This window comes from Hippocampus bargibanti, linkage group LG14 (genome assembly GCF_051943395.1).
Source record: "Hippocampus bargibanti isolate YZ-2025 linkage group LG14, ASM5194339v1, whole genome shotgun sequence".
In the NCBI taxonomy this organism is placed as follows: Eukaryota; Metazoa; Chordata; class Actinopteri; order Syngnathiformes; family Syngnathidae; genus Hippocampus; species Hippocampus bargibanti.
In genome coordinates, this window is record NC_142747.1 from 1,058,977 (window position 1) to 1,347,334 (window position 288,358).

At 41.6% G+C, this 288,358-nt stretch overlaps 5 protein-coding genes, 1 long non-coding RNA gene and 1 pseudogene across 8 annotated transcripts; 3 read left to right on the forward strand and 4 right to left on the reverse strand.

The window, feature by feature from the left end:
• Window positions 1-6,013: 6,013 nt before the first annotated feature.
• On the forward strand, window positions 6,014-103,055 carry LOC148887972 (unconventional myosin-XVIIIa-like). The gene is made up of 46 exons (XM_089014247.1): window positions 6,014-6,164; window positions 8,690-8,749; window positions 9,056-9,090; window positions 9,338-10,513; window positions 12,655-12,720; window positions 13,317-13,404; window positions 15,363-15,469; window positions 18,546-18,722; window positions 20,141-20,351; window positions 25,821-25,963; window positions 26,092-26,192; window positions 26,486-26,549; window positions 26,685-26,829; window positions 29,150-29,317; window positions 30,459-30,549; window positions 31,404-31,596; window positions 31,875-31,961; window positions 36,310-36,451; window positions 38,111-38,270; window positions 38,435-38,621; window positions 41,322-41,529; window positions 42,509-42,618; window positions 46,068-46,133; window positions 51,581-51,709; window positions 54,054-54,197; window positions 54,345-54,434; window positions 55,322-55,441; window positions 55,771-55,882; window positions 58,844-58,971; window positions 62,021-62,175; window positions 62,360-62,483; window positions 63,013-63,120; window positions 63,808-63,900; window positions 65,749-65,859; window positions 67,364-67,468; window positions 68,000-68,146; window positions 68,230-68,343; window positions 74,654-74,770; window positions 75,407-75,490; window positions 77,168-77,305; window positions 78,915-79,100; window positions 80,649-80,788; window positions 82,287-82,331; window positions 85,150-85,272; window positions 91,202-92,662; window positions 94,346-103,055. Exons 2-45 carry the CDS (start codon window positions 8,713-8,715, stop codon window positions 92,652-92,654), a joined length of 7,728 nt encoding a protein of 2,575 aa, XP_088870373.1. The 5' UTR covers window positions 6,014-6,164; window positions 8,690-8,712; the 3' UTR covers window positions 92,655-92,662; window positions 94,346-103,055.
• Window positions 47,066-49,122, reverse strand: LOC148887973 (zinc finger protein 394-like; annotated as a pseudogene).
• On the reverse strand, window positions 102,617-115,398 carry pipox (pipecolic acid oxidase). The gene is made up of 8 exons (XM_089014240.1): window positions 115,151-115,398; window positions 113,169-113,317; window positions 112,803-113,016; window positions 111,966-112,148; window positions 109,904-110,056; window positions 106,737-106,886; window positions 105,727-105,802; window positions 102,617-104,800 (listed from the first exon to the last, which is right to left on the reverse strand). Exons 1-8 carry the CDS (start codon window positions 115,253-115,255, stop codon window positions 104,670-104,672), a joined length of 1,161 nt encoding a protein of 386 aa, XP_088870366.1. The 5' UTR covers window positions 115,256-115,398; the 3' UTR covers window positions 102,617-104,669.
• A 1,388-nt stretch (window positions 115,399-116,786) lies between these two features.
• phf12b (PHD finger protein 12b) lies at window positions 116,787-135,706 on the forward strand. The gene is made up of 15 exons (XM_089013917.1): window positions 116,787-117,497; window positions 117,905-118,086; window positions 122,405-122,477; window positions 122,593-123,049; window positions 124,002-124,122; window positions 124,337-124,469; window positions 124,556-124,720; window positions 124,816-124,959; window positions 129,106-129,790; window positions 132,503-132,598; window positions 132,677-132,820; window positions 132,907-133,002; window positions 133,685-133,767; window positions 133,845-133,983; window positions 134,825-135,706. Exons 1-15 carry the CDS (start codon window positions 117,432-117,434, stop codon window positions 135,262-135,264), a joined length of 3,024 nt encoding a protein of 1,007 aa, XP_088870043.1. The 5' UTR covers window positions 116,787-117,431; the 3' UTR covers window positions 135,265-135,706.
• A 5,399-nt stretch (window positions 135,707-141,105) lies between these two features.
• LOC148887976 (dehydrogenase/reductase SDR family member 13-like) lies at window positions 141,106-150,206 on the reverse strand. Its single transcript, XM_089014241.1, has 5 exons — window positions 149,974-150,206; window positions 145,939-146,057; window positions 145,729-145,852; window positions 143,355-143,681; window positions 141,106-141,473 (listed from the first exon to the last, which is right to left on the reverse strand). The coding sequence occupies exons 1-5, from the start codon at window positions 150,098-150,100 to the stop codon at window positions 141,214-141,216; spliced, it is 957 nt and encodes a 318-aa protein (XP_088870367.1). The 5' UTR covers window positions 150,101-150,206; the 3' UTR covers window positions 141,106-141,213.
• A 72,057-nt stretch (window positions 150,207-222,263) lies between these two features.
• Window positions 222,264-266,828, reverse strand: LOC148887977 (uncharacterized). Of its 2 annotated transcripts, none has more exons than XR_016117148.1 (3): window positions 266,240-266,828; window positions 241,453-241,596; window positions 222,264-222,308 (listed from the first exon to the last, which is right to left on the reverse strand). It is a non-coding gene; the product is annotated as an uncharacterized LOC148887977 (long non-coding RNA). The 2 variants fall into 2 exon arrangements; XR_016117149.1 differs by lacking the exon at window positions 222,264-222,308 and adding an exon at window positions 234,584-234,886.
• Window positions 266,829-266,840: 12 nt separating this feature from the next.
• Window positions 266,841-279,394, forward strand: lhx1a (LIM homeobox 1a). 2 transcript variants are annotated; one of them, XM_089013579.1, is made up of 5 exons: window positions 266,841-267,291; window positions 268,852-269,075; window positions 269,553-269,836; window positions 273,861-274,026; window positions 278,586-279,394. In XM_089013579.1, exons 1-5 carry the CDS (start codon window positions 267,122-267,124, stop codon window positions 278,963-278,965), a joined length of 1,224 nt encoding a protein of 407 aa, XP_088869705.1. In that variant the 5' UTR covers window positions 266,841-267,121; the 3' UTR covers window positions 278,966-279,394. The 2 variants fall into 2 exon arrangements, with proteins under 2 accessions (XP_088869705.1, XP_088869706.1); XM_089013580.1 differs by having other exon boundaries at window positions 278,697-279,394.
• The last annotated feature ends 8,964 nt before the right edge of the window (window positions 279,395-288,358 follow it).

Genomic DNA, 288,358 nt, shown 5'->3' on the forward strand with positions numbered 1-288,358 from the left:
ATCCGGTTACTACGATGCCCTTTTCATCTCCCACCAGCCAATTTGGTCTGCTTATATCGATACAAAAGCAGCTTAAGCTGAATCGATATTTGCTTAAGGATTTCAATACAGTACCACCATTAGCGAAATCTGTATAGCTGCTGACAGGAGTTGCGAGATCTGTTGCGGCTCAATATTACTTCACACATAACGCGCACCTGCGTATAAGGCGCAGGGCGTTTGGGTGCGCCTTGTACATGGGAACATATGGTACACTTTACTGAAAGAAATGTACAGCCAGGTTTTTTTGACTGTCATCGAAGGGTCTTAGCAGCTATACCAAATAGCTCGGTCCCCGTTCTGAAGAATGCATTGTTAGGCTGAGAGGATGACAGTGGTTATCCAAACGGCGAATCGCTAACTCCGGTTAGCTCCTCATCCCCCTCCGGCTGGTGCCTACCTGGACAAATGCCTCAGGGGGTTCCTCAATTCATGTTACTTCCGTCATCGTCATCAACTCGAAAACAAGACTTCGTGAATATTCAGCGTGAATTTTAAAAAGTAAAATATAGCTATATGCGGTTGAATCTTTGTCAAATGCGGTCAGTAGAAGTAATTTGAAGTGATTTTACAAATTATGGACGCAATTTGTCAAGTTGTCCTTTAAATCTAGTACAGGTAATTGTCTGGACGGTAAAATACACAATAAGGCTCCAGCAATGCATCAGATTAGGAAATGTTCCTGTATCTGGCCAAGAAGGCTAAAATAATAATAATAATAATAATATATTATTATTGCTATTATGCTTCAGAATGAATTACTGTCTGTGTCTTTGTTTTGTCATATTATTTGTGATTTAGTTTTTTTGTTCTTTCGGCTTATAGGTGGCGCCACAAGAGTGTCTGCCTTTCCAGATGCTCCTGTATTTTGTTTTGGAAACTTCTTTCAATCCTTTCATCTACTTTTCAAAACATTGCTGCTGTGAAATGCACATTTCTCCACTGCGAGACTAATAAAGATTATTCTGTCAATTCCGTTTCGTTTTCTGCATTTCTAAACCTACTGAAGTGTACAGTAGATTTGCAGTCTACTTTTAACACCGTTTTAGTTCGATACTAAATATTATGGCAGCTGCCCGGAAATAATGGAGGGTTTGTGTGGTTGAAGGGATTCCCACTGCATACTTGTTTTCTGGTTCTTTAGCTCCATCTTGTGGTTTGCAGGAAACAGACATGGTTTAGTTTACTGCACTCAAAACCCCTGGAGATGTATTTATAAATAGCGGGATATTCTTTACATTTTTAGTGCACTGAAAATAACAAAGCACAAGCAGAGTGAATAAAAGTACAGATGCCTACTCGTGGAAATTATAGTCTGCTACACTTCGATGTATTACGTGAATAACAGTTGTCTGCACCTTGGAGAGATTTCTGTGTTTTAGGAAAGGGCTCCCTTTTATTTGAATCTGCTGCTGACATTACAGTAATATTTACACAGACAATGTCACCCTGTTGTTAGTGAAAATATTGTGCCCGATACTTCAGCATGATGAATCAAGACTTTATTTATCCAGGTACAGTTTTAGTGTTTACAGAAGGTATGAACAAAAAATATATCAATGTGATAGAGACTACCTACTAAAACAATACAATCGATTTAGAACTATTTTTGCCAGACATTTGTGTTGTCCCTATTTTGGGAATTAGGTCAGAAGGAAAGAAGAGTAAAGTTCAACTGAATGACAAATTACATTTACATAACGTATTTTCTGGTGTATAAGATGCACCGGAGTATAAGGTGTACCCTCAATGAACGATGTATTTTCAAGCTTTTTCCATATATAAGGTGCACCTTTAATGAATGAAAAATGTTTAATATATAAATATATAAAACAGGGCGGCCCGGTGGTCGAGGTGTCAGCACACTGGCTTCACAGTGCAGGGGTCGTGAGTTCAAGACAGGCCTCCCTGTGTTGAGTTTGCATGTTCTCCCTGGGCCCGCGTGGGTTTTCTCCGGTTCCTCCGATTGAACTCTACAAATTGCCCCCGGTGTGAGTGTGAGCACGGATGGTTGTTTGTCTCTCTGTGCCCTGCGATTGGCTGGCAACCAATTCAGGGTGTCCCCCGCTTTGTGCCCGAAGACGGCTGGGATAGGCTCCAGCACCCTCTGCGGCCCGAATGAGGAATAAGCGGTATGGAAAATGGATGGATGGAAATATATCAAACTTTACCAAATATAAGGCACGCTACACCATGAGGCGCTTCAATAGAGGCTGGGGTTAGGCACTACTTCTACTGGGGGAAACTCAGTCATAGCTGCTGACAGGAGTTGCGAGATCTGTTGCGGCTCAATATTACTTCACACATAAGGCGCACCTGCGTATAAGGCGCAGAGGGTTTGGGTGCGCCTTGTACGTGGGAACATATGGTACACTTTACTGAAAAAAAACCCGCAATGTACAGCGTATTAAAAATTATAAATAAAACTTGGAGCATTGTACTGTACACAATCCACTACAGTCCGGTGACGAACGCTTCACCTCACGAACTTTTCGCCTCACGAACATTAAATTCGCGAGCATATAGTCTCGGTTGACAAACTAGTTTTCGGCGAATGAACCAAACCACATGGTCGAACAGCGCCTCGTTGGCTGGCCGACTAGTTCTCGGCACCCCCTTTCTTTGATTGCGGATGTGGTTTGTTATCGAGTGTACTTTTGCTATTCAACATTTAGCTTGTAGTTGACATGCACATTCCACCATGATGTCCCTGATCCACTGGTGGAAAGACGCTTTGATCCTCTCCTCTTTCATCTAGAACTGTTTCATGTCATCACAAAGAGGGTACAGCAAGTCCTGAAGAATGAATGTCTCTCTGTGTCTTTGTTTTGTCATATTGTCTCTATGCTGTCATATTATTTGTTATTTAGTTTTTTTTTGTTCTTTTGACTTCAAGACGGCGCCGCGAGAGTGGCTGCCTTTCCAGCAGCTCATGTATTTTTGTTTTTCTACTTTCATTCCTTTCATCACTTTGCTGCTGTGAAATGTAAATTTCTCCACTGTGAGACTAATAAAGGCATATCCAATATATATATATTCTTCTGTAAAGGAAGAAAAAGACCCCAACGCAGGCTAGTGTTAAGCCTAAGAAGACATGAAAGAAAATTATGATCGAGCAGAAGAAGGAGATCATTGAAAAACATGAAGGAGGTTTGTGTCCCAGTAACAGTATGCTAAGTCTACCATTGCTACCATCCTTAAGAACAAGGAAGCTATTAAGCGTGCGTGTGTGGCTAAGGGTGTTTCTGTGTTGTCTAAGCAACGGTCTCAGGCAATAGAAGAGATTGAAAAACTTCTGTTGATTTGGATCAGAATCAGAATAATCTTTATTGCCAAGTATGTAGCACACACAAGGAATTTGTGGAACACGCTGCACTAGTAATTCATTGATTCGTGAAAAGCAGCTAGCAGAGGACAGTGTGAGTGAGGGTATTATTGCCGAGAAAGCTTGGATATTATCAAGAGGTGACTACATCGACCATCACAAATAAAAAACTTTTTTTTTATTACACAGTACAGTTTATTTCTTAATGTAGCCACAAGGGGGCACAAGCCAGTGTCTTATTGTGCCGGTCCCAAGCCCGGATAAATACAGAGGGTTGTGTCAGAAAGGGCACCCAACGTAAAAAAAATTGCCAAAATAAATATGCGAATCAAACCTCTGAATCCCATACCGGATCGGTCGAGGCCCGGGTTAACAACGGCCGCCATTGGTACTGTTGAAAATGGACTACTGTTGGTCGAAGAAGGAGAGGAGGGAGAGGGAGGTGTGCCCGGAGGGAAAGAGAGAAATGAAACGCCAGGAGTATAGGACTAAGAGTAGGAACTTTGACTGTAGGAACAATGACAGGTAAAGGTAGAGAGCTGGTTGACATGATGCAGAGAAGGAAGGTAGACATACTGTGTGTCCAGGAGACCAGGTGGAAAGGGAGCACGGCTAGAAGCAGAGAAGAGGAGGTTTATGGATGTGGTCAAAGAGGACATGAAGGTAGCTGGTGTGCGAGAAGAGGATGCACAAAACCGGGATAGATGGAGGACATTGATTCGCTGTGGCGACCCCTGTGGGGAAAAGCCGAAAGGAAAAGAAGAAGAAGAGTTTGGTTGAGTTAGAAGTACAAAAGGAAGGTGTGACATGAGCTCAACTTCTATTTTGAGTAAGTTTGGATTTGCCTTTATTTGTCTCACAGTGGAGAAATTTACATTTCACAGCAGCTTAGTGAAGTTTAGGATATTCTTCAGTTACTTGCACCCAAGCAGTCATTTAATTTGAAAAAGATTGTTACTATCTTCATTCGCTTACACTCAAGCACTCCTTTAAAGGACAACCGACGTCTCCGGACAAGTTGTGTCCATAATTTGTAAAATGGCTTCAAATGACTTCTACTGAGCGTATTTGACAAAGATTCCACCGCATATAGCTATATTTTACGTTTTAAGACTCGCGCTGAATATCCCGGAAGTCTTGTTTTTGAGTTGGTGACGAGTCCTCACCCTACGTCACTGAAGGAACGCCCCTGACCGAAAAAAGGACACATTGTAGCAGTCCTTCCATCACGTCAATGAATTTTGCTGTACTTGTTTGGTCTGAAAACTTTGTGTTGCACCAAAACGAGGCAGAAGAGGGCGACAAAGCTCCGTGTCTCGATGAAAAGGTTTCTTCAGCCGTCATCTGTACTTTTTTGAAGGTGTCGGACGTTTTGCTTCTTATCCAAGATGCTTCTTCAGCGAACTAAAGTCTTACTGGTAGTATCGGCCCTATATATATATCCCTAATGTCCAGACATGGCGGCGCCAGACACTGCGCCAGACACTGCTACGGTCCCTACTCTCAGGTTGGGGGGAGCAGAGGACCACTCCCTGTGGCCCCACTGATTGTTCCTACATTCCTGACTAACGACTGGCCCATTTCCCCCACTCCCTCCGTTATCGCCTCATCAGCATTACTAATGTTTCCTAACCTATGTTGCCTAAGCAGGCTATTGTATGAACGATCCAAATTGAACCTCACCCCACCAAACCGGTTTAATGAAGGATTTAGTTGTTTTATGAAAATCGCTTCTTTTACTCCCCTTTCAAAGCATCTATGTTCTTTCGCTAAGATTTTAACCTCATTGTCGTCAAATGAGTGGTTGCTAGCTTTTAGGTGCATATGTACTGCCGATTGAGGCCCACTGGTATTATCCCTGCGAATTAATCAGCCTGTGGAAACGGGCTGATTAATTCCTTACACGGAGCTTTGTCGCCATTTTCTGCCTCTTTTTTAGTGCTACATTCCCCCCCCCCCCTATTGCCTCAAAATGGCACGGAAGGACTTCTTTAATCGATTGCAAACATGTATGTTTTCCTCTTCAAAACTATTTGAATCACATTCATAAGTGGATGAGTAACAAGAAAGCATCTTCTCCCAATCTGAAGCCATTGTTTTTATTCTCCAGCAAGGCAAGACGTCTTGGGGTGATGTCACGAACTGGGGGCGGGACTTTCTGAAAATGCTCAATTCTCCGAATCTGAAGCCATTGTTTTTATTCTCCAGCAAGGCAAGACGTCTTGGGGTGACGCCATGAACAAGGGGACGGGACCTTCTGAAACTGGCCACTTCCGGGATCATTTTTTTGCAGATTTTGGACACTTGAAGTCATTTTTATTGGTGTTTTGCATTTGACTAAAGATATCATACTATTTTTTCATACTGCGTGTTTTGGGTATTTTAGATGCTATAAAACGTTTTTCTGATGTCAGTTAGGAAACAAAAAAGTGATGTCGGTTGTCCTTTAAAATCACATGCATGCTCAGAAAGCAAGTGAGCTGACGCCAGCTGTAGCAGCATGTGTAGTGTCTCACTGCCAAGTGGACTGTGTTGGTGTTGGGTCGCTTAAAGCAGACCTGGTCTGACTGAAGAGAGGAGGTGGTTCCTATTTTTACCCTTATGCAACACCCTCATATCACAACAGCTGTCCCCACATCTCCTGTCTGTCCGGGGTAGGGAATAGCCTATCCACGCTCTTACTCTTTCCAGTCCTGCCCGCTCTCTCTGCGCTCCGTCTCATCGTTCGCTCCCAACTTTAACTCGTTTTGAATCGGACCTCCGGAGGAAAAACGGATTTGTGGAATAACTTCACTAACAGGTAACCTATTCTTTTAAAACAGTTCTCCAGAAAAAAAAAATGGTGAATGGTGAAAATTCTATTTTTAGAACACTGGTCAGCTTCTATGGCATTTCATTCTGAAAGAAGCATTTAACACCAGCACCCGCTTCCCTCTTGTATGTTAAAGTACAAGACCATATACATTGACGTTGGTCTCTCTGTTACTCAGAGACTCTTAAGGTTTTGTAGTTAATGGAGATTAGATTGGGAAATACTGTCATGGCTTGTGTCAATGAGAGAAATTTGTCCAGATGTTTCAATTAGGATTTTATTAGATGATATACTGCATTTTTTTGATTCTTCAGGAAATTACTGGACCTAAAGAAATTCATTTAATGCTCTTGTCTAACATGCTGGCTCAATTACATATTTTCTTTTCTCTCAGTGTTTTCTCTCTATGTTGGGGACCGATCTGTTCAATGTGCTATTTTATTTTTTCTGTCAGAAACATTTTCGTCTTAATGTTGGAGTGTGCTATAACATGACCAATTTATTTATGGTATATTTAATGTTAATCACGACTCTCTATTTTTTCTCTACTTTATTGCTCTCTGTAGTTATGAGTCACATTTTTATTTGTCATAGATGCTTGTTACTACGATACAAGTTTAGCTCATAATACCAGAGACAAATTCCTTGTGTTTTACATACGGTTCTTGGCCAACGATAATCATTTGGAATCTGATTATTCATAGATTTAATTATGATTTATATCGAATCAGGATTTTTGAGAATAATATTGATTTTCTACTAAATACATTTTTCTCGATAGATTCCATCTTACACATGCTCTTGCTTTTATTATGTCATTTTATTTCTTCGCACTGATTCAAGCTTCATCTGGGTACGGTCAATCATTAGAAGCCGATATTTCTGGTTCACTACCAATAGACATTTAGCTTGTCAACATTGAGTCAACATGAAGCAGCTGCTTGTACCTTATTGTGTGACGTATCAGCCCCCTGCCCATTCGTAGCAAGTGGACCACAGTTGTCGAATTTGGTCAGGTGGGATTTGAATCTCCATCCATCTTTCTTCTAGACCACTGTGAATTTGTTTTCGGCCTGTGAATGAATTTAAAAGTAAAAAGCAGATGACAGAGAGGTGAGGTAGTCAAGTGATTAGCACATTGACTTCTCAGTACTGAGGTCATGGGTTCAATCCCCGCTCTGGCCACGCTTTGTGCAGTTTGCATGTTCTTCCCGACCAGCGTGTGTTTCTCTGGGACCTTCGGTTTCCTCCCACATTCCAAAAACATGCATGGCGGGCTGATTTAAAGGACAACCGACGCCACTTTTTTGTTTCCTAACTGACATCAGAAAACGTTTTATAGCCTCTAAAATACCCAAAACACGCAGGATGATATTTTTAGTCAAATGCAAAACAGCAATACAAATGACTTAAAGTGTCTACAAAGTACTTCAAATTTAACCCGGAAGTGGCCAGTTTCAGAAGGTCGCGTCCCCTTGTTCGTGGTGTCACGCCAAGACGTCTTGCCTTGCTAGTGAATCAAAACAATGGCTTCAGATTCGGAGAAGATGCTTTCTTGTTACTCATTCAGGTATGAATATGATTCAAATACAGTAAAGTTTCGTTATATCGATATCGGTTACATCGATAGTACTGCTTATTACGATACTATTTCTATGAACGCAAGGAGAAAATTTACATGCCGCAGGATCGGATATATCGATAGTCCGGTTATATCGATATTTTTCCGACTCCCGAGACTATCGATATAACGAGACTTTACTGTAGTTCCGAAGAGGAAAGCATACATGTTTGCAATCGATTACATAATTTATTCAGTGTAATTTTGAGGCATCTGGAGAGAAATGTAGCACCCAAAAAAGTCAGAAGATGGCGACAAAGCTCAGTGGAAATGGGCTCATTTGTCTCCTGGGAATTTTTTTTCAGCGAATATCAAATAGTTGTTCGGTGCAACACACAACGATTCACCATCGCGTTATTTATGTGTTTTCCTTCTAATTTCGCCATCAACACCGATCAACACGAAGTTTTCAGACCAAACAAAGTACCGCAAAATGCATTGACGTGATGAAATGACTGCTACAGTGTGTCCTTTCTCGGTCAGGGGCGTTCCTTCCGTGACGTGACGTCAGGAATCGTCACCAACTCAAAAACAAGACTTCCGGAATATTCAGCGCAAGTCTTAAACCGTAAAATATAGCTCTTTGCGGTGAAATCTTTGTAAAATACGCTCAGTAGAAGTCATTTGAAGCGATTTTACAAATTATGGACACAACTTGTCCGGAGGCGTCGGTTGTCCTTTAACTCATATAAGGTGCATTGGCATATAAGGTGCAGAATCATCCTTTGAAGAAAATAGACTTTTGGGTGCGCCTTATACACTGCAAAATACGCAACATTAGAAAGGCATCTGTGTAAGTCGTACAGGACTTTTTTTTGCCAAGAATAAAATCTCTACACATTATGCAGGGTTACCTGCTTCTTTTAATTCTTTCATTTTCCTGACCCCACAGCCCATGACAGCGGATCAGCCAACATGGCATTCTCATCTCGTTTTTCCTTCTGGGAGCAAAAGGGAAGTCTCACTTGGCAACCTAACCTCGCATGATGTTTTGTATTAACACACCTCCTGTGGCCTTTTATGTGTCAGATAATTTGAGGTTTGTATAATATATGCAGAATTTATTACTGTATTTGTAGTTGACTGTGTTTAAGTCATGGACTAATAACTAAGGGTGATTCCGGTTGTCTTAGTTTTACTGAGAAACACAATGAAAACAGCCATCCGATTGTGTGATGCGTGTTTTGTGCTTTGCATGGATTGGTCGACTACACCAGTGAGAAAAGATTGAAATGCTCTCATTTGTACTCATTTATTTAGGTCAAAGAGGAGAACAACCCAGAAAGCAAAAATGTGAGTGACTTAATATGATAGGAACAACATAACAATCCAGCTGTATGGGGTATTCTTACATTTTCGATTGATCACTAGAAAATAACAAGAAAAAAAATAATATCACATTCTTAAGCAAAATAAAATGAAAACTTGATATTAAAAATGTGTACATATGCATTGTAAATTGAATCTTAAATTCTGCATGCTAAAAGGGTGATACTTGAGCTTCCTTCTTTAATCTCCCCTTTTTCTGCTCTGTGAGTAGTCAGATAGTGATGGGATGTCCAACCGGGCCAGGTCTGTCTCTGCTCTCGACTCTAGAAGGGGATTATTCCGGGCCTTGAGCCCCCCAGCCCTTGCTTCTTCTGAAATGGTCGATCGAGTCAGGAGTTCTTCGCCACCAAAAGTCCGAACACCTGTTACAGTTCCAGAACGCTTCAAAAGCCCCGAGCTATCAACAGCATCATCATCATTAAAGATGGCGGAGCGACTCATGCGTCCCGAAGCAAGACATAATTCTCTGTGTCCACACCAAGTTAGGAATGATGAACCAGAACAAAACGGTGGTGTGGATGATAGCACACTCAATGGCATTGCCCACTGTAATATCCCACCACCTTGCATGAGCTTGCCAGACTCCGAAGATGATCAAGCTCTGATTAACAAGAAAGTAGTGAAGGTAGTACGCCGTGTTGTCAGGAAAGTCCTGCCCTCTGGGGTGGAGGAAACAACTGCACCAGCACCTGCGTTGGAAATTCCGGGAGTAGCTCGAAATTGTAGTGTTCCACCTTCAGTATCCAAGGGCCCTTTGATGTCTGTGTTCTCTTTTAAACATGAAACGATCAAAATGGAAGACAAAGATGCAATTTCTCGGGACTTGACCAACTTGATGGTGAGAGGTAGGACGAGGGAGCCTCGATCAAAGATACATAAGGATAACCATCAGGTACCAAAAGAATTGGAGAATGAAAACAAGGAATGCAAACAACCTGCGACCGAGGATGAGGCAAAAGAGGATACAAACTGCCCACGAGAGGGCAATCTAAATCCTCTAGTCCAAACTCCATTAGTTCCTGTGACTGAAACAGGCATGCAATCCGCTAAATCTGTTAAATCGTCACATTTTACCAAATCCTCCCATTCCAGACCGACATCCTTGCCACGGGTTGTTGGCTTTATCCCAGCGCCCAAGCCAGCATCTTTATGTCCGCCTCCAGGCTTTATACCTGTAACCAGCACAACACCATCTATAAAATCCATCCCGACCACTGCAGCAATTGCAGAAGTCCTCAAAATGACCTCGCTACAGCCCCGGTGTCATTCTATCTCAAACGGTCTGCCCCCTGGAGTGAATCTTCCTCATCAAATTGCCAGCTGTAGTCCACTGCCTCCTGCACCAGAGATCAGTCCTGCTCATCACCCAGCTCTCAGAAAGCAAGAGGTATTCTTTGTTTATGGTTATCTCCAAAATAGGAAATAAAATAGAAGTAGAACAATTTCATGACATTTGGGCTCAGACAACTGAACATTTTGCACCATTCTTTACACTTGGATGGACATCCTTTGCAGTCAATGATCTGTGCTCCAGGCGTCATGGATACCACCTCCTACGTGAAGATACTTTACCAGGCCTTAACAGCAGTCAGTCAGTCAGTCAGTCAGTTGTGACTTGTTTGAAGTATTTCGAAATGCAAATATCACCAGTACCTTTTGAAGGGCAATTGGGACTGGTGTGATAAGCATGCTTCTTTTTAAATTCAGCAGCAGCATTTCCAATGTATTGTGGTTATTGATTTCAGTGTACAGTACAGTGCATTTCATTGCAGTGTCCAACCTGGATGAAATATGACAATGAATGACCTTTTCTTGGTCTGACTGTTTGAGGTAGAGTTCAAAAACCATTATATAAATCAGGATACTGTACTGTATTGTATGGCAAATTTGTGATGGTCATTATCACCAATTTACTTTCAGATTCAATTGTGAGTACCTTTCCATTTGGTTTCAGCGATACAGATCCAATCCAGACAGTATTTGCAAATGCTTCTACTGTGTCTCATATAACGAAAAGAAACAATTGTGCATTTCAAATCATAGCTTCATAAAAAACACAAACCGTCAGTAATTTATTTTAAGCCTAAAAAGTATATGACGATCGGAGTCAGTCGCTGCTTGATCTGTGCTGTCAAGTGTAAAAAGTGATTTGTAATTAATTGATCCAATTAATCTATATTTTAATCACCTCTAAAAATGTACGAAAAAAAACCATTTTCATTTTCAATAACATACCTGACAAATCCGTGTTGTATACTTGTGGATAGTTGTTCCATGGATGCCTGCAAATTGGCAGGACACATTGTTAGTTATCAGCATTATATTATTATTTTATGCGTGCATCCGTGTGAAAGATGCACATAACTAATTGAACTAATTGACCCGGGAGGTTCAAAAACGGCGACTTCAGTGACTCCGTAAATGTCCCATTTCAGTGTTTGAAGTACAGTATATTGCAAAAACTGTTGGCTGTAATATTTCTAGTGTGTATTTATTGTATACACTGTACTCTATTGTTTCACCTGTGAAACACAGTATTGCAAAACTAACTAAAAAAGCATGTTAAACTCTGCTGGTTGCCATAGCCTTTAGTTGCCATGTCTAAAGATGATAACATCCTTTTATTTTGTGTCTGTAAATAATATCCAGACTGGGTTTAAGACGTGATTTTCACTTTTTTTTTTAAATTGCAATCTCTTCCAAGTTGACCTTAATTTTGCATTCTCTCCTCTTTCTATCTCTCAATCCATCCATCCATCCATCCATCCATCCATATCTCTAACTATCGTCTTTTTAATCCGCAATCTATCGCAAACACACACATGTACATACTCGTATATGACACACATTCCAATGTTCTCTCACTCTCCGTCTCTCTCTGTCTCTCTCTATATTGTAATGTCATGAGAGGCTAGCTCTCAGCGGGACAGGACAAAGAGCGCAATGGGCGACAGGTTTGAATGCAAACAAAGGTTTTAATAAAGGCTAGGTTCTTTTCCATGTGTTTCTATATATGTGTGTGTGTGTGTGTATATGTGTGTATATATATATATATATATATATATATATATATATATATATATATATATATATATATATATATGGATTTTTTTTTTTTTTTTTTTATATATACTGTAAAGTCTTGTTATATCGATATCGGTTATATCGATAGTACTGCTTATTACGATACTATTTCTATGCACGCACGGAGAAAATTACATGCAAACAGGGTCGGATATATCGATAGTCCGGTTATATCGATATTTTTTCCGACTCCCGAGAATATCGATATAACCAGACTTTACTGTATATATATATATATATATATATATATATATATATATATATATATATATATATATATATATATATATATATATATATATATACACACACACACACACACACACACACACACACACTGCTCTGTATTTTACAAAGTATGTATTTAGTGGTGTACACATATTCTAATGTTTTCTATATTCTGTGCTCATACATAAACGTTGACCTCTTCTTGCTGGCCAAAAGGGATCCGTGGAAGAGGACCCTATAGCCCTCCTTCAGGCGTCTCATGCTACTTCTAAGCAGTCAGAGGTCTGACCTGCATGATGCTTGAGTGTGTACTATATCGCCACACCCGTGCCATAATCACAAATCACTGTTCATTGCTGTGTTCTATTTGCCCGTTTTGCTTGCTGAGTGTAATATTTCTACGAATCACCTTTTTGTTATCAATAATCACACCTTATAGTAATTTAAAGGGGACATATGGAAAATAAAGTTGGTGTGCCAACTTAACCATCAAATGTGAAATGAACAACCATAGAAATGTTTTGTTGCAAGAAGATTCTGATGTGGCAGTCCTGTTACATAATATTTGACAGAAGACTGTCAGACATTGTGTTAACAGTAAAAATAAAGCTTCATAATAATAATGTCTCCTTTAAGGTACTTTTTAAAATTGTGTTTTTTTTTTTATTTGGCATAGTGACTTGCGTCTGGTGTGATTCTGAAGGAATATATTGCTCTAAGGAGTTTCAGTCCACTTTTATCCACTGCATGATCCACCTTTAGTTAGGACAGGTGTTGAACTCAAAGCAACAGCTGTTGCAACAAGGCACCAGGCTGATTTTAAATTATCTCGGCCCCTTTACGATGCCTTACTAATGTTTTGTCTCTTTGTAACCTAGGTTAAGACAGAGGAGCAGATAGCAGCAGAGCGGGCTTGGTATGGCTCTGAAAAAGTCTGGCTGGTCCATAAAGAGGGCTTCTCCCTGGGTGAGTTAACTTGTCTCTGCATCTACAGGTAATACACATGCATGTACAGTCAGGCGCACAGTGCTCTGTGTTTCAATCATTCCAAGATGATCCTGATTCTCATGACATTCACCTTCTGGCGGGTTACAGTGATGCAGGGTAGACACTGCACGTGGTCCCGTGGATTATAGTCATTTTGCACGACGTTAATTTGCCTTATTAAAAGCTTTTGAACACTTTAATCGCGATATGCAGAGGGACAGCAATGCAGTCTCACTGCAGAGCAAGCCAGCACAGTTAGGATAGTGATTGCCAGTGACGTGCGGTGAGGTTCATGGCTGGTGAGGCACTGACGTCATCACAGTCAGATTTACAAACATATGAACTCTACAGAGTAGTTTATTCACCATTTGATTGGCAACAGTTAACGTGTTTCAAAAGTGTCTCTATTTCTTTCAATTTAGATATGTAATCCTCCATTCTAAAAATAAGGCTAAGCAACACGAAAAAAATGACTGGAAGGTTGCACGTAACTTGCTAACTGTTTACTGTAGCTTGCTCTCACTAATTATATTATTCTGCAGCCAAGGAGGCGCAAGAAGAATCTGTAATCACCAGCACCCCCTGTCATGAGGCAGGAGAACTGTGTGCCTCACCTAATCATACAGTTTTGATAAAAAAATAAAATAGAATAAACACTGTAGTACAGTGTTTATAATGTAAAATGACTCTACATTATATACACCAGCTAAACTGTAGAAATTGAGTTCATAGCGATATGCGGTCTCACTGCAGAGCAAGCCAGCACAGTTAGCATAGTGATTGCGCAATCCATTGTGAGGCTCAGCCGGCTGCTGCCTCACCGCTCGTCTCTACTTGGTATCTGAACGGTAAATGTGAAAATCAGTGATTTTGAAAAAAAATCAAAAAATGGTGAAGTTAAATGGAAAAGAACTTTAAAGGACAAATCACTCAATAAATAGCACCGCTTCTCTAATCACGGACACGGGGCATTTATACGGTTCGCGATCACCTCGCCAATGCCGGATGATTGACTCAACTCGCCACCGTACCTGGACTCTTCCTTCGATGCGCGAGTGTATCCGGTCCGAGGTATTTTCCCTGCGTCCCGTAAATTTATGTCATCTTCCGGGATTGTGTCATTTTGCACCCCGTGTGCCATTTGCTTTTTGGCGTAGTAAGTGGGTCGGATCACCCCCTGCCTTCTTACTCGCTGTGGTTTCTTTTATTTACATCCTGCTTGGTTAGTACGTGTCTGCTTTGGGATCCCAAACATTCCACTACGTTCCGACGAGTCAGCTGCCGTCACTCTCGCTCGGAACGTGACAGCTTTGGATGACTCGGCTACAGGATGTTCTTTTCTTTTAAAATATCTATCCAATGACACTTGCTCTCACTCCCACAGCCACATCACTAGATTTCACAGCCTCCTTATTCTTTAATATCGTACTGATCGTAGATTTCGCCATGCTGTATTCCCTCGCCAGATCAGACAGTCGCACACCTCCTTCATATTTTGCGATTATTTTTTTCTTAAATGCAATAGTTGTACGCACTACTTTTCTTTTGTCACTTTAAGCAGCACTTAACTTACTTTCTTTGGAGGCATGATTAGGGGCTAAAACTCTTCGTACACTTATATTAAACGCTAGAGCGAAACGCAGCACGTCAGTTGGTCACGGAGAGAGCGATACACCCGTACGGCGCTCAGCACCCCACGTACGAACTCACGTGTCGTATTGGCGTTACGAAGCAATATAATAAGAATATCTCGAATATTTTGTTCGAACTCCGATTTGTTCGAACTATATATATATATATATATATATATATATATATATATATATATATACACACACACACACACACACGTGTTGTTAATTTTGCACATGCCCCACACAAATGCACTGTATGCTCGCTAATATGTGCTATTGCCACGCTTTTTGCAATTTTCCCAGCAACGTTGGTCAAGACAGATCCAGGTTCCATGCTAGAAGGCAAGGTGAAAATCAAACTAGAGCATGACGGGACAATACTGGATGTGGATGAGGATGACATTGAAAAGGTGAGTGAAGGAATTTTGGAGACCTCAATTGGTGGGGTTGAACGCCCATCCCAGCCTCATCTTTCAACAGTATTTCCCTGCTAAATCACAATTCTTTGTTTTTTTTTTTTAAACATTCTTTTTTTTTTGTGTGCAAACGAACAAATTCGGAAATGGCGCGCCACGTCATGCTTTTCAATTCCCTAATAAATTCATGCACACGCACACATACATATGCACACACGCACACACACACACACGTATGCACACACACTCGTGACATGCGGTGAGGTTCATGGCTGGTGAGGCACTGACGTAATCACAGTCATATTTACAAACATGAACTCTACAGAGTAGCTTATTCCCCATTTGATTGGCAACAGTTAACGTGTTTTGTTGAAAATGTCATGCCAGCATTCTTACAAACTGTAGCATAGAAAAAAAAAATTAAAAAAAAACATTATTATCGTGTTACCTTTACTTGTAAATGAAGTCCATGCGCCGCTCCTTCTGAAGAAAGGCATGGATAACTTCTTTGTAGAAACCTTCCTTATCTTTCTTCAGTTTTAAAAGTCCCTCTGTCTCAATGGAGATCACTGCCAGTGAAGAAAGTCGTCCTTGATCAGTCCTGTTCCGACTGTATGTTTTCAGTCTTTTGTGCTGAGAATGACCGCTCCACTGATGCTGTAGTAGCTGGAACAGTGAGCACGAGCTGGAGCAACTTTGTCGCTTCAAGAATAGTTTCAATGAGATCCTTCTCGGCCAAAAAGCTGAGAAGCTGTCCAGGAGATTTACATTCATCCCTCACCGTTGGTGAGCTATACCAACACCGGACTGGTGTTGGATTGGATTGGATTGGATTTGCCTTTATTAGTCTCACAGTGGAGAAATTTACATTTCACAGCAGCAAAGTGATGAAAGGAATGAAAGTAGAAAAACAAAATACATGAGCTGCTGGAAAGGCAGCCACTCTCGGGGCTTCCTTCCTTTAATTACTATCTCCTGCTTCGATTGAAAGTCCAGTTTAGAAAATGCTTTCAATTTAGATATGTAATCCTCCATTCTGAAAATAAGGCCAAGCAACACGAAAAAAAATGACTAGATGGTTGCACTTAAAGGACAACAGACGTCTCCGGAAAAGTTGTGTCCATAATTTGTAAAATGGCTTCAAATGACTTCTACTGAGCGTATTTTACAAAGATTCCACCGCATATAGCTATACATTTTAAGACTCGCGCTGAATATTCCGGAAGTCTTGTTTTTGAGTTGGTGACGAGTCCTCGCCCTACGTCACTGAAGGAACGCCCCTGACCGAAAAAAGGACACATTGTAGCAGTCCTTCCATCACGGCATTTTGCTGTACTTGTTTGGTCTGAAAACGTCGTGTTGCACCAAAAAGAGGCAGAAGAGGGCGACAAAGCTCCATGTAAGGAATTCATCAGCCTGTGGAAACGGTATGATTAATTCCTAACACGGAGCTTGGTCGCCATTTTCTGCCTCTTTTTTGGTGATACATTTCCCTCCAATCATCTTTTCCGTTCGGCTTTTCTCTTCAAGGGGTCGCCACAGCGAATCAGTGTCCTCGATCTTCAGAGGTTTGATTCGCATGTTTGTTTTGGCCAAGCTTATACATTTCCCTCCAATGTTGCCTCAAAATGGCACGGAATAAATTCTTTAATTGATTGCAAACATGTATGCTTTCCTCTTCAGAACTATTTGAATCATATTCATAACTGGATGCATACAAGAAAGCATATTCTCCGAGTCTGAAGCCATTGTTTTGATTCTCCAGCAATGCAAGACGTCTTGGCGTGATGTCCCGAACTGGGGGCGGGACTTTCTGAAAATGCTCAATTTTTTTGCAGATTTTGGACACTTTAAGTCATTTTTATTGGTGTTTTGCATTTGAATGAAAATATCATACTGCGTGTTTTGGGTATTTTAGATGCTATAAAACGTTTTTCTTATTGATGTCAGTTAGGAAACAAAAAAGTGACGTCGGTTGTCCTTTAATCGCGATATGCAGAGGGACAGCAATGCGGTCTCACTGCAGAGCAAGCCAGCACAGTTCGCATAGTCATTGCGCAATCCATGGTGAGGCTCAGCCGGCTGCTGCCTCATTGCTCATCTCTACTTAGTATTCGAACGGTAAATGTGAAAATTCATCGATTTTGAAAAAAAAAAAAAAAATTGTGAAGTTAAATGGACAAGAACTTTAAAGTACAAATCACTCAATAAATATAACTGTTTAATTTATTTTTTCATTTGATATTTCCGTGATGACCGGTGAGGCACGCCTTCACCTGCCTCTCCTGACGGCACGTCACTGACACGCACGCACACATACTCGCTAAATAGAAAGCAATGATCAAGGCAAGCATTTGAATTTGAATAGACTGATCCAACAGTAACCCACGTGATTCGACAGGAGGGGGGGGGGGGCTGCTGGGCGATGCTGAGTAGATGCACAGCCAATCCACATGGCTGTAAATCATGGTGTCATTGGTCGACATCACCGCTGGGAACCAATCAAGCTACAGCTATGTACAAAACCTCGGAGTCATTTAGCATTTTTTTCTGAACATTTTTATAACTGGAAAAAAAATCTGCCATGGACTGAAACTGCGATAAGTGAACCGCAAAGTCGCAGGGATCACTGTACTACATATATCATGTCTACTTTATAATTTTAAATATCACATCACAGTAAGATGGATCACATATGGTGTTGTCTATCTATTGTTCTGTTACTTACCAGACTATATCATAAATCCATTTTAACCTTGATTCAAATCTCCATATTGTGTTTTCCAAACTCATAATTTGTCAAGTAATTATGTTAATTAGGACACAAAATAATGCTGAAATAATTTTTGAACTTCTGCTGCGCACATAAAGTTTCCAAATTTCAATTTTAAAAACACTGGAGCATGTTACTTGTCATAACTTCAAAAGTCGTGTGAAACAAAAAATCTTACTTCTCTTCACTTCTATAACATGTACACTTCTTAATTTATAATGTTTTGTAGCGTGCTGCTGCACATTTTTGGATGGATTGAAATATGTATTTATTTATTTTTCAACATGCTTCTTTCAGGCCAACCCTCCATCATACGATCGGTCAGAGGATCTGGCTTCGTTGCTCTATATTAATGAATCCAGCGTGATGCATTGCTTGCGGCAGCGTTATGGAGGAAACCTGATCCACTCCTATGCCGGACCCAACATGGTGGTCATAAACCCTGTCAGCTCAGCGTCTATGTATTCAGAAAAGGTAACTGTTAGCGAGTCTGTCTTTGATGGCAATCATGGACTGCTGTAGGTAGTGATGTGCTCGACAGTGCTGAGGCGTGTCTCGAGGAAAAAAATAAACAAATAAAATATATACCGTATTTATTCGAGTATAACGCGAACATTTTTCTACCTAAAAGACAAAAGAACGTTTGCATTTAAAATTCTTTAAAATGCTCACCATTCCTCCATCATGGCCTGAGGTCCTTGGGGTGTCCAGGAATGACCAGTCAGGTGGCAGCAATTCAACTAAAGCATTCTCACTAGTAGTAGCCCAAGTCTCCGTTCGACACAAGTCGTTTTAAAGGGAAACAAATCCTCAAGATATGTCACTTATTCGACAATGACTGGGCGTTTAACAAAGCAATCGTTGTGGGAGCAACGACGGGGGGTGCGTCGTCTGATCGGGGAAATTCTAAAGAGGCACGTAAGGTAGAAATGCCTTGGCGCGGCAGGTGTGCCAACGACTGTCGTCAAGTACGAGGCAACGGGGTCCAGGGCACGCCGCGATTGAGTAATTTGGTAATGAGCAGAGGTCAATGTTTCCCAGATCACGTTTGACCTCGACGTTTGTCGCGGCGGCGCTTCCGTGAAAAGGGCACGTGAACGCGAAGGAGATTCGCCGGAATGTTTGCCAAGAGCGGCGGCAACGCATTCTCACCACCGCCTAGTCAAAAAGTGGTCGAATCTTCGATTTGTTGTTGAAGCAACAACAGAGATTGGCCATCATGAACCAATCGGGACTCAGTTGTGAAAACAACAAGCATTGTTAATAGTAATAGTATCGAGGCGAAATAGCAGGAGCGTCTACATTCATTTCACCAAGTTTTAACAGGATTGCATTTTTTTTCGTGAGATTAATGCAGGGCCGCATCACACTTGGTAGTTTAAATTGCTCTGTTTTGATTCTCGAAAAAGTGCTTGCTATATTAAAGGAGCCGTGTGTGAAAGTTATTTTTTCACTTTGATTGATGGACAGTTGTGCAGTGTCAATAATAGCTCCAAGTGAAAAAAATGTTATTTAAAATTGAAAATCAAAATTGGTACAGTAAAGTCTCGTTATATCGATATTCAAGGGAGTCCGAAAAAATATCGATATAACCGGGACTATCGATATATCCGACCCTGTTTGCATGTAATTTTCTCCGTGTGTGCATAGAAATAGTATCGATATAACCGGGACTATCGATATATCAGATATCGATATAACGAGACTTTACTGTATTTCAGTACATTTTTATATTTAGCTCAAAGAAAACTGATCCTGAGAGCATTACAATGGAAACAATAGGAAAAAAAGAAATGAAAGGAAATTTAGAATGGATACAATTTAAAATTTAGAAATATTTTAATGTAAAATATCACACACTGATACCATGTCCTTTTTCACGTATCTATTAGGTGATGCATATGTTTAAAGGGTGTCGGCGTGAAGACTCTGCTCCCCATATCTACTCTGTGGCACAGTCGGCCTACCGTAATCTTCTAACCACAAGGCAGGACCAGTCGATTGTACTATTAGGAAAGTCCGGCAGTGGCAAAACCACCAACTGCCAGCACCTTGTCCAATATTTGGTCTCTATTGCTGGCAGCACGGGCAAAATCTACTCAGGTAAGCATGCGTTATCCTTTTTCCTTCAAGGAGAAGGTGTGGGATATCAACCCAATTGTATTGTTTCTTTTTAAACAATATGTACTGTGTGCCCAAACATGATATACTGCTTCATATTGCTTTTTTTGAACATGAATTAAGGAACAAAATGAGCAACTGTGAGAAACATAGAACATGGAAAAGAACAGTGGTGTCAAACCGGCACCCAAAGAGTTTCGTTCGATCAAGCACTCAGGATAAAAGTGAAAAAAATCTGCCAACTTATGGTTTGTGTAAAACTCCGGTTTCGCCGTAATAAGTATGGGTTTTAAACGTCCCATTCCGGGTTACGGTTTATTAATGAAAATTACGATTTCCAATGAAAACATTCAAAATCACCAAGTATCGTATCTAAATTTAGAACAGGTGATCAGCTCAGTGCCAGCGGTTAGCTTCCTTTTCCATGAATTGCGCACGCGTCGGGTCATTCCTGGAATCGAGTGTCAAGAGTTAGCATCGTTTTTATCATTGTCATGTCGTGGTATCTGCCGGAGAAAAAGCAACAAAAAGTGTGAAAACTACTGTGATTTTGTGAGGAATACTCCTAAGCATTTCCAGGGGTTATAGATACGTAATATACGGTCAAGAAAAGGTGAAAATGAGCTGAGTTTGTAATTTGAGTTTCATGCCTGTCAAACTTAGCTAATAGCTGCCCGTATAAATGATTACAATTCCCATATAAAAGTTGTAGTACGCCGTACATTATTTGAAATGATAAAAAAAAACGTATGCAATATGGGAAAAACGTATAAATTGACTGATCAAGAGTTTGTTGTGAGCTATTTTTGTCAACCAATAAGAATGAAGGTTAGATGTGCATATTTGAAGTTACTAACAATGTCTTACAATTCATTGCACTTGTAGATTAATTATTAAATGTTTGGTTGATTGTAAAATATTTGTTTTGATTTCTTAAAATAGTAGCAAACATGATATTTTCATGATTGACACGTTGAAATATAGGTATTTTTTTCACAAGTATATCTTTGACATCGATCAACATTTAGATGGTGTATTTAGCCTCATTTTAAGTACATAGCCGCGGCCCCTGGACCCCAGCATATTACTAGGCTTTTCTGGTTTCAAAAGTTGGCAGGTATGTATGCCACGGAATGAATATTTTTAATAATGTGCAATTTGTGGCGTATCCACTCGGGCAGTGATTTTCAACCACTGTGCCGCGGCACACTTGTGTACCATGCGAGGTCGTCAGGTGTGCCGTGACAAACTATCCAATGTCACTTTTTTAACATTTAAAATTTTATAAAACATTTCCGAAACATTTTCTGCAAATATTATGTCATCGTCCGGTGTCCGTGCAGTAAAGACTGGGAGGGTACGTAGCTGATTGCCTCGTTCCTCTAAATGACCTAATGATGCACATGAGACGTCGCGGTGACAGTTATGGAGAAGTTTTTAAAAAGGGCAACTGCAAACTACGAATTTGGCTCTGTACAAGATTCTGACCTGGATTAAGGCGGCCCTTCTAAACATTATACAGTAAAGTCTCGTTATATCGATATTCTCGGGAGTTAGAAAAAATGTCGATATAACCGTACTGTCGATATATCCGTCCTGCGCCGAACTGCATTAACAAAAGCCGCCAAAAGAGGGCATCCAAGCGCCATATAAGAAACGGAGCTGGCCATGAGCTCGCCATTTTGTGCCTTTTTTTTTTGGGGTGATAGATGTTCCCCCAATGTTGCCTCAAAATGGCACATATAATTCTTTAATCGATTGCAAACATGTATGCTTTCCTCTTCAGAACTACAGTGTATTTGAATCATATTCATAACTGGATGTGTAACAAGAAAGCATATTATCCGAATCTGAAGCCATTGTTTGGATTCACAAGCAATGCAAGACGTCTTGGCGTGAAGTCATTTTTATTTGCATTTGAATAAAAAGTGACATCGGCTGTCCTTTAATACACAGTATGGAATGTTAATAATTTTCAAAATCATTGCGCTTCAGCAGACAAAACAAGAAACATTGTTGCAAAAAACGATTGCATTCATATACAGTACAGTGGGCATGTACATAACACAACAGGGAAACTGCAACGCTTACATCTTACTGTATTATGTATACAATTTAAAAAAGTCATCAATCTTCTTCTGCTTCACATTTTTACCTTTTAACACAAACACTTCAATCTTGTCTGCTACACACGAGCTAGCGTCTGAAAATGGAAATGGCTCTGCTACACGGGAGCTGGTCACGTAACAAACTCACGTGACCAAGTCACGTGACCAAGTCGACCAATGGTGAGGCCGATGGCGCGACCGATGGCGTGTATCGATATAAACATAGCAAAATGGCTGGCGGGAGATGAAAAAGAGCACCGTAGTAACCGGATTATTGTAAAAACCACGAATTGTACTAAACGGAACTAATTAGACATAAAAAGACTAGAAATGTGCACGGGAAATGAAAATAGTGTCGTAATAAGCAGTGTTATCAATATAAACGATATTGATATAACGAGACTTTACTGTATATACTGTCCATAATGTCATTTTATAACATTTTTGGTTCGTGGTGTGCCACAAAATATTTCCAATATAAAAAAAAAACGTGCCCTGACTCAACAAAGGTTGAAAACACTGCACGAAGGGACACCCACTTTTTATCCAAGTACAAACGCTCCCCACCTTACGAACGAGATATGTTACGAGCGGTTGTTGGTCAGTTTGTAAACTGCTTCAGTGCTATATTTTGTATGGAATGTATGTTGAAGTCAAACACTGAATGGGGAAATATAAAACACAGACGCTTTAACAAAGGTACAATAAATTCACACCTACTGTAGTACGACAACATATATCCTTGGGTCTTCAGTAAGCCATTACTGAAGCTGCTGGCATGTAATTACTGAATTAAGTGGCAGCAGCCATTACTTTTGTGATGCATCGCTTCCTCCTGTAGCGTCAACGAGGAAGAGGGATTTCCTTCCTGCCCACATACTCGACACAGCGACCTCGATTTCTCCCCGCCAACATACTCTGCGCAGCCAATCGTAAGCGAGCTCAGTGGATCAGGGCCTGAACTCATTGGCAACACTTCAGCACAGCCGGACGCTGATTGGTCAGCCTTGGTGTCCGTCGTGTAAACATCCAGCCTTTGAAACCTCTGTGTTTGTGTGAGTGCATGTGCATGAATTGAAGCACAGTACGCAGCCAATGGCAAGCGAGCTCGACCGGAAATAGGCCGGCAATACAAAATCTAACTGACAGCACCTCTGTCCGAACATTTTTCGACATACTGTACCCACAAGAATGTTTGTATGTACGCACTGTTATTTGTAACTCGAATGTTCGTAAGTGGGGGAGCGTCTGGATAAGACACTGAGACAGACCGAACACGGCTGATGGAATCAAGGACTGGTGAATACTCACCATACACACTATTTATCATTTGTAAGGTGTAGCCAAGGATTAAATTAACATTATACATGCACACGTGGAAATGGTTGATCTATTTATTTAACTACAGTAAAGTCTCGTTATATCGATATCGGATATATCGATAGTCCCGGTTATATCGATACTATTTCTATGCACGCGTGGAGAAAATTACATGCAAACAGGGTCGGATATATCGATAGTCCCGGTTATATCGATATTTTTTCGGACTCCCTTGAATATCGATATAACGAGACTTTACTGTATTTATTCATTTATGTATTTATTTATTATCCTGCTTCCTATTGTCCGGATCCAGGAGCAAACTTCAGCAATAGCTACTCTTAGGTCATAAGCAGGCAGTGTTTTGGCAAAGATTTCTGACCATTCGTCATCATCCAAGGTTCCCACTGAACTACACAAAATAATGAAACGGTGATTCTACATGAATGCAACTCGGGGGGGGGGGGGGGCAGTTTAATTGGTTCCCTGTGACATGTTTGGTTATTTCATTGTTCAGGGTGAGTTACGGTACTTCCAAATTGTAATGCATTTCACGTCCTTGCATTTGAAGATCACATTTTTTCTAAATTATCAGAAAAGTGTAAGTTAAAGTTAATTTAAATCGGAATCAGAAAGCCTTTAGTAGTCCCACAATGTGGAAATTTGCGGTCCACAGCAGCAATTTGAAAGGGGGCGGACGGGGAGGGGGTGGTGAAAAGATAAAAAAAGTATTTTAAGCATGATAGAAATGTCGGAGGACCGAGATATACTGTAACTGTGATTTTTCTTTTATAAAGAACTGTACATAGTGCAAGTAGAAAAAAAGCATATTTGATATATGTAACTGTATTGAGTCAACAGAAGGTGGCTGTGCTATTTACAGTCCAAGAGTCCAGTTTGTCTATTAATTAATTTATTTTAATTTACGTCTGATTATTAAGAAGCATGACAGCAGTCAGTAGGAAGGCGGTCCCGCTCCTTCTTGCAGCGCGGGTGTAACAGTCTCTGGCTGAAGGAGCTACCCAGTGCAGTCAGGCCGCTAGCCCGCTATTAGCTCTCCATGCTAGCAGCTGGTCTCGACTGTGAACAACGGCATCCAGTGTGCGAGCGGTTTCCCTGTTCACAGGAGCGGTGAAAAAATCACGGCGATGAGCGGAAGTGAGGATGCCCATCTCCTCACCGTCGGTTTCAAGAACGAAAATAAACAAAGCACGTACGGATAAATAAATAAATAAAATAACAGGATGGAAAGGGACTTTAAAAGGGGAAGAAGCTGCTGCAGAGGCAGTCGCACGGGGGGCGCCATCTTAAAATGACTATAAATCGAGGCTTTATAGCAGGGGTGTCAAAGTCATTTTTTGCCGCGGGCCACATTGTAGTTCTGGTTTCCTCTCGAGGGTCGTTATGCATTTGGGGAACCCATTAGAATGTTTAAATCCCTTCAAATATTACATATAGAGCACACAGCAAATTAATGAATAACTCGTTTTCAAATCTGAAGTCAAGAATAATGACTTTCATTGTGGTTGACATCCAAAAAGATGAAATTTTGGCTCAGATTTTAGCAATCATCATAGAATTTAATAAGTTTGATTTGCTTTCGCGGGCCGAAAAAAATGATGTGGCGGGCCGGATTTGGCCCGCGGGCCTTGACTTTGACACCTGTGCTTTATAGTGTTAAATGTAAAACTCAAAGACTGGGAGAGATTATTTATAAATGTCTTGGTAGCATAATGCTAATAATCCAAAAATATCAATTAAACACCTCAGAATTAAAGCCACAAGAAAAAAAAGTAACAGCTTGTAGGCCAAGAACCATGCCAACCTAAGATTTCGACAATACAGTAAAGTCTCGTTATATTGATATCGGATATATCGATAGTCCCGGTTATATCGATATTTTTCGGACTCCCTTGAATATCGATATAACGAGACTTTACTGTATTTGCATTGATTTATATTGTGTTTATGAAGTGATCACATGTATATGATACACATGTAATTATCGTTTCTTGTCACTTAGCGGAGAAGTGGCAAGCAGTCTACACAATCCTTGAGGCTTTCGGTAACACTCCCACCTCTTTGAACGCCAATGCCAGTCGCTTCTCGCATGTGGTGTCGCTTGATTTTGATCAAGCTGGACAAGTGGCATCTGCATCCATTCAGGTAACAAATCAAAATCAATCAATCAATCCCTGACGTACTGTAAATGAAATAAAAAAATGGACTGGTGTCATTGAACACATTTAATTGAAGAACTGTGGCTTCTGCTGTTCTTTTTAAATTCTGCTTAGACAATGCTGCTGGAGAAAATGAGGGTTAGCAGACGACCAGAGAATGAGTCAACCTTCAACGTTTTCTACTACATGATCTCTGGAGCTGACAGCACCCTGAGGTGAATATATCCATATCTCTGAAGCCAAAATAGATCCGATACGACCTTCGGACATTTACTGTATATGTGTCACAAACTTTTAGGTAATATTAGTCATCCGCTTAGCCGCACCTGCATTTTTTATTTCTTGTCGAAGATAATATTATTATTTATACTAGCGTTTCCCCGAAGCTGTGTGTTGTGATTACTGCAATACACAATATCATTTTGGATACCTACTACCGAGACAATTAACACACAGCAATATTGTTTTGTTCACGTTTGCAAGTCTTACTTTTGTTTTATTTTTACAGAACTGAACTACACTTTAGCCATCTGGCTGAGAACAGCACGTTTGGCATCATTCCACAGTCAAAGGTAATTCTATAAAGGTTCTGCAGACAACAAGTATCCAATTTTAAGGATCCATAACAATACCAGTTGAAAGGTCAAGAAACACCTTCAAATTCAAATAGAACGAAGCACATTTTGATCTGATTTTCTCCTATTCAGCCAGAGGATAAACAGCGAGCATCCCAGCAGTTTACTAAGCTGCAGGCAGCTATGAAGGTGTTGGGCATTTCTACTGAAGAGCAGAAGGCTCTCTGGCTTATCTTGGGAGCAATTTATCACCTCGGAGCTGCCGGAGCAACTAAAGGTAGGAACATCTTTTTGTGTCTCTAAGTCTGATCCCTTGTCTTGATTTGTTTTATTGATACGTGACACTTGGCATCGAGATCAAACTAGGTAAATATAGACCCTAGTGACATACTGTAGATGTGCCGTTATTAACCCAATCTTACTTGGGTAAGATGCTAACGCACCTGGTATTAGTTGACAGTATTGACCGAGAACACATTTGAATTCATTGTTTTGGTTGTTGCGACACTATTAGAGTGAAGTGGGCCTCTACACTCGATAGTCCGCTGCTCTCTGCTGTGCATGCGTCAGCGCAAACAAGTACGCATGGACGCCTTTTGGTTTCAACTAATCAGCGGCGACACAACCAACGTCATAGATCAAAGAAGCTTTGAACTACGACTTTTATTTTGTTTATTACTGTTAAATTCTATCTGTCTTTCTGCCTGCCTGTATGTCTGTCTCTCTGTCTGTCTGTCTCTCATTGTTGTTGTAAAAGGGCTGACAACACTGCATTTATAGTGAAAATGATGAAAACCCCTTGGCACTGGAGTGGACAAATGTTTGCACATCTTGTAGTGAATGAGTTAAAGTAATGTAAACAACAGCTGGATAAACTGTTAACCTTGACTTCGATAGGATTTCCGACATGATGACCTGCCAAGGAAAATTGTCATTAAAACGTGGCCCAAAAAAAAACGGGGTTGACACCTCAGCAAAGGGGAGTTTGAACTGATGTGACTTCTATATTTTTAAACATACTGAATAAAGCAATACTTTTTTCCCCCTCAAATTAGAATACTTACTCAAGATGGTACCAAGTGGTGTTTGTCTACTCTAAAAGCAAGATGAGGGGCTCTTGAGATTCTAGCACACTGATGCATATTTTTCTTGTGACTGAATTGATGAATACATCAATGACGTTGTCCTTCTAACCCTCTTTTTTTACCCGTATGTTTGCATGCTGCACCGTACCAAATGCAGATGGCGATGAAGGTAATTCGGGACAACCATGCCCACGCTTTGGTCTTTTTCACTCGTTCAACCGTTCTCTATCACATTTCTGTTCTTATTGTCTTCAACCTGACTTTTAGATATTTAACATTTGTATATGTATTGTTGTCCCTGTTTCTTTTGATCAATTGGCCTTTTTTTGCACCTTGTTTGCTTCTTCATGCTCGCCCCTTTATTATCCTTTTTTTTTCTTGGGTGAAACAGCAACTCTGACCTGGCACAATGATGTTTTTGTTTTTTAATTGTTGTTTTTCTCCTCGTGTGTGTCCAATAATATTGCCTTTGGTATAATTTTCCATTTTTCAATATTTCAGTTGAGCAGCTTGGATTGAAATATTTCCTCCTGGCTCATTCCGCAGACTGACTCTAAAAACCTGATAACTCTGTAACATAGGTATTTGATTTTAAGACTATACAGTATAGGTTCTTCAGAAAAAAATACGTGGTGTGAGTGTGAGCGCAAATGATTGTGCCTCTCTTTGTGCCATGCGATTGGATGGCAACTGGTTCAGGGTGTCACCGTCGTACTGCCCGAAGACAGCTGGGATAGGCTCCAGCGCCCCTCCACAACCTTTTTGAGTATTAAACAAATTGTAAAATGAATGTCCATTGAGCAATATTTGATTTACCGTATTTTCCGGTGTATAAGGCACACGCAAAAGCATTCATTTCCTTCAAAAGATGACCCTTGCCTTATACGCCGAGATGCGTTATATGTGAACTAATATTGAGGCACAACATGTCTCACAACTACTGTCAACAGCCACCGACTCCATTTCCATCTGTCGGAGTAGTTTGTGGTCCACGCTGGGATATATAAAATGTAATTACAGCCTCTACTGTTGCACCTTATAATGTGGTGTGCCTGATAAGGGTAACATCCGACTTATGAGTTCCGTTCCGACCAAACGGTCATAAGTCAAAATGGTCGTAAGTCGAAATCCATTAGAAATGTTGAATAGAGACTTGGAGACTAAATGACTGGGAAACTCCCCCCCCCTCTGGTGCCATCACACGGTCGATTGCTGTGCGAGAGTGAGATGCTGTCTGGCTGGCCAAAAATGTCGTACACGTAGCTTGCGCGTTGCGGTGCCAGGCGTCGAATTAAAATGTTAAAAAAAATAGGGTCTGAATGTCATGGTCGTAAGTCTGTATGGTCGTACGTCAAGCTGGTCGTAAATCCGATGTTACCTGTATATGGAAACGTTTTTAAACATGTCATTCATTGAAGGGTGCGCCTTATAGTCCTGTGCACCTTATATATGGGAAATATGATATTTCTTTCTTTATTTAGATGTTTGTTTATTTTTCTAAATTCATTTTAGCTGGACGCAGGCAGTTTGCCCGTCATGAATGGGCCCAGAAGGCAGCATACCTTCTCGGGTGCACCTTAGAGGAGTTATCGTCTTCGATCTTCAAGAACCAGCCCAAAGGCATGAAGCACTCCACCTCATTCAGAGGCGGTCCGGATGAAAATGGCCAGGGTGACTCAGGTATATATTCCAAGTACCAGCATTCATGTCATGTCAGTTTTTCATACTTTTAGGCCTGTGGAGAAAATGTGGACATTTCTTTTAAGTGCACTTGAATGTGTGCATTATCAAATGACTGATCATGAATATTTCTCAGATCAGATCATGGGTATTGTAGAATCTTCAATGCAGGACACACATTTCAGTTTCCAGGTGTACTTGTTAACACATGACGTGACATCGCATTGTTAACTCATTCACTGCCATTCCCAAATTTATTCGGGAATTGAAAAACATGACGTAGAGCTCCATTCCTGAATTTGTTCATTTTTTTATCTTGCGGGGGTTGGGTGCTGGTAAAGTTCTGGTCAGACCTCTGGCAATGTTTTTCCCTCCGATGAGGGGGCGGTAGTTGCCTTTTGTACAGCTGCATCCATTTCAAGCTCAGAGAACTCCAGACCTATATAACTTCGGAATGAACTTTTTTTTTCTTACGCTGCAATCAATGTTGATGTAGTTCTAAAAGTCATTATTCGGTGGGTCCTGGAATTTGAGTGTAAATGACAAAAACCCTGGCACTGGAGTGGACACATTTTTACACATTGTCTGCCACTGAATGAGGTAAATACCCAAAAGGTCAAGGATTATAACACACTCATCAATGTCTTCTTCAACGTCAATTGTATTTTTACTTTTGGAGGTGACACTTCATCGCTAAACTCTCAGTTACAATTTCATATTGTGGATGCTCATAAACATACAACACAAATCAATTGACATGACTACACCCCCAGAAAAAGCCTCAGTATCAACACATTTTTGCAGCTCTCAAAAATATTGAGTCTGTCCTATCACACTTGGTTTGGGTGGGCAGACTAGAGTGGAAATCTTAAAACCTGTTTGTGTTATACATATTTGGTTAAATTGCGTATGCTGAATCTTCCATTGATGTTGTTAAAACAAAGCATAAGAAAAAAGTCAGCCGATGTCATGTAAGCATGACTGAACAGTATATGAGTTTGCGTATTCAGATGTAACAACAAATAACCTAAAACATAATACATTTTAGGATTGTTTGTGAACATATACGTTGCTGCCATTTTGTTATTGAAGAGAGTTAGAATGTATTTCAATTTTTTCGCTTGTCTGTATGTTGTATCAGTCTTGAAGGTCACGGCCCTGGAGTGCTTGGAGGCAATGGCATCAGGACTCTACTCAGAGCTCTTTACTCTGGTGATATCCCTTATAAACAGGTCGTGTTTTTGAATTTCAAGTTCTCATTTGCTGTGTAAAAATGTTGGACAACTTTTAAATCTTAAAGGACAACCGACACCATTTTTTTACTTCCGAACTGACATCAGAAAAACGTTTCATAGCATCTAAAATACCCAAAAACACGCAGGCTGATATTTTTTTGTCAAACGCGAAACACCAATGAAAATGCCTTAAAGCTGCCCAAAACTGCCAACGACCAATCACCAATGAGCTCAAAACTGGAGAGATTCAGAAAGTCCCGCCCCCAGTTCGTGCCCTCGTCAGGATACACCTTCACAAACTGCCTTGCTATAGAATCAAAACAATGGCTTCAGAAAGTTCAGATTCTGAAAAAGATAATTTCTTGTTACTCATCCAGTTGTGAATAGGATTCAAATAGTTGTGAAGAGGAACGCATAAGTGGTTTGTGGTCAATTAAAGAAGTCCTTCCGTATCAATTCGAGCCGTATGCAACCGAAAAAAACGGTGAAGGACACGACATATGAAGCTCCGTTAATTGGCAATATGAGCATCAACTTCAGTGATATGTGGCAAATAAGGACATGAATAACAAAAATGTCAACATCAATGTAGATTGTCTAATGGTTGTACAGCGGTTATCCATCGCTAGCTCCGGTTAGCTCCTGTGGCACCTTATAATGTCGTGTGCCTTATATATGGAAAATGTTTTAACATGCGTAATTCGTTGAAGGTTCGCTTTATACTCCGGTGCGCCTTATAGTGCGCAAGATGTGGTAATTTTAAAGATCCACACATTCCGAAGAGAGAAAGGAGGGGACCCCATTGAGATTCATTTCAGATCCTGAAGGTGCCATGTTTGATCTGCTTTCAGGGCCCTGAAGTCCAGTCAACACTCTTTATGCTCCCTTCTGATCATGGATACTCCCGGTTTCCAGAACCCTCTTCTTGCTCAGCAGCAGCGAGGAGCTACGTTTGAGGAGCTTTGTCATAACTACACCCAAGAGCGGCTTCAGACTTTGTTCCATGAACAAACGTTTGTCCAAGAAATGGAGCGATACAAAGAGGTGCTGTTGGGTCATTAGAGACAAAACTGAACAGTGGCCATCACAGACAAAATGAACTTTCATGCAAAGGAACCATGGATATGTACACAAAATGATCACAATAGTTTAGTTTTTTTTCTTTCTGCTAACTTTAATACTTTTAATTGTATATTTCTTCTCTCACTTTTAATGGTCAGATTCTTTCAACCCAATCAATTAGTCAAAATTTTAATAATTTTATCAACTATTGCTTATGACGTAGATGACTAACCCATCACTTTATCCCCCCCTGCATTTAGGAAAACATAGAACTTGCTTTAGATGACATAGAATCCAGTCCTTCAGTGTCTGTAGCAGCTATCGACCAAGCATCAGCTCAAGCTATGGTAAGCGGGATCATCAAATGGGGGCTGTTTCAGGAATCTCCATATATACAATGCTGTGAAAAAATATTCACAAAAAATATTTTAAAATATCAGTCAGTTGTGAAAACTAGCGATGAGTCTTTCGCAGTGTGGTGGAAGAATTTTGGCCCATTCGTATTTTGCAGAATTGCTTCAACTCTGCTGCATTGGAGGAACCCCACAGCATCTCACATACATTCAAATCTGAACTTTGACTTGGCTAAGACTTTCATTTAATTTTCTTGATGCAATGGCGCTTGAGTTTGATGGCACAAACTGATTGTTGGACATTCTCCTTCAGTATTTTCTGGGAGAGAGCAGAATTCATTGTCCCATCAGTCACACCAAGTTGTGCTGCAAAGGAGAATGTCCTCTGGATTTTCCCAGATTTTTCACATTTTCATGAAAGTTCACCAGGAAAAGGAGGTATTAGTTGACAACATTGAACGAATGCGCGTTTTGCTTGTAGCGCCACAGCTCGAGCGAAGCGCGCCTCAACACTCGATAGTACACAGTGCCCTCTGCTGTGCGTACATTATCGCGATAATGTACTTTTTTCCATCTTTTGGTTTCAACCAATCTGCCCCAAATTATTATGAAACTACGATAACATATAAAATAGCGGAGTTGACATGAGTTTTTTTTCCTGCTAATATTTATGTTCTCTTTTTGTCCTATCGCCAAGCTCTAGTACATATATACTAGTCACTCACAATACTGAGTTTGCTATGAACTGTTTTTGTGTGACATGAAAACAATAAAAATAAAAATTCAATCGGCTAACCATCCATCCATTTTTTCATGTTTAGCTTTCAACAGAAAACCAAATTTTCTCTGTTATTTCTGAAAGACCTTGACTTTTACTTCTACTTTTATTAAAGCAAGTTATATTACACCTTTCTACTTTAATCAACGTGATTTAAAGATATATCGAATCCATTACCTATTTATCTTGTCACCAAGACAACATGTACAGTGAGACCTCAACTTCCGAACTTAATTGGTTCCCAGACAGAGTGTGTAAGGCGAAAAGTGTGTATCGCGAGGGTGGGGGGCTGAGCGGCGCACGGGCCAACTGTTGTCGCTAGCGGACGTGCTGCGTTTTGCTCTAGTGTTTAATATAGGTGTACGAAGAGTTTTAGCCCCTAATCATGCCTCCAAAGAAAGTAAGTTAAGTGCTGCTTAAAGTGACAAAAGAAAAGTAGTGCGTACAACTATTGCATTTAAGAAAGAAATAATCGCAAAATATGAAGGAGGTGTGCGAGTGTCTGATCTGGCGAGGGAATACAGCATGGCGAAATTGACGATCAGTACGATATTAAAGAATAAGGAGGCTGTGAAATCTAGTGATGTGGCTGTGGGAATGAGAGCAAGTGTCATTGGATAGATATTTTAAAAGAAAAGAACATCCTGTAGCCGAGTCATCCAAAGCTGTCACGTTCCGAGCGAGAGTGACGGCAGCTGACTCGTCGGAACGTAGTGGAATGTTTGGGATCCCAAAGCAGACACGTACTAACCAAGCAGGATGTTTATTCACAAATAAAAGAAAACACAGCGAGTAAGAAGGCAGGGGGTGATCCGACCCGCTTACTCCGCCAAAAAGCAAATGGCACACGAGTGTGCAAAATGACGAAATCCCGGAAGATGACATAAATTTACGGGACGCAGGGAAAATACCTCGGACCGGATACACTCGCGCATCGAAGGAAGAGTCCAGGCACGTGGCGAGTTGAGTCAATTATCCGGCATTGGCGAGGTGATCGCGAACCGTATAAATGCCCTGTGTCCGTGATTAGAGAATGACAGCGGGTGGAGAACGGCTGGGATAGCCCCCCCCCCCCCCCTTGTCAACTCACAAGAGACAGGAGCAAAGAAGTGGTTTTGGTGTTCGAAAAAAAATCGCTTTTTGAACAAGGTCCTGGAACGAATTATGGTCGAGCACCGAGGTACCACTGTAATCTGTTCCCGGGTTTCCATAAAATATACTTTTCAACTCAATAAGCCTTAAAACTACACACAACATACCTTATTCTATGTATAATAAATGTGCTATTGTATTGTAATGAAAGAAATACACTGCATTGTATCATAAAGTCACTTTATTTACATTTGTGATGGTCATTGATGGCTTGATGGAATGGCGTTGGAGGTCGAAGGTCAAAGGGAATTGCTGTTTGGAAAGAGAGGCGCATTACATGAGGACTGTAATTAAAGAAATAAACTGTGCTGTAAAATAAAGTTTTATTTACCTTTTTGATGGTTGTTGATGGCTTATGGAAGGAGAGTCACCTTCCACAAGGACTGTTGGTAACTTAACCTCTGGTGCTGTTAGGTCGTGTGCTTCCGCCGAAGATCACTCCGCCAGCCGTGGTGGGTGTGTATTATGAAAATAGTGCTTATTATAAGGTTTAATTTTCATAAATTTGACGTTTGTAAGACGAAAAGTTTGTAAGATAAGGTGTTTGTAAGTTGAGGTCTCACTGTATCTTAAACATGTCTTGTGACGATCTTATTTGAAGTATGCCTCAACCTTCCTTTCACAGACATTACGCATACTCAGGAAATTTGTTTTGTATCAAAAATTAAGGCTTTAGAGTTGGGAATTTCATTATTTTACTGTACTCGGTGTTTAAAAGAAAACCCAGAAGCCATTACTTTAGGTTGTTTGGTCTTCTAAATGTTTGTGTGAAAATTGTGTATACTTTTGGTCAAAACAGATTATTTATACTATACAGTTGTGGTCAAAAGTTTACATACACCTGTGAAGACCATAATGTTATGGCTCTCTTGAGTTTCCAGTTATTTCTACAACTCAGATTTTTCTCTGATAGAGTGATTGGAACAAAAATTGGAACAAAAGTGATTTTGTCACAAAAAAACATTCATGAAGTTTGGTTCTTTTATGACTTTACTATGGGTGAACAGAAAAAAGTGATCAAATCTGCTGGTTGAAAAAAAAAAAAAATATATATATATATATATATATATATATATATATATATATATATATATATATATATATATATATATATATATATATATATATATATAGCAGCGCTAATATTTGGTAACATGTCCCATGACCATTTTCACTTCAATTAGGCGCCTTTGGTAGCAATCCACAAGTTTCTGGCAAGCTTCTGGTTGTATCTTTGACCACTACTCTTGACAGAATTGGTGCAGTTCAATTAAATTCAATGGCTTTCTGACAAGGACTTGTTTCTTCAGCATTGTCCACAAGTTTAAGTCAAGGCTTTGAGAAGGTCATTGGAAAACCTCAATTCTAGCCTGATTTAGCTATTCCATTACCACTTTTGATGTGTGTGTGGGGTCATTGTCCAGTTGGAACACGCAACTGCGCCTAAGACCCAATTTTCGGGCTGATGACTTTCGGTTATCTTGAAGAATTTGAAGGTAATCCTCCTTCTTCATGATCCTATTTACTCTCTGTAAAGCACCAGTTCCATTGGGAGCAAAACAGCCCCACAGGATACTACCACCACAACTGTGCTTGACGGTAGGCAAGGTGTACTTGGGGTTAAAGGCCTCACCTTTTCTCCTCCAAACATATTGCTGGGCATTGTTCCCAAACAGCTCGATTTTTGTTTCGTCTGACCACATAATTTTCCTCCAGCAGGTCTTGTCTGTATCCATGTGGTCAGCAGCAAACTTCAGTTGAGCGTTAAGGTGCCGCTTTTGTAGCAAGGGCTTCCTTCTTTCCAACAGCCTCTCAGTCCATGGAGATGCAAAACACACTTGACTGTGGACACTGACACCTGTGTTCTAGCAGCTTCTAATTCTTGGTAGATCTGCTTTTTGGTGATTCTCAGTTGAATCTTCACCATCCAGACCAATTTTCTCTCAGCAGCAGGTGATTGAGTTTGCGTTTTCTTCCTGGTCGTGGCAGTGACAAAGCAGGGCCATGCACTTTATACTTAGAAACACTTTTTGCACTGTTGCTCTTGGGTCTTGCACTGTCGTCAGTCATAGTAACTCACAAGAAAATAAGAGGCGATGCTATGAAGCTCATTTTGCTGACACCACTTTCTAAGTCACCAAAATTGCTAATTCATATTGCAGGATTTATATTTTTGACCCAGCAGATGTAATCACTTTTTCTGTTAACCCATCGTAAAGTCATAAAATAACCAAACTTCATGAATGTTTTTGCGACAAAGAAGTATCTAATCCAATCACTGAATCGGAGAAAAATCTGAGTTGTAGAAATAACTAGAAACTCAAGAGAGCCATGACATGATGATCTTCACAAATGTATGTAAACCGTTTACCACGATTGTATACCTATATATATTTTTTGTATCAATTTCAGGTCCGTACTCTGGCCAGGACAGATGAGGCCCGTGGCCTTCTATGGTTGATGGAAGAAGAGGCAATTAATCCTCACGGTTCAGAGGAGACTATGCTGGAGAGGCTCTTTGATTACTATGGCTCAACAGAGGGAGAACGGAAAGGTGAACTGCATCTGTCAATTGACGCACCCAGTAGAAGCTCCAGAAAATCACAGCTACACACCCATACGACTGAATAAACACAAATCACGCGTGTCACAAAACTTGTCGGGAACTTTAGGTTCTATACAAACACAGCATACAATCCATCTATCCATTATCTGATCTGCTGATCGCCACGGGGGTTGTGCTGGAGCCTATCCCAGCTGTCTTTGGACCGCAGGCGTGATTGGATTGGATTGGATATGCCTTTATTAGTCTCACAGTGGAGAAATTTATATTCATTCAGGTGATACAACCTGAAATGGTTGCAAAATATTACATTTACATGTAGTTTTCATCCTAGCAGCAGATGTCACAGTCAGATAGGCTACAAACACACTGCAAATCATGATGCCCAATTCAGATTTGTTGTTGTTGTTAAATCCACTCTTTTTAGTGTTTTCATCACAACTGAACGTGTGACATGCGTGCCCTTAAAGCACGACCGTGAGTGACCACACTCGAAAAACGACACGTGGCTGTATTAACAGAAGTCAATGTGATTATACATTGTGGATATGCCCATCTTTCATCAGCTCACATCCACAAAGGAGTGAAGCAAAAGGTGGTCTATTGTTTTTTTTTTTTTTTTATAATGGGGCAATGAGGAAAAGCTTTTCTTTCTTATTATTCCATGGAAATTATAATTAAAGATGACATCAAATAACTATGATATAACGTCACGCAGTTGCGCATAATAATCAAAATGTCTGTGTGGTGCAATTACATCTATTTTCATGCTGTATGCATTATGTTTACGACATCCAGGTAGCTAGCTTTGACATGGGTCGCAGACTGTTTGGAATGTAGATCCCACAAACGCAGACTCAAATAAATAGCGGTGCCAAAAGGTTTATTTAGGGAAAAGCGAGGTTCTGGCAAAGTGATCCACGAAAGGAGCTAGCTAAACAAGAAGCCAGAAAAAACGGAACTAGAACATAAAGCGCTTGCCAATTAAAAGGATTGAATGGTTACCGTAGTTACATGAATTTGTGTCTTCCTCGACACATGTTCACTGTCTCACTCTGTAGTGCTCGAGCGCCCCATGATGGCCGTTAGAAAAAAAAAAGCCTAAATTGGCCACATTGTTGCATAAACCGAAGGGTTGAAAGCTTCTGACAAAAGTCACGGTGTATCGTCCAGGAATTACGGTAAGTCTTCTTGTGCCGGTCCCAATCCCGGATAAATACAGAGGGTTGTGTCAGGAAGGGCATCCGACGTAAAAGCTTGGCCAAAACAAACATGCGGATCAAACCTCTCAAGATGGAGGACACTGATTGGCTGTGGCGACCCCGTCAAGGGAAAAGCCGAAAGGAAAAGAAGAAGATTTATTCGAGTATAACGCGCACCCCTAATTTCTAATTAAAAATCGGTATCCCATTTTGTTTCACTTTTTCTCGGCTCAGACCAAGCACTTTTTTCTCATTTGTCACTCTCATCCCTGTTTATAAGTGGCCATTTTAGTTCAGGCGGACAGAAAATCAACTGACAAGATTTGCTCTCTGCAGCATTGTTCTCCACAGAATGGCCAGTATTTTTCCGGAGATTTCCGGGGGAACTAATATGCAAGGCAGGATTAGACAAAAACATGATAAAGAATGAGTAGGCTTTGTATTTCAGGAACCAGTTTATTGCTGCAAGGACAGAAACCCCATCTTTTTCTACTGGGCCACAGTCATGGAACGGACTGGGTGGAGTACAATACCCAAGGCTGGCTGAGCCATGCCAAGCATAACCCTGCTGCCCAGAATGCAGCCACCCTGCTGCAAGACTCCCAAAAGTAAGATGCTCTCATATTGGAATGATGTCACTGCTTCCGACGGATCAGTCATATTGCTGACGCTAACGCTAACGCGCTAACTTTAAACTAGGAATGTAGAAATTGTTTCGTATTATTATTTATGAAGCAATAAGTGAATTCTTTATTCAATCTACGTCCAAAAGGAAAAACATCAGTGCGTTGTTCATGAGCCGAGCGAGTGGGGCGACGGTGTTATCAGGCTCCATTGCCGGTCTGGAAGGAAGCTCACAACTCGCACTGCGACGGGCCACTAGCATGAGGAAGACCTTCACAACAGGTGTAGCTGCTGTCAGGAAGAAGAGTTTGTGTATTCAGGTCAAACTTCAAGTGGTAAGTGAAAACAAACAAACAAACAAAACGTATAATCAGCTCGCGAGATGGCTAGTTATGACCCCTCTATGTGATTGCGACTGGGGAAATGCCTCAAGTGTCAAAGTTTGTTCATGAGCAAGGAGCGGTGTGCCACCGTGGTTTGAATGAGCTAAACACGTATGAGTTCACGCGAGTATTAGCACGGATGGGGAACAGGCGACACAGCAGGACACATTTGCAGGAAATCCCACTGCCTTAGTGCAGCCTGAATAAACATTGGAAATGAATGAGTCAAAATGAATGATAATAATACATTTAATTTATAAGCGCCTTTCAAAACTCTCAAAGACACTTTACAATCACATTTTTTTGTGTGTGTGCGGGTGAGCAGAGGCAGCCATTCGCGCCAGTGTTCACTCTTCCCGGAATTAACACAGCAGCAAAGTGAGGAAAGGAAAGAAAGGAAACAAAAAACACTAATTAACAAATAATATGACAACGCAAAGACACAGAGTCATTCATACTTAAGCACTTTCTGTACCCTCTTTGTGACAAAAAGCAGTTCTAGATTAAAGAGGGGAGGCTCAAAGCATCCTTTTCAGCAGTGGATCAGGGACGTCGTGGTGCAATGTGCACGTCTACTACAAGCTAAATGTTGAAAGCAAACAAATCCGCTTCAATTCCAAGCCGCGACAGTTCCACATACGCATCGGCGCTCTGCGCTGACGCTCCTATCTCCTTAGGTGGTTACCACGTAGGCTTAGTCATGCTGAATGATGCTAAAGTTCTCTAACACATGAATGAATAATAGATGAGGTTTCTGGCCAGGAACTTATTTAGCTGCAGTAATCGAGGGGCAGAAAAACACATAATACCCACGACTCGGCCAAAGACCAAAGAAACGAGACACTTTAAATTTCAAGAATTAGTGCTGTCTAGCTATAAAAAAAACAAAGAATGTACAAACAGTTAATTGGAGTCTGTAATTAATTGATCTAATTAATATTTTTATGTCATCTAAAAATGACTAAGAAAACCCATATTTTCATTTTAAAGTCATATTATTGAGGCAGGTTAAACGATAAAAGAAAATGTGACATTATAACATTTTATTGTTTTTTTTTCAGTAAACTTGGACAGATGCACTCCTAGCCGTTGACTTTCTGTTGTATTTGAGATGAGTAAAAGTCATACCTGCAACCTCTAGTTTCGAACACATGGGGAATATCACTGTTTTGTTAGTTTTTGAGTGCCCTGGGGTTGCCTGGAAACCGGCTTTGTGAGAATGAAGCATTCCGGTCAACGAGTGAATCTACAAAGAATTACAAAATTCCTCCCCACCCCCCTGCCCATCTCAGCACGAGGGGGACAGAGCTTTCAGTGGCTCTGCCCCCAAACTCTGGAACTCACTTCCTCCCAACATTTGTAACATCGATTCTCTTTCCACCTTCAAATCTCATCTTCAAAAGCCGCCTATTTAAAATTGCATTTTCTGTGTATCTCTTGTTTCTATTTATAATTGTATTATATTTATTGTATTGTATTTATAATTGTATTTTATTTCTGATTGTATCTATGCTTGTCTGTGACTGTAAAGCAGGGGTGTCAAAGTCATTTTTTCCCGCGGGCCACATTGTAGTTATGGTTTCCTCTCGAGGGCCGTTATGAATTTGGGGAAGCCATTAGAATGTTTAAATCCCTTCAAATATTACATATAGAGCACACAGCAAATTAATGAATAACTCGTTTTCAAATCTGAAGTCAAGAATAATGACTTGTATTGAGGTTGACATCCAAAAATATGAAATTTTGGCTCAGATTTTAGCAATCATCATGGAATTTAACAAGTTTGATTTGCTTTCGCGGGACGAAAAAAATGATGTGTCGGGCCGGATTTGGCCCGCGGGCCTTGACTTTGACACCTGTGCTTTATAGTGTCCTTGAGAACTTTGAAAGGCGCTTGAAATAAAATGTATTATGAATATTAGGATTATTATGATGATAATGATGATGATTATTATTATTATTAAGTAAAATACAACATCAGGTCCTTACAAAGTTAACTTATCAAAAACAGTAAGGCTTTTTTTTCTGAATAAAACAAGTACTCAACACCGAACTTGCTTCAGATAATAACAATCAATAAAACAGACCCTGAAATCACAGTGCTTAAGTTAGTCCTTCAGAAATAACACTTCATCATGACAAACTAAAGGTTCTGAAATAAACAATCATTTCTCGTCATCTCCAGAGGGCACATGAACTATGCCTCTTCTGTGGGGTGTTCTCGACTTTAGTTTGCTAAAGAGCTTTGCTATGGCTAAATTGCTCATGCTTCCGTTGTTAACTTTAGTGTGTGGCTGCTTTGGGGGTAAGCAAACTCCTTAGAAATTACACACAATGCTCTACCTTTATCATTCGTGTCGTCGAGGCGTTTTTGCAAAGTCAATTTTCCATTCATTTGCCGAGAACTCTCACATGCTCACTGCTGCTTACTAATCCCAGCCAACTCCAACGGGGGCCTATCTGTGTTGGCTAAAAGCAAAGCCAACATAATGTGGCAGTCCATCAATGTCCGCTGCAGGTATACGATTATATCCGCAATGTAAGCTCCTGGTTACTTTGGTCACAATAATCTCCATTGATTTTTTTAAACCAGGGGAATCAAGTCATATGGGAGAAAAAGCAGTAAGAAATCAAAACACCTGTTTGTTTTAGGATGCCTTGATCGACATGGTGCGTCGCTCCAAAGTCCATTTTGTGCATTGCCTGCTGCCCAAAGCTGAGGCAGTGGTCGGCGGAAACGAACTGCGTGTTACACATGCAGAAAGTGTTGAATCAGGCCTCATGACATTGGACGTGGGTCTTCTCAGAGCTCAGCTCCGAGGATCGAAACTGCTTGATGCGCTGCGCATCTACAGACAAGGTACATGGTTTTCTTTTAAAACAAATTAAAGTCCATGAATGGGGATTTTCACCTTATTATTCGGGATATAAAGGTAAACATATGTAAACATTAATGTGTACTTTTGCTTGTTTTGACAACGGTGAAATATAAAATAAAAGATAAACATGCAAATGAACGGTTGACAGTGTTTTTGCAAGTTAGATTGATTTGTCCTCTTATTAGTATTTAAACATTTTATTCTTATCGCTATTGGATTGGATTGGATTTACCTTTATTAGTCTCACAGTGGAGAAATTTCATAGCAGCAAAGTTTATGAAAGGAATGAAAGTAGAAAAACAAAATACAGGAGCTGCTGGAAAGGCAGCCACTCTCGCGGCGCCGGCTTGAAGTCAAAAGAACAAAAAAAACTCCATAACGAATAACGTGACAACACAAAGACACAGAGAGACATTCATTCTTAAGCACTTTCTGTACCCTCTTTGTTACATAAAGCAGTTCCAGATGAAAGAGGAGAGGATCAAAGCATCTCTTCACCAGTGGATCAGGGACATCATGGTGGAATGTGCACATCGACTACAAGCTAAATGTTGAAAGCAAACACGCAGCTGTAGCATCCATTGACAAAAAGAGATTGTCTCACATCTCCTGTCCCACATAAATCCGCTTCAATTCCAAGCCGCGACAGTTCCACATACGCATCGCTCTGCGCTGACACTCCTTTCTTCTTATCGCGGGCTCCTCAAGCCATGCACTCATCCAGCCGCAGACTGTCCAACAGCACCGACCTTCCGCTGAACAAAGCGGGGCTGATATTTTACCAATCCTTTGGTAGTTTTAGTATTGAGTCGTGTACACATTAAAATATTTTCCCCGAACGATCTGTGGTCATCTCAAGAAACAGGTTGCAGGTTTTTAGGATGAAGAGGCCTCTTTTATCTTGACATAATTGTTTATTGTTTTGCTAAATTTGCTGTCATCCGTCCAACTTTTATTCAGGATACCCAGACCACATGGTCTTCTCTGAGTTCCGAAGGCGTTTTGACATCCTGGCACCACATTTGACCAAGAAGCATGGCCGTCACTACATTGTGACTGATGAGAAGAGGGTAAGTAAAATATTTTTCTGTGTTCATAAATCTGGACCGAGTGATGAAATAATAGCAATTTGCCCTTTTTGTCACTGCATACCATGCACCGAATAATTGATCGTAGTGAACACATCTTCAGGATATGCAGGTGAATCTCTGTCAAAGGACTATGGAGTTCATAGTAAGAAAATTGTAGTGAATCGGAATTCACATGAAATCACGACTTTAATCACAGGGTCAAGAAAAGCATTCGTGTTCGATTCAAAGAAAAGACTGACTGACGGAATGATACGTACCAGGTTTGACTGTCCTCAAAGCGTCCTTTTGACTACACCAGCGGTGTCCAAACTACGGCCCGCGGGCCAACTGCGGCCCGCAGTCCATTTTTAATTGGCCCGCAAGAAATTTTATGAACAGAATGGAATATGGCCCGCACTTCAAATTTTGCCCGCACTTCTACGTTTTAACACCAGGGGAGCTACAGTTGATCAAGGCAGTTGCTCCACCAAAAAGGCCACAGAAGAAATTTACCCGTTACTTTACATATTTCAGACATGGTGGGAGAGTGAATATTTCTTCAAAGAATTCAAGGGGAAGTGTGTCTGTTTGATCTGCACTGAAACTGTGGCAGTTATGAAAGAGTATAATATACGACAAATCTACAGTGCAGATTTTGCTGCAGTAGTCATTTGTCATCATGGGGCACAATGCAACGTTTGCATTGCTTGCGACAAGCCACTAAGCCAGACATGGGCAAAGTACGGCCCGCGGGTTAGGCTTTTTAATCCGGCCCGCCGAATTTGCCCAAATTATAGTAAAAACAGTGTCTGAAACTCATGACAAAAAATTAGCAGACAACAGGGCAGATAACTGAAAAGTTGCCTGCCCCATTTTTCACAACTTGAAGCACAATGAGACAACTAATCACATTAAAAAACATTGTCACAAAGTATAAAGTTTTTTTTAAATCAAGAATGTACCTACTACAAATGCTACCTTGCTTAATTTACGGTAAATGTGCATGGCTGTAGATTTTGCTGGAGTAATCGATTGTCATTGTGGTGCACAATGCAACGTTTGCATTGCTTCCTACGAGCCACTAAGCCCCTTTCATAACTCTCAAGTACACTTTACAGTCACGGTTTAATGTAAATTTACGTTTTGTAGCGTCACATATGTTGTTAGCTTCTTTTGAATCTTTCTTCTGGGCTGAGGTTCTGTGCATCTATTTTAGAAAATGACATGCAATTGCACGACTTTATAACGCTTGATAAAGTCCGGAAGAAAGAAGCAGGCTTCTGATTGGCTGCCGTGCCGAGTATGCAAATTTCAACTGCAGGTAGCCTATGTTTGTGTGCTCGGCGACGATACACGTGTATTGTTTGCGCGTGAAGGCGAGGGCGTCAGTGGAGAGTTTGTTGAGCGCGCGGTAGGTATTATTGAGCTTGAATATTTCGTTGTGTAATAATGTTTTGAATGTTGAAATTGATTCCATTTTTCAATAAATGTTGATTTCTTTAACTTTGTCCCTTCAATGACTTAACTTATCAAGCATATCAATTAAAACCAGACCCAATCTTGATAAATCATATTAAAATAACATATGCACTGTATTTCCATTTCCTCCTCCAAGTATCTGCGAAATAGTACGCCATATTCCTTGAGACAATTTTATTAACTGTTCAGGGATATGTTTCACATTTGAAAGAAAGTTAATAAATTGGGTTGTAGTGTTCTTACTGTGCTATGAGGTTTGTACACACTACATTTAAAGGACAACCGGCACCATTTTTTTTTTTTTGCTTCCCACTGACATCAGAAAAACGTTTTATAGCATCTAAAATACCCAAAACAGACAGGCTGATATTTTTAGTTAAATGAAAAACACCAATAAAAATGACTTCAAAATGAATCCGGAAATGGCCAGTTTCAGAAGGTCCCACCCCCTTGTTCGTGACGTCACGCCAAGACGTCTTGCCTTGCTCGAGAATCAAAACACTGGCTTCAGATTTGGAGAAGATGCTTTCTTGTTACTCATCCAGTTATGAATATGATTCAAATAGTTCTGAAGAGGAAAGCATAAATGTTTGCAATTGATTAAAGGAGTCATCCCATATCAATTCGAGCCGTCAATGACAGCAATGTAGCACCCAGAAAATGCAGAAGATGGCGCCCAAGCTCCATTGGAAATGGGCTGATTTGTCAGCTGGGAATTTGTGTCAACTAGTATCAAATAGTTGTCTTGGTGCAACACACAACGAATCACCAACGCGTTATTTATGTTTTCCTTCTAATTTCGCCATCAACACGGATCAACACGAAGTTTTCAGACTAAACAAAGTACCGCAAAATGCATTGTGTGTCGCTTTCTCGGTCAGGGGCGGTCCAAACGTGACGTCACTTAGGGCATCGTCATCAACTCGAAAACAAGACTTCATGACTATTCAGCGCGAGACTTAAAACGTAAAATATAGCTATATGCTGTGGAATCTTTGTAAAATACGCTCAGTCGAAGTCATTTGAAGTGATTTTACAAATTATGGACATAACTTGTCCGGAGGCGTCGGTTGTCCTTTAATGCTTTAGGTTTAGTATTTCCGGCCCAAACACTCCCTCCAAATGCTCCTGGCCCGGTCCCTCTTTCAAATCTTAGAACCCAATGCGGCCCGCGAGTCAAAAAGTTTGCCCACTGCTGGGCTACACCAAATAGTTTGTTCCCCGTTCTGAAAAATGTAATCATCTTTGGCTTGGAATAGCTTCATTTTAATTATATCACGTTCAACAAAATAATTTACAAGCTGGATGATCAGACTCGAGAGGAGCAGAAACGACACGAAAGGATGGCAGCGGTTATCCAAGCGACGAATCACTAACTCCGGTTAGCTCCTCGTCCCCCTCCGGCATGGGCCTACCGCTACAAATACCTCAGGGGGTTCCTCAAATCACGTCACTTCCGTCGTCATCAACCGGAAAACAAGACTTCGCAAATATTCAGCGCAAATTTAAAAAATTATGCGGTGGAATTTTTGTAAAATGCGGTCATTAGAAGTCATTTGAAGTGAATTTACAAATTATGGAGCCATCTTGTCTTGGGAGGTGTCTGTTGTCATTTAAGTTGTCCCATACCGTGACATATGAAATAGTCGTGCATGTTAAAGTCCTATCATTGTTTCTCTATCAAATGTGGAAAACCTGAAAATGTATAATTTTTTTGATAAAAAATGTCTCGTGCAAAAAAGAAAACATATGAAACTGCAATCACTGAATTGACACAGTGTTTATGTAATTGACATACTGCATATAATCAACATGCAAACCAGCTTCCCGTCTGATGTGAATCTTTCAAAATATTTGTAAAACTTGTATTGCATTTCACATCTGGGATTTTAGCCATACATTCTAAAGGCAGTAATGCCATTTTATTTGTTGACATAAATATGTCCGCTTGGTGTATTTTTGTTTTCCAGGCAGTGGAGGAATTGCTGGAGTCCTTGGAGCTGGAGAAAAGCAACTACCACATGGGACTGAGCAAGGTGAGCGGAGGACATACTCTTTTCATTGACATTACAAATGTGAACTGTTTCGTTCTAATGTCGACATTAGTTAGGCTATTGCAACAATTTACATTTGCAGCCATCAGTTTTGTCCACTCAATTTCATTGCTCAGATTTCACAATCACACATGATAGTGTAAAAAGTCAAAGTCAGCTTTATTGTCAAATATGCTAATATGCTTGACATACAGCACAGATGAAATTACTGTCCTCTCGGACCCAGCAAGCAAGGCACTTATAATGACTTTAACAAACATGATGAACATGAAAACGCCAATTTGCCGGGAGAGGGGAGCCGCTGCGTGTTCACGCGCCACCATCTTTCAAATTCAATTGGAATCACAATACGAATCCAGTGATCACCAAATCCGTAGTTTGACTCATCACCTTCCGTGGAATAGTCGCCCCTATATGAACTCATTTGTCTTTTTGAGAAGTGTCTTTTTTTCTTGATCTTGCCCAATGATGAAGTATGTCTGTTCGGTTGCATTCTTTCAATTGGCATGGAACCTTTCTGCAGGGACGCACTTTTGGAGACTTTTGAGTTCATTACATTGCTGCTTTCTTGTGACTCCAATCAAATTTAATGCGTCGTCCATGCAAGTCCAAGTAATGACTTTAACTTTAACCAGTGATAACCTTGTTCGTGGCTGTTTGTTTCTTTGTTATTAGCTATGGCGATGGACAGGCTGACATCGTCTGTTAGACATGAATCTACTTGGACGATGATGACATTGTGATCTGTAGCGAGAGTAGGGAACAGGTGGGGGAGATACTAGAGAGGAATGAAGATCCGTCTCAGCAAGACAGAATATGTGTGTGAATGAGAGGGACCCAAGTATATGAGTGATGCTACAGGGAGAAGAGATAAAGAAGGTGGATGTTATGCGGCGCGACAGCAAGAAAAGGGATCATCTGCGAAGCTGAAATATGAGAGCCCTCAAACCATTCAGCAGGCAGACTTGGATAAAGCTGACAATGGGGCTCTGAAACAGTCTGGAAGGTTTCAACCAAAAGGTGACTTTTGTTGACAATTGAAACAAATAGTCACCTTTTCTTCACCTTGCCTCCTGCTTGGACAAGTGTATCATCGAGATTAGGTAATAGTTCCAACCTTTTCGTAACAATATTAACACCTTCTGTCCAGGGTGCAAATCTCTCTCTGGCATGTTTATCATACCACACCTTTTGGTTTTGTTGACTCTCCTCCGTGTGCTTCTTTGCCATCTCCCTGAAATTCTCCAACTTGTCCCTCATTTGAAGAATATAGGAGATGACACTGTGACGTCGCCTCTACAGCCTTCTCCTTCAGCATGACCTTTTGGTTGAAACTTTCCAGACTGTCTCCGAGCCCCATTGTCAGCTTTATCAAAGTCTGCCTCCTGAATGGTTTGAGGGCTCTCATATTTCAGCTTCACAGATAGTCCCCTTTTCCTGTACGACTCCCAGTGACGTGCAGTCATGGTAGGCAGGTGAGGCACAGCCTCACCTGTCATCATGGAAATATCAAATGACAAAATAAATTAAACGGTTATATTTATTTAGTGATTTGTACTTTAACTTTCTTTTCCATTTAACGTCACCATTTTTTGATTTTTTTTTTTTTCAAAATCGCTGAATTTTCACATTTACTGTTTAGATACTAAGTAGAGACGAGCGAGCGGTGAGGCACCAGCCGGCTGAGCCTCACCATGGATTGCGCAATCACTATGCTAACTGTACTGGCTTGCTCTGCAGTGAGACCGCATTGCTGTCCCTCTGCATATCGCGATTAAAGTGTTCAAAAGCTTTTAGTATATGAACTACATTTCTACAGTTTAGCTGGTGTATATAATGTACAGTCACTGATTATCATAAACACTGTACTACATTGTTTATTTTATTTTTATCAAAACTGTGTGCATAGGTGAGGCACACCGTTCTCCTGACTCATGACATGGGGCGCTGGTGATTAGAGATTCTTCTTGCGACTACTCGGCTGCAGAATAATAGAATTAGTGAGAGCAAGCTACAGTAAAAAGTTAGCAAGTAAAGTGCAACCATCCAGTCATTTTTTCGTGTTGCTTGGCCTTATTTTCAGAATGGAGGATTATATATCTAAATTGAAAGAATTTTCTAAACTGGACTTTCAATCGAAGCAGGAGATAATAATTAAAGGAAGACCAAAACCGGACTGTATAGCTCACAAACGGTGAGGGATGAAATTTAAATCTCCTGGACAGCTTCTCAGCTTTTTGGTCGAGACGTATCTCATTGAAACTATTCCTTAAGCGACAACGTTGCTCCAGCTCGTGCTCACTGTTCCAGCTACTACAGTATCAGTGGAGCGGTCATTTGTCAGCACTGAAAAGACTGAAAACATACAGTCGGAACAGGACTGATCGAGGACTACTTTCTTCACTGGCAGTGATCTCCATTGAGACAGAGACTTGGACTTCATTTATAAGTAAAGCTAACACGATAACGTTTTTTTTCTATGCTACAGTTTGTATACAGTATATAAAGAATGCTGGCATGACATTTTAAACAAAACACGTTAATTGTTGCCAATCAAATGGTGAATAAGCTACTCTGTGTAGTTCATGTTTGTAAATCTGACTGATGACGTCAGTGCCTCACCAGCCATGAACCTCACGCACGTCACTGATGACTCCCGGCGTGATGCTACGTAGCGCTCAGCCAACTCCGCTGCTTCTTCTCCAGGCTTGTGCTCCTTTACCCAAATGCGGACCTCAGGTTGAAGAGCTCTCAAATACTGCTCCAGAATGACAACTTCTCCAATCTGATCCTTCTTGCGGTGATCAGGGCGCATCCACCTCCTGTATAGTCCTTTCAGTCAATTATAATTTTCTGTGACACTCTCTCCCATCGGAACAATCCTCTGTTGATAAGTTTCTCCAGTAACGTTGTATTTTATTCATACTGCTGCTTTAATGGCTTCGTAGGACTCTGCCTGCTCTTCATCCATGCCAGTTTATGCCTCAAGTGCCTTTCCACCTATCCACCTATCAAGTGCCTATCCGCCTCCAGGTTTTAGCTATTCTTTCAAACCTGACAGAAAGCCTTCTGCATCCTCAGTGTTCGGTCAATTTACGTTTCCACGTTTTCCCACCGAAAGAGATCCCAGAGAGACCACACTGATACAACTCAACTCACTCTCGTTATTTGTTGTTGATTGAGTTTTGAATACATTGGTTCTTTTTGTTTGGTAGACGAGCAGTGAAGTGTGTCATAAACCTACAAATGGAAACACAGAATGTAAATGCAACTCATTCACAATCATTTCTATCGCTACTTTGATATTATTTAGGTTTTAATCAACAGAAAGGTAGAACCTGGAAATGCAACTCACCGGCGGTGTGTCTCCCTGGGCTAACAAGAGCCACCTGATTCAGACAGCATTTATCTCCACAGCCACACCCACTCACCGGCTGATCGCATTAACCCTTTCAAGTCTGCTTGTAAAGCCAGGCTTAACATGTGATTGCCTATTTACACAACCTCACCCTCTCTCAGTTTTGGAATTATGGGTTCAGAAACCATGGGAATTGCAGCTTGACTTGGACGAGGAAACTCTGGTGGTTGGGCATATGGTAGGTAACCCAACATGGGATTTTCTTGTGCCGCAGGAAGGTTTGTTGGCCTGGATGTTCGAGGGTCAGTGTTTTGGGGCTGTGGTTTTAGAGGACGATAATGTTGACTCGATTGACTATCAAATATCCCGTCTTGCTTGTTGTGGTGCATCTGATCTCTTAAATCTGTTCAATCAACATCCCCTCTCTATGTTTGGAATATTGCATGAAATTTCTGATTTCTTTTACCAATTCCTCATCAAGTTGTACTCACTGTCTGAGTCGTTAGGCTTCACCACTGGTTCCATGTCACTCTGCTCAGTTCCAGCCTTGGCTTGGTAACTGTCAGACGCCTCATGGAAAAAAAGAATGGTACCTTCTTGGTGCAACTCAAGCTCCTGGTTTCTTTGCTCCTCTTCAGAACTCTCCTTGTTCAGTTTGGTTGGACCCGTGTTGCACGACTTCTTCCTCGTCCCACCGTCTTCATCTCGGCTTCCTCTTATCTTTCTCCACTTCTGCAAGGTGTAACGATCACACCTTCTTCAAGCAGGACGATATGATCCCACCACTGCCACCAATTGTTATGGGGTGCGACAGCAAGCAGGTGGAAAAAATGATAAACGTTCACTCAGCCAGATCCAGGATCTTTATTTGAAGTCGCAATGGATGTCGGTTTTCGGCAGACCACAGGTAACACTGCTCTCCAGGCTATCCTTTCTCACTCTTCTTTCCCCCTGAAGTGACTTCCTCATTCTGGTTGTAAAGGTGGTTCACTTGAGCTTCTGGCCAATCAGGTCCCAGCGGCAATTGGCCATTCACAGGTGGTTGCAATCACTTTCTCAGAGACAATTAGTGGTCGCCCAACTCTACTATTTTGGATGGGGAGAAATGCGCACCTTTCTCCCATCCAAAATCCAGAAAAAAATGAAATTATTTAGCATTTCTTTTGGCATCATGACATTGGAGGATTGTACGTACTTGGGGTCAACTGTCCAGAGCAATGGAGAATGTGGACAAGCGTGTCTAGGCAGGCTGGAACGGCTGGGGAAAAATGTCAGGTGTGATGTGCGATTGAAGAGTTTCAACTCGGATGAAAGGAAAGGTGTATAAAACAGTGGTGAGACCAGCTATGATGTTTGGACTGGAGACAGTGTCACTGAAAAAAAGACAGAACACAGAGCTGGTTGTAGAAGAGATGAAGAGGAGGTTTTCTTTGGGACTGACCAGGTTAGATAGGATCAGGAATGAGTATATCAGAAGGACAACTCGTATTAGAGGCTTTGGAGAGAAAGGCAGAGAGGCCAGACTGAGATGGTTTGGACATGTCCAGAGCAGAGAGAGTGACTATATCGGGAGAAGGATGCTGAGCCTTGAACTGCAAGGCAGGAGACCAAGAGGAAGACCGAAGAGGAGGTTTATGGATGTTGTCAAAGAGGACATGAATGTAGCTGGTGTGAGGGAAGAGGATGCACAAAACTGCGTGAGATGGAGGACACTGATTCGCTGTGGCGACCCCTGAAAGGAAAAACCGAAATGAAAAAGAGGCGTGACGAAAACAACTGTATAATGTAACAATAATAACGCGATCAAGAGATCAGTGCATTACTGCATGACAGAACTTTCTCCACGGAACAAAAAGTCATAGATATCAGCCGGTAGGTATGATGAGTGCCTTTTAACTATGGCAATGTTAAGTTAATGTCTGTTATAGTCTATGTCCTCTGATGTCATGAACATGCGGATCAAACCTCTAAAAATGGAGGACACTGATTTGCTGTGGCGACCCCTTGAAGGTAAAAGCCGAAAGGAAAAGAAAAAGAAGTCCTCTGATGTCATGCCTTTCTGTTTGCTCAGGTTTTCTTCAGAGCTGGGACTCTATCAAGGCTTGAGGAGCAGCGAGTGATTCAGACCAGAAGAAATCTGTCTCTGTTCCAAGGTGTATGCAGGGGATATTTGGCCAGGCATGCTTTCAAAAAGAGGAAGGTAAGGTCTTTTCACATGTGGGGAAAAGTAACTCTTACAATTGTAGGTTCATTGCACAACTTACGTCTCGGCTGAAATAAATCCTTTTTAATGGTATTTTTTAAAATCATACATTAATGCAGCACCACATCACATAGGATATTACGTTACTCTTAAATAAACTGGAAACAAAACAATGAGATCGCCTCTGAGGTCCACATGCATGTCTGTATGGCCAACCACGGTTCGAGCGGATGGCAGAGCAAGACTGATAACAGATATTTTGAGCTTTTTTCTTGAAAAAAGTTGCCAAATGGTTCCACTGACAAGACTAAAGTTACAGTATCTGCATATTTTCCACTTGTGAACTGCGCTATCATCGTAGTACGTCGAAAAATGAAGTACAGTGATACCTTGGCTTATGAAGTTAATTGGTTCCCAGAAAGTGTGTGTGTAAGGCGAAAAGTGTGTATTCCAAATATTAATTTCCTATAGAAAACCATTAAAATGATAATAATCAGTTCCCAGGTCCCCATAAAACATCATTTTCAACTAAATAAGCCTTACAACTACACACAATACACCTTATTGTATGTATAATAAATGTGCTATGGTGTTGTAATTAAATGAATAAACTGTACAGTATAATAAAGTTGTTTTATTTACCTTTGTGATGTTCAATGATGGCTCGATGGAATGATAGCTTTTTGCATAAAGTGGCTCAAGGAGCTCTGAGTTGTACAGCTTAGAAGTTGTGATATTGCAACATCTACAGATGCAGGCTAGAAACTTCATTAATGGCTGGTTCCCTTGCTTGTCTACTCTTCAAATTGTACAGATGGCTTGTGCGGGTTATTTGTGGAGCCTGATTGATTGGATATTTTAACCTTGCAGTCTACACTCTACCTTTGAACTATCAATAAAGTTGAAACGGGTCCAAATTTCACTGTTTTTCTATCCATTTTATCACCATTTCACTTCTGTTTTTTTTTTCACTTTCGTTTTCACTTTTGTTGTTTGTCTCAAGCTCTGCCGTCTCCCTTTCATGTGTGTGTGTGTTTCTGTTTCTGTTACCCCTCCTCCCGCTCACTGCTGCGTGTGTCCACTACCTGCTCTAGCACGGATGTTGACCAATCACGTGCGGCTTTAACCAAAGACTGGGGACGGGGAATAGAGGAAAAAAACAGCCGGCTTCCATTTTCAGCTTCGTTCACATCAGAGATCAAGCTCCAAGAACCGACTCGTTCATGAACGACACATCACTCATTGTGGTGCTCCGTGTGTTTCACGAAAAATAGTTTCTATGCCAAGATTATATTCTCGTGAATATAATATATTAATATTTTATTAATATTAACGTTCGTAAGGCGTAAGGCTGAGTACTAATTTACCCAAGATGTGCACATTCTAATTTATATTGCTCTGTTTTGATTCCCTAAAAAGGGCTGTTATTTCATTCACTGCCAGACGTGTAAGAATGTGTCCACTCCAGTGCCAGGGTTTTTGTCATTTTCACTCAAATTACAGGACCCACAAAATATTGAGTTTTATGACTACATAAACATTCAATCCAGCGTAAGAAACTTGATACCATCTTCTTTCATCAGAATAAAAGAGTTTATTCCTAAATTACATCCGTCTGGAGTTATATGAGCTTGAAATGAAGGCGGCGGTCCAAAATACAATACCATACATTCATATTATATTGGTTTAGGCTTAGCTGAAGCTGGAACAAAGCCCTAACACGAAAGAAGGGAAATGCTCGTGGAAGGGAAAAAATATTGCCAGAGGTCTTACCAGCGCTTTATCGACACCCAGCCCCTCGCAAGAAAAACCTGAACAAATTCGGGATCGGCGCTCTACGTCATATTTTTAAGTCTCGAAAAATTCGGGAATGGGAGTGAATGAGTTAAAGGCGATACATGAAAAATATGTTTTCACTGTGATTGAGGGACAGTTGTGCAGTTTGAAAAACTGCTTCAAGTGAAACAAAAGTTCTTTAATTTTGAAAATAGACTATGGTGTTGTTTTAGTAAACATTTATATTTAGCACAAAGTGATCCATGATTCCTTTTTAATGGCGCATTAAAACGGAAACAATGGGACAAAAATAAATCAACGGAAATTTAGAACACAAAATGTTGTGATTTATCACGATTAATTTTGAGTAACTATGAAGTATACATATGATCACAATTAAATCTTTTTATCTTCTGATAGCTCTAATACAAACGCTACAAATTGTAGCAAGCAAACATGTATGTTACTTAATTTAATAATAATAATAATCATAACATTTTATTTATAGGCGCCTTTCAAAACTCTTTTAATTGACTTTCAATTCTCTCTGCTTTCTCTCTGACAGATCCAGGATTTAGCAATCCGTTGTATCCAGAAAAACATCAAAAAGAATTGTGGGGTCAAAGACTGGCCGTGGTGGAAGCTTTTCACGACAGTAAGACCTCTAATTGAGGTGCAGCTCAGTGAAGAACAAATCCGTGGCAAGGATGTAAGCATAAAAGATGAACCGTCAGCTAAGTTATTTGGATTTCATTTAGCGCAGAAATAATTGAATAATAATGACTGAAAGATTTAAATGAGTTGACTATACAGACTCATTTTCGATCATGCATCTTATTCTGCTTGTACTTTCCAGGAAGAGATACTTCAGTTGAAGCAAAAGCTGGAAAAGGTTGAGAAAGAAAGGAATGAACTGAGACTCAACAGTGACCGTCTTGAGAGCAGGGTAAACTTGCAAAAATACAGACACCCCAAAAAGTCTAAATTAATTAGAAGAAAATATACATTTGTCGACTGACCATACATAATTATACTTTCTTAAATTATCCACAAAATGAACCAGACAGTTATGGCTAAGTTAGTGTGTCATAACTATGTCTGTGTAAGCTCTCAGTCGTACAGGAGTGGTCCATCGATGAAAAGGTTTCTTCAGCCGTCATCTGTAGTTTTTTGAAGGTGTCGGACGTTTCGCTTCTTATCCAAGAAACTTCGTCAGCAAACTAAAGTCTTAAAAAAAGTACAGATGACGGCTGAAGAAACCTTTTCATCGATGTGTCATAACTAATTTACATGTTGAGTCGGGTGTGTCTGATCTTCCGTGGCTGAGGCTCCGTCGAACCCCGACTCACCGAACCCGAGTGTTCAATCAAATCCAAGTTCCTCAACCAACCACTCCTCTAAATTTACCCTTGGCATGATTATGTGCGCGAATGGTTGTTTTTGTCTGTGTGCCCCGCCAACTTGCTGTCAACTAGTTCAGGGTGTCCTCCGCTTACTGCCCAAAAACAGCTGGGATAGGCCCCAGCAGGTCCGAGATCCTTGTGAGGATAAATTGATTCGAAAACGGATGGATGGAGGGGGGTAGGGGATGAAAAGAGGGAAGGATGGAGGGTAGGATGAAGGGATGGATGGATGATGGATGGATGAATGGATAAGTAGTGTGTAAAATAAATGATTCCCGAGATAACATGCTTTAAAAAATGGTGTATCATTTTGTTTTCTGATCTAGAAACAAATGTACCGTTTATTTTAAATTGTTACACCCACGTGCTGAAGTGTGCGTGTGTGTGTTTGTGTGTGTGTGTGTGCGTGTGTTTGCATGTATGTTATCAGCTCACTGAGCTGTCATCCGAGTTGACTGATGAACGCAATACGGGGGAATCGGCCACCCAGCTCCTGGAAACGGAAACTTCTGAGCGACTTCGTCTTGAGAAGGACATGAAGGAACTGAAGGTAGGCACGCACGCACACACACACTTTATTAGCACGACCTTTTACTGTGCTGTTCTGGGAAACTAGATTCTGTTTCATTGTTGTCCAAATAAGTACGCATGTCTGACTTTGTATACCATGACAATACTTTATATGTTCGTGAGTCTGTGGTCATCAAACCAGGCAAACAAACTGTTGGCCAGAAAATAACCAGAAATTGATCATGCCACTAATTGACTCAATTCGACCCAAGTGTGTCAGATTTTTTTCCACAAAAACAATGCTATCTCAGTACTGGGGCTTTTTTAGCATATGCTCAAAATAAATCATTTTCTTTCACGTACCCAAAGGACCAATTTGACAACCTGAAGAAACAGACGGAATCCATGGAGATGGAAGTGATGGAGGCTCGTCTAATCAGGGCCTCTGAACTCAATGGAGTGTTGGATGATGATGAATCAGGTCAGACAAGTACAAACACTGAAGAACAACAAGAATAATGAATTTGGGGAGACTCTTGCACACAATTGTCTACGTTTTTGATCTTGGCAAGGTGTAGGGTTCCCCCGAGAGAGAGATCCCTCACGACTCAACTCACCTGATTAAATTCGTTCAGGCCTTGAGGGAACTTGTTGATTGTTTATTATTGATATTATTGACAATCATAATAGGGCAGTCCAGTTTGTCCTTCTTTGTCCACCAAGTCCTTCTTGGTGGACAAATATTGGTAATACAGTAAAGTCTCGTTATATCGATATTGGTTATATCGATAGTACTGCTTATTACGATACTATTCCTATGAACGCAAGGAGAAAATTACATGCCCGCAGGATCGCATATATCGATAGTCCGGTTATATCGATATTTTTTTCCAACTCCCGAGAATATCGATATAACGAGACTTTACTGTAGTTTGTTTAGTTGTTACCAATACAATAAGTGTTCTGTCGATGTCAAACTCGATATATATTAATTGCAAAAACAAAAATTTTGAACATGAATATGAACTAAAATGGCCAGGCTGAAATAATATTCCAAAATGAATCAAACTAAACTATGGAAAATGGAGGGATGGATGGAATCAAACTAAACATAAATAAAATGTCTTAAAATACAAGCAACATCCGATTTACGGCTGGTGCGAGTTACGACCACCCGTACTTGGGAACACGACCGCCAGCCATGTTTTTTTTTTCTACGGCTGCGACCGCTACAGTGGCAGCCCGGCAACGCTGTTGAGATCTACAGCGTGTTTGCAATTCATTTGAAAGAATAAAGACTCAAGATGGTCCTTCTTGTTTAGATTGAACAAGTAGGATGTTTATTTGTCGGAGCACAGAAAGCAACAGCTTCTCTCAGCACTGTATCAGAATTATTTTTTTTATCTCTGTCAAAGGACCATATGTAGCGTTGTGGCTGCGTTGCTTGATCCGCTCAAAATGACGATCCAAAATAACTGTTTCTTTACAAACACGTACGACAATTTTGGCCAGCCAGCGCGTGATGGCACCGGTGGGCGGGAGTGTCCACCGACGCCGAGGCGGGTGGGCGTCGGCGCTCGGATCGAGGCTTCCCCGCGATGAGAATGCCGCGTCAGGCCCACGCCGTCATCGCCTCTTTGAGACTTTTTTCCTTCGGCGTCCGCCTAAGTCCGAGCGTGTGTGCTGGGTGACCTCTTCTGGCTTCTCGGTTAGCAGGGAGTGCGATTTTTCAACAACGCGAATGCATGCGAAGCCGTGCGTATTTGGCTCAGCAGAACGACACAGTAGTCAAAATCGATAATACGAAATATAAAATGATCAATAAAAAGATTTCTTCAGCCGTCATCTGTACTTCTTTGAAGGTGTCGGACGTTTCGCTTTTTATACAAGAGGCTTCACAGCAAACTAAAATTTGCTGGTAGCTCTGGCCCTATATATATATATATATATATATATATATATATATATATATATATATATATATATATATATATATATATATATACACACTGTATATCCTTACTGTCCATAGGTGGCGGTGCCAGACATCTGCTATGATAGGTCCCTACACTGAGGTTGGGGGAAGCAGAGGACCATTTCCTGAGGCTACACCGATTACTTCTATTGTCTTGACTGATTATGGTCTACGGCTGGCCTGATTGCCTCATTTGCCCTGGTATCACCTCATCAGCATAACTAAGCCTGTGTTATAACTATCTCAGGAGTGTGTTGTAAGAACGATCCACATTCTTACAACACACTCCTGTGTCCTCTGCTCCCCCCAACCTTAGAGCAGAGACCTATCATAGCAGAAGTCTGGCACCACCACCCCTGGACAGTAGGGATATATATAGGGTCAGAGCCACCAGAAAATTTTAGTTCGCTGACGAAGCCTCTTGGATAAGAAGCGAAACGTCCTACTCCCTCAAAGAAGTACAGACGACGGCTGAAGAAACCTTTTCATCGATGGACCATTCCTGTACGACTGAGAGCTTACACAGACAAAATTTAAAATGATTAAAAATGACACTTCAAAGTTATAAGATTTATAATTGAATTGTAAGCAGTTTGGTATACCTAGTATTCAATAGAAAACGTTCTTTAAAAACAACAGATTGACATCGTATACGATTCTGTCGTATAAACCTTGCGGCGGCCATTTTGAATGCATTTTAACTTATGACCATTTTGTCGGAACGGAACCCGGTCGTAAGTCGGATGTTACCTGTAACTGGAAAAAAAGAAAATGCAAATGGTGCTTTTTAGTAAATTATAATCAATCCAAACTTTCAGGATTCTTTACTCCCATGCCACTGCAGTTGTTGGTGGACAAGTGAGTAATGGAGTTGTGCGAAAGTACAGAGATTTGGAATGCTGCTGTTTTAACAAACCAATTTAGAAGCACAGATAAAATATTTTTTGAAACTGTGTTTGAGCTGTGCGTCAGTCGAATCAAGGCAAATTATCAAAACATGGACAATAAATATAAGAAGCCCACTCACACATGTAGCCCATGTTTTTAATAATTACAATAAAGTCTCGTTATATCAATATGGGTTATATCGATAGTACTGCTTATTACGATACTATTTCTATGAACGCAAGGAGAAAATTTACATGCCGCAGAATCGTATATATCGAAAGTCCGGTTATATCTATATTTTTTCCGACTTCCAAGAATATCGATATAACGAGACTTTACTGTATATTTAAACACCAATGTTCCCTTCTGGTGCCTGTTTTGTTCGCCGAAAAGCAAAAGGAACCAATTCGGTGGAGTGGCCCAGTTATGGTTTCCCTGACCCCCTTGAAAATCACGGCAACCGGTCTGCGGATGTGCTCTATGAGCTTCTGTGTTTGGACCCTCCTTTTTGAAATTACAATCATCATGGTAAATTCAACTTTCTCACGTGTGTGAACCAAACGTGTGCTTATATGACAGGGGGGGAGTGGAGGCTGAAGTATGAAAGAGCCATCAGAGAAATTGAGTTTACCAAGAAGCGACTGCAGCAGGAGTTTGACGACAAAGTGGAAGTAGAGCAGCAGAACAATCGACAACTGGAGAGGAGGGTAAGAGAATAATCACTGCGTCACACACCCATTGGCAGACACGGTTGAAATTCATTGATTCTAATCATGGCAGTCGTTTCAATTAATTGACATAGCAAGGAAAAGACTGTGAACCTGTCAGGGATAATCGATCGGACACTGTGGACAAAGGCTCGAACACAGGAAGAATTCTTTTACTGCCGGCAGGGGACGTAGCCATTCAAGACAGACACCCAAATTCTGCAGCCCTCTGCCAATAACACACAATGGTGAATCGTTGTGTGTCGCAGCCAATTGCGGTCACGCGCATGAAGAATATATAAGTTTACACAAATTCGCAGCGGACAAATCAGCCCATTTCCAACGGAGCTTGTGCGCCATCTTGTGCATTTTCTGGGTGCTACATTGGAGTCCAGACGCCTCGAATTGGTATGGAAGGTCTTCTTCAATCGATTGCAAACATTTATGCCTTCCTCTTCAGAACTGTTTTAATCATATTCATAACTGGATGAGTGACAAGAAAGCATCTTCTCCGAATCTGAACTCTCTGTAGCCATTGTTTTGATTCTGGAGCAAGGCAGTGTGTGACCAATAGTCAGTGACGTGCGATGAGGTTTATGACTGGTGAGGCACTGACGTCATCACAGTCAGATTTACAAACTTATGAACTCTCCAGAGTAGCTTATTCCCCATTTGATTGGCAACAGTTAACGTGTTTTGTTTAAAATGTCATGTCAGCATTCTTTATATAAACTGTAGCATAGAAAAAAGTAAAGATGTTACCTTTACTTAAAAATGAAGTCCATGCTACTACAGTAAAGTCTCGTTATATCGATATCGGATATATCGATAGTCCCGGTTATATCGATATTTTTTCGGACTCCCTTGAATATCGATATAAAGAGACTTTACTGTACTTTCAGTTATTGATGCAACAGTTTGAAAAGTATCTCTATTTCTTTCAATTTAGGTATGTAATCCTCCATTCTGAAAATGAGGCCAAGCAACACGAAAAAATGACTGAATGGTTGCACTTAACTTGCTAACTGTTTACTGTAGCTTGCTCTCACTAATTCTATTATTCTGCAGCCAAGGAGGCATACGAAGAATCTGTAATCACCAGCGCCCCCTGTCATGAGGCAGGAGAACTGTGTGCCTCACAGATGCACACCGTTTTGGTAAAAATAAAATAACATAAACACTGTAGTACAGTGTTTATAAAGTAAAGTGACTCTACATTATATACATCAGCTAAACTAGAAATGTAGTTCATATACTAAAAGTGTTTGAACACTTTAATAGCGATATGCAGAAGGAAAGCAATGCGGTCTCACTGCAGAGCAAGCCAGCACAGTTAGCATAGTGATTGTGCAATCCATGGTGAGGCTCAGCCGGCTGCTGCCTCACTGCTCGTCTCTACTTAGTATCTGAACGGTAAATGTGAGAATGAGCGATTTTGAAAAAAAATCAAAAAATGGTGAAGTTAAATGGAAAAGAACTTTAAAGTACAAATCACTAAATAAATATAACTGTTTAATTTATTTTTTCATTTGATATTTCCATGATGACAGTTGAGGCACGGCCTCACCTGGCTCCCCTGACTGCACGTCACTGCCAATAGTGATGTCACGAACAAGGGGGCGGTACTTACTGAATCTGCCCAGTTTTCACACTCATTCATGGCAGTTTTGGGACACTTTAAGTCATTTTTATTGGTGTTTTGCATTTGATTAAAAATATCTGCCTGCATGTTTTGGGTATTTTAGATGCTATAAAACGTTGCTATAAAAATGGTGTCGATTGTCATTTAGAGGACAACAAACGCCACTTTTTGTTTCCTGACATCAGGAAAACGTTTTATAGCATCTAAAATACCCAAAACACGCAGGATGATCTTCTTCTTTTCCTTTCGCCTCCAATAAAAATGACTTAGTGTCCAAAAACTACTTCAAATTCAACCCGGAAGTGGCCAGTTTCAGGATGTCCCGCCCCCTTGTTCGTGGTGTTACTCCAAGACGTCTTGCCTTGCTCGAGAATCAAAACAATGGCTTCAGATTCGGAGAAGATGCTTTCTTCTTACTCATCCAGTTATGAATATGATTCAAATAGTTCTGAAGAGGAAAGCATACATGTTTGCAATTGATTAAATAATTTATTCCTTGTCATTTTGAAACATCTGGACAGAAATGTAGCACTGCGTGTTTTGGGTATTTTAGATGCTATAAAACATTTTTCTGATGTCAGTTAGGAAACAAAAAAATGGTGTCGGTTGTCCTTTAAGTGATTCATTAGTAAAACACAGTCGTCTTCATTTGAACACCACGCCGGGACGTCCTAAGCACCAACAGCTATAAACAATAAAACAGAAGAAAAGAAAATTACGGTCGAGTCGAAGAAGGAGATTATCGAAAAACACGAACGAGGTGTGCAATTGTGTGACATAGCTGTCCCAATAACATTACGCTAAGTCGACCATTGCTTCCATCCATTGACAACTACCTTTACAAAGGTAAATAAAATGACTTTATTATACCGTACAGTATATTTCTTTAATTACAATCCAATAGCACATTTATTATACATAAAATAAGTTTGTGTTTAAGGCTTATTTAGTAGAAAATTATGTTTTATGGGGACCTGGGAACGGATTATTCTCATTTTCGCAAGTTTCTTATGCGAAATAAATGTTTGGCAGATGAACATTTCGCCTTCCACACACTTTCTGGCAACCAATTAAGTTCGTAAGCTGAGGTGTCATTATATATATCAAAGTCAAAGTCAGCCTATATATATACTTAACAGCTAAAGCACTAACATGGACAAAAGGCAAATGCCGCCCCCTCGTTTTTGAAACAGAAAAAAATTGCCGGAGGTCTGACTAGCACTTTATCGGCGTCCCCCGTCTCCCCCAACCCCCCAAGTAAAAAACAAAACCCGAACAAATTTGGGAATGCGCCCCACGTCAAACTTTTCAATTCCTGAAGAAATTCAGGAATGGCATTGAATGAGTTAATGACGATCATTAAACTGTCCCGAAAGGATTTAGTTTTTCTCTTCTGGCTTTTTTTAGATCAGTGACCTACAGGCGGATAATGAAGAATCACAACGAAATATTCAGCAGTTAAAGAAAAAAGCGCAGAGACTCACGGCTGAACTTCAGGACACCAAACTTCACCTGGAAAGCCAACAGAGCCGCAACCATGATCTGGAGAAGAAGCAGAGGAAGTGCGTAAATGACCCAAGCACAAAAAAAAATGTATTCTCAGACACAACCTGACCTCATCTGTCTCTTATGAAAAACAAACAAACAATTGCAAAACAAGACAAGATGAATTTCGTTAACTCGCAACATGGTCTGTTTCGTCGTCTGTTCATGTTATGAAAGTGTATTGTTTGCATTCATATACAGGTTTGACAGCGAGCTGAGTGCAGCCCAAGATGAGGTGCAGAGGGAAAAGATCTTACGAGAAAAACTGGCCCGAGAGAAAGATATGCTGACTGGAGAGGTTTTCAGTCTAAAACAACAGGTTGAGGTACTGTGTGTCCAGGATATACACTTTCTTCATTTGCACATATTCTTTGAAGCATGTTTGTATTGGGCCTATTTCCCTCACCAAGCGCTTGACCAGAATTGTTGATGCAGGAAAAAAAAAAAAAAAACATTTGAAAGTGTTGAAACATGTGGCAAAACTGTCTTGGATACTGAATGAAAAAGCATTTGTGTTTGTTAAAAACGAGAAAATAGACAAAAGTGTTTTTTTGTGTGTTTGTGTTGTTTTTCCATCTCTTTGATCTGATACAGTACAAAGGAGTTGGCCAACCCGAGGCTCACGGGTCGCATGCGGCTCTTTAGCTGGTTTAATGCAGCTCCTGGGCTTTCACATTGCAACCAAACTGTATCAGCGATGGCGTTGCCATTCAAACAATAAAGCGAACGTACTACCTCAGCCTACCATGAATCCGGTTACCACAATTATTTGTTTGTGGGTCTTCAATTCTTTAGTATTGTACTATATGTGCTGACCTGCTTGCGCTTCTTTTCTTCTCTCTTTGGTTCTTCAGGACAAGGACCTGGATGTGTGTGCAGTCAATCTTAAATTGGACCGGCTGGAAGCTGAGCTGCAAGATCTCAACTCCCAAGAGTCCAAGGATGAAGCATCACTCGCTAAGGTCCTTTTGCTCTCTGACTTTGAAGAATAAATCAACTGCAATACAGGTAACATCCGACTTATGACCGAGTTCCGTTCCGGCCAAACGGTCGTAAGTCAAAATGCTCATAAGTTGAAATACAGTAAAGTCTCGTTATATCGATATTCAAGGGAGTCCGAAAAAATATCGATATAACCGGGACTATCGATATATCCGACCCTGTTTGCATGTAATTTTCTCAGTGCGTGCATAGAAATAGTATCGATATAACCGGGACTATCGATATATCCGATATCGATATAACGAGACTTTACTGTACATTCAAAATGTTGAATAGAGACTCGGAGACTAAATGACTCGCAAACTCCTCCCTCCAGTGCCATCACATTGCCGATTGCTGTGCGAGAGTGAGATGCTGGCTGGATGGCCAAAATTATGTACGTGTTGCCAGCCTCCTAGCGCGTTGCAGTGCCAGGCGTAGAATGAAATTTTTTAAAATGGGGTCTGAAGGTCATGGTCGTAATTACGGGTGGTCGTCAGTCGAGCCGGTCGTAAGTCGGATATTACCTGTATATGTCTTAGCTCAAATCACATCGTTTATACATTTTAGCTAAAGGCTATCTCTGAATTACTACATTAAAATCTGCATGACAAAATCTACTTTTTATTTGGAGTGTTAATTGTTTTTAGTTTTTTATGATCCTTCAGGTGAGAAAGCAGTTTCGTGACATGGAGGCAAAGGTGAAGGACCAGGAGGAAGAGCTTGATGAGCAAGCAGGAACCATCCAGATGTTAGAACAGGTACACTAATGACCAACAATGCAATTTACATTTGGAAACAGAGAAACACTAACCAGATTTAATCTCATCAAAAAGTTTGTTTCCTCCCTGATTGAGCAGGGCTGCTAAAATTAGTGGACTTGACATTATTGTGACGGATTGGCTTGGCAATTTACCGGACTTGAACCCGATTGAGAATTTATGGTCGATAATCAAGATTCGTCTGCATGAGAAAGATTGCACAACAAAAAAAGCCCTAATTTGTGCTGTAATTAAGACCTGGTACGAGGACCCTTGCATCTTCAACAACTGTCAAAATCTGGTCGATTCCATGCCAAAACGCATTGCTGAGGTGATAAAGAACAAGGGAGGACACACTTCTTACTAAAAGTACATTTGAATCATTTGAGTTGTCAAAAAATGTAAACAATCAATTCTATGTATGCCAAAATAACAGGGCGGTGCAATTAAGTTCCACAAGGGTGTATGTGTTTACGTGGACGGAAGAAAGTAACCAGAGAAGAGTGCCGCAGGTAATGGAAATGTTGTAAGAGGAGAAGGGAAAAGAGAGAAGTTGGGTGAGGAGGGTCCGCAAAAGGATATGTGGTGGACACAGGTGGCAAATCATCATGGAGGAGGAGCATGGAAGGGAGAGGAGAGAGATACCTATCTAACCCATGGACGGAAGGGAAAGAAGAGTAGATAAGAGATGAAAAGGAGGCTACAGGAGAGGTTAAACAGAACAAATGAGAAAATGCAGAGATGAAAGGTGTGAGAGTCAAAGTCAGCTTTATTGTCAAATATGCTAATATGCATGACATACAGCACAGATGAAATTACTGTCCTGTCAGACCCAGCATGCAAGGCACTTAAAATGTAGCTAAAAAAGACAGACAATTGACAACAGACAATACATGTAAAGTGAGGTAGTGTCGTATGTGAAGTGAGTTAGCGTTGTATGTAAAGTGAGGTAATGTCATATGTAAAGTGATGTCGTGTAGTTATGCAAAAACAAAAAAAGGTTGAAGTGAGGTCTTGCAGAAAAAAAATTGAGTTCAGGATTATAGTACAGCATGTAGCGTGTACTTAGAGTTTTGTGAGTGTGGCAGTGGGAAGAGGCAGGGGGAGCAGGGCTGGGCTGGGAGGGAGTTGAGTCTCCTGACTGCCTGATGGCAGAAACTGTCCTTGAGCCTGCTGACTCCGCAGTCTCCTACCCGATGACAGCAGGATGCAGAGGTTGTGGGAGGGGTGGGTGGTATCGCCAGCGAGCTTGATGGCTCGGCGGGTGTTGTACAGAGAGTATGCAGAAGCAGAACAGGCCTGACAATGCATGAGTGAATAATGAGTAAATAAAGTTTGAGTGTGGGAAGTGTGAAAGTGTGTTTACCTCACAGGGCAATAGGACAAATCATGAAAGGAGATGCACGGAAAGAGCATCTGAAGAGGAAGGGGACAGGAGACTGTGTGGGGCGGTTAAAAAATGATTACAAAAGCAAATTATGCAAGACCCATGAGAGGGTGCTGGAGGAGATCGTAGAAGATAGAGGGACTTGTGGGAGGTTGCGGTAACGAGATATTGGTGGGGAACTTCACAAGGGACCAAAGAAAGTCGGGCCAGGTGTGGGACCCAGAAGTGGGGGCAGGTCCCCGACGGGGACCAATGGCCCAGGAAGAAGAGTAAAAGGATTTGAAAATATTGATCTTGGTCTACTTTTTTACATCGCAAAAACCTCACATTTTAGCAGCAGTGTGTAGAATTGTTATCCCTTCTATCAGTTTCCAATTGATATTAGCCTGAACTACAAAATAAAAATATCAATGCTGCTTGTCGACAAACGGTATTTCATTTAATCAAATCTTTTTTTCTAGGCTAAATTACGTCTTGAGATGGAGATGGAACGTTTGCGCCAAACCCATTCCAAAGATATTGAGAGCAAAGATGATGAGGTTGAGGAAATCCGACAATCATGCAGCAAGAAGGTAAAGTGGATCATTAAAAAAAATACTACGACTTGTAATCATCAAATAATAACAATTAGATTCTTTTTCAAAATTGCTCAGTCCCAATATATACTGTATGTTCTTTTGTTAAACACACCATCCCAGCTTCAATGAAATGTGTCGTTCAATTTCGAGTGACTAAATAAAGGTGAAGGGATGTATTATAAACATTTTTAAACAGTGCATTATTATTTTTAATGCCTCTGAACATAATGTTGTTAGTTTTGGTCTTAAATTAATTAAACCAATAAAAAATGATCTGAATGGGTCATTTGGAAAACTAAAGAGTTTTTCAGAATCAGAATCAGAATCATCTTTATTGCCAAGTATGTAGAACACACAAGGAATTTGTTTCCGGTGTTTGCTTGAATACAGTGAGACCTCAGCTTACGAACGTAATTGGTTCCCAGACAGAGTGTGTAAGCCAAAAAGTGTGTATCACAAAAAAAATCCCATAGGAAACCATTAAAATGGGAATAATCCGTTCCCATGTTTCCATAAAATATACTTTTCAACTAAATAAGCCTTAAAACTACACACAACCTACCTTATTCTATGTATAATAAATGTGCTATTGTATTGTAAAAGAAATTTGAAATTTGTAAAAGAAAATTGTAAAAGAAATACACTGCACTGTATAATAAAGTCACTTTATTTGCATTTGTGATGGTCGTTGATGGCTCTTAATTGACACCTGTTGCTTTCTGACTTGTAAGGTCTTACGCAACTGAGGCATCACATTATCATTCATCATGTTGATGATTCTCATAGCCTTTTCTGGATGGAACTGTTCAATAAAAGCCTGCACAGCAACTGTTGAATGGCCTGCTTCTGCTTGTCCTCTTGAAGGCAAATCAAATTCTCTGTGTTGATGACCTCATTATGGTCAGCAACAAGCTCCTCGATGTCATCTGCATCCACTTCGAATCCCGGAGGTGCTGGCAGAGATTTTATGACAATAAACATCCTTCGCCTAAAAGCTTTACAGTGTTGTGTAAACTTTACACAAATGCTTTCACGTGACTACTGACGCTGACATTGTCACGTGCAAGTTGACAGCTGGGGCGGCGCCGCCACTCGCGACACTTCAATTTCATTTTATTTCAACGAGTCGCTGAAGCTTTACACTGTAAAGCTTTTAAGTCTTCTTGTGCCGGTCCCAAGCCCGGATAAATACAGAGGGTATTGTCAGGAAGGGCATCTAACGTTAAAGCTTGGCCAAAACAAACATGCAAATCAAACCTCTGAAGATGGAGGACACTGATTGGCTTTGGCGACCCCTTGAAGGGAAAAGCCGATGATTCCACGTAGATATATAGAATAGAAGTACAATGTAACAGTGCTTTTTGTGCGAGAATTCTTCGTTTAATTAATTAATTTATTTATTGACACTTTTTAACAGTGCAGAAGAATTCTAATGTGAACTATTGACACAAAACTCCATCTGTGTTGGTGTACTGTGAATGTTTTTGTGTTTGTCTAGTTAAAACAAATGGAAGCTCAGCTTGAGGAAGAGTATGATGAGAAGCAGAAGGTTCTCAAAGAGAAACGGGAGATGGAGTCAAAGTTCCTATCAGCCCAGGACAAGGTAGAGGTTCATGAATTATTATTGGGGTGTCATTGAATATCCAGTAGCTGGAGTAAATGGAAATGCCATTGAAGCAATGCATACTGAAATTACACATTTCAACAAAGCAATGTTTGGATTAGCAAGGCGACTGTTTGTGTCTAATTTTAACACGTCACAGCAGCTCGGCTAAACATTTTGCTTTGAAACGCTTGTATTTCCGTATCATATACCCAGGGATGCTTCTGGGCCGCCATTTACGCATTTTGACAGCCACTGGGGCAACTTTGTAACTCCATTAGTACATATTGCTACATGATCTGCGCCACATATGACATACTTCTGTTAAAATAGCTAAAGAAACAAATATATATATATATATGTGTTATATGTTATACAAATTATATTTTGATGGTACTTGTGTTGGTATTTGTTAAATAAAAACATATATATTGCAGACATTTATTTATTTAATTACAATTTGTGGTAACATGTAAAAAACAGTCTTTCAAACTTCATTTGTATCAGTTCAGTTTTGACTTGCACCTTTAGGTGAGAAGTGATGACAGTGAGACTGAAAAGCGTCTGAGGAAAGACCTGAAGAGGACCAAGACTTTACTGGCTGATGCTCAGATCATGTTAGACCACATCAAGAACAATGCACCCAGCAAACGAGAGATAGCGCAGCTCAAGAACCAGGTAATCGGCTGTACATTTGCGTGCATTGACGCAAGACAATGTTTCCAACATAACTGACTGCGTCGGACTCTTTTTTTTTCTAGCTGGAGGAATCCGAATTCACTTGTGCAGCTGCAGTCAAATCCCGTAAATGCATGGAAGTGGAGATTGAAGACCTGCATGTTCAAATGGAGGACATCTCCAAAACAAAACAGGCTGTCAGTATTGTTAAATAACGCAATGGTGAATCATTGTGTGTTGCACCAAGACAACTATTTCATATTCGCTGGCACAAATTCCCAGCAGACAAATCGGCCCATTTCCACGGAGCTTGGGTGCCATCTTCTGCATTTACTGGGTGCTACATTTCTGTCCAGATTTTTGCTTTAAGAATGCTGATAGAGAAGTACAGAAAAGGTCAGAAGGAATTGCATTGTGTCTTTGTAGATCTGGTGAAAGCGTATGACAGGGTGCCCAGAGAAGAGCTGTGGTATTGCATGAGGAAGTGTGGAGTGACAGAAAAGTATGTCAGAGCGGTACAAGACATGTATCATGACTGTAAGACAGTTGTGAGATGTGCTGTCGGTGTGACTGAGGAATTCAAGGTGGAGGTGGGACTCCACCAGGGGTCAGCTCTGAGCCACTTCTTGTTTGCTATGGTGATGGACAGGCTGACAGACAATGTTAGACAAGAATCTCCTTGGACCATGATGTCTGTAGCGAGAACAGGGAACAGGTGGCGGAGGAACTAGAGATGTGGAGATATGCCCTGGAAAGGAGAGGAATGAAGATAAGTCACAGCAAGACGGAATATATGTGTGTGAATGAGAGGGATCCAAGTGCAAGAGTGATGCTACAGGGAGAAGAGATAAAGAAGGTGGAGGATTTTAAGTACTTGGGGTCAACTGTCCAGAGCAATGGAGAGTGTGGAAAAGAGGTGAAGAAGCGTGTCCAGGCAGGCTGGAGCGGCTGGAGAAAAATGTCAGGTGTGATGTGTGATAGAAGGGTTTCAGCTAGGATGAAAGGAAAAGTGTATAAAACCGTGGTCAGACCAGCCATGATGTTTGGACTGGAGACGATGCCACTGAAGAAAAGACAGGAAGCAGAGCTGGAGGTAGCAGAGCTGAAGATGCTGAGGTTTTTTTTACGGAGTGACCAGGTTGGATAGCATCAGGAATGAGTCCATTAGAGGGACAACTCATATTAGAGGCTTTGGAGAGAAAGTCAGAGAGGCCAGACTGAGATGGTTTGGACATGTCCAGAGGAGAGAGACCAACTACATCGGGAGAAGGATGCTGAATCTTGAACTGCCAGGCAGGAGACCGAGAGGAATCAGAATCAGAATCAGAAAACCTTTATTCGTCCCACAATGGGGAAATTTGCAGTCCACAGCAGCAATTGAAAGAGGATGGGGTGGGGGGTGAAAGGATAGAAAACAAGATATTCTGAGCATAACAAAATAAAACTGTCAACTGTATACTGTGCAAATGTAAATGTGCAAAACCGTTTCATAAAAAACTGTACATAGTGCAAGTATCAAGAAAGGCACATTGAAATATTGCATCAGCCCATATATACAAGTGTGCATTTTTTTTTCCTCACGTGATCACTGAGAATTGCAAAGCCTGACAGTAGTCGGTAGGAACGAGCGGCGGTACCTCTCCTTCTCGGGTGTAATAATCTCTGGCTAAAGGAGCTACCCAGTGCTGTCAGGGTGGCCAGGAGGGGGTGGGAGGGGCTGTCCATCATAGCTTTTAGTTTAGCTAGTGTCCGTCTGTTGCCCACCTCCTCCAGAGAGTCCAGTGAACAGCCCAGGACAGAACTGGCCCTCTTGACAGGGTGTTCCAGTCTTTTTCTGTCCCGGGTGGTGATGCTGCCTGACCAGCAGACAATTCCATAGTGGATGGCTAAGGCCACCAGAGAGTCATAGAAAGTCTTTAGGAGTGACCCCTGAACTCCAAAAGACCTCAGTTTCCTAAGTAGGAAGAGGCGACTGTGTCCCTTTTTGATTAGGGCCTCCGTGTTTGTAGTCCAGTCCAGTTTATTGGTGAGAGTAACACCCAGGTACTTGTAGGAGGTCACCCTCTCAATGTCCGAACCCTGGATGTTCAACGGTGCAGGTGAGGATTGTTTCCTGCAGAAGTCCACAAACAACTCCTTGGTTTTCCCGGTGTTGATCTGGAGGTGATTCTGCTGGCACCAGTCCACAAAGTCCTTTGTCAGTCCCCTGTACTCCCTATCGTCTCCCTCTGTAATGAGGCCGACAATAGCTGAGTCGTCAGAGAACTTCTGAAGGTGGCAGGTTGGGGTGTTGTAGTTGAAGTCCGAGGAAGACCGAAGAGGAGGTTTATGGATGTGGTCAAAGAGGACATGAAGGTAGCTGGTGTGAGAGAAGAGGATTCGCTGTGGCGACCCCTGAAGGGAAAAGCCGAAAGGAAAAGAAGAAGACATTTCTGTCCAGATGCCTCAAAATGACACAGAATAAATTATTTAATCAATTGCAAACATGTATGCTTTCCTCTTCAGAACTATTTGAATCATATTCATAATGGGATGAGTACCAAGAAAGCATGTTCTCCGAATCTGAAGCCGTTGTTTTGATTCTCGAGCAAGGCAAGACATCTTGGAGGGACACCACGAACAAGGGGCGGGACCTTCTGAAACTGGCCACTTCCGGGTTCAATTTGAAGTAGTTTTTGGACACTTTAAGTCATTTTTATTGGTGTTTTTCTGATGTCAGTTAGAAAACAAAAAAAGTGGCGTTGGTTGTCCTCTAAAGGACAACCGACACCAATTTTATAGCAAAGTTTTATAGCATCTAAAATACCCAAAACATGCAGGCTGATATTGTTAGTAAAATGCAAAACGTCAATAAAAATGACTTAGTGTCCCAAAACTGCCACAAATGAGCTTGAAACTGGGGAGATTCTGCCTTTCTCCAGAATCTAAACAATGGCTTCGGCGAGTTCAGATTCGGAGAAGATCCTCTCTTGTTACTCATCCAGTTATGAATATGATTCAAATAGTTCAGAAGAGGAAAGCATAAGTGGTTTATGATCGATGAAAGAAGTCCTTCCGTATCAATTCGAGCCGTTTGCAAGTGATGAAAGCAGAGGAGAAGATCTAGACTCCGGTGGGTGGGTTTTACACACAAACGAGACAGTGGCACAATTTGAGCAGCACACGAACATCAGAGATGTTGAGACGAGAGAGAGCTCGACAGCGCTACAGAGTAACAAATGACACGGCGGAAAGTGGATGTTTGTCCGATCGGTTTGCTCCACTTACATAGCGATTGCTCTCTTTCACCAGGTGAGCTCACAGTTAGCATTCAGTGTGACTGAATGAGTAAACATGCATCAAACTTCAGCCATCCAAGCGCCAAATCACTAACTCTGGTTAGCTTCCTTGTTCGCCTCCGCTGGCACTATACTGCTCTGATCCATTGGAAATGGCTGGTTTGACCACTGGGAATTTGTATAAACTTACACCTTCTTTATGCATGTTACCGCAATTGGCTGCCACACAAGGATCCCCCATCACGTTATTTATGTAGTTTTCCTTCTAATTTCACGGTCAACACGGTGTTTTCAGACGAAAAACGTGCCCAAAATGCACTGTGACGCTTTCTCGGTCAGGGGCGTACCGAATGTGATGTCACTTCCGGCATCGACATCAACTCGAAAACAAGACTTCATGAATATTCAGCGTGACTTTTAAAAAGTAAAATATAGCTGTATGCGGTGGAATCTTTGTAAAATGCAGTCAGTAGAAGTTATTTGAAATGATTTTACAAATTACGGACGCAACTTGTCGCGAGGAGTCGGTTGTCCTTTAATATTAAGAATAAAAATGTAAATGATATTAGAGCTAGTAAACGTTTGAAATCGTAGCCTGATGGTCCATCGTATGCAGTAAGTCCACACAGATGCCCTCAGTCAACACACATATAAACTATTTGTAAAGTAGTTACCCGTTTAGCTATTACCTCAGCACTAGATGCACACATTTCAAATGCAAAATAGGAAATACCCAATTTCACAAGTATGTTTCATGCAAGATATATTGATTTATATAGCACTTTAACAACTGTTGGAGCTGTAACAAAGCGCTTACCATGGACAACTATCATATACCGGAAATAAAGCAGTCACAAAGGTAGTAGAAAATACCAGGGAGTGAAACCAAGATCAAGTCGGAATCATGCTGAGTCGAATGGCAAAGAGTACTTTCAGACCAAACAAAGTACCACAAAATGCATTGTGTGTCGCTTTCTCTGCTCCAAATCAGCTCGAAACTGGGGATTTTCAGAAAGTCCCACCCCCACTTTGTGATGTCACGCCAAGTCGTCTTGCCTTGCTCAAGAAACAAAACACCGGGCTCATGGAGTTCAGATTCAGAGAAGATGCTTTGTTGTTCCTCAAATGTGACGTCACGTAGGGGATCGTCATCAACTCGAAAACAAGACTTCCTGAAGATTCAGCGCGAGTCTTAAAATGTAAAATATAGCTATATGCGGTGGAATCTTTGTAAAATACGCTCAGTAGAAGTCATTTGAAGTGATTTTACAAATGATGGACGCGACTTGTCCGGAGGCGTCGGTTGTCCTTTAAGGTGTACTGTTGCTGATGTGGTTTATGGCACAACCCGTCCATGAAAATGACAGACGGACGACCTTAAATTCTCTGTCAACTCTTAAAAAAAATAGAAATAGTTGCTTAATGTAACCTCCACAGAAATATCAAAGATGCCAATGTTTATACAGTCTTGTTTAACTTAGATTTGATTACAAAGGCTTTCATTTGTTATTATAAATCCTCTGAGTCCTCACAAATGCCGTGCAATTTCGAGTTTGCTTCGGGCTCGGGTCTGCAAATCACGTTAATCGGTCGGGCTCGGGTCGCGTCGGGCTGGATATTTTGGGCCCAATCTTACCTCTTATAGGAAACCACTGAAGGGATGTCAGAGGGGGAGTTATATGCTCCCTCTTACGGGTACCAGTCAAGAGGCGAGCAGCAGCATTCTGGACCAGCTGGAGACGCTACATGGAGGATTGGCTGACTCCAAAGTAAAGCGCAATACAATATAGCCAAGAGACAAGTGACAAAGGCAAGAATTACTGCTTCGAGGTGCTTATGAGAATGGAGAGGTTTTATTTTAGCCAGCTGCCTATGATGAAAGAAGCTGGATTTTAACAACAACAGCAATTTATCGGTCAAGTTTAAAATCACTGTCCAGCTTACAACCCAAGTTTGAGACTTGACTTGAGATAAGGAAAAAGGGGGATCAAGTCTACAGGATGAGATGTAAATGGGCCGCTGGGACCAAACAGTGTCACTTCTGTCTTCTTTTCATTGAAGTTCAAGACGTTTTGAACATCCAGGAATAAAACATCAACTTACCATCTTTAAGTTTTGACATTGTGTATGATGTCAAACTGTGCCTTGAGGCAAGCTTTGACTGTCAAGGGAATTGAACATGGAACTGTCCGTCTGCAGGATCTGCTGCTTACCAGAAGCTATATGCACATGCATTCGTAATACACAGTCAACTACTTTCTGAGCTCAGTGCGGACATTTTGAAATAAAGATAATATCAAAAGCAAATTTCTAACTACTGACAAGCAAGATTTTGAAAGATATTTAGCCCTTTGTCAATGTTAGCCAACAGTGTTTGTGTGCCTTTTCAATTGTCTTTAGAACTTTTTTTCATTCATTTGTTTTGTAATTCAATTTCATATCCGTGTTTGTGGCCAGTCCTCAGAGCTGTGTTACAGATGCAGCAGTTGTGAAGGCTCTATGACAAAGCTGTGTTGTATTTGGATTGTATTGTATTCTCTTTAGCGGCAGGGGTGTCAAACTCCGGTCCTCGAGGACGATTGTCCTGCATGTTTTTCAAGTCTCCCTGTTGCATCACACCCGATTCAAATGATCAGATCATCAGCAAGATCTGCGGAGGTCTGACATTGAGCCTGTTCCTTTGAATCAGGTGCGTTGCAACAAGGAGATTTGCAGGACGGCGGCCATTGAGGAACGGAGTTTGACACCTGTGATGTAGCCGTTGCACAGCACAAACCTAACCACTATTGCTGCTTCTATCTTAGGTGCCCTATAATGCAGTGTGCCCTATTGTATATACACGTATACAAAAGGTCATTCATCAAAGGTGTGCCTTATAATCTGAAGCGCTTTATAGTGCACAAAATATTGTAATCGATTAAGTGTAACACAACACATTTAAAGTACAGCACTTGTAATGGTGTTTCATCAATGGGAGAAATAATTTGCTAAATTGTTGCGTTAATTAAGAAAAAAAAACGTTTCCTAACACAGTTTGTCTAAATGGTCGTATACCAGTAGTCAGCCAAAATGGGAGTCCTTCATTGGTGGACCTATGGACCTTCCGTCAGTACTGCTGATGACGCATCTAAATGCCTCTGATGAATGTTAGTTCTTTGATTAGCCTTTCTCTGTTGTCTGACATACTTATGATAAGCTTACTGTTTTGCCATTTGTTGTTGCACTACAGCTGGAGGAACAACTGAGTCGTCTTCAAAGGGAGAAGAATGACTTGCAGTCAAGAATGGAGGAAGACCAGGAAGATTTGAATGAGCTTATGAAGAAGCACAAGGCTGCTGTGGCTCAGGTCTCCCTTCCTTCTTTTTACTTATACCGATTGATCGATAGGTTAGCTAATAGGCAAGGTAGCTTGACTTACATATCATATTTCAGACACACACAGTGTGATTCACACAAGTGAGAGAGACTCGATCGACAAGCAAACAAAAGAAGCTAAAAATGTCTCAACAAACAAAACATAAAGAGAAACGTTTAAAACATTAAAATGTAAATAAATAACATTAGGTTTTTAAAATTGTTCAAATAAACTACAATTTAAAAGTTGGAGATTACACAACGTTGTGCAGCCTGTTCAAAAAAATGTATTCCCATCTTTGACGAGCACTATAGGACCATGTGATCAGCTAGTTGGCATGCACACATCTCTTGGGAAGCGTTCCCGTGCCCAATCTTGAGACGTGCCGCAAGGCTCGGTCAGCAAGTCTCCAAATAGAGTAGAATGTTTCTCAAATCGGCACCATGAGGCACATGTTTCACACAGGTCACATGGAAATAATTTGACAATGTTTTCTCCACTAGTAGTAGTAGTCGTAGTTGTAGTAGTAGTTGTAGTAGTACTAGTAGGAGGAGGATCATCATGTTGTAATTTCTTATGTGGTTTAGTTAACCCTTTCACATCTGTACTCTGTATTTGTGGTTGCAGTCTTCCCAGAACATGGCTCAAATCAGTGACTTACAAGCACTGTTGGAGGACGCTCTCAAAGAGAAGCAGGAGGTGCATGAGACAGTAAGTGCAGTATTTTTCTGATTTAGGCATAGACATCAAAAACATACAATCAGTGGATGAATTTCTTCTTAAACTATGCTTCACACAATTAATAAATCAAATATTGTCAACAGAAATCAAACACATGATACAAGTAGACTGGATGTGTTGATTTCCAATGTTACAGAATACCACTCCTGTATTAATTATATCATGGTTGCCTTGATTTTTATTTAAGTTTAACCACAGCTGCTCTGGAAACCTGTCATACGAAGTAAGACAGCTAATTACAGAATTTTCAAATAGGCCATGCGACTCAATTGTGTTAAATATCAATGTTGTCTTTTTATAAACCACTAGATGTTATTGTTCCAATAAGGTGCTATTATATAGTTGGAATTCAGAAATAAAAAGTGAAAACAATGTTGATTCAGGAATATGAAAATGATGTGTGCATTTACCAAAAAAAAGCTTTCCGAAATGTCTTGAAATTCCTCTGAAAAATGAGTGCCAAACAACAACCACTCCTGCTCTTTTGAGAACCATGCCAAAATGTTTCCGTACACACCTGCCTTTTGGCACATTGGACTTTTTTTGTCAGATTCTGTAGCCACAAGGGGACACAAGCCAGTGTCTTATTGTGCCGGTCCCAGATTTACATCCGATTTACAAAGAGCGATACATTGGGGAGACTAAACAAATCTCAAAAAGTACTTTATCAATACCGCAGGGATAATACTAGTGGGCCTCAATCTGCAGTACATTTGCACCTAAAAGCTAGCAACCACTCATTTGACGACAATGAGGTTAAAATATTAGCAAAAGAACATAGATAGTTTGAAAGGGGAGTAAAAGAAGCTATTTTCATAAAACAGCAAAACCCTTCAATAAATCGCCATGGTGGGGTGAGGTTTAATTTTGATCGTTCTTACAACAGACTTCTTAGGCAACATAGGCTGTTATACGGCTGAGGTGATACCAGAGCAAATGGGCCAATCAGGCCAGTCGTAGACCCCATAATCAGGCAGGACAATAGAAGTAATCAGTCAGGACAATCACTGTCGCCTCAGGGTCTAGTCTTCTGCTCCCCTCAACCTGAGAGCAGGGACCTATCATAGCAGAGATCTGGCACCGCCACCTCTGGACTGTAGGGATATATATATAGGGCCAAAACTACCAGCAATTTTTAGTTAGCTGACGAAGCTTCTTGGATGAGAAGCAAAACATCGGACACCTTCAAATTTGTACAGATGACGGCTGAAGAAGCCTTTTCATCGATGGACCACTCCTGTACGACTGAGAGCTTACACAGACGTAATGACCACTCTTGTGACACATTCTCATCTCAAACCAACCGTCACCATTTTAATGATTAGGAAACCATTCCACTCCCAACATGTGTTTTGCTTTAATTTAAGAACAATACTACTGTTGTAAAACATACACATGAAAAATAATAAACTTTCCAGAAACAAAATGTTTATTTCAAATGAAACCAACGGAACAATTCCTAAATAATGTAATAATTTATTGAAATAGAAAATGACACCCACACATGCAGAATTATCCAATTGTTGATTTATAAAAAAATAGGAGGACCAAAATGTGCCTTAACATTTACGGCCTGGTGCCAGCGATGTGAGAGTTATGTTTGAAAAACCTTTCTTTCCCATCTAACTTATGTTTACGTTGCCATAGATGCAAGCCCTCCAGAGTCAACTAGACTTCCAGGAGCAGTCCATGGTGGAGAAATCACTTGTGAGTCGACAGGAGGCCAAGATCCGGGAACTTGAAACTAAACTGGAGTTTGAGAAGACGCAGGTCAAACGCCTAGAGGTGAGAACGAACGACAGGGCAGTTGCACTTGAGAATTCCGCGATGCCTGCTAAAATCCAAACCAAAATTTCAAATTGTCCCATGTGAACCGCAAGAACAGTCTCTATTGTGCACTTCAAATTTGAAAACTAGTTATTCATGAATTTGTTATGTGCTCTGTATGTAATATGTGGAGGCTTTAAACATTCTAATAGCTTCCCCAAATTCATAATGGCCCCGAGAGGAAACCTTAACTACAATCTGGCCCACCCGTGGTAAAAAAAAATGAGTTTGACACTCTTGGTGTAGCCTAAAGTATGTGGTTCTGCTATCCCTAAGTTTCTTCTCAGGTGACACCCTCGTTGGAGTCAACTGTCAAACTAAATACACAACAAAAATATTTACACTCATACTACAATAAATGTTTCGTTTCAACAACATTGCCTTTGGTAATGTTAAAGTCAGTGTAAAATTGATGGATTGACAATGGTGGTAGTTTTGGGTTTTTTACTTTTTTTAGGTTGAATAAATACAAAGGTTTGAAGTCGATTGAATAGTCATTTCAATCTCAGTCAGTGTTTCCATTATTATGCAGCCCTGCCTCTCACCATCAAAAACCAAGACTGGGACTGATGTTTCTGGTTGTCACCATATGGAAGCAAAATTGAATTAATCCTTTCCAAAAAGACACTACACTATATAGGTCACATCCGAGTTACGGCCGGGTTCCGTTCCGACAAAACGGTCGTAAGTCAAACGGTCGTAAATCGAAAAGCATTCAAAATGGCCGACGCGAGGTTTATACCACAGAATAGTACACGATATCAATCTGTTGTTTTTAAAGAACGTTTTCTATTGAATACTATTATATACCAAACTGCTTATAGTTCAATTATAAATCTTAAAACTTTTAGTGTCAGTTTTCTCATTTTATATTTCGTATTACCGATTTTTATTACTGTGTCGTTCTGCTGACCCAAATATGCACGGCTTCCCACGCATACAGGCTGTTGAAAAATCGCTCTCCCTGCTAACGGAGAAGCCACAATAGGTTGCCCAACACACACGCTCCGACTTAGGCGGAAAAAAGTCTCAAAGAGGCAGTGGCGGCGTTCTCGTCGCGCCGATCCCCTGCGCCCACCAAATTTGTCGTACGCGTTTGTGAAGAAACAGTTATTTTGTATCCTCATTTTGTAATATTCTCTGTTAAGATAAATGAGGCATGCTGAATATTGAGCGGATCTGGCAACACAGCCACAACGCTACATATGGTCCTTTGACAGCGATTAAAAAAAGTTCTTACACAATGCTGAGAGAAGCGGTTACTTGTTCAATCTAAACAAGAAGGACCATCTTGAGTCTTTATTCTACCAAATGCATTGCAAACACGCTGCAGATCTCACCGTAGCGGTCCCAGCCGTAGAATAAAAAAAAAAAAGGGGTCTGGCGGTCGTGGTCATAACTCGCACCGGTCGAAAATCGGATGTTACCTGTACTTGTATTCAACTCTTGAGAAATAGTCTGTGTAAAATCTAAATTGTAACTTGCTGTTTGTGTGTCCCTTGCGTTACGGTACATACTGAACGTACGCATCATTATTACGGCAGTCTTATCTCATTTCCTTTTTTAGAGCCTCGTGGCACGTCTCAAGGAAAATTTGGAAAAACTTACTGAGGACCGTGACCAACGCAGCAGTAGTGAGATCCGGGAGAAAGAACAGAGTAAACGATTGCTGAGACAGATTCGCGACATGAAAGAAGAGATGGGCGAACTCGGCAAAAAGGAAGGAGAGGCCAGCCGCAAAAAACATGAGCTGGTAAGGATGCTAAAGATCAATGATTCCCAACTAGTCTTTCCAGTCGCATAAGTGTGCCGTTAAATATTTAATCTGTGTGCCATGGGAAATTATCAAATTTCACTTAATTGGTGAAAGTAAAAAAAAATATTCAGCCAGTGCCCGAAGACGGCTGGTATAGGCTCCAGCACCGTCAACAACCCAGATCAGGAATAAGTGGTCCAGATAATGGATGCCTTCATAACAAATAATGTACCTCTATATTTATACCGGCAACTTATAGTGAAGGAAAAAACAAATGAATGATCTTCTATCGGATGGCAAAAAGTATGTCCAGTGATACCTCGGTTTACGAACCCCTTGGCTTACGAACTTTTCAGTTTACGAACGTTACATTTATGAACATTTTACCTTGGCATACGAATTTTACCATGGTATACAAACTATTTTCGTACACGGAGCTGCCTCAATGAGTGATGTGTCGTTCGCGAACAAGCCCGTTCTTCTAACAACAAAATGGCAGCCGACTGTTTTTGTCCTCTATTCCCCGCCCCCAGTCTTCGGTTAAAGCCACATGATTGGTCAAGAACGCAGCAGTGAGCGGGTGTGGTTTAAACATTAAAGAGACAGGCAGCCGACAGTGAGAGAGTTTCAACTTTGATAGTTCAAAGGCAGAGTGTAGACTGCAAGGTTAAAATATCCCATCAATCACGCTCCACAAACAACCCGCACAAGCCATTTGTACACTTGATGCAAAAAGCTCTCAACCCAGCTAAACAGAATACAATTGATGAGGAACTAGATAAAATTATGACAAAGAAAGCACCTACAAGGGATCATTCCTCAAGATGGTGAAAGAAGAAGGCTACGTTCCTCATCAAGTGTTTAATGCTGATGAAACCGGCCACTCCATTCCATCAAGCCATCAACAACCATAACAAAGTTAAATAAAACGACTTTATTATATAGTACTGTTTATTTCTTTAATTATAATGCCATAGCACATTTATTATACATAAAATAAGGTATACTTTGTGTAGTTTTAAGGCTTACAAAATTAGAAAGTAGAAAATTATGTTTTATTAGTACCTGGGAACGGATTATTCTCATTTTAATTGTTTCGTATGGGAAATTAATTTTTGGGATACACACTTTTCGCCTTACACACTCTGTCCGGGAACTAATTAAGTTTGTAAGCCAAGGTATCACTGTACTATATATATATATATATATACACAGTAAAGTTTCGTTATATCGATATCGATATTTTTTCCGACTCCCGAGAATATCGATATAAGAATATATATATATATATATATATATATATATATATATATATATATATATATATATATATATATATATATATATATACTCTTTTTACGAAATATTTGTTTGTGGTCTAAGCTGTTCTAACTGTTGTCTCTGAAAGGTTTCAGGCTCAGAATCACTCTAGTAGTGAAAATAAGATGATAATCTAAATCAATGACCAAATGATGAGACTTTTGATGGCGTTTAAAAATTCCGACTACTTTGGAAAAATGTATTTTGTGTTTGATTCACGAATAGGAAATGGACATTGAGAGCTTGGAGGCCGCGAATCAAAGCCTGCAAGCAGACCTCAAGCTAGCCTTCAAAAGGATAGGTGACCTCCAGGCTGCCATTGAGGATGAGATGGAGAGCGATGACAATGAAGACCTTATCAATAGGTACAAATTGACACTGAAGCGCTTCATGGTAAACATGGTCGTATGCAAACAAAATGCAAATCGAAAGGAGGTTGGGTGGTCACAGATTTTAAATGACAGAAGTATTTCCAATCAATCAGTCATTAACCCTGTTTACTTGATCATGATATTGCTCAGACACCAATTAGTAAAAGGCCATACCGCTACTTTCAGGGATGCATCTGGGCCGTGCCCTTGCGCCATTTACGCATTTTGACAACTACTGGTGCAACTTTGTAACTCCACTGCGCCAGCACTGGCCCCCATTTTTTAATTTCCCAGATGCATCCCTGTACTTTGGTATGAGCGGGATCTTATTGTTCAGAGAAAATCTTAGACGGATTTGCAATGGTAGTTAATATGCGTATGGAAGAAAATTGCACTTCTATGCCCACTGACAGAGTGAAAATACTCTATTCGTCACTTCAAAAAAGCTTTCCCCCCACTCATATACAAGACACAGATAAGGTGCCATGCTGAGTCCATATCCGTGAAAGGTACACTTAAAGGACAACCAACACCATTTTTTTTGTTTCCTAACTGACATGAGAAAAACGTTTTATAGCATCTAAAATACCCAAAACACGCAGGCTGATATTTTTAGTCAAATGCAAAACGGCAATAAAAATGCCACAAATCAGCTCGAAACTGGGGATTTTCAGAAAGCCCCGCCCCCAGTTCGTGACGTCACGCCAGGTCGTCTTGCCTTGCTCAAGAAACGAAACAATGGGCTCACAGAGTTCAAATTCGGAGAAGATGCTTTCTTGTTACTCATCCAGTTATGAATATGATTCAAATAGTCCTGAAGAGGAAAGCATAAATGTTTGCAATCGATTAAAGGAGTCTTCCCATATCAATTCGGGCCGTCAATGACAGCAATGTAGCGTCCCAGAAAATGCACAAGATGGCGCCCGAGCTCTGTTGGAAATGGTCTCATTTGTCTCCTGGGAATTTATGTCAGCAAGTATCAAATAGTAGTAGTCTTAGTGCAACACACAACAATTCACAATGGTGTTATTTATGCGTTTTCCTTCTAATTTCGCCATCAACACGAAGTTTTCAGACCAAACAAAGTACCCAAAATGCATTGTGTGTCGCTTTCTCGTGCAGGGGCGTTCCAGACGTGACGTCACGTCAGGCATCATCATCAACTCGAAAACAAGACTTCCTGAATATTCAGCGCGAGTCTTAAAACGTAAAATATAGCTATATGTGGTGGAATCTTTGTAAAATACGCTCAGTAGAAGTCATTTGAAGTGATTTTACAAATTATGGACACAATTTGTCCGGAGGCGTTGGTTGTCCTTTAAGGTAGTTTGTCGTTAAGGAGAAGAAAAAGGCCACCGTAGCACCTGCCAATGAACTTCAAGCAAGCATTCACAGTGTACATTTTCCTTTTAACCTTGTCATTTTTCTGTTTTTATTTGTTTATTTTTTTATATGTGTTCTCTTCTGTTTGTCTGCCCATCATTACAACCAGTTTACAAGACATGGTGACAAAGTATCAGAAAAGAAAAAGCAAAACGTGAGGGGTTATTATACAACATCACGTGTGGGTTTATATCATAATTAGGGTTGATATCGTGAAAATTTGGTCTTGTGACATTTGGATAACGTTACATCCCAACTGCTCAATGCATGCCCTCACATGCTGAGATGCATGAATGTCACTGACCATGTGTCGTATCCCCAGCATGAAGCACACTTCCCTTCTCAGATTCTGCATATTGTTGCTTAATTACTTGGCATGTAAGAAGTGACGAATGATGCAGAAGGTTTTGTGACGCTGTTGTGCTCTAAATTGTCAGGGTGAACCATAATTTCTTTTGACTGAAGTGCAAAGGTTCGCAATCTTGGCCTCACCTTTTTTTATATTTTGTTGACTAATGACTCACTGAGGGTGAGTTTCTCATCAATGACCCGAGCTTCCTTAACTTTTTTAGGGTCGATGGCCACTAACGTGTTATCAGGTTACAGGGTGCATCAAAGGGTTAATGATGTAGATAGAACCTTGTAATACAGTACTTTATATTTCCAAAAGCTTTCTTGTTCACAAAGCAAATCTACCTACACACAATGTACAGCTTTGGCTCTCAGCCATTGGACCACCCTGGCAGTTTTTGGCATTCTGGTGTTGTCAAGGGTGATTCACTCGAGACCTATTTTTAAAACAAGATTTACACTTATTTTAATGTTTCATTTGTCTTTGCATTGATTTGCTAAAAATATTCACTTATGCAGCCACACCACATTCATGAAACTGCATTACTATGTAACAGACACGTGTAGTCATTTATTTTAGGTCAGATTGTTCACATTTCACCAGATTAGTAGAACGTACTGTTTTGTGCAAAACCACAAAGTGTGTTGCAATGATGTCACGTTTTCATTTGGCTTGAAAAGGGTGTAAAGTCCTGTCTATGTCTCAAGTTTTACAAGACAAGATCGTGCTGCTGCCGCCTGATTGGAGGAAGTTTCTGAGTAACACTGACTTGGTCCTGTGGAACACAGTTAGAAAAGCCCTGTTTAAAAACATCACCATTTGCATCCGTTACTCTACTTGGTCTGCCAATCACCTGTAATGAACATTTATTTACATTGGAGAGTTTAGCGAGCGTGGATGAGCGAAAACGTTATGGAGATTATCAGTCCTGAATCAGGAAAGGCTGAAAGAAAGAAAGAAGTGGCCAAAAAAGCACTAACATTTCAAGGACAAGCGACACCATTTTTTTGTTTCCTAACTGACATCAGAAAAACGTTTTATAGCATCTAAAATACCCAAAACATTTGACGTGATTTTACAAATTATGGACGCAACTTGTCCAGAGGTGTCAGTTGTCTTTTAAAACAAATGGTGATCCGGTGATGTCTTTAACAAGGCTTTTCTATTTGTGTTCCACAGGACCAAGTCAGTGTCTTTGAATCAGTAGGCAGCAGCATTATTTTGTAGCCAAGATGTCTGCTCGTCGTTATTAACATATATCGGGTCTTATTCACAGTTGTCCACCCCGCTTCCATTTTATCACAAATGCAGCCAGAGATTTATCCTCCAAGTTTATTGTGTTCCACAAAGAAAAGAGTCATTTATGTTATGAATGTTAAAGGTGACAAGCTGCGGTGAAGTGTTCTCTGTGGCTACTCATGGACTTCTGTGTTTAAAGGGTCCTTTTGAACTGATTGCAGAAATAACACGATGCTTTGAATGCTCCATTGACATCGGCAACCTGCCGAGTACAGTGAGACCTCAACTTACAAACACCTTATCTTACAAACGTTTCGTCTTACAAACGTCAAATTTCTGAAAATTAAACCTTATAATAAGCACTATTTTCATAATACACACCCACCACGGCTGGCGGAGTGATCTTCAGCGGAAGCACACGACCGAACAGCACCAGAGGTTAAGTTACCAACAGTCCTTATGGAAGGTGAGTCTCCTTCCATCAGCCATCAACAACCATCAAAAAGGTAAATAAAACTTTATTTTACAGCACAGTTGATTTCTTTAATTACAGTCCTCATGTAATGCGCCTCTTTCCAAACAGCAATTCCCTTTGACCTTCGACCTCCAACGCCATTCCATCAAGCCATAAACTTAATTAAAGTGACTTTATGATACAATGCATTGTATTTCTTTCATTACAATACAATAGCACATTTATTATACATAGAAGAAGGTATGTTGTGTGTAGTTTTAAGGCTTATTTAGTTGAAAAGTATATTTTATAGAAACCCGGGAACGGATTATTCCCATTTTATTGGTTTCCTATGGGAATTTTTTTTGAGATACACACTTTTCACCTTACACACTCTGTTTGGGAACCAATTAAGTTCGTAAGTTGAGGTCTCACTGTATAACGAGTGCTCCTGCAAGGGCTTCATTGATATCAGCCTCTTTTGACTCGACTGCTGGGGTGTCAAACTCATTCTTGTTGCGGGCCACATCAAAATCACCACTTCCATTGAATGGCCATTATAACTGTTAAACCATAAGAAGAATTCAAGAATGATGGTTTCTTCAATGCTTGTTGAACTGACTGGGCTGAAGGGTTTGATCACAAGAAAATGTTTACAATACTGTATATGTTATTTATTACAAATAACAATTTCATTGGCATTTTAGCAAGCATCAATCATGGAAGGTGATATGTTTGATTTGTTTTGGCAGGCCACATAAAATGATGTGGCCAGCCAGAGATCTGGCCCCCCAGGCATTGAGTTTGACACGTGTGCTGTTCTGCTAAACTTTAACAATTTCTTTGAGCTGATTCTCTAATCCACTTTGCAACAGTCCTCCCCCTTTCGCTGTTCTAACTGGTTTTCTGTGTCTGATTCCCCACTAGTCAAGGGGATTCAGACACTGACTCCGAGGTGGAGGGTCGTGTCGATGGGGTGAAATCTTGGTTATCCAAAAGTAAAGGATCTGGCAAGAATTTATTGGATGATGACAGCCTGAAGAGCTCAAGGTCAGTAGAGAAGTAAACATGCGACTTGACTGTCCGAGCGATATCTCTTTCTTAATCGTCCATTCCAATTCCTGACATATTTCTTTATTTGGGGGTTAAACTTTTTATTCGTCAGTAAGACACATTTGGGACACAATGATTGGAAACAAAGAGAACATTTAATTTTTGGCAACAGTTGCTTTTCTGTAAAGAAATGTACACTAATTTAAAAAAAACACAATGGAATCTCATTTCATTGACTCACTTAAATGTACTGCTTCCAAAATGTAAAGACCTCAAAATCAGAACAAGGTAATTCAAGTAATATTCTAGCATAAGTAATGGGTTCATTTTGATCGTTCGTCCCTGGTTCATTGCTTCTACGGGCGTTGATGGCAGATGATGGTTAAATCAGCAGGAAGCCAGGTGTGGGACAGAATAAGTTAGTTTAATCTTGATAACAGCAGAGAGAGAAGCTTGAAGAGAGAGAGAGAGATGGAATGGGAGAGCATTTATAGGGCGTGACGCGATAGGATGTGACGTAATGTAGATGCGACAACATGTAAAGGAAGGCAGGATATGTCATATCAGGAAGTCCAAAACGTAAACAAAGAGTAGAAAGTGATGTTTAAAGATGTTCGTATAGCGAATTACCCCAACAATAAGCAAAGTGAAACAGAACATGCAAGTTCTCTTTTTGAACATGAATTTACCATGCTATCAGCATTGTTATTTTTATGTATCAAAGTGAGAAAGTGAATGTGTGTGCATGTGCATATATCTAAATCTCGCTATATCTATCTATATTGATCTATCTATCAATGTCTTTCCCTCAGTCTCCCCGTCTTTCTCCCCCTTTCCCTCTCTCTCTCTCTCTCTCTCTCTCTCTCTCTCTCTCTCTCTCTCTATATATATATATATATATATATATATATATATATATATATATATATACAGTAAAGTCTTGTTATATCGATATCGGTTATATCGATAGTACCGCTTATTACGATACTATTTCTATGAACGCAAGGAGAAAATTACATGCGCGCAGGGTCGGATATATCGATAGTCCCGGTTATATCGATATTTTTTGGACTCCCGAGAATATCGATATAACAAGACTTTACTGTATATATATATATATATATATATATATATATATATCGGTTATATCGATTATATCGATAGTACTGCTTATTACGATACTATTTCTATGAACGCAAGGAGAAAATTTACATGCCGCAGGATCGGATATATCGATAGTCCGGTTATATCGATATTTTTTCCGACTCCCGAGAATATCGATATAACGAGACTTTACTGTATATATGTATATACACACACACAGTGGAACCTTGGTTTTTGAACAATTCACAGTTCGAACAAATCAGCGTCCGAACAAAATATTTGAGAAATTCTTGCTCCATAATTCGAACAAAAATCGGATTTCGAACGCCGGTACGAAGCCTGAGTGCGGACGCGAGGGTGGGATGCTGAGTGGCGTACGGGTGTATCGCTCACTTCGTGACCAACTGTTGTCGCTCGCGGATGTGCTGCATATTGCTCTCACGTTTAATATAGGTGTACGAAGAGTTTTAGCCCCTAATCATGCCTCCAAAGAAAGTAAGTGCTGCTACAGGTGAAAACAGAAAAGTAGTGCGTACAACTATTGCATTTAAGAAAGAAATACAGTAAAGTCTCGTTATATCGATATCGGATATATCGATAGTCCCGGTTATATCAATACTATTTCTATGCACGCACGGAGAAAATTACATGCAAACAGGGTCGGATATATCGATAGTCCCGGTTATATCGATATTTTTTCGGACTCCCTTGAATATCGATATAACGAGACTTTACTGTAGTAGCAAAATATGAAGGAGGTGTGCGAGTTTCTGATCTGGCTAGGGCAGGGGTGCTCACACTTTTTTTCAGCAAGGGAGCTACTTTTGAAAAGACCAAGTCAAAATGATATATTTATTGAGAAATACAGTGAAGATTATTGCAATTTATGTTGATGTATATCCGCATATGTTGCACAACATAATTATGTCAATTATTTGCCATTACCTGAGTTCACTCTGATAACTGGCAGACAAAACAACCCCACTTGAAAATGTCATCGTGAAAAAAAGTCATCCTCTCATTTCGTATGAAAGTGATATGTTTTTTCTTCTTACTTGGTCCAGCTCTTCCACTTTTTTATACTCTATCTTACGTTTAAGGGGAAAAACCGAGCGAAAAATTAGGATGTAACTAACGCCGTCCTTGTTCACTTTGCAACGAAGGGGCGTTGTTTGAGCTCACAGTGAGTCTCTCAATGAGATGTCATTTGATTGGTTCTCCGGTGTATCAATCAAATAAAGGGATGGCTGATTGGCTGACGTCGAGTTTTTTTCAAAAGAACTCCACTCGATTTGTTAAGCGTCAGTTCCTGACAATGTCACATCACCTTGTCTTGCGATCTACCAATAGTACCTTGGAGATCGATTGGTCGATCACGATCGACGTATTGAGCACCCCTGGTAGGGAATACAGCATGGCGAAATCTACGATCAGTACGATATTAAGGAATAAGGAGGCTGTGAAATCTAGTGATGTGGCTATGGGAGTGAGAGCAAGTGTCATTGGATAGATATTTTAAGAGAAAAGAACACCCCGTAGCCGAGTCATCCATAGCAAAGAGATTTGAACGTGTGAGCACCCCTCAGACAGAAGAGCTCCCCAAAGTTTTTATGGACCACATTCCATGGACCACAAAGGTAAAAAAATCCTGTAAAAAAACTGTATTAAAATAAGGTCAACAGGAACAAAATCTAAAACGTTAAAATAATTTCAACAGAAAAAATACAAAGGATCAAAAGAAAACCAAGATTAAAAGTCCGCCAAGGTGTAACAAACACATGCACAGCATACAATGCATAGACAATGCGCAATGCATACAATTGCATACAAAGCATACAATGACCCGACACCGGATGGTCGTGCCGGGAATCCTTTTAACGGTCACTGACTGGAAAAGACCAGCACCTGCGAGGCAGCAGGCTGGGCTGACAGCGCTACCCATTGGTCGCAATCCGAACGTGGCAGTCCGCCACTGATCGGGACGACCAGCGCCTGTGCAGGTGGGCGTCAGCGCCAAACAGATCATAACACCCTGCAGGAATAATAAGGTGGCCAAAGGAAGAGATTCAGAACACGGATGTTAAAACCCGAAAACTCCTCACCATGCATGTAGGGTTCCATCCCAAGTCCAGCACCCTGAGACTGTACACAAGCCGTAAGGAAAGAGGCCGCGGACTAGTGAGTGTCAGAGCCACTGCCCAGGATGAAACATGCAAGCTCAATGAATAAATCAAAGAGAAGGCTCCAACGGGTGATGTACTCAGAGAATGTCTCAGTCAATGGGAACAGGGGATGAGGTGCTGGAAGAGGGACAATCATGGGGGGAAAAGCCCTACACGGGATGTACCACTGAACCATAACTGAAGTGGCTGATCTCACGAAGTCCTCTCAGTGGCTAAAGGACAGCATAGAGGCATTCATCCTGACTGCTCAAGAGCAGGCCCTGAACACCAGAGCCATAGAGGACATACCACACCAGGCAAGACCCAAGGTGTTGGTTGTGCAAAGAGGCACCTGAGACAATCCAACACATAACCTTGTAGGGTGTAAGATGCTGGCAGGGAAAGCCTGAATAGAGCGCCATCACCAGGTGGCTGGCATAGTCTACCGAAACATCTGTGCGCAGTATGGACTGGAAACCCCAAGGTCAAAATTGGAAACACCTCCCAAGGTAGTAGAGAATGACCGAGCAAAGATCCTGCGTGACTTCCAGATACAGACTGACAAGATGGCAATGGCGAACCAACCAGATATCGTGGTCGTAGATAAAGGGCAAAGGAAAGCCGTTGTCGTGGATGTAGCGGTCCCGAGTGATGGGAACATCAGAAAGAAGGAACATGAGAAAATCGAGAAATACCAAGGGCTCAGAGAGGAGCTGGAGAGAGCCTGGAAGGTAAAGGTGACAGTCGTGCCTGTGGTGGTCGGAGCACTTGGGGCAGTGACCCCCAAACTCGACGAGTGGTTGCAACAGATCCCGGGAACAACATCAGATATCTCGGTCCAGAAAAGCGCATTGCTAGGAACAGCACGGATACTGCGCAGAACCCTCAAGCTTCCTGGCCTCTGGTAGAGGACCCGAGCTAAAAATGGGGGACAGACACCACCCGTGGGGGGTGAGACGAGGATTTTTTTTTTACTAGCTAATATTAGCATGAACAGTTACCTTTTAAATTTTAACAATTATGACCGGAATTAAATATTATTTATTGTGCAACGTTGTAATCTAACAATTGATGTTCCAGGAAGAGGGAAAAATTGCCTTCGTCATCATCATCATCATCATCATCATCATCATCAGATTCTGAATCAGACTCAGGGTCAAGCTGTAACAATTGATTGATCGTTGTGAGAGGGATTAGCAAAAAAGCCGGCAAATTACTGGCAGATAATTTATTCCTAACAATTTGATCTAATACAGAATTCTGAGTCTCAGCTCTGTGACACATGTGCCCTCAAATCAGTAAAAGAGACAAAAAGACAATGATTTAGACTTAGGAGCCCAGATTTAAAGGTGTACTACATGTATGTCTGTGTAAACTCTCAGTCGTACAGGAGTGGTCCATCGATGAAAAGGTTTCTTCAGCCGTCATCTGTACTTCTTTGAAGGTGTCGCACGTTTCGCTTCTTTGTCAGCAAACTAAAGTCTTACTGGTAGTTTAGGCCCTATATATATATATCCCTACTGTCCAGACATGGCGGTGCCAGACTCTGCTATGATAGGTACCTGCTCTCAGGTTGGGGGGGAGCAGAGGACTACTCCCTGCAGCTCCACTGATTGTTCCTTTTCTTCTGACTAACGACTGGCCTGATTGATCCACCGGTATCGCCTCATCAGTATTACTAATTCTATGTTGCCTAAGCAGGCTATTGTATGAACGATTCAAATTGAACCTCACCCCACCATATCGATTTAATGAAGGATTTAGTTGTTTTATGAAAATGGCTTCTTTTATTCCCCTTTCAAACCATCTATGTTCTTTCGCTAAGATTTTAACCTCATTGCCGTGGTTGCTAGCTTTTAGCTGCATGTGTACTGCCGATTGAGGTCCACTAGTATTATCCCTGCGATGTCGATAAATTCTTTTTTTTTTAATTTGTTTAGTCTCCCCAATGTACTGCTCTTTACAATTTTCATTCTTACAATGTATTGAATAAACTACATTACTTTGTTTTTCATTTGGCAGCCGATCTTTTGGATGCACTATTTTTTGCCTTAAAGTGTTTATCTGTTTGAAATAAGTCGGAATTTTGTGTTGGCAAAGGGCTCTTTGTAGTCTTTCAGAAACTCCTGCAAAGTAAGGTACTTCTACTCCTCTCCTTTTTGTATCTTCAGAATTTTTTGGTTTCATTACCTATTCTTTCTTTCTGACATTTGTGACCACTGAGGGTACCCACAGTTTGTGAGTGCTCTCCTCCTATCATAGCAGAGTCCGGCACCGCCATGTCTGGACAGTAGGGATATTTATATAGGGCCTAAACTACCAGTAAGACTTTAGTTTGCTGACAAAGTTTCTTGGATAAGAAGCGAAACGTCCGACACCTTCAAAGAAGTACAGATGACGGCTGAAGAAACCTTTTCATCGATGTACTACATGTATATTCAAATTTGACCCACACAAAGAAATCATCTCTTGAGCAATGTTTAATATGGCTAAGTAAATGTATTTATTTCCTTCAATATATAAGTGCGTGTGCGTGTGCGTGTGCGTGTGTGTGTGTGTGTGTGTGTGTGTGTGTGTGTGTGTGTGTGTGTGTGTACATATACAGTATATACACACTCATTTCTTTTTCTTCTTTCTTTTTGACACTTTGGTTTCTCCAGATTTTCTGTTAGCTTATATGCCAAAGAAGCCAAAGATTGGTCATATGATAAGGACCGGAAAGAGGCAAATAAAGAGTTCAAACATGTCGAGACAAGCTGGCCATCATCCGTGATGAGTTCACTCAGCTACAGGAAGCGTTCCAACCTTGGTTCTAAAGGGGACCAGCTCTTCAGTGTCCTCAACGCAAATACTGAGTTGGAGGATGGTCTGTCTTTCCAAAAGTCGATATCCAAAAGCACCAATCTTCAAGATGATACATACTCAAATAGCTCCAAGAAAAAATCATTGGCCGCGGATGGCATGGCCGACAGAGGATTAGTTATCTCCCAGGCTTACTCCGATACCAGCATCCAGACCAGGAAAGGCCTGGGCAGCTGTTGGGGTGACATCGACAAAGAATCCACTGTTTCATTCATTCCCCCAAGGCGGGCATCGACTTGCCTTGGGTTAAGCCCAGGGGACGATGATACCAAGTCTACCCAGAGCTTAAGTTTCTCAAACCAACTGGGACATCATCAAAGCACATCACGCTTAAAATCACAATATTATAGTGAACCCAGCAGCCCTTGTTTCAGCAAACCGTCTGGTAGTCTCAGTCCTGGTAGTAAAGCTGATTCCCATCAGTCACTAGCACGTAGCTCCCGTATGAGTGATTTTGATCTTGATTTGGATGATAGCAGAAGCGTGGCCTTCACTGAGAGGTCATCTTACTGCCATTCTTCCGCTGGACGTAGTATTTCCATGCCACCGCCACAAGCCCGATCAGCTGAAGGTCAAAATCTCACTGATAACAGAGATATCAAACCTGTCAGCTATCGTAACTACCTCGACCCAGACCTGGAAAAAGCCATCAATGAAGTGTTGAGTTTCAAACCCATTAAATTCAAACGCAGTAGCTTGGAGGACTCTGATGGTGAGAGAACCACATCTAAAGATAATGCAGATGATGAATTAACTGCTCAGAAGAGCATCAGAACTGACCCCTATGGTAAACTTCAACGCTCTGCATCAGCTGTGAGCTGCATAAGACCGTCTCGCAGTACCAGCAGCTGTAGTGGTCGTCGTACCAAGAGCAAGGGCAAAGGGAAGAAGAAGCGAAGCCATAGTTCAGAGTCTGAATGTTCCAGTGACAAGCATAGTTACAGGAGCAGTTCCAAAAAGTCCAATAAAAAGTCCAGGAAGAGGGAAAAATTGCCTTCGTCATCATCATCATCATCATCATCAGATTCTGAATCAGACTCAGGGTCAAGCTCGAGCGCCTCCACCATTTCCTACCGCAGCTCGAGCAGTGTAAAGAGAGCCTCATCGCAGAAGGTTGATTTCAAACCAGAGGAAATGGAGCATGGGGCTCAAAGTGAGGGCCGCCCCATTACCAAAAAGAATGACAAGATGTGGCGGAAGAACGTGGACAGTCTGATGATGAAGTACTTGTATCGGCCGGATAGCGATTGAAGCAGGCAGTAGGTGCTTGCCTGCCAACTACAAAAATACGAATTTTAATAAAATTAACCAGAATTCATTGCATGGTGTGACCAATGGACTTTGCGCTTCCAAGTTTGAGTTTTGAGCCACTTTTGTTTGCATAGTTAATTTTTACAAATCTGGTATTTGAGTGCACGTTCTTAACCATTTCACCTAGCATTTAATTACTCCATCAAAAAGAGGTAAAATGACAAAATAAAACACCTTTCACACTCCCAGCACTAAAATCACTTTCCTAACTAATCATGACATCTAAAATGAGACAAATAGAATGCTTAACTGACTAAAAAATATATAACCTCCAGTTTGGAATGTCGTTTTTTTGTATAAAAAGATGTGTGATGCCATATTTTCCGCACAAAACGCATTCAATTTTCACAAAAGCCGACAGTGCGCCTTATAATCCTTATATCAAAGTCAAAGTCAGCTTTATTGTCAAATATGATAATATATTATAATATTCTGATTTCTTATCGGATGAGTATGTTTGAGTTTGTGTAGTATGTTAAATTTCAAAAGTGCCTTGTCGTAGCTGCTGCAGTTGTGAAAGCTTGATATAAATAAAGCTGTATCATATTCCCTTTAGCGTAGCTCCATCTAGTCTAGTGGATGCATAGCGCAACCGCAGCCACTGTTGTAGCATCTATTCATTCTATGCACCTTATACACAGCGATACCTTGGCTTACGAACGCCTTAGCTAACGAACCTTTCGGCTTACAAACTTTAAATTCACGAGAATGTAATCTTGGCATACGAACTATTTTTTGGGATACACGCGGAGCGCCATAATGAGTGATGTGTCGTTCGCGAACGAGCCTGTTCTCCTAACAAGGAAATGGCAGCTGGCTTTTTTTTGTCCTCTATTCCCAGTCTTTGGTTGAAGCCGCACGTGATTGGTCAAGAACGCAGCAGTGGGCGGGGGGGAGGGCTTACAGAAACACAGAGCTGCAAATAAAAAGAGATAGGCAGACGACAGAGAGAGTGTGAGAAAATGGATAGAAAACACAGTGAAATTTGGACTAGTTTCAACTTGATTGATAGTTCAAAGGCAGAGTGTAGACTGCAAAGTTAAAATATCCCATCAATCAGGCTCCTCAAATAACCCGCACAAGCCATCTGTACACTTGACGCAAAAAGCTATCCACCCAGCTAAATAGAATACAATTCATGAGGAACTAGACATTGAGGCGCCTAATCCTCCGGAAAATATGGTAATCTTAATCACAGCCTTATTTCAAATTAGTGTTTCCAGGTTTAATAGTACATCGCATGGTTTTGTGGTGTCTTTGGAGCGCATGTTTGAAACCTGACTGCCGAGACGATATGGTGGAAGATTCAGTTTCTCCGGTGTGGTTGGAAACACTTGATCAATAGTCCGCTTTTCATTGAGACTGGGCTGTTCTGGCTGTCTTGAAAGACATTTTGCCCCTCATCCTCTCCAGCTTGCTCTGATGAGAGGCGCAAAGTCTTCTAAGACAGCTGATACAGCCCAGTTGCAATCAATTTCATGCCCTAAGAAGTCTCGTGGATACGCACTGATTTTGGAAACTTAAGAATCCTCCGACTATACGTTTGTTTTTTTCTTCCAACTGTCTTTTAAATTCAGCCCTGTATATGCTTTACACTAACAAAAATCCCTTCTTTTCAAATTCTTCTCCAGCCCCCCCAGCATAAGGCGCTTCAGATCCGATGCAGAGGAGGAAGATGAAAAAGACGACACTGTCCAGGGATCTCTGTACACTTCTTGATTCTGATATAGCAATCAACTGAAGAACGTCGGTGATGTTGAGCCTTCCGAGTTGTGATCTTAGTTTGTTTTCAGTACTACTTTCCGAAACACAAGTTTCAGCCACTTATTGTCTTGCATGTGAAGATGACCATGTTGGTGGTTGTTCATGGACACTGGCAGTTGAGCCAAAGAGTTTCGGATTGCCTCTGAGATAAGATTGTTTCCTTAAAATCTCCTTGTGTATTATTTCTATTTTTTTGCATACTGTACACAATAATATGTTTTGTCATCACACAGTGTATTGCCAAAAAGCTTTTTCTTCCATGTCGACAGTTGTATTGGTGCCAATTGAAACAATATCCTGGCCTCATGAAACCTTCATCTTTTCTGGGACCACTGCGATCTTTCTGTGATGTTTGCACCTGGGTGGCATTCAAGTCGCTCCCGTCGTCATACTTTGAGTATCTCTTGCTGGCAAACGATTCAGTTTTTACAAGTGGAAAGAATGACGTCGGTGATGCTGGTAGGCTGTTGAATCAGTTCTCTTTGGGGGGTTTGTTTTAAGAAATGCAGACAAGCAGGATCATATTCTGCATTTTTTTAACTCACATGGTTAGTTCAAGTACAGTGATACCTCGGCTTACGAACGCCTTGGCTAATGAACTTTTCAGCTTACGAACGTTAAATTCACGAGAATTTAATCTTGGCATACAAACTATTTTTTTGGGATACAGATGGAGCGCCACAATGAGTGATGTGTTGTTCGCGAATGAGCCCGTTCTAACAAGGAAATGACAGCCGACTATTTTTTGTCCTCTATCCCTGCCCCCAGTCTTCGGTTAAAACCGCACGTGATTGGTCAAGAGAGCAGCGGTACAGTTTAATTATTTATTTACAATACCATAGCATATTTATTCTACATAAAATAAGGTATATTTAGTGTCGTTTTAAGGATTAGAGAATTAGAAAGTGGAAAATTATGTTTAATGGGGACCTGGGAACGGATTATTCTCATTTTAATGGTTTTCTAAGGGAAATTATTGTTTGGGATACACACTTTTTGCCTTACACACTCTGTCTGGGAACCAATGAAGTTCGTAAGCCAAGGTATCACTGTACTTAGAATACCAAGCTTCATCACTTATTGTAGTTTTGATTTGATGTGTTTTTCCTGATCAAAAGGAATTTACTGCAAATTCATATTTGGCACTATTATTGTTTGTTATCCTCTTGCAATATTATGTTATTACAATTATTAAATATAAAGCAAATGTCCATTCACCACAACATTTTCAAATTGCCAGCATTTTCAGTGATGAACGACCAAAGTCGACAATGAGGACAAAATAAAGATCAATTTTTGGTCTGATTCATAGTTCTCACAACTTTGACTATGCTCATTCTTTTGAAACAACCATGATCCCTACAGAGTTGCCATGTTGACATTTTCCTCAAGGTAGGCACATTTGATATAACGCCAGAAATGTTCCAGGTGAGATAGAATGTCCACCCTTGTCCAAATTAATTGCACCACCCTGTGATCTTGATTGTTTTGTGGTTTAAATCATTCTAAAGCTTGTGAAAAGTTCAGAACAATGTTTGCCACGATAGGGGTGGAGTGTGTCTGATATACTTGACCAACCACATTCCCTAATTACTTGTTTGCCAGGCCTCTGATTGGATAATTAATGGATTACCATGTCATAATCCCCTTTCCGTCAGGTATAGAAAGAAGGGGTTTTTGGCTTGTAAATCAGTTCTTCAATGAGATGGATACAACACCACGGAAACGCGTTGCAATTATAATGCTAAAGGAACACACCAACCAATTGAATCGAGAAATCACCAGCATTTTCAGTCTTAGCCATAATAGTGTCAGCCGGATACTTAAAAGGAAAGAGGAGACGGGATCAGCCAGCCCACAAATACATGGACGGTGCGGTAGGAAACGGAAGATGACCCCACGAGACGACAAAATGCTGGTACGCGACAGCAAAAAGAACCCACGATTGACCAGTCCTGCCCTGAACGTTCGGCAGAAGGATAGTAATGGGTCTATCGTGATCGTTTGTTCTTGGTTCATAGCTTTTCAGGGTGTTGATGGCAGAGAATGGTTAAATCAGCAGGAAACCAGGTGTTGGACAGAATAAATTGGTTTAATGTAGACAGCAGGGGCATCGCGGTGTCGGCCGAGGAGGAGGCAGGAAGAGGGAGGGAGAGGGAGCTATAGGATGTGATGGAATGGGATGTGACATCATCGAGTTGCTTGTTCTGTAGCCACAAAGGGACATATGTCTTCTTGTGCCGGTCCCAAGCCCGGATAAATACAGAGGGTTGTGTCAGGAAGGGCATCCGACGTAAAAACTTGGACAAAACAAACATGCGGATCAAACCTCTAAAGATGGAGGACACTGATTTGGTGTGCCGACCCTTTGAAGGGAAAAGCCGAAAGGAAAAGAAGAAGATCATGTAAAGGCAGGCAGGATGACGTATCAGGAAGTCCAAACCAAAATGAAATGATGCAAAAAGATGTTGAAAGATGTTCGTATAGCGAATTACCCCAACATATCCCCGCGACGGAATGTCTAACATCGGTGGAGGTGAATAGAAAGAAGAAAGAAAAAAGAAAATCACAAAATAGGGTGTGATACGGATGAGCTGGTGACTGGGAAAGAGGGTGTGATCTGTCGACGTGGCTCCAGTGACGTGCATCGGGAATCTCCTTGACGAACGATGTCCTCGCGAATCCAGATGAACCTTGTGGCTGCAAAGACGGCTAGCAGCTCCGCAACCGGTCCATCCCACGTTGGTGTAGCCCACGTCATTCCCTTCAGACCGCAGAATGCAGTTCAGATGCTACAATTGTGATTCAGCAGCGTCTGCGCCGAGAAAATCACAGGATGCGTGGATGCAAGTGGCTTGTGCATCTCACAGTTAATCAATTCGTCCTGCAAATTGAATGATTTCTCAACCACCATCCTAGCTCTGTCTGCGAATTGTTGCGGTTGACATCATCTGCATAAAAAGCATAATGAAAAAAAGTTAGTCATCATATTTTGCAAATCAACCTTGTACTCTTCAAATTAATTTCTCCGCTTGGAAACTAATAAAGGTGAATCCGATCAAATTCAATATGTATCTTGTATATATGAATCAAATCATCTTTTCTTTGCCTTCATGGGGATGACAATTGTCAGGTCAAAACAAGTGCAATGATCATGTCACGATCATTATTTTAATAAATCTATAAACTTTGCTTTTATGAAAAGTCCCACGATATCAACTGGAGAATCTCTTTTAAGTAATTATTAATCACTAGCGAATCAAGCAACATTTACCTTGCCAATTTCCCCATTGTGGGACTACTAAAGGCTTTCTGATTCTGAATTGCCAATTCCATCCAATTCGAGATAAATGTTCCTGTCGTTTAGCCTAATTTTCCTGAATATTTTATTTACTTTTTTTCCAATTGAACTGTCATTTATGAGAGGTCAACACAGTGAAATGTGGTGGGGGCCCCAGAATTGCCTCAGTGTGTTAAACCCCTCTTTGAAGTTTTTTACTGATTAAAAACTCTGATAAGAGGTATCGGACATAACTCTTTCAACTATGATTATAAATCTGAATCCTTATTCAGCAATGCTTTAAATCAAAAAGAGATCGCTAAGGTCTAAATATTGACTTACACAAGTGCACATTTTCAATCCATTTTGCATTCGCCCGAAGTCAGATCACAAAATTAATTGTCCCGATCGCAGACAAAAATATTGGAATCCTGACTTCAAGGTGTTCAATTCTCTTAGTGAAAACACATTATCCAATCTAACAAAAATACTTTACTTTTGCGCCTTCAAATTCACTCAAGTTCAGCCTCTATTTATTCATTTGTTTGTTGGCTTATTTATTTGTTCACTCAGTCTAATTTGCCTGCCTATTTAATTTAGTGTTTTTTTTTTCAACTGGACGGTATTCATCAAAGAGCTATGGGAAAAACAGTATTATGTCATTCATGAGGAGGTCGAGCTGGCATGGTTGGGCAGGTTTTCCGATGAGACAGGATAGACATCTGGATGGCCCCCCGTCGAGTCCTCTTGCAAAGACAAGGCAGTCTCTCGTCCTGTGAAAGAAGAGAGAGCTGGATGGCAGATTACACGCAGGCAGCAATAATGTTTTTTTGCACAATATGTTTGTGAATGTTAACGCAACCGCCTTATTCCTTTTCTTTCCGCGTGTATACCCATTCGGCGAACGAATCAATTAGCCGATCCTAGAATGCGGCTGTGAATCTTGAAAACATTTTGTCCAGGTGTCCCCCAAAAAATGTTTCCAACTCCATCATGTTGATCATTTCCAGGCGTCCCCAGACGATCATCAGATTGATACAATGGACAGAAGGTCCTGATATGCTCTTGTGAATCTTGAACCAACGCTGTCAATATCACTTGGTGAATTGATTTGCTGACTCAAGTTGCAATGACTGTCTCCCCAGAAGGTGTCATGAGCGCTCCATGTTGCTAGATTGTACAAAGCACAGCTGGAGTCACCATGGGGGGGGGGGGGGGTCTGGTCCCCCACCCCTTTAAGACAGAGAAGGAGAGCTGGGCTGCCCGCTCTCTCTGGGCAGCCCCCCCCTCTCCCCCCTGTTCCTTTGTGTCAGCGAAGCTCACACCCAGGGCACCCCACTGTGTCAACGTCTCCGCTCAAGCAACGCGCGCACATATACACACACACAATGCACGCACACACACAGAAGCACACAAGGGACACACAAAAGGACACGGACAGATGGCTTCTCCAAAATGACCCCCCCGCCCTCAGCCCACCCCTCCCTGCCCACACGGCTAGCAATGCTGATAATGCGCAAGTGTTGATGAATGCATTAATCTTTCGGAAAATCCACGATCTATTGCAGCTGCAATTAAACAAAAAAATAACACTGTAATCGTCTTCTTGTGCCGGTCCCAAGCCGGATAAATACAGAGGGTTGTGTCAGGAAGGGCATCCGACGTAAAAGCTTGGCCAAAACAAACATGCGGATCAAACCTCTAAAGATGGAGGACACTGATTTTCTGTGGCGACCCCTTGATGGGAAAAGCCGAAAGGAAAAGAAGAAGAAGAATCATCCAGATGGTGACATGTCCCCAACAGCCCTCACACGGAAATCCTCGGTCTTATAACTTACTTGGTTAGCCTGGCGTGCTGCAGCAGACGTCGTAATCCGTATCGGCATTAGCGTCACACGCGGAAACTCCACGTAGAGTTGCCCAATGACCCATCTTATCAATCCATTCATTCAACATAGCTGCATGCTAGCGCCGTCACTCACCCGTGAAGGCAATCGTGAGCGACGGACACCAAGAAGGGAGGGCGGCCCCCGTCGAACACACTCGAAGGAAAAAAGGGCTTCGTCCACTGGAAGAAACGCTGGGCCCACTCCCTCCCACCCTCTCGATGTCATCTGCTAGGACCCGGAGACTTTCGGCACCAATAATATTTGGTCTATCGTGATCGTTCGTTCCTGGTTCATAGCTTTTCAGGGTGTTGATGGCAGAGGATGGTTAAATCAGCAGGGAGCCAGGTGTTGGACAGAATAAATTAGTTTAATCTTGTAGACAGCAGGGGCATTGCGGTGTCTGCCGAGGAGGCGGCAGGAAGAGGGAGAGAGAGAGAGACAGAGGGAGGGAGGGAGGGAGGGAGGGAGCGCGGACTGGGAGAGCATTTATATGACGGACAGGGTGCGACGCAATAGGATGTGATGTAATGTGATGTGACATCATGTAAAGGAAGGCAGGATGACGTATCAGGAAGTCCAAACCAAAACGAAATGATGCAAAAAGATGTTTAAAGATGTTCGTATAGCGAATTACCCCAACAGATAAAGTGTCTGTTTCGGACAGTACAGTAAGAAGACGTTTGTTAGAAGCCGGCCGTCCAGCACATTGTCCAGTGAAGAAACAGCTCCTTACCGAACCCATGCGAAAGGACCATGGCACAGTGTCACACGTCGAAAAAAATGAAGGATTTCTTTGCACAGAAGGACATTACTGTGATGCATTGGCCTGGCAATTCACCGGACTTGAACCCGATTGAGAATTTATGGTCAATAATGAAGATTCGTCTGCGTGAGAAAGATTGCACAACAAAAAAAAAGCCCTAATTTGTGCTATAATTAAGACCTGGTACTGGGACCCTTCCATCATCAATAACTGTCAAAATCTGGTCGATTCCATGCCAAAACGCATCGCTGAGTTGATAAAGAACAAGGGGGTACACACGTCTTACTAAAATGTACATTTGAATCATTTGAGTTGTCCAAAAATGTAAACAATCAATTTTATGCCAAAATAACAGGGTGGTGCAATTAATTTGCACAAGGGTGTATTTCTCTTTGTAATACTAGAATTTGTGTTTTTTGACGACTTTCATGCCTGTCTTATGATGCAGCGGCTTATGACTTGGACGAGAGTGCAAATCGTAAATTATGTTAGGTCCTATAAAGAGGTCATGCCTAACAGTTTCAGTCGAAGCAGGCAAAAGGTAGTGAGATATGTCTTTTTGATTCAAGTATGCAAACCCACATATAGTGATGAGTGTGGTAGTTGCCCAATGACCCACTGGGATCAATTAGTGCATTAATCTTACATCTCTTAATCATTAATCTTAAACCTGGGGACATTTTACCATGCCGCGCAAATTTTGGAACCACACAGTCCATCTTTTGTAGGTCAGCACAGTTTCTCATGTTTTGCTCTGGGTAGACACATTTTCAGAATCATTAGGTTACCACATATTCATTGAAATTGATACAAGTTCATTTAATGAGGGAAATGAATTCATTGAGTGCAACGCAGTCATGGGATTTGTTCACAACATAGGAAACAATACAGAGCCTAAGCAATGTTAAGTTGTTTCCAAGTTTTGCGAAGCAGCAAGCACCGACGAAAGTAGCAACATATCACACTCGTGTAGGGTTCACTTTTTGGTGAATCATTCACAGTAACATTAGTCCACATAAAACATCAAATGACATTAATGGGCTTGAAAAAAAACTGTCAGGGTTCACGAAATCCTTTTCTTTCCTTTTTTTGTAAAACGATGCCTTGTTTTTATTGTCTTCAGACAACAGGCATTTAAAGAACAACCGACACCTCCGGACAAGTTGCGTCCATAATTTGTAAAATCACTTCAAATGACTTCTACTGAACGCATTTTCCGCAAGATTCCACCGCATATAGCTATATTTTACGGTTTAAGACTTGCAATGAATATTCATGAAGTATTGTTTTCGAGATGATGACGATGCCCTAAGTGACGTCATATTCGGAACGCCCCTGACAGAGAAAGCGACACACAATGCATTTTGGGTACTTTTTTTCGTCTGATCGCAAAATTAGAAGGAAAACTACATAAATAACGCGATGGTGAATCATTGTGTGTCGCAGCCAATTGCGGTAACACGCATAAAGGAGGTGTAAGTTGACACAAATTCCCAGCGAACAAATCAGCCCATTTCCAACGGAGCTTGGGCGCCATCTTGTGCATGTTCTGGCAGCTACATTGGAGTCCAGACGGCTCGAATTGATACAGAAGGACTTCTTTAATCGATTGCAAACATTTATGCTTTCCTCTTCAGAACTATTTGAATCATCTTCATAACTGGATGAGTAACAAGAAAGCATCTTCTCCGAATCTGAACTCTCTGAAGCCATTGTTTTGATTCTGGAGCAAGGCAGTTTGTGAAGGAGTATCCTGCCGTGACATCACGAACAAGGGGGTGGGACTTTCTGAATCGCCCCAGTTTCGAGCCTATTTTGTGGCGGTTTTGAGACACTAAGTCATTTTATTGGTGTTTTGCATTTGACTAAAAATATCAGCCTGGGTGTTTTGGGTGTTTTAGATGCTATAAAACGTTTTTCTGGTGTCAGGAAACAAAAAAATGGTGTCGGTTGTCCTTTAAATGTAATCAACTTAGATACAAGTTTCAGGCTGCTTCAGAACTTTATAGAATGCACACATTATAAATACTGTCTGCGTGTATGCTTTATGTTTCCTTTGAAAATAGTTTTTCATTGAACAAATTGACCTCTGATAAAATGTTGCCTTAAATTTAATATATTGTAAATAAACTGTGGTGATTGTTTTAAAGTGACTTCAGGCTACTTTGTGATTTCATCTTCATGAAATTTCAAATCGTCCATGACCACGGGTCTTCAGAATGTTTTTATTTGCATTGCAGGACCAATCCAGTTAAGACAACGATATGAACAAAAGAGAGCAAATACACTGATCCCTCAGCTCACGAACTTAATTGGTTCACAGAAAGTGTGTGTAAGGCAAGAAGTTCGTCTGCCAAACATTTATTTCCCAAAAGAAACCATTAAAAATGATAAGAATCTGTTCCAAGGTCCCCATAAAACATACTTTTCTACTAAATAAGCCTTACATCTGTGTAAGCTCTCAGTCATACAGGAGTGGTCCATCGATGAAAAGGTTTCTTCAGTCATCTGTACTTTGAAAAATTCTGACGATACAAAAAGGAGAGGAGTAGCAGTACCTAACATTGCAGGACTTTCTGAAAAACTATAAAGAGTGCTTTGGCAACACAAAATTCCTACTTATTTCAAACCGATCAACACTTTAAGGCAAAAATTAGTGCATCCAAAAGATAGGCCGACAAATGAAAAACAAAGTAATGTAGTTTATTCAATACATTCTAAGAATGAAAATTTTATTCACCATCGCAGGGCTAATACTAGTGGGCCTCAATCAGCAGTACATATGCACCTAAAAGCTAGCAACCACTCATTTGACGACAATGAGATTAAATCTTAGCGAAAGAACATAGATGGTTTGTTCGTAAACTGAGGTATCACTGCTCACCCCAGTCTTAGGTTAAAGCCGCACGTGATTGGTCAAGATCCGCGGTAGAGAAGGGAGGGGACACACGCAGCAGGACACTCAGCAGTGAAGAGAAGGAGGAGGGGGTTAAAGAAACAAGCACGCTGTGAGCACATGAAACAGGAAAGGCAGACAGACGACAGAGCTTGATAGCACACAAAGAAAAGTGAAAAGGTGAGAAAATGGATAGAAAACACAGTGAAATATGGACTTGTTTCAACTTTGTTTATAGTTCAAAGGCAAAGTGTAAACTGCAAAGTTATAATATCCCATCAATCGGGCTCCACAAATAACCGGCAAAAGGCATATGTACAATTTGAAGAGAAAAGACAAGTAAAGGGAACCAGCTATTAATGGAAGTTTCTCGTGTGTTTGCCTGCATCTGTTGCTGTTACAATATCACAACTTCCAAGATGTACAACCCAGAGCTCCTTGAGACACTTTATGCAAAAAGCTATATAAACCAGCTAAACAGAACACAATTGATGAGGAACTGGGTAAAATTATCACCGAGAAAGCAAGGCAACTTCACTCGGATATCGTCAAGTGGCAACCTGGAAGTTCGTCATCCATTGATGATCTCAAGGCTAGCCACGGATGGTTCAAGAACTTTAAGCGTCGTACAGGGATTCATAGTGTCATTCGTCATGGTGAGGCAGCACGTTCTGACTATAAAGCTGCCAAAGCGTCCAAGGAATCACTCAAGATGGTGGAAGAAGAAGGCTACGTTCCTCATCAAGTGTTTAATGCTGATGAAACCGGCCACTCCATTCCATCAAGCCATTAACGACTATCACAAAAGTAAATAAAATGACTTTATGATACAGTAGTTTATTTCTTTAATTACAATACCATAGCACATTTATTGTACATAAAATAAGGTATATTGTAGTGTGTTGTGTAGTTTTAAGGCTTAGAAAAGGCTTAGAAAATTAGAAAGTAGAAAATTATCTTTTATGGGGACCTGGAAACAGATTATTCTCATTTTAATGGTTTCCTATGGGCAATTAATGTTTGGGATGCACACCTTTCGCCTTACACACTCTGTCTGGGAACCAATTAAGTTCGGAAGCCAATGTATCACTTTACTTGGCAATAAAGATGATTCTGATTCGGATTCAGGGTCACATGTAAACTGGAGCCGGTCCTAATTTACATGGAGCTGTGTGCCCTGCGATGGCTGGCACACAGAAACGGTTCAGGATGTCCCCCCGCTGACTGCCTGAAGACAGCTTGGATAGACTACAATATCACTGCTAACCCCGTGATCATGAAGCTGTTTGGTAGATGGATGAATGAATGATCATAATGTTGCAAATGAAGCTTGAAATCATAGGCCACCGGTGAAGACACATTTCTATAAAGATGACTTGGAGTTGGTCTGGAAGCGGCTGATTCGGAAAGGTGTCATGTCATAGGAGGGCACTTCTCCCAGGCTTAACTCACACAGCAGTTTGCCAATGACAGGGCCAAACTTGAAGCCGTGACCTGAAATAGGAAACAAATGCTGGAATGAGCAAAACAAATCCCTCACTGGTTACTGCTACATTTCCCCATAATTCTTAAAGGCAACCGATGCCTCCGGACAAGTTGTGTCCATAATTTGTAAAATCACTTCTACTGAGCGTATTTTACACAGATTCCACAGCATATAGCTATATTTTAGGTTTTAAGGCTCTCGCTGAATATTCAGGAAGTCTTGTTTTTGAGTTGGTGATGATTCCTGACGTCCCATTACGGAAGGAACGCCCCTGACCGAGAAAGGACACACAATGCATTTTGCGGTACTTTGTTTGGTCTGAAAACTTCGTGTTGATCCGTGTTGATGGTGAAATTAGAAGGAAAAAACATAAATAATGCGATGGTGAATCGTTGTGTGTTGCACCAAGACTACTATGATACTTGATACTACTTGACACAATTTCCCAGCAGACAAATCAGCCCATTTCCAACAGAGCTTGGGCGCCATCTTGTGCATTTTCCGGGCCGCTACATTGGGGTCCAGACGCCTCAAAATGAGAAGGAAGGACTTCTTTAATCGATGGCAAACATTTATGCTTTCCTCTTCAGAACTATTTGAATCATATTCATAACTGGATGAGTAACAAGAAAGCATCTTTTCCGAATCTGAAGCCATCGTTTTGATTCTTGAGTAAGTCTTGGCGTGACGTCATGAACAAGGGGGCGGGACCTTCTGAAACTCGCCATCCCGAGATCATTTTCAAGTAGTTTTGGGACACTTTAACTCATTTTTATTGGTGTTTTGTATTCGACTAAAAATATCAGCCTGCGTGTTTTGGGTTATTTTAGATGATATAAATGTTTTTCTGATGTCAGTTAGGAAACAAAAAATGGTGTCGGTTGTCCTTTAAGCATTGTTGTTTAATTTGATGTTGTGTGTTGCTGTGATGTACCCGAGAATCCTGCGCCAATAACAATATTGCCATATGCAGGGTGGCGGTCCAGCACAAAATGACGGTCGGGTGTAAGCTGGGAAAATCAAAAAATGTAAAGTTAGCAATATTACAACCATTATGGAGAGAATGCAGAAGAGATTTGTTTTCTTTCAGTATTCATCCAAAAAAAACACTCATTGAAAACATTGTACTTTCGATATTTAAGTATTTATCAGTAATTCAGTCGAATGTGAACACTGTGCGCTCTTAAATTTTCCACCGGTGCTCATATGATTGGAAGTTAGGGGCTCCAGTACTATGCTCTCAGTAGAGCTGGCCGACATGTCGAAATACTGTACATCATGACGGCAATACAACTGCTTTTCTACTATCCATTTTATTGTCATTTGTTGTTATTATTTTGTTCTTTTGACTTCAAGATGGCGGCGCGAGAATGGCTGCCTTTCCAGCATCTCCTGTATTTTGTTTGTCTACTTTTTCCTTTCCTTTCCTCTAACTTTCATCACTTTGCTGCTGTGAAATGTAAATTTCTCCACTGTGAGGCTAGTAAAGTCTAATCCAATCCAATTAAGAGAAAAGGCCCTGAAGGCAAACTGCACGAGTCTTCAAACCAAAACAGCAAAGCAGTTTGCTTTTTGAGCCTCTGCAAAACACAAAGAATAACAAAACTGAGAATCAAAGATTTTTGGATTTGTCCTCTAAATCAACACCAATGACTGCCCCCCCACCCCCCAAAAAAATAATAACTTGACACCTGTGATCCAAACCAACGATGCCATTGACAGAAGTCAAAATATAACAACTGGTTCATGATGGAAAATTTGATGCTTCATATTCCCATAAGCATCTTTTTATTTTTTTATTATTGAAAAAACATTTACTTTTTCAGTTAATTCTGCGATTATCTGGCAACCAATTCACAGCTGGGATAAGCTCCAGCACCCTTCGGTCAGAAAGTTGAATGACTACTTACAGTAAGAATTAAAAAAAAACAACTTGCTCCTGACCGTATACATGCAGCTCTCAACCACAGCTGGCTCGGGGATCAGGCCAGGAAAGCTGCGGGTGATGTAGCGCCGGAGGATTTCAATATCAGCCACATCTGTCTGCTTGTCTCTTTGGTCCGGGTCAGTCTCACTGCCGTTATGGTAGCAAATCTATACCCACATAAAAACAGTCAATTGGATTATGATGTGCGAAAACTAGGAGTTATGCAGAGCAGTAATGTAAACAGTAAATAATCACAATAATACCTGTGTCTGAAACTCATGACGAAAAGTTAGCGGACACCAGGGCAGACAACTCTGAAAAGTTGCCTGCCTGGCCATAAAGTTGCCTGCCCCATTTTTCAAAACTTGAAACACAATAAGACGACTAATCGCAAAAAAAAACATTGTTGCGAAGTATAAAGGATTTTTTTAAATTAAGGAAGTACGTACCGCAAATATCCCTTGCTGAAGATTTTGCTCCAGTTGTTGTTTGTCGTCATGGCTCACAATGCAATGTTTGCGTTGCGTTGTCTGCTAAAAGCCGCGTGGACTCCTCTTTCTAAGTGGCTTTCTAAACTCTCAAGAACACTTTACAGTCACGGTATAGTATGAAGCACGAAACAGGCTTCTGATTGGTTGCCGTGCCGAGTATGCAAATTGCCAAACGAACGTTCGTTTGGCAATTTGCATACTGTTTCGTGTTTCGAACTATACCGTGACTATAAAGTGTACTTGAAAGTTTTGAAAGGTGCTTAGAAAGAAGAGTCCACGTGGCTTGTAACGGTTTGTTAGTAGCTTTTTGCTTTATTGAATAAAACAAACGTTTGATTTGGAAAAAAAAAACATATTTCTTTTTTTTTTTTTTTTTTTAAGTTGTCGGCCACCCGGCCCGACACGTTGAAAGTTGTACGCCCGATGTAAAAGTTGCACGCCCCGGGCCTCCGGGCAGACATTATTTCAAACACTGATAATACATTTTATTTTAAGTGCCTTTCAAAACTCTCAAGGACACTTTACAGTCACAGACAAGCATATATTCTATAATAAAAAAAATGCAATTTTAAATAGGTAGGTTTTGAAGATGGGATTTGAAGGTGGGAAGGTGGTACCGAAAAATCATTGTCAAAAAAAAGTCACTTAAAGGACAACCAATGCCTCCGGACAAGTTGTGTCCATAATTTGTTCAAATGACTTCTACTGAGCGCATTTGACAAAGATTCCACTGCATATAGCTATATTTTACATTTTAAGACTCGCGCTGAATATTCAGTTGTTGTTTTCGAGTTGATGACGATGCCTGAAGTGACGTCACATTTGGAACGCCCCTGACTGAGAAAGCGACACACAATGCATTTTGGGTATTTTGTTTGGTCTGAAAACTTCGTGTTGATCCGTGCTGATGGCAAAATTAGAAGGAAAACACATAAATAACGCGATGGTGAATCGTTGTGTGTTGCACCAAGACTACTATTTGATATTTGCGGACACAAATTCCCTTGTAGACAAATCAGCCCATTTCCAACGCCGCTTGTGCGCCAAATTTTGCATTTTCTGGGACACTACATTGCTGTCATTGATGGCTCGAATTGATATGGGAGGACTCCTTTAATCGATTGCAAACATTTATGCTTTCCTCTTCAGAACTATTTGAATCATATTCATAACTGGATGAGTAACAAGAAAGCATCTTCTCCCAATCTGAACTCTTGTTTTGTTTCTTGAGCAAGGCAAGATGTCTTGGCGTGACGTCACGAACAAGGGGGCGGGACCTTCTGAAAATGTCCAGTTTCGAGCTGATTTGTGGCAGATTTTTGGACACTTTAGGTTATTTTTATTGGTGTTTTTCATTTGATTAAAAATATCAGCTGCTATAAAACGTTTTTCTGATGTCAGTTAGGAAACAAAAAAATGGTGTCGGTTGTCCTTTAAAGCATTTGAAAATAAATTTATCTGCGCTTGGCGAAGATGGGTTAAGTATACATCTGTTATAAAACGAGTTTACCACTGAGCTGGAAATAGCACACAAATTGAAACAGAGGCTCGCTGAGGGAAACTGACACTAACTAGCAACATGAGCTGGAGTGAAGCTCATGGGTCACTGTTGCTCTCGATGTAGGTGAAAGATTCACACACAGCTCCTCCTGCAATTCTATTTCAGAAGGTGTGTATTGTTTTTCTACATTGTAACACGAGCACACACACACGGACACACACACACACACACACACACACACACACACACACACACTTATACATACTATTAAAGGACAACCGACACCATTTTTTTGTTTCCTAACTGACATCAGATAAACGTTTTATAGCATCTAAAATACCCAAAACACGCGGGCTGATATTTTTAGTCAAATGCAAAACACCAAACACCACAAATGACATAAAGTGTTCAAAACTGCCACAAAATGACCTCAGAACTGGGGATTTTCAGAAAGTCCCACCCCCAGTTTGTGACGTCACGCCAGGACATCTTGCCTTGCTTCAGATTCAAAGCAATGGCCTCACGGAGTTCAGATTCAGAGAAGATGCTTTCTTGTTACTCATCCAGTTATGAATATGATTCAAATAGTTCTGAAGAGGAAAGCATACATGTTTACAATCGATTAAAGAAGTCCTTCCGTATCAATTCAAGCCGTCTGGACTCCAATGTTGCGTCCCAGAAAATGCACAAGATGGCACCCAAGCTCCATTGAAAATGGGCTGATTTGTCCGCTGGGAATTTGTGTCCACTTCTGTCTGGTGTTACCGCAATTGGTAGTCTCGGTGTGACACACAACGATTCACCATCGCGTTATTTATGTGTTTTTCCTTCTAATTTCGCCATCAACACGATGTTTTCAGACCAAACAAAGTACCCAAATTGCATTGTGTGTTCGTGGCGTCACGTCAGGCATCGTCATCAACTCGAAAACAAGACTTCCTGAATATTCAGCGCGAGTCTTAAAACGTAAAATATAGCTATATGCGGTGGAATCTTTGTAAAATGCGCTCAGTAGAAGTCATTTGAAGTGATTTTACAAATTATGGACACAACTTGTCCGGAGGTGTCGGTTGTCCTTTAATGCATTGATTTTTGACTGTTTTTGGGCTCACTAATTGGTAAAACATGACATAGAAGCACACATACTCTCATTCCTGCTTACTTTTTTTTTACATATTCAGACAGACAGTACCTTCATCAAGCCCGGGTATTCATTGGAAGGAAGGCCATAAATATGGTCTGCCGCCTCCTTTCCTTCAATCAGCAAGAAGCAAGGAAATCGTTTCCTTACATGGTAGGAGTCAGGAATCTTCTCTTTCCAATAACACACATTTATTCTCACCACCTACAATAACGAAAACAAGAGACAAAACAGTGAATACATTGTTGTTGCCCTTTTTAGGTGATATCAATGATAATGATTACTTTTATTTTAAATACAGGTTGCCTGGTATTAGCTCTAATACCTGGTAATAACTCAATGTGTATCCGAATCAATACTGCTGCTTTTTTTGCTGCTTTTGCTTTGCTAAAACTGCTTCATGTAACAAAGAGGGTACAGAAAGTGCTGAAGAATGAATGTCTCTCTGTGTCTTTGTGTTGTCATGTTATTTGTTATTTAGTTTTTTTTTTGTTCTTTTGACTTCAAGACGGCGCCGCGAGAGTGGCTGTCTTTCCAGCAGCTCCTATGTTTTGCTTTTCTACTTTCATTTCTTTCATAACTTTGCTGCTGTGAAATGTAAATTTCTCCACGCGAGACTAATAAAGGCAAATCCAATCCAATCCAATATGCGAGCAAAATCAATATAATAATAATAATAATAATAATAATAATAAATTTCTTTTATAAACGCCTTTCAAAACTCAAGTTCACTTTCCAGTCACAGGAAATATTTTTCTGTGGGTGAGCCGCGGCAGCCACACATGCCAGCGTTCACTCAAACAGGAAAGTAACTCTGATAGAAAGCTAGCTAGCTAATAGACAGCTAATAGATAGCTATGTAACTCATATAGAAAGATAACTAGCTACTAGATAGCTAACAGATAGCTAGCTAAGCCTTTACTCAACCTGGAAGTAACTCAGATAGAAAGCTAGCCAGCTAATAGACAGCTAATAGAGCGCTAAGTAACTCGGATAGAAAGCTAGTTAGCTAATAGATAGCAAACAAATATATAGCTAGGCCTTCACTCAACCCAGACCAGTGACGTGCGGTGAGGTTCATGGCTGGTGAGGCACTGACGTCATCAATGACGTCACCGCTCGTCTCTACTTAGTATTTGAACGGTAAATGTGAAAATTCAGCGATTTTGAAAAAAATCCTAAAACGGCGAAGTTAAATGGACAAGAACTTTAAAGTACAAATCACTGAATACATCTAACTGTTTAATTTATTTTTTCCATTTGATATTTCCATGACAGCTTTCCATGATGACAGGTGAGGCACTGCCTCACCTGCCTCCACTGACTGCACGTCACTGACCCAGACGTAACTCAGATACAAAGCTAGCTAGCTAATATACAGCTAATAGCTAGCTAGCTAGGCCTTCACTCAACCAGGAAGTAACTCAGAAAGCTAGCTAGCTAATAGACAGCTAATATCGCGTTAAGTAACACGGATAGAAAGCTAGCTAGCTAATAGTTAGCTAGGTAGGCCTTCACTCAACCCGGAAGTAACTCAGATAGAAAGCTACGTAGCTAATAGACAACTAATAGATAGCTAAGTAACTCGGATAGAAAGATAGCTAGCTAATAGACAGCTAATAGATAGCTAAATAAATCTGGACAAACATGACCCCCGTCAATTTTCTTTGTTGTGACACTGATTCACTTCTCCTTCATCTACAACTGCATCAAACAACAAACTGTATGCAGAAAAGCATGACGGCACAACTGTCTGTGTCTTATGTTATTGTGTTGTGTTATTTTGACATTTTATGTTAATTGTCCTGTTTATGGCTGTGCAGATACCCGCAGTGGCTCCTCTCTGTGTTTGACTGCAAAGAAATTTCATTTCACAATAAAGTTGACTTGAACTTGAACTGGTCTGGGCGCTACACAGGACCTTTTGCGAAATTCAAAGAGTGTAGTCTGATTAGCAACGCATTAGGTGTGACTAGAATGGAGCACATTTTATAGTAATGTGTTAATGAGCGAGCAACTCATTATTGTCACGGATGCTTCTAAACCTTTAGCGCAACTAAATTCTGGAGCTGAGCTTTTGGTTCATTTATCATATGATAATTCTTATTTTTACCGTTAGTGGTAGATGTAGGTCAATATGAGTCAGCAATTTAGTAGTCCAAGGTCCAGCGGTGATCACAAGTCCCTTGGCTTGATAAACACCTCCAGATGTCGACACAGTCACAATCGGGCCAGGCTTGATTTCCGTAACTTTCTCTTGGTCTTTGATGACACCACCCAACTTCTGAAATTGCTCCTGGGAAACAAAAACAAAATACAGTAAAGTCTCGTTATATCGATATCGCATATATCGATAGTCCCGGTTATATCGATACTATTTCTATGCACGCACGGAGAAAATTACATGCAAACAGGGTCGGATATATCGATAGTCCCGGTTATATCGATATTTTTTCGGACTCCCTTGAATATCGATATAACGAGACTTTACTGTAATTCACTCTTAGTGTGTACTTTGTTGTTTGTCAGTGAGAAGGGGGTTGGTTGGTTGGTTGGTTGTTGTTGGTTGGTTGGTTGGTTGGTTACATTTTTATGGTTCATTTCCTGGTTGGCTCATACCTGCATATTTGCAGTTCAGCACCTGTGGATTTTCTTTTTTTTCTGTTTGGATGAGATGCTGTTACAGTTACCACACAGAGGTCCAGGGTTCGATTCGTGCTTCAACGACTGGGCTATCTACTAGTAGTAAATGAATATTGCACAATATTTGTAAAGTTCTGCTTAAACACAAACTGCTTTTTAAAGAACCTTCGGCACCTTATTGTGTAAATTAAGTGCATTCGCTTTAACATTAGCAGTGAGAAATGGTTAATGATTAAAACATAGTAAGAACTTTGACCGCACGAACCAAGGCATTCTAAAGTGAACATTTGTTGTATTTTTGCTTTACCTGTGCAACCTTGAGTGCTCGATCTGCATATAACACTCCGGCAGTGGTGTCCACAAAAGCCCCATCCCCATCAGCCAGGATTACATTCGGAATGTGCTGACTGAAGTTGTCAGGGGTCAGGACCACCATAGGAGTCTTGTTCCTCTTCAGGGTGCTCTTGAAGTCAAGGTAGCTTCTACTGTTCTCTGGTCCCATCACCAGAAGTCCTGTTCGTCTAAAGAGGAAGGTGCAATGCAGATTGATAAAGGATTACTTTGGATGTAATATTTTCAAGTGTCAATCAATGTCAAAATATAGTGTCAATACGGTACTTAAATTATACACCTTGTCAGACATCAAACCAAAACCGGCTTTTCACAATCTCACCTGAATAGTTGGACACCAGACTCCCTCTCCAACTGAGCCCACAGTTTATAGCCTTCGTCCATCATTTGTGTGTAGAAGTCTTGGTCATAAGCTTTACGGATTATTCGGGTTTGGCCATGGGAGCTCCCTCGAGTGTGAGGTAGAGTAAACTAAAAAGTGGGGTTCAAAGAATGACAAAAATCAATCAGCTTTTGTCATGATCTGTTTGGCGACCAACGGGGGGGCGCTGTCGGCCCCGCCTGCACCTGCACAAGTGCTGGTCGTCCCGATCAGATTGGCGACCAAACGGTCGCGACGTCAGCCCTGCCTGCAGCCTCACAGGTGCTGGTCGTTATAATCACTGTCACTTAAAAGGACACCCGGCACGACCATCCGCTGTCGGTTCATTGTTTGCTGCTTGTTTGCTGCATGCTGTGCATGTGTTTGTTTAACCTTGGCGGACTTTTACTTTTGGTCTTCTTTTGCTACTTTGTATTTTTTGCGTTCAGATGATTTTGATGTTTTACATTTTGTTCCTGCTGACCTTTATTTTAATACAATTTGTAAAACAACCTCCTTGAAGTGTCCAAAAACGAATTCAAAATGAAAACGGAAATGGCCAGTTTCAGAAGGTCCCGTCCCCTTGTTCGTGGTGTTACGCCAAGATGTCTTGCCTGGCTCGAATCAAAACAATGTCTTCAGATTGGTAGAATATGCTTTCTTGTTACTCATCCAGTTATGAATATGATTCAAATGTTTCTGAAGAGAAAAGCATACATGTTTGCAATCACTTAAAGAATGTATTCCGGTCATTTAGATGCATCTGGAGAGAAATGTGACAAACTCTTTCGTACTCACAGTAGGTCACTTTTATGTTGAAGGTGCCCGACGCCGGCATATTGTCGTTACAAAATCCACCCTTCACAAAGCAAACAGTTTCTCTCTCACCATTGACAGTTCTACCGTGTCCCCCGCCCTTCAGGTTAAGAGCCTGGGTGTCATCCTTGATAGCACACTATCTTTTCACTCCCATATAAATAACATAACCCGGTCTGCATATTTTCACCTGCGCAATATCAATCGTCTCCGTCCCTCTGTCACCCCTCACACCACTGCCATCCTCGTCCACAGTCTCGTCACCTCCCGTATCGATTATTGTAATTCACTTCTTTTTGGGGTCAATCAAAAATGTCTCCATAAACTCCAATTAGTCCAAAATTCCTCAGCCCGGATCATCACAAAAACCCCCTCATTTCACCACATCACCCTTGTCCTCCAACAGCTCCACTGGCTCCCTGTTAAACTCCGTATTGAATTCAAGATACTTCTGTTTACATTTAAAGCCATCCATAACCTTGCCCCCCCCCTATCTGTCTGACCTAATTCAAATCTCCGTTCCTTCTCGGGCCCTCAGATCCTCTTCCTCCCTCCACCTCTACATGCCCTCTGCCCGTCTCACAACGATGGGGTGCAGAGCTTTCAGCCGCTCCGCACCTAAACTCTGGAACTCACTTCCACCCAACATCCGCAACATTGACTCCTTTCCTACTTTCAAATCTCACCTGAAAACCCACCTGTTTAAACTTGCTTTCATGGTCTAATTTATTCTGCTGTTTTATTATTTATTGTTTTATGCATGATTTTACTGTTTTGTGTGTTGTCTTTGTTGTAAAGTGTCGTTGAGTGTTCAGAAAGGCGCTTGTAAATTAAATGTATTATTATTGTTATTATTGTTATTATATTCACGTAATGCAGAGTGTTAAAAAACATAGCGGCGGCTGACTCGACTAAATTTTTGACCCCAGTTCTAACTGTCACACCTCAAAACTAAATTTGAAATGTTGGATAAGCGCTTAATATGTGGACGGTCTCGCACTCAGACGGGAAGAACGACTCTCAATCATCCAACTCCCCAATCATTCTTTGACGTTCCGCTTAGCCGTAACTTATTTCTCAAAACTCTTCTGATAAATACGGCTCAGACAAGAGATCGTGTGACGTACCTGTTCAAGGAGAAGGGTTTTCTTTTTCCTTTTCGCGAGCTGATAAGACGTGAAAGATCCTTGGATGCCAGCACCAATTACGATGTAATCATAAATGCTTGCCATGGTTCATAAATCACAATGCAAACACTCACAAACACAAGTTGGCTGTTTTCTTCTATGCCGCTAGCACCGCCCATTAAAAAGTGGGTGGAGTAAAACATATATACTGTCGTGACTTTTCTCATAGCGCAATATAATTATAGTAGACACGATATATAATGACATGCAATACATACATATACCCGTACACTACATCTCACTCTGTGAGAAACTCCCCAATCAATCTTTGACGTTCCGCTTAGCCGCAACTTATTTCTCAAAACTCTATACCCGTACACTACATCTCACTCTGTGAGAGTGTGAGATTTAGATGTACGGGTATATGGTATGTGCTGTACTGTATGTCGTTATATATCATGTCTACTCTAATTATATTGTGCGATGAGAGTACAGTATATCATAGTGAATGATTATTCTTTATTATTGCCGATATATAGTGAAATTCAGTATATCATAGTCAATGATTATTCTTTATTATTGCCGATATATTTATAGTGAAAGACAGATTGGAGATAAGATCTGATAAATGTGCACTATTTTCGGCTCCTTTTAGAATATGTAAATGATCAGGTATATGTAAGAAGGTCATTCACTACGTTTTCAATTGTCTTGTGGGGTCTTTGTTGCGCACAAATTGTTAACATAACATAACAATTGTTAACATAACTTAACATGTGTGCAATCATGTGTGCAAATTGCACACGTTAAGTCTCGCGATTTGGTTGGGAGGCTCACGATTTTGACCACATACTCACTTTATATAGCAACTATTGGAGCCGTTAAGGAAGGAGCACACGACTGAATGTGGAGACGTGTTTATTCCAACGGCTAACAAGTGGATCTGCCTTGAACATGGGAAAATGCAGTGAAATAGTCTTATCATAACCACGCCCCTTACTGTACACCTGCTGGGTGAGATACATGGTTTTAGTGCCCGCCACCCAAGACACATAATACACAGTTCATTTGTAAGGTGAAACAAAAGAAAATGTAAAAAACAAAACACAGTTTATACTAATTGAATGTATCAATAAACAATGAAATCTTTTTTTGTGTTTTATTTACTTCTAATTTACACTTTTGTAACATTCACATTATTTTAACACGCACAGAGTTGCGAGTACGAAAATCTCCCGATTTATAATTTCTGAAATTTAACATGTATGTAATTGTTCAAACAAATGCACCCCCAGCTTCATGCCAATAGCATACATTTTTTGTCTTCCACGACTACCAGAATTGATCGAGATGTTCATGGAATGAGGAGGTTACAGAAGGAGGAAGCCTATTCAGATTAATATGTCATAAATGTCAACTTGCGCATGTTTGACAAAAACGCTGTGTGAGTGAACGGTGTTCAATGGGCAACGCGTTGCTAAAAATCGATTTTGGGATCAAATAAAAGCGGTCCATTTATGTATATTTGTGATCTATGCGACACGTATTGGTAACCGGAAATAACGAAAAACACCTTCGACCAAACGTCTCTTCGCCTTCTTGTCGAGAGAAACCAGCTCCATTGCGCATGCTCGACCGGCGATTCGCGGTTGCGCCAAAGGGAAGAGGATGTTGCTAACAGACAGTGTAGATGCACGGCTGTTTTCACAACAATAACATCATCAAAATTTCCATCCTTGATTACATTTTCACTGGATTTTATTGCAAACGCTCCTGGAAATCGTGCAATTTACATCGCATTCGCTCGTTTTTGTGTGATGTTTTGGGACTACGTCCTCTGTTGACAATGGGAGCGAAAGGGTTTGCAGATTTACTAGGCTCATTTTCGGAGGAGCAGAAACAAGAAACATGGCTGGCCAGCTAGGCCGCAGACGGAGGTTTTGTAGCAAACAACGCGCGTATATCGATACAAGATACACGATATTGGAATGATCTTACAGCTAAAGCTGTCTCAAGAAACACAGTGTTTTAAAACGTGATTGTCGTTCAGTTTGATTGTCGTGTGATGCGTAAAACAAACTAACGAGACCGCTAGCCCCACAACCTTGACTGTTCGACGACGTCGTTCGCCCATTAGCCGGCTAATGATAGCAATCGTTTCTTTTTGTTATTCAGTTTATTTTAAAAGTACGCAGGACGACATTTTTAGGCCAACACTCATTATTGTGTGCCTAGTGTAATTAGCATCGCCCATTTAATTTGTTACTTTTGCCCTGGATGAATGTGGGACAAAATGGAGACCCCGACGATTGTGTACGATTTGGATACATCTGGGGGCTTAATGGAGGTAAGGTTTGCTTGCCAAAAATGCAATTTACGTTGAAGTACTGTTACAGACACACATTTTAGTACATATGCCAATAAATATATAATCGACCATTTATTATTTGGACCGTGTTTGTGTGTTGTATCGTGTTTCCGAACAACCGAGTTGTGTAGAATGGAAGTGGTTTCATGGAGGCCACAGCAACGACCCTGAAAGCCGTGTGACGGCAACGACGGACATAGAGCTGAACGCAGCAGTCGTGAATGTGTGTGTGTTTATATATATATATATATATATATATATATATATATATATATATATATATATATATATATATATATATATATATATATATATTAAATAGATAGATATACAGGAAGACTTTGCTGTAAATTAGTGATCAACTAATGTGCAAGACATGTCTACAGCAAATACAGGCACTTCTGGCGCCCCCGAAGTCCGAGGAGGTCGAAAAAAGAAGTCGGAAGTTGGGAAGAGACGTCCGGCGGAGCGGCAGGGCCACCAACCACGACACTTGCGATAGTTGTCGTGAAGGAGGAGATTTGTTGTGCTGTGATCACTGCCCTGCAGCCTTCCACCTTCAGTGCTGGTAAGTTTTCATTATTTTCTCAACCTGAAAGATTTACTATATTATTGCTGGGCTCATGGACGCTGCCTTTTCCCACACCCAAGAAAGTGGTAGTCGTGAGGTTTTTGGGAAAGTGTTCAATATTTCGCTGCTGTAAATATTTCACTGTTGTGAAGCCACAAAGATTGTTCGCACTTGCATGAATATGTTGCTGTCTTTTAAACGGCGCTATGTCCAGTACAGTTATTGATATACAGTGAGACCTCAACTTACAAACGCCTCATAATAGGAACTTTTCATCATACGAACGTCAAATTTATGAAAATTAAGCCTTATAATAAGCACTATTTTCATAATACACACCCACCTCGGCCAGTCCATCAAGCACACGACCTTTGGATCTGGCGAAAGTGATCTTCGGCGGAAGCACACAACCGCACCGCGCTCCAGCCGGCACTACTTTCTCATTGAATGCACACATCGATCGCCTACTTGGAGCTTTTTGCTGATAATTTTACTATTATGGGACCGGAAAATAAACACTACCGGCTCGTATTCAGCCTCAGTTCAAATGTGGTGCGTTACTATGAATAAATTGAAGAAACTACCAGCCGTACACGTCTACTCTGCTCTGTTTATTTGTCATCCAAGACTTGGGGTGTGTTCAGGTTCGAGAATAGCACAGGACTTCTTATGACTCTAGGCTGTTTGGAAAGCATTGTCTAACTGAATGAGCATGGACAAACACTTAGCAACGTTTTTGTGTTGCTACACTTGAACCCCCTGTCAAGATGCGATAGAAGTGATTGTGATTGGCTAAAGGGTAGAGTCATGTGTCATGGTAAGCCAATCAGAGCTAGTGTTTTCACACACACCGGAACAGCGTGTCAATAGTCACGCTAAATTGTCACGTGCGAGTTGGCAGCTCGGGCGTGGCTGCCGCTCGCGACACTTCAATTTCATTTCATTTCAACGAGTCACTGTCACCTCACCAGTGACATGATTACGGCGTAAGTGCTTCGCTATGTCTTGTGCTGGCAAATCCAACAGTTTGCTTTCCACGAGGTGAATGTTAGACGCGAGTGTGCCATTTTATTCGCCCCGACCGCCTTCTTTTGTCGCGTTTTATTCCGCGTCCGTGGAATCATCGGACTCGTGCCTTTTGTTGTCATAAAATCTCTGCCAGCACCTACGGGACTCGAAGTGAATGCGGATGCCATGGAGGAGCTTGTTGCTGACCATAATGAGGTCATCAACACAGAGAATTTGATTTGCCTTCAAGAGGACAAGCAGAAGCAGGCCCTTCAACAGTTGATGTGCAGGCTTATTATTGAACAGTTCCATTCAGAAAAGGCTATAAGAATCATCAACATGATGAATGATAATGTGATGCCTCAGTTTCGTAAGACCTTACAAGTCAGAAAGCAACAGGTGTCAATTAAGAGCCATCATTGACCATCACAAATGTAAATAAAGTGACTTTATTATACAGTGCAGTGTATTTATTTCATTAGAATACAATAGCACATTTATTATACATAGGATAAGGTAGGTTGTGTGTAGTTTTAAGGCTTATTTAGTTGAAAAGTATATTTTATGGAAACCCGGGAACGGATTATTCCCATTTTAATGGTCTCCTATGGGAATTTTTTTTGAGATACACACTTTTCGCCTTACACACTCTGTCTGGGAACCAATTAAGTTCGTAAGTTGAGGTCTCACTGTATATATATATATATATATATATATATATCTATATATATGAGAACATGAGTGAATCGAGAAATACCAAGGGCTCAGAGAGGAGCTGGAGAGAGCCTGGAAGGTAAAGGTGACAGTCGTGCCTGTGGTGGTCGGAGCACTCGGGGCAGTGACCCCCAAACTTGACGAGTGGTTGCAACAGATCCCGGGAACAACATCGGATACCTCGGTCCAGAAAAGCGCAGTGCTGGGAACAGCACGGAAACTGCGCAGGACGAGGATTTTGGTAGAGGACCCGAGCTATATATATATATATATATATATATATATATATATATATATATATATATATATATATATATATATATATATATATATATATATATATATATCGATATTCAAGGGAGTCCGAAAAAATATGTGTGTATTAGACCTCTTCAAACTTGACCTTTTTCTTCAAACATATGGAAACTGATATTATTCCCATTCTCCAAGGTCTAAATTAGCTAAATATACCAGTTATTGTGATCTTGGACCTTGGCTATACCTGCCTCAAGAGCCATGTAATTTTATTGTTGACGTTTTTCAAAAACGCTGCAAAATTTGGGATATTACGTCCTTATTTTCATTGTAGCTTTCCAGAGGTTGATGTTATAGCATTGAAAGTGGTACCAAATGAAGGCTAATGGACTTTTCTTGAATATGGTGTTAAGCACAATAAAACACACGAACACCTGTTTAAATTGTAGCTAATTTTAATGCACAAACAGCTGGGACACTACAAAAAAAAATCCGTTTGGTAGTATGATAGCACTGCACTGACACATATATTGCATAAGAAACTGTCAGGATGTTACATAATATACATGTATTATCACTTGTTCAATGTGGCCTTTTTTTAATTGTCAATTTTCTTCCTGTGGTACTCCACAACTTGTAGTAAGCACCTTCTTTGCTCTGGGTCAGTTGTGATCTGAGTTGCAAAGTCACTCATTAGTGTCACACTTCTCTCAGCCACATCATCGGTCCCTGTCACTGACCTCACAAACTTCTGTGCATTCCGGTAGCTGTCATTGTCTTCCCAGGTGTCAGCAGGAGTAGTGAGCCAGTCACATTTCACTCGAAGAGCACCAAACAGAAAGTGAGACACTGGCCCTACCAGGTCTGTGAGAACTGTAGCTGCCTTGATGACAGGAAACACTGGCTTGCCTTTCCTGTAACTCTCAGGTTTCTCTGTTTCTGACAGCTTGACTGCGAGCTTCTCTTTTGCAGACTTGGTCATGCTGGCATGTGAACTGAACGAGGTGAATGGCACTGGTTCCTGGGTCAGATACCAGCGGTGGTTGTTCATTTTCTTGAGAACAGAGGTTGCCAGTTCATAGTCATACTGCTTTTGTATTGCAGCATGTTCTTCATAAGCAGGCGGTCATGGATAGGTGCATCAGCTGCAGATGTGGTGGTCACCCAGTGGCTGATGTAGAATAAGGCCAGGAACTTGTTCATCCTCTCCAGCTTGAAGATAGTGTCCGCGTTGTATTTTAGCTCCTTGGAAAACATGAGCATCTTCATACAGTAAATTTTCCTGGCCATCCAGCGGGCTTGGTGAATGGCACCTGGCTTGGCCCAGTGGATACCTCGAGGAGGTTCCTCACCAAGCAGGATCAGGCACAGCTCTACCACCTCTCTGTAATCTGCCCTCGGACATGCTTCCTCAAGGAAATTGCTTAAGACTGCAATTGTGCTTGTCTTCTTCTGTTTCAAGTCTTGTTCAACTAGGCCCAGAAGTCTTGGGCAGTCCTTAACCAACTTGTCACACTTCTCTTTCACATTGCTGAATTGGGTTGTCAGGACTCTTGACCTTGCTAAACACAGCCTCCCATACACTTCCAATTATTACCTCTGATATGTGATGGCGACAAGCGAAGTAGAATACCTTTTTGCCTAGTTTTTGTTCAATAAGCTTCGCTGCACCCTTGTTGATGCCACTGTTGCTTGCTGTGGTGTCAAAATGAATTGATTGAAGTGATGAAATGAATGAAAGTAGAAAAACAAAATACATGAGCTGCTGGAAAGGCAGCCACTCTCGCGGCGCTGTCTTGAAGTCAAAAGAACAAAAAAAAACCATTAAAATTAACACAGGTGTTCATGTGTTTACTAGCATATACAAGAACATTTTATTAGCTTTCATTTGGTACCACTTTCTATGCTATAGCCTCAACCTGTGGAAAGCTACAATGAAAATAAGGACGTAATATCCCAAAATTTGCAGCGTTTTTGAAAAACGTCAACGATAAAATTACATGGCTCTTGAGGCAGGTATAGCCAAGGTCACAATAACTGGTATATTTGGCTAATTTAGACCTTGGAGAATGGGAATAATGTCAGTTTCCATATGTTTGAAGAAAAAGGTCAAGTTTGAAGAGGTCTAGTGTGTATGTTGTATGTATATGTTGTGTGTATTTGTATGTATGGATGCCGTCCTATTGCCTGCAAGCCATTTGGTGCTCATTACCAAGGATTTCTGAAACAATAGACTATTAATGTCCATGCCAAGTTGTGTGAGTTTAAGCCCATACATATGTGTTATTTTCTTTGAAACCTAACTACTGTCTTCTTGACTGATTAAAACAAACTACAGTGACCCACCCCTCAGCAAAGAGAAACTTCCTCCTGGAGAATGGATGTGTCACCGCTGCAATGTTCGAAAAAAGGTGAGTGTTGTTAACCGATAAAATTTAAGCTCTTCTACCAAACCTGTTTGCATTGCTTTTAGATAAAACAATATTGTGATAAAGTTAAAATGTTTTTTCTAATTATCTCTTTTAGAAGCGAGAGCAAAAGTCTGAACAGACTAATGGGCTATTGGAAAAGTCCTTTGCTAAGCGTGCTTCCTCTCCAACTATGGAGGTGGAGCTTGGCGCGGGCCCACTGCGTCTTGATGGCCTTCCTCCAGGGGCTGGAGCCGCAGGGCCTGGTCTTCGCGTGGCCCAGGTACGCCTTTTGGACCGTAGGAGTAGCAGCAGGCCAAGCAGCCGCCCAGGCACGCCAACTTCCAATACTTCGTCGACCCCTACCCCCTCAGAGGAGCAGAATGATGGAGAAGAGGAGACAGCTGAACCTGAGGATGATGTTCAGTGCACTGAGCTTGAAAATACCGAATTGTCTTCTCCAACCCCGCGTCTTCTCAAGAGACCCTTTCAGTTGCTTATAGCTGCTGCTATGGAGAGAAATCCAACACAGTTTCAGCTGCCCAGTGAACTTACGTGTACTACTGCATTGCCAGGTTGGTTGGTTGGTACCGAAAAATCATTGTCAAATAAAAGTAATTTAAAGGACAACCAACGCCTCCGGACAAGTTGCGTCCATAATTTGCAAAATCATTTCAAATGACTTCTACTGAGCGTATTTGACAAAGATTCCACTGCATATAGCTATATTTTACCTTTTAAGACTCGCGCTGAATATTCAGGAAGTCTTGTTTTCGAGTTGATGACGATGCCTGAAGTGACGTCACGTCTGGAACGCCCCTGACCGAGAAAGCGACACACAATGTATTTTGCGGAACTTCGTTTGGTCTGAAAACTTCGTGTTGATCCGTGCTGATGGCAAAATTAGAAGGAAAACACATAAATAACGCGATAGTGAATCGTGTGTTGCACCAAGACTACTATTTGATGTTCGCGGACACAAATTCCCTTGTAGACAAATCAGCCCATTTCCAACGCCGCTTGTGCGCAAAATTTTGCATTTTTCTGGGACACTACATTGCTGTCATTGACGGCTCGAATTGATAGCAGAGGAGTCCATTAAACGATGTCAAACATTTATGCTTTCCTCTTCAGAACTATTTGAATCATATTCATAACTGGATGAGTAACAAGAAAGCATCTTCTCCCAATCTGAACTCTGACTGAGCCCATTGTTTTGTTTCTTGAGCAAGGCAAGACGACTTGGAGTGACGTCACGAACTGGGGGCGGTACTTTCTGAAAATGTCCAGTTTCGAGCTGATTTGTGGCAGATTTTTGGACACTTTAGGTTATTTTTATTGGTGTTTTTCATTTGACTAAAAATATCAGCCTGCGTGTTTTGGGTATTTTAGATGCTATAAAACGTTTTTCTGATGTCAGTTGGGAAACCAAAAAATGGTGTCGGTTGTCCTTTTATGCAGTTCTGTCTTCTAATAGGTTCACCACTTGAACAGTTTAATAACAATCCTCTTACGTTTTTTTTTCAGGCAGCAGTAAACGAAGGAAAAGGGAAGAATTGCTTGGGAGGCCGTTCAGGCGACCACAATATGAACTTGATCCGAATGGTCTGGTGCCATTACCAGTCAAAGTCTGTTTTTCATGTAACAGGTATGTGTACAGACATATATGCAGCTCTGTTATATTTGTTATTTATTTTTTTCAAGATGGCGCCGTGAAAGTTGGTGCCTTTCCAGCAGCTCCTGTATTTAGTTTTTTGACTTATTTCTTTCCTTTCATAACTTTGCTGCTGTGAAATGTACATTTCTCCGCCGCAAGACTAATAAAGGTAAATCCAATCCAATTAATTTTTTACTTCCTATAGGAGTTGCAGGTTGGCTCCCTTGATACAGTGTGACTACTGTCCTCTTCTGTTCCACACTGATTGTCTGGACCCACCACTTACAGCTTTACCTGCTGGAAAATGGATGTGCCCAAATCATGTTGAGCATTTAGTGGTAAGTGGTGTGGAACTGCAACTAAGGTGCTTCTCAGTTGAAATTCAATGCTGATCTGTCCTTTCCAAAATGCTTTTTTGGTTCAGCTAAACCAGAGGAGCCTGAGCCTGTCCAGTCGATGTCAGCTTTTTGATGAGTTTCAGGACAGAATGTCCCAGCATGCTGTCAAGTTGGACTTCCTGCGCAGAGTGCATCGGCAGTTTTCACCAAACTGTCGGACCACTCAGCAGTGCAACAAAAAGACTATCAAGGTAGACAGTGCCTCACCACACTGTGTGTTTTTGTGTCTATCTGATAAACCGAAAGATTTCAGAAAGTACGTGCTGCAATTGCTGTTTGGTTTCAGGTACCGGATGCCATCAAGTCTCAGTACATGAATCCCCCCTCCATTCTACAGCCTGCAGGCGTACGCCAATTGGAACTAGTTTCTCATGGTTTCCCTGAACATCTGTCCACAAAACACCTCACCACAGATGCTGAGCAGCAGGAGGTAGGATTCAAATGTGATAGGTTACCAATCATTGACATTTTGAATTTATCCTCTCAAATTAAAGCATGAAAGTGGAACAGTGGTCCTTTGTTTTGTCAAAGACACTGTTCACTTAACGTTAGGTGTGGGAGAAACAATAGATTCCGAGTTGCCCTGGAATGAAGAAATTATCTGATTGTTCAGACTTTTAAGAATGCAATTAACTCTGACAAACATGAAAAAGTAATGCTATAGCGCAGCAGCCGCTGGATGTTCTCTGTCGTCCTTATAACAAAATAATGATAGGAATGCACCATATTGTTTTGTCAACAATAATATGGAGACGCTATTTTACCTGATGCGACGTTGTGGTGGAAGTACAGTAAAGTCTCGTTATATCGATATTCAAGGAGTCCGAAAAAATATCGATATAACCGGGACTATCGATATATCAACGATCATCAAAAAGGTATATAAAACTTTATTTTACAGCAGTTTATTTCCTGTTTGCATGTAATTTTCTCCGTGCGTGCATAGAAATAGTATCGATATAACCGGGACTATCGATATATCCGATATCGATATAACGAGACTTTACTGTATTTCAAGTGACAATTCAGTGAGGCCTCAACTTACGAACTTAATTGGTTCCCAGACAGTGTGTAAGGCGAAAAGTGTGTATCTCAATTTTTTTTCCCCCATAGGAAACCATTAAAATGGGAATAATCCGTTCCCGGGTTTCCATAAAATATACTTTTCTACTCAATAAGCCTTAAAACTACACACAACATACTTTATTCTATGTATAATAAATGTGCTATTATATTGTAATGAAAGAAATACACTGCATTGTATCATAAAGTCACTTTATTTGTGATGGTCATTGATGGCTAGATGGAATGGCGTTGGAGGTCGAAGGTCAAAGGGAATTGCTGTTTGGAAAGAGGCACATTACATGAGGACTGTAATTAAAGAAATAAACTGCTGTAAAATAAAGTTTTATATACCTTTTTGATGATCGTTGATGGCTTATGGAAGGAGAGTCACCTTCTATAAGGACTGTTGGTAACTTAACCTCTGGTGTGGCTTATCTTCTTTTTTCTTTGGAGACGGTGTGGCTTATCTTCTTTTTTCTTTGGAGACTCCTCATCATTTTTGCTGATTAAAAAACACTTTATTGACACCTGTTGCTTTCTGACTTGTAAGGTCTTACGAAAGTGAGGCATCACATTATTGTTAATCATGTTGATGATTGTCCTAGCCACAATCTTTTCTGAATGGAACTGTTCGGTAAAAGCCTGCACATCATTCCACTTTGCCAACATTGCCGTTATGAGCTCACTTGAGCTCACTTGATGCTGCAGCCATCTCCTCCTCAGATGTTCTCGAACCATCAGTTACTGGCTTTAAAATCCTCAATAAGCGCCGAACTTCCAGGTTGGCGCATGGCGATATCGGCGTGAATTAGCCGTGCTTTCTCGCATTAAAAAAGCTTTACTCACGCTGTCGCCAAATAGCTGCTTTTCGTTAATCCAAATTTACAGAAGTTTTTCAACTTCTTCGATTGCCCGAGACCGTCGCTTTAGAGCACGGTAACACCTTTTGCAACAGACGATGGCTTTCCTGTTCCGGAGAATGGTAGCAATGGTTGACTTAGCATAGCCGTGCTCGGCCACTAAATCACACAAACGCACACCTCGTTCATGTTTTTCAATTATCTCCTTCTTCTCAGCGACTTTGTGTCTTCTTGGGCTGAACACGAGCCTGTGGTGTTTTTTTCGGTCCCATCATAGTAAAATTATCAGCAAAAAGCTCCAAGTAGGCGATCGACATGTGCATTCAATGAAGGGGGGGGGGGGGGGGGGGGTAGCGCCGGCTGGAGCGCTGTGCGGTCGTGTGCTTCCGCCGAAGATCACTCCGCCAGATCCGAAGGTCATGTGCTTGATGGACCAGCCGTGGTGGGTGTGTATTATGAAAATAGTGCTTATTATAAGTTTTAATTTTCATAAATTTGACGTTCGTAAGACGAAAAGTTTGTAATATAAGGTGTTCGTAAGTTGAGGTCTCACTGTACTGTAAATTGCTGCCCATCCAACAACCCACATCTTAAACCCAGATGACATTGTGTTTTTGATGAAAGCCAATGTTACATTTTTGTCACGGCTTGTTCAGGGTTACGAATGTTCCCTGACACATTCCCTGACTTTCACTAGTGGTTTTAATGTTTTTTTTCCCCTAGTTGCAGGGACATTTTTAACTTGTTAAAAATTCTGCCAAGAAAATTCCAGGCAAATATCTGGCCACCCTTTGAACATTTGCGACCGTGAATGAATCCTTACAAAAAGGTAATATTTGCTTTATTTGAAAAACAAAGTTATTTGCAGCTCAGTGGGAGCAGAGCAGAAATATGACATCATCCTGTGACAGTAATCTTCTACAGCAAAAGCGAGCAACTTAATAGCCATTCGTGGACTTGATATCATTAGAATGTTTCATCTCCTCCACATATTACATGCAGAATGCACAACAAATTAATGAATAACTAGTTAACTAATAACGACTGTTTTTGTGGTTTACATGATTTTTTTGTTCATCATGGCACTTGACATGCTTGATTTGCTTTCGCCAACCAAATAAAATTATGATGGGCCAGATTTGGCCCCCGGGCCTTGACTTTGACTCCTGTGCTCTATGGCATGGGTAGTTTGATTTTCAAGAGCTTGATTTTGTTTGATTTTCAAGAGTTCCTACCAAAACCTTTCTCGATGTGTCCCAAGGCAGGATAGGGGCTCTCACTGAATTTGAATACCCGTTTGTTAGTGTGTGCCTCTCGGAACCATGGCGCATAAATCAATCCAAGTGTAAATGTACTCCACCTGTACTTTGACTTTCTTTTTAGGGACCTACAACTGAATGACAGTTTAAAAAACAGTGTGAAAAGTATTTGAAAGCTTATTTCTATTGGGATAAAAGAAGGAACTTGTCACAAAACATGAGAGTGATGTTCGTATTCGTAATCTTGTGTGGTTTGATTTTGTGAAGTAAACAATTTGCATATCATCAAGACCAATGAAACAAAGAATTTTAAAACCAGGTTAAAAGTTGTTTGAAGAAATTTCAGAGGAATGGAATTCACAGACTTGTTCGACATGGGGAGGTTGAGTTCTAATACACCGAAGAGTTCGCAAAGTTTGTGAATAGTGAAGGCGACTTGCTTTTCAACTAACAGCAACAAATGGGATTATTTTGAACACAAAATTGAGAGAAGAACCTATATCATCGAATGGCTTTTACTACCTGGCCACAAACCAATAGAAGACAGCCCACTACTTTTTATTTCTGACTCTGGAAGTCCTGTGATTGGATTGGATTGGGTGTCTACCTTTATTTGTCTCGTAGAAGAGAAATTTACATTTCACAGCACCAAAGTTATGAAATGAAGCGTAAAGGAAAGAAAGAAGTAGAAAAACAATACAGGAGCTGCTGGAAAGGCAGCCACTCTCACGGCAACATTTTGAAGTAAAAAAAATCCAAAACTAACTCTCAGCGCAATAATATGACAAAGACTCAAATCTCCTAAAATGACGAAAGCAAATCGCCCCAATGGAGGTGCACATAACATGTTTTACACCTCATTCTGGTTTCACTTAGGATGGGATTAGATTAGCCTTTATTAGTCTCACGGTGGAGACATTTACATTTCACAGCAGCAAAGTTATGGAAGGAAAGGAAGAAGTAGAAAGTAGTATTAGTTGGCTTGCCTTTCCTAAGGCAAACCTTCGCTATGGTGTGACATTTTTGTGAGGCACATGGTGTTTGTGTGCCGGGAACCTCTTTGATGGCTGCCTCTTTTTGGGGGTGAGCAGGGGGGGTGTATTTTTTCGTCTGACTTGTCATGCTTGGTGGAAGATTGTTTTCACCAATTGAAAGATCAAGTGAAGAAAAATGCAAAATATGTAAAAATTCATCATGGGGAGGCAGCCATAGTGATTTTTGAAAAATGATTTATATATCCAGCTCCTCTCTGAACTCTTGGTATTACGCTAGTTTCTCATGGTCGTTCTTTCTGATGTTTCCTAGATTGCTAAACGCACATCAACGGCTTTCCTCTGCCCTTTAATTATAATTCATATTTTAATTCGAATTTTGTCTCGGTGTCTCAAACAGTGGCTTCAGGATGTCATCGCCCTCCAGTGCAGCATCATGCGACACTTGTCCACCAAACAAAATACTTCATCCATGCCAACGTCATCACGGTTGGTCTCAGACAATAAAGACAGGTGCAAATCTTGTACATCATCAGAGGATGTGAGTCAACCGTCTTTACAAAGGACTCCCCCTGGCACCAATCCTAATCTTTGCAGTACAACCGATGACCCAGATGTGTCCCCTCCATCACGGGACACATTAGCACAGCAGGTTGGTTCTAAATCGAGCATACCACCCTGCCGGAAGTGTAGTAAACCTAATGGACCTCATACAGAGGAGAGTCATCCTTCCAAAACAAATGGACCATTAGAGTGTAACAACGAGTCCCAGTATCATGTACAGGAAATTCCTGAGCACAAACTAAAACCCTGCACAGCCACCCATGACTCAGCTGCTGCCTGTGACCTGGTGAACCACATAGGAACTGAAACACTGAAAAAGGACCCTGAGAGCACCACAGAAGATTGCACTCCAAAATCCCACCCTGTATCCTCGACTACCTGTTCTCAAAGCAACCAGCAGAACCATCGGACCCAGGCAGAGCTCCAGGACGAGTCTATGAGTAACAATGTGAAACCCTGTGACTCCATTACGAGCCGAGAGCAATATTCAAGCAACATTGAATCATCATCGCCAAGCCCAGGTAGGCACTAAGGCAGGGTGGCCAAACGTCTTTTTCTCACTGACCATGTTATATGCGTTCCCATCACAGAGCACTTATGACGGTTTAGCCAAATGCATATGTTATGTGATTGTCTCATCATATTGTTGGGTCGTCACTATCAAATCATCTTTACATGATGGCTGCTCAGTATGTTGTACTTTACAACTAGTGATGCTGTGGTAACTGAATTCTAACTAGCAATGATGGGAGGTAAATGTGGTAGATTGATACCCCTGACACTGAGGACCATGATTCAAAATTCCAGTCACAAATGGAAACATCCGAATCAGTATTTTCAACCATAATTCCAAGATACTGATAAAATGAGTATGTTGCATTAGGAATGGAATGCGGTGTAAAAACTATGGATAATATTTAATGACATTTAATCGTGACAAGACATGCCTCAAACATGGCAAAAATCACTGACTGGAATGTGTAAGCTTGCCACTTGGACTCTAAGTATTAGAAGGTCTACTCATACACTGTGAATACGGAATGGGTAGTTTTGATCGCGTATAATGGACTAATACGGCCTGAAAACGTATTCAATGGTGCCGGCAATACCGTAGCCCCCTAAAATGTGTGTCAACCAAATTACACGAGGACTTGGATTTGACACTTGTGGCTCTAAGAGAATAATAATCATAACACATTTCACCTAAAAGCGGGTTTCAAAATTCAGCTTCTATTCTGGATCTGTGTGCCTTTCATGAAACCAGAACTATGACAAGTATGATAAACAACGATTTATCAGACGTGTTGTTTGCGTGCTATGCTGTAAAAATTATTGATATTATTGACCTTGAATTTGTAAAGCTACATAATCATATTTTTTTCACATTATTACATACAGTAAAGTCTCGTTATATCGATATCGGATATATCGATAATCCCGGTTATATCGATACTATTTCTATGCACGCACGGAGAAAACTACATGTAAACAGGGTCGGATATATCGATAGTCCCGGTTATATCGATATTTTTTCGGACTCCCTTGAATATCGATATAACGAGACTTTACTGTATTTTAACCATTACAACATTAGTATTCAGACGTGACTCCTGACAACCCCTGGCTACCTCATACCTTTGGTCCTGATGTTGATTGGTTTAGGTTGCCCATATTGTAAATGGATGAATGGACTGCTAAATTGTCAGCACCAGAACCTCCACTCCCCCCCCAAAAAGATAAAAAGATCCGATCCCACTTGGCGTCTGCCCTGCCTGCCTGACTGTTGGCCAATCCAGCCCCGCCTGAAGTTAAAATGGAATCAAATCATAAGGCGCTTTTTGGATTGGATTGGATTAGGTTTGGATTTACATTTTATTCATCTCTCAGTGGATAAATTTACATTCAGCAGCAGCAAACTTCTGAAAGGAAGATGAAAGGAAAGAAATAAGTCAAAAAACAAAAATACAGGAGCTACTGGAAAGGCGGCCACTTTGAAGTCAAAAGAACAAAAAAAAACTATATGACAATACAAAGACAGGGAGAGTCATTAGTTCCTAAACACCTTCTGACTTTTGAAGGAGTCAGCTGGGCATTTACAAACACACAGCTGAGGTATTGCATACAAACAAAAAGAGATCTTTGACGACCAGACTTGAAATTCTTGGGTTAAAATACATTTGAAGCTTGGAAGTGAGGAATGTTTTAAAAAGACCGCTTTCTGAAATGACCGATACAGTGATACCCCGGTTTACGAACCCCTTGGCTCATGAACTTTTCGGTTTACGAGCGTTAAATTGATGAAAAATCTACGTTGGCATACAAACTATTTTTCGGGATACACACGGAGCTGCCACAATGAGTGATGTGTCGTTCGCAAACGAGCCCGGTCTCCTAAAAGAAAATGGCAGCCGGCTTGTTTTGGTCCTCTATTCCCCGCCCCCAGTCGTCGGTTAAAGCCACGTGATTGGTCAAGAACGCAGCAGTGAGGGCGTGGGGGTTACAGTCAGAGAGTTAAGCCATTCTCCAAAAAAGAAAATGGCTGACAACACTTTTTTTGTCCTCTATTCCCTGCACCCAGTCCTCGGTTAAAGCCACGTGATTGGTCAAGAACAGACAGACAGAGAGAGAGTGACTAAATGGAAATAAAACATTGAAATTTAGACTCATTTCAACTTTGATAGTTCAAAGGCAGAGTGTAGACTGCAAGGTTCAAATTTCCATCAATCAGGGTCCACAAATAACCCCCACAAGCCATCTGTACACTTGATGCAAAAAGCTATCAACCCAGCTAAAGCGAATACAACTGATGAGGGACTAGGTAAAATTAGAAAGAAAGAAGAAGGCTACGTTCCTCATCAAGTGTTTAATGCTGATCAAACAGGCCACTCTATTCCATCAAACCATCAGCGACCATCACAAAGGTAAATAAAATGACTTTCTTATACCGTACTGTTTATTTCTGTAATTATAATACCATAGAACATTTATTATACATAAAGTAAGGTGTATTTGGTGTAGTTTTAAGGCTTAGAAAATTAGAAAGTAGAAAATTATGTTTTATGGGGACCTGCGAACGGATTATTCTCATTTTAATGGTTTCCTATGAGAAATTAATTTTTGGGATACACACTTTTCGCTTTACACACTCTGTCTGGGAACCAATTAAGTTTGTAAACTAAGGTACTTTGTTATGCTGTCTTGGTGTCATCGCTGACTCATGTTTGTCTCTGCAGAAATGAAGGCTGGCTTGGGGCTGACGGACTCATTATCTAGTTCACTCTCCTTCTTCGGTAACCTCTGCTTGAAAGATTGCATAGATGAAAATGGAGGTCAGTACATTAATGTAGTTGTGGGATTGTAATCCACTGAAGTGATCACACTTCTGTTTTCTCATGTGTATGTTTTAGGGATCGAGCTGGCCAAGCTAGATACAGAAATGATTAAGTTATTGGCATGGCAGAGAATCCAGCAGATTTTCCCTTGTAAAGCCCCGAGTCCTCTACCTAAAGACACCAGCGATGCTCCCAAGCCCCCTCCATCTCTCTCAGTCTGTAAGACAGAAATATCGCCATCAAGTTTGATATCAGGCAATCATTATTATTGCCTGGTTTTCATCTCGACTTCATGGTTTTTGCAGATCAGAAAGGTTTGAGAGCCCGGGCAGTCTTCTACCCACTGACGGGAAAAGGAAAGGCTGTTAACATGTGCTATAGGACATTATACATTGGATCAGGTAAGACATCATGAATTTCTCATCATTCATCGACCTACGGCACTGGCTTGTGCCCCCTTGTGGCTACATTGAAGATTGAAGAAGACTTCAAAATCTTCACATTTCGTCGTATATGAAAAAAAATTAAGAATAGTTAGATGGCCGTGAACTTGGCACATCAAGATTTTCGACCTGATGCATGTGACAGATGGGATTCTGCCATCGTTGCAACTGAGACACCTGACTCAGCGTGTGTCCTACAGAGGTGGTGCGCTTGCTGCATTTTTTTCACCCCTTTGAAATTCACAATACAGTCTTACTAATAGTACTTGGTGGGACAACATTACTTCATTGTAATTGACTTAAAAGTATTGGCAATTAAACTATAAATAGTGCAAGTTTTATATGCAATTATTATTTGTGTATTATTATTATTATTATCTTAAATAGTTGGAGGCATATATACGAACGTCTACAAATTCCTACACCAACTTGATCGTTTCATTACAAACCCAATCTGGTGGTGCATAAACACAACCCCAATAAAAAAGAATTGTGTTGATCTGCCAAGATTTAAGAACCACCGTAGATATGAAAGTAACTGGACATTAAACAAATATGTTGACCAGCCTCCATTTACCCCCTTTTGGCATCGCTTATTTTGAACATACATAACAGTATGTTATCATCATTTTAATTCAAGGTGCTGACATGGATGTGTGCCTTCCCAACTTTGGTCATTGCAACTTCATTTCGGGGAAACACGCTTGTGTATTTTATGATGAGGTAAGTCAGGCAAGGAGCTTCCATGATTCATGTACATGCACGAGTGAATAAATGTGGTTTGATTGGCACTCTTGTAGAACACTAAGCATTACGAGTTGCTGAACTACAGTGAGCATGGCACCACAGTGGACAACGTCCTTTACTCCTGTGACTTCTCTGAGAAAGGCTCACCGTCACCACCCAGTGGCCTAGTGGCAAAGGTCCAAGGCATCATTCGTAAGTTCTTGAACTTTGTTCACTAAATGAGGGTCTTTGTCAATGAACTGACAACCGACGCCATTTTTTTGTTTCCTGACATCAGAAAACGTTTTATAGCATCTAAAACATCCAAAACACGCAGGCTGATATTTTTTTGGTCAAACGCAAAACACCAATCAAAATGACTTAAAGTTGCCCAAAACTGCCACTAATGAGCTCAAAACTGGAGAGATTCAGAAAGTCCCGCCCCAGTTCGTGACTTCTCATTCTGGATGCTCCTTCACAAACTGCCTTGCTCCAGAATCAAAACAATGGCTTCAGAGAGTTCAGATTCTGAAAAAGATCCTTTTTTGTTACTCATCCAGTTATGAATATGGTTCAGATAGTTCTGAAGAGGAAAGCATAAGTGTTTGCCATCGATTACAGAAATCCTTCCGTATCAATTCGAGCCGTGTAATTAAAGCGTCGAAACTGGTGAAGGACACGACATATGACGCATATATGAAGCTCAGTGAATAAGCAATATAGCATCAACTTCGGTGATACGTGGCATATAAGGACATGAATTACAAATAATAAGCTACAAGATGTCCACGTCAATGCAGATTGTTTCATGCTTTTGCATGCAAAACGTTTAAACTTTCAAGATGAAGAGGTACGAACTTCGGTATGAATGACAGCGGTTATCCATCGCTAACTCCGGATAGCTCCTCGTTCCAGCAGTTGAATGTTTGTCCGATAGGTCCAAATGTAAGATGTATTTTATTGCCACAGTTTTGCAGAAATGCCAAGCGATCTGCCTTCCCAACTCCCCATCTTTTATTTTCGAGTTATTTATGTATTTATTTTAACCTCCCAGGTCGTAGCAAGAATTGGACGGGTGAAGAGGGTCCCGCGTCTGTGGTGGGATTGCTCCCAGCCGGAGGAGTTATGAGCAGCCACCCCCGAGGTGGCTTGGAGCAGTTATGCAGCTGCAAGGCAAGCAGCTCAAGCCTAATTGGCGGCAGCGGAGCAGGATGGGAGGGCACGGCCATGCTTCACCATGGGAGTTACATAAAACTGGGCTGCCTCCAGTTTGTATTCAGCATCACAGAGTTTGCCAGTAAGCAGCTAAAGGAGGAAGACAGTATGGCGCCTGCCACCGGTTACACCAGCAGCAGCTCATTTAGCCTCATACAGACCACAATTGCACCACTTCCTCGTGACACTGCCGCAGCCAGCAGCCCCTCCAGCCAGGATGAGATGGAGACAGCACCTTATGGACAAGTGCTCACTCTGCACTCAAACTATGTCCCCTAACTCCAAACTGGAAGTTCCACACTCCCCCCTAGTGTTGGTTGCGCACCATCGATGACACAAAGTAATGGTAAAGCTGCACAGTTGGCTGGCGGGCAGCGGAAGGGTTTAATTCTTCTTCTTATTTTTTTATGTCATTGTTAATGATTTATATATTTGCATGAACTTGGGAGTAAAATTGACAATCACTTCTATTTTTTGAATGACTGACATCTGTTAATGTTAAACCGACTCTTAAGCAAGGCGTACTAGTCATACTCAGTTATTTTGCCAGTATATTTTTAATCTGTCTGTTTAGCACAAAGGTCTAGTTTTGTTGTTTTGACCTACAGTACATACTATATCCGCCTGCCTGTGTGCTCTGTTTGTATGACAAAGTACACGACTTTTCACAACTTTTGGGCCATCCAGAAATGCCCTTAAAATAAATAAAGCGCAATCTTGATGCATGTGCATCAAAATCTTTGGGAAGAGGAGGTCATTTAGAATGGTTGTTATTTTTAGATGGTATCAACAAATTGATCAGGCAATGTGAATATCAAAAATAACTTGTCCAAGTGACTCCCAATGTTCTGACGTGTGTAGACATGTATGTTATATTTATATATGTATATAGTTATATATAATAATATAATGTGTGTATATATATATATATATATATATATATATATATATATATATATATATATATATATATATATATATATATATATATATATATATATATATATATATATATATATATATATACATATGCTCAGTATTTCCCTTCACACAAACAGACAGAATATATAACCTGATGGCGGCATTGGATTGGTCACTCTGGGGTTTTGAATGGTGGTATACAAGCTCATATGCTCTATGTACATCTTGTGTAAATGTGTATGATGGATATGTGCCTCTCAATTGGAGGAGCATTGTATTTTATTTAGATTCCCCCTTTTTCGGCTTTTAACTGTACAGCCCATGAAAGTTGTCATACTGTGTAGACAACCAGAGATTTTGTGATAAACCTTGTTCATAGTCTGTACTCTGCTATCATCCATCTGTACTATGCGGTGGTTTTGTCACTCATTTTAACATCTTGTGCTGCTCTGTATATAAGCACTCTTTTTGATGTAGCTTTTCATCTCATAACTGTAAATACATAAAGATTTTCTAAGTACAAACTGAAGTTATTTGGGTATTTTTAAAATGGGTAAAGATTCAAAAATTAAGTTTCAATTATCAGACGTGACGCTTACCTAAATACTTCTTGCGTGTTCACACTGAAATACAGGTAACATCAGACTTACGGCCGGGTTCCGTTCCGACCAACCGGTCGTAATTTGAAATCCGTTGAAACTGTTGAATGGAGACTCTGTGCTAAATGACTTCCAAACGATCTGATTCGGACACTGCGGGTGGGCGTGGGTCTGGGTCGCCAGTGTTCTACCGGTTGCCCTCTCCCGTACCCCGCTCTCCGCAACGACGCATGGCCCCAGCCCGCGGTCGTCTGCGGCGCCGACACGCCTGACCCTCCACCTCGCCCCGAAGCAGACCAAACTGTCTCAACGAGGCGGCGGCGCGGCGATCCCAAGTGCCAACACCCGACCCACCTCGGCTCTGGTCCTGGCCGCACCGAGGCCGGCGTCAGTCAACACTCCGGTGCCATCACGCGGTCGATTGCTGTGCGAGAGTGAGATGCCGGCTGGCCAAAATTATCGTACGCATTGCCAGGCTGCTCGCGCGTTGCAGTGCCTGGCGTAGAATTAAAATAAAAAAATAGGGTCTGGCAGTCGTGGTCGTAGGTACGGGTGGTCGTAAGTCAAGCTGGTCGTAAATCATAAGTACTCTATCAGATATTAAACATACCTGTACCAGTAGTCAGGTAAGATGACAAGGATGCCGTAGTTTCAATTCACTCAGTTTTATTTCCCCAACATGAAAGGACAACCGACACCTCTGGAGAAGTTGCGTCCATAATTTGTAAAATGACTTCAAATGACTTCTACTGTGCACATTTTACAAAGATTCCACATCATGTAGCTATATTTTACATTTTAAGGCTTGCGCTGAATATTAATGAAGTCTTGCTTTCGAGTTGATGACGATGCCCTAAGTGACGGCACGGAGGGAACGCCCCGGACCGAGAAAGCGACACACAATGCATTTTGGTACTTTTTTTCATCTAAAAACACAGTGTTGACCGCAAAATTAGAAGGAAAACTACATAACGCGATGGTGAATCGTTGTGTGTTGCAGATTGCGGTAACACGCATAAAAAAGGATTAAGTTTACACAAATTCCCAGCGGACAAATCAGCCAATTTCCAACGGAGCTTGTGCGCCATCTTGTACGTTTTCTGGGCGCTACATTGGAGTCCAGACGGCTCGAATTGATACGGAAGGACTTCTTTTGTGAAAAACCGGGCAGGCAACTTTATGGCCGGGCAGGCAACTTTCCAGAGTTGTCTGCCCGGATGTCCGGTAACTTTTTGTCATGAGTTTCAGACACTGGTACTGGTGCCCATTTTTAAGAACAGGGGAGATGTGCAGAGTTGTAGTAACTACAGAGGAATAAAGTTGATGAGCCATACAATGAAACTCTGGGAAAGAGTATTTGAAGCTAGACTAAGAGCAGAAGTGAACATTTGTGAGCAGCAGTATGGCTTCATGCCAAAAAAGAGTACGATAGATGCAGTCTTTGCTTTAAGAATGCTGATAGGGAAGGACAGAGAAGGTCAGAAGGAATTGCATTGTGTCTTTGTAGATCTGGAGAAAGCGTACGACAGGGTGCCCAGAGAAGAGCTGTGGCATTGCATGAGGAAATCTGGAGTGACGGAAAAGTATGTCAGAGCGGTGCAAGACATGTATCATGACTGTAAGACAGTTGTGAGGTGCGCTGTCGGTATGACTGAGGAATTCAAGGTGGAGGTGGGCCTCCACCAGGGGTCAGCTCTGAGCCCCTTCTTGTTTGCTATGGTGATGGACAGGCTGACAGACGATATTAGACAGGAATCTCCTTGAACCATGATGTTTGCAGATGACATTGTGATCTGTAGCGAGAACAGGGAATAGGTGGCGGAGAAACTAGAGACGTGGAGATATGCCCTGGAAAGCAGAGGAATGAAGATCAGTCGCAGCAAGACAGAATATATGCGTGTGAATGAGAGGGATCCAAGCGCAAGAGTGATGCTACAGAGAGAAGAGATAAAGAAAGTGGTGGATTTTAAGTACATGGTGTCAACTGTCCAGGGCAATGGAGAGTGTGGAAAAGAGGTGAAGAAGCGTGTCCAGAAGGCTGGAACGGCTGGAGAAAAATGTCAGGTGTGATGTGTGATAGAAGTGTTTCAGCTAGGATGAAAGGAAAAGTGTATCAAACCGTGGTCAGACCAGCCATGATGTTTGGACTGGAGACAGTGTCACTGAAGAAAAGACAGGAAGCAAAGCTGGAGGTAGCAGAGCTGAAGATGTTGAGGTTTTCTTTGGGAGTGACCAGGTTGGATAGGATCAGGAATTAGAGGGAGAACTCATATTAGAGGCTTTGGAGAGAAAGTCAGAGAGGCTAGACTGGGATGGTTGGGCCATGTCCAGAGGAGAGGGAGTGACTATATCGGGAGAAGGATGCTGAGCCTTGAACTGCCAGGCAGGAGACCGAGAGGAAGACCGAAGAGGAGGTTTATGGATGTGGTCAAAGTGGACATGAAGGTAGCTGGTGTGAGAGAAGAGGATGCACAAAACCGGGTTAGATGGAGGACATTGATTCGCTGTGGCGACCCCTGAAAGGAAAAGAAGATTTGGAAAACTTCGACTTACGATCGTTTGACTTACGACCGTTCTGTCGGAACGGATATTCCCCAGTTCCTAGCTCATTTTGTGGCAGTTTTGGGACACTTGAAGTCATTTTTATTGGTGTTTTGCATTTGACTAAAAATATCAGCCTGCATGTTTTGGGTATTTTAGATGCTATACAACATTTTTCTGATGTCAGTTAGGAAACAAAAAAAATGGTGTAGGTTGTATTTAAACATCCTGTTACCATTCTACTTATTTTTATTTTAGTTTAGCCTATATATCAGGAGTCAGGAACCTATGGCTCGCGAGCCATATATGGCTCTTTTGATGATTGCATATGGCTCGCCGATAAATATTACATATTATAATACATATTGTCGTTTTTTTCGTCGTTCATTTCCCGTTGGGGCTGCAAATGAGCCCAACTTGTGCACTTCCGCGTGAATGCACCGGAGCATTAGAGGAGAGAAAATGTTCTGATTCTAATTTGCAATGAAACAATACCATCGATGCCAGTCGGACGTCAGTGACATTTTAACAAGCCCCATGTTAACGTTAGCATCGACATACTTCTGCGAGAAGTAGATTGCAGATAGCAAGTGTGGAAGCTTATGAGCCGTGTGCAGGCTAGCTAGCAGTAACTTCGCCTCTGGACCGGCAAATTGAATTTCATTCCGATCGTTTTCCTGGATTTTTACCAAACACGAGGAACAGAAAACCATCCATATTAACGGTGAGTACTATTACAAAGTTATTTTAAATAATACATCCTGATATTTTGTTGAAAGTGGCCGCGCGTGCGCGTGTGTGTGTGCGTGCCCGTGCACGTGAGCATTTGTATGTGTGCGTGCGTGTGGCTCTCGCTGAAAAACATTTTAAAATATTTTACTTTTATGGCTCTCTTAGTCAAAAAGGTTCCCGACCCCTGGTGTAGGATGACGCCATTGGAAAATAGCGTACCCGGCCGTGGTTCCACTGGGGGGTGATGTTGCCTAACGAGATACTCACCTTTATGATTTTCCGGTCACCCACAATACATCCTGATATTTGGTTGAAAAGTGGCCGCGCGTGCGCGTGTGTGTGCGCGCGCGCATGCGTGTGGCTCTCGCTGAAAAACATTTCTAAATATTTTACTTTTATGGCTCTCTTAGTCAAAAAGGTTCCCGACCCCTGCTATATATGTATGTAGTTTATTCTATAACCTTGCATAACTGTAGTGTGCACGGTTGCTCAACCCTTCTTATTTCAGTCCGATATCATGTCATGATGTCAAAAGAAATGTTAAATCATTTTGTGTTTTCTGGATTTTGGATGAGAGAAAGGTGCGCATTTCTCCCCGTCCAAACCAGTAGAGTTGGGCGACCACTAATTGACTCTGAGAAGGTGATTGCAACCACCTGGGAACGGCCAATTGCATCAGAAAACCTTTATTCGTCCCACAATGGGGAAATTTGCAGTCCACAGCAGCAATTGAAAAAGATTGAAAAATTGAAATTGATTGAAAGATTGAAATTGAAAAGATGTCATTCCCGCCCTCTGTATAAATAAACATTTCGGGTGGGGGGAGAGCAGAAGCTTCTCGCTCAATGGCCATCCTACTTCGACCTCACAATGTCTCTGCTGTCTACAAGAGTAAAATAATCCTTTTGTTCATCACCTTGATTCCTGCTGATTTTACGACCATCTCACACCGTGACGAGCCGTGAACCAGAGAAAAAGATTCATCACTGGTCTTACTCAAGTTTTGTATTTCTCGTTCTCGATCTCGTCATACTTGTTTCTGTTGTTGCTCTCAGTCCGATGTTTTTTAGTATTATGATTCTTGTTTTGTTTAATGTTCAGCACATTCGCAAATTGAGTATTTCTAATTTCACTTTGTAGTCCTGTTTTGACCTGCGCTTTGAGTTCCAGTTTTGGCTTTGTTTGGACGTGACAAAAGTAAAGCTGTGCGATGCCTGAAATTTTGGTCTCGAATGATACCAAATAAATACTGGAGCCAATACATCAGCCAACCGCAGTGATCAAGATGATGATCTTGGTGGGCACAATTCAATTATCAGAACCAAAATAAATTGTTAGCTCTTTAATGTGGACATTACGGCTTCTGTCAGAAGCAGTTGAGCAAAAACGACAATACAGAATCCTCCACTTAATTCTCATTCACATGGGAATGAATTTATGCGAGACCACACATTCGCTCACTGATTTCCCACAACTTCTTAGCTGCCCCGTCATCCTTTGCTTTCGAATAGACTTCTCGCACAGTACAGTTGGAGAAATAACGCCCACTGAAAGGTTCAATTCCCTCTTGCAGAGCACAGTGCAGTGTGGTCTGGCATCCTTGGACAGTGTTTTTGAAGAAGAAGGCGGTGATGGGCTTCAAGAGGATATGGACCAATGTGTTGAAGTTCCTGGCCAACTCAGAGTTGATAGCTCCTGGGGGGAAAAAAACACAGCAAAAAAAATATATATCATACAATCACATGGGATCATGCTACGGGGGAGGATGAGATCAAATCGGTGAGAAGTAAATAACTAAACAAACACATGCAAACAAAGAGTCAAATGAATAAATAAACACACACACGAATGAACAAACAAACAAGCAGATAAACAAATAAATAAACAGTGTCTGAAATAACGTCTGCCCGGACGCCCGATGCGTGCAACTTTTACGTCGGGCGTACAACTTACAAAACGTCTCCGCCCGGGTGGCCGACAACTTCTTCAAGGAAAAAAAAAAAAGGTTTTTTTTAACCAAACGTTTGCTTGATTGAATGAAGGCAAACATTTGAATGAAGATCTCGAAATCGGAATAAATTATTCCGACTTCACAATCTTCATTCAGTTTGGAAATTTCGGTTTGTTTGGCAATTTGCATACTCGGCACGGTGGCCAATCAGAAGCCTGCTTTGTGCTTCCGGACTTTCCCGAGCGTTTCAGGTCGTGCATTTGCATATCATTTTCCAAAGTAGATGCACAGAACCTCAGCCCCAGAAGAAAGATTCAAAAGAAGCTAACAACATTTATGACACTACAAAACGTCAACGTACATTATCCCGTGACTGTAAAGTGTCCTTGAGAGTTTTGAAAAGCGCTTAGAAATTATCCATCCATCCATTTTCTGTACTGCTTCTTCCTCATTAGGGTCGCGGACCTATCACAGCTGACTTTGGGCACGAGGCGGGGGACACCCTGAATTGGTTGCCAGCCAATCGCAGGGCACACAAAGACATACAACAGTCACTCTCACACTTAGGGACAATTTGGAGTGGTCAATCTGCCTGCCATGCAGTGTGGGAGGAAACCGGAGGACCCGGAGAAAACCCACCCTGGTCCGGGGAGAACAAGCAAACTCCACATAGGGAGGCCGGACCGGGACGTGAACTGCCGACCTCTGCACTGTGAAGCAGGTGTGCTAACCACTCGACTACCGGGCCGCCCTATTATTATTATTATTATTATTATTATTATTATTATTATTATTATTATTATTAAAAGCATCGTGGAAAGAGGAGTTCATGTAGCTTGTAGCAGAAAACGCAACGCAAACATTGCATTGTCCAGCATGACGAACAGTGTATGGACAAATGACAACTGGAGCAAAATCTTCAGCTTGGGATATTGACCATAAATTAAGCAAGGGAGCATTTGTCGGAGGTACATCCTTTTGGACAACCGACGCCTCCGGACAAGTTGTGTCCATAATTTGTAAAAATACTTCAAATGACTTCTACTCAGCGTATTTGACAACGATTCCACCGAATATAGCTATATTTTATGTTTTAAGACGCGCTGAATATTCTTATTTTTGAGTTGGTGACGATACCTACCGTGACGTCACGGTTGGTTGTCTTTTAATTAAAAAATCCTTTATACTTTGCACCAATGGTTTTGTTTGCTATTAGTCGTCTTATTGTGTTTCAAGTTGTGAAGTATGGGGCAGACAACTTCATGCCCGGGCAGACTCTGCCCTGGTGTCCGCAAACTTTTCATCATGAGTTTCAGACACTGAAATACATATATTTTATGTTTAATCAAATTATACGACACAGTTTCAGTATAACCAAAAAGGGCCTTGTGTGACACGCCAATGAGATAGAAAAGCTGCACAAATTCAGCGACATTCCTGGGACTGATTACATCTTGTCCAAAGCCCTTCAGGGTAATCTTGTCTGACTACTTTTGTCACTCGGCACAACCGCACCGTTTTAAGTGCGGAAGGAATAATCGGTTTGAAAACATGAATGAATGAATATATGGATAGATATCTCTCGTCAGAATGAACTGAGAAACTGTTATGTTCTCACCACTAACCTGGATGGAGGGAGTAGCATGTGACTTTGGTTCCTTGCAGTCGCTTGGCCAACTCGTGGGTGAAAAGGACATTGCACAACTTGCTGTCAGAGTAGATTTGAAGGAGCTCCAAGAAAGATGCCCCTTGTCTCAGAGCTTTGTGATTAGTTAGGCAATCAAAGTCGATTTTTCCAAAGTTATGTGCCGTCGATGACACATTGACCACTCGACTTGGTTGACACTCCTTCAGTCGACCCAGCAAAAGGTTGGTTAGGAGGAAGTGGCCAATATGATTGACGCCAAACATCAAGCCAATACCATCTTCTGTTCGTCCCTGCATATAAATTCCTAGAACAGAAACCACAGTACGGTACGTGTTCCTCTTTGTCAGACTTGGCACAACAGCTTAAAATATGCAATTACGTCAATATAATTGGCTTGATTGGTCGACAATTATATTTTCTGTCTCAAAGAGAAATGCAATGTTGTATTTAATTGGATTCTATTCATGTTACCGGTATTAAATATTTTAAAGGTGTTCTATGTCTACTTTCTATCTTGACAATTAAAGTCAATATGCTTCACAATAATCACTGCTTGTGTCTTTTTGCTAGCCGCTTTCAACTGGGTGATAGGTGGGTCTCTGTCTCATTCACTCTCATTCCAGCTTGGACAAGATGTGAAAGTTTGAGACAACCAGAACAGTCCAGGTGTGATGAACTCCATGCACTGAGAATGAGGTTATATACTTGGATGAATGAGAATAGTCACAGTTATGGTCTGGGTAACTATGAATGGAATTCTGGACCCTCTGCCGGGAAATTTAATTTGGATTCGTGCATGTGGTGAGGGATGACAAAGAAGCTGAATTCTGTCCAGACATGAGAGGGAAAAAAAAACCCATATGTCACATTTCTTGGGTTCTCTGGCATTAATTCTGAACGGGATAATTAATAATAAACTGGGATATGCAGTCAATAATTGCTTTTCAGAAAAATACAAGAGTTGCCCCAATCCCCCAAAATACAGTGATACTTCGGCTTACGAACGCCTTGGCTAACAAACGAACGTTAAATTCACGAGAATGTAATCTTGGCATACAAACTATTTTTCGGGATCCACACATAGCGCCACAATGAGTGATGTGTCGTTCGCGAACAAGTCCCTGGTCCTAACAAGGAAATGGCAGCCAACGTGTTTTTTTTTGTCCTCTATTCCCCGCCCTGTCTTCTGTTAAAGCCCCACGTGATTGGTCAAGAACACAGCAGTGAGGAGGAGGGTGGGGGGGTTACAGAAACACAGAGCGGCAAATACAAATCGATAGGCAGACGACAGAGAGAGTGAGAGAAAGAGTGAGAAAATGGATCGAAAACAGTGAAATTCGTTTCAACTTTATTGATAGTTCAAAGGCAGAGTGTAGACTGCAAGTTTAAAATATCCCATCAATCAGGCTCCACAAATAACCCGCACAAGCCATCGGTACACTTGATGCATTAAGCTATCAACCCAGCTAAACAGAACACAATTGATGGGAACTAGGTCAAATTATCGCAGAGAAGCATGCGCGGCAACTTCACTCGGACATCATCAAGAGACAAACCTGGAAGTTTGTCATCCATTGATGATTTCAAGGCTAGCCACGGATGGTTTGAGAACTTTAAGCGTCGTACAGGGATTCATAGTGTCATTCGTCATGGTGAGGCAGCCAGTTCGGACGATAAAGCTGCCAAAGCTTACAAGGAATCATTCCTCAAGATGGTGAAAGAAGAAGGCTACGTTCCTCATCAAGTGTTTAATGCTGATGAAACCGGCCACTCCATTCCATCAAGCCACCAACGACCATCACAAAGGTAAATAAAACCACTTTATGATGCAGTACAGTTTATTTCTTTAATTACAATACCATAGCACATTTATTATACATAGAACAAGATATATTTTGTGTAGCTTTAAGGCTTAGAAAGTAGAAAATTACGTTTTATGGGGACCTGGGAACGGATTATTCCTTTCCCAGGTCCAGGATTAATGTTTCCTATGGGAAATTAATGTTTGGGATACACACTTTTCGCCTTACACACTCTGTCTGGGAACCAATTAAGTTCGTAAGCCAAGGTATCACTGTAATAATAATTTCATTTAAAAAAATGAAAGTAATGGATGCTGAACCGCTAGTATGCACCGGTCCGCTCGACAGTATATATATATATATATCTTAAATCTGAATAATTTGTTAACCAATACTGAAGAACAGATTAAGTCCACAAATCTGAGAGAATTATTTTGTTTTACTCATAACCAAGAGGTGTTTCTCCGTTCCAGGTTAAAAAAAAAGAGCAACATCGACACATCCACAGTGACCACTTTCAACAGCATGGAAGGTAAGGAATTATCTTACCTGCATTGTTGATGAGAATGTCGAGTCTGGGTTCAGTTTTTAAATAGTTTTCGGCAAAGCTGCGAACAGACTTGAGGTTGCCCAGATCCAATTGCATGAACACGACCTGATTGCTCCCACTCTCCTTTCAGCGTAGATAAACAGGTTACATAATTAAAAATGCATCATACAACTTTGTTTGCAAAACAAAGCTTGAGAAAAATGTCTTACCCTCTTGACATCTGCAAGTGCAGCCTCTCCTCTCTGACGACTACGACAAGCGAGAATGACTCTGGCTCCTCTTTTAGCCAAGTCTATTGCTGTAGTCTTACCAATGCCCGTGTTGCTACCTTGGGATGACAGAACATTATCATCAAGTTTTGTTTGTTTGTGAACTGAATGTGAAATTTGCTGTCAGTTGGCATGAGCAGTTCTAGATATTGCAGGGAAAAAATGCAAACGTGCATGTGCAATTTTTATGAGATCAAGCAAAAAAAAAAAAGAGTGGCATGATTGAGAGAGAGTGGCACGGTAGAAATGGATTTGTACATCGTCCTCATTGTGTTTGTGTTGTCATATCATTTATTTTTGTTTTTTTTCCCCAGATGGTGGCGTGTGAACACGCAGCGGCTCCTCTCTCTCCCGGGAAATTGCCGTTTTCGTGTTTATGTTTGTTAAAGTCATTAAAAGTGCCTTGCACGTTGGGTCCGAGAGGACAGAAATTTCATCTGTGCTGTATGTCATGCATATTAGCATATTGGACAATAAAGCTGACTTTGACTTTGATTGTGGAGAATTCTGGGGTTCGATTCTAATTTGGATGCTCTCCGTGTGCCTGCGCATGCTGTGTCCGCATACTCCGGTTTCAAGTATTGCGAGGCTAATTGGATCAGAAAATGAATGGATGGACAGTAAACATGAAAACAAAAACTGTTTGGAACTCTACGTCTGCGGAAGCTCTCGGTCGTACAGGAGTGGTCCATCGATGAAAAGGTTTCTTCAGCCGTCATCTGTACTTCTTTGAAGCTATCGGACGTTTCACTTCTCATCCAAGAGGCTTTGTCAGCGAACTAAAACTCTCTCTCTCTCTCTCTCTCTCTCTCTCTCTCTCTCTCTCTCTCTCTCTCTCTCTCTCTCTCTCTCTCTCTCTCTCTCTCTCTCTCTCTCTCTCTCTCTCTCTCTCTCTCTCTCTCTCTCTCTCTCTCTCTCTCTCTCTCTCTCTCTATAGATAGATAGATAGATAGATAGATAGATAGATAGATAGATAGATAGATAGATAGATAGATAGATAGATAGATAGATAGATATCCCTACTGTCCAGAGGTGTCGTGCCCGACTCTGCTATAATAGGTCCCTGTTCTCAGGTTGAGGAGAGCAGAGGAATATTCCCTGAGGCTACACGGATTACTTCTATTGTCCTGCCTGATTATGGGATCTACGACTGGCTTGATTGCCCCATTTGCTCTGGTATCACCTCATCAGCATAACTAAGCCTATGTGGTCTACGCAGTCTGTTGTAAGAACGATCAAAATTAAGCCTCTCCTCACCATGGCGATTTAGTGAAGGGTTTTGCTGTTTTATGAAAATAGCTTCTTTTACTTCCCTTTTCAAACCATCGATTTTTTTTCGCTATGATTTTAACCTCACTGTCGTCAAATGTGTGGTTGCTAGCTTTTAGGTTCAAATGTACTGCAGATTGAGGCCCACTAGTATAATCCCTGCGATGTTGATAAAGTTTTTTTTGAGAATTTGTTTAGTCTCCCCAATGTATTGCTCTTTACAATTTTCATTTTTACCATGTATTGAAAAAAACTATATGACTTTGTTTTTCATTTGGCAGCCTATCTTTTGGATGCACTAATTTTTGCCTTAAAGGACAACCGACATCACTTTTTTGTTTCCTAACTGACATCAGAAAAACGTTTTATAGCATCTAAAATACCCAAAACACGGATGATGATATTTTTAGTCAAATGCAAAACAGCAATAAAAATGTAAGTGTCTAAAAACTACAGTGAGACCTCAACTTACAAACACCTTATCTTACAAACTTTTCATCTTACAAACGGCAAATTTATGAAAATTAAACCTTATAATAAGCACTATTTTCATAATACACACCCACCATGGCTGGCGGAGTGAACTTTGGCGGAAGCACACGACCGAACAGCACCAGAGGTTAAGTTACCAACAGTCCTTATGGATGGTGACTGTCCTTCCATAAGCCATCAATGACCACCAAAAAGGTAAATAAAACTTTATTTTACAGCACAGTTTATTTCTTTAATTACAGTCCTCATGTAATGTGCCTCTCTTTCCAAACAGCAATTCCCTTTGACCTTCGACCTCCAACACCATTCCATCAAGCCATAAATGACCATCACAAATGTAAATAAAGTGACTTTATGATACAATGCAGTGTATTTCTTTCATTACAATACAATAGCACATATATTATACATAGAATAAGGTATGTTGTGTGTAGTTTTACGGCTTATTTAGTTGAAAAGTAAATTTTATGGAAACTCGGGAATGGATTATTCCCATTTTAATGGCTTCCTATAGGAATTTTTTTTTGAGATACACACTTTTCGCCTTACACTGTCTGAGAACCAATTAAGTTCGTAAGTTGAGGTTTCACTGTACTTCAATTTGAAACCGGAAATGGCCAGTTTCAGAAGGTCCCGCCCCCTTGTTCGTGACGTTACGCCAGGATACTCCTTCACAAACTGCCTTGCTCGAGAATCAAAACAATGGCTTCAGATTCTGAGAAAATGCTTTCTTGTTGTTCATACAGTTATGAATATGATTCGAATAGTTCTGAAGAGGAAAGCATACATGTTTGCAATCGATTAAAGAATTTATTTTGTGTCATTTTAAGGCATCTGGAGAGAAATGTAGCACCCAAGATGGCGACAAAGCTCCGTGGAAAGAGGGTGATTTTTCTCCTTGGCATTTTTGTCAGCGAATATCAACCATCGCGTTATTTATGTTTTCCTTGTTCCTTGCTATCAACACGGATCAACACGAAGTTTTCAGACCAAACAAAGTACCGCAAAATGCATTGAGGTGATGAAAGGACTGCGACAGTATGTCCTTTCTCGGTCAGGCGTGTTCCTTCCGTGACGTGACGTCAGGACTCGTCACCAACACAAAAACAAGACTTTCGGAATATTCAGCGCGACTTTTAAAACGTAAAATATAGCTATATGCGGTGGAATCTTTGTAAAATACGCTCAGGAGAAATCATTTGAAGCGATTTTACAAATTATGGACACAACTTGTCCGCAGGCATCGGTTGTCCTTTAAAGTGTTTTATATCGGTTTGAAATAAGTAGCAATTTTGTGTTGCCAAAGGACTCATAGTTTTTCAGAAACTCCTGCAATGTAAGGTACTGCTATTTCTCTCCTTTTAGTATCTTCAGAATTTTTAGTTTCATTCCCTATTTCATTCCCTCCGCACCCTGCCCACCACCATTTCCAGCTACTCCCCTCAGGCAGGCGCTACCGATCCATGCGCACCAAATCCAGCAGACATTTAAACAGCTTCTTCCCCCAAGCCATTAACTCTTTGAACTCTTTCAACAGTAGCCAAAATGGAACTGTATAGTGCCACTTAGCAGTTTTTTTGACAACGATACTAGTGCAGCGTGTTCTACCGGAAACAAATTCCTTGTGTGTTCTACATACTTGGCAATAAAGATGATTCTGATTCTGATTCTATTCATTTCTTTTGACATTTTTTAAAAGACCACTGAGGGTAACTACAGTTTGTGAGCGCTCTCCTGACATGTTTTGACTCCTTTTCTCTCCCTTCAACGCTTGTTGGTATTAGCTTGGAACTCTGTCATTATAGTCCAAGTCATATCCTAACTCTTTCTAACTTGTCTTGGGTTGCATTTTCCTCTGCTGTTTGATGTGAAAAAGTAAATAACAATGTGATCCCTTCTGCACTGAAAAAATGCTTTGGATTCATTGGATTTATTTAATTTATACATACATGTATAAACTGATTGCACATGATTAAAATGTGTTCAACAAACATATGTCCTTTGTATATTTGAAGGAAAATAGTGGAAAATTACACCTGTTTACCATATTTTCATTACGTATAACCACAAGTTAAGTGTTTCTAGTTCATAGTTTGAAAGTTTCCTGACCACTTTTCAACAATGAAATACATTTGAACTGTAACCCCGATAGACACAGTGGAAGTAAGTGACTTGTGCAATTTCAGTTGAAGCCAATGAAAAATATATTCTTACCAGTCACAATCACAGTCTTCCCATTTAGCTTTGCTTTGCTCGTGCACTCCTTTCCCTTCACCACAACCTGATGGTAAATGCAAGCGGCCCCGATAACTACACCTACAACAAGCAAGGCAATACACATGTTGCTGTTGACTTTTGAGCGACTACAAGTCAAATAGATGTTCTAACTTTAGTTGGCAAAGAACGTCCTTTGCTCTGATACGTTAAGAAGACTGACTTGTCTCAAATATTCAAACTAACACACCCATTTCCTGCCTGGGCGTTACAAAGTTTTCTTTGTTTGCAACTCACAGCAGACTGGAAGGACCAGAAATCAGAACAGACAATAAAGCAATATCAACACGTTAGGGTCACTATATGAACAGTGAGTTTGTTTGTCACAAGGGCTTGGCCTTCATGAAAGAAATGTTCACTGGTTTTATCTTAAAGGCAATGGGATTTCATAAGAATAATTATATTCCGATGGAACAGGGGCCTTGGTCAAGGTGGAAAGAATAATAAACAGTTCCAAATACTTCTCAGTCACACATAACTTTCTGTCACAATGCTCAAGAGGAATAAAAATGTTCAGCATAATACACAGAATGTACAGTACAACAGTTCCCTTCACCACAGCTGCCCCTCATACTATCGGAATCTATGTCTGTCTGTCTGTCTGTCTGTGACTGTCTGCCTGTCTGTCTGTCTGTCTGTCTGCCTGCCTGTCTATCTCTGCGTCTCTCTCTGCTTGTCTGTTGGGTTCGAATCCCACTTTGGCCAAAAATTAGCACATCACACCATTCTGTGTGGGTCCTTGTGCAAGACCCTTCACGTTAATGCCTACCTCATACAATGATGAGAGACAATAAAACGGATGACATCGCCTACCAAACAAGGTCTGCGTCAGGTGCTGGAACAAAGCGGAGATGGACGTGATGCTATAACATGGCTCTGTTGGAAGGCTACTACCCAATCAACCTGAATCAGAGGGGTTACATACAGAGAATATAATAATAATAATAATAATAATGAAAATAAAAACATTTTATTTTAAGCGCCTTTTAAAGCTCTCAAGGACACTTTACAGTCACAGACAAACATCGATACGATAATAAATAAAATAGAATTATAAATAGGATACAATAAATAAAATACAATTATAAAGATAAACAAGAGATAGAGCTAGACAGAAAAAGCAATTTTAAATTGGTGGGTTTTGAGATGGCATTTGAAGGTGGGAAGAGAATCGATGTTACAAATATTGGAAGGAATTGAGTTCCAGAATTTGGGGGCAGAGCAGCTGAAAGCTTTGTCCCCCATCGTGCTGAGATGGGCTGGGGGGGCACAGATGTGTAGGGAGGAGGAGGATCTGAGGGAACGAGAGGGAATATAAATTTGAACATGGGTTGAATGGTTACCAAAAAAACACAGTCGTGGTTTAAAAGTATATTATATTATATTATATTATATTATATTATATTATATTATATTATATTATATTATATTATATTATATTAGATTAGAGTCACCTTTGTTCGTGTCCTCTATACTTATTTGTCATGTCTTTTTTATGATGATACTAGTCCAGCGTGTCCTACCGGAGACAAATTCCTTGTGTGTTTCACATACTTAGCCAATAAAGATGATTCTGACTCTAATTCTGATTCTGAAACCACGAGTAGATCTCCATGAGCGTCCCGCAGCACAACTGAACCCGTTGCTGATGGATGGGACTCACCCAGGATAGCCAACCAAAACAATCCTGATCATGAAAGATTATTGGCCAATAACCTGTCTCTTTACTACATGGAAGCTCATGTCAGTGGTTTTTCTAGTAAGTGTTGCAATACCTTTCTAACATGCATTATGTGTTCGAGGTAGACACAGCAAAAAATGTTGAATATGTCTCTCAGAACGTCGTTAATGAAATGTTGGAAGACTGCTGGTGCATTGGTCAATCCAAAAGGCATAACCAGGTACTGTACTCAAAATGCCCTAGAAAGGTCTTGAATGCTGTCTTCCATTCATCTCCCTCCCTGTTGCGGATTAAGTTGCGAAGGTCAAGTTTTTAAAAAATGTTGCGGACTGTAGAGGTCAAGGTGTTAAAGTGGAGTCAAGTCGGGGTAATGGAAACTTATTTTTAACTGTGATTTCATTGAGTCTACGGTAATCTACGCACGGCCTTACAGATTGAGTGATTCAGTTGAGACATCTGAATGATGTGCGAGCTAGGGAGGGCAGAATTAGGGAGAAGATCAGTGGTACAGCCGATGTAACGTTTGGGCTAAATCCTTACTAAATACCTTCCCTCGGTCATGATATTCTGACAGTACATCCTTCAAGCAAATGTTTTCAAGGAGAGGCATTATGGGTGGTTTGTAATCAGTCGGCACTTCTTAAACAGTAGGCATGGCAAAATCAACTGATGGCTTAGTCCAATCGATCCCACAATTGTGCATGTGCAGCCGCAAAAAATGATTGGGACAGTGCACAATGGCATGATGTAAAAACATTTTATTTCAAGCGCCTTTCAAAACACCCAAGGACACTTTACAATAAAAACAATAAAACAAAGCACATAACAATAAAACCATAAGTAAAATAGTAAAATAGTAAGTAAATTAACTGTTTGAACAGTAGCCCAAATGGAATTGTATAGTGCCTCTTTGCATTTTTTTTTGCTGATGATACTAGTGCAGCGTGTTCGACCGGAACCAAATTCCTTGTGTGTTCTACATACGTGGCAATAAAGATGATTCTGATTCGGATTGTTAGGGCAATTCGCTATATGAACACATTCTTAACATCTGTTGACACTTTAAATATCTATATCACTTTTGTATGCTTAGTTTTGGTTTGATTGTAATCTCCCACTTCTAGATCGTTTGTAGCTCATTGACACTTTTAAACAATATCACCATTAGCTGATAGGCTTGTTTGAAATGATGTCACACCTTCGAATGTATACATGAAGAGAGGCGCTTGCCCCTCCCGCTCGCTCTCTCTTTGTCCTTTTTTGGCTCATATATAGTTTTTGCTTTTTTGAATGTTGCTGTGCCGATTACCATTTTGTGTTTCGGAGCCTTTTACTGAGCGAGTTGCTTGTTCTGTAGCCACAAAGAGACATATGCCTTCTTGTGCCGGTCCCAAGCCCGGATAAATACAGAGGGTTGTGTCAGGAAGGGCATCCGACTTAAAAGCTTGGCCAAAACAAACATGCGGATCAAATCTATCTATCTATCTATCTATCTATCTATCTATCTATCTATCTATCTATCTATCTATCTATCTATCTATGGCGTCTTTAATGTGGCTTTAATGTCTTTCAATTCCTTGATCTCCTTGATGTGCGTCTCACCCTGACGCATATCACACACTTGAAAATGGTATAAAAGCAGCTGTCGTGGGACAGAGAGAATCACTCATCTCGGACTCACAGACTCAAAGAGAATTGCAAAGACCCGCACAGGCACGCCCGGCTGATATATATATATATATATGAACGCAAGGAGAAAATTACATGCGCGCAGGGTCGGATATAACGATAGTCCCGGTTATATCGATGTTTTTTCGGACTCCCGAGAATATCGTTATAACGAGACTTTACTGTATATATATATATATATATATATATATATATATATATATATATATATATATATATATATATATATATATATATATACATACATATCTCAACCCTTGAGGGGAAAAGCCGAAAGGAAAAGATATGTGTATACATATATATATATACATATATATATATATATATATATATACAGTAAAGTCTCGTTATATCGATATTCAAAGGAGTCCGAAAAAATATCGATATAACCGGGACTATCGATATATCCGATATCGATATAATGAGACTTTACTGTATATATATATATATATATATATATATATATATATATATATATATATATATATATATATATATATATATATATATATATCTCACACTTCACAATTGGAGAACTGCTGGTCTGGTTGCAGTGTTTCGCAGCCAGGATCAGGAGTTCTTTGTCTTCAAAAATAGTCAGGAAAAAAAATCCCACCCCCCCTCCTTTTTCCAGCCACTGCATCTGCCAGCCAAGATTTTACGGCACCAATGTTGGATTAATGTTGTTCTTCCTGGTTCAGTTCTCCATTTGTGTAGTCTAAATATTAAATCAGCAGGAAGCAAAGTGATATGCAAAAAAAAAATATATATATATATATATATATATATATATATATCTTTTCCTTTCGGCTTTTCCCCTCAGGGGTCGCCACAGCGAATCAATGTCCTCCATCTATCTCGGTTTTGTGCATCCTCTTCTCTCACACCAGCTACCTTCATGTCCTCTTTGACCACATCCATAAACCTCCTCTTCGGTCTTCCTCTCGGTCTTCTGCTTGGCAGTTCAAGGCTCAGCATCCTTCTCCCGATATAGTCACTCCCTCTCCTCTGGACATGTTCAAACCATCTCAGTCTGGTCTCTCTGACTTTCTCTCCAAAGCCTCTAATATGTGTTGTCCCTCTAATGTACTCATTCCTGATCCTATCCAACCTGGTCACTCCCAAAGAAAACCTCAACATCTTCAGCTCTGCTACCTCCATCTCTGCTTCCTGTCTTTTCTTCAGTGGCACTGTGTCCAGTCCAAACATCATGGCTGGTCTCACCACCGTTTTATACACTTCATCCTAGCTGAAACCCTTCTATCACACATCACACCTGACATTTTTCTCCAGCCGCTCCAGCCTGCCTGGACACGCTTCTTCACCTCTTTTCCAAACTCTCCATTGCTCTGGACAGTTGACCCCAAGTACTTAAAATCCTCCACCTTCTTTATCTCTTCTCCCTGTAGCATCACTCTTGCACTTGGATCCCTCTCATTCACACACATATATTCCGTCTTGCTGCGACTGATCTTCATTCCTGTCCTTTCCAGGGCATATCTCCACATCTCTAGTTTCTCTAACACCTGTACCCTGTTCTCGCTACAGATCGCAATGTCATCTGCAAACATCATGGTCGAAGGAGATTCTTGTCTAACATCGTCTGTCAGCCTGTCCATCACCATAGCAAACAAGAAGGGACTCAGAGCTGACCCCCGGTGGAGGCCCACCTCCACCTTGAATTCCTCAGTCACACCGACAGCGCGCCTCACAACTGTCTTACAGTCATGATACTGTCTTGTACCGCTCTAACATACTTTTCAGTCACTCCAGACTTCCTCATGCAATGCCACAGCTCTTCTCTGGGCACCCTGTCATACGCTTTCTCCAGATCTACAAAGACACAATGCAATTCCTTCTGACCTTCTCTGTACTTCTCTATCAGCATTCTTAAAGCAAACACTGCATCTGTCGTACTTTATTTTGGCATGAAGCCATACTGCTGCTCACAAATGTTCACTTTTGCTCTTAGTCTAGCTTCAACTACTCTTTCCCAGAGTGTCATTGTATGGCTCATCAACTTTATTCCTCTGTAGTTAGTACAACTCTGAACATCTCCTTTGTTCTTAAAAATGGGCACGAGTACACTTTGTCTCCATTCTTCAGGCATCTGTTCACCATCTAAGATCTTGTTGAATAACCAAGTCAGGAACACCACCGCCACCTCTCCAAGACACTTCCATACCTCGATTGGTAAATCATCAGGCCTAAGTTCCTTTCCCCCCCTTCATCCTCTTCAGTGCCCTCCTCACTTCATCCTCGCTAATGCTTGCTACGTCTTGGTCCACAACAGTCACGTCTTCTACTCTTTGTTCCTTCTCATTTTCCTCATTTGTCAATTCTTCAAAGTACTCTTTCCATCTTGCCATCACACTACTGGCACCTGTTAATACATTGCCATCTCTATCCTTAATCACCCGAACCTGCTGCAGGTCCTTACCATCTTTGTCTCTCTGTCTCGCAATGTAAGAATGAAAATTGTAAAAAAACAATACATTGGGGAGACTAAACAAATTATCTTGTTTGGCCTTTGCCACCTTTACTTTAACCGTGCGCTGCATCTCCTTGTACTGCTGTCTACTCTCGTCCGTCCTCTCAGTGTCCCACGTGTTCTTTGCTAACCTCTTTCTCTCTATACACTCCTGCACCTCCCCATTCCACCACCAAGTCTCCTTATCTACCTTTCTTCCACTCGATACACCAAGTACTTTCCGACCCGTGTGTCTGATTATGTTCGCTGTAGTTTGCCAGTCATCTGGAATGACCTCTTGCCCACCCAGTGCTTGTCTTACCTCCTTCCTAAATATCATGCAACACTCTTCCTTTTTCAACATCCACCATTTTGTCCTCACTTCAGTCTTTGGTTTCTTCATCTTCCTCACTGCCAGCGTCCTACACACCACCAACCTATGCTGTCTTGCTACACTCTCACCAACCACTACTTTGCAGTCACTGATTTCCTTTAGATGGTGCTGTTGACACAAAATGTAGTCTACCTGTGTACTTCTGCCTCCACTCTTATAGGTCACCCTATGTTCCTGTCTCTTCTGAAAGAAAGTATTTACAATAGCCCTTTGCATTCTCTTAGCAAAGTCAACCACCATCTGTCCTTCAGCATTCCTCATCTGGAGTCCAAACCTGCCCATCACCTCCTCATCATCTTTGTTTCCTGCGCCAACATGTCCATTGAAGTCTCCACCAATGACAACCCTCTCACTTCTCGGGATGTTCTGTATGACTTCATCAAAGTCCAACCAAAATGTCTCCTTCTCCGCCAGCTCGCATGCTACTTGTGGGGCATACCCACAAACAACATTGAACATCACACCTTCAATTTCTAGCTTCAGACTCATCATTCTATCTGATGCTCTTTTTACTTCAAAGACATTCCTAACAAACTCCTTTTTAAGATAACTCCATTTCTCTTTCTGTCTTCACCATGATAGAACAACTTAAACCCTGACCCTTCATAGGTTCGATTCGCATATTTGTTTTGGCAACATTTTTACGGCGGATGCCCTTCCTGACACAACCCTCTGTATTTATCCGGGCTTGGGACCGGCACAATAAGACACTGGCTTGTGCCCCCTTGTGGCTACATTGGTTTACAAATGATATATATCTAAAATATTTATTTAAAGAAGGAACGCCTGCTTTGATTAGTGTTTCGTGTCCGACCGATTAAAATTGTTGGACAGGAAGTTGTTGTGCACATACGTTTGCATTTGGCGTAAACCTTGTTGAGTAGAGACGTACACCACCGCTTGTCTTGTGGTTTTTTTTCTGAATCCCACACCATATCTCCCTTACCATAGTGGATATTTTGGAGGCACCGGTGGGATGTTTTGGTTCGAGTGTTGTCTACCAGCCGTGGGTAGAAGCCGTGTGTTGTTGCTGACCATAAAGAGGTCCCCAACACAGGCGATTTGATTTGCCTTCAAGAGGACAAACCATTCAGGAGTTGTCATCTGAGGGTGAGGAGGAGGCGATGGCTGCAGCATCAAGTGAGAGCATCAAGGCAATGTTGGCAAAGTGGAATGATGTGCAGGCTTTTATTGAACAGTTCCATCCAGAAAAGGCTGTGGCTATGAGAATCATCAACATGATGAATGATAATGTGATGCCTCAGTTTCGTAAGACCTTACAAGTCAGAAAGCAGCAGGTGTCAATAAGAGCCATCAACAACCATGACACATGTAAATAAAGTGACTTTATTATATGGTGCAGTATATTTATTTCATTACAATACAATGGCACATTTATTATACATAGAATAAGGTATATTGTGTGTAGTTTTAAGGCTTATTTAGTTGAAAATGATATTTTATGGAGACCGGGGAACGGATTATTCTCATTTTAATGGTTCCCTATGGGAAATTATTTTTGGGGATACACACTTTTCGCCTTACACACTCTGTCTGGGATATATTAAGTTCGTAAGCCAAGGCCCCACTGTATGTCATTGAGATGACTGCTGTAACCTTTCCTTCATTACACGGTTTTGTGGCGCTCTCTGGCGACCGATCAGAAGAGGTACAACGGAGAATGGCATTCACGGCTCACTTTCTACCGTCAATCTACTATTGTCATATTATTTCAGTCGGTGTTCGTCCCTTGGTTCCCTCTCACGGCCGCTAGAAGAACTACAATGGCAGAAATATCTCGTCCTCTATTTGTGATTGTATTCTATATATTATATACTGTGCTTGTCTGTGACTGTAAAGTGTCATTCAGAGCTTGGAAAGGCGCTTAAAATGTCATGTATTATTATTTTCTGTTGCCTGCAATTCGTGACAAACATTTTAAACGTATTTTTATTTATCATTTATTGATGGTTTTATTGCTCTGTGTATTATTCTGTTAATAACTGTGGTGATTTGGACCTCGTAGCGAGAAATGTATTCTCTGGTATGTAACCAAGTATACGCTTATCAGAGAACTACAGTGGAGCCTCGTTTATCGTAGGAGATACGTCCGCAAAGTACAATGTAGTCAAAAACAAACTTTTTTTTTGAAGGAGTCTTTCTCAGAGAGAAGAACATCAAATATAATTTATATATTTATCTCTCATGAGTACTTTGAACCGCTATGAAAAGTTACCATTTTGGTTACTGTTAAAACGCTATGACTGCTGCCAGAATGACTAGCACACCACAAGGGTAGGTGTACAGTGCTTCTCAACACATTTGATTATGAAGACAAAATAAATAGGTTAATCAGTGATTCTAACACTTATGAGCAACTAAAAAGGGACCCTTCCAATAGATGCAAGAATGAAATGATAGACTGTCTCCAAAAGTTAGAGAAAGAAAAACATATAGACAAACAGATGTATTTTAGATTATACCCGGGAGAGGCCACGCCATGTATCTATGGCCTGCCAAAAATACAAAAAGGGTTTCCCCTCAGACCCATTGTTTGTAGCATTGACTCCTCTACATACAATGTAGCCAAATATTTTAAAACTATCTTAGCTCCGTTGGTTGGTAACACAGAATACACCACAGGGTTTGTAGAGAGGATCAAAGACCTCATATGAGGAAACATTGGCATCTTACGATGTGACTTCTCTCTTTACATCTGTCCCAACCCCAGCAGCAGTCTCAGTGGTGAGGACGAGACTGCTAATAGCGGATGTTTCTTTGCATGAAAGAACCAAACTTAAACCGGACCACATCTGCCAATTATTGGAAATCTGTCTTAATACTACGTATTTTCAATTTCGGGAATTTTTTTACAAACAAATTCATGGTTGTGCTATGGGCTCACCAGGTTCACCCATAGTGGCTAATCTGTACATGGAAGAGATGGAGAAACAGGCCCTCACATCCTTCCCGGGGACAAAACCTAGACACTGGTTTAGATATGTGGACGATACTTTCGTCATAATTAAAAACAAGAAATTCAATCCTTCACAGATCACCTTAACTCGGTAGACATCAACATTAAATTTAGTCGCGAGGACATTAAAGAGAACCAACTAGCCTTTTTGGATTGCAAATTATAAAAGACGACAGAGCGCTAAAAACAGAAGTCTTTAGGAAGGGTACACACACTGACCAATACTTACTTTTCAATTCTAACACAACACAAACTAGGAGTTGTCAGAACCCTCCAGCATAGGGCTAAACTAATACCAACAACCGTCGAAGGCAGAGAAAAGGAGTCAAAACATATTACAGTCGAGGAGAAAAAGGAGATCATTGAGAAACACGAACGAGGTGTGCGTTTGTCTGATTTAAATGCCCAGTAGCAATATGCTACTGGGCTGTTGAACCACCATTGCTACCATCCTTCGCAACAAAGAAGCCATTAAAAGTGCGTGTGTTGCTAAAAGTGTTTCCGTGCTGTCAAAGCAACGGTCTCGGGCAATAGAAGAGGTTGAAATTTTTCTGTTAATTTGGATTAACGAAAAGCAGCTAGCCGGCGACAGCGTGAATAAAGCAATTATATCCGAAAAAGCACAGCTAATTCACTCTGATGTCGTCATGCGGCAACCTGGAAGTTCGCCGTTTATTGATACAAGGAATTTTAACTTCATTGTCGTCAAATGAGTGCAACCACTCATACACACTCATAACACAGGAAGAGAAATCTGAACCCCATTCCATCAAGCCATCAACGACCATCACCAAGGTAAATAAAACGACGTTATAATACAGTACAGTTTCTTTCTTTAATTACAGTCTTTATGGAATGTAACTCCTTCCAAACAACAATTCTCTCCGACCTGCCACCCCATTCCATGAAGCCATCAACCACCATCACAAAGGTAAATAAAAAGACTCTATTATACAGTGCAGTGTATTCCTTTCATTACAATACAATAGCACATTTATTATACATGGAATAAGGTATATTGTTTTAAGGCTTATTTAGTTGAAACTTGTATTTTATGGAAACCTGGGAACGGATTATTCTCATTTTAATGGTTTCCTATGGGAAATTAATTTTTGGGATACACACTTTTCACTTTACACACTCTGTCTGGGAACCAATTAAGTGCGGAAGCCAAGGTCCCACTGTACTACACTACACTACACTATACTACACTATACTACACTATGCTATGCTACACTATACTATACTATACTATACTATACTATACTATACTATACTATACTATACTAACAATTGGGTTTTGGCCAATGTTTTGGTTACTTTGGCACTGTGGGAGTAATAACTGATGTGAACGTTTTGTCCACAGCACTTCATAACATATTTTCAGTCTGTCGGTCAAAAGTCAGGGGAAATGTTTTTTTGGAACGGTCGATGGCTTGTTTGGCTTATCCTTCCCTCGGACCAATGCTATTACATAGCACCACATGCCACAAACCTGCAAAACACCTCTTGCCCCCACCATCATGCTGTGCATCTATTAAGGTAGAGTTAATTAAACCACAACTCATTGTCTCAGGGGGAGATGAAAGGTGGATGAAGGAAGGACTTAGGGAGGTGGGGGTGCCATTTCACTAAACAGCCATTTTCACTTTATTGCACTCAGTTGGAGGTCACGCTTCAATGCACACATGTCTGGGCTGCTTCTACTCAGTGCTCGGAATAGTACTTATTCCAAATTTGTTGTGTATGTGTGTGTGTGTGTGTGTGTGTGTGTGTGTGTGTGTGTGTGTGTGTGTGTGTGTGTGTCCGTGTAAGTGTGTAGAAGTGTGTAGTTGTGTGTGCAAGGGGAATCGGGGCGGCTGTGTCCATCTGCCTGCCATTTGTACAAGGTCACCGGGTGAATAGGTGACATCACATTGGCAACACCAAGTCGGCAAATGAGGCTTTCTTGCCACCTTGCTAGTCATCAAATATGCACGCCCGTCCTTGCCTGCTGCGATTCCATTACTGGCTGCGTGTACCACCAATCACACTTTCTCCAGCATACTGTATTAAACAGTTTAGTAGCACAATGCTTCAGGGAAAGACCAGTCTGTCAATCTGAGTTAAAAAAAAACAAAAAACAAAAACATGGGTATATATGGGTGGGTACGGGGTGTAAGCTAGAGTAATTTTAGATGGATGCTACAGCTTCGTGTTTGCTTTCAACATTTAGCTTGTAGTAGACGTGCAAATTCCACCATGACGTCCCCGATCCACTGCTGACAATGATGCTTATAACTGCTTCATGTCACAAAGAGCGTACAGAAAGTGCTACAGATGAATGACTGTGTCTTTGTGTTGTCATATTATTTTTTAGTTTGTTTTTTTTCCCCAATATGGCGTGATTCTGCGCGTGAACACACAGCAGCTCCTCTCTCTCCCGGCAAATTGGTGTTTTCGTGTTTATTATGTCTGTCAAAGTCATTATAGGTGCCTTGCACGCTGGGTCCGAGAGGACAGTAATTTCATCTGTGCTGTATGTCATGCATATTAGCATATTTGACATTAAAGCTGACTTTGACTTTGACTTTTGACTTTGACTTTTAGCTGAAAGATGGGAAAAAGAAAGTGTAAATATCCTTTCATGATAAGAACAGGAAAGTACGTCTCAAAATATTTTTTTTAAACGTGCTTTCAACAATTAATATCTCAAAGAAGTAGGGACTGTCTCTCAGAAGTATAATCTCCATGTTTGCTCTTCCTCCCTCAGGATACTATTTTTCATTCCAGGTAGAACGTAATTTGTTCACCTGTAAACACATGACGTTTATTTGATGTAAATTGACCAAACATGGTTTGGCTTCCGGCCGCCAAACCAGACATCCGCGACAAGCTGAAGAGGAGAAAACGGGGATCTCGGGCCGGCAAGGACCATCGCAGACGGAGGAGAAGATACCAACATGTCCTCCTGTCTGTCATTATGGGGAATGTTAGATCGCTCCGGAAGAAGATGGACGAGCTTGCGACGCTAACGCAACATCAGACGGAGAATCGTGAAACCAGTTTGCTGCTCCACGGAAACATGACTGTCGCTTACTCCAGACACACACGCTGACGGCAAAAGGGCATCAGAGGCGTAGCCCTGTTGACTGTCAGAAAGGGCAAATCTTGTCTCCCTGCAGTCTTCCCTCCCAAACTTCACACAGTATTTAACCTGTGGTACCAGAGACAATAATATGTTGAACTTGTTTTATGCAAATGCTAAGAATGCTTATAACCTCCCCCCTCTTGGAAGAATAGACCACAATATGCTGTTTCTCCAGCCTGTGTACAAACCCTTAGTGCGTAGGAAACCAGCTGTGACCCACACGGTCAGAAGATGGTCCACAGAAGCAGAAGAGGCTCTGTGGGACTGCTTTGATTCAAGTAGGTGGCAGCTATTCACTGAGGTTAATGGGGAGGACATTGATTGTCTCACCAACACCATCACGGATTATCTAAACTTTGTGAGAGAAATACTCACTGGGAACGTGTGGTGTTTCTCCAACAACAAATTGTAGATTACACACGACATCAGAGCCCTCCTGAAGGAGAAGAAAATGGTTTTTGTGTCGGGGAACAGAGAGGAGCTGAAAGCCATGCAGATCCAACTGAGGTCAAAGATCAGAGAGGGAAAAATGCCTACAGGATGAAAATGGAGGAGCAGCTGTGAGCCAGCAATGTCACTGGTGTCTGGAAGGGTATGATAGAAAATATCAGGCCAAAAAATCCCACTGACATTGAATGAGAAAGACAAGGACTGGGCAGATGAATTAAAACGCTTTTTCAACTGTTTAAGCACAAGTCTGTCGTCCCTGCCCCACCGTCAACACCACCCATTCTCACTGTGGACCTCCCCTTCCTGCCTTACGTCACTATCAGCTTCCAGCAACAAACAACTCCTCTGAACTCTTCCCCCCAACCGCCACTCTGCCTCCTGGTTCCGGCCTGTCTGTCACAACCACACAGGTGAGGAACCAACTGAGGAGGACGAAAGTGAGGAAGGCAGCAAGTTTGGGCAACATCAGTTTTATTTCTATTTATAATTGTATTTTATTAATTATTGTATCTGTTTTTTATGCTTGTCTGTGACTGTAAAGTGTTCTTGAGAGCTTTGAAAGGCAGTTGAAAATAAAATGTATTATTATTATTGTTGTCCAGTTCAACCAAAGCCTTAAACTGGGCAGAGTTCCACAGCTGTGTAAAATGTCATGCCTGGTCCCGGTGCCCAAGATCGCCCACCCGAAGGAGTTCAACAACTACAGTCCAGTGGCACTGACGTCTCACCTAATGAAGACGCTGGAGAAACTCGTCCTCGCCCACCTGTGACTATTGGCAAGCTAATCACTGGACCCAATACAGTTTGACCACCAGCCCAGCATCAGTGTGGAATACGCCATCATCTATCTCCTCCACTCGGCGCTGTTGCACCTGGAGAATGCTGGGAGCACTGTGAGGATCAGGTTCTTTGATTTCTCCAGTGCCTTCAACACCATCTAGGCCAGGGGTGCTCACACTTTTTCAGCATACGAGCTACTTATAAAAACTACCAAGTCAAAATGATCTACCCACGAAAATGCAAAACATAATTATTTTCAAATGTTTTAAGGATTCTTTGTATGTACAATACGTCTGTGGTGGTTCTTAATTTGGTTCTCAAATTTGTACAGATGACGGCTGAAGAAACCTTCTCATCGTTGTATGTACAATGTATGTTGATGTACCTTGCATAACTGAATAAGCCAATATTGCACAACACACATAATAACTACATATACATAACATAATAAATAACTATGAACATTTTTTGTAATTACCTGAGTTTACTTTGATGACTTGCACTGAATTGAATCAGCCAGGGATGCATAGTCCGTACAGTAGCTGCTGACAGCCAGCCTCAAGCACATTTCCAAATGTTCATCATTCATGGTGGAACGGTATTTGGACTTAATGATCTTCATGTAGGAAAAGGCTGACTCACATAAATCAGTGGAGCCGAATAATGCAGTCAAGGAGGTAGCATATTTCCTCATGTTGGGGTACTTTTCCTGTGTGAGTAAGTTACAGAACTGCCCATGAGCCCTGGACTTCAGCAGTGAGAACACTCACAATCTCCGATGTCCACATTTGCTGGGTTAAATCCTCAGCCATGGCTTCACAGCGCAGACAGCTGCAGAGCTTTGATTGAAGATAATATCTCTGCCTTATTTTTAAAGTCTATGAACAAGGAGTCAGCTGTTTCAACGAATGCTTCTTTTACCATCTCTCCGTCTTGGATGGACTTATTGTTTTTAACAATGGCGTGACTCACCCGGAACGATGCTTCGGTGGCGGCTTTCGCTTTTGAAGTATGTTGAGTGAAAAATGACTGCTGTCCGGACAACTGGGATTTTAGTTCGTCCACCGTTCTCTTTCTCAGCTGGCTTTTCGGCGGGAAGTCAATGTCGTATTTTCCATGAACAGTCCGAAAATGCCGCTCCACATTTTCCCATTCCGTATGAAAGTAATATGTTTTACCCCCTTACTTTATCCAGGATTCTCACTCATTTTGATCACCATCTGTTTTAGCAAGGGCTTAAAATCTGAGGTAATTCGCTGACTAGCTTGTAAATTTTGCTGCGTTTAGCGCAGTTGTTTACACATGTACGGCGACCTAAAGGTAAAAATTCAGTTGTCATCTGAATGGTTACCCTGTATGTCAATCAAGTGACGGGACGTTTGATAGGCTGACAAATGTTTTTTTTACTGTCACGCTGCGATCGACCAGTACTAACTCCGCGATCGACCGGTAGATCGCGATCGACGTAATGAGCACCCCTGATCTAGGCAAATCTACTGAGGGACAAGATGTGGCATGCCAGGGTGGACCACCACATCCCATCATGGACTACCTCACAAACCGGCCACAGTATGTGAGTGCAAAAAAAGAGTTGGAAAGGATTCTTTGCAGCACTGGGTCGCTTCAGGGGACCGTCCTGGCTCTATTATTGTTCACCGTCTAGACTTCCAACTTCAGCTACAACACTCCAAACTGTTTTTTGGGGAAACAAGGATTACTCCTTAAGACATTCTTTGACTCTGTGTTCACTTCAGCCATCCAGTATGGAATTGTCTGCTGGTCAGGCAGCATTGCCATCTGGGACAGAAAAAGACTGTAGCGTCTGGTCAAGAGGGCCAGTTCAATCCTACGCTGCTCCCTGGATTCTCTGGAGGAGGTGGGTAACAGATGGTCAATACTGTTACATGTATCAAAAATGCATTTTTTATACTTTTGTAACGCCTGTGCTGACACTCTACTCCCTGGGAAATAGTATTGAGTATAGTGGGTAAGATTGTGCGTGACCGGAAAATCATAAAGGTGAGTATCTCGTTAGGCAACATCACCCCCCAGTGGAACCACGGCCGGGGAAACTATTTTCCAATAGCGTCATCCTACACATACACATCATCACTACATACACAATCAAACGAACCAGATAGTCTTGCCCCTCGGGATTGATGGGTTTACGTCTCAATGTTAATCCGACAGCAGCAAATGTCCAGAGCAGGCCACCGTCACCCGGCGTGTAGTACACACACACACACACACACACACACACACACACACACACACACACACACACACACACACACACACACACACACACACACACACATACACACACGCACGCACACACACACACACACATACACACACGCACGCACACACACACACACACACACACACACACACACACACACAGAGACACACACACAGGGACAGACAAAAATGGGAATGAGGCAGACAGAGAGGCTGAAAGCACAGAGAAAATGAGAGTAAGGAGACACAAAGAAAGATGGGGACTGAGAGGGATGTGCTGATTGTGTTGGGAAGGAGTTATAGGGTGTTACTTTCAGGGGATTTACAGTAATTATATGACAAAATGCTGGTGAGTCTCACTTGATGCACAGCATAGTCATAGCTGTTGGGGGCTTAGGGCGTCTATTGTCATTGTCATTTCTTCTGTAGATTAATTTTACAGCAGATGTCAAGTCCCATTTTCTTTTGTCTGCAATGGACTGGTTTAGATTTTGTCAGGCACACAAAATCCTACCAGGCAAAATACATGTCCAGTATTATTATTAAACATAAGCAAGTACATTTGTAACTATTGATGAGGGAATACGTCAAGACCAGCAGACTCAAGGACAGTTTCTGCCACCAGGAAGTCAGGAGACTCAAGTCCCTCCCAATCCTGGATCCCCTGCCCCTTCCCACTGCCACACTCACCGAACTCTGGGTACACGCTATAAGCTGTACTATCATCCTGAACTTTTTTTTTTTTTTTTTTCTGCAGGACCTCACTTGAACTTTTTTTTTGTTTTTGCATTACTACATCACTTTACATACGACACTACCTCACTTTACATTCAGAAATTACATGGATTGTCTGTTGTCAATTGTCTGTCTTTTTTAGCCAGATTTTAAATGCCTTGCACGCTGGGTTCGAGAGGACATCAATTTAATCGGTGCTGTATGTCATGCACATTAGCATATTTGACAATAAAGCTGATTTTGATAACGAAATGTGGAGATCAAAACAAAGTCCAATACCAGTGAAGATGAGACCACCAGAAACAAAAAAAAACTTCATTGTGTTTTGCAGATATTAATTTATATAATATATTAAACTTTATAGAAGGGACTCAGTGTCCAGGCTCATAGTACAGGGGTGCAGGGTTCACTTCAGGCTCCAGCATTCCTGTGTGGAGTTTGCATATTCTTCCCATGCCTACGTGGGTTTTCTTTGGGAACATCGGTTTTCTCCCATATTCCAAAATTCTACATTGCAGATTAATGGAACACTCTAAATTTTCCCAAGGTGTGAGTGCGAGCAGAGGGTTGTTGGTCTATGTGTGCCCTGCCAGTTCAGGGTATACTGCCCAAAGACATCAGAGATGTGGATCAGATCATCGTGCCTCATGACTCGTACTCGTGAGCATAAGCGGATCGGAAAATGGATGGAGAGATGAATTTCATAGCTGCAACATATTCAATAAAGCTGGTACAGGGGCATGTTTACCATTGTTTTATATACATATACATGTAATGTCCAATTTCAATTGCTCAACAGTCTTGTATGTTGTCATACTTAGCACTTCATAAAACACCACACATTTTCAATGAGACACAGGTTGTGACTATTGGAAGAGCAGTCCAGTATTCACATTATTTTACCACAAAGCAATGCTGTTGTAATATATATATATGGAAATATATGGAAAATGCAAATTGCTGAAAAAAGCATGTTTGGCTCTGAAAATGACTTTGAATTACTTTGATGGCAGCGTATATTACTCCAAAATATGCAATTCCACATTAATGGTGCCGTCATAGGTTTGTATTTCTATCAATGGCAAACCAATCGGCATGCCATCAAATATATTGGGTTATGAACTTTTATCTGTGGAGAACACAAACACAATTTGTCTGTTTGATATCTGAACTTGTCATATTATCCATTCCATTTTGCTTTCGTCCATCTCAGAAGAGCTTTGTCCGAGAGAAACCAGCTGGATTTGTTGATGTTGTTGTTATTGTTGTTGTTGATGATGTAAGACTTGATTTCCTGAAGTGTTCTTGAGCACACATGGCAATCACCTTTCAACATTGTTGCAAATTTTTAATATAGCTGTGTTCAGGAGGTTGAATGTCATGTCAGTCAGTCTTGGTTTTTGGCTTAGTCGATTTTATTCAGAAATGTCTCCATATTGTGTGAATCTTTTGATATTATTGACTGTAGGTTTTGAAATTCTCAAATTCCTTACAATTTCACAATCATGAACATTCTACTCCGTTTCCTGCCACATTCCAAAGACATGCACGGCAGGCTGATTGAACACTAAGTGTTAGTGTAAGTGTAAGTCTGAGTGTGAGTGTTAGTTTGAGTATGAGTGTGTGCGTGGATGCTTCTTCGTCTCTGTGTGACCTCTGATTGCCTGTCAACCAGTTCAGGGTCTCCCTCATCTACTTCTCGAAAAGAGCCGGGTGAGGCTCCATCACCCTCCGCGACCCTTGTCAGGATAAAGTTGATTGGCATATGGATAGATTGATATTTTGACTCCCAAAGAGCCAAAGTGTTTTCTGTTTCTCGTGTGACTGAGCTGCTTTATTTTGTAAAATATACATGATATTGTGAAAGGCCCACAGGATGTTGTTGCATGAGACACGTCGTGTATTAATCACAAAAGTTATATATAGGTTGTTTGGATGCACAGACTTCCCATACCTTGCATTTGTCATCAATAGTGCATCAACACGGTCAAATATATCCTAGTCTGCCAGCCACCGTGGCACTGTGTGGTTTGGTTACCTCTGCCGAAAACTAGTCGGTTAGCCAACGCTATATATATATATATATATATATACAGTGAGATCTCAACTTACAAACACCTTATCTTACAAACTTTTCGTCTTAAGAACGTCAAATTTATGAAAATTAAACATTATAATAAGCACTATTTTCATAATACACAGCTACCACGGTTGGCAGAGTGATCTTCGGCGGAAGCACACGACCGAACAGTGCTCCAGCCGGCGCTACTTTGCACACCCCCTCTCATTGAATGCACACGTCGATCGCCTACTTGGAGCTTTTTGTTGATAATTTTACTATGATGGGACCGAAAAAAAAACCCCACCACAGGCTCGTGTTCAGCCCAAGAAGGAGATAATTGAAAAACACGAACGAAGTGTGCGTTTGTGTGATTTAATGGCCGAGCACGGCTATGCTAAGTCATCCATTGCTACCATTCTCCGGAACAGAAAAGCCACCAAAGGTGCGTCTGTTGCAAAAGGTGTTTCCGTGCTCTCAAAGCGACGGTCTCGGGCAATCGAAGTAGTTGAAAAATTTGTGTTAATTTGGATTCACGAAAAGCAGCTATCTGGCGACAGCGTGAGTAAAGCTATTTTATGCTAGAAAGCACGGCTAATTCACGCCGATATCGGCATGCGCCAACCTGGAAGTTCAGCGCTTATTGAGAATTTTAAAGCCAGTAACGGATGGTTCGAGAACATCTGAGGGCGAGGAGGAGAACGCAATGTTGGCAAAGTGGAATGATGTGCAGGCTTTTACCGAACAGTTCCATCCAGAAAAGACTGGCTATGACAACATGATGAACGATAATGTGATTCCTCAGCTTCGTAAGACCTTACAAGTCAGAAAGCAACAGGTGTCAATTAAGAGGTTTTTAATCAGTAAAAATCATGAGGAGTCTCCAAAGAAAAAAGAAGAGAAGCCACACCAGAGATTAAGTTACCAACAGTCCTTATGGAAGGTGACTGTCCTTCCATAAGCCATCAACGACCATCAAAAAGGTAAATAAAACTTTATTTTACAGCCCTCATGTAATGTGCCTCTCTTTGTGACTTTATGATACAATGCAGTGTATTTCTTTCATTACAATACAATAGCACATTTATTATACATAGAAAAAGGTATGTTGTGTCTAGTTTTAAGGCTTATTTAGTTAAAAACTATATTTTATGGAAACACGGGAACGGATTATTCCCATTTTAATGGTTTCCTATGGGATTTTTTTTTTGAGGTACACACTTTTCGTTTTTTGCAACAATGTTTCCTTGTTTTGTCTGCTGAAGCGTGATTTTGAAACTTACCATACATTCCATACTGTGTATTAAAGGACAACCGATGTCACTTTTTATTCAAATGTAAAACACCAATAAAAATGACTTCATGCCAAGACGTCTTGCATTGCTTGTGAATCCAAACAATGGCTTCAGATTTGGATAATATGCTTTCTTGTTACACATCCAGTTATGAATATGATTCAAATACACTGTAGAGGAAAGCACTGAAGAGGAATACATGCATGTTTGCAATCGATTAAAGAATTATAGGCGCTTGAAATAAAATGTATTATTATTTATTATTAGATTGTGCTATTTTGAGGCAACTTTCGGCGAACATCTCTCACCCAAAAAAAAAAAGAGGCACAAACTGGCGAGCTCATGGCCAGCTCCGTTTCTTATATGGAGCTTGGATGCCCTCTTTTGGTGGCTTTTGTTAATGCAGTTCGGCGCAGGACGGATATATCGACAGTACGGTTATATCGACATTTTTTCTAACTCTAACTCCCATTTTTTCTAACTCCCGAGAATATCGATATAACGAGACTTTACTGTATATATATATATATATATATATATATATATTGGATTGGATTGGATTGGATTTGCCTTTATTAGTCTCGCAGTGGAGAAATTTACATTTCACAGCAGCAAAGTTATGAAAGAAATGAAAGTAGAAAAAGCAAAACACAGGAGCTGCTGGAAAGGCAGCCACTCTCGCGGCGCCGTCTTGAAGTCAAAAGAACAAAAAAAACTAAATAACAAATAACATGACAAAACAAAGACACAGAGAGTCATTCATTGTATATATATACATACAGTAAAGTCTCGTTATATCGATATTCAAGGGAGTCCGAAAAAATATCGATATAACCGGGACTATCGATATATCCGACCCTGTTTGCATGTAATTTTCTCCGTGCGTGCATAGAAATAGTATCGATATAACCGGGACTATCGATATATCCGATATCGATATAACGAGACTTTACTGTATATATATATATATATATATATATATATATATATATATATATATATATATATATATATCACACACTTCACAATTGGAGAACTGCTGGTCTGGTTGCAGTGTTTCGCAGCCAGGATCAGGAGTTCTTTGTCTTCAAAAATAGTCAGGAAAAAAAATCCCACCCCCCCTCCTTTTTCCAGCCACTGGATCTGCCAGCCAAGATTTTACGGCACCAATGTTGGATTAATGTTGTTCTTCCTGGTTCAGTTCTCCATTTGTGTAGTCTAAATATTAAATCAGCAGGAAGCAAAGTGATATGCAAAAAAATGAATATTTATTATCAGGCAGCTCGAGGATGTTGTCAAGGGGAGAAACAAAGACACAAGAGCGCGCGCAGCAGCGCGTCTCAGACATTTCTAAAAAGGAGTGATGTCACTTTGGAAAGGACATATCATCTGCTAAATCGCGAATATTTATTATTAGACTAATTGACATATACAAATAACTAAACTACATACATGTATGGACTTACTAATTGATAAGAAAGAATATGTAAAAATGAAATAACATATGATGTTTTTAGCATGTGTATATAACTAATTCTAACACTACGCTGTTTTGTTTCCAACTTTCATTAAATATGTGCTCATATATGTTTGTGTGCACTGAGTTCCTTGGCTGCATTGCTGTCATGTAATGTTTGTATTTATATTGACTGAAGTCTCTGAGGAAAATCATGACCACTTCTATTCCCAGCCCATGTTTTTTAATTTAAAAGGCTGTCGTGACACAAATGTGCATGCACACACACACACACACACACACACACACACACACACACACACACACACACACACACACACACACACACACACACACACACACACACACACACACGCACACACACGCACACACACGCACACACACGCACACACACGCACACACACACACACACGCACACACACGCACACACACACACACGAGCACACACGCACACACATATGCACGCACACACACGTGTAATCATGGGATTGTTTGATACACTGCTATTGAAAGCAACCTTACATGTTTTTTTTTTTTTTTAAAAAAGAATGTTACAACTCCACACAATGAAAATAATTTTGAACAAAAATGTTGACATGAGAAAATTTACACACTATTGTGCTCCTGAAGTGACAGATATTTAAAATCTAAAAACAATGCTTATGCATCTCCACATACATTTGATATTACTAGAAGTATCATAATCCACATAGTGGTGTTTAAAAACTATTTAGACATGAAAATAACTGAAATTGCCTGCCAATCGCTTAGATTTTTAATCCAATTCACTGAGATATGGTGATTTCAATTCACTCTCACTTCATATTCAGGTTGGCAAGATAATGCAAGTTCTGCCGACTCAAACCACCACTGTCATTATTCTAATTGCATTAAGAACACTTTTTTGTCCGAAACATAATATACAATTTCACTGTTCTAGAAATTCTATTTGGCTTAAACCGACACCATTTTTTTTGTTTCCTAAATGACATCAGAAAAACTGATCAAGGGTCACTACGCTGCACTTAACTTGCTAACTGTTTACTGTAGCTTGCTCTCACTAATTCTATTATTCTGCAGCTGAGGAGTCGCAAGAAGAATCTCTAATCACCAGCACCCCCTGTCATGAGGCAGGAGAACTGTGTGCCTCACCTATGCACAGTTTTGATAAAAATAAAATAAAATAAACACTGTAGTACAGTGTTTATAATGTACAGTGACTGTACATTATATACACCAGCTAAACTGTAGAAATGTACTTCATATACTAAAAGCTTTTGAACACTTTAATAGCGATATGCAGAGTGACAGCAATGCGGTCTCACGACAGAGAAAGCCAGCACAGTTAGCATAGATATTGCGCAATCCATGGTGAGGCTCAGCCGGATGCTGCCTCACAACTTGTCTCAACTTAGTATTTGAACGGTAAATGAGAAAATTCAGCGATTTTGAAAAAAAATTAAAAAATGGTGAAGTTAAATGGAAAAGAGCAAGTTGTTTGAGACTTTCTGTCTCTGGGAGAGTCATCTATGGAAAACAGGTCTTAGGTGATGGACCAGACAAAGCACAGCTCAAAAGACCTCCAAAGATGAGAGAAATATTTAGACCTCAGTTTCCCTGAGCCCAAAGACAGATGGGTTCCTTCGGAGGGAGACCTTTGTGAGCTAATTCACAGCTCCACAAGCTACTCCAGGGTTGTGGAAAGCAATCTCTCTTGCTGGGAACGAGCCCGGACTTGTGTACAAAGCAGAGATGTTCTAACTCAATATAGTCAGACTTGCCTCCACACTCAGCTTGGGTTGTGGTACACATTTTCTCAAGAGGGATTGTATTCGCTTCCACTCTGCGTGTAACGGTTGTTTGTTCCTCGACACCAAACAGCAATTAAGCGTACTCGCCCTTTTTGGAGTCCTTAGGCCTTAGGGAATGTGCTGAATAGAGCTCTCCCATTCTTGTTCTGCTGGGGGACTTCAATGCTCATGTGGACAATGATGGAGGCTGTTTATTTGTTCCTGTGGCATTTTATTTGGATGTCGAACAGTGTAACAGTCTCATGATTCCCGCCATCCGGGAATTAACACAATGCTAGCAGTCATAAAGTAACAGTTCTGGTGGTCTGATAAATGAATTTCTTGGGGCATGCTCTGCCTGTACCTGTGGGAAGATTTCTTTTCATCTTCTGTCGAGGTTACTGCAGTTGTCCCTTTTATCATCTCATTATTGGTCACATAAATCCTTGGGTTTTGTTACCGGCTACCCATTTCCAAAGGGAAATTGGTTATTCTGAGTTTCCAAACTCGCTCATTGGCTTTACCCAAGATTCCGCCATCCTTGTCACGTGTTCTGACTACATGAAATCACAAAAGACAATGTGTCAGACATGGGGCAGGGATTTGTGTCTCAAGTCTGTTAGACATTTTGCAGAACTGCGGGTGCCACAGCTAGCCTCAGATCTGGTTATCCAACACAATCAAATGGGTGGTCCAAGAACTGGAGATAGCTCTCTGATGTGTCTGTCTCAATTGACCTGCTCCATGAGCCTGTGACTTGCATGGGTAGAATATGCCCATACAACCCTTGTCTCGTCTGTCACAGGTCGGCCCCTATCCATGTCCATGTATGTTTACCAACAACTTTGTCTTCCTCTCAAGATGGCCAAGTGGACATTCCTTTCATCCATCTCCAGCAAGAGGGGAATCGACAAATCGCTGATTGTCGATCACTCCCTCCAGCCCATTACCGGCAGGACATAAGATATATATCTTGAAACAGGACTTACAACTGGCAGGAAGGTCTTGGAAACAATGATGAAGCTTCATCAGACCATCTGTGGTCGAGGCAAAAATTATCCTGTTTTTTTTGGACTATAGCTCTGCGTTCAATACCATTATCCCAGAACTGTGTCCCCTACGACTGCCAGTGGATCTGATCTTCAGCTTCCTGACAGGACGGACACAGCAGGTCAGACTTGGAAAAATATAATCCTCAACACGAACCACGAGCACTGGAGCCCCGCAGGGATGCGTCCTGTCTCCAATGCTCTTCTCTCTCTACACGAACGACTGCACCTCAACACACCCAGTTCAACACATGTTCATCGGTCTCATCAAAGACGCCGACGAGTCTGCGTACCGACAACAAGTGGAGCAGCTGGAGCTCTGGTGCAGCCGTCATAACCTAGAGCTGAACACGTTCAAGACAGTAGAGATGATCGTGGACTTCAGGAAACATCCATCACCACAGCTACCCCTCACAATATCCAACTGCCTCGTGTCAACCGTTGAGACCTTTAAGTTCCTGGGAATCACAGTCTCCCAGGACATCAAGTGGGAGGTCAACACCAACTCTATCCTGAGAAAGACCCAACAGAGAATGTACTTCCTGAGCGACATAATCACCAAATCCAAGAATTCCTCCTGTCAGCTCGACACTCTCCCTACTATCCTAATCAAGTCCTGCTTACGCTCTCTTGTCCCATTTATTTAAACAATTATTCACTCCTCATTATCAACTGCAAAGGAAACTTGGGAAGGACAAAAAATAAAACATTCAGATTGACGTGCGGAACCCCATTTCGACACTGATGACAACAGTCACGACAGTGGGAAATGGGGATCAATGAAACCAGTTGAAATCTTGGATTTGACAAATGTATTTGCCTTGACTTTGCCAGAAAACGAAAAACCTTATTATTTGCTAAAAATTGGGAAAAAGGATGTCTAATTTCTTTGCGATAGTGGTGCATGCAGATCAGTGTTAAGAGACAGGATTCCAGGTGTCACTCCGAGTCGACAACACATTTCTGTGGTATCAGTTTAAAAACTAACAAAAAATAAACTGACAAAAAATGGTTTACAGTAATTGATTTGAGCAATGCTTTTTTTCTCCATTCCGTTGCACAAAAATTCAAGTCATTGGATCGGATTTACATTTAATGGAAAAAAATATACATATACAAGATTGCCACAAGGGTTTACAGATAGCCCTACAATTTTTTTCACTGGAAATGTCTTGCTAATTTTAAACATCCTGAGACTTCTCAGATTCTTTTGTACGTTGACGACATCTTAATTGCTTCACCGACTGAAGACGAGAACAAGACTGTATCAATAGCTTTGTTCCAATATTTAGTGAATACAGGTAACAAAGCTCCTTTGGATAAGTTACAGTATTGCCAAAAAGAAGTTGTTTTTCTAGTACATCTTTTGTCAAGAAGGGGAAGAGAGTTGACAACCAAAAGAAAATAGGCAATTTTGCAGGTTCCCCGACCTAAGACGAAAAAACAGATGATTACGTTTTTGGGACTGTGTAATTATTGCAGAACTTGGACTCCGCATTATGCACAAGTCACTCAACCATTATTGACACTTATATACCAAGACGAAATGTCACTGAAAGACTCTATTCAGTGGACTGAAGAGGGCATTATGGCCTTTACAGAATTGAAAAATTTGATAGCCAATACGAGTGTTTTGGCCTTGCCTGACTATGACAAACCTTTTGTTCAAACAGTTGACTGCAAAGACAAATACATGACTTCAGTCTTGTTACAAAAGCATGGACAAAAGCTGAGACCAGTTGCATTTTATTCTAAAAGACTGGATCCAGTGGCTGCAGCTCTTCCAGCGTGTGTTAGAGCAGTGTGTGCCGCAGCGTTGGCAGTTCAGTCGTCAGCTGAACTTCTACTTTTCCATCCCACAACGCTGATGGTACCACACTCGGTTGACTTATTGATTACAGGCACGAAAATGACTTTCTTGTCACCAGCACGACATTTGTCTATCATGACAACTTTGCTGGAACAGCCACACATAACCGTTGAGAGGTGCAATAGCATTAACCCAGCGACACTTGTACATCTACCTGTTGATGGAGAACCACATTCATGCATTGACAGAATAAATGAGAACTGCAAACCACGACCAGACTTGAAAGACACACCTTTACCTGACAGCATCCACCTGTACATTGACGGCTCTGCGTCTAGGTCAGATGCAGGGGCTAACAGGGTAGGCTATGCTGTTGTAACCGATGTTGAAATTATTGCTGATGGCTCATTACCAAACACATATTCAGCGCAAGCACCAGAAATTGTTGCATTGACTGAAGCGTGTAAATGGGCAGAAGGAAAAACTGTGACGATTTTTACAGACAGCCAATATGCGTTTTCCACACTTCACTGCTTTGCAGCCCAATGGAACCGCAGAGGAATGACTACATCGAACGGAAAAGCTGTTGAACATGCAGATTTATTGAGAGGCTTGTTGAAAGCTATCCTCCTTCCAAAAAAATGTGGCTGTATGCAAATGTGCAGCACACACAAGGGCTAAAGACAGGATTAGCTCGGTAACGCTAGAGCAGATAGCTATGGGTTTGGTCCACATCATCTTGCAGTATGGATTCGTGGGGGCAATCCATATGACACACGTAGAGCCCCCCCATTCCATCAGCCTGCGAAATTCCACTTTTACATCCAACGACGTCAGAAGTGTCCAAACATGGCACATCCTGTAGCCTGCTTTCCACTAGAGGCTGCAGGAATAGTGTCATTTCCCCTTAGCATCCTCGTGAACGAAGCATGACAAGATGGAAGCAATTATCCTCAAGAGTCTTGGTACGCTCATATCAAGTTAGGGAAGGCTTGGACCACTGGTTGGGATTCCGTTGTGGTCCATTCCAAGCCCAACACAGAATGGGTTCAAAATAGCTGTGCCCAAGAAGCAAAACGAACTGTCGTCAAGATAGCTCAAGGGAACTGGTTAGGAACTGGAACTGGCACAATGACAGATATCCAACTTGCCATCATAACTCATGATGTTGCAGGATGCATGGACTTGAGACTCTGTCCTGATTTTCATGAACATCACACTGGTTTTTCCGTAACTACAGTAAAGTCTCGTTATATCGATATTCAAGGGAGTCCGAAAAAATATCGATATAACCGGGACTATCGATATATCCGACCCTGTTTGCATGTAATTTTCTCCGTGCGTGCATAGAAATAGTATCGATATAACCGGGACTATCGATATATACGATATCGATATAACGAGACTTTACTGTATATGCATCATGTCATCTGTGACATCACCAGTTGCGACATCGCCTTTCCAGCATGAACCACATATCAAACTGACAGCCTGGATGGAAACACCTGACAAAAAGGCCCAAAATTCAGGTGTCATGGACGCATTATATCAACCGTTTGCAGGAGAAAAGCATGACTGGAATCCGTTGTTATCAAACACGTGGTATCGTTATGCTACACTAATTGCTAAACAAAATAGGAAAAGTAATTGTTTTGTATGCTCTTATATGCCTCATTCTGTGACATAACACGTGCATTCAAAGGTATTTGGAGATAAGATGGCTCGAGCTGCATATATGTTAATGTCTTTGCATAAACCTGATCAACATTTTCCGGTTCTTCGCAATGCTTCGAGAGGAGAGATTGTTCCAAGTTTAGATACCATTTTGGAAACTGAAAATCAGGTTATGACCAAGAGCGGGTTGCGATTACCAGTATGCGTTGCAATGTACGGTACGGGTCAAAACTTAGGTTTTATAGAGGAGAATAGATGTTCATATGTGCTACCGTTAAACACTAATGTCACCGTTTTGCCCGTATCTTCACATCTTTGGAGGTTATGCGGTGGGAAAGTATATTCTTTTATTCCTCCGCGAGCCTACGGTTTGTGCGCACCTGTTACGGTAACTGTCAATGCTTTCATCGTTACCAGTCGTCCAGTGCACCATCATGTGAAAAGAAGAGTATCGTTTAAGCCCCATGATTCGATCTGGGGAACTGATGTTCCAGAACAATTCAAACACCATAGCACGGGTAGTAAGGTAATGTTAGCTCCTTTTCCACAAATTGGAGTGGCTAAAAACATGCTACGAATTGAAACAATTGATTACAGATTTCAAGTGTTTGTAAATGCCAGCTTGAAAGTGGATGAAATTCAAAACACCGAAATTGCAGCAATTAGACAAATGGTGTTGCAAAATAGAATGGTTTTGGACCTTTTGACAGCCCCACAAGGGGGCGTCTGTGCTATGGTGGGTGACACTTGTTGTTCGTACATACCGAAGAAGCAAATTCCATAAACATGACTAACGCTTTGTCTGTTATCAGGGATCTCAGAGATGCTATGGCCAAAGATCGACGGATTGATCACCCGTGGATTTTTGACATGCTCTTCGGGGGCCCGTGGTATACAACTTTGCTTAGACAGTTTATCCCTATCGCGATCGTGATTGCACTTATTTTCTTAGTCATTGGTTGTATTATTCCATGCTTAAGAGCAACGCTAATGAATATGATAACTAATAATCAGGTGAACTACACAAAGGTTTTGTATCAACAAATGCGTGAAGGGGACCCTGTGTTGTAGCTTGGAATTGTACACCATGGCCAGAGTGTGGTTGCTCCAACCAAAAAACGGAGAGACGAGAAGGAATTTTCCTTGTCAATATTTGTGATTGAATTAAATTTACCCTCAAGACTCTCGCAAATGGAGAGGTTGCATATCACAGCAGTAAAGTTATGACAGAGGTTTTTCGCCTTCTCCATGGTAAAGTAAAGTAGAATAAAAAAATGGATCCTCTGTGCAGTTAGTATGACGTGCATGCATGAAAACCGTTTTGGAAATGTATGTACTGATGTTTAAATGTGCAACAGGAGGGAATGATAGAGTGCTTATGCACATTAGTAAACTTATGTTATTTCATGCTTAGATTAGTAAACGTATTATGTTATTCCATGTTTAGCTTAGTACATATTATGTTATTGCATGTTTAGTTTACGTGGATTTATGAAGCTTATTAGTTGAATAGTTGTGAAATCAGAACGTAACAAGTATCAACTTTCAGTCTAATTTTCTCCCAATACTTGTCCGTAGCTGATTGGACAACAGATCGCTGCTGTGTGACTTCCAATACTTGTCCGTAGCTGATTGGACGACAGATCGCTGCTGTGTACTTTTAAAACTAGTTTGAGCGGGCGGGCTGTGCTCTTCTTGTGTTCTTCTTGGCTCCCCGCTCCGACGAGAGATGCGCTCCTTTTGTTTTACGAGAATAAAGTAGTTTTTTTTCTGTTCACCATCCATCGTCCCCGCTGGTATTTCATCACAAAACTTCGTTGAACTCCGAACCAGATGAGAAACAGGAATTAGAACCAAACAATTATTATTATAATTCCTGTATAAAAGTTGAAGTATGCCGTACAATATTTGGAAAACACTCACAAGCAGAAATGCAAAGAGTTTACCGCGCATGCGCACGTTATGCTTTTTATCAATCCGACCGTACACAGCGATAAAGAAATATATGATTGAGGATTTCTTTTGCTGGTTTGCCATGACAATAGTAGTGATCAGCGGCAGCATTGTCGTTGGCTACCAGCTGTTGAAACAAAGTGGATTTCAGCCAAAATGATCTTTATAAGATGGGTTCACAGTATTTTTTTCCCATATAAAAGTTGGAGTAAGCCATACATTATTTGAAATAAAAACAAATGTATACAATACGTGAAAAACGTATAAGTTGACAGGTATGTTTTATTTATTTAACACAGACCCAATTTCAAAGAGATTCACTTTGACACAATGGTGAAAATTACCGATGGAAATGTGGCTAAAATTATATCATGGACTGACTGTCATGATCTGGTTGGCGACCAAGGGGTGACTCTGTCGGCCCCACCTGCACCTGCACAGGTGCTGGTCGTCCCGAGCCTCGGCGGACTGCCACGTTCGGATTGGCGACCACCAGGTAGCACTGTCAGCCAGCCTGCTGCCTCGCAGGTGTTGGTTGTTACAATCAGTGACACTTAAAAGGACACCCGGCACAACCATTCGTGGTCGGATCATTGTTTGTTGTTTGCTTTGTATGCAATTGTATGCATTGTATGCTGTGCATGTGTTTGTTTAACCTTGGCGGACTTTTACACTTGATTTTCTTTTGATACTTTGTATTTTTTCTGTTCAGATGATTTTGATGTTTTATATTTTGTTCCTGCTGACTTTATTTTAATACAATTTATCAAACACAACCTCCTGCTCCCTCCTGCCTGCTTTTTGGGATCCACATCTGCCATCACCTGACAGACCATTGTGTGGTGGTGTATAGATGCAGTCTATCTATTCATTTAACACATACATGCTCACACTTTGACTGTGGTAGGCGCTTCATCACGCACAACCTTTGCGAGGATGAAATGCACAAAAATCAGATTGCTGGGCCAGCCTGAAATACATTGAGTAGGCAATCATGATTATGGAATAGCTTAATTTTAATACTATAGATTCTATAGTATTAAAATTAAGCTATTATTATTATATATACTCTATACTATAGAGTATTTCCATACCATATGACTTCAGGGTGCTCTGAGTTTCTAGAGACACACCCTGTGTTTTAGAAACCCAGACTCCCAATGGATTTTGTCCGTTCTTGATTATAATTGCTTTTGTTCGATTTAAAATACAAGGAAATACCCACCCTAACGCATCTGAAATGAGCATTGTGATTGACAGCCTGTTCACTTTGGCTGAAGCCTGTCATTTCCCCCTGAGTCTTCTGGCCTCAATGAGCCACAAAACCACATAATTTGAAATGAAAGTGGAAAATAAACATGGCGAAAGTTTCCATGATTGCCTTCATTTGAAGTTTTTTGATTGGTACATTCAAAAATTGTCTTCTTTCTCCCATCTTTCTGTCATGATTTGAAGTTTAGCATACCACTTTTCTGTGTCCAAGGTGTCCAAGATGTCAGCATCTATTCGATATCTTTGCTGAATGGGTAATGGACGAATCAATCTGAAATACACAGAAAGGACCAACGAAGCAAATGTATGAACGTGATAGGAGGTGTATGGCTTTGAATTAACATTTATATGAATGTGAATATATGCCCGCAGCCTAGCTTCAATTGACAAGTGAAGACATTGACAAACAAATCACAAGGTTAGTGGATGTCACATGTCAAGGAGGATGACAGGCAGGCTGATAACAGTCACAAAAAATATGACCTATACTCAGTGCTTCTGTTCTGAAAACTCAAAATATGCAAATGTTGCTTCTCGTTTGATAGGGTTTTCACTTGCTCTCTTTTCTTTTTCAAGATGACTGGAGGTTTCTTCACTATAAGATTTTGTATGACATTTTTAATAATAATACTAACACTATTAGTACTACTACTACTACTAATAATAATAATACATTTCATTCAAGAGAGGATCAAAGCGTCCTTTTCACCAGTGGATCAGGGACGTCATGGTGGAATGTGCACGTCTACTACAAGCTAAATGTTGAAAGCAAATACGAAGCTGTAGCATCCATTGACGAAAAGATATATTATATTTCAACCCTATCCTACATTCATGCTATATTGAACCAGAGACTGCATTACATTGACGTTCAGAGGATGCAAAAGCCCCTTCAGGAATCAGTGAAGCACCTGCAACTATTTTTCATGTATGTATTTGTTTTTTAGTGCAAACATTTTTTTAAATTTCTGCGTGTGTGTTTGTGTCAGTCATATATCCTATAATTGTTGATTTCACTAGTGTCTGAAACTCATGACAAAAAGTTAGCGGACACCAGGGCAGACAACTCTGAAAAGTTCCCTGCCCGGCCATAAAGTGTCCTGTCCCTTTTTTCACAACTTGAAACACAATAAAACGACTAATCACAAAAAAAAAAAAAAAAGTATTAAGGATTTTTTTTTTTAAATTAAGGAAGTACCTACCACAAATGCTCCCTTGCTTAATTTATGGTAAATATCCCTTGCTGAAGATTTTGCTCCAGCGTCGTTTGGCGTCATGGTGCACAATGTCAAAGTCAGCTTTATTGTCAAATATGCTAATATGCATGACATACAGCACAGATGAAATTACTGTCCTCTCGGACCCAGCATGCAAGGCACTTATAATGACTTTAACAAAAATAATAAACATGAAAATGCCAATTTGCCGGGAGAGGGGAGCCGCTGCGTGTTCACGCGCCGCCATCTTGGGAAAAAAAAAAAATATATAATAATAATAATAATAATAATAATAATAATAATAATAATAATAATAATAATAATATGACAACACAAAGACACAGATAGTCATTCATTCTCCAGGACTTGCTGTACCCTCTTTGTGAGGACATGAAGCAGTTCTAGATGAAAGAGGAGAGGATCAAAGCATCCATTTCAGCAGTGGACAACGGACAGTTAGGACGGCGGAAAAAATTATTGGCACCGCCCTACCCACTCTCGAGGACTTGCACACTGCAAGAATCTGAACAAGGGCGCGGAAAATCCTACTGGACCCTCCGCACCCTGCCCACCACCTTTTCCAGCTACTCCCCTCAGGCAGGCGCTACCGATCAATGCGCACCAAATCCAGCAGACATTTAAACAGCTTCTTCCCCCAAGCCATTAACTCTTTGAACTCTTTCAACAGTAGCCAAAATGGAACTGTATAGTGCCACTTAGCAGTTTTTTGACGACGATACTAGTGCAGCGTGTTCTACCGGAAACAAATTCCTTGTGTGTTCTACATACTTGGCAATAAAGATGATTCTGATTCTGATCAGGTACGTCATGGTGGAATTTGCACGTCTACTACAAGCTAAACACAAATCTGTAGCATCCATTGACGACTAGACATTGTCTCACAGGTCCTGTCCCACATAAATCCGCTTCAATTCCAAGCCGCGACAGTTCTACAAGCTCCTCAAGCCATGCATCCATCCAACCGTAGACTGTCCAACAGCACCGACCTTACCACTGAACAAAGCGGGGCTGTGAAGATGCTGCCCATTACAGGCGCAAAAAAGCACAATGGCTCCAGAGCTGTCCAGCGATGGCAGTCAAATGGCTCCGACATTCCTCCCATTCAAAAACAGTACTGGCATATTCATGCTGCCGAAAGCCGCAACTGCTCAGCACAGTCTCCTGCTTGATGATTGTCATGGCCAAAAATGCTGAAAAACAATCTGTATCCGTTCCACGTGACGCACAACAACATAAAGTCACAAAAGAAAACACAATAACAAGACAAAAACAACAAAAAAAGCAAGGCTCATGAGAGCACTTGCTGATGGCTGCCTACTCAGGCGCCATCTTGGGAAAAAAAAAGTCATTTGAAGTAATTTTACAAATTATGGACACCACTTGTCCGGAGACATCGGTTGTCCTTTAACAACAACTGAAGCGGTAACAAAGAGCTTAACATTAATATCCTCACAAGGGTCATCTATGTGCAGAAGCCTATCCAACTGTCATCAGGCTGCCAGTCAATCCAAGGTATCACTGTATACTAATTTGCATATCATGCTCATGCCCGGCGATGACAGTCAAATGGCGCAGACATTCCTCCCATTCAATGTTTGCATTGCGTTGTCTGCTAAAAGCCACATGGACTCCTCTTTCTAAGCGCCTTTCAAAACTCTCAAGTACACTTTACAGTCACGGTATAATGATGTTGTAGCATCATAAATTTTGTTAGCTTCATTTGTAGCTTTCTTCTGGGGCTATGGTTCTGTCAATGTACTCTGGAAAATGATATTCAAATGCACAACCTTATAACTCTCGGAAATGTCCAAAGCACGAAACAGACGACTGATTGGCCGCCGTGCCGAGTATGCAAATTGCCAAACGAACGTTCTTTTGGCAATTGTCGCCCAGAAACCTCTCCACAAACTGAACTCGTCCAGAATTCTTCAGCCCGGATCATCACCAGAACCTCATCCTTTCACCACATCACCCTCGTCCTCCAAGAGCTCCACTGGCTCCCGGTCAAATATAGAATCAACTTTAAAATTTGTCTTTATACATTTCAAGCTATCCATAACCTTGCCCCCTCATACCTACCTGACTGTCTTTAAATTTCTATTCCCTCCGATCGTCTTCCTCTCTCCACCACTGTGTGCCCCCCCTACCCGTCTCAGCACGATGGGTTACAAAGCCTTCAGCTGCTCTGCCCCCAAACTTTGGAACTCACTTCCACCCAACATTTGTAACATCGATTCTCTTCCCACCTTCAAGTCCCATCTCAACACACACCTATTTAAAATTGCATTTTATGTGTAGCTCTCTCTCTTGTTTCTATTTATAATTGTATTTTATTTATTGCATTCTATTTGTGATTATATTTTATTTATTATAGTACGTATGCTTGTCTGTGAGTGTAAAGTGTCCTTGAGAGCTTTGAAAGGCGCTTAAAATAAAATGTATTATTATTATTATTAACACAATAAATCCCCAAGCACTAATGGTGTCCAAACAAAACAATCACAAGTAGTTATTCATGACATTCATCAACAACTCATGTATCTAAGTGCTGGCCCCACATTCACAACCATGTCAAGGACCCTCATGATTTTTCATTGAAGAATACCTTAATATTGTCTATGGGTTGGAAGTGTCTTGGTTCTCATTAGTTACTCTTGAGCATCAATTACAAAGTGATACTACTCACAATTCTGTATGGCAGCAAAACGACAGAGTTTCACCCTCGGGATTCAACGAGGGCAAGACATGTATATTAAAAGGAATGTTGAGGTGACACGAGTGCGGGGCAATATGGAAAAAATTATCTTTCATTATAGTCCTACAAGGTGATGCCTTGGTTGGCAAATGTCTGAGAGTGTCCTAGAAGAGTTATTCTTTTTTGTTGTTATTTTACTTTCATTTTGTTGGATGGTGTTTGTTGTTTTTCATATGGATCAGGTTTTAGCCTTTTGGCCACGAATTTCATCGGAAAAAAAATCTGTGGATGATGGTTGTGCTTTCTTGGTAGAATGTGTGAACCAACATGATTGTGGTGGGAGGGCGTGGGATTAGCACTATTTGACAGTCATCTCTTGACAGACCCAGGACTGTGTTTTTTTTTCTGTAACGGGCAGCATTTTCACTGCCTCATTTTGTTTAGGAGCGATATCTGCACTGTGGGACAACCAGCATTGGTTAATATGGATAGATGGTTGATGTATCTGAGGATGAGGAGAAAGGAGCATCGGGGTCGAGAACAAATGCATATTTGGAAATTAGATTCAAGGCTTGGAATAGAAGCAGATTTAAAGGACAACCGACAACATTTTTTTGTTTCCGAACTGACATCAGAAAACCGTTTTAGAGCATCTAAAATACACAAAACACGCAGGCTGATATTTTTCGTCAAATGCAAAACACCAATAAAAATGCCTTAAAATGCCACAAAATGAGCTTCAAAACTGGCCATATTCAGAAAATCCCGCCCCCTTGTTCGTGACGCCACTATTGGTCACACACTGCCTTGCTCCAGAATCAAAACAATGGCTTCAGATTTGGAGAAAATGCTTTCTTGTTACTCATCCATTTATCAATATGATTCAAATACACTGTAGTTCTGAAGAGGAAAGCATACATGTTTGCAATCGATTAAAGGAGTCCTTCCAATTATCGATTCGAGGCATCCGGACTCCAATTTAGCACCCATAAAATGCACAAGATGGCGCACAAGCTCCGTTGGAAATGGCTGATTTGTCCGCTGGGAATTTGTGTAAACTTACACATTCTTCATGCGTGTGACCGCTATTGGCTACAACACACAACAATTCACCATTGCGTTATTTATGTAGTTTGTAGTCAGCAAGTCCTGAAGAATGAATGACTCTGTGTCTTTGTGTTGTCATATTTGTTATTTTTTCAATTTTTTTTTCCCTAAGATGGCGGCGCGTGAACACGCAGCGGCTCGCCTCTCCCGGCAAATTGGCGTTTTCATGTTTATGTATGGTGAAGGTGGAGTGAAGGCGACCTGTTCAGGGTAGTGGTCAGGCAGGCGTTCAGGTCCTGCGCTGGTGGGCCGAGAAGTGGCTGTTGGTTTCTAAATAGTGTCTTTGATCTGCCCGCAGCTCCTTTAACAGCATCATCTCTGACCTCATCTCTTTGATCTCTGAAAGGAGTTCATTCGGCACAGTAACAGTATTCTGCTTTAAGACTGTCTTGCCAATCGGGGCTGGTGTGTCATCTAACTGGACAGTGTTCACCGTTGTCACCCGTGCAGCAGCATTTTTCTTTTTTTCCTGTCGCTCCTTTTCATTTGCACATGCAATGTTTAATTTTTCTAACAGTACTTCATCTGATGTGGTGGTTAGCAGGAGGAAAGGTTGCATGTCACTCTTTACATTGTCACTCTGTAACCCTGTCAGAACTGTGTGCAAACTCTGGACCAATGTAGGATCATACTTCACCCCTGATTCGGCCTCTTGAGATGCAAAAAAAATCCTTTGACGAAGATCCATTGCATGGAGTAGAAAGTTCTGCGGGGACTCTTTATTAGTCTGCACTTCCGATGAGAGTTGCTTGTACAATTCAGTGGCTCCTCTCTCCTGATAGTGAGATCGGAGAATCCTTCGTAAAGAAGGGTGAGGTTTTCTTTCCCTTCGAGGTAGCTTTTCAACTGCAGACCTGGTGTTATGGCACGAACCACTGCATCCATGATCTCATCCCCCTGGTAGCCTTTACTGAGCCCACTTTCTATCTGTCTGACCAAATTAGGTAATGTGAGTTTATCTTTTTGTCCGAGCTCACCTATTTGTCCAGATATCTTGAAATCTTTGCGCCAGGGGGCAGTGTCTGGGGGCACTATGCTTGTCTTTCGCACTGCATCTTCACCTTTTTCACTTGGTTTGGCTATTCCTAGTTCAAAATCTTTTATACTTTCAATCAAGTCCTTTACACGTCGCAAATCTGACATTCCTCCATCTTCTAGCTCTAATTCAGCTCTTTCAATGTAGTTTGACACAATATTAATTAGTTGGCCTCGAGTCTTTCCTGTAAGTTGCTCTCTTTTCAGTCCAGATATTTGGATTTCAGCACATAACTCTGACAACTGTTGAAAATTCAGTCCAAATAACTTGCCTTTGATGTCCAACTGTAATTCCTCTAACTCCATTTTCGAGAGGGTACACGCAGTTCAACTGGCTGGATTCACTTCTTAGCCTTCCAGTGCCCTCTAGTGGTGGATGTACGCACAGAGATGCAACCAGAGCACATGTAGAAAATAACCCAGTAAACGGCGACGCCTCTCCGACTGGGTTGATTGGGGATATTCGGCGCGACAGCTCAGATCATCATTACCAAAATTTTCACTTTTGGTAATGAGTGATGTTGGCTGCAACGTCATTCCCCAAGAAAGTTGTGCCCTCCAGAAATGCAGACTCACTAACCACTAACAATGTTCTATCCAACTAACATCTAACAATGACTTACTACCATTTCCGTGAGAGAATGCACTGCAGAGCCTAAACGATGAGACAGACTTTGATAGGGAAAGAAATGTCAAGAAGGTGTCATGTGTAGAATGAAACCATCCTTTCGACATGTGACCTGGCACAAGTCTTCTTTTGTTCTCCACAGGACGGAGCTGCGGTCTGAAGGGAATGACGTGGACCACACCAACGTGGGATGGACCGGTTGCGGAGCTGCTAGCTGTTTTAGCAACCACAAGCTTCATCTGGATTTGCGAGGACATCGTTCCTCAAGAAGATTCCCGATGCACGTCACCGAAGCCGCGTCGACAGATCACACCCTCTTTCCCAGTCACCGGCTCATCCATATCACACCCTGGGGCCTGCTTGCGACAAATGCTACGAACAATTTCGTTCCTCCTCGTCGTCTTGGTGATCACCATCCAGGATGCCATGAAGATTTGACTGTTGTAGCGAATGACATGACTTTAATTTGAAATTGTTTCCATTGTGATTGTTCTATTTTGTGATTTTCTTTTTTCTTTCTGTTCACCTCCACCGATGTTAGATATGTTCGTCAGGGAGGAGACGCTGGGGTAATTCGCTATACAAACATCTTTAAACATCGCTTTCTAATCTTTGTTTACGTTTTGGACTTCCTGATACGTCATCTCCTGCCTTCCCTTACATGATGTCGCATCTACATTACGTCACATTCTATCGCGTCACACCCTGTGCGCCATATATAAATGCTCTCCCAGTTTTTCTTCTCTCTCTCTCCCATGCTTCCTCCTTAGCCGACACGCGATGTCTCCGTGCTCTTGAAGATTAAACCAACTTTCTGTTCAACACCTGGCTTCCTGATGATTTAACCATCCTCTGCCATCAACGCCCGTAGAAGCAATGAATCAGGGACGAACGATCAAAATAAACCCAATAATTTCAAACTGAACTTACCCACAAAATCTATCAGGAAGCAAAACCAAAGAGAGACAAAAGGGTAAATTTCAAAAATTACTTTTTCAGAAACAATGACAGCTACTTGTAAACACAGGAAAAAATAGGAATGAGCAGATTTCAAGGGAGAATTGGATTAAAAATTTGTCAGACAGAGATATTTCAGAGACAGAAAAGGCGGTACTAACCAAAGGTTTAAATTTCTCAGTAACTCCTAAAACTATACCTACAATAGACTACGTCACAGCTACTGAATCGGCTATTAAAAATAAGAATCTTTCCTATGCAGAGGCAGATGATCTGCGCATTAAAATATCAGCCCTTCTTAGAAGTGACAAACCACCTCCGTCCAACATAACATTAGAAGAGAGAAAGGCGTTTACTAATCCACAGAAAGATAAAAATATTACTATTTTGCCAGCGGACAAAGGTAGGTGTACAGTGCTTCTCAACACATTGGATTATGAAGACTAAATAAATAGGTTAATCAGTGATTCTTCCAATTATGAGCAACTAAAAAGGGACCCTTCCAATAGATACAAGAAAGAAATTATAGACTGTCTCCAAAAGTTAGAGAAAGAAAAACATATAGACAAACAGATGTATTTTAGATTATACCCGGGGGAGGCGACGCCATGTATCTATGGCCTGCCAAAAATACATAAAGAAGTTTCCCCCTCAGACCCATTGTTTGTAGCATTGACTCCTCTACATACAATGTAGCCAAATATTTAAAAACTACCTTAGCTCCGTTGGTTGGTAACACAGAATATCACATAGAGGACACCACAGGGTGTGGAAAGAAGATCAAAGACCACATATTGGAACCTAAGGAAACATGGGCATCTTACGACGTGACTTCTCTTTTTACATCTGTCCCAACTCCAGCAGCAGTCTCAGTGGTGAGGACGAGAGACTGCTGGCGGAGGTTTCTCTGCATGAAAGAACCAAACTTAAACCGGACCACATCTGCCAATTGTTGGAAATCTGCCTAAATACTATGTATTTTCAATTTAGGGAGCAATTTTACAGACAAATTCATGTTTGTGCTTTGGGCTCACCAGTTTCACCCATAGTGGCTAATCTGTACATGGAAGAGATGGAGAAACAGGCCCTCACATCCTTCCCGGGGACAAAACCTAGACACTGGTTTAGATATGTGGACGATACTTTCGTCATAATTAAAAACAAGAAATTCAATCCTTCACAGATCACCTCAACGCGGTAGACATCAACATTAAATTTACTCGTGAGGACATTAAAGAGAAGCAACTAGCCTTTTTGGATTGTAAAGTAATTATAAAAGGGGACAGAGGGCTAAAAACAAGTCTTTAGGCAGGCTACGCACACTAACCAATACTTTCTTTTCGATTCTAACCACCCTTTACAACACAAACTAGGAGTTATCAGAACCCTCCAGCATAGGGCTAAACTAATATCAACAAGCGTTGAAGGTAGAGAAAAGGAGTCAAAACATATCAGGAGAGCACTCACAAACTGTGGGGACCCTCAGTGGTCATTCAACAAATGTCAGCAAGAAAGAATAGGGAATGAAACCAATAATTCTCAAGAAACAAAAAGGAGAGGAGTAGCAGTACCGTACATTGCAGGAGTTTCTGAAAAATTACAAAGAGTCCTTTGGCAACATAAAATTCCTACTTATTTCAAACCGATAAACACGTTAAGGCAAAAATTAGTGCATCCAAAAGATAGGCTACCAAATGAAAAACAAAGTAATGTAGTTTATTCCATACATTGTAAAAATGAAAATTGTAAAGAGCAGTACATTGGTGAGACTCAACAAATTCTCAAAAAAAGACTATCAATATCGCAGGGATAATATAAGTGGACCTCAATCGGCAGTACATTTGCACCTAAAAGATAGCAACCACTCATTTGACGACAATGAGGTTAAAATCTTAGCAATATAACAGATGGTTTGAAGGGGTAGTAAAAGGCAATTTTCATAAAACAACTAAATCCTTCATTAAGCCGGTTTGGTAGGGTGAGGTTCGACTTTGATCGTTCATAGCTGCAGAGAGTGGTCCTCTGCTCCCCTCAGCCTGAGAGCAGGGACCTGTCATGGCGCAGTCTGGCATGGCCATGTCTGGACAGTCGGGATATATATATAGGGCCTAAACTACCAGTAAGACTTTAGTTTGCTGGCGAAGTTTCTTGGATAAGACGCGAAACGTCCGACACCTTCAAAGAAGTACAGATGACGGCTGAAGAAACCTTTTCATCGATTTGATGAACCCATCAAATGGTCAGACATTCACGAGACATTTCTCGTCAGAAGGGAATTTTGTGCCAACAGTTTCCTCAAACTATTGACAATCTTTTCTTTCAATGTGCAGTTAATATTTAAAATAAACGAAAGCAAATTCAAAAGTCAAAGTACTCTCGGACCCGCCGTGCAAGGCCTTTAAAATGACTTTGATAAGCTTAATAAACATGAAAACGCCAATTTTGCGGGAGAGAGAGGAGCCGCTGCGTGTTCATGTGCCGCCATCTTGAGTAAAAAAAAAAAAAAAATAACAAATAATATGACGAGACAAAGACAAAGAGAGTCATTCATTCTTCAACACTTGCTGTACCCGCTTTGTGATATGAAGTGGTTCTCGATGAAAGAGAAGACGATCAAAGCATCCTTTTTAGCAATGGACCAGGGACTTCATGGTGAAATGTGCACGTCTGCTACAAGCTAAATGTAGAAAGCAAACACGAAACTGTAGCATCCATTCACGAAAAGAGATTGTCTCACATCTCCAAATATAGGTATCTAAAAAATAATGCATCCACACTGTCAGAGATATGACAGTCAGACACTGTGGACACAGAGTTTGAAGTCCGAAATTACCCCTGTGATAAGGACTTCCCCAAGTCGTAAATGACTCCTGTGATGCGGACCGTTTAAATTGCTGTGTCCGTTGACCCGACTGAACCCAGGTTGCCCGCGCCACACCCGTGCACTGAGTCACAAGTGTTGACCAAGCATACAACAGCATGAAACTTTTAAATATGATAACTTCTTATTCTTTAATCTGCATCACACACGCGCGCACATGCGCACACACGCGCACACACGCACACACATAAAAAAAGAACAGGGGCATCTCTTCAACAATCCCAAATGAGCCTGTGGGCCATTTGGGACATCCTTCTCCCCCATTAGACACGCCCTTTGTTGTTTTTTTTTTTTCCAAGATGGTGGAAACGCAGCGGCTCCTCTCTCTCCCGGCAAATTGGCATTTTCGTGTTTATTATGTTTGTCAAAGTCATTATAAATGCCTTGCACGGTCCGAGAGGACAGTAATTTCATCTGCGCTGTATGCCATGCATATTAGACAATAAAACTGACTTTGACTTTGACTAAAGGGAACTATTATTTGAATGTTTGTGACAACAAAAATAGATTAATTGTATTGCAAAACTATTTTTTTCATATTTGGTTCTTTTGTCTCCTTAAAAGCAACACACAAACACTGAAGGACAGATGGTGGTGGACTTTGCTAAGAGAATGCAAATGGCTATTGTGAATACTTTCTTTTAGAAGAGACAGGAACATAGGGTGACATATAAGGGTGGAGGCAGAAGTACATAGGTAGACTACATTTTGTGTCAACGGCGCTTTCTAAAGGAAATCAGTGACTGCAAAGTAGTGGTTGGTGAGAGTGTACCAGACAGCATAGGTTGGTGGCGTGTAGGATGACGCTGGCAGTGAGGAAGATGAAGAAACCAAAGGCTGAAGTGAGGACAAAATGGTGGAAGTTGAAAAAGGAAGAGTGTTGCATGACATTTAGGACGGAGGTAAGACAAGCACTGGGTGGGCAAGAGATCCTTCCAGATGACTGGTAAACTACAGCGAACATAATCAGAGACACAGGTCGGAAAGTACTTGGTGTATCGAGTGGAAGAAAGGTAGATAAGGAGACTTGGTGGTGGAATGGGGAGGTGCAGGAGTGTATACAGAGAAAGAGGTTAGAAAAGAAGAAGTGGGACACTGAGAGGACGGACGAGAGTAGACAGCAGTACAAGGAGATGCAGCGCACGGTTAAAGTAAAGGTGGCAAAGGCCAAGCAAGAGGCCTATGATGACTTATATGCTCGGCTGGACAGCAAGGAAGGTGAGACTGATCTTTACAGGCTGGCGAGACAGAAAGACAAAGATGGTAAGGACCTGCAGCAGGTTCGGGTAATTAAGGATAGAGATGGCAATGTATTAAGACGTGAATGTTGTGGATCAAGACGTAGCAAGCATTAGCAAGGATGAAGTGAGGAGGGCACTGAAGAGGATGAAGGGGGGAAAGGCACTCGGGCCTGATGATTTACCAATCGAGGTATGGAAGTGTCTTGGAGAGGTGGCGGTGGTGTTCCTGACTTGGTTATTCAACGAGATCTTAGATGGTGAACAGATGCCTGAAGAATGGAGACGAAGTGTACTCGTGCCATTTTTAAGAACAAAAGAGATGTGCAGAGTTGTACTAACTACAGAGGAATAAAGTTGATGAGCCATACAATGAAACTCTGGGAAAGAGTAGTTGAAGCTAGACTAAGAGCAGAAGTGAACATTTGTGAGCAGCAGTATGGCTTCATGCCAAAAAAAAAAAGAGTATGACAGATGCAATGTTTGCTTTAAGAATGCTGATAGAGAAGTACAGAGAAGGTCAGAAGGAATTGCATTGTGTCTTTCTAAATCTGGAGAAAGCGTATGACAGGGTTCCCAGAGAAGAGCTGTGGCATTGCATTAGGAAGTCTGGCGTGACGGAAAAGTAGGTTAGAGTGGTACATGACATGCATCATGACTGTAACACAGTTGTGAGGTGTGCTGTCGGTATGACTGAGGAATTCAAGGTGGAGGTGGCACTCCACCAGGGGTCAGCTCTGAGCCCCTTCTTGTTTGCTATGGTGATGGACAGACGATATTAGACAGGAATCTCCTTGGACCATGATGTTTGCAGATGACATTGTGATCTGTAGCGAGAACAGGGAACAGGTGGCGGAGGAACTAGAGCTGTGGAGATATGCCCTGGAAAGGAGAGGAATGAAGATCAGTCGCAGCAAGACGGAATATATATGTGTGAATGAGAGGGATCCAAGTGCAAGAGTGATGCTACAGGGGGAAGAGATAAAGAAGGTGGAGGATTTTAAGTACTTGGGGTCAACTGTCCAGAGCAATGGAGAGTGTGGAAAAGAGGTGAAGAAGCGTGTCCAGGCAGGCTGCAGCGGCTGGAGAAAAATGTCAGGTGTGATGTGTGATACAAGGCTTTCAGCTAGGATGAAAGGAAAAGTGTATAAAACCGTGGTGAGACCAGCTATGATGTTTGGACTGGAGACGGTGCCACTGAAAAAAAGACAGGAAGCAGAGCTGGAGGTAGCAGAGCTGAAGATGTTGAGGTTTTCTTTGGGAGTGACCAGGTTGGATAGGATCAGGAATGAGTACATCAGAGGGACAACACATATTAGAGGCTTTGGAGAGAAAGTCAGACTGAGATGGTTTGGACATGTCCAGAGGAGAGAGAGTGACTATATCGGGAGAAGGATGCTGAGTCTGAGAGGAAGACCAAAGAGGAGGTTTATGGATGTGGTCAAAGAGGACATGAAGGTAGCTGGTGTGAGAGAAGAGGATGCACAAAACCGGGATAGATAGAGGACATTGATTCGCTGTGGCGACCCCTGAGGGGAAAAGCCGGAAGGAAAAGAAGAAGAAGAAGAAAAGCAACACACAATACATGCACAATACTTTGACCAATATGCTGACTCTCTAATTTTTGCGGTTGACATTCCAACTCACTCCCAACAGCCACCTAATCTTGAGCAATCGTCAGCAGTCTGATTCCACGATGGCAGAGAAGAATGGAATAATTTAAGGTGCCATGTGTGGAGGAGGAGGCCTGTAGTTGATGCTGTGCCAGTAATTAGATGCCAGGTTCCATGTTAAAGTGTCATGACTTCGGGAAAGCCATTTAGATCACTAATGAGTCTCACACAGTTTATTGATGCCCCTGTCTTCTCCCACCCCTTTCACTTCTCTCATGGTTGCTTCGCTATGCCCTGCAGGACTCCTAAAGCAACCATTGTTGCTAATTAATTGAAATTAGGGCAGATCAAATGCATTGCAATTTGTGTCAAATGGACACAATTACATTGGGGAGTAACATTTCAAATGAGAAGACTTGGGTATTTCTTATAATATCATTAAAAATGATCAAATGAAGCCTCATATCTGCAAATGACACATTCATTAAAGAATTATTGACTAATGAGAGCAGCTATGCACTTATTGCTTGAAGGATGAGTGGAAGGACGGATGGAAAAATTAATGTTATTCTTTGTGCATTTATTTGATCATCTACCAGCTTGTGTATGTTTTACCGGAGCTATACTGTTTTACATTTGGTTGATACTGTTTAACCAAAAGTGTACTTTCCATACTAAAGATGAACCATTAATATTTATGGTAAGTCCTTGAAAAATACATAAGCACAAAATAATTTCTGAAACTAAAATGTGCTTGAGTTATTTTATACTTATAGAAATCATGTCATTTAAAACTGAATGTGGTCGAAGGGAAAGCACGCCTGCCACATGATTGTGTCACTGGCCTTGGTGTCATTGTGAGCGTGAATGGCTGTTTGTCGCTGTGGGCCCTCTGATTGACTGGCAGCCTGATGACAACCACATACTGAATGTTTGGGGCAGGGGGTTTAGGGCTGCAACACGTGATGTAAAACAACTAAAATGATTATCTTGCGAAAACAATGTTTGCTAAAACTAAATGTTTGCATTTAAACATGAAATATACGGTCGGTTGAGCATGATATGCAAATTAGTATACAGTGATACCTTGGATTGACGGGCAGCCTGATGACAGTTGAATAGGCTTCGGCACATAGATGACCCTTGTGAGGATATTCATGTTAAGCTCTTTGTTACCGCTTCAGCTGTTGTTAAAGGACAACCGATGTCTCTGGACAAGTGGTGTCCATAATATGAAAAATTACTTCAAATGACTTTTTTTTCCCAAGATGACGCCTGAGTAGGCAGCCATCAGCAAGTGCTCTCATGAGCCTTGCTTTTTTGTTGTTTTTGTCTTGTTATTGTGTTTTCTTCTGTCACTTTATGTTGTTGTGCGTCACGTGGAACGGATACAGATTGTTTTTCAGCATTTTTGGCCACGACAATCATCAAGGAGGAAACTGTGCTGAGCAGTTGCGCCTTTCATTTGTACATACATACATAGTACAACACTGAATTTCAAATAAGAAAACGAATTTGGGAGCGATTAAGAATGCACATTATTCATACTGGAATGTTGCTCTAACATGAAATGTTCAGTGTTTGAAGTTCGGTCGCTGGAGTAAATCGGGTATACTTCTTGGACGATTGGGTTTAAAGGACAACCAACACCATGTTTTTGTTGCCTAACTGACATCAGAAAAAACATTTTATCTAAAATACCCAAAACACGCAGGCTGATATTTTTAGTCAAATGAAAAAGACAAATAAAAATGACTTAGAGTGTCCAAAAACGACATCAAAATGAACCAGGAAATGGCAAGTTTTAGAAGGTCCCGCCCCCTTGTTCGTGATGTCACGCCAAGACGTCTTGCCTTGCTCGTGAATCAAAACAAATCAAAACAATGGCTTCAGATGCTTTCTTGTTACTCATCCAGTTATGAATGTGATTCAAATAGTTCTGAAGAGGAAAGCATAAATGTTTGCAATCGATTAAAGAAGTCATTCCGTGTCATTTTGAGGCGTCCAGAAAATACACAAGATGCCGCTCAAGCTACGTTGGAAATGGGCTGATTTGTCTGCTGGGAATTTGTGTCAGCTCGTATCAAATAGTAGTCTTGGTGCAACACACAACAATTCACCATCGCGTTATGTGTTTTCCTTCTAATTTCACCATCAACAGAGATCAACACGAAGTTTTCAGACCAAACAAAATACCCAAAATGCATTGTGTGTCGCTTTCTCGGTCAGTGACAATACCTACCATGACGTCACGGTAGGTGTCGTCACCAACTCAAAAACAAGACTTCTTAAATATTCAGCGTGAGCGTCGTGTGCGTCGGTTGTCCTTTAATGCTCCCACTCAGTCACTCAAATATTGAGCTGGCATCGTTATATCAAATCACAACATAATTTCGGCAGACAAAAGAATCTCAATATAATGAATGAATTATCAATTTTTAAGTCTTGCCGTCTGGATAATATCTTGGAGTCAGAAAACGTTACACCTTCTGACCCAAATCGACAGACTAAATTTTGTTTCACAGTACTTTGATCAAACACATGTGCATCAAACACAGTTTCAGTTTGAAATGTCTTACTTCATGCAAAATTTAGATGACAGTACTATCTTGACAGATCTGAAAGTTCAATTGAAAAATATTAAACCACATGATTTCACCATTCAATTGCCTTCAGGTGGAAAGGGGATGAAGGAAAACAACAGGGAGTCGCAGGGTGAGTCAATGGTTTAGAATTGAACCATAGCCATCCTCTATGCCGGTTTGGGGTAACTGATCTCCTTATCCTTTCTGAATGGACTCCTAATTGGTAGGGACTGTGAACAGGCAGCTGGCTGAGTGGAGTCTGTATAAAAGATAACAATAAGATAGTGCTGGATATGAGGTCCTTTCTCTTTGTCCATTTGTACGTCCAAACAAAATAAAAACAATTAGGAGGACAATATGATGTAATACTGTGTAGGAGTTAAGTAAGGTGGGGTGGGGGTCTTGTGAAAGCAGAATGGGATAAAAATGAGAGCAACCTCACAATAAAGGAAAGCAGAGCTAGCAGATAAGCAATACATGGTAATCATATGAGATTTTATCTTTGTAAAGAAAGCAGAGTGGGAAGGACAAGTCAGCTATTTGAAGTAGATCAGTCACAAGAAAGATGACTAATTATGATCCATTTCAATGGTTAATTATTTTTCCCACGAATGCTTTATTATTCTTATTTATTTAGGGGCCCGGGTAGGTTTTCTCAGGGTCCTGTGGTTTCCTCCCACATTCCAAAAACATGCATGGCGGTTGATTGACAACTCCAAACTGTCCCTAGGTGTGAGTGTGAGCACGGATGGTTGAACAAAATGGCTAAATGTTCACTTCCTATCAAAACATCCTGTCTGAAGAGGACCTCAAAATAAGAGTCTCTATAAGGTGGTCTTCAAAAGAAGAGGATTTCATCTAACGTGAAATACAATAACTTGGGGTAACATGCTGTTGGTGGAGTGATCATCGCTGTGACCGATCTTTCCCACTTTAGTGCTGCCTACGTCTTTCTCTTGACCACCTTGACCAACACCTCGTCCCCAGGGCACATTTGATGGCACGGAAATGAGGACAGACTGAGATTTGACAGGAGGGAGCGGATTAAGAATGATAGTGAGGTCCGACTTGTAACGTGAAACCGATTTGTCAGGAGATCAGTTGGAGTCCGGAGTCAGGGTGGCAATCATTGCAGCGAGGCAGACACTGTTGATGTCTTTAATATTTCGATTAGTGATAATACGGGGTGGTTTGGAGATCGAGACGATGATGGAAACTTTAAATGAAATGAGGAAATGGTTGAATATAGGAAGTTCATCAACTTTACAGCTGTGTGCGGAAGTCTGCAAACTGATGCAAGTCAAGTCTGTCGAGCGAGGAGGTGAAGTCCATGGTGAGAGGAAAGGTGGAATTGTCCATGTGTACGTTGAAGTCTCCCAGAATAATTATATTCGGTGAGAGAGGAGAGGTGTGTGAGGACAGCAGACAATTCATTTAAAAAGTCACAATGTTGTTTAGGAGGATGGTGAACTGTGGCGAGGATCGTGGGAGTGGGTCCGGAAATTTGACAGGCGAGGCATTCAAGAGGAAGTTTTGGGGAGAGAGAAGAGTTGTGCAATAATTATAAAGTCCTAAAAATGTCATTATTTGTTTCTTTGACTTTGGTTTTGATGTCAGAACTTCTCTCTGACAAAACTGTAATTTTTTTTTCAGGGAAGCTTTGCTTGTTTTCTAGTCTTTTCCAGGTGTTGAATAAAGCTATTGTTCAGTCAATTTACGTTTCCACGTTTTCCCACCGAAAGGGATCCCAGAGAGACCACACTGATACAACTCAACTCACTCTCGTTATTTATTGTTGATTGAGTTTTGGATACATTGGTTCTTTTTGTTTGGTAGACGAGCAGTGAAGTAGGTCATAAACCTACAAATAAAAACATAGAATATGAATGCAACTCATTCATAATCATTTCAATCACTACTTTGACATTATTTTAAATAGTTTAAATCAACAGAAAGGTAGAATGAGAAAATGCAACATGTGGACTCACCGGCAGTGTGTTTCCCTTGGCTAAGAAGAGCCACCTGGTTCAGACAGCATTTAACTCCACAGCCACACCCACTCACCGGCTGATCGGATTAACCCTTTCCAGTCTGTACTGCATGTAAAGCCAAGTTTAACATGTGATTTCCCTTTTACACAACAGCAATTGATCCTGCTTTGTTCTCTTCTTTGGTTGATGTTGTAATCAATATGTCATCAAAGTATTTCATGATGGTCGGCCCACTTGGTTTATGCCGGTGAACCGTAAGGCCACCTGTGCCAGCTTCATGCTGAATGAATGTCCAATGATTTTGCTGACTTGGTTGTGGTAAACGTGAATTCAAACATGAACCCATGATTGCTCTACTTTTTTTAATTTGCGTGAACTGTTTTTTTTCCAAAAAAGAAAAAAAAGACGATACTCAATCAAGAAGCTCCAATCAAGAAGCTCCAATCGAGAAGCTCCAATCTCAACCCCTTTTTGCTACAACACTACACTATTTACAACACTACTCTTCAACACAACCTCCACCATACACTTATTCCCAGTGGGCGGTGTGCATTTTTATTTATGTCCAGCATAGGAAACATTCAACACAGCACAGTGTCTGCAGTGCAGTAGATATCTGTTAATGAGAAGCTATCCAACCCTCTATCCCTCCCTCTGCCTTATCTTTTTCTCCTTTTCACCCCCTATTGTCTGGATGCAGTCTATAATGGTGCAGTAACCCTAGTAGGTCTGATAACGTCTCAATAGGCAACCACCTCTAATGAGATCTCTGTGCTGCTTGCAATCGCACAATGTCACTATCAAGAGAACAGACCATGAGTTAGAAAAAGCGTGCAAGGGAGAGAGAGATAGAGGAAAAGAAAGACAGGAGGAGAGAGAGAGAGAGAGAGAGAGAGAGAGAGAGAGAGAGAGAGAGAGAGAGAGAGAGAGAGAGAGAGAGAGAGAGAGAGAGAGAGAGAGAGAGAGAGAGAGAGAGAGAGAGAGAGAAAATGAAGGGAAGGGGGGCGTGATGCAGTCGCAGAAGCAGGACTGCCTCACTCCAAACATCCTGCAAATTTACAGGGGCCTCATTGAAAACATGACTCTCTCTCCTTCTCTCTATATCTGAGCTAACACTTCTTATCCCTTCTGTGCTCATTGTTCTCCGAGCTGCACTCGCCATCGCACTCATTTTCTTACAGCGATACATACCAGTGATGCACGCCCGCATTTGTTCCCAGCCATTTTTTTTTCAACACAGCACCAACATCCAAACGACAGGCACTCCTGCACACACATTTCCGTTGCACATGCTTCAATCCATGCACCCATTACACAGTTCACCCTCAAACTTAGCCTAAGCATAAACTGGGAATGTATTTCTCCTTTGTCAAGATAGCTTTGGCTTCCATCAGTTTGCATATTTCCCGACACATATTAAAGGACACATCCTGGACCTGATTTGATTCTCTAGTCTTACCCCGTCCAACTGTACAGCCGATGTACTTCCCATAATGGAGCATTTCCACACTTTTTATGAGGTTTGATTCTGTACTGTGGCAGTGGTGGAAACAAGACTAAAATTGTTCATAAAATTTGTTGTAAGTGATTTGACAGTGAAGCTGAGAGGCAACAACTTTTTCAAGGAGTTTGTAGATGAGAGGAAGGTGAAAAATCGTGCGTAAATTATTAAAATCATTGGTATCTGAGCCAGCTTTTTTCTTCTCTCACCCCTCATACCAATGCTATCCTTGTCCACAGTCTCGTCACCTCCTTATTGAAACTCACTTCTTCTCGGTGTCCATCACAAATTTCTCCATAAACTACAGCGAGTACTAAATTCCTCAGCCCAAATCATCACAAGAACCCCCTCCTTTCACCATATCACCCCAGTCCTCTGACAGCTCCACTGGCTTGCTGTCAAACTTAAAATCAATTTCAAAATACTTCTGTAGACATTCGTTCGTGTAGGCTCTCAGTCGTACAGGAGGGGTCCATCGATGAACATCCATCGTTACCACGTAGGCATGACTCAGCCTAAGTAGTAACAACCTAAGTGGTCTGTTGTAAGCAAGATCCTTACGTGTGAGTGTGAGAGTGACTATTGTACGTCTTTGTGTGCCCTGCAATTGGCTGGCAACCAATTCAGGGTGTCCGCCACCTTGTGCCCGAAGACAGCTGGGATAGGCTCCAGCAACCCCCATGACCCTAATGAGGAATAAGCGGTACGGAAAATGGATGGATGGATGGATGGATGATGTCCATAGAGTTGATGGGATCTGCGAGGGATTTAATTTCTTGTTTTTTGGAGATGACAAAAGAGTTTCCAGCACAACTTTAGTTCACTGACGAAGCTCTTCGGATGAGGAGTGAAACGTCCGAAAGTACAGATTGCAAAATAATAATTTAATTTAATAATAATTCATCTTTTCCTTTCGGCTTTTCCCCTCAGGGGTCGCCACAGCGAATCAATGTCCTCAATCTATCCCGGTTTTGTGCATCCTCTTCTCTCACAATTTAATTTAATAATAATTAAAATTAAATAATAATTAAAAATTAAATAATAAATAAATATATTTATTAAATAATATTTAAATTAATTATGAGTATTAAAAGTAAATAAGCAAACTTATATTAAACAATAAGAAGAAAATAAATATGAAAAAATACTTCCAAATGTAGGGTCTTAATATTGACCTTGGTTGTGAAAGGGCACTGAGGTATCGCTTCCCCACGTGTCAAGTGAAAGAGGGCCTTTGTACATGGTATTGTCTATTAGCAACTTATAATGAGCAGCAAAAAAAACGACATTTGTGTTATGATCTTATTTGTAAAGCCTTTACAGTATTTTTTTCATTTTTATTTCATTTTTATCTTAATTTATTTTAGCAGAGCATCCTAAAGCATTAATTTCTCCCTCTTCCCGGATTACCCCGGAGAGGGAGACAGAAAAGAAAGAAATTTGAGGAAAATAAGAGTCTCATCAAGCTTGTCTGCTCAGCTCTATGCAGTGGACTTGGAGTTACCGTATTTATTCGAGTATAACGCGCAAAAATTTCTACCTAAAAAAGCACTAAAAACGTTCACCCTAAAAAAGAACTTCCTCTCCATCTGGCCTTTGGTCTGGGGATGGTATCCAGACGACAGGCTCGCTGACGCCCCTAGGGACCGACAGAAACGCTTCCATACCTTGGACACGAACTGCGGTCCCCGGTCCGACACGACGTCCGTCGGAATCCCTTGGAGATGGACGACGTGGTTAACCAGGAGGTGAGACGTCTCGATGGCAGACGGCAACCTGGTTAACGGGACGAAGTGGGCCGACTTCGAGAAGCGGTCCACCACGGTGAGGACGACCGTCTTGCCACGGGAGGGGGAGGCCTGCGGTTGCCGTTTGGACGGGGACTTACAGGGACCGGAGGTAATAGGCTGGGGCCCTTGGGTGTGACGAGCCCCGGGGTTGGTGCGGTTGTCCCCCCCCCCATCTGCATGGGTTCGGGGGATCCCTCCAGGCGCCGCACGCGCTCGCTGCCGGGTGTGGTCGTCCTGGGCCGGCTTCCGGGCTCGTTGGGCCGCCGGCCGCTCTGCTCCCTCTGCCGCTCCCGAAGACGGTGATCCAGGCCGATGACGATGTCGACTAGGTCGTCGAAGGCGGTGCCAGCATCACGGGTGGCCAACTCGTCCTTGAGATCGGCGTTTAATCCGCGGCGAAACACCCCCCTCAACGCTCTGTCGCCGTAGCCTCTGCCAGCGGAAGGCGACGGAGTATTCTGCGGCCGAACGGGACCCTTGGACGCAGTCGAGGAGTCTCCCCTCAGCTTCGACCTCCGTCACCTGATGATGGAAGACCCGGCGTATCTCGGCCACGAAGTCCGGGTACGAAGCGCACAGCTCCGGTCGGGACTCCCGGACGGCCAGCACTGAGGTCTCGGCTTCGCCTGTGAGCAGGCGGTGATGAAGGCTACCTTAGCCTCATCGCTAACGTAGGCGTATGATTGTTGCTCAAACACGAGCGTGCACTGCATTAAAAACTGAACGCAGTGCCCGGTTTCGCCTGCGTAGCGTGAGGGGTGAGGTAGCTGTAGAGTGCGCCTATCCACGGGCGGGGAGGACTGGGCTGGTGGTAATTTGGCGGACTTCCGGGATGGCTTGGGCCAGCTGGCTCGAACGCTCCGCCTGCATAGCGAGGGCGGCAATTAATCTGTCTTCACCGGCGGGATCCATAGGTGGTCAGAGTATTATGTCACGCCACTCGAGGCTTGATGACAGGACTCGAGGGGCGACGGAAGGTGGTGCGGGTCGGATCCGAAATACACGGTGAGACAGATTTCCAATAGGTCTTTACTGAGACACGCATGAAAAATAACAAACAGTGAGATATGGCAAAGGTAGCTACTAACTGGACCGACCTGACGACGCGGTAGTAGCGGGGGGGGGGGGGGGGGGGGGGGGGACTTCCAGGAATACTCCGACATAGACGGTAGAGTGAGAGTGGCTTTTATAGCCAGAAGGCACAATCACGGGAATAGCGCACAGGTGCGGGAGCCCGGGTGAGTCAGGAGGGGAGGGGCCGTCTCCAGGGAGCAGCGGAGGAGATGACAGGAGGGGAGGGGCGCGCTCAGGACGGCGACGACGATGTGACAAAAAAAAAACAAAAGGGAAAAAAAACAAGTAAAATGGTGAGAAAATGGATAGAAAACTGTGTAATTTGGACCCATTACAACTTTGATAGTTCAAAAGCAGAGTGTAGACTGGAAGGTTAAAATATCCCATCAATCAGGCTCCACAAATAACCTGCACAAGCCATCTGTACACTTGATGCAACCCAGCTAAACAGATCACAATTGATGAAAAACTAGATACAATTATCACAGAGAAAGCACCTACAAGGGATCATTCCTCAAGATGGTGAAAGAAGTGTAATGATTTGGTTGGCGACCAACGTGTGGCGCTGTCGGCCCCGCCTGCACCTGCACAGGTGCTGGTCGTCCCGATCAGTGGCGGACTGCCACGTTCGGATTGGCGACCAACGGGTAGCGATGTTAGCCCTGCCTGCAGCCTCGCAGGTGCTGGTCGTTTTAATCAGTGACACTTAAAAGGACTCCCGGCACAACCATCCGGTGTCGGGTCATTGTTTGTTAAATGCTGTTGTATGCAATTGTATGCATTGTGTGCAGTGCATGTGTTTGTTTGATCTTGGCGGACTTCTTGGTTTTCTTTTGATACTTTGTATTTTTTCAGTTCAGATGATTTTGATGTTTTAGATTTTGTTCCTGCTGACTTTATTTTAATACAATTTATCACACAACCTTCTGCTCCCTCCTCCCTGCTTTTTGGGATCCGCACCCGCCATCACCACCTTGCAAACCGTGACAGGATGTCACGGTATGTTCCTCATCAAGTGTTTAATGCTGAGGAAAACGGACACTCCATTCTACAAGCCATTAACGACCATCACAAGGTAAATAAAATGACGTTATTGTACAGTAGAGTTTATTTTTTTAATCATAATACTATAGCATGTTTATTATACATAGAAGAAGGTATATTTTGTGTAGTTTTAAGGTTTAGAAAAATTAGGAAGTAGAAAATTATGTTTTATGGGGACCTGGGAACCAATTATTCTCATTTTAATGGTTTCCTATGGCAAATTAATTTTTGGAATACACACTTTTCGCCTTACACACTCTGTCTGGGAACCAATTACGTTCGTAAGCCATGGTCCCACTGTATACTTAAAGGACAACCGAGTTGTGTCCATAATTTGTAAATTCACTTGGAATGACTTCTACTGAGCATATTTTACAAAGATTCCACCGCATCTAGCTATATTTTACATTTTAAGATTCACACTGAATTTTCAGGAAGTCTTGTTTTAGAGTTGATGACTGTTGGAATCTAATTCCTGTTTATCTTCTGGTTCGGAGTTCAACTGAGTTTTATGATGAAATACCAGCGTGGACGATAGATGGTGAACAGAAAAGACTACTTTATTCTAGTAAGACAATAGAAGAACATCTCTTGTCGGAGCGAGAAGCCATGAGCGCAAAGCCCACCCCTTCAACCTAGTTTAACTCACACAGCAGCGATCTGTTGTCCAATCAGCTACTGGGGTTGGGAGAACATTAGACTGAGGAACATCTCCAGTTACACCCTACATATGCAATGAGTTAACTAATAAGCTACATACATCCATATAGACTAAACTAAACGTGAAATAACACAGGATGTTTATGGATGTGTATAAAAACACTCTATTAATGACAATGCCCTAAGTGACGTCACGGAGGGAACGCCCGTAACAGAGAAAGAGACACACAATGCATTTTGGGTACTTTTTTCCATCTGAAAACACCATGTTGAAATTAGAAAGAAAACTACATAAATAATGCACTGGTGAATTGTTGTGTGTCGCAGCCAATTGCGGTAACATGCATAAAGAAGGTGTAAGTTTACACAAATACCCAGCGGACAAATCAGCCCATTTCTGGGTGCTACATTGGAGTCCAGACGGCTCAAATTGATATGGATGGACTTCTTTAATCGATTGCAAACATTTAGGCTAGCCTCTTCAAAACTATTTGACTCATATTCATAACTGGATGAGTAACAAGAAAGCATCTTCTCCCAATCTGAAGTCTCTGAAACCATTGTTTTGATTCTTGAGCAATGTGTGTGTGACCAAGAGTGAAGTCACGAACATGCCGTTCTGAATATGCCCAGTTCCCAGCACATTTTCCGGCAGTCATTTTTAAGTCATTTTTATTGCTGTTTTGCATTTGACTAAAATATCCGTCTGTCTGTTTTGGGTATTTCAGATGCTATAAAACGTTTTTCTGATGTCAGTTAGGAAACGGTGTCGGTTGTCCTTTAACATAGCCGTTGCAATCAGTTGATAGGTTTCCCAGCCTTCATTGTCAACCATGATCTTAGCTTTCAGGTCAGTTTTTGCCACACTCAACATTTCCTTCATTGCGGTTGGCCTCCGCTTCTCATCATCTTGCATTCATTGGGGCTTTCTCCTCTTCTGATCTGGCAGCATCGGGCCCTTCACCATGTAATCCGAGTTGTTCAATCTCAAATTGTGATCGCAATTGCCATTTGTGCATGTTGGAACAGAAGTTGCTTCGAGGTCACCCATGAACCGTGGATTTCAAAGTAACCATTCTGCCCACATTCTCCATTTGTAAGCACTCGAACAATGTGGCTGTGTAAGCTCTCAGTCGTACAGCAGTGGTCCATCGATGAGAAGGTTTCTTCAGCCGTCATCTGTACTTCTTTAAAGGTGTCGGACGTTTCGCTTCTTATCCAAGAGGCTTTGTCAGCAAAATTTTAGTTTGCTCTAGCAATACTAATAATAATAATAAATGATATTTCTAAGCACCAGTTAAATCTGTCAAGGACACTTTACAGTCAGGGGATGAGATTTTTTTTCTGCGGGTGAGCAGCGCCAGCCAATCGCGCCACCGTTCACTCAACCCGGAAGTCCTGATATGGATGAGATATGGAAAACAAAAGGGCCTTGCCCGAGGACCCACACGAGATGATGTCATGTGCTCATATTGCCCTGAATTTGCACTTTAACAATCTTCAAAAAAAATGATTTGAATCTTTAATGAGGGGCATAGGCAGAATGGTGCAAAGAGATGCGGATTGATGACTGCAACGCAGAGTCATGTGGCCCTACGTGTATGTGCGTGCCTGTGTGAGCATCGTTCGTGGAAGCCCTCATGATCATTTTGTCATGCCATTGCTCATCATTGACCCTTGTTCGTCCTTCATGCTTGAGCCAGAAGCACCATGATAATTAAGGTGGTGACTTAAAACTGACAAATCATTTTAAAAAAGCCCTGGTGAGTATCAGTGAATTATCGGGAAATATTGCCTTCTTTTACAGTGAGGGCCATGAATGAAGTCATAAAATTGTGAGCACATTTTTATGATGGCCCATTGAAGTAGGATGCTTGTATATTGATGGTTGACAGGCTGTATTCCTCTTTCCACATGCGATGGAAGAGCTGACAGAGGGGCCCCTATGTAACTATTTCCATGCATTTAATATATTAATTATCCAGTAAATGTTCCCCAGGCAGTGCTTGGGATAGCAGAGGATGACAGCTTTTCAATGAAACTCCTGGCTTGTCCCATCAGGCGGCAGTGGAAAAGGTCATTGTAGGATTAATATAACTTTTTATTTGCTGATTTATCTTGTGCAGTTGGATAGGAAGGGAACATAGCTGCCCCTCACCCCACAAAAAAGAAAGAAAGGGGAAAAAATAGATATTTTCAAAAAGGTTGGTTTGTTAAGACCATGGCTGACAATATAAAGCTGTATTGAGGGCTGGATCTGATTCTGCCTCCTTCCTCTGACCCTGTTTTTTACCAAACAACCAAACAACCAAACACACGCACGCGCGCACACACACACACATGCACGCACGCACACACACACACACACACACACACACACACACACACACACACACACACACACACACACACACACACACACACACACACACACACACACACACACACACACACACACACACACACACACACACACACACACACACACACACACACACATACACGTTTTGCAACATGGTGGAGACATGGTGTGCAAAACTTTGACCGTGGGAACCCAATTTCGAACATGAAAAAAACATATTTATGAAATTCATAAAAAATTGATTTTAGGGCCCATTTTTAGCCTCACTCAGAGATCACTCAGAGATCACTTTAAAATGGCAAAATTCTTGATTTAATTTTTCCAGGTTTTTTCGCAACTCCGTGGGGACTTAACGAATCATGTCAAACCAAAACTACCAGCAGGTGGCGCTTATTTTTTTTCAAGAGACAATATTTAGAGCCTGTAAGGTCAGCAATTGTGTTTTGCAGGAGCCATGATCATATATTTTTTGACAATTCTAATTAGTGAACACATAAATTGTGAAATATTTTGTTCACATGCACAACTGTGTCATGATCTGGTTGGCGACCAACAGGTGGCGCTGTCGGCCCTGCCTGCACCTGCACAGGTGCCGGTCGTTTCCAATCAGTTACACATAAAAGGACACCTGGCACGACCATTCGTTGTCGGGTAATTGTTAAATGTCGTTGAATGCTGTTGAACACATTGTATGCTGTTGGATGCATTGTGTGCAGTGCATGTGTTTGTTTAATCTTGGCGGACTTTTAATCTTGGTTTTCTTTTGATACTTTGTATTTTTTCCATTCAGATGATTTTGATGCTTTACACTTTGTTCCTGCTGACTTTATTTTAATACAATTTGTCAAACAACCTCCTGCTCCCTCCTGCCTGCTTTCTGTGATCCGCACCCGCCATCACCACCTCGCAAACCATGACAAACTGGGTCCAAGCCCCCTCCCATTTTCTGACACGATATCCGACAGAATAATCAAGCACCAGATGTAGGTCTGCCAGGTTCTGTCACAAACAAAAGTTTGACTGCATCCAGTATTGGACTTTTCAATGTGCTATTCTTTATTATTTATCTGTGAATTACATCCCATTGGTGCTGCCAGCAAATTTTTGTTTCATAAATGTGCTGAGTTCCAACACTTGGTGTGCTCTTTGTGTAGTTTTTAGATTTGTATGTTTAATCTATGGAAAATATCGCTTGTCTTTTAATTACACATTGACTAACAACCTGTGCAGATCGGACCTAAATGACAATGTTTTAATATTCTCAATTTTCAATCTGACTTGCTAGGAGAAATATACTTTTTCTTGCATATTTATTGGATTGGATTTGACTTTATTAGTTTTGCCGTGGAGAAATTTACATTTCACAGCAGTAAAGTTATGAAAGAAATGAAAGTAGAAAAGCAAAATACAGAAGCTGCCGGAAAGGTAGGGACTCTCGCGGCGCCGTCTTGAAGTCAAAAGAACAAAAAAACTAAATAACAAATAACATGACAATTATAAAATAGATTGAAGAGAATCAAGTAAATTAACACTGCTCATGTACCAATATCAATCTTTTTACTAATTGAAATACATCAACCTGAAATTTCAAACATTCAAGACATTGTGGTAAGAAAATGAATACAAATTGCTTTCATATTAACAACTGCGTGTAAAACGTTCAAGACTGAAATAAAAGTGCTGGACAAAATTGGTGTGTACAGAAGTTAAGTCGACAAACATTCAAGAAAAAAAAAACACTCAATATGTTGAAATAAAAGCTATTGTCTCTGTGTTGTATTGAAATGTGCCAGAAACAAGTGCACATGACACATATAACATACATAAAACAATGCATTGTTCGAGCTTCCAAACCTAACCTTTCCTTAAGTTTTGAACCGAACCTTACCTGCGTTTTGCGGACATTCTCATTAATTTATCAATGCGGTTTTTCACGAAATATTTAACTCCCTTCCAAGTTCTCCCTTTCAATTCTTCTGGTGAAGCCTTAATGCAGTTCATGCATTCGTCTTTGCCTGGAACCTTGAGAGACCTGATGGAGTCTCATTGGTCTGTTTTGTAGTTTTTATACATCAAATGATAACATTCACAAGCCACTCGATAACAGTTTACCTTCAGAGATCTTCACCAGCTCCGCCCTGCCATCCAATTTACCTATTAGTAGTAAACACAGAATAAATATATTGAGTTCTACAAAATCAGGAATATGTACTTCAGCGCTATGTTCACGGTGCAGGTCTGAATGCAATTCAGATAATTTTTTTTTGTGGGATCAATTTATTTTGTAAGGTTAACATTACATGAAGAAATGCTTATCTATTTACTACTGAGAAAACCTGATTTTAAAGATTCCATTCCGATTTCTATACACCCTCGACGTTAACTTGAAGTTGTTCAATACTAAATATCCCATAGAATGTTATGAGGAAGAGATATAGAGCATTTTTGTAGGATAACAATACATTATGGTAATCAAAACCAAAAATTATGTATCATATTTCCCCTACCCATACAGTATATAGACCCCTACAACTGTTGCTTGTCAGATGATAACTCAGTCACGAACCAAGAGAAAACAGTTTACCTTTTGTTTGCCGTGGTGGAACAGGCTCCTTCTTGACGAGCAGTATGTTCCCATCTGACCTACCTGCACAAAGAAACAGGTCTGTCGTTTCTATTTATACTTGCATTTTATTTATTGCATTCTATTTCTGATTGTATTTTATTTATTATAGTACCTATGCTTGCCTGTGACTGTAAAGTGTCCTTGAGAGCTTTGAAAGGCGCTTACAATGTAATGTATTATTATTATTATTATTATTATTATTATTATTATTATTATTATTATTATTATTATTATTACAATAGGCGGCCCGGTAGTCGAGTGGTTAGCGCACTGGCTTCACAGTGCAGAGGTCGCCGGTTCGCGTCCCGGTCCGGCCTCCCTGTTTGGAGTTTGCATGTTCTCCCCGGACCCGCGTGGGTTTTCTCCGGGTCCTCCGGTTTCCTCCCACACTCCAAAAACATGCATGGCAGGCAGATTGACCCCTCCAAATTGTCCCTAGGTGTGAGTGTGAGAGTGACTGTTGTACGTCTTTGTGTGCCCTGCGATTGGCTGGTAACCAATTCAGGGTGTCCCCCGCCTCGTGCCCGAAGACAGCTGAGATAGGCTCCAGCAACCCCCGCGACCCTAATGAGGAATAAGCGATGTGGAAAATGAGATGAGATGAGAAATAAATACATGATGCAGCATTCATGGGGAAAAAATAATCATCGAAATGGCTAATAAATAGTCATATTTCTGCCATAGTGATAATACATTCGGGGAGGAATTAATGCCTAATCCTGAATAGCAAATATGGAATCAGATCAAAGGAAGAATGTAAATAATGTATTCTAAACTACCAGTAAGAATTTAGTTTGCTTTTGGATAAGAAGCGAAACGTCCGATACCTTTCAAAGAAGTACAGATGACGGCTGAAGAAACCTTTTCATCGATGGACCACTCCTGTATGACTGAGAGCTTAGACAGATGTAATGTATTCTAAAGGACCAAATATAGTATTTTAAAGTGCATTCACTATTACACCGGTGTTTTTAAAGACTGTAAAATGAATTTACATTTCTCTCACAATTCTTTCAAAATCTTTCCTTTTCAAAATAACATTGAAATGTATTGATTGTTTGGAAAAACTCTTCGGGAGCACCTATAAGGTAATTTTCCTCTCAATTTAATAGCAGAATTGTTGTCTCCACAGGGGACAGTGATGCACTGGATGATTATTTCGAGTAAAATCCCCATAGAAATCACCCTAGGTTCGACAAAGCAGAGAGAACGAAAATCAACATCGGGTTTCAATACATGTGGAAGCCGATCAATATTACTCTCAACTGGACTTTTTTTGTTGTTGCACGAGCTCAGCTTTTTCGTCATCTCGAGCACATAGTAAATATAAACAATGCTGTTCATTTGTGGCGAAGAAAAGCAAGGCAGTTTTAAGAGAGAATGAGACCTTGAGTGGAAATCAAGGAAACATCAATGGCTTTCAGTTTGCTGTGGACAAAAGAGCCCCAGGGGAAGGTGCTAATACATCTCAAATGACTTTTGGAAATTTGTTTCATTTGTTCTTAACCTATGCACTTCAGCAGCTTATTCATACTATAGTGGATTGGCAGAATTCAGCGTGTCTCAACCAGGGCTATGTTACATATTGTGTAATAAAAAAAACTTAAAAAAAATAAATAAATAGCTGCCCACAAATCAAATGAACAATCGCTAGACTTTGAAATACAACACACAGTAAAAACCATAAATGAGACATTTATTATTTATTATTCATTATTTATTATTTATTATTTATTATTTATCATTTATCATTTATCATTTATCATTTATCATTTATCATTTATCATTTATCATTTATCATTTATCGTTTATCATTTATCGTTTATCGTTTATCGTTGGTCGTTGGTCGTTAGTCGTTGGTCCTTGGTACTTAGTACTTGGTCTGCTGGTCCTTGGTCGTTGATTATTTATTATTGGTTATTGGTTACTGGCAACATATTATTGATTATTGATTATTTATTATTTACCTAACTTGCATAACCTACTGTCCATCACTGTGGACAAGTGATTTCATATTTAATAAATGAGGCATCTCAGATAGCGCTGGGACGTTGATTTCCCTTGCTGCAAATTCATGCACTTCTGAAGTAAGTCTGTGGCAGGTATTACAATTGTGAAGTATACAGTACCACACATAACATCCACTTCCAATAGTAGATGGAGAGATAGATAAGCAGTTCTTATAAAATATAGCTTAGTTGAGCTCTTTGTCATATCAAAGCAATCAATCAATCAAACAAACCAGTAAAAAGGATGTCATCACTTCTTGGTGACAGAATAAGTGAACTAATTTTCCCAAATGACTGTTCCAACCAACGGTCCAGTAGTCGAGTGTTTCTCACGCTGGCTTCACTGTGCAAAGGTCATGAGTTCAAGACCCGGTCCCGCCTCCCTGTGTGGAGTTTGCATGATCTCCCCGGGTGGGTTTTCTCCGGGTTCTCCGGTTTCCTCCCACATTCCAAAAACATGCATGGCAAGCCGATTGAACACTCCAAAGTGTCCCGAGGTGTGAGTGTGAGAGTGATTGGTTGTTTTTCTCTGTGTCTTGCGATTGACTGGCAAGCAATTCAGGGTGCCCTCTGTCTAGTGCCCGAAGGCGGTTGGGATAGTTTCCAGCATCCCCCGCGACGCTAATGAGGAATAGGCGGTACGGAAAATGGATGCATGGACTGTTCCATCCTTTCTTGTTCTGTGCAGCTATATAGAACAACAAACTGAAACTAATTCATATACACAATATATTCAATTGATGAGTCATTGTTTGTCTCTAAATGTGCCCTGTGTTTGACTGGCGACCAGTTCAGGTTATTGTGCGACTGACGCCCGAAATCATCTGTGATAGGCTCCCGTAACCCCCGTACGACAAGGATAAGCCGTGGTGAAAATTGATTGTTGAATGGATGGATGTACACTGAATTAAAATTAACCTTGAAAGTTCATGTTTGAAATTAACAGAGACTAAAAGTTTGTAGATAGAAAATACACAGGTAGTTTATCTTTTTGTTTCAATCACTCATTTTGATTTTAAATAATTTTCAAAAAGGTTTATAGTTTGATATATTTATTTATTTCGGAAATTTCACTTGTTTTGTTTATACCCATAAACTATCACCAAGTTCAGTTTTTTTAATGAGCTAGATATAAAGTTGTTGAAAAGCCACGTTATGATATGTAAAAAAAATCATACAATGATGAATAGTTAAACAATTTCAAAAATTCAACCACAGCTGTGGATCTGATCACACGTAACCTTCCATCAGTCGATCCATCCATTTCTACTCACTTGGGGTGGAGATTTGCTCAAGCCTCATTCATCCAGCGGCAGACTGCACCAACAGCACCAACCTTTCTGATGAACAAAGCGGCACTGTGAAAATGCTCCTCACTAAGGGTGCAAAAAAGCATAATCCCAGAGCTGTCCAGCGATGACAGTCAAATGGCAGTGACATTCCTCCCAATCAAAAACAGTGCTGGCATATTCATGCTGCCAAGAAGGTGAAACCGCTCAGCACAGTCTCCTTGATGAATGTCATGACCAAAAATGCTGAAAAAATATCTGCATCGAATGCACACGACGCACAAATACACAAAGTAACAAAAGAAAAACACAAAAATAAAAACAAAAAAACAAGGCTCGTGTTTTTTTTATGATTTTGATTCCTGTTTTGTTCTTTCTTCTGTACATTCGTGAAATGAGTATTTTTAATTTTGTTTTGTAGCCCCATGCTTGTTTGTCTCCTTGCCCTTCATGCAAGCACTTGATGTTAACTTGTATTTTGTATTCCCTCTTCCTTATTTGACAGAGTTCTATTTTTCGTCAGTACCTATTTACTACATCTGCAATTTGGGCACAATGGAAATTTGGGCAGTCTGGAAAATGAATGGATAGATCATCATATATGAGCCTGATTTCTTTAAGAAGATTGACACGTTCTTATTGTATTCACCCTCATGAATACAACATGGACCAGTAAAGCAAATGAAAAAAAAGAAAGAAAAAACTGATACACAAAATAAACTGTATACAGTACAGGATGCAATCTAAAATACAATATCTAGATATAAACATATATATAATTGTGTATACTGTATACTGCAAAATGTGGCTATTTACAATGTATGGATCATTGGGAGTCTAAGCTTTCACATGTGTTCATTCAGAACGCTGAGAGCAGTCAGTAGGCCTGAGTGGCAGTATCTCTCTTTCTTGCAGCACGGGTGTAACAGTCTCTGGCTAAGGGACCAACCCAGTGCTGTCAGGGGGGGCTGGATGGAGGGGGTCGGACTGACTGTACCTTTTAGTTTCACTTGCATTCTCTCGTTGCCCACCTCCTCCAGAGTGTCCAGAGAGTGGCCGAGGACAGAACTGGCCCTCGTGACCAGTCGCTCCCGTCTTTCTCTGTCCCGTGATCTGAAGCTGCCTGATCGCCAAACAATGCCATTATGGATTGCCGAGGCCACCACATGGTCATACAGAGTCTTAAAGAGTGATCACCGAACCTCAAAAGCAAGCTTCAACTACTCTTTCCCATAGTTTCATTGTATTGCTATTGATTCCTCTGTATTTACTAAACTGTGCCCCTCTCCCTTGTACTTGAAAATAGCCACCAGTACACTTTGCCTACATACATCAGGCTTCTTCTTACTATCTCCGATATTGTTGAACAACCCACTCAGAAACACCCATCCTCTCAATGTCCCACTTCTTCTTAGCTAATCTCTTGCATTATCGAGCCTTGGTTTAGTGACATAACTCGCGCAGCTAGACAGGGGTATCGTAAAGCAGACGTAAGTGAAAAAAAAGACAAATTGCACGTCTCTTATCAATTAGGGAAGGACTGCTGGTCTAACTACCAAATCACAGTAATAGAGGCTAAAAGTACATACTATTACTAAAAATATCATACTATTTAAAATTCACGATTCTGGGATTCTGTACTCAAACCCACTAGGCCTACTGTGAGCCAAGTGTTTTGTTTTTATCTTTTTTTTGCCGATGGGTTAGTGTTGCTACACTGACCTTAATTTATTATTGATTGTTCATTTCTTTGAATTTATTTCAAGGTAGCAAATATTGGCAAATGGTCGGTATGGGTATTTTAAGCACGTTTAACATTTCCTTGCAACAACAAAAATCACAAAACAGTTGGTGAACGTCTGGAGACGTTTTGATGGAGGATTGCGACTTTCAATAAATCCCAAAAAGAACACTATATTTGATACAATTGTCCACATCCTGGTGGAATTGGGGCTTAAAAGCCGAGTCACAAAACTCATCGACACATTCTTATGGATTGTCAGATTTGACAGGGCAGGCTAATTACCCTGATTGCAAAACAAATAATATCTAATAATCTAAACAAATTAATAATGTGGCAGTAACAGTAGAGAAAGGAGCACTCATGACTGACTGTACACTCTTTACTTCAACTGCTAACAAGTGGATCTGACTAAAACATGGAACATTCAGTAAACATTCTTAAACATGAACACGCTCCTGCTGTATACCTGCTGGGTGAAATGCATGGTCCGAGACCCCCCCCGCCAGAACACCCAGATGGAAAATCAAGGTGATAACTTTGCCTTAATGACTACGCCGTCCTTCATTCAGTGGCGCAGGTGAACTTATTTGGGCAGGCGACCCAGGTGAGACCTGAGTGGGGAACGACATTCAACCCTGGCATGCTGAAGTGAGGCTGGAGGTTTCGGAGGGCGTTGGCGGCGTGGGATTGGCTAAATGTCTAATGAAACAGACACCCTGCGCCCACCGATATCAAGCACAAAACTCTAAACAGGTCATAATACAGCAGCTGGATGGGAGAGGGGTGGGCATTGTGACGCACAAAGACAAACCGGGCTGACCTAAGGTACAAACACTTTTGTAACACAATGGTGAACCGGTGCTATAGTCAGGGGCTCTCCTGGCAAAAAGGGGAAAGTAGGTTCACCTGAATCTAGAGGCAGAAATTCACCGGGAACGTGGTGTGGCTGACCGAGCACTAACTCTGCCGGAGTGGTGTTAAGATCTTCTTTTGGGGCCGAATATAACCAGAGCAGGACCCACGGAAGACCGTCGACCCAGTTACCGTCCGATAGCGTGGCCCGTCGCACAGCTTTAAGTGAAAATGTTCACACATCACGTTAGCTTGCAGGTGGTAGGCCATAATGCGGTGTACCTGCGCACCCAAGAACTGCGCCATGGCCGACCAGCGCTCGGACACAAACTGGAGGCCCCTATCGGATGTCGTGCCGAAATGCGCGACCCAGGACGACAGAAACGCGTGAGCTACATTTGCCGAGGTCGTGGAAGACAGGGGGACTGCTTCCGGCCACCTAGTTGTCCGTTCAACCAGAGTGAGGAGATGCGTGCAACCACCACCACCGCCAATGCCGTAACAATAATAATAATAATAATAATAATAATAATAAAAAACAACCACAAGAACAATAAAACCATAAAGAAAAAAGCTATTTGGAATCAATCACTGCTTGTTTGAAATTCATGTGTTTTATCGGCGTAGCTTAATATAGTTTTATTTGTTATTTTGTTTTCTAACCTGTTATTTTCTAAATTGAAAATATTACTTACTTACAAGTCTGATTACTTCTATTGACCTGACTGATTACTTCTATTGTCCTGCCTGAGTATCAGGTCTACGACTGGCCTGTTGCCTCATTTGCTCTGATATCACCTCATCAGCATAACTATGCCTATTTTGCCTAAGAATTCTGTTGTATTAACGATCCAAATTGAACCTCACCCCACCATGGCGATGGATAGGCGAAGGATAGTAATCAGTGTAGCCGCAGGGAGTAGTCATCTGCTACCCCCAACCTGAGCGCACGGACCAATCATAGCAGAGTCTGGCACCGCCATGTCTGGACAGTAGGGACATATATAGGGCCTAAACTACCAGCAAAAGACTTTAGTTCGCTGACGAAGCCTCTTGGCTAAGAAGCAAAATGTCCGACACCTTCAAAGAAGTACAGATGACGGCTGAAGAAACCTTTTCATCGATGCACCACTCCTGTACGACTGAGAGCTGATACAGACGTATTGCTGTCATCTCTGAGAATTGTTTATTTTCATAACATTTCAATATGTTTTACTCATTTGATTGATTATATTCGTGTTCATCATTAAAAGTTGGGAATACAATTAAATAATGTGTAATTATGATTGACGGCATGAAAATAGATGGAGGAAGATCTTGCTTTGAATGTTAGCAAGACAGTCATTGATGACTGGAAATCCGCCACGCCTGTGTCAGATCTTGTCAGTCAGTGCACAGATTCTAACTCTCTTCGTTGGTCCCCACAGGCCCATCAAAGACTGATTTTCAACGCTGGCCGGCCGGGCAAGGACTTGCACAGCAAGGAACAAGTGGGAGGCAGGGGAAACTATGGAGGCAGGTGACCAAACATCTGAACCCAGAGAGAAACCTCATATAAATTTATATGAAAGCCATCCATAAGCCATCCATTGTCTGACATCCAGGAGATGTGAGGCAATCTCTTTTCGTCAATGGATGCTACAGCTGCGTGTTTGCTTTCAACATTTAACTTGTAGTAGACGTGCACATTCCGCCATGACGTCCGTGATCCACTGCTGAAAAGGACACTTTGATCCTCTCCTCTCTCATCCAGAACCGCTTCATGTCACAAAGAGGGTACAGAAGCTGTGTCTGTGTCTTTGTGTTGTTATATTATTTGTTATTTAGTTGTTTAGTTTTTTTTTTTGTGAAGTGTCCTTGAGAGCTTTGAAATAATAAATATCATTTATTATTAGTAGTAGTATTAGTATTAGTGGTATTATTTTTATTATTATATCCAATTCTAAAGGTCCGAATGGCTTCACCATGACACACAGTTGGGCAGCATAACATGTAATGTGTTACACTGGTATTGGTCAGACATTTAAAAACGGTGGCATGATTCCCTGCAAACAGATAGTACTTTTAAGCGTCTCCCAGATTCTTTTGTTGTTTATTTTTCCCCCTGGCTAAATTACAAATACTGAAATCCATACGCATCCTTTACAATGGATCCAACTGTTATGACACCAGTTAAATAATTGAAGTCATTAAGCCTTTTTCCCCCTCCCTGTAACCTCCCTCCCCAGCCCTTTTATATTTTAAACTTCCCCTGCCACCTTCCATTTCATTCTGGCGTAAATGACTTTCTTCACAAAATCTATAGCCGATCTTTAAAAAGCGGTAACTCACACCGGAGTACCGTGACATTGACCCTCCCCACCCTGTGCAGCAAGGCAGTGTTCAGGTTCAGTGACCAGGCCTCGTATTTGCTGAAGAGACACATGCACATATATCCACACACAGGACTAGACCCCAGGTGCACCAAGAGGAGCAGTTAAATTTCGTCATTACCCTTTCTTCCTTGTGTTGTGGCTTTTTATAGGGCCTTTTTATGGCCTACTCTGAAGGTGCCATTTTGGTCCCAATGGCATACAAAAGAAAAAGAAAGATGGATGTCTACTGAGTGACAGAATAAAGAGCATATAGGAAGAAGGCCTGGGCCAAAAGTAGGGAGACACGAGATTGAAGAAAGCACAAGTGTGTACACTGTCAAGTGAAGATGCAAAGCAAGTGAGGCACTTGGGAGTGAGAAATATGAGAAATAAGGAGAAATTCTCAGAGAAAATGGGCCATAAGTTTGCATTCTGACTGCTGCCTGATATAAAAACAGCCAACAGAATAATGAAAACCGAAGAAATAACCAAATAAATTATATCATATTTACATTTCACAGCAGCGGATATGTCAGATGATTAATGAGTTGGACACACTCATCCATCCCACTGAAGGATTTATAGTCAGGGAGTCATGTACAGACACATTTAGAAATAACGGGCTGTATGTGTGTGTGGTGGTGGTGTGGCGAAGGGGTCGGGGGGGGGGGGACTTTTTCCCATAAACCTCCTCTTTGGTCTTTCTCTCGGTTTCCTGCCTGGCAGTTCAAGGCTCAGCATCCTTCTCCCGATATAGTCACTCTCTCTCCTCTAGACATGTCCTAACCATCTCAGTTTGTCCTCTCTGACTTTCTCTCCAAAGCATCTAATATTCATCCCTTGGCTTATGAACTTTTCGGTTTACGAACGTTACATTTATGAAAATTTTACCTTGGCATACAAACTATTTTTCGGGACACACACAGAGCACTACAATGAGTGATGTGTCATTAGCGAACAAGCCTGTTCTCCTAATAATAAAAATGGCAGCCGTCTGTTTTTGTTCACTATTCCCCGCCCCCAGCCTTCGGTTAAAGCCAGGGGGGATTAAACATTAAAGAGACAGGCAGATGACAGAGAGACAGTGATAAAATGGATAGAAAACAATGAAATTTGGACTCGTTTCAAGAGAATGTAGACTGCAAGGTTAAAATATCCCATCAATCAGGCTCCACACATAACCTGCACAAGCCATCTGTACACTTGATGCAAAAAGCTATCAACCCAGCTAAACAGAACACAATTGATGAGGAACAAGGTAAAATTATCGCAGAGAAAGCACCTGCAAAGGATCATTCCTCAAGATGGTGAAAGAAGAAGGCTACGTCCCTCATCAAGTGTTTAATGATGATGAAACTCTTGATGAAACCGATGATGCTCTTTCATCTAGAACTTCTTCATGTAACAAAGAGGGTACAGAAAGTGCTTAAGAATGAATGACTCTCTGTGTCTTTGTGTTGTCATATTTACTCCTTTTTTTGTTCTTTTGACTTCAAGTCGGCGCCGCGCGAGTGGCAGTCTTTCCAGCAGCTCATGTATTTTGTTTTTCTATTTTCATTCCTTTCATCACTTTGTTGCTGTGAAATGTAAATTTCTCCACTGAGAGACTAATAAAGGCAAATCCATCCATCCAAACCGGTCACTCCATTCCATTAAGCCATCAACGACCATCACAAAGGTAAATAAAACGACTTTATTATCCAGCACAGTTTATTTCTTTAATTATAATAACATAGCACATTTATTACACATAAAGTAAGGTATATTTTGTGTAGAAAATTGTAAGTAGAAAATGATATTTTATGGGAAGCTGGGAACAGATTATTCTCATTTTAATGGTTTCCTATGGGAAATTATTTTTTGGGGTACACACTTTTCACCTTACACACTTAAGTTCGTAAGCCAAGGTATCACTGTACATACATGATATATTTTAAGACATAAAGTGTAATACCCAGTCAATAAAATGTTTGACCGAAGCAAAAAAAAATGTACAGAATGTTTTGACGAGTAAGAAATAGCATCCAAATTCTGTTGTGTTCAAAGAAGTTAAGATGCAATTTTTCTCACACAAGCATCAATCTTACCATCTTTTATTGTGTGCCAAGTTCATTTGGCACAAGACCTAAGCGTTCACCCCATGCCTTGGGTCTTTGCAAACTTTTCGATGTGCATACAATACGCTCCTTATGGTGGAGAACCAATGCCAACTTATGACCAGCTGCTCGTGTCAAGCCTATTTATGGACATAGAAGAGCAAGATCCACAATCCAGAGTGGCTACCACCTTTCACCTTGCATATCTTGCACTGCTTGATTTCCTTTTCTGACATTTTCCCCTCTTTTCATTCCATGTGCATCTCAGCATTTTTGGTTATGCTTTGACATTAAAATGACATCCTTGCCATAGTCCCACGAGAACAAACTGTTGAGGGTGCAAAAAGAAAAAAAAAGACTAAACTGTTTCACCACAGCTCAACTGTATTTGTAGAGCACTGTTAAACAGCCAATTGTGCCTACAAAGTGCTGTACATGACGAACCTATCATTTTCACAACTGTAAAGAAATAAATCAGCCACAAAGACAGGAAAAAGCACCATGGAGTAAAACTAAGACCAAGTCTGAGTCATGCTGAGTCAAATGCCAAAGATTCAAATAGTACAAATAAAATGAGGAAAAGAGAAAAGAGACAATGAGTGTTGGACCTGCTCTTTTTGTAAGTGAATGTGTTTTTTATTGATGAGTTTGTATGTTCTGGTGTTTTGTGGTCAGCAGTGTTAAAGCAGTGAAAATCATCCAGTGTTCAAGAAATATTTTGTTTGGTCAGATTTTTGAAAGTCTCATCACTCACTTATTCATTCAAATGTATTCACTCACACACACATACATGAGCACACATACACACACACACACACGTGCATACAGACACAAACACTGACGTCCAAAAACACACAAAAATGTCTTTAAATTCCACTGAGGCAAGCCAAGCCCAGAATAATGTTTGGTTTGCAAATGAAGGTAAATTTAAATCAATGTGCCTACTATTGGCTTGTGTTAATATATAGTTTTCCTGATCCAAAAAAATCACAGGATGCTTCTTTTTGTGTGTTTAATTTGTAATAATTGACAGAATTTATCCGGCTGCTCGATGCTTTTGTCGATTCTCTCTATCAGGGAAAAAAAAGATGGGTGGAATTGGAGGTGGGGGTGAATAATCTCACGGTTTTTGGGAGGAGATAAATGGCTTACAGATGGCGCCATCAATATATTCAAATAAGACAAAGACCAAAACAAAGAGCATTGAGCTTTCACAGTGGGGCATGCTGGGGCAAAAAAAAAGCCCTCAAAATTACGTGGAGGCCACACAGCAAAAAGTCAAAAGTCACAAAAGGTCAGAATGAAAAGATCAGAGTCTACATTGATGGGGCATTATTTATGAGATCTTGTTCATTGCTGATGCCTGAGTGCAAATATTCATCAGTATCACCAGAAGTGTTTTGATTATTGTAAAGAAGAAATACAATGATTTACAAATAATTTTCAAAGCTTGTTCATTCTAATACACTCAAAAGGTAACATATTTTATTTTATCTATGAGAAGGTTTCTTCAGCCGTCATCTGTACTTTTTTGAAGGTGTCGGACGTTCGCTGACGAAGCCTCTTGGATAGGAGGCGAAACGTCCGACACCTTAAAAAAAGTACAGATGACGGCTAAAGAAACCTTCTCATCGATGGACCGCTCCTGAACAACTGAGGGCTTACACAGACATATTTTATTTGAATAACTTGAGATGTTGTTGGAGCTGGAGGTAGCAGAGCTGAAGATGTTGAGTTTTTCTTTGGGAGTGACCAGGATGGATAGGATCAGGAATGAGAACATTAGAGCGACAACTCACATTAGAGGCTTTGGAGAGAAAGTCAGAGAGGCCAGACTGAGGCGGTGGTTCGGACATGTCCAGAGGAGAGAGAGTGACTAAATCGGAAGAAGGATGCTGAGCCTTGAACTGCCAGGCAGGAGACCGAGAAGAAGACCAAAGAGGAGGTTTATGGATGTTGCCAAAGAGGACATGAAGGTAGCTGGTGTGAGAAAAGAGGATGCAGAAAACCGGGTTAGATGGAGGACATTGATTCGCTGTGGCGACCCCTAAAGAGAAAAGCCGAAAGGAAAAGAAGTTAAGATCTTGTTGGTGATGTTGTTTTTGTTGCAAATTATTGAGTCATTCTGAATTTGATGCCTGGAATATGTTCCCCAAGACTTGGGACAATCCATCCATCCATCCATCCATCCACTCATTTTCCGATTCACTTTATCCTCACCACGGTCTCTGTGGATGCTGGAGCCTATCCCAGCTGTCTTCAGGAACTAGGCGGGGAACACCTTGAACCGGTTGCCAGATGCCAGCGGATCATAGGGCAATCATAAACAAGAAATCATCTGTCCTCACACTTACATCTAGGGACAATTGAAAGTATCCTATGAACATGCTATGCATGATTTTGAAATGGGGAGGCAACCACAAACAACACACAGTTCAGAGCTCGTAATTAATTCTGCAGCTCTACACTTTGAGATCAACTCGCTAACCACTGGTCAAACCGGGCCACTCATTATCCTCATTATACAGTGAGACCTCAACTTACGAACTTAATTGGTTCCCAGACAGAGTATGTAAGGCGAAAAGTGTGTATCTAAAAAAAAATCCCATAGGAAACCATTAAAATGGGAATAATCCGTTCCCGGGTTTCCATAGAATATACTTTTCAACTAAATAAGCCTTAAAACTACACACAACCTACCTTATCCTATGTATAAATGTGCTATTGTATTGTAAAAAAAGAAATACACTGCACTGTATAATAAAGTCACTTTATTTATATTTGTGATGGTCATTGATGGCTCTTAATTGACACCTGTTGCTTTCTGACTTGTAAGGTTTTACGAAACTGAGGCATCACATTATCATTCATCACGTTGATGATTCTCATAGCCTTTTCTGGATGGAACTGTTCAATAAAAGCCTGCACATCAACTGCTGAACGGCCTGCTTCCGCTTGTCCTCTTGAAGGCAAATCAAATTCTCTGTGTTGATGACCTCATTATGGTCAGCAACAAGCTCCTCGATGTCATCTGCATTCACTTCGAGTCCCGTAGGTGCTGTAAGAGATTTTATTACAACAAAAGGCGCAATTCCGATGATTCCACGGACGCGAAATAAAACGCGACAAAAGAAGGCGGGCGGCACGAATAAAATGGCACGCTAGAGATCGGAAACCGGAAAGCAACAAACTTACGCGATCACGTTTCACAATCACCTCGTGCAAAGCAAACTGTTGGATTTGCCAGCACAAGACACAGCGATTCACTTTCGTCATAATCATGTCACTGGTGAGGTGACAGTGACTCGTTGAAATGAAATTGAAGTGTCGCGAGCGGCGGCCCCGCCGCAGCTGTCAACTCGCACGTGACAATTTAGCGTGACTATTGACACGCTGTTCCGGTGTGTGTGAAAACACTAGCTCTGATTGGCTTACCATGACACATGACACTACCCTTTAGCCAATCACAATCACTTCTATCGCATCTTGACAGGGGGTGCGTTCAAGTGTAGCAACACAAAAACGTTGCTAAGTGTTTGTCCCTGCTCATTCAGTTAGACAATGCTTTCCAAACAGCCTAGAGTCATAAGAAGTCCTGCGCTATTCTCGAACCTGAATACACCCCAAGTCTTGGATGACAAATAAACAGAGCAGAGTAGACGTGTACGGCTGGTAGTTTCTTCAATTTATTCATAGTAATGCACCACATTTGAACTGAGGCTGAACACGAGCCTGTGGTGTTTATTTTCCGGTCCCATAATAGTAAAATTATCAGCAAAAAGCTCCTCGGAGGCGATGGACGTGTGAATTCAGAGAGAGGGGGTGTGGAATGTAGCGCCGGCTGGAGCACTGTTCGGTCATGTGCTTCCGCCGAAGATCACTCCGCCAGATCCGAAGGTCGTGTGCTTGATGGACCAGCCGTGGTGGGTGTGTATTATGAAAATAGTGCTTATTAAAAGTTTTAATTTTCATAAATTTGACGATCGTAAGATGAAAAGTTCGTAATATAAGGTGTTCGTAAGTTGAGGTCTCACTGTATAGTAAATAAAATCAATCATTGTTTTGATCCTGAGGAAGGTCCAAAAGAGGATGTACTTATATATATATATATATATATATATATATATGGACGAAATGCCCCTCAGATTACCTGACGTGGACGAAACAGACCCCGCCTCAAATACAGGAATACCCTGCCCCTGGGGGAGACCGCTACCCGATAACCAACCTCCCCCACCCACTCGAGTACCCGACAAGGGCCATCCCAGTGTCTGTCCAGTTTGGGGCAGCGGCCTTTTTTCCGTTTGGGCGTATACACCCAAACTAATTCCCCGGCCCGGAAGTCTCGCCCCTTGCTTCACACGTCATAATTCCGCTTTTGGCGTGCTCCGGCTTTCTCCAGCTGGTCCCGTGCTAATGCGTGCGCTGCCTCCAGCCGATCCTGCAGTCGACGGGCATACTCCAGCCCCGGCTGGTCCTCTGGGCCGCCTGGTGGTCTTCCAAACGTCATTTCTGCCGGTGTCCGTATTTCCTGGCTCAGCATCAGCAGAGCAGGGGTACAGCTGGTGGAACTCTAAACCGCTGATCGATAAGCCATCAGCACCAGTGGGATGTGCCTATCCCAGTCACGTTGGTGTGTGGAGGTGAGGATGGCGAGCTGCTGTTGCATGGTGCGATTGAATCGTTCCACAAGTCCATCACTCGGCGGATGCAAGGGAGTGGTGCGTGTCTTCTGCATGCCAAGGCGTTCACACAGAGCAGCGAATACCCTGGACTCAAAATTTCTGCCTTGGTCACTGTGGATGATATCTGCAGTTCCAAACCGGCAGAACATGCCCTCCAATAGCGCATCAGCTACTGTTTCCGCCTCTTGGTCTGGCAGTGTGTATGCCTCTGGCCACTTGGTAAAATAGTCCATTGCACACAGCACGTAGCGATTCCCTCTGTCTGTCACAGGGAAAGGGCCCATGATGTCCACAGCAACTCTCTCCAACTCTGCTGCCCCCAAGAGAACCCTTGGCGTAGCCGTCGGAGGGCTTTGTGCTGCCAAAGTGTCCCTAGCCGGTGCCCCCATGACATGCTCTCAGCACCGTCTCTCTGAGAGCTCTTGGCACGACCACCTGCCATCTCTCTTCCCCGGTGGCAGGTTCTTTCCAGGCTGCAGCACGCCGTCCTTGATGCATAACCCATCAAACTTGCTCCAAAGGCCTTTGGAAGCAACAGAGAGTCCCATCACGCCTTCCCAGGGTGGCCTCCTGCTACTCTGGACTCACTGCCGCACGGGGTTGAGATCGTGGTCTTCCTGTTGTTTTGAAACCCACTCTGCAGTGTCCACAGCCTCTAGGGTGCAGCATGTCGGCACAGCAGCAGCCGCTTCCCCGCAAAGCTCCAACTCCCATGCATCTCGCCGGTCACAATAGCTGCAGCCACTAATGGAACATGGCCGCTGGGAAAGGGCATCTGCATTAGCGTGCTGAGCCCCAGCCCGATGCACCACAGTGAAGTGGAATGCTTGCAGCTCCTCGAGCCACCGTGCTACTTGGCCTTCTGGTTCCCTGAACGACATCAACCACTGCAGTGCGGCGTGATCTGTTCTGATGGTGAAGGGCACGCCACACAGGTAGTACTTGAAGTGGCGTGTCGCCAGAACATGTCTTGTAACGCAGTAGCGTCGTTCACTTTTATTGAAAGTGTGGCTGAAAGTGAGTACTGTGTCCATCAAATGCTCAAATGTCCCTGGTGCATTGCATAGGCCGAAACTCATGACCTTAAACTGCCAGTGTCCTCGGGTGGTGCAGAATGCCGTTTTGTGCTTGGACTCTGTGGTGAGAGCGACTTGCCAGTAGCCACACCGCAGGTCAAGTGACGAGAACCACGCAGAACCCGAGACCAAGGTCTCGTCTACGCGTGGTAGTGGGTAGCAGTCTTTCTTTGTCACCTTATTGAGCGGTCTGTAGTCCACACAAAACTGCGATTCTTGGGGACCATGACCACGCCAGACGCCCACGGGCTGTCGGAGGCCTCGACAATCTCTGCCTTGAGCATGGATCTCTTGATCTGCGGCTTCTTGCTGGGCTAGAGGCAGGCGTCGAGGGCGAACCTTCACTGGTCGCGCGTCACCCGTGTCGATGTGGGGCTCGACCAAGTGAGTGCAGGCGCAGTTCATCCGGTCTGAGTGCTTGGAAGAACTGGTCACGGATAAGTTCATCTTGGATGTCCTTTGGCATCCCAGCATATGCCCGACGGCCGAGGCTCTCGATCTCATGGGCAAGACAAGGCAGCGGCTCCCCAGGATGTCGATCACGCTGTTTTAGCTCGCAGGGCAAGGAGTCCTTCAAATTAAACTCCCCGAAACACCTCTGCAGGGTGCCCACCTGCCCGCTGTAATTGAGTCTCTCTCCGGGGCTCAGCAGAAGCAGACAGGAAGTAGCCTCGTCGGTTAATGAAAGTGCCAACTGTGCCGCTTTTACCTTGTCTGGCCAGTTCGCCGCGTCTGCCACCAATTCGAACTGGGCCCGATAAGCCTCCCAACTTCTTTTCCCGGAGAACTTGGGGGGTTTCATGGCGGGCCAAGCCATCCCCAGGGCGCCGCTATCAAATGTTTTCGTCAACCCTCGTGGCCGCTACATCCCGGCGTGATGCCGTAATGGCGGGCTCGCGCTCACTTCGGCACGGATTGCCAACATAATTATCATAAACATGACCTCGCTGTGTGCCACTTGAAATTGGCATGTCTATCACGCATGGTGCTGCTTCTCTCTTTACCTTTATAGCAGCCGGGTCGCCGTGCTGAACGGCCTCCTCCTTTACCACAGCAAAGTTGCCGAACATTTTTTTTTAACAGTTGGACGTACGATGGGAAATCCGGAGCTTCTGACACCAATGTAATGCCCCTCAGTGTGACAAATGATGCGCAGAGTCGCTGGTATAGCGAGTCGGTCTTTTATTAACGAACTTAGCAGTTTTAACACACAAACAGGAGCCGTTGTTACGCCACAACTCACGCACAGACATTCCCTCAGGCATACTGCCCAACCCCCGTTCTCGGGTCCACCCTTCCCTCCGTGTGTGTCGTCACGCGACCCCAACAAGCCCAGCCCCCAAACATGCATAACACAAGCACTGAACGTTACACTACATCTAAAATTACATGAATGTAACAGACCTATTCTCTAGCTCAGGGGTGCTCACACTTTTTCAGCATACGAGCTACTTATAAAAACTACCAAGTCAAAATGATCTACCCACGACAAAAATGCAAAACATAATTATTTTCAAATGTTTTAAGGATTCTTTGTATGTACAATGTATGTTGATGTACCTTGCATAACTGAATAAGCCAATATTGCACAACACACATAATAACTACATATACATAACATAATAAATAACTATTAACATTTTTTTTGTAATTACCTGAGTTTACTTTGATGACTTGCACTGAATTGAATCAGCCAGGGATGCATAGTCCGGACAGTAGCTGCTGACAGCCAACCTCAAGCACATTTCCAAATGTTCATCATTCATGGTGGAACGGTATTTGGACTTAATGATGTTCATGTAGGAAAAGGCTGACTCACATAAATAAGTGGAGCCGAATAATGCAGTCAAGGAGGTAGCACATTTCCTCATTTTGGGGTACTTTTCCTGTGTGAGTAAGTTACAGAACTGTCCATGAGCCCTGGACTTCAGCAGTGAGAACACTCACAATCTCCGATGTCTTTCCACATTTGCTGGGTTAAATCCTCAGCCATGGCTTCACAGCGCCGTGTAACTATGTCTTGACAGCTGCAGAGCTTTTATTGAAGATAATATCTCTGCCTTATTTTTAAAGTCTCTGAACAAGGAGTCAGCTGCTTCAACGAATGCTTCTTTTACCATCTCTCCGTCTTGGAAGGACTTATTGTTTTTAACGATGGCGTGACTCACTTGGAACGATGCTTCGGTGGCGGCTTTCGCTTTTGAAGTATGTTGAGTGAAAAATGACTGCTGTCCGGACAACTGGGATTTTACTTTGTCCACCGTTCTCTTTCTCAGCTGGCTTTTCGGCGGGAAGTCAATGTCGTATTTTCCATGAACAGTCCGAAAATGCCGCTCCACATTTTCCCATTCCGTATGAAAGTAATATGTTTTGCCCCCTTACTTGGTCCCGCTTTCTGACTCATTTTAATCACCATATGTTTTAGCAAGGGCTTACAATCTGAGGTAATTCACTGACTAGCTTGTAAATTTTGCTGCGTTTAGCGCCGTTGTTTACGCATGCGCGGCGACCTACAGAGTGCAGCGTGTTCTACAAGAGACAAATTCCGTGGGTGTTCTACATACTTGTCAATAAAGATGATTTTGCTGGTGATTGTGATTGTAATAGCTCAAAATTCAAAACTCCATATCCAATACTTTCCGTGGTCAGTAAACAAGGCAGGGACAGATTTATGCGGAGTACAGATATAAATAGACTTTCCCTGTTTATTCTGACTTTTTATTTTCTGACCAATGCTGTCTCACACAACATTTTGGTCTGATTAGTTTCACTTCCGGTTTTATTTGGGGCCACCACCAACAAAGGACAAACTCAGACTCCAACGGACAGTTAGCATATCAGAAAAAAAATCCTTGACACCGCCCTACTCACTCTCGAGGACTTGCACACCGAAAGCCCCAAGACAAAGCCACAAAAAAAGACCCCCTGCACCTTGCCCGCCTCCTTTTTAAGCTACTCCCCTCAGGCAAGTGCTACCAACCCAAGGTCACCAAATCCAGCAGACACACAAATAGATTCTTGCCTCTAGCCATGAACTCCCGAAACCAGACATGTCCAAAGTCCGGCCCAGGGGCGAAATGTGGCCTGTGGTCAATATCATCCCGCAGCCTCCGTCATAAACCCAATAACATTTGGGCCACATATAAAATTAATACATTGGACACTAGCACTGATACATGCATGTTCTAATTGCTGCCATCTAGAGGCTCGATTAGAACAGTCCAAGATGTCGGCAGCCGTCAGCAAGTGGTCTCATGAGCCTTGCTTTTTATGTTTATTTTGTTTTGTTTTTGTGTTTTCTTATGTCACTTTGTGTTGTTGTGCGTCGTGTGGAACGGATTGTGAAGTGGATTGTTTTTCCAGCATTTTTGGCCAGGACATTCATTAAGGAGAAGACTGCGCTGAGTGGTTTCGCCTTTTCGGCAGCATGAATATGCCAGTACTGTTTTTGAATGGGACAAATGTCAATGCCATTTGACTGATCGTTGGGCAGCTCTGGGGCCATTGTGCTTTTTTTGCGCCTGTAATGGCATCATCTTCACAGCCCTGCTTTGTTCAGCAGAAAGGTCGGTTCTGTTGAACAGTCTGCGGCTGGATGCGTATGTGAAGCTGTCACGGCTTGGAATTGAAGCAGATTCACGTGGGACAGGAGATGTCAGACAATCTCTTTTAGTCAATGGATGTTTCAGCTGTGTGTTTGCTTTCAACATTTAGTTTATAGTAGACATGCACATTCTACCATGACGTCCTTGATCCACTGCTGAAGAGGAAGCTTTGATCCTCTCCTCCATCTAGAACCGCTTCAAGTCACAAAGACGCGACAGCAAGTGCTGAAGCACGAACAACTCCATGTGTCTTTGTGTTGTTATATTATTTATTTAGGTTTTTTTTGTTCTTTTGACTTCAAGATGGCGCCGCGAGAGTGGCTGCCTTTCTTGCAACTCCTGTATTTTGTTTTTCTACTTCTTTCTTTCCTTTCCTCTTCCTTTCATAACTTTGCTGCTGTGAAATGTACATTTCTCCACTGCGAGACGAATAAAGGTGCATCCAATCCAAAATAGCCTATTATTATGAGTAAATGACTGAATGAGCCCCACATTTTCTAAAATGGTGACTCAATGGTGAATCAACAAAATGAGGAAAGTTGAAAGAAATATGTAAAAAAAGTAAGAAATATGTAACAACTGTGTCTTCCTCATTTCGAAAGAGACAGTGGCTGATAGTTCAATTTGAAGCAAATTATTTAAAGGACAACCGACGTCCCCGGACAAGTTGTGTCCATAATTTGTAAAATCGCTTCAAATCACTTCTATTGAGCGTGTTTTACAAAGATTCCACTGCATATATCTATATTTTACGTTTTAAGACTCGCACTGAATATTCCGGAAGTCTTGCTTTTGAGTTGGTGACGAGTCCTCACATTACGTCACTGAAGGAACGCCCCTGACTGAAAAAAAAGGACACATTGTAGCAGTCCTTCCATCACGTCAATGCATTTTGCTGTACTTGGTTTGGTCTGAAAACTTCGTGTCGCACCAAAAAGAGGCAGAAGAGGGTGACAAAGTTCCGGGTAAGGAATTAATCAGCTTGTGGAAACGGGCTGATTAATTCCTTACACGGAGCTTTGTCGCCATTTTCTGCCTCTTTTTGGTGCTACATTTCCCGCCCCCAGATACCTCAAAATGGAACAGAATAAATTCTTTAATCGATTGCAAACATGTATGGTTTCCTCTTCAGAACTATTTTAATCATATTAATAACTGGATGAGTAACAAGAAATCATATTCTCCGAATCTGAAGCCATTGTTTTGATTCTCCAGCAAGGCAAGACGTCTTGGGTTGACACCACGAGCAAGGGGGCGGGACCTTCTTCATTTTTTGCAGTTTCAGCACACTTTAAGTCATTTTTATTGGTGTTTTGCATTTGGCAAAAAATATCATAATGCGTGTTTTGGGTATTTTAGATGCTATAAAACGTTTTTCTGATGTCAGTTAGGAAACAAAAAAGTGATGACGGTTGTCCTTTAAACTACTTGCTGTTACATGTAAAAAACATCTGCCAATTTTCTCCCCACTACATTTCTAATACACCAAATCTGGTCCTGTTTGCAAGAAATTTGGACACCCCTGCCCTAAGCAGGAATCGAAATCTATGTGTATCGTGGCTCTTTGCAATTTTGCACAACCTTATGGAACAGCATTACCGCTATATTCATTGTCGCTCCAGCTCTAAACTGAACCACTGATTAAACAGCTCTTACTGGTAAGCGAGCGGACGTTTAGAAGGCCAAAGTTGACGGTAGTGTCATGTTTTGCAAGGTGGTGATGGCGGGTGCGGATCCCAAAAAGCAGGCAGGAGGGAGCAGGAGGTTGTTTGACAAATTGTATTAAAATAAAGATCAGCAGGAACAAAATGTAAAACATCAAAATCAACTGAACAGAAAAAATACAAAGTATCAAAAGAAAATCAAGTGTAAAAGTCCGCCAAGACCCCACTCACCGCTGGATCCCGGAGCGGCACAGGACCGGTCTCGTTTCCCCGGTGCCGGGCAGTTTACGCCCACGTCGGCGTCCGGCCGAGACCTGGTCCCATACGGCCGTACGGGGTGCCATTCTGCGCCTGGCAGTTCGACGTCCACGTTGAGCCATGCGCCATCGCGTGAACGTGCGAGAGGGATCGCACTCACGCCCACGACGATCTGTGCCGCGCCTTCGTCCACCCCAGGCCGAGTCCCGTTCCCATCAGGCCGCCGCCGTCGTATGCTGGAGAGGCAGCGGTAGCCCTCTCCACCGACCGTTCCCTGGCGAGTGGACCTTTTGGGAGACTGTTGGGACTTCTGGAAGCAGCCCCTTGAATTGGGGGGTACTGTCATGATCTGGTTGGTGACCAACGGGGGGCGCTGTCGCCCCCCCCTACACCTGCACAGGTGCTGGTCACTTTTTTGTTACTTAACTTACATCAGAAAAACGTTTTATAGCATCTAAAATACCCAAAACATGCAGTATGATATTTTTATTCAAATGCAAAACACCAATAAAAATGACTTAAAGTGTCCATATCTGCAAAAAAATTAGCTGTGAATTGGGCATTTTCAGAAAGTCCCGCCCCCAGTTCGTGACGTCATGCCAAGACGTCTTGCATTGCTAAAAAAATCAAAACAATCGCTTCAGATTAGGAGAATATGGTTTCTTGTTACACATCCAGTTATTAATATGATTCAAATAGTTCTGAAGAGGAAAGCATCCATGTTTTCAATCGATTAAATAATTTATTCCGTGTCATTTTAAGGCAAACGGGTGGGGGGGATGTCACACCCAAAAATGCCGACCAGCTCCCGTGAGGAATGAATCACCCCGTTTCTACAGGCTGATAAATTCCTTCCATGGAGCTTTGACGCCCTCTTCTGGTGGCTTTTGGGTGCAACACAAGGTTTTCAGACAAACAGTACAGCAAAATACATTGACGTGATGGAAGGACTGCTACAATGTGTCTTTTTGTCGGTCAAGGGGGGTCCTAAAGTGACATCACGTACGGACTCGTCACCAACTCAAAAACAAGACTTCCTGAATAGTCAACGCGAGTCTTAAAACGTAAAATATAGCTATATGCGGTGGAATCTTATTACAATACGCTCAGTAGAAGTCATTTGAAGCCATTTTACAAATTATGGACACAACTTGTCCGGAGACATTGGTTGTCCTTTAAAAGAAGTACAGATGACGGCTGAAGAAACTTGTCATCGATAAAGTCAACCTAACAAACTCGGACTGACAGGAAGCACCTCTAAACAAAGGAATTATTCTACCAGATGGTTGTTCATCCATTTTCCATCCACAATGTGACCTCTAACTTCCATATAAATAAACAGCCATGTGTCCTGACAAAATCAGGTTCTTGAAAAATGTTCAAGGAAATTAGAATTACAATATGAACAACATATGTTCTCACCATTTTTCTTTGTGTGTCTGGATGTGTTGGGGATTCGTTTTGGAAACAAAGAAATTCAATAAATCAACCTCAATATTTTATCACAATGTATAAAATTCAATTTTTCATATTTTGTACACTCAACATTGAGTCAGATTTCCAGACTCATTGCTTTTGCATTCAAATAGTGAGAGTAAGCAGGGGACTCCATTTCCCTGCAGAGGACTTAACTGCTTTGTATTTTTGCTCTTAAAATAGGGTTCTATAATTCATCATGATTTGTGGGAAATAATCACAATAAAATAAATTCTTTTCATCCATAGAAACAATTGTAAAGTGGCACCTTTTGCCCTCTCAAATTATTACACTCATTTCTCACCTTTACATTGAAATAAACAATTTCTTTATCAACAAGCCTCTTATTTGTCCGATCCAAAGGTCACTCGCGTAATGCACTCTCTTCAAAATCTGGTGACATTCGGATCCATTGGTAATGTTGTCTGTGTGCCCTTTTTTACATTAAGATATAAGTATTATGTCACTCAAAAGTCATATCAATGGAAATGCATTATATGATTATACTGTATTTTGGATCCTGAATATTAACTCAATTCACAAACATTAAAATAATCAATGTATCAGCCCTCATAAGCAGTAGATGTATTAAAAAACATTGATTTACTTTACAATGAAAACACAAATCCAAAGTGTTGCACAAAACATTTATTTAATTTTAAATATTGACTATCAAGCGGCTAGGTGAACATAGGGTTAGTAGGTCAGCCTCAAAGTGCAGAAATGCAGTGTTCAATTGGCCTTTCTGTGTAGAATTATCATGTTCTGGTTGCTTCCCCATTCCAAAAACATGCCTGGCAGGCAACGGAACTCAAGAATTATCCCGAGGTGTGAGCGTGGATGGTTGTTCGTTTCTGTGTGCTTTGCATTAGGCTGAAACTGGTTCTGGGTGTCCCCACCGACTGTCTAAATACAGCTGGGATAAGCTCCAGCACCCACCGTGAGCCTTGTTAGGATAAAGCAGAACAGGAAATGGATGGATTGACCTTATTTCAGACGCATCATTTAAAGGACAACCGACACCATTTTTTGGTTTCCTATCTGACATCAGAAAAACGTTTTATAGCATCGATGAAAAGGTTTCTTCAGCCGCAATCTGTACTTCTTTGAAGGTGTCGGACGTTTCACTTCTTATCCGAGAAACTTCGTCAGCAAACTCAGTGTGACGAAGTTGGATAAGAAGCGAAACGTCTGACACCTTCAAAGAAGTACAGATGACGGCTGAAGAATCCTTTTCAACGATGGACCACCCCTGTATGACTGAGAGCTTACACACACATCTTATAGCATCTAAAATACCCAAAACACGCAGGCTGATATTTTTAGTCAAATGCAAAACACCAATAAAAATGAATTAAAAAGTGTCCCAAAACTACTTCAAAATGACCACGGAGATGGCTGTCACATCCTCCTCAGCGCCAGGAGCGCGCCCCTCCCCTCCCTGCTCTCCGGACTCACTCACTTGTTGCTCATTTCCTTGATTGTGCCTTCTGGCTATAAAAGCCAGCTGTTCCCACTTGGTTGCGCCGGTGTATTCTCTATTGTTCCGCTGTCTTCCGTCAGTACGCAGGTTGGTCCCGTTTGTCCACTCGGTTGTCTTACTCCTTGTCTTGCCCTACATGTCTCAGTAAAGACCTTTTCTTGAACTTGCCGTCTCCACCGTGTATTTTGGATTGAACTCCTTACTATTTTTCCCTTGTCCCTCGAGTCCTGGTACCACTCCTCGAGCAGGACGTGACAATGGCGAGTTTCACCCCATGTTCGTGGTGTCCCTCCAAGATGTCTTGCCTTGCTCTAGAATCAAAATATTGGCTTCAGATTCGGAGAAGATGCTTTCTTGTGACTCATCCAGTTATGAATATGATTAAAATAGTTCTGAAGAGGAAAGCATATATGTCTGCAATCGATTAAAGAAGTCCGCCCGTATCAATTGGAGCCATCAGGACTCCAATGTAGCGTCCCAGAAAATGCACAAGATGGCGCCCAAGCTCCGTTGGATATGGGCTGATTTGCCTGCTGGGAATTTGTGTCAACTAGTATCAAATAGTAGTCTTGATGCAACACACAACGATTCACCATCGCGTTATTTATGCGTTTTTGGCAAAACCAAGGAGCTGGTGGTGGATTTCTGCAGGAAACAATCGTCACCTGCACCATTGAACATCCAGGGTTCGGACATTGAGAGGGTGACCTCCTACAAGTACCTGGGTGTTACTCTCAACAATAAACTGGACTGGACAACAAACACGGATGCCCTAATCAAAAAGGGACAGAGTCGCCTCTTCCTCCTCAGGAAACTGAGGTCTTTTGGAGTTCAGGGGTCACTCCTAAAGACTTTCTATGACTCTGTGGTGGCATCAGCCATCCACTATGGCATTGTCTGCTGGTCAGGCAGCATCACCACCCGGGACAGAAAAAGACTGGAGCGCTTTGTCAAGCGGGCCAGTTCTGTCGTGGGCTGCTCGCTGGACTCTCTTGAGGAGGTGGGCAACAGACGGACGCTAGCTAAACTAAAAGCTATGACGGACAGCCCCTCCCACCCCCTCCTGCCCATCCTGACAGCTCTGGGTAGCTCCTTTAGCCAGAGACTATTACACCCCTTCTAATTTCACCATCAACAATCTGGAATCTTTGTAAAACACGCTCAGTACAAGTCATTTGAAGTGATTTTACAAATTAAAGACACAACTCGCCCGGGGGCGTCGTTTGTCGTTTAATAATACCTGTACCGTGGTGTACACTAAGGTTTGACAATCATCAAAAGCATCAGGCATGGAAGAGTCCCCCATCAGGCTATCTATCCTCAGAGGGTTCGATGATACTAAAGACACTGCAGGGTGCCCCGGCTGTGAATTCCCCCAGCCACCCACACATCACCCGCACACCAAACCAACCCACAAAGCATTTGTTCACTTTATAACATGACAAAATAGGCTTTTAATTTAGCTGGGTAGATGGGGCGTGTGGGGCCTGCCAAAATCAATCATCATGAGATTGCTGAGCAGACTACTCGGTCCCCTGGGTCATCTCCGTGAAGAGGATGTCGGCGTGCGCACACACACACACACACACACACACACACACACACACACACACACACACACACACACACACACACACACACACACACATTAACACGCACCCCCCTTTTTCTGTCATACAGGCATGTTTTGTATGATATCAGGACCTTTGTCTGTCAAATGCACTCTTGCACATGTGTGCATGTATGATTATGTGTGGGGGGCAGAAATAGTTTATATGGTCTTATGAGTTCATAGTTTTGTATGGTATGAGGACTCTTCTCTCAAGTGTGTGTTTGGTAAAAACACACACTTGCATCCCTTCCATGAGCCATCACATTACCGTGGTGGAGGTGTTTGTATGTCCCGATGTCCAAGGGGCAATTCAGTGTACCCATCCTTTTTGGAGTCTTGAGATCAGGGGTGTCAAACTCATTTCACATCGTGGGCCGCCATATGTCCTCGGTAGATGTCAAGTGGGCCGGACCATCATTTGAATGGTCCGGCCCACTTGACATCTACAGAGGACATATGGCGGCCCAAACGATGTGAAATGAGCACATGCTATAAACAGTGACGTGCAGTCAGGGGAGGCAGGTGAGGTCATGTCTCACCTGTCATCATGGAAATATCAAATGAAAAAAAAAATTAAACAGTTATATTTATTTCGTGATTGGTACTTTAAAGTTCTTTTCCATTTAACTTCACCATCTTTGGATTTTTCTTCAAAATCGCTGAATTTTCAAAAACTAAGTACAGACGAGCGGTGAGGCAGCAGCCGGCTGAGCCTCACCATGGATTGCGCAATGACTATGCTCACTGTGCTGGCTTGCTCTGTCCCTTTGCATATCACGATTAAAGTGTTCAAAAGCGTTTAGTGCGTTTAGTTTAGGTGCTGGTTTCTTTGGAACTGGGACGATAGCAGCTCCTGTGTTTTGCTTTTCTACTTTCATTTCTTTCATAACTTTGCTGCTGTGAAATGTAAATTTCTCCACTGCGAGACTAATAAAGGCAAATCCAAATCCAAATCCAAATAGTAGACTGTTTAAAGCAGGATGGGACTTCACACTGCTCCAGGGATCTGTTGAAGATTTGTGTGAAGACCGGAGCCAGCTGGATACGGTAGTTTCTGGTAATGGTGGGCAGACCGGGGAAATGGGGGTGTCCTTTTCAAATCGGCAAAAGTATGTATTTAACTCATCAGCCATACCATTGTTGTACACTGCTTGGGGGGAAGGTAAACGATAATTTGTTATTGCTTTCAGGCCATTCCACACCGATGCAGAGTCGTTAGCGGAGAACTGTTTGTTAAGCCTCTCCGCATAACTTTTCTTTGCGATGTTAATTTCCTTCGTCAGCCTGTTTCGGGCGAGTTTGTAAACTGCTCGATCGCCGCTTTTAAATGCGGATTCTTTCTCTTTCCTAAGCTGCCTGAGTTTGGGAGTGAACCATGGCTTGTTGTTGTTGAATGAGCGGAAGGACTTTGTTGGTACACACATGTCCTCACAGAAACTGATGTATGATGTTACAGTGTCTGTGTATTCATCCAATGTGCCCGTTGAAGTTTCAAAGACGCTCCAATCAGTGCAGTCTAAGCATTCTTGTAGCGAAAGCTTTGCTTCATCTGTCCATGTTTTAACTGTCTTGACTACCGGTTTTACACATTTGAGTTTCTGTTTGTATGTGGGAATTAAGTGGATTAAATAGTGGTCAGAAAGACCCAATGCTGCATGCGAAACAGACCGGTATGCGCCTTTGAGTGCTGTGTAACAATGATCTAGAATGTTTTCTCCTCTGGTGAAACAGTCAATATGCTGCTTATATTTGGGAAGTTCACGGTTTAAACGTGTTTGATTAAAATCGCCCAAAATGATCAGGGGTGATTCTGGATATTTTAGTTCGAGTTGGTTTACATGGTCCGCTAGCGTTTGTATACACGCGTTAGCATTAGCTTGTGGCGCGATGTACACGGCAACGAGAATAAAGGAAGCGAACTCACGTGGCGAGTAGAATGGCTTGCAGTTGAGAGACAGCGATATACTCAGTTTGCTGTAATGTAAACCAAGATAAATAGAACAATGTGAACTCTGTCTTAAACATTTCAACTTCCAAAAACATTGGGTACAAACACAATTGTTTTTGCGTATTGGTAGTCATCAATAATGAAATCACCGTCCCATATGATTTTTATCACCTAGTCACTTCCTGACTCTTTGGCATACATACAATAATCGGCTGGGTTTTGCTTGTACTCATTATCAGTTAAATTATCATGTAAGACCTTGTTTCCGTTTCGGCCAGATTGTTTAAAACTGTAAAGTGGTTTTTCTTGTTTGTAAACTAGACGATCATCCTTTTCTTCATTTTCCAGAGCTGCTTTTTGAAGCACCACTCTGATACCTTGTTGGATTAGCTGTTGTCGGAAACGTCTCTCCATAGTCTGTTTTCCACCTGCATCTTGCCCTTTGCTACATATCGTGCTTTGTATTTGTCTCTGACATCTACATCACGTTTGATAGCATCTACCCATTTACCCCCCACTGTTTTCTTGCCCGCTGGTAGGGTTGTCACAGTAAATGTGTTGTTGTCATTTAATGACTGAATTTCCTCATTCATGGCTTTTGCCCATTCTTGAGAATAAGTTGATCTCATTGCCTCTGCATGTTTGCGGAACACCATACACAGCTCTGTAACAGTAGTCCACTGTGGTGCGTGCCCCATCGTTATCGCTATACTCAATCGCAAAATCATCAAAGTGACTAAGTCTCTTTCTTTCCCTAGTAGGATACCTTCTATTTTCAGGGTCATCATTTGTGTCACTTTGTTGTGTGAGGTTATTTTCATTTGGCCTAATCTCTGTGACTGCACTGTCGCGTGCATCCCTGTCTTGTATACATGACTCTTGGGCTCCATTATTAGGCTTCCGAAAGACCTCACTAGTCTTAGGCTGTATCATGCTATAATATGTGGATTGGATTGGATATGCCTTTATTAGTCTCACAGTGTGTTTGCATCTGTTTCATTTGTCTGTGTCTCTTTCTCCACAGATGCCTTGTTCACAAACTTCACGAGCCTGTTTTAGCACTCTATTTGTGTTTGGCTTGTAAACCAGGTGTTCAGGGCTATATTTATTAAACCCCACAAAAAGTCCAGGGTCACCTTTGGGATCCAGCTTTCCCTTTTCCTGTCTGTATGTATAGCATGACGATCCAAATTTTTGCAGTTTGGATACATTAGGTTTCTTACCAGTTATCATCCGATATGGCGTTTGCCCTGTACGCCTGCTAAAGCATCTATTGCGTACATGTGCGGCCATTTGTACTGCATAGTGCTAAAGCTCTCTTGGAACCTTGCTATCAACTAGCATACAATTTGCCATTTCAAGAAGAGTACGCCAGCCCCTCTCTGCTGTCCCGTTCTGGTGTGGCGAATAGGGCGCTGACATCTCATGTCTGATTTAGTTTTGCCTCATTAGTGTTTGAAAATCACTGCTTGTGTACTCTGTTCCTGCATCTGACCTCAAACACTTGACTGTCCCATATGGGGATACATCTGCGAGGAACTTTTATGTTACTATTACAGTGTCGTTTTTCTTCTTTAGAAAATAGACAAACATTGCACCGGAGTAATCATCAGTAAATGATATTGCATACTTATGCCCTTCAATAGATTCGATGCGCATCAGGCCTTTAAGGTCAGTGTGTAACAACTCTAGAGGGTTCTTGGCTCTTGTATCAGTATTTCTACTTCTATTCTGAGTGAACTTTCCCTGAATACACACACCTCACACTGTTGCTCAGGTTTACATGCTTTACCCTTAATCTGCATGGCATTAACCACATTCTGCAATTTTAGAATATCATCGTTATTGCAGTGGCCTCATACCTCATGCCATTCCTGTATATAACGACATGTGTTACATTTGTCATCAGGATTATTTTCAGTATGTAAGTAGTCCAACTTTCCATACACATGTTTATCATATTTTGTCCCACCTTTCGTAATCAGTGAGTCTTTACCTTCTTTAAATATCACTGTTGCCCCGTTGGTAGTTGGTAGTCGCCTTCTTGACAGAGAAAATGTCTTGGGGGTATGAAGGGGTACTTTCTGTGCGACTCCTCTGCATTGTGTGCCGTGCGCCACACGATATGTGAAGTGGCTCCCTTGTCGACCATCGATCCTCTCTCTCGGATGTCGCGAGCTAACTGCTCCCTGGATCTGGTCTCGCCGTCCCTCATCTTGAGCAGGTTGTCGGTGTCGCCATTTTCTTACGCTTTACTGGCGTCATCTCGTCTGTACTTGTTTTTACGCCGGCAAGTGGTGTCTTTGTGTGTCTTGCTTTTGCAATGACTGCACCATGTCTTCTGTCGACATTCTCTTGCTTTGTGCCTTTCATCCCACACTTGAAACACACTATGCTTGTGTCATCACTGTGCTGGTCACAGGTGTTGATTTTGGTGGTGTTGGATTGGATATGCCTTTATTCGTCTAACAGTGGAGAAATTTACATTTCACAGCAGCAAAGTGATGAAAGGAATGAAAGTAGAAAAACAAAATACATGAGCTGCTGGAAAGGCAGCCACTCTCTCGTGTGTCGTCCACCCTGACCCTGTCTTCATCACACTGTCCCCTGACACAGTGTTCCAACAACAAACCATGGATTAAGCCCAACATAAAAGCCCTCCTGAAGGAAAAAAGGGCTTTTGTGTCGGGCAACAGAGAGGAACTGAAGGCCGTGCAGATCCAACTGAGGAGGAAGATCAGAGAGGGAAAGAAGGCCTACAGGATGAAAATGGAGAAGCAGCTGCAAGCCAGCAATGTTGCTGTTGTCTGGAAGGCCCTGAAAAACATCTCAGGCCACAAAAGCCCAGTGACATTGAACGAAAAAGACAAGGACTGGGCAGATGAACTCAACCGCTTTTTCAATCGGTTTGACGGCCCACCGTCAACTTCACCTGTAGCTGCTCCTGCACCAACTCTCACTGTGGCCTTACCCTCCCTGCCCCCTCTCACGACCAGCTTTCCACAACCAACATCTGCCCTCCCAACCTTTGCCACACCCTCAGCCGCCACTCTGCCTCCGGGTTCCTACCTGTCTGTCACAACTGTGCAGGTGAGGAACCAACTGAGAAGGATGGAAGTGAGGAAGGCAGCAGGTCCGGATGACATCAGTTCCCGACTCCTTAGGACCTGCTCGTCATTGTCCAGCACTTGTTCAACCTGAGCCTGAAGCTGGGCAGAGTTCCACAGCTGTGGAAAACTTCATGCCTGGTCACAGTGCCCAAGATTGCCCACCCAAAGGAGCTCAACAGCTACAGACCGGTGGCACTGACGTCTCACCTGATGAAGACGCAGGAGAGACTCGTCCTCGCCCACCTGCGACCGCTAGCAAGCTCATCGCTGGACCCGCTACAGTTTCCCTTCCAGCCCAGCATCGGTGTGGAGGATGCCATCATCTACCTCCTCCATACGGCGTTGCTGCACCTGGAGAATGATGGGAGCACGGTGAGGATCACGTTCTTCGATTTCTCCAGTGGCTTCAACACCAACTAGCCAAATCTACTGGGGGACAAGCTGCAGCATGCCGGAGTCGACCAGCACCTCACATCCTGGATTACAGATTACCTCACAAACAGGCCACAGTACGTGAGGGTAAAGAACTGTGAGTCGGACAGGCTTCTCTGCAGCACCGGAGCACCGCAGAGGACAGTCCTGGCTCCATTCCTGTTCACCCTCTACACCTCGGACTTCAACTCCAACACCCCAACCTGCCACCTTCAGAAGTTATCTGACGACTCAGCTACTGTCGGCCTCATTACAGAGGGAGACAATAGGGAGTACAGGGGACTGACAAAGGACTTTGTGGACTGGTGTCAGCAGAATCACCTCCAGATCAACACCGGGAAAACCAAGGAGCTGGTGGTGGACTTCTGCAGGAAACAATCCTCACCTGCACCGTTGAACATCCAAAGTTCGGACATTGAGAGGGTGACCTCCTACAAGTACCTGGGTGTTACTCTCACCAATAAACTGGACTACAAACACGGATGCCCGAATCAAAAAGGGACAGAGTCGCCTCTTCCTACTCAGGAAACTGAGGTCTTTTGGAGTTCAGGGGTCACTCCTTAAGACTTTCTATGACTCTGTGGTGGCTTCAACCATCCACTATGGAATTGTCTGCTGGTCGGGCGGATTCACCACCCGGGACAGAAAAAGACTGGAACACCCTGTCAAGAGGGCCAGTTCTGTCCTGGGCTGTTCACTGGACTCTCTGGAGGAGGTGGGCAACAGACGGACGCTGGCTAAACTAAAGGCTATGATGGACAGCCCCTCCCACCCCCTCCTGCCCACCCTGACAGCACTGGGTAGCTCCTTCAGCCAGAGACTATTACACCCGCGCTGCAAGAAGGAAAGGTACCGCCGCTCGTTCCTACCGACTGCTGTCAGGCTTTGCAACTCTCAATGATCACATGTGAAAAAAACAAAAAAACTGGACACTTGTAAATATGGGTTGATGCAATATATCAAAATGCATTTCTTATTCTTGCACTATGTACAGTTTTTTATGGAACGGTTTTGCACATTTACATTTGCACAGTATACAGTTGACATTCTTATTTTGTTATGCTTTGAATATCTTGTTTTCTATCCTTTCACCCCGACCCCAACCCCATCCCTTTTCAATTGCTGCTGTGGACTGCAAATTTCCCCATTATGGGACCAAAAAAGGTTTTCTGATTCTGATTCGAAAAAATACACAAAGAGCACACCAAGTGTTGGAACTCAGCACATTTATGAAACAAAAATTGGCTGGCAGCACCAATGGGATGTAATTCACAGATAAATAATAAAGAATAGCACAAGCTTGGCCAAAACAAACATGCGGATGAAACCTCTCAAGATGGAGGACACTGATTTGCTGTGGCGACCCCTTGAAGGGAAAAGCCGAAAGGAAAAGAAGAGAGACATTGAAAATTCCAATACTGGATGCAGTCAAACTTTTGGTTGTGACAGAACCTGGCAGATCTACATCTGGTGCTTAATTATTCTGTCGGATATCGTGTCAGAAAATGGGAGGGGGCATGGACCCAGTTGTGCATGTGACCAAATATTTCACAATTTACGTGTTCAAAATTTATTTGTCAAAAAATATACGATGATGGCTCCTGCAAAACACAATTGCTGACCTTACAGGCTCTAAATCAGGGGTGCTCACACTTTTTCAGCATACGAGATACTTATAAAAACAACCAAGTCAAAATGATCTACCCACGACAAAAATGCAAAACATAATTATTATCAAATGTTTTAAAGATTCTTTGTATGTACAATGTATGATGATACGTCTGTGTAAGCTCTCAGTCGTACAGGAGTGGTCCATCGATGAGAAGGTTTCTTCAGCCGTCATCTGTACAAAAGTGACGGCTGAAGAAACCTTCTCATCAATGTATGATGATGTACCTTGCATAACTGAATAAGCCAATATTGCACAACACACATCATAACTACATATACATAACATAATAAATAACTATTAACATTTTTTGTAATTACCTGAGTTTACTTTGATGACTTGCACTGAATTGAATCAGCCAGGGATGCATAGTCCGGACAGTAGCTGCTGACAGCCAACCTCAAGCACATTTCCAAATGTTCATCATTCATGGTGGAATGGTATTTGGACTTAATGATCTTTATGTAGGAAAAGGCTGACTCACATAAATAAGTGGAGCCGAATAATGCAGTCAAGGAGTTAGCACATTTCCTCATGTTGGGGTACTTTTCCTGTGTGAGTAAGTTACAGAACTGCCCATGAGCCCTGGACTTCAGCAGTGAGAACACTCACAATCTCCGATGTCTTTCCACATTTGCTGGGTTAAATCCTCAGCCATGGCTTCACAGCGCCGTGTAACTGTATGTCTTGACAGCTGCAGAGCTTTGATTGAAGATAATATCTTCAATCAAATTATTTTTTAAAGTCTTTGAACAAGGAGTCAGCCGCTTCAACGAATGCTTCTTTTACCATCTCTCCGTCTTGGAAGGACTTATTGTTTTTAACAATGGCGTGACTCACCCGGAACGATGCTTCGGTGGCGGCTTTCGCTTTTGAAGTACAGTAAAGTCTCGTTATATCGATATTCAAGGGAGTCCGAAAAAGTATCGATATAACCGGGGCTATCGATATATCCGACCCTGTTTGCATGTAATTTTCTCCGTGCGTGCATAGAAATAGTATCGATATAACCGGGACTATCGATATATCCGATATCGATATAACGAGACTTTACTGTATGTTGAGTGAAAAATGACTGCTGTCCGGACAACTGGGATTTTAGTTCGTCCACCGTTCTCTTTCTCAGCTGGCTTTTCGGCGGGAAGTCAATGTCGTATTTTCCATGAACAGTCCGAAAATGCCGCTCCACATTTTCCCATTCCGTACGAAAGTAAGATATTTTGCCCCCTTACTTGGTCCCGCTTTCTCACTCATTTTGATCACCATATGTTTTAGCAAGGGCTTAAAATCTGAGGTAATTCGCTGACTAGCTTGTAAATTTTGTTGCGTTTAGCGCCGTTGTTTACGCATGCACGGCGACCTAAAGGTAACAATTCAGTTGTCATCTGAATGGTTGCCCTGTATGTCAATCAAGTGACGGGACGATTGATAGGCTGACAAATGTTTAAATTACTGTCACGCTGCGATCGACCAGTACTACCTCCGCGATCGACCGGTAGATCGCGATCGACGTAATGAGCACCCCTGCTCTAAATATTGTCTCTTGAAAAAAATAAGCGCCACCTGCTGTAGTTTTGGTTTGACATGATTTGTTAAGTCCCCACGGAGTTGCGAAAAACCTGGAAAAATTAAATCAAGAATTATGCCATTTTAAAGTGATTTCTGAGTGGGCACAGGCTAAAAATCAAATTTTATGAGTTTCATCAATGTTTTTTTCATGTTTGAAATTGGGTTCCATGGGTCTAAAGTTTTGCACACCATGTCCCCATAATGTAGCAAAACGTGTATGCGTGCAGTTTGTGTGTGTGTGTGTCTCTGTGGGTGCGTTTGTGTGGTTACCTTTGTGTGTGTGTGTGCGCATGTGTGTGTGTGTGTGTGTGTGTGTGTGTGTGTGTGTGTGTGTGTGCGGGGGGGTTGTATAATTAGTGTTGGTATTGAAAAGTAATAACAATATGGATTAATGTGGGAGAAATGGAGTGCATCATTGAGTGAGACAAATTCAATGGAGGGAATTGGCAGACGAAGCAAGAGACAGTCAATAGGGATTATTTGTGTCCTAATCTGCCCCAGTTTGGCAGAGGAATTCAGGATGTGGGGAAAAAGGACCCACATTAGTCTGGATGTTGTCTGTGGTCGCATGACAATAAGAATTCATAATAATAATAATAATAATACATTTCATCTTTAAGCGCATGTCAAAACTCTCAATGACACTACAGTCACAGGATATTTTTTTCTCCGGGTGAGCAGCGGCATAAAGTAAAAAAAAAAACACTAATAGAGATGGCCGATGTTATTAAGTAAAGATGGCCGATGTTATTGTTTTCCATCCTCTGATTCGTTGGGCAGAGGAAGAAAGGTTCAACAGACATAGTCTGTAGCGGTTTACACACATTGAAATTGTACATTTTAATTCAGTAACTCTGGTAAGTCGTTTTTTATTATGTTTGTTTTTCTCATGTTATTTGATCAATATGTGCTTCACTGCCCACAAAAAGAAAAATGAGGGTAGTGAAAGTTCATTCAGTGTTACCTGAAAAAGAGTCATCCATCACATTGTGCCCTCCAGCAAAAGGAGATACAAGCCGGTCCCTTTAGTTCTCGGGTAACATTATCGGGCTTCAGAAGTCACTGAGGATACCGATGTCGGTGAATTCGTTGCAGTAGCGGTGGGACGACAGAGTGAACAGGAAGGACCACTCATGAAGCTCCAAACACAAGAGAGGTAGAGACTACGAGGGTCAGTCAGGGACTCCTCGTTGTGGATGGCAATCGACAGGAAGGTGATGACAGCAACAACGGCGACCAGAGGGAAGAATACTTTGACGAAAAACATCAAAGATTATAAACAATCCGACTTTGTGATAAAAACTCCCTTGATTAAAGACATGTATCATCATTGTATTAGGAATGCGGTTGGGACAAAATAATAGTGAAGTGGTAGTGTGTGCTCCTCACAACGTAGACTCAGCCTCTTCCCTACCTCAATGACAATAATTTAGTACACTTTAGGACAGAGATGGGAAAACTACGGCCCACGGTACACATAATCATCATCATCATCATCATCATAATACATTTCATTTATTGGCACCTTTCAAAACTCTCAAGGACACTTTATAGTCACAGGATATTTTTTCTGCGGGTGAGAAGCGGCAGAAACACGTGCCGGCGTGTTTGGCTTTTCCATCTGGCCCGCCGAACTTGTCCGTAGTAAAAACAGTGCCTGAAAGTGATGACAAAAAGTTAGCGGAGAACAGGGCAGACAACTCTGAAAAGCTGCCCGCCCCATTTTTCACAATTTGAAACACAATAAGACGAGTAATCGCAAAAAAAAAAAATATATTGTCGCAAAGCATTAATTTGTTTTTTTTAATTAAGGCTGTAACTACCTCAAATACTACATTGCTTAATTTACTGCAAATGTCCGTGGCTGTAGATTTTGCTCCAGTTGTCGTTTATCGTCATGGTGCACAATGCAATGTTTGCGTTGCGTTTTCTGCTACAAGCCACGAAGCGCCTTTCATAACTCTCAAGTACACTTTACAGTCACGGTGTAATGTAAGTTTTGTAGCGTCCCAAATTGTGTTAGCGTTTTTTTGAATCTTTCTTCTGGGCTGAGGTTCTGTGCATCTATTTTGGAAAATGATATGCAAATGCACGACCTTATAACGCTTGGGAAAGTCTGAAGCATGAAGCAGGCTTCTGATTGGCTGCCCGGCCGAGTATGCAATTTCAACTGCAGGTAGCCTATACACTACTTGGGCGTCCGTGGCGAACTTGTAGAGCGAGCAGTCAGGACAATCCATCCATGATTTTGCGGAGTTTAACACAAGTAGATATTATTGAGCTTGAGTATTTCGTTGTGTCATAATAATGTTTTGATTGTTGAAAGAGATTCCATTTTTCAATAAATGTTGATTTCTTTAACTTTGCACCTTCGATTGAAGCTTATTAAAAACAGACGCAATCTTGATACATCACAGTGCGTATGTTATTTTAATCTATTTTCATTTCCTCCTCCCAGTATCTGCGAAATAGTATGTAAATGCCATATCTTGCATATTCCTTGAGACAAATTTATTAACTGATAAGGGCTATTTTTCACATTTGAAAGACAGTTAATAAATTGGGTTGTAGTGTTCTTACTGTGCTATGAGGTTTGCACACACTACATTTAATGCTTTAGTATATACGGCCCAAACGCTCCCTCCAAATGCTCCTGGCCCAGCGGCCCCTCTGTCAAATTTTAGAACCCATTGTGGCCCGCGAGTCGAAAAGTTTGCCCACCCCAGCTTTAGGATATGGCACATTGGTGCTGTAAGTACAAAAGTCTGCGTCAGTGGAGCAAATAGTTTGCATATTGTCATTTAGACCTCACAACAGTCTAAGCAATAAATACAGTAAAGTCTCGTTATATCAATATCGGATATATCGATAGTCCCGGTTATATCGATACTATTTCTATGCACGCACGGAGAAAATTACATGCAAACAGGGTCGGATATATCGATAGTCCTGGTTATATCGATATTTTTTCGGACTCCCTTGAATATCGATATAACGAGACTTTACTGTACAAATAATCATATAATATTCAATTCTGGGTATTGAGATTATATATATATATAACTGTTTTATACATACATAAAACAGTATATATGCGCGTGCACGGCCCTGCCTTTTTTTCAGACTTTTTTCTCATTTGTCATTCTCATCCCAGGTCACTCCGTCCTCCTCCCACTCTTGGCTCAGCTGGATGTCCTAAACTGAGGTCAAGGTGGGTGCTGCTCTATTTCACCACCACTGACCCCTTTCAGCTTTCCCTCACCACCACATTGCTCCAGACCCCCACCTCTCACACTCTCTTTACATAGAGATGATGCCAACAGGACACTCCAGTGGAGACAAATCAGGCATTCTGAATCGTATCATGCAAAAAAAAAAAATAAAAAAAAAAAAATTAAGTGCCAGGAAAGTTTTTACCTCTTCACCCTTTCAACTAATCTACAGGCACTGAAAGTCCTGGGAAAAGGAGGGTTCTTCGTGAAGTATACAACACACGATCTGCTCTGAACCTGATGGGTTAAAAGTGATCGTTCATTCCTGGTTCATCGCTTTTCGGGGTGTTAAAAGTGGGATGGTGAAATCAGCAGGAAGCCAGGTGTTGAACAGAATAAGTTATTTTAATCTTGTAGACAGCAGGGACCAGTGACGTGCAGTCAGTGGAGGCAGGTGAGGCAATGCCTCACCTGTCATCATGGAAAGCTGTCATGGAAATATCAAATGAAAAAATAAATTAAACAGTTAGATGTATTTAGTGATTTGTACTTTAAAGTTCTTGTCCATTTAACTTCACCATTTTAGGATTTTTTTCAAAATCGGTGAATTTACCGTTCAAATACTAAGTAGAGACGAGCGGTGACGTCATTGATGACGTCAGTGCCTCACCAGCCATGAACCTCACCGCACGTCACTGGCAGGGACATTGTGAAGTCGGTTGAGGAGAGAAATAGAGGAAGAGAGAGATAGATGCGCTGGGAGAGCATTTATATAAGATGTGTAGATAGGATGTGACATCATGTAAAGGCAGGCAGGATATGACTTATCAGGAAGGCCAAGAAAAACAATGCAAAAAGATGTTTAAAGATGTTCGTATAGCGAATTACCCCAACAGAACCATAACAAAAATTTTCTTCTGTAAGATTCAAAAACAGATGTTCTTCTCGGTTTGTTACCATCTGTCCACATCCCAAAAAGAAAAACCTCATCAAGATCGGAATTAAATGTATTTTGCTGCTGAGTATAAGTCGAAGTTCCTCAAAGTCTGAGTGTAAGACTAGAGTATAAGTCACATTTTCCAACTACAGTAAAGTCTCGTTATATCGATATTGGATATATCGATAGTCCCGGTTATATCGATACTATTTCTATGCACGCACGGAGAAAATTACATGCAAACAGGGTCGGATATATCCATAGTCCCGGTTATATCGATATTTTTTGGACTCCCTTGAATATCGATATAACGAGACTTTACTGTACCTTCTTTTTGGAGGAAATGTATTTGATAAAACACAACACCAAGAACTGGTGTCATCTGGAAAAGCAAATATATGAATAACAATTGACTAGAACAGGCTCAATAACTGTTGGATATGGTCATAAAGAACAACCAATACCATTGTTTTGTTTCCTAACTGACATCAGAAAAACGTTTTATAGCATCTAAAATACCCAAAACACGCAGGCTGATATTTTTAGTCAAACGCAAAACAACAATAAAAATGACTTAAAGTTGGCCAAAACTGCCACTCATGAGCTCAAAACTGGAGAGATTCAGAAAGTCCCGCCCCCAGTTTGTGACGTCACGTCAGGAAACTCCTTCACAAACTGCCTTGCTCCAGAATCAAAACAATGGCTTCAGAGAGTTTAGGTTGGGAAAAAGATCCTTTCTTGTTACTCATCCAGTTATGAAAACAATTCGAATAGTTCTGAAGAGGAAAGCATAAGTGTTCCTGATCCTTCCGTATCAATTTGAGCCGTAAGCGACGAAACTGTTGAAGGAGACGACATATGAAGCATATGTGAAGCTCCGTGAATAAGCAATATAGCATCAACTTCTGTGATACGTGGCATATAAGGACATGAATGACAAATAATAAGTTACAATATGTCAACATTAATGCAGATTGTTTAATGGTTGTGCATACAAAACGTTGTTTAAACTTTCAAGATGAAGATTTACGAACTTATGTATGAATGACAGTGGTTATCCCTCGCTAACTCCGCTTAGCTCCTCGTTCCAGCAGCTGAATGTTTGTCCGATAGGTTTGCTCCACTATTTTGACGATTGCTCTCTTTCACCACTGGAAGCAACTTTCTACCCATTGTCAGGCTGATAGGATGACAACGCTATCCAAGCAGGGATTCGCGCACTCCGGGGAGCTCCTTGGCTGGCACTATACTGCTCTGCTTCGTTGGAAATGGCTTGTTTGTCCGCTGGGAATTTGTGTAAACGTACACCTTCTTCATGCGTGTTACCGCAATTGACTGCCACACGATTCACCATTGTGTTATTTATGCAGTTTTCCTTCTAATTTTGCGATCAACACAGTGTTTTCACATGAAACAAAGTACCCAAAATGCATTGTGTGTCGCTTTCTCGGTCAGGGTGGTGCCAGAGGTGACGTCATGTCAGGCATCGTAATCAACTCGAAAACAAAACATCATGAATATTCAGCGCAAGTCTTAAAACGTAAAATATTGCTATATGGGGTGGAATCTTTGTAAAATGGCCTCAGTAGAAGTCATTTGAAATGATTTTACAAATTATGGACGCAACTTGTCCGGGGGTGTCGGTTGTCCTTTAAGTTACATGATGCATTTGCAAAGAAGTGAAAATGTGCCTGGTGTTTAGCGTTATTCAGATAACTATAGCAAAAAGAACATATGTTTGCCAAACTATCAGTGTCACTCCAAATCACAAAATCCAATGAAATATTCATCCTTGTTCTCACTTTTAAACAATTGCGGCAACTCAGAAGTTAGAAGATGTTAATCTGTGTCCTCTATGTCTCTGACCGCTTGTGGTTTCATGTGAAAATAACAGTGACGTGCGGTGAGGTTCATGGCTGGTGAGGCACTGACGTCATCACAGTCAGATTTACAAACATATGAACTCCACAGAGTAGCTTATTCACCGTTTCCTTGGCAACAGTTAACGTGTTTTGCTTAAAATGCCATGTCAGCATTCTTTATATACTGTATACAAACTGTAGCATAGAAAAAAATAATTTAAAAAACGTTATTATTGTGTTACCTTTACTTATAAATGAAGTCCAAGTCTCTCTGTCTGTCTGTCTGTCTGTATGTTTTCAGTCTTTTGTGCTGAGAATGACCGCTCCACTGATGCTGTAGTAGCTAGAACATTGAGCACGAGCTGGAGCAACTTTGTCGCTTCAAGAATAGTTTCAATAAGATCCTTCTTGGCCAAAAAGCTGAGAAGCTGTCCAGGAGATTTACATTCATCCCTCACCGTTTGCGAGCTATACAGTCCGGTGTTGGTCTTCCTTAAATTAAAATCTCCCGCTTCGATTGAAAGTCCAGTTTAGAAAATTCTTTCAATTTAGATATATAATCGTCCATTCTGAAAATAAGGCCAAGCAACACGAAAAAAGGACTGGATGGTTGCACTTTACTTGCTAACTGTTTACTGTACCTTGCTTTCACTAAATCTATGATTCTGCAGCCGAGGAGTTGCAAGAAGAATGTCTAATCACCAGCACCCCCTGTCATGAGGCAGGAGAACTGTGTGCCTCACCTATGCCCAGTTTTGATAAAAATAAAAAAATAAACACTGTAGTACAGTGTTTATAATGTAGAGTGACTGTACATTATACACACCAGCTAAACTGTAGAAATTTAGTTCATATACTAAAAGCTTTTGAACACTAATAGCGATATGCAGAGGGACAGCAATGTGGTCTCACTGCAGAGCAAGCCAGCACAGTTAGCATAGTGATGCGCAATCCATCGTGAGGGTCAGACGGCTGCTGTCTCACCGCTCATCTCCACTTAGTATTTGAACGGTAAATGTAAAAATTCAGCAATTTTGAAAAAAAAAATGCCAAAATGGTGAATTTAAATGGAAAAGAACGTTAAAGTACAAATCACTAAATAAATATAACTGTTTAATTTATTTTGTCTATTGATATTGCCTTGATGACAGGTGAGGCAGAGCCTCACCTGCCTCCTCTGACTGCTCGTCACTGGAAAATAACATGTGAAACGATGTGTTAAGCATTTTACACACAAGTTTCCCCAGGGTACAAGGTCACACCCTGTCCAAACTATGAAAAAAATGTGATTGATAATCAGAAAATAAGGGATATTATCTGAAAAGCTCACCCTACTCCCAAAAGCCATTTGTACGCACATATAGAGTAGGTCATATCTGACACTTTGTGGCTCTAGCGGATGGTGCCTTCAGTCATACACACCGTAGGGAGCAGTTGTTCTCGTAGTTTCATCCCCTTGACACAGCCTTGACACCGGGAGAGAAATCATTTGGCTTGCTTCTCACACTAAATGGACTGAATGGCAAAAGGAAGTAATTATGGGAATATGTGTACTTGTAAAATAGTGACAAATGGAATGTGAGATTGAAAAAGACTCATCACTATTTGTGCATTTTTAATTCTGAGACAAAGAAAAAAAGAGTAAGAAAAATGTCTATGGAAAATGACAGCTATACTTTCATCACTGCTGCTGTGAAATGCAAATTTCTCCACTGCGAGACTAATAAAGGCCACAATCCAATCGATATTCAGTTCTGGTATTTATTGATGGTTCCTTTCAATAGGTTTGATGTATTGACCTTTCATTCACTATGCAACATGCAGTCAGAAAATGCAATTTGAATGTATGAAAATGACAACAGGCACGGTGATATTTCGAATCTTTTGGTACAAGGGCAAGGACAAAGGGAAAGGGTGTCATACAGTGTAATTGTAAATGTGAATCTTATAAGAGACAGCAATGTCATTATATCAAAATCCACTGTGTCCTCTTGACATAGGGGTCGTGACATTGATGGCCACTTTACATCCTGTGCATGTCAGGCAAAGAGACCGGGACATGACGACCAATCTCATACTGAGGATTTCTATGCTCCTCGACCAAATTCAGTATGAAGAGGCAGACTCATAAAGGTACTGGGATATGAAGATTTTTTTTAATGGAAGACATGGGCAAAGCTAAGAAGAAGTAAAGGGGTCAAGATTCTACTGTGGGATCGATAACAACGACATATATCAATGTACCTTTTCTTGATACTTGCACTATGTACAGTTTTTTATGAAACGGTTTTGCATATTTACAGTATACATCTTAGTCTGCTGACATTTTTACTATGCTTAGAATATCTTGTTTTTATATCCTTTCACCCCACCCCATCCCCTTTCAAATTGCTGCTGTGGACTAGAAATGTCCCCATTGTGGGATGAATAAATGTATTCTGATTCTGAGTCTGAAAACCTCATGGTCGAAGAATCTTGAGCAAATACATCCTATCTAAAAATACAGCAATACAGTTAGCTTCTTGTTTCTTTGATTGAAACAGCGCGTTTGAATCCTTTATAATTTGGACAGGATTGCAAAAGCAGAGATTGCGGCACTAATTAATGAGATGATGTGTACTCTAAAAGTAAGGTTAGTGTTAAACGACATGTTGTCAATTAAACCCAAAATGAAATGAGAGCATGACTACAATTCAGAAATATATATATATATATATATATATATATATATATATATATATATATATATATATATATATATATACACACACACATACATACAGAGGCGGTCCGTGCATTTCACAACTACGCCTTCAGTGAAGTCCTACTTAGTCCGACTTGAACAAATATCCCTCGTAATACCATAATTTATGACACAACGGCTGGAGATATCATTTACAAAAGCACACGTACGCAGTACTGGGCGTGGCAACACCTTAATCGTCTACAACACAGGCTATTTTCCGGAGCAATTACACATCAATAAATCTGCATCAGCAATTAGAACTTGTCACTATACGTGATACTGCAAACACTTCACAATAAAAGGAAATTTAAATCATTTGTCCACAAAGTTTTATGAAGTCCATCAAGAATATGCAATCTTTAACAAGATTTTACGCTAAATTACAAAATGTCAGTTTAATAAAAGAAAAACAACAAGATGTTCACAAAACGAACTATTTGTTGAAAATAAAAGTAAATAAATATTTTTCCTTTGTACTTGAGAATAGGCCTACATGCGACAGCGAGTTGTCCTCTCCTTCAGCCATTGTGGGTTAAAAAGGCGAGTAGACATACTTGGTTTTTCTGCTAAAGTTTTCTTATCTGTTGTAGCTTGGTGGATTTGCATAGCGCTGCCTCCGCTGAGGGCTGAGGTAAAGTGAGTATCCAATCACAGGACGCGTACATGTCATGTTCAACGCGAGGCCCTCTAGCTGGCCTTACTGTGCCAACTCGTGATCTGATTGGCTATCGCAACTATATATCAACTACATGTGCCCGTTCATGTACAGCGCACAGACGCCCTCACTGTTGATTCTGAAGGCTTCGGTCAGATTTCATACAGTCTGGCGACACAAGCTAGCTGAATTCTGATTGGATTAAAAACGCTGACCTAAAACTACAATACTGAAAGGAGCATAACCAAATGGATATAATATAACATCAAGAAAACAGTATGTAGAATAATTATATATATATATTTAGAAAAAATACTTTTTTAATGAAATTGACTTATTATAATTATGATAATGATGTCAGATTATGTTAGGCCAGCAGAGAAGGCCTTGATGGCTCTGACGGCCCACCACTGTATATATATATATATATATATATATATATATACTATCCACCTGCTACACGCTCGCAACCCATCCACAACAATCCGCGCCTTTGCCTATGCATTAGCCATCTATTTCCCTGGGTGACGCCTCTCCAACATAAAACCGTAACACAGAGGTAAAATATATCCCTCCCGACGAATATAAAGCTTTGCCTGCTTGCTGATCTATTGCATATAAACCTAAAGCCGTGGCTTTGATTCGAGCTTCGCCTTTCTTTTTACACACACAAAAGCTCAATGAAGATGGATCAGGCGGAATACGACGTAGTACATCCAACACATTTGTTATACAGTGATACCTCGAGTATGAGTGAAAAGAGCAAAACGTAACTGACACGATGACTGCTTAGTGTATTTAAACCAGTGGCAAGCCGTGAATTTCATTGTGAGGCCTTCATTAGTGCTACGTCTGAATCAATCCACAGCTGTGACTGAAACAAGTGTGGTGTGATTTCTCCAAGTCCACTAAAGGGTACCATTAGCCAAGAAATAACTGTCCAACCTTTCTTAATGATGTCCATCTTTTTTTGAAAAGTCCTTCTTGAAAATGGCTTTCACACTAAATCCCCAAACAAATCAATCGACAGTGATACCACAGCTTATGAACTTAATTGTTTCACAGAAAGTCGATGAAAACTGAGACACATAAAGTAAACAGGAAATAAGGCAACAGAGTAGAACAGCGTGACAGACCTGCGTGCTGCGGGGTGACAGGGAACTACGGAGAATACACCGGCGCGGACCGAGCGGGAATGGGTGGCTTTTATAGCCAGAAGGCACAATTAATGGAATGAGAAACAGGTGAGTGAGTCCGGAGAGCAGGGAGGGGCCCGTTCCTGACGCAGAGGAGAATGTGACACAGAGGAGGATGTGATGTGTATATATATATATATATATATATATATATTGCATACTGAGCATGTCAGCCAATCAGAAGCCTGCTTCCTGCAGTGTGACGTCAGTTGTTAAGATTGTGTGATAGGCCACTAACCTCCGGTAGGCAGAAAGCCAAGTAAACAGTTGTCAGCGTGTGTGATCATTGTTTTGTGAGCTTATCCGTTTCATTTTCAGTTTTGCTGAATGAAAGTCTTCGCGTTTTAGTATGATGGTGATATCGTGTGTGGTTGTTGGCTGTTTTGTGAAAGGATCCGGGTTAAAATTTTACCGAATACCAATCGCTGAAGGAAGAAAACAAACCGGTTAGTTTGGCAATTTGCATACTTGGCACGGCAGCCAATCAGGAGCCTGCTTTGTGCTTCAGACTTTCCCGAGCATTATAAGGTCGTGCATTTGGATATCATTATCCAAAGTAGACGCACAGAACCTCAGCTCCAGTCATGAGTTTCAGACACTGCTATATCATATATGCGGCTTCAGGAAGGATCGAAGCACTCTGGACATGATCTTCGCTGCGCGCCAAGTTCAAGAGAAATGCAAGGAACAAAACAAGGACCTCTATATCACCTTCATTGACCTTACAAAGGCATTTGACACAGTTAACCGTGACATTCTCTGGACCATACTGCAGAAATTTGGCGTCCCCTCCAAATTTCTCGGCATCCTAAAACAGTTCCACAGCGGCATGCAAGCAACTGTACTTGTTGGTGGCCAGCAATCTTCCCCGTTCCCTGTGGAAGTCGGGGTGAAGCAGGGCTGTGTACTGGCCCCTGCTATATTCAACCTGTTCCTGATGCCAGCTACGCTCCTCTTCCATAAGTCCATCCAGGAAGGTGGCGGCGTACAAATCCAATTCCGCCTGGATGGTAACCTGTTTAACATCAGACGCCTACAGGCCAAGACCAAGACCCTGATCAGCGGCATCCACGAGCTACAGTATGCAGATGATTGTGCTCTGCTGGCCCACAGCCCAGCTGCCATGCAGAATGCCCTTGTTACCATGTCCTCCGTCTACCGATGACTCGGTCTCGTGATCAATGTAACCAAAACGGAGGTCATGGCAAAAGAGAGTTCTCCAACCCCAGCGTTCACCCTCAGTGGCACACCCCTCAAGGTTGTCCAACAATTCAGCTACCTCGGCAGCATTCTAACACCCTCCTGTCTAATTGATGATGACGTCCAGGCCCTCATCCATCAAGCCTCCAAAGCTTTTGGCAGATTGCGTACTCGTGTGTTCGAAAACAACCACTTAAGAACTCCAACAAAAGTCGCAGTCTACCAAGCAGTGTGTGTGTCCACGCTGCTATATGGCGCAGAAGCCTGGACCATCTATCGACGCCATGTGAGACGCCTTGATGCATTCCACGTCAGGTGCCTCCAACGAATCCTTGGCATCACCTGGCAGGATCGTGTTCCACACACCGCCTCCTTCAACGCACTGCCTCCACCAGTATCGAGGCCATACTGGCAAAGAGGCAACTTCGGTGGGTTGGATATGTCATCTGGATGCCTAGCTGCCGCTTGCCTCGACAGGTGCTTTATGGACAACTCTTGTCAGCGAAGAGGAAGCCTGGTGGTCCTAAGCTGCGATACAAAGACCAGCTTAAAAACAGACTCTAAAGAACTGCAACATCAAGCCCAGCGATCTGGAGTCTGCTGCAGCGAACAGGCCACTGTGGCGCTCCTTATGCCACGAAGGGGTGACACAACTTGAAGACAAGCGCACCCAGAGGAGGATCGTGCGGCACGAGCAAAGACACCTTTGTGCTGCTTCAGTACCTCTCGCCAGCCCGGTCCTGGCCTCACATGTCCTGAATGTGGCAGGATTTGTGGCTCCAGAATCGGGCTTCATAGTCACCTACAGTGGCATCGCCGCCAGCGCCAATAACCACTGTCCAATACCCCACAAAGCAATGGAAGCGACGTCATCCTCGACTTCGATGGACTGCCAAGAGATATCATATATGCTTATACTGTAATTCTATACTTTGCTCTGTGTAGAGTTCTTTTTATGAAACATTTTGTGCAGTTGTACAGTTAAGTCTTCCGTCATATTTGTCTACATGCAAGACCCTTTTTTTACCCCCCCTTCAATTTTGCTGCTGTGGATTCCAAATGTCCCAACTGTTGGACTATTTAAGGCTTTCTGATTCTGATTCTAAACATCAATTGTGAAATATACTTTTTTCTACACACACACACACACACACACACACACACACACACACACACACACACACACACACACACACACACACACACACACACACACACACACACACACACACACACACACACACACACGTGCACACACACTCACACATGCATACACACTCACACATGCATACACACGATGTACACAATGTAAACAATGTTGAATCACTGGCGAAAAGTAAAAGTTTCTCCCCTGACTCCTTCAAACAGAAGCCTTACGTTGAGATCTTGAGACCGTTGTCATATGTTGTGCTATTATTGATGCTTTAGGCTACGTGCTCTGTTGTATTATTGTTATTTTACGATAAATGTTCTGTAAAGCGATTGGTTACAGCTGCCGTTGTGAAAGCGCTATAAAGATGTATCGTCTTGTCTTGTCTTGTATTGTATCGCATCTCGTCGTATTGTATGTAATATACGGTTCATCAGGGCTCAATTTGATTTATTTTGATTCCCTTACCGATCACATTTTTTTGGGGTGTTTTAATTGAAAAGCTTTATTATTTACAGAAAAGACCGGTAACGTTTATTCCGTTAGAATGCCTCTTTCCTTGTCAACGTGCTTCAAGGAAACGGAAAGGCTCTGCATTAAATGCAGATGAACACTGGGGGTGGGGGAGCTGTCTCATCTATTTGGTTGTATTTGTATTACCGTATTGCTATAAAAAAAAAAAAAACACATACCATAGATGAACTAATAATTGGCATTCTGTTTGTTCTTACTCTCATTTTAGTTTTTGAGCAACCTGCGATCCCTCTTCGGCTGTATCAAGTAGCGGCCAACTCTCCGCCCCGTGCCTGCTCAGCAGCTATCTGGAGCTCGACAGACATGCAGCTCGTCCCCTGAGCATTGGCTAGCGGGCGATAATATCTGAAAGGAATTGGTTATCGCCACACATTCTAATCGTTAATGAACCCAGCCCTTTAACCCACCCCCCACCACCACCACCACTACTACCACAGCAGAACAAGCACACAAACGCCATTAATCTAAACGAAGGGTTTGGCTTTCGTGCTTCCCTTCCAATAGCCATTGTCTAGATTTCGTCCGTTTGGTTATGGTTAATTTCATGTAGCGCTAAAACTACAACACTGAAAGGAGCATAACCAAATGGATATAATATAACATCAAGAAAACAATATGTAGAATAATTATATATATATTTAGAAAAAATACTTTTTTAATGAAATTGACTTTTATTATAATTATGATAATGATGTCTGATTATGTTAGGCCAGCAGAGAAGGCCTTGCTGGCCCACCACTGAGATATATATATATATATACAGTAAAGTCTCGTTATATCGATATTCAAGGGAGTCCGAAAAAATATCGATATAACCGGGACTATCGATATATCCGACCCTGTTTGCATGTAATTTTCTCCGTGCGTGGATAGAAATAGTATCGATATAACCGGGAATATCGATATATCCGATATCGATATAACGAGACTTTACTGTATATGACATATGTACCGCATGCACTCCGCATCCGTCGGAGTATTCTCAAAGCCACCCTTGCTACTACCGTGCCGTCAGGTCTGCCGTTATCTATCACTACCAATTACCTCATCCTGCTGTCATCTTTGTCTCAGTAAAGACTTTTGTTCATGAGAATCTGTCTCGCCGTGTATTTTGGATCCAACCTCCCCGCTTTCCTTTCGTCACTCGAGCCCTGCCCTCAAGTCTCAAGTGACACACCCTCTCCACCATTGTTCCCTGGCGAGTTTTGGGAGACTGTTGGGACTTCTGGAAGCAATCCCTTGAAGGGGGGGTACTGTCATGATCTGGTTGGCGACCAACGGGGGGCGCTGTCAGCCCCGCCTGCACAGGTGCTGGTCGTCCCGATCAGTGGCGGACTGCCACGTTCGGATTGACGACCAACGGGTAGCGCTGTCAGCCCTGCCTGCTGCCTCACAGGTGCCAGTCGTTCCCAATCAGTGACACTCAAAAGGACTCCCGGCACGACCATTCGCTGTCGGGTCATTGTTGTATGCTCTCTATGCTTTGTATGCAATGTGTATGAATTTTATGTTGTGCATGTGTTTGTTTCATCTTGGCAGATTTTTACTCTTGGTCTTTATTTGATACTGTGTATTTTTCTGTTTGAATGATTTTGATGTTTTAGATTTTGTTCCTGTTGACTTTATTTTAATACAATTTCTCAAATACAACCTGCTGCTCCCTCTTGCCTGCTTTTTGGGATCCACATATATACATATACACACATATATACACATATATATACATACACATATACATATACATACACATATACATATTGTCACGGTTTGCGAGGTGGTGATGGCCGGTGCGGATCCCACAAAGCAGGCAGGAGGGAGCAGGAGGTTGTTTGACAAATTGTATTAAAATAAAGGTCAGCAGGAACAAAATGTAAAACATCAAAATCATCTGAACAGAAAAAATACAAAGTAGCAAAAGAAGACCAAAAGTAAAAGTCCGCCAAGGTTAAACAAACACATACACAATGCATGCAGCAAACAAGCAGCAAAGAATGAACCGACCATCCATCGGATCCCGCAGGTACATCAGACCCGTCTCATTTCCACCCTGTGCCTGGCAATGCTACGTCCACGTTAGCGAAAGCCTCGTCGAGTTTGAATTGCGTCACTCGACGAGCCGCAACGTCCACGTAAACGTCCGGCCGAGACCTCCTTCCAGGTGCCCGTCCAGGGTGACACTGGGTGACTGGCATTGCACGCCCACGTCCAGCCACGCTGTCGTCATGCATGACGAATTGAGTCTCATCCACGACGAGCCATGCAACGTCCGTGTCAACGTCAGTCCGAGACCCCACTAACCGCTGGATCCCGGAGCGGCTCTGGACTGGTCTCGTTCCCCCGGAGCCGGGCAGTTCACGTCCACGTCGGCGTCCGGCCGAGACCTGGTCCCATACGGCCGTACGGGGTGCCATTCTGCGCCTGGCAGTTCGACGTCCACGTAGAGCCATGCGCCGTCGCGTGAATGTGCGAGAGGGATCGCACTCATGCCCACGACGATCCGTGCCGCGTCTTCGTCCACCCCAAGCCGAGTCCCGTTCCCATCAGGCCGCCGCCCGTCGTATGCTGGAGAGGCAGCGGTTGCCCTCTCCACCGACCATTCCCTGGCGAGTGGACCTTTTGGGAGACTGTTGGGACTTCTGGAAGGAGCCCCTTGAAGGGGGGATACTGTCATGATCTGGTTGGCGACCAACGGGGGGCGCTGTCGGCCTCGCCTGCACCTGCACAGGTGCTGGTCGTCCCGATCAGATTGGCGACCAACGCGTAGCCACGTCAGCCCTGCCGGCAGCCTCGCAGGTGCTGGTCGTTATAATCACTGTCACTTAGGACACCCGGCACGACCATCCGTTGTCGGTTCATTGTTTGCTGCATGCATTGTGTATGTGTTTGTTTAACCTTGGCGGACTTTCACTTTTGGTATTCTTTTGATACTTTGTATTTTTTCTGTTCAGATAATTTTGACGTTTTACATTTTGTTCCTGCTGACCTTTAATTTAATACAATTTGTCAAACAACCTCCTGCTCCCTCCTGCCTGCTTCTTGGGATCCGCACCCGCCATCACCACCTCGCAAACCGTGACACATATACAAATACGTATACATATACATACAGTGGTACCTCGGTTCTCGACCATAATTCGTTCCGGGACCCTGTTCGAAAAGCGATTTTTTCGAACACCGAAACCATCTCTTTGCTCATGTCACTTGCGAGTTGACAGCGGGGGGCGGGGGGGGGGGGGTTAAAGCCTTCAGTTGAAGCCACGTGATTGGTCAAGAACCCAGCAGTAGGGGGGGGGGGGTTAAACATTAAAGAGACAGGCAGACAGGGAGGGAGTGTGAAAACACACACACACACGAAAGGGAGATGACAGAGCTTGAAACAAAAAACAAAAGTGTGAGAGTGTAAGAATAGTGAGAAAATGGATAGAAAACAGTTAAAATATATGGGATATTTTAACCGTTTTCTATCCATTTCCTCACTATTCTCACACTCTCACACATTTGTTCAGGCTCCACAAATAACCCACACAAGTCATCTGTACACTTGATGCAAAAAGTGATCAACCAAGCTAAACAGTTTACAATTGATGAAGAACTTGATACAATTCTCACAGAAAAAGCACCAACAATGGATCATTCCTCAAGATGGTGAAAGAAGCCTATGTTCCTCATCAAGTTTTTAATGCTGAGGAAACCGGACACTCCATTCCATCAAGCCATTAGCGACCATCACAAAGGTAAATGAAATGGCTTTATTGTACAGTACAGTTTATTTCTTTAAATATAATACCATAACACATTTATTATAAATAAAATAAGGTATATTTTGTGTAGTTTTAAGGCTTACAAAATTAGAAAGTAGAAAATTATGTTTTATGGGGACCTGGGAACGCATTATTCTCATTTTAATGGTTTCCTATGGGAAATTAATTTTCGGGATACACACTTTTCACCTTACACACTGTCTGCATGGGAACCAGGTAAGCCAAGGTGCCACTGCAGCTCTCTCGATAGATAGATAGATAGATAGATAGATAGATAGATAGATAGATAGATAGATAGATAGATAGATAGATAGATAGATAGATAGATAGATAGATAGAAATTAATCATTTCCAAATAATGGAGGGCGTACTTTGTTATTTTTACGGGAGAATAATGAAAACAATAGTGAACCGGTTTCACAAAGACCATTTTGGCTCAATTCAAGTTTGTCTCAACTGCTGGTAGACATCAACGACAATGATGACACCGATCGCTACTATTGTCACGGCAAACCAACAAAAGTACTCCTATATATACACAACTTTTATACGGGAATTATAATCATTTATAAAGGCAGCTATTAGTCAAGGTTGACAGGTATGAAATAGTATTTGTTGTAGAAGTGGTTGTCGTAGTTTTTCCGTAGTTTGGGGAGTCCCACTTGCCTCCAGATATGGTGAAATACCCGGATGTGTTATTGTAATGCGCATGGGGAAGTCATTGAGGTCAGTCAACTCAAAAGCCGATTTTTTGGTTTCAAAAACTCAAACGTTTTGAGTTTTTGAATGAGTCCTGCGTTTTTAATTTGCAGTAGATCAATACTTTTGTGTTCATGGCAATCGTTTACTCAAACATTTTGAGTTCACGGCAGGAAGCTGCGTGATGACGTCACTGCGTGCTCTCATTGGACGCCATTTGAATTCTCACTGAATCACAAACGAGTTCATTACCTCTATCGACCAGTCAACCAATCTGTCAAAATATATGGATCAGAGAGGGCATATTCAAGGTCATCAAAATGATCAACTAAAACAACTTTTTAATTGAATTGTATTGTGACCTCGGGAACGCCCAACCCGGTACAACACCCCCCCCCCCCCACCACCACCACCACCAGTAAGACTGGCTTTTTGAATTTCAGACAAATATATCGAGAGTATATATTTAAAAATGGGAATTGATGCACACGATTTTCACCCAAATGTCCAATTCGGGTCATCAAGACATCCTTTGAATGTTGATGATTGAATGTGCGGGCGTAAGGAGGGGTGTTTGGTGCTGGGGGAGTCGACTGACTACGGACTTGGATCAAACAGCTGCAGGCATACATGGTCAATAAATCCTGTTGGATTTCTCTCGATACAGACTGCCACAGAACGTTGTGACTCGAGAAAATGTTTGCTTAGCGTTACTGTCGGCTCAATTTATCCGTGATGAGTTCACATCGCTGACTAACCACAGAGGATGGGGGGGGGGGGGGTTGAAAGGGGACCAGACAGGAACTGATGTTGGCTGTCAAGTTCGTGTTTAATTTAAAACAACGAAATTATTCAATTTTTTAATAAAACATTTGTGTGGCAACGCTAAATTATAAGGTCCATATTTGTTGTCGAAACATATTATCCGTGTGTATTTTCGTTGTTTTGCTATTTTTACAATCGTGAATCATTTCAAATTATATGTGCTTGTGTATTGATTTGTTTCTAAAAACAACGCCCTTTAGCTTTTTCACGGCTGTACCCCGCCGCGACCACGCTCTTCACTCTTATGTAAGACACTTGTTTCATCCGTGCGTGTGTTTACATCAGCCACTTTCAATTTTAAATGTTATGGTTGCAGAGGCGTTCATCTTTCTCAATCATCAAAATACATTCACAAAGTAAAATTATTTTACAGTTTCCGCCTATTTGCGATGTAGGCGCCCCTATTTGACATGTTACTCTGAGGTGGTGATCTCGTCTTGAAGTGAATTAATGATTGCATGCATTATGTCAGATTAATTATCTCGCTGTTTGCCAGTTCACTTCTTTGTACTTCATAAACCCAAATCTCCTGGGCCGCTTTACAACGGTATGGCCCGGCAATTGTAATTCGAGTATGTACTTTCTTCACAGCGGGCGACACAATAAATATAAACCAAAATAATAAAAGAATAAACACCATTCCCAAAATTTCATAAAACAACCGAAAGAGCATTTGCTGGTATCACACCCTCAAATAATTTGTATTTGCCAGATTATTATTTCAGCACTAGTACAAGATCCGCACTGCTAAATGCTGTCAAATGGATTAATACGAAAATAAAATTAAGTCTGTATGTGGTGAGGTTTCTTATGTTATATACGTACTTATTTATGTTCCTCCTGTTGTTATTTATCATCACCATTTGTTATTATTAATTATTATTATTAGTAGTAGTAGTAGTAGTCGTAGTAGTTGTAGTAATCGTAGTAGTCATATTAGTAGTAGTAGTAGTAGTAGTAATCATTGTCGTCATCGTAGTAGTAGTGGTAGTGTTAGTCGTACTAGTAGTAGTAACACTCGACTAATTGACCGCCCACTATATATCGGCGGTCAATCGGCGGTATATAGGCGGTCAATTAGTCGAGTGTTTAGCACGCCGACTTCACAGTCAAGGGTCGTGAGTTCAATACCTGGTCCGGCCTTTCTGTGTGGACTGAGTGCGTTCTCTCCGGGTCCTCCGGTTTCCTCCCACATTCCAAAAACATGCATGGCAAGCTGATTGAAAACTCCAAATGTCCCTAGGTGAGAGTGTGAGCACGATGGTTGTTTTTCTGTCTGTGTGCCCTGCGATTGGCAGGCAAACAATTCAGGGTTCCCTTCCCCCAGCCTCGTGCCCGAAGACTGCTGGGATAGGCTCCAGCACCCCCTGCGCCGCTAACGAGGATTGAGCGGTCTGGAAAATGGTTGGGTTGATTATTATTATTAGTAGTAGTAGTAGTAGTAGTGTTATGGGTTTGCCTTTATTATTATTGTTATTATTCTTATATTATTAATAGTAGTGATATTAGTAATAGTAGTAGTAGTCGTCTTGTTGTGGTTTCATTTAAAATGTTTTGAAAGGTGCTTAGAAATAAAATGTATTGTAATTATTAGAAGGTGAAATTCCTTGAGGTCCGTCAAGATATTTGAAACCAATAATTCCATTTTGATTTTCTATTTGCGCACACGCCTCACTATGATGGCTAAATAACTCATATATTATCTCAATTGACAGACGTCTGAGGCGTGTAGACCCAAGACGTCTGTTGGTGACGTCCATGCTAATGAGTTGCTGCTGGTGCAGGACCAACGGATGAAAGCTGCCTAGGCGGGGGCGGGGGTATTCAAATTATAGTATCCCCAACACACGATATAATAGTTCTCACTGCTTGGTCATCGTTGAGCATGCAGCGACAAGAATAATTAATGTTTGAAGCCTTATCGGTCTTCTTTTTCTATCAGTCCTTTAACACGTCTTGGTAGACAAAGGAGGGTGATCCCACAAGCTCGGCGAGGCATCTGGGCAGGCATGGGAGGGAGCCTTGTAATGCGGTAGCTTAGAAGGGGATGCTACAGGGCGATATATGCTAAATGTGGACAGCTGGAACAATTATTTTGAATACGAAATTACCATTACTTCAATTGAAGTGAGAATTATTTGAACTGCAGGTTGATACTGCTCTGTTGAATGGCCAGAAATATTGGGGACGCAAACCAACGAGCATAGCTGTTCATAATTTGAAAGTATATTTCTCTTGAAATTTTAGCTACACACCATATAATCAGAGTCGATTTTTAAAACTAATGAAATAGCAAATGTCTTTCTAAAAGAAACAGCGTCGCCTGAAGCTAATATAATATTTACAGACATCAAATGTTTTGCAGCTTCAATATTGCTTTACCCACGATTTATAGTAACCTAAATATTCCCCAAAGCATCTTTACTCTTCCAACAGATGTACAGATTGTACGTTTCAATTTCACACCTGTGCCTCGAAACAAAAAAATGAGAGGAATCAGCCATGCAACATGCAACTCCGGCTCGCCGATCCTGTATAAGATGCTACCTGTTCACGTATCTCCTCCGCCCAGAGGACAAACATGCTCAACAGCCGAGAGGCACCTCTTCTGCCACGGAAGCTCGCCTTCAGCCTTACACTGATCACCCCGATACACTTTGGGTGAACACGTGATGAGTTTGTGTGTATACTTGGTGATGGGAAAGCTTGAATAGCGAGCAGTTGGTTGGGTTAAGGCGAGGCTGCTGGGGATTCTGACTGGGATCACGCAGCGCCGATTGGTCGAGCCGAGGAATGACGCCAGAGGGCTGGCAATATGGTCCCGGTCGAAGTGTCTGAAGGCAGGCATTGTACTTGAGATCTATCGCATCACCACGCAGACGCACGTAGCCCGGGTGGGCATGCATCCCACCTTTACACACATTGACTGGAGTCACCAGCGCATCTTGGCCAGCTGAGCACAAAGGATCGTTGACCGTGGATACGCTTACCATTGCCGACGTTACAGTGCATTCGTTATTTTCAAGAGCAAGTTTGACTGGGGAACCAATTCTGAATTTCGTGACATTTTCATCCGACATCGAAGCCAGAGTAAACCTGGCTATTACTTTTTTTTGAGCCGGGTGTTGAAATCTGTTTTTTTTTTTTTTTTAATTCCACCAACAGGCATCCTCTGGACCCAAAGACGGAGTGTTTCTTTCTTCATCAATGAAATAAAACGCAGTCAGCATCCATTCTTTTCTGCCTTTCAGACGGTAAACCTTCGCGACGCATGAAGGAAATTTGAGGTGGCACCGGATAGACCAGCGTCAGCACGCACATTGACAGCGGGGAGCCTCGGGCGAATGACAGGGCGACCCAGGCGGCCATTGCTTGGCCCACGTTGCTGAATCGTCTTGCCGTGATTGGAGTAGTAACCAAACCAAAGCCATGGTGCACTGCGCCGGGTGCGAAAGGCCCATCATGGACCGCTTTCTGCTCAACGTGTTGGACCGAGCCTGGCACGTCAAGTGTGTCCAGTGCTGCGAATGTCAGTGCAATTTGACAGACAAATGTTTTTCTCGAGAGGGGAGATTATACTGCAAAAATGACTTCTTTAGGTAAGATTCACACAATGATCACAACGAGCCACTGGTGAGTTTAACCTTGTATTATTTAAAAAAAATAACATATGTCATTATCTTGTTTGAAAATATGCACATATAATATTTTCAAATTCTGTCATATCATTGTAATATATAAATAACATTTTGATACCGTTTAAAATTAACACGTTTTATGTATCGATCCATCGATCCATGCGCCCGCCCGCCCGACCATCCATCCATCCATCAGTCCGCCCATCCATCTACCTACATATTTACCTATTTATTATTATATTATATAGACAAGTGAAAAAACGACCCATCATCTATCTTTCGTGTCAATTTTTCAATCTTTATATACAATGCACTGAACGCACAGCGGGTGCGTCATGGTTAACGCGAGGACTTGCAAGACAACCGGTGTAATGAAACGCTTCTTAATTTGTATTATTATGCAAAACATCGAACCATGAAACGCATGCGTGTTGACTCGGCAGGGGGGCTCTTAGGGAAATTTAGAAAAAAATCACACTTTAAAAGCGATGAGAGGCACCCAGGATCAAACCCGGGCCGCAACCCTGTGATGTTTGCTCAGTTCGGGCGCGACACGATAAGTGGATTGGAATAGCAAACTGTTTAAAAGGCCCACAAACAACGCGATTGCAGACGGCAATCGACGATGCGTAATACAATATACACTCAATACACATCGCTAAACGCTGAGGAAAAATGCCGCGGACTTTGACTTGACATTCGAGCCTCCACGTCATCAGATTTTAATTCACGCGTGCCATTTCACGTCTCAAACAGTGTAGGATATACACAATCTCTTTCATAAAATGAGTTCCAATTGAGTCTTATCTATAATCACTTGACATCGAATTCAGACACCAACAACATTTTCGGAAAATAAATCAGTGTTCCTATGTATAACTGCAGTTCGTTTGTTTAGGATGATGCTCAGAAAAATAGGATTTAAAAAATTATATTCACAACCAATATTCTATCAGGCAATCTGGGAAAATCTGAGTAACCATAATGTATTTTGGCGAATATTTTTTATTTGCCCTAATATCTCCTTAATAAAATAATATTCGCCGAATCGGCCCGGTTCAATTTCATCCTGCTTAAACATAATTCAAAACGACACATAAGCAATGACATTTGTTTATTAATAATAATAATAATAATAATAATAATAACAATACATTTCATTTATAAGCGCCTTTCAAAACTCTCAAGGACACTTTACAATCACAGGATATTTTTTTTCTGTGGGTGAGCAGCGGCAGCCACACGCACCAGCGTTCACTCAACCCGGAAGTAACTGATATAATAATAATTAAGTTCATCGCGTCTACTTGATATCTAATTTAAAACAGATTCTTATCTTACATACAGTGTATTGTCGGTGTTCAAATATCTGACATGTTTCGGCGTCTACTGGACGAAGGCGGAAGTAGATGCCGAAACATGTTAGGTATTTGAACACCGACAAAACACTGTAAGATAAGAAGCTGTTTTAAATTAAATAATAATAATAATAATACATTTTATTTCATTCTACTCGTCCAGGCGATTCGGCACCAAGTGTGGCGGGTGTTCACAGGGCATATCTCCAAACGACTTGGTCCGGAGGGCTGGGAGCAACGTGTTTCACCTGAACTGTTTCACGTGCATGATGTGCAATAAGCTGCTCTCGACAGGCGAAGAGCTCTACATAATAGAGGAAAACAAATTCCTTTGCAAAGACGATTACCTGAGCAACAGCAGTGTGAAAGACACAAACCTCCTTTCAGGTAAGAAAATCCGCGTGGACACATTGCGTGTATGCGTTTTGCCCAAGTATGTGTGTGTGTGTGTGCGTGCGTGCGCGTAAGCGTATGATAATGTCAATGTAAATGTGACTGTGCGCATGCGCGTGTTAATTTATATGTAAGAGGCATGATAAATCAATGAAATGTGGTGCGGCTGCCTTCACTTGACAGAGAGGTGTTTATGTGTTAAAACAAATGACACATCCATCGATATTTAGAAATGCTTATGAAACGATTTATAATCATACATTTAATTTTTAAGCGCCTTTCCATACTCTGAAGGACACTTTACAGTCACGGGATTGTTTTATTTTTCGTGCCAGTGAGCATCGGCAGCCATTCCCGCCACCGGAAGTAACAGCAGCAAAGTTACCCATGATCGCATTTTTTGAATTATAATACTTATTGTATTTGTTTCTAATAAAATCTATGTAAAAGCATTTTGATTTTACATTTCAGTAACGACGTGCAGCGACCCGAGTTTGTCCCCGGATTCCCAAGATCACCTACAGGACGACGTTGTTCTCAAGGAAACGGAGATTTCCGCCCTCTCGGACAAGGAAACTGTAAATAACGAGAACGACGATCAAAATTTGGGCGGCAAGCGGCGAGGTCCGCGGACGACAATTAAGGCCAAACAACTGGAGACGCTCAAGGCGGCCTTTGCTGCAACTCCCAAACCTACCCGACACATCAGGGAGCAACTGGCACAGGAAACTGGCCTCAACATGAGAGTTATCCAGGTAAGCAAAACAAAAAACAACAACATTCACATTACAGTATAACAGTGGTTTAGCAAACCGAATTTCGTACTGTTGATGTGAGAGTTAACACGTAGATCAGGGGTCTAAGAGAGCCATACAATTAAAATATTTAGAAATGTTTGTCATTGAGAGCCGCACAGGCACACGCACACTACAACAAAATGTCAGAATATATTATTTAAAATAACTTTGTGATAATACTCACCATTAAAATGAGGAGTTTTCTGTTCCTCGTGATCCAAGACAAATCCAGCCTGTCATGTTTTGCAAGGTGGTGATGGCAGATGTGGATCCCAAAAAGCAGGCAGGAGGGAGGAGCAGGTTGTATTTGAGAAATTGTATTAAAATAAAGTCAACAGGAACAGAATGTAAAATATCAAAATCTTTCAAACAGGAAAATACAAAGTATCAAAACAAAGACCAAGAGTAAAAGTCTGCCAGATGAAACAAACGCATATACAGCATACAATTGTATACAACAAACAATAACCCGACACCGGATGCTCGTGCCTGGAGTCCTTTTAATTGTCACTGATTAAAATGACCAGCACCTGCGAGGCTGCAGGCAGGGTTGACGTCGCTACCCGTTTGTCGCCAATCCGAATGTGGCAATCCGCCACTGATCAGGACGACCAGCACCTGTGCAGGTGCAGGCTGGGCGACAGCGCCACCCGTGGGTCGCCAACCAGATCATGACACAGCTAAACGATCGGAATGAAAGTCAACTTGCCAGGTCCATAGGCGAAGCTCCTGTTAGCTAGCCTGCACACTGCTCATTAGCTTGCACGCTTGCTTCCTGCTGTCTCTCATATAAGTATATTGATGCTAACGTTAGCATGGGGCTTGTCAAAATGCCAGCGGAATTCAACTGTTTCATTCATGGCATTGTTTCATTGCAAATTAGAATCACTGCAGAACTTTTTCTCTCCACAAAGGCAAATCCTTCCGTCCATTTAACGTCATTTTTTTTACTCGACTGCCTTATTTAAAAGGGGGCGTTTATCTGTTTCGACATCAACGGCCATTGGTCAGTATCATCCAATCAAAATTGCGCTTTCCGACAACTGCCGCCCAAACAGGAAATGAACAGCTAAAAAGCGAGAATATAAATATGACGTTTTATCTGCGAGCCAGATGCAATGATCATAAGACCCATATATGGATCGCGAGCCATATAGGTTCCCGACACCTGGGTGTCGTAGACTGTTGTTGGTTTGGCATGAACGTGAATAACAAGGCTCCCGTATAGCTTTTGAATGATACATGCATGATGGAAATAAAATTCGGCGGCTGAACACGGTCCTGTAAGTGGATTTTTGTTATGTGGCCATTAGCGCTGATGCAACAAGCAGGTTAGGGAAAAGTGACACGCCATTACACCAGACAGGACACCCCGCCTTGCCTCAGCTGCTTGATTGCTCATCATCAGACAAAACAGCCCATTCCATTCCATGGCAGTCATGTGAAATTCGGAAAAGCTAAGATTGGCCACTGATGACAGAATGTTGGTTCGCTACCGTGACCTACATTCCACCGCGATTGTTTCTGTCCAGCGAAGCGAGCGCACTCTGTACTCGCAGTCGTATATCATTGCATTTTTGTGAAGTACGTAATGGTTTTTGGTGGGATTTTCCAAGCCATGCATCTTATGATGACGTATGACACACGTTTCCCTCCATGATTGTTCTTGAAATTTCCGAATACGACAACGAGAAACGGGGAAAATGTATTGAAGTTTACGCTCTTTTTGCTAATACGACAGTTTATAAAGGTAAGTAAGTTGTACTTTTATAACTCATAGAAGTGGCAGAATATATATTTTACTCCATAACTGCTAAGTTTAAAGCAGACGGAATAATTAGCATATGTATTCCTAGAGCTCGCAATTTTCTTTCGTCGTTTTCAGTGACAGCCGTTTTTGATTTCTGACGAAAATCTGCCTGCATTCGATCGTTGATATTTGCTAATCTGTTGCTTATATTTCGCTTTAGATACCAAATACTGAAGAATACAGACGATTTAATATAAATTCAACTAAATGATCGCTAAATTATTCAAATTAATAACTTAAATAACTAAAATAGTGACTGTGTTCAGAAATTCGGTGTTCGGTCACAGATTTTCATTGTTTTAACTGTAATTACAGGCAGAAAATCCCCTCATATTTCAAAAATTAAAAAGTCCATTATTTCCTTATTTGTCATAGAACAACAATCTATACAATATTTGAAAGCTATTTAATGCACTTTAATATGGTATTAGAAAATGTGTGATGAATTCTTATTATTAAAAAAAAGTCACATCCCGACAGAATGGAGGGAATTTTTTAGACCACTTTATTTTAGATGCCTGATGCACATTGAAAGGCACATTCACAAAGCGGGACCAGGCTGTGACGATGCTGCGGATTTTGGACAGCACAAATTTATGCGATCAGATCGAGACGTTTAATTTTTCGATCCAAATGCGAACCAAGTGTGAAGTCATGCACATTTCACGAAACCGATACAAACTTGAGTAACACATGCTCCGTTCGGAATGCACCTTTTTTATTGGTGACGAGTAATAATATACATTTTAAAGCATGTGTGTAATTAAGTTTGAATATGTCAATTTCGACGACGAAGTGTTTTTAATATTATGTTGGATCCAAACATAACACACATTTCGCGATGTCATTCATTTTACCGTAATATATTAATGTTAAGTGGAATTACTATTCTTCATGTTTTATTTTGTGGAGAGGGTCAGCATACGTATTGTATGAATAACTTGCAACAGTCATGCATGTTGTGCAAATGATTTTATGACTGCCTCTGCGGCAAGATCGGTTTAATACAAATATCCGTAGTTTTTAACCTGGGTTCGAGGAAACCCTATATGAGTTCGGTGAATCGGTCGCCGGGGAGCTTCTGTCATGCATGCACGGAGGTTCAGACACACCTGACTCCAAATGTCACTTTGTTATGACACGCCCGCTTGGCCAACACTGGCTGCACATTATCACTTAACATTGCTCGTCCAATCCGTGCTGCGGGAAATTGTAATCACTCAGTGGTCAACATGTGACTGTCGTGATCGTACGTAGTTCAAAAACGTATACACTGTAAAACCCAACAAGGTGAAAATACCATTTTCTTTTTGTGGCAACTAATTACGTCATAGTTTTTGAGAGGTGAAATTACATTTTATGAAACATTCATTATAACAGTATCAAAATGCACAGCATGTCTACTTACCAAAGCAGTTCTTTTTAGTAATTAACATATCGTGATAAAGATGTGAAATAAACACGACACCAAAACAAAACAGAAAAAACAACAAATTATACTCTGCTGTTTAAAAAAAACATTCTGTGATAAGCATATACTTGATAAATACAAGAGAATACATTTCAATGTACTTACTCGCTACAAGTTGCAAATCAAGGTCAAAATTACTAAAAACAAACAAATTATTCATGAAATAAAAAAAGACATTATGGTGGAATCCAAGATTACACATCAAATGATTAAAAGAAAATAAGGCACAAACAGTACTTCAATGTTGATTAAATAACATTTCATTATATTATATATATATATATATGACCTTGATTTTTGTTGTGAACATTTTTTTCAGCACTTCATGGTACTGCAGTTGACATCATCAAACAACAAACTTGTGAAGTTACAGGTCACTATTTACACCAGTTTTCACCAAATTAAGCAGAGTATTGAACGAATGAACTCACCCTGTTTGCTTTGGGTAGCACTTCCTCACAGAGGAGAATATGACTCAAAAGCTATATTTTCCAAGGTTGAACGCGATTGACAATATAGCAAATTAAAAATACAGAAAGAAAAATGATAGTGTTCCTGACTACAAACGACTGCAAGAATCCAACAAATGTATATTGACAAAAATTTCTTCTCATCTCCACTCAAATTATTGGTCCAAAACATGGTATTTCAGTCAAAATGCCGTCTGCATATGAGATAATTCTGCGTCAATGCACGTGCAGGTCTGGTTCCAGAACCGCCGTTCCAAAGAGAGGCGTATGAAGCAGCTGAGCGCACTGGGAGCACGCAGGCATGCTTTTTTCAGGAGCCCAAGGCGGATGAGGACGCTGGTTGACCGCCTGGAACCTGGGGAGCTCATTCCGAACGGACCTTTCTCTTATTATGGAGGTGTGTTCGACTGTCACTCAAAGTGGAATGCCCTCCCACATTTGGTTGCCCGGTAAACTTTCAATGTTTGTTGCATGGAGTCAATTCTATTCATCCTCCCTCATTAATTTCCTTTGTTTCATGTTATGAGTGAGCCTATATACTGTACACGGACAGACGACTTTAGTTTGTTTGATTTACTTCCAGTGTAATTTACAAATCACGTCGTCCACACTCAAGTTGTGATTTCTATTTAATGCTTTGACGGAGAAAATGGGCCCGTCAGGGCTTTAAAAATAAACAGTAAATTAATAAGATTAATAAGGGAGCACAAACACGCACGCACTCACGCACAGACGTACACGCACGCACACACACACACACACACACACACACACACACACACACACACACACACACACACACACGCGACACACACTCCCACACTTACGGCGTGTACACGCATGCACACACCATGTGGGCGTCCCTGCATCTTACACTACAGACGATGTGCAAAAATGTGTCCACTCTATAGTGCCAGGGTTTTTGTCATTTTCATTCAAATTGCAGGACCCATAGAATATTGACTAGCTTTGGCCAGTATGCTCTTGTCTCTAGCGGCTAGTGATAAGAGCAGCTTTACCAAACTCTGATTGATTAGTGACGAGCCAATCATATTTTGTGAAAATTCTCACGTTGACCAGCGCCTGCAAGAAGCCGTTGGTACTCCTTTTGGGCTGTCAACTCGAAATCTGATTGGTTAAATCACCACATTTGATGTATGTCGATGTAAAGAGAGAGCTCATCTGTCCCTACATCAGCAACAGTCTCAGTGGTGAGGACGAGATTGCTGGATTAGTCTTATTTGCTTGAAATATTCAAATTTAAACGGGACCACATCTGCCAATTATTGGGAATTTGCCTTCATACTACATACTTTTAATGAAGAGAAAATGTTAACAAACAGAACCATGGCTGTGCTCTGGGCTCAACAGTTTCACCCATAGTGGCAAATCTGTACATGAAAGAGATGGTGAAACAAACCCTCACATCCTTGGATTGGATTGGATTAACCTTTATTAGTCATGCAGTGGAGAAATTTATATTTGACAGCAGCAAAGTTATGAAAGGAAGATGAAAGGAAAGAAAGAAGTCATAAAATATAACCAATTATAAATACAAAAAAAGAGCTACACAGAAAATGAAATTTTAAAGAGGTGGCTTTTGAGATGGGACTTGAAGGTGGAAGAGAATCGATGTTACGAATGTTGGGAGGAAGTGAGTTCCAATGTTTTGGGGCAGAGCAGCTGAAGGCTCTGTCACCCATCGTGCTGAGACGAGTAGGGGGCAGGGGGGCACACAGAGGTGGAGGGAGGAAGAGGATCTGAGGTAACGAGAGGGAATAGAAATTTGAAGAAGGTCAGATAGGTATGGGGGGCAAGGTTATGGATAGCTTTAAATGTATAAAGAAGAATTTTAGAGTTTATTCTATATCTGACCGGCAGCCAGTGGAGCTTTTGGAGGATGGGGTATTGTGGTGAAAGAATGAGGTTCTGGTGATGATCTGAGCTGAAGAATTCTGGACGAGTTGAAGTTTATGGAGAAGTTTCTGAGGGACACCAAAGAGAAAGTGAATTGCAATAGTCAATCTGGGAGGTGACAAGACTATGAACAAGGATAGCCGTGGTGTGAGGAGTGAGAGACGGGAGAAGACGATTGATATTGCGTAGGTGGAAGTACGCAGATCGGGTTAAGTTATTTATATGCTAGTGGAAAGATAGTGTATTGTCAACAATGACATCTAGGCTTTTCACCTGATGGGAGGGAGAAATGGTCGCATTATCAAGAGTGAGAGAGAAACTGTTAGCTTTGCTCAAGGTAGATTTGTTACCAACGAGGACAATTTCAATTTTTTCGCTGTTAAGTTTGAGGACATTATGAGTAAACCAGGATTTAATTTCAGAGAGGCAGAGTGAAAGGGAAGATCAGACAGATGACAAAGAGATAATTAGATTGGCTTCAGGGAGTTGTCTACGGCTCCCCCAACCATAGACCAGGGACATGCGTATTAGAATCGAGGTTTGGCGCCACAACCTCTCCAATTAGGGATATATGTAGAGAGAGCAAGGGTTACCAGCACAACTTTCGTTCATTGACAAAGCGCTTCGGATGAGGAGCGAAACGTTCGACACCTTCAAAGAAGTACAGATGACGGCTGAAGAAACCTTTTCCTCGATGGACCACTCTTGTAGGACTGAGCGCCTACACAGACGTATAAGAGGCACCACAAACCAAGCAGAGGCTAAGGGAGGGTTATGGCCTTTTCCCTTGCTGGTCCCTCTCTTGAGGATGACCTCCTACTTAACATTCAGCAAGCTCCATCGCTGCCCCACTTAAGAATACATCTCAAAACTCACTTTTATACTTTGGATTGGATTGGATTTGCCTTTATTAGTCTCGCAGTGGAGACATTTACATTTCACAGCAGCAAAGTTATGAAAGAAATGAAAGTAGAAAAGCAAAACATAGGAGCTGCTGGAAAGACAGCCACTCTCGCGGCGGCGTCTTGAAGTCAAAAGAACAAAAAAAACTAAATAACAAATAACATGACAACACAAAGACACAGAGAGACATTCATTCTTCAGCACTTTCTATCCCCTCTTTGTTACATAAAGCAGTTCCAGATGAAAGAGGAGAGGATCAAATACTTTGGCATGAAACTTGATTTTTAGCTTTACTGTCTCCGGTTCGTCCGATTTGCTCCCACATTCCCATTCCTAAAACAGCATCACAAGCTGATTGAACACTTTAATTGTCCCTAGGTGTGAGTGTGGGATAGGTTACATAACCTCCTGCGACCCTAGAGAGGATAAAGCGGGTCAGATGATGAATGAATTAAAGAATGAATGAATAAATGAATGAATGTTTTGGTGCACTTGTTCGTTTTATTCGTTTTAAAGTCCTCCATAATGAGTTGACATGAATTGAGAACTTGTCCGTTATCGTCAGAAATAAACCTCATTGACTGACGCCTTTAAAGGGCAACCAACAGCGTTTTTTTGTTTCCTAACTGACATAAAAAAACGTTTTGTAGCATCTAAAATGCCCAAAACACGCAGGCTGATATTTTTAGTCAAGTGCAAAACACAAACAAAAATTAGTTAAAAGTGTCCCAAAAGTACTTCAAAATGACCTCGGAGATGGCGAGTTTAAGAAGGCCCCGCCCACTTTTTCGTGACGTCACGCCAGGACGTCTTGCCCTGCTCGAGAATCAAAACAATGGCTTCAGATTCTGTGAAGATGCTTTCTTGTTACTCATCCAGTTATGAATATGATTCAAACAGTTCTGAAGAGGAAAGCATAAATGTTTGCAATCAATTAAAGAAGTCCTTACGTATCAATTCGAGCCGTCAGGACTCCAATGTAGTGTCCCAGAAAGATGGCGCCCAGGCTCAGTTGGAAATGGGCTAATTTGTCTGCTGGGAATTTGTGTCAATGAGTATCAAGTAGTAGTCTTGGTGCAACACACAACGATTCACCATCGCATTATTTATGTTTTCCTTCTAATTTCGCCATCAAAATGGGTCAACACGAAGTTTTCAGATCAAACAAAGTACCCAAAATGCATTGTGTGTCGCTTTCTTGGTCAGTAGCTTTCCTGACGTGACGTCACTTCAGAAATCGTCACCAACTTGAAAACAAGACTTACTGAACATTCAGTGCGAGTGTTAAAACATAAAATATAGCTACAGTAAAGTCTCGTTATATCGATATTCAAGGGAGTCCGAAAAAATATCGATATAACCAGGACTATCGATATATCCGACCCTGTTTGCATGTAATTTTCTCCGGGCGTGCATAGAAATAGTATCGATATAACCGGGACTATCGATATATCCAATATCGATATAACGAGACTTTACTGTATATGTGGTGGAATCTTTGTAAAATATGCTCAGTAGAAGTCATTTGAAGTGATTTTACAAATTATGGACAGAATTTGTCCGGAAGCATCGGTTGTCCTTTAAATGCCCATCATTAGTCTTGCCATGACTATGAGAATAATTCATTTTGGCAAAGTTCAGGCATCCAAGCCAATGAAAAATATGTCTCTTCAATGTGTCACGATCTGGTACTCGACCAACGGGTGGCGCTGTCGGCCCGCCTCACCTGCACAGGTGTTGGTCGTTTCAATCAGTAGCAGTTAAAAGGACTCCCGGCATGACTATTCGTTGTCGTGTCATTGTATGTGTTTGCTTCACCCTGTCTGATTTTATTCCTGCTGACTTTCTTCAATACAATTTGTCAGCTACACTCTGCTGCTCCCTCCTGCCTGCTTTTTTTTGGGATCCACCACCATCACCACCTCGGAAACCGTGACACAATGAACCCTTTCATGCACCAATAATGATGAGCCGAAACCTGATAATGGGATAGACTCTATCTATCAAGTTTAGTCTATTTGATAGACTATGTCCATTTTTGTGACCGTTGTTACCAAAAAGATTAATATTCTGTTTCATGTATTACTCCTGTGGCAGTTGTTCCGTAACCTAATTACTTTTTTTTGCTCCCTGCAGATTATCAAAGTGATTTTTATGGTCCAGGAGGAAACTATGACTTCTTTCCCCAGGGACCACCCTCATCGCAGGCACAGACCCCAGTTGATCTCCTCTTTGTGCCCTCTTCAGGCCACGCAGGCACACCACTTGTGGGTATGGACCACCCCCTGCCAGGGCATCATCCATCCAGTGAAGTGCAGCGCTTCTCTGATATTATGACCCAACATCCTGGAGAGTCTCCAAGTCCTGAGCCTGATCTCCCAGGATCCCTGCACAATATCTCCTCTGAAGTTTTTGGCCCGAACCCACCATTTTCCTCACTGTCTCTAAATAGCAGCGGATACAACAACCATTTGTCACATCCACCTACGGAAATAAATGAAGCCACTGTGTGGTAGACTGGGAGACTGATCTCTTAAAACTGGATGATTACGAATCACAGTTAATCGTGCTTTGGATTCCATTGAGGCATAGATATCAACAGGGTTAGGGCAATATAAAAGTTTTGAGAAAATGGATTTCCTATTTATTATTTATTTATTTGATACTTTCCCTCATCTGGACATTTTTGAACTGACAGCCTTCATCTTTTGATGTGCATATGAAGCCCTTACTATCCTGCTGCTTTGTCGGGAGCTTGCCATGACATAAGATTCATCACTGTTAAAGGACAAGCGACACCTCCGGACAAGTTGTGTCCACAATTTGTAAAATCACTTCAAATGACTTCTACTGAGCGTATTTTACAAAGGTTCCACAGCATGTAGCTATATTTTACGTTTTAAGACTGTTGCTGATGTTACCAGGACTCTGCGAATAAAGTTTTATAAAAATACACAATGGTTACACGTTTATTATTATATTTAAAAGAAAGAAAAAAACAGTTTCAATGCCTGTCGTATCATTTTATTTTGTTGTATTTATCCGCCAGTCCGTGAAAATATTGTCTGACATTAATCCGCTCCGTGGCGCAAAAAAGGTTGGCGATAATGGCGTGAATTAGCCGTGCTTTCTCGCATAAAATAGCTTTACTCACACTGTCGCCAGATAGCTGCTTTTCGTTAATCTAAATTAACAGAACTTTTTCGATTGCCCTAGACCGTCGCTTTGAGAGCACGGAAACACCTTTTGCAACAGACGCACCTTTGATGGCTTTTCTGTTCCGGAGAATGGTAGCAATGGTTGACTTAGCGTAGCCGTGCTCGGCCCCTAAATCACACAAACGCACACCTCCTTCGTGTTTTTCAATTATCTCCTTCTTCTCAGCGATGGTGATTTTATTTTATATATTTTTTTGCGGTGAACACGAGCCTGTGGTAGTTTTTTTTTCGGTCCTATCATAGTAAAATTATCAGCAAAAAGCTCCAAGTAGGCGATCGACGTGGGTGAAAGTAGCGCCGGCTGGAGCGCTGTTCGATCGTGTGCTTCCGCCGAAGATCACTCCAGCAGATCCGAAGGTTGTGTGCTTGATGGACCAGCCGTGGTGGGTGTGTATTATGAAAATAGTGCTTATTATAAGTTTTAATGTTTATAAATTTGACTTTCGTAAGATGAAACGTTCATAACATAAGGTGTTCGTAAGTTGAGGTCTCACTGTACCCTGTAGCAGTAGAGGAAGGAGCACACACGACTGATGGTAGCACATATTTATTTACACTACTATCAAGTGGATCTAAACCAGCATTGGAAAGTGCTGTAAAACAAACAACCGTAACTTCAAGACGCACCCTGCTCTATACCTGCTGGGTGAGAAGCATGGTCATAGTGCCTGCCACACAGCCCCCCCCAGAACACCCAGGAAGCAAATCAAGATGTAAACTTCGCAGGGGGCTTCACCAGCCTGCCCCCAAGACTATGCAGTCCTTCTTTCGATGGCGTAGGTGAACTTAGTCGGGCAGGCGACCCCAGTGAGACCCGAATGGAGGAATGACACTCAACACTGTCATGATGAAGTGAGGCTGGAGGTTTCGGAAGGCGTCCGCGGCATCGAACCAAAAGGTCCTCACCTGCAACCAAATGAGCGCAGTGTACCGTGGCCTGTAGTGCGGCCCGTAGCGTGGCCTGTAGCGCGGTCTGTAGCGTAGCTTTAAGTGAACGGTGAAAACTTTCGCAAATCCCGTGAGGCTGTGGGTGGTAGACCATAGTGTGGTGTACCTGCACACCCAACGACTGCGTCATGGCAGACCAGGGCTCAGACGCAAGCTGGGAACCCCATTCCGAGGTGATATCGGACGGCGTGCCAAAACGCTCGACCCAGGACGACAGAAACTCAGAGGCTTTATCTGTCAAGGTCGTGGAAGACAAGGGGACTGCTTCTGGCCATCTCGTGGTCCGATCGACCATAGTGATGAGATGCGTGCAACCCTGCGTAGGAGAGAGGGGCCTGACCAGATCCACAGGAACATGGTCGAATCTCTTCGTCGGAATCGGAAAAGTTTCCAGGTTCACCCGGATGTGCCTGTGGACTTTGACATGCTGACATGCCACGCATGTAGCAGCTCACCTCCTGACATCCCTTCGTACCCTGCCAGAAAAACTTGGCCCCAAGTAGCTTGACCGACGCCCGCATGCCAGTGTGTGAGAGGGAATGAATCGAATTAAAAATTCGGCGACATCAATCCAAAGGAACCACGAGATGAGTGCGACCCGTAAACACATCACAGAAGAGAGCGGGTCCCCCTTCACGCATTGCAACCTCCTCAATCTTAAGAGACATTCCTGCAGCCTTCAGTTTGTGGATGTCGGATCCTCAGATTGGGCAGCGGCCATTTCTGAAAAAACAACCCAGAGATGGTATAGACATGATTGTGCGTGACAACCAATAAGCCACAGGGTTACATTTTCCAGCCACATGCCGAATGTCTGTTGTGATATCAGAAATGGCTGCTAAGTGCCGTTGCTGTCGGGCCGTCCACGGTTCGGTCACCTTCAAAATAGCGAATATGAGTGGTCTATTATCTACGTAGGCGGTGAAACGGTGCCACTCGAAGAGGAAACGAAAATATGTGTGCTGCAAGGTAGAGTGCTAACAACTCTGTTGAAACACTATACTTGTGTCATGAGCGAGTTGATAGCTGGGCGGGGCCTCCGCGCCCGACGTCCACCAGCTGCTGTCAATTCCGTCATCACTGACTGTTGGACATTTAAACCCGACGCTGGCACTTACCCAGCGTCGGAAGATACTACGCCTTGCTTGTACCTTGAATGAGTATTCACTACGAGAGTTGCGTGTTCGTTATCCTGCAGCTTCCGACTGAAAAAAAAAAATCAAGGGGCTGCCATACATTATCCACCAGCTTCTCAACCACGGCCCCTACGGCAATATCAGACGCATAGTTAGTCAACGCTACCTGTGCGGTTGAGATCGGGTGGACCAGAAGTGTTGCACTCGCGAGTGCGTCCTTGGCTTGTTGAAAAGCCTGTACCCGTTGCAGAGACCACTCGACAGGATCATTAACTTTCTTTTTTCTCAAGGCGCCTAGGGAGGGGTTGCAGGAGGTGATCTGTGCGAGGAAGAAACTGGTTGTAAAAATTAACCCTGCCCCAAAACTCCAGCAGAGCCTTAACTGTGGCTGGGCGGGGGAAGTCATCCACTGGGATGGCGCCCTGTGCAGAAATGCGGTGCCTCAAGTAACCGATCTCGGACAGACCAAATTGACATTTCACAACATTAACGATAAGGCCGTGCGAATCAAGACGCTTGAAAACCATCGTTAAATGCGACTGGTGTTTCTCTGGTGAAGAGCTGGCCACTGGAATGTCGTCGAGATAGACAAACACAAAATCCAAGAATGTTTGTGTGTTATTCCTCATAGAGCAACATGTTAAATTAATTTTTTTGCAGTGTTTTCAAAGTGCAATTCAAAAATTGGAAGTAAAAAATAGTGACTGTTATTTCGGTTTACATGGGACTATTTGAAATTTTGTTGCGGAATTTAGCAAGTATCATGGAATTTCACAAGTTTGAATTGCTTTTGCAGGCTGAATAAATTGATATGGCGGGTTTGATTTGGCCCCTGGGCCTTGACTTACATACACCATATTAAAACAAAAAAAATCTGCCCGACTTTGGCTGCCGCCCAGCTCACATTGCACCTGACACCTTTGGACCCACGCGTGGGTGGTGAACCCATGAGAAATGGGATCCACGAGAAAGGGGATGCTTCCAATATTGACAAACCCTGAAATGACATAGCGGAAGGTTAGTGGAAGAGATGTGTTGCGCTCTCCACTCGGGTAGTCGGGGGGGATACAGTTTGGATCGTTCATAGAATAGCCTGCTTAGGCAACATAAGATTTGTAATACTGACGAGGATATCCCGGTCAAAGGGGGGCAATCAGGCCAGTCGTTAGTCAGAACGATAGGAACTATCAGTGGAGCAGCTGCAGGGAGTAGTCCTCTGCTCCCCCCAACCTGAGAGCGGGGACCTATCACAGCAGAGTCCGGCACCGCCATGTCTGGACAGTAGGGATATATATAGGGCCTAAACTACCAGTAAGACTTTAGTTTGCTGACAAAGTTTCTTGGATCAGAAGCGAAACGTCCGACACCTTCAAACAAAGAAGTACAGATGACGGTTGAAGAAACCTTTTCATCGATGGAACAGTCCTGTACGACTGAGAACTTACACGTATCCCTGACCGAAGGTAATTTGCCTTATAATAATAATAATAATAATAATAATTTTTATTTAAAGCATCTTTCAAAGCTCTCAAGGACACTTTACAGTCACAGACAAGCATAGATACAATAATAAATAAAATACAATTATGAATAGAATACAATAAATAAAATACAATTATTAATAGAAACAAGAGATAGAGCTACACAGCAAATTCAAATTTAAATAGGTGGGTTTTGAGATGGGATTTGAAGGTGGGAAGAGAATCAATGTTACAAATGTTGGGAGGAAGTGAGTTCCAGAGTTTGGGGGCAGAGCAGCTGAAAGCTCTCTCCCCCATCGTGCTGAGACGGGCAGGGGGGGGCACACAGTGGTGGAGGGAGGAAGAGGATCGGAGGGAACGAGAGGGAATAGAAATTTAAGACAGTCAGGTAGGTATGAGGGGGCAAGGTTATGGATAGCTTGAAATGTATAAAGACAAATTTTAAAGTTGATTCTATATTTGACCGGGAGCCAGTGGAGCTCTTGGAGGACGGCTGTCATGTGGTGAAAGGATCAGGTTCTGCTAAAGATCCGGCCTGAAGAATTCTGGACTAGTTGAAGTTTGTGGAGAAGTTTCTGAGGGACACCAATGAGAAGTAAATTGTAATAGTCAATACGGGAGGTGACAAGACTATGAACAAGGATAGCAGTGGTGTGAGGAGTGAGAGACGGGTGAATACGATTGATATTGCGTCGGTGAAAATACGCAGATCGGGTTAAGTTATTTATTTATATGGGAGTGGAAAGATAGTGTGCTGTCAAGGATGACACCAAGACTTTTCAACTGATGGGAGGGAGAAAAGGTTGAATTGACAATAGTGAAAGAGAAACTGTAGCTTTGCTCAAGGTGGATTTGGTACCGACATGGAGAATGTAAGTTTTTTCCCTGTTAAGTTTGAGGAAGTTATGGGTAAACCAGGATTTAATTTCAGAGAGGCAGAGTGAAAGGGAAGAAGGTGGAAGAGAGGCGTCGGGTTAGCTCAGGAAATATTTCAAACACATGCACACATTTGTAAATCGTTTTTTTATGTTTGTGGTCCTGGTTCTGATGCTGATGTTCTAAATCTAAGTAAATGTAGTTTTGTCATCAAATGTATGTTTTATTTTATTGTTTCAGCAAATTAAACAACTGTCCAGGAGCACTCAAAGTTAAAAATATGTTCCTTGATCAGCTTTCTGCTTGAATTAGCTTCTCTGCTTTTTGGTAAAATCAGGCCTTTGGGCCGAAACCATCTGATTTGAGCAACAAATATATCCAGATCCAAATAACTTAGGAAACAACTCTTTATTTCTGATGAAAGAACAGAGTGTAAGTTTTCTAACACTGTATTGAATGTTTATGTAGTCCACACACTCAATATTCGGTGGGCATTGCAATTTGAGTGAAAATGACAAAAAAACAAAACAAACAAAAATAAAGGACCCGGCACTGGAGTGGACCCATTTTTGCAAATGTCCGGCATTGAATTAGTTAAGTTATATATAGCCCCTGAATTACAGGGGCTATATGTAACGAAGTTGTGCACTTACATTATTAAATTATGAAGGAAGTGACGCAACGGCGCACAGTGTGGCACCATGTCCCGCCCATAGTTTCTAGAACAATCTCGAGGAGATTCAGGGTGAGTCGCAATTTTCTGTTGGTCTTGATTAACGCGCATTTTCATGACAATATCTTATTTTGTTTCCCCATTTGTACTGTCTAGTGTTATCTAATTAGTTCCCTTATTCATTTCGAGTCCAGATTACTTTTTGTGTCATTCACGTGTTGTCGAGTGGAACTTTGGAGCACATGTGCTTTTCTATTGCTCAGTTAATCACAAGACGAAACCCATGCGACTTCACCCATCCCTTCTGCCATACTGTGTTGCAGGTAATAATTGTTTCATTTCGTTTTTATTGAACAATATTTAGTTTCTTGTGTCGTGTTTCATTTGCCCGTGAGTGTCCGTGGCGGGTTGAACTGTGCGCCAGCCATTACAAGCACACCGCGTGTTCTGCCGAGTCTCCGCCCATGATGCGTTCAGGGACATCTTGTAAATAACAGTGAACTTGTGTTGTATTCTCTTTTTCTGTAAATAACCACTATACGATCACACGTTGTTAATTCTGTTTTGTTATCTACAATGTTTTGCATTTGAGAACAATCTCGAGGAGATTCAGGTTAATCACAAGACGAAACCCATGCGACTTCACCCATCCCTTCTGCCATACTGTGTTGCAGAAATAAAAGAAATAAAAAGACACATCCACGCGTCTCGTCTTCATTAATACGGCAGCATCGTGGAGATGAAGACAGTCACTGTTGTGACACCCGTCACATATATATAACTTAACTAATTTTTAACTTAATTAATTTTAATTATTCAGTTCATTATGATATAAGAGGAACATGGAAATTATAGTTGTACAAATAACATGCAAATCCCAGTCTGACATAAAGGTCTCCTGTGACATAAGAAATGTGATGTTAAACCCAGGGACTCCGATGTCCCAGGCATCCCTCTTACTGTCATGTATCTCAACCTCAAATAACTTCTCATCTTCCTCAGAAGTACTGCAGCCTAATCGGATTTGGTCTTGCACATCTGCCTGTGCATGTCAATGTTTTGTGTGGTAGGGTGGCAGGTTTTGAGCAATTTTAAAATGGGGGCCGAGAGAGGGAGTGCACAACCAGAAAATTGGTATATTTTGCTGACATTTGGATTTTTTCCTCCCACTGAGCATAATCCACATGCCAAAGCTGATCTGTACTTTCTTCCTGACAATATTAAGCTTTTGTTCATAAAATTGCTTCGTTTCACGCACTGCTATTAATCTGTCGGATTACACGTCGCAAGCAGTTCAAGTGACAGTGGGGGTGAAGCCAACAGCGTAATGTGTTAATTGGAAGGAAATTCAATCACTCTTTTTCAATGGAGGAAATTTAGGAGAAAAATGATTAAATATCCCCAATATTCGTTCTGGCAAAGTAAAATAGTTTCATGATTGTACTATTATTTACCACAAATTCCGTCATCTTTGTACCTAACTCAATCAGAGTAACCCAATAGAACTACAATATAATTAGATTTCTCTCCTGGGGATTGTGGTGCTTGAAGTCACGTTATGTAACATTCTGATGTGGACTGCCTGATCATAAAATGACACATGCTGAGGTTTAATGTTCCTGCTTAAATCGGTTGGTTTGGTCTGATTCCAGGACTGAGTCTTCCAGGCATGTGTGTTTTTTAATTGCAGAGTGTCAGAATCTGTTCAGCGTTTGATCTGAGATAAAGATCAGCCGGCCCCTCGCCAAAAAATAAAAAATAAATATAAAAAAAGCGACCAGTTGTCAGAATGTAATTTGTACCATGATTACAGTCCTAGGGCTTAAAGATTTAAAGCAGAGGTCCCCAACCCCCGGTCCGCTGACCGGTAGCGGTCATTTAGTACCGGGCCGCGCAGAAAGAATAAATCATTTACATAATTTCCGTTTTATTTATTATCTGAGTCCGAACTATGTTTTATTTTGAAAAATGAAAAATTACCAGATGGGAACGTCACGTTGCAGAGAAACAAGCTCAGGGATCGCACTGATTCAGTTGTAGTGAGTAGTATTTTTTATGCGCTTTGTACTTGTTTTTGTGGTTTATCTTATTTTGAAGGCATGTTTAAACATTACCATGGTGACCATAGAGCGTTAAGGGGCAGAGAAGATGTTACATATGTTGTTGTTGGCACGATGTTACCAGGACTCTGCGAATAAAGTTGTATAAAAATACACAATGGTTTCACGTTTATTATATTTAAAAGAAAGACAAAAAACAGTTTCAATGCCTGTCGTATCATTTTAGGGAAGTCTTGTTTTTGAGTTGATGACGATGCCTGACGTGACATCACGTCTGGAACGCCCCTGACCGAGAAAGCGACACAATGTATTTTGGGTACTTTGTTTGGTCTGAAAGCTTCGCGTTTATCTGTGTTGATGGCGAATTTAGAAAGAAAAAACATAAATAATGCGATGCTGAATCATTGTGTGTTGCACCGAAACTACTATTTAATACTAGTTGAAACAAATTCCCAGCAGACAAATCAGCTTATTTCCAACGGAGCTTGGATGCCCTCTTGTGCATTTTCTGGGTGCTACATTGGACTCCTGACGCCTCAAAATGAGACGAAAGGACTTATTTAATCGATTGCAAATATTTATGCTTTCCTCTTCACAACTACAGTAAAGTCTCGTTATATCGATATTCAAGGGAGTCCGAAAAAATATCGATATAACCGGGACTATCGATATATCCGATATCGATATAACGAGACTTTACTGTATTTGAATCATATTCATAACTGGATGAGTAACAACAAAGCATCTTCTTCGAATCTGAACTCTCTGAAGCCATTGTGTTGATTCTGGAGCAAGGCAGTTTGTGAAGGAGTATCCTGGCGTGACACGTCACAGACAAGGGGGGGGGACTCCTCATCTCCGAGCTCATTTTGTGGCAGTTTTGGGACACTTTAAGTCATTTTTATTGGTGTTTTGCATGTGACTAAAAATATCAGCCTCCATGTTTTGGGTATTTTAGATGCTCTAAAACGTTTTTCTGATGTCAGTTAGGAAACAAAAAAAATGGTGTCGGTTGTCCTTAACACACAGTATCAGCTCAATACAATTTAGATTGCATTATTAATTCAACTTAAACGACATGTGAGACATCATATAAAGATGCATACATACAAAATGGAATCCGACGATGCTGTTCTGTTTGTGGAATAATCCGGATAGCGGTGAATCCTACAAACATAGACAAGGAAAAGATCTTTGCACAAAAAGGTTTATTTACAAGACAAAAACATTTAAGATTAACCAATTACCGTATTCATACCTGTCAACCTGTATGTTTTCGCCGTACAAAGTTCGTTTATTATGCATTTTAAGACGTGTACGACGTACAAGAAAATCTGTACGGAAAAACGCAAATTTGTGAATTATGGGTACCATCCGGTATGCACCGACTATCACGAAACGGCAAATCAATCACGTCAAAGAATTTCGCCGCGGTAGCCTCTAGCTCGGTATCATTGTTTTCGTTGCAAAAGAAAGCGAGCGGTTTCATGCTACTGTGCACATGCGTCTGAGCGATA

Bases quoted from the DNA above. Each gene is read 5' to 3' on its own strand.
- LOC148887976 (XM_089014241.1), bottom strand. From the start codon at position 150,100: ATGTGTATTGCCTTGCTTGTTGTAGGTGTAGTTATCGGGGCCGCTTGC. The intron at 146,058-149,973 runs GTAAGAATATAT...TGTCATCCCAAG, and splicing joins GAAGACTGTGATTGTGACTG to GTAGCAACACGGGCATTGGT. The intron at 143,682-145,728 runs GTAAGATAATTC...TTTCTGTTCTAG, and splicing joins CATTCTCATCAACAATGCAG to GAATTTATATGCAGGGACGA.
- phf12b (XM_089013917.1), top strand. From the start codon at position 117,432: ATGTGGGACAAAATGGAGACCCCGACGATTGTGTACGATTTGGATACA. The intron at 123,050-124,001 runs GTTGGTTGGTTG...TTTTTTTTTCAG, and splicing joins GTGTACTACTGCATTGCCAG to GCAGCAGTAAACGAAGGAAA. The intron at 133,003-133,684 runs GTAAGACATCAT...TTTTAATTCAAG, and splicing joins GACATTATACATTGGATCAG to GTGCTGACATGGATGTGTGC.
- pipox (XM_089014240.1), bottom strand. From the start codon at position 115,255: ATGGCAAGCATTTATGATTACATCGTAATTGGTGCTGGCATCCAAGGA. The intron at 105,803-106,736 runs GTCAGGAGCAAG...TGATTTTCCCAG, and splicing joins TTGAGAGCTGCATGTATACG to CTTACACCCGACCGTCATTT. The intron at 104,801-105,726 runs GTACATCACAGC...TTCCTATTTCAG, and splicing joins TATTGGCGCAGGATTCTCGG to GTCACGGCTTCAAGTTTGGC.
- LOC148887972 (XM_089014247.1), top strand. From the start codon at position 8,713: ATGGCATTCTCATCTCGTTTTTCCTTCTGGGAGCAAA. The intron at 74,771-75,406 runs GTCTCCCTTCCT...TTGTGGTTGCAG, and splicing joins ACAAGGCTGCTGTGGCTCAG to TCTTCCCAGAACATGGCTCA. The intron at 77,306-78,914 runs GTGAGAACGAAC...TTCCTTTTTTAG, and splicing joins CGCAGGTCAAACGCCTAGAG to AGCCTCGTGGCACGTCTCAA.
- lhx1a (XM_089013579.1), top strand. From the start codon at position 267,122: ATGGTGCACTGCGCCGGGTGCGAAAGGCCCATCATGGACCGCTTTCTG. The intron at 269,076-269,552 runs GTAAGAAAATCC...TTTACATTTCAG, and splicing joins AGACACAAACCTCCTTTCAG to TAACGACGTGCAGCGACCCG. The intron at 269,837-273,860 runs GTAAGCAAAACA...ATGCACGTGCAG, and splicing joins TCAACATGAGAGTTATCCAG to GTCTGGTTCCAGAACCGCCG.